This window comes from Penicillium angulare (assembly GCF_028827245.1).
Source record: "Penicillium angulare strain IBT 27051 chromosome Unknown utg000003l_segment0_segment0, whole genome shotgun sequence".
Classification (NCBI taxonomy): Eukaryota; Fungi; Ascomycota; class Eurotiomycetes; order Eurotiales; family Aspergillaceae; genus Penicillium; species Penicillium angulare.
In genome coordinates, this window is record NW_026623162.1 from 2,654,401 (window position 1) to 2,873,402 (window position 219,002).

Genomic DNA, 219,002 nt, shown 5'->3' on the forward strand with positions numbered 1-219,002 from the left:
TATCCTCACAACCGCTTTATCCTACCAAAAATTCCACGGGTTTATCTAAAACCACGAAGTTCGAAAACAAAAAAAGGGTCTTATCGTCAGCGCTTCTCTCCACTGCATGTCTTGTTTTCTATGGCTGCAGAAAACATACTAGCATTTTCTTCTTCTTCTCTTCTTTACCCAGGGAACGGTTCTTTTCTCATTTTCTCGTCTTTTTCCTTTTCGATACCAGATACCATGCTTCTTCCTGTTTCCCCAAGCTAGGCTACATCAAGCCTAAACCATATGTTCCCTGTACGCTACTCATGAAATTCCTGAGCGCCGCAAAAGAAAACCTAAAAACCTGGAATGAGCGAACGAAACCAGTGAAATGAAACATTTTAATAAACATTCCTCATGCAATTCGTATACAGAAGTATATTCAACTAAACTAATACAAACTACTTAAGAAAAACAAAGCACAAGTCTTGGAAATGGCTGGCGCTATGCAGAGACTGCAAATTGGCGGTCTGGATTCCTGTTTTTTTTTCTGTTTTTTTTCGCTGATCGAGCGCGTTAAGATCCTACTAACTATGTACATCTGCAAAACCATGCACCGAGTCGAGGTCCGCAGAAGGTTTCCGGAGGGAATATCCCTATGATACCGACGCTGTATTATTATCTATGGGCACCGGCGTTTCGAGGCTTGGTGGCGTTGACACGTCAAAGGCAAGGAGAAGGAGGGTGGAGTGGAACTTGGATGTGAAAGGGATTATCAGTAACCACCTAGTCATCATGAACTCATGATTACATGTACAGGCGCGAAGGAATGAAATGAGCACATGGCGCGGCTCCTTACCAGGAGCTTGGGTGAAGGATTCAATATTTAGTTTCAACGGATCCATTAAGGGGGAAGTTTAGAGACTTTTTCCATGTGGCATTTGTGTTGATGTACGGAGTACATGTAAGTACTATCCATGGGGCTGATACATAAACACTATCTAAGCAATATACATACATGCTACCTTCCTTTTCCACTATAGTGTTATCCAGTCATAAGCTAAGATATCGAATTATGCACCATCGTCCTGCCTAAGTGGGTATCGGATTGCGAAATCATATCCCGAGACAAAGGGTAGGAACTGAAGATCCTCCACCCAGCACGTAAATCAGTACGACTTTGTATGGGGAGACGCCAGAGAACCTCGGGGCTACAGTAGGTTAATAGGAAAAAGAAAAGAAAAAGGGGTGTGTCAGGTGGTTCGGAGAAGGATCATCACATCCAAGTATTGTGATATGGGGCCAATATCGGTTTGTTCTTGCCATACGCCGCGGAAGCCGAGCGAGCAGCAGACGGAGGACAAAAGTACGAGGTAGAAAAGTACTTCGGAATAGAGATGAGAGGGGAAACTGAACTTGAAATATCCAGATCATGTTTAGTAAATTTCTTAGCCAGGCTTGCATTTCTAATTTATTTTCAATTTTTGGCTGAGGCTATCATCGCACTGTTCGCGTCCACATGTGAAAGACTGACATGTGCTCTGCATTAGTCTCTAGGTCTAAGCTCTATGCAAAGGCAAGTCAAGGTGTTTATTGCGACACGACTTGACATGATAAGCGATCGTTGGTTGAGGAAGGTAAACATTGTAGAAAGCTGTATACGGTAATCCTCCGAGCTTAGACAGGGTTTCCATGTCTAGGCCTGGGCCTTGAATTGTAGATTGTACGGAGTACGGAGCGATGAGGGGACTTAGGGTTCATGAGATAGTGCTGGGGAGATCGACGATGCTGGGAAAGAGAGACGAAGGCCTAGACTCGGCGGGTATTTTTTTCAAAATGTACATGTTTCAAGATGGTTTGCGCAAAGGAGACCCGGGTTAGCCTCATCATGACACCATGTATGTTTTCATTATGATGAGTGTGAAGGAGTATTAGTACTAAGGGATATTCCGAGGTAGTTTGGTATGGGGTTGGGTTTTTCCGTAAGGCGCTACTATATGCAGAGTTCAAGAGAGGCAGGCCTGGCGAAGCTAGAGAATCAGAGAATCTATTCTGGGTTCAGCCTAGGGAAAGAGGCAAAGTCGATAGGTCCTGGAGTGCACTGGAGTTTCCCGCTCTCCGCTCTCCCGCCAGACATGCTTGATGTCATGTTTGCAGTCATGTGGCCTGGTGGGGGGTCACGGGAGGGTCACGGGATGCTCGTGACTCCGGGGAGATGGCGATTTTCGATCTCGCGTTCTGCTCGCTGATTCGCTGTAGCTTTATCACTCTGCTCAACTCCAGGTTTTTCAGGATTTTTTTGGAATTCCTGTATGAGAAGGCGTTTTTGAGTATATACAAGGATCATATTCTGATACATGATAGATGATATTACTTGAAACTCCAATCTCCAGAGTCATCTCCAAAAATGACGTATCTATAAGTAATGTTCGGTGCTTGCCTTTTTTGGCGCTCCCAATGTGTTGCATCGAGGCCGATGTGGAACCGTCCAAACCACCCCACGCTTTTCTCTCCTAAAACGCCCGACTTTCTCCGCCGGGCTCCTCTTTCCCCAATCCAAGCAAGCTATGACTGGCCATGCAATCAGGAGGTGCCCGACATTCGTGGGTCCAACTGAAAAAAAAGAAAGGATTCATTGGAATCAGCTTCATCTTCAACAGTACAGCTAGTTCGAATTAAGGATCCAGGGCACCTTCAATGACAGGAAACATGGTCTTCACTCACCGAGAGGACAAAGCTCACCCAGTAAATATCAGATTTCAAGATTCCATTGCTCCGGTCATTTTCCCGGAGTGTTTTAAACGGAATTTACTTGTTCAGTATCATCCGTAGGCGTAGACGCCTACAAATCCACTCACCAACACTCTAACCCCCTAAGCAATGGCGCCGGCAGGATTCCAGCCACCTCCAGGCCTTGACAATCACCTCTAAACCGATTCAAGCTAAAATTCTCCCCCAATACCCACAAAAAATTCCCGCAGCGGACGTTTTTGGGCCTCGATCTCAGCTCCTCGGTGAAGAGGCTAGTGGGATTTACGGTGGATCAGACCAGAACTCTGGAACCATGCGTAATTCGCACAACGTCCGCATCTTTTTTTGACTGGCTCGTCTCACCGGTATTGTTATGGTCTTCTATAGTGTGTATTTGGCAGTATTGAACTGACATCTGGAGATCGGCATTGCTACTTTGGGTGTTTTGTGTCCACCACTTCATCAATCGAGTATAACGGTGAGGCTCGTAGAATGCCAGTTTGCTAGAAAAGTGGACTTAGGGCTTAGTTCAATTCGCATTTCTTGTTGGCTGGTCTAGTTTGATGACTTGCGTCACAGGATTCGGCATGCCGATGATGCAGCTGCAGCATGTTGATGCTCCAGGCTGTTCTATGTCGGCCAGTCCGATATGGAATTGAGGCTCTTCAGCGTACATCAACGACCACTTGCGATTATAAAGTTCAGTATACGCATGATGCTCAATATATTCTCAATAGCTAAATATCTGTTGACCTTTTAATAAAAAATATAAGCAAATCGCGTTTACAGATACACTACATCTGATCGCAGATGAATAACATAGCTTCGTCCAACATAGTAACTTATGAAGCTGATCTTGCCACTCTTCACAAACGGATGACAGTCTTCCTTGTGGACCACGCACTACATATTTAGAGATACCAAACAGGTTCACAACTCTCCACGCGCATCTCTACGTGTTCGATCTAGATGTTTCTCGATGCCGCAGTTTCGCCGGTGGCATTCCTTGTTTCCCCCTAAGTTTCTCCGAATCCACTGCGACGGATAGAGTAGATATTTCAGGGGAAACTGACAAAAGGCAACTCGCAATCAAACTTACTCCCATACATTTAGTCTCGGTATCCCGAAAAGTTGGACTCTTCGGGATTCCGGCGGCCCAAGCCCGAAGCTACAAACTACTTACAAGGATTGCACAGATCACGAGGAGTTCAAATTGTAACGAGTCGTACAAAGTATACGATAATCCCCACCCACGCGGACCTCGGGAGAAAACCCGTCAATAAGTGCTACATGATTGGTGCTCTGCTTCGTGGGTCATCAATCACGTGAATAGGACGAAGGAGCTCTGTCCTCCGGCGAATCAATGCCGCATGTAACGATGCAAGCCACACGCATGTCGGGAAACACATCTATAGATAAGATGTAAGATATTGATGTCGCGCTGTTATAGTTGAATATCGACATTTATGTGCCTTCTACCGGGACTATTTGCCGGATTCCGAATTTGGATGTTGTTGAGTCTTTTGCGGCGTGGACAATCCCATGGTTGTTGAGTTACAGCGAGGGCTTTTTCCAGAAAGGTTCTGGAAGGATGATCCGATTGGTGCGTCCCATGGCCTAGATGGAGCTAGGCTGCTTTGGGAACCGGATGTCCTTTTTCGGAATATTACGGTATTGTCGTATCGGGACTTGGCCGTGAATTTGTTTTGGTATTACACGGTGGAGCGCGGTATGGGTGTACGGAGTAAAGACGGATACATACACAGAGCCTTGGAGCTGAGAGCGGTTAATCTCTTTAGATGCTGTTAAATATGCAAATCTGGGTTATTTGACAAAGGCTCAATAATGTACATAATTGTTCTTTTCTTCTATATCATTATTTACGGTCTTGTGGCCGTGAACGGTGGTAAGCCCGCCAGAAACAACTGCCTCGGTATGTATCTCCCCATGTTCATCGCACAAGGTGCTCTCACATGGGGGATCGTACTCTGGGTATCAAGTTCAATCGAACGCTTATTGTCACCGGATGATCTTTTAAATACAATATAGATAAATTGAGCGCTCGGTGGAGATTAGAGGATTGTATTTCTAGGTGTATAGCACCTCGTTAGTAGCTACATCTATGTATAGGTTCACACGAATGAGCTACTACACTGCTGGTAAACATTCGTGGAATAATTACTTCCAAGCAAGCCCTGGAGTACGCTAGTGTTCCAGCAGGGAGAACAAAGGAATGTATCACTCAGCCACAAACCAAGCTCGAGATATTAAACTAATACAAACAATAATCTGCGATCTGAATATCGATTCAAGCCGTGGCGCATTCCTCTCATTCTACGATTAAGCCAAGGTATCAGTTCCGACCGTTGAAATCCTCCAAACCGGCCCCAGAAGTAGGGAACCCCAATGCAACTAGCAGAGTCTATGACAGCCACCAGGACGCTAGACAGGGTATCGACCAGCGCCAGAGAAGGGGGTGTGACCATGTCAAACTTTCAACCTCATTTGATTGAAGCACGAAAATAAATACTCCCTGCAAACTTGTCTCTCCACCCTGGTCGCCGGCTTCATTCTGAACCTTAAGCGCGGCCATGCGGCGGTATAAACTTTGCATATCGGAAAAAGTACCATTTTAGATTTCGGTTTAACTCTCATTCAATTAAGATCACGACAGAACCCCATCATCTGATCTGGTGTGGCAAATTCTGGCCTTTCTTAAGTCCATACATAGATGTCCGGGGTAGTTTCTTCCGAGTAAGAAACAACTACAGTAGTGTATGTAATCTGTTCCTGACATTTATAATTAATTCCCCTACCTTGGCGAATACTGTCCCTGCATGAAAAGTCTGCTTGTTTTTTGAGGCATCCATTTAACGGGGTGGAAAAAGTCTTCAGCTCATCTGATCATGTTGACCCCTTGATGTTACCGACGGGGGACCGATCTATCGGTGTTTAGGTACCTTTGTGAGGTGCATGGTGGGCTAAACGCATAACCCTCCAGGGCTGGTGTGGCGGCATCGCCCTAGAGCTTAGTGTGCAGTCGGCGGGGTTCTGGAAGCCGAACCCCTCACCTTTCTCCGCGTATCGCGCGATCTGACCGCCCGAGTGGGAGGTGGAGGGTTGTTATGCGCGTTTTTCTGATTGCGGTAACCCGTCTGGAGACGGATGTGAGCAATAATGTTGTTAATTGTGGAGATAAAGTGGGAATTGACTCGCCACTTTGAGAATTATGCAGAATGTTTCAGAAAAAAAATAATACATGCAGTATCAAACCATTTGTATTCTGGGATTGGAGATGTTCGTGTAAAAATATCAACATTGAGTTGAACTGGGAAAGTATAACGAGGTATAAGGAGCATCGGGTCTTGATTACATAATTATACATAATTATGTTTTCACTATTGTGTTTGTTGGGTTTGTTGGGTTTGACAATATTGCAATGTAGGAAGATACTAACTTAACTAGATAGAAAGATTAATTTTTGACTGAATCACTGATCAGTACAGTAGTACGAATATTTCTAGAATTATCTAATACAATATTTAGCAGTTTTCATGTTACTGCCCCCCATTTATGAGTCACTTTTTCTCCAGTCTTCATGAGTATTCCATGGGAAATGGTGAGTCAGATTGAATCATGGCGGACACGATGTGCAGTTCCCCACATCAAACTCGACCAGTCTTGGCACTGCCAGCTTCAGTAAATACTATATCTTCAAGAACAGAATCAAGATCAATTCGGACCGGCTTTTTTTAGAGCGCCATCTTTTACCCACCCTGGCCCTTACTTGCAACACATTATAACGCCGCTCACGCACCGCAGATTGCCTGTTGTGCATTGCAGATCTGGTCCTGTCGATCCTGTCCAAGGTCACCCGATCTCTGCGTTGGCATTTCAAACGTCACCTCGCCTTGGTTCATCCAGGACAGCATTCGCCCCCATTACTCTCCGTCCACATAGGCTCAGCTCCAACATGGAGAACCAGTCAACTGACATTGCAGCGGGTCCCGAAGTCCATGCCCATAGTAAGTCCTATCTCATTTTCATTGGCCCTATTACTCATGGTGTCGTTGGTGGCTTGTCTCCCGCCAAAACAAACCAAAGAGATGATCTTCCAGGTCTCGACCTTCCTTTCCTGTGCTTTTGTCTTTCCTGCAAGCGTCCTGTATGTGGCAGGGCAGCGCAGGTCCATGCACGCTGAGCCACCGAGGCCACCCGTGGTCCAGTGGTTGGAAACCTGTTGAGGCCCTTAGCTCTGACCTTATGGCCTGAATTTTCACCGAAGCGGCCTGGACTGCGGGCCGCAACCTTTCTGATCACACGCTCATTGCCTTTCTAAACAGGGACTGACCAACCACCCTTGGCTGGCGATGAGTTGTCAATTGCGACTTCGTCCCATGGTGTTACATTCACGGAAGAGCCGTACAGCGCTCGCCAACCCAAGAAAAGAGGAAATTGTCGTTATTTTACAACTAAGAAAGGTACGTGTTATCAGATCCAACTTATTGGTTTTCTGTGCTTGTTATTGTTTTGTTTTATGGAGTATATCGTTTTGTTGTCGTTTTACCATTACATGAGCCAGATGATAAGCCTCGTCCCTCGTATACATGCAAGTTTACTCAAATGTGGCATCGTGTTAGACGAATTGGGCTTGATTTCAATCTGCCAGTCAATGATCCAGTCATCGGATGCCTCTCGTATTGCCTGAATATCATTTATTGGCAGATCATGATTTCACATGGGCAGCACAACAACGATGAATTATCATTTTCGAGTTTGATACTGACCTTGGTCTAGGCTGCCGTGCCGGTGCTGAATGCCCGTATGTCCACGATAGCTCTATTGGTGGGCAGAGCGTGACTTCAGCAGATCAGCAATCTGGTTCTCATGATGCCACAGATGCTCAACAAAATCTAGAACTCAATAGAACTCCTCAAAATAAGGATGTGGCTGCCAATGAGCAACAGTCTAAACAGCCTACAACGGTCTCACATGCTGCTCAGCCTCATAGGCCAGTTTCTAAAACAGAGCAAAAAGACCCGAGAGAGTTTCAGCTAAACCAATTGCGACGACGTTTTCAAGTACAAGAGAAGACAGACAGCGATGGAACTATTCTAGAATTTGGATTGGCCCCCTCTGACCCTGACTTCCCATTTGAATTGAATGCACTACAATGCGTGCTGCATGTTCCGAAGTCATATCCCGCCTCGGGTCGACCGACGCTTATAGTAACTAATCCAGAAATGGAACCTGCATATCAATCAAATGTCGCGAGAGGATTCGACGACATTGTGGACTTCACATTGCGAACAAATGGCCGCGGCACACTCCTCAATTGGACGAACAGTCTTGACAGGCAGCTGGAAAAATTGCTCACATCCCTCGAAAGAGGTCCCAAGCTCAAGTTTGTTGCTAATGTGGGCACTGGAACAGCCGACAGGGGCTCAGTATCTACCAGCAAGACTGCCACCCAAGCTCCCGTTGAATTACCTGTTTTATCAAAGCCAATACCTAAGGCTGCTGTCAAGCCCAGAGCACCGCCAAAGCCTCATGTTGCAAGAAATGTATATACGGCCGATCAAAAGGCCCAGGCTGAGAAAAGGAGATCCCTGGAGGCGAAGCAGATTGAAGCTCGACTTGGCAGACTTCCACTTTTCCAGAAACAATCAGAGACTTCCTTTGTCATTCCGATTCAGCCAAACAAGAGGGATCGTCTTCCTGGCCAGCTCCAGGCTGTGAAGGTAGTGAGACTTCTGGTTCCTGCATTGTATCCACTTGAACATTCCATCATCGAAATCCAAAATATCGACTCTCCAGAAGCCAGATCCGTAGAGATTGGCTTTGCACAGTGGATAGACAAGAATTCCCAGTTGAATCTGGTCTCCCAGATCAATTACTTGGCCAGCAATATGCACAATTTTGCCAAGACACCATTGCCTGAAGTTGCTGATCATTCGCAACATGAACATCTTCATACGGAAACGGTTGAGACTCTATCTCCCAAATCAGAAAAGCCCAATGATGCTGTCTCCGCTGAGGATCCAGATCGACCACACCTGCACGTCATCCCACGTCCACCTGAGTGGTCAGTGACTGAAAACAATGACGATAGCGAGATGAGTGACGAGTCGAGCTTTGAAGAAACTTCCGAAGAGGAGGAGGGCGACGACAACAGTGAAGGTGGCGCAACAGTCCCTATAGCAACCGACACACCAGGGCAAGGTGTTGCATTATCATTCCCTTTCCTAGAGCTCTACGGAATAGAGCTATTGGAGACTATGTATCTTGCGATCACGATCAAGTGTGAGAGGTGCAAGGAAACAATGGATATCAAGAACGTCCCGAATATCACGGATCCGAAGAGCACACCAAAAGTGGAGTCTTGCAACAAATGTGCCAATTCTATGACTATTGGTAAGATTATTATCATATTTCATCATTTCCCGACTATCTGAACTAATATATTCTGCTGAAGGCTTCCGCAAGCAACTGATGCACTCTCACGCTAATCGTGCTGGTTATCTGGATATGGACGGTTGCACTGTTGTGGATCTTCTTACAAGGTACGTATCATCTCTAATAACTACCTTTGCAATATTATAGAAGTTCTTACTGATGTAAATTGAAGTACCTTCATTCCAACCTGCTCCGAGTGCTCAACTCCATACCATGCACCCGGTGTGTCGGCAGTCCGTGGAGAAAGTGCCATGGCAATGTGCCGTCATTGCCATCGCAAAATGGGTATACATATCCTTCAAGCCTAGTGCAAATCCGGGATTAGATACTAACTTAGCCTTAGTTTTCAAACTCCCCGAAGTGAAGTTTTTGCTTGTGGGAAGCGCCGCCAGTAAGTTCCAACTTATTGATTTTTTCATATGATTCAAATTATTCACATTTATCGTAGTTTCATCTCGATCCGGCCTCTCATTGAAGAAGAAAGTAAGAGCACACCCTTGGTTCTTTTCGAAAACATGCTAATCATTCCACAGCCTAAAGAGGTTCTGGGAATTGTTGCTGGACAAGAGCTTCCTCGACGTGGCCGCTGCCAACATTACAGCAAGAGTTATCGTTGGTTCAGGTGCGCTATTGATTGTTTAGATACACTATTCCATATTTCTAACCCCTAGCAGATTCAGTTGCTGTGCTAAGGTGTTCCCCTGCGATAAGTAAGTGTCAACGCCTATTATCTTTGTGTTGAACGTATGCTGACGAATCTAGATGCCACGACGCAGAAACCGATCATCCAAACGAACACGCAAATCGTATGATATGGTATGTATACCTGAAGTCTCAAATATGCAGCTTGGTATTAACTTCTGGCAGCGGATTCTGCTCTCGTGAACAAATTTACAGACCCGAGAACTGCGGTATCTGCAAAGCAGTGCTTATTGGCAAGGCCGGTAGCGGCTTCTGGGAAGGAGGCAAAGGAACGAGGAATCGAGCTCTCATGAGCCGGAAAGGTATGGACCTACATTTCTATAATGACGGTTTGTACAATGCTAATAAAGGAAGTAGATCCTCGAAAATATAAGCGGAGGGGAGCGACTGTCCCTGGTGGTTCGTCTAAAAAGAAGTAGGGGCCATCTATATAGATATGAAGAAACAAAAAAAATGAAATAGGCTGTTTTCAGCTCTGAAACCCGAAGAATTGTTCTCATGTAGTTCAAGTGGAAAGCTAGTTCACAGAAGATCCAGAGGTTCTATTAGCAAGAAGCATACTGATTCTCGGTGATAAATGACCCCCAACCCCTTCCAAGTTTTTCATGGACGCACCTACTACGAGATAATCATTTGCCAGGTTCGCCACTTATGCAACTTTGGAAGTATAACGTGCAATCCTTTACGACCACATGCTTAGGAGGCCCCGCCCCCAAGTAATTGGATTCTATTGATATGACCTCGACAAAATCTATCTGGTGTTAGCTGATAGTTGTGCCAGTGTGGGACCGAATGGAATTTTGCTCTTGCCAGACAGACAGGAACGTTTTGTATGTTGCTGATATCATCCGAAAGAAATAAGATAGTTGATTTGAGTCGTTAGTTGTGTATACGATCTTACATTGTGATTATTCTATTCTTTCCTTTTATCTTTTGCTAAATGTGGATTGCGACGAGAAGTTGCATACTGTTCTCCCATTGCCACAGAATGGCAGTTCTCTCTATTTATCGGGAGTCTCTTATGAAGAGCAATTGTGCAGCAGATTAAATAAAATCAGGTCATACTGGTTGTTTACTTAAGAAAGGAGAAGATAATAACTGAGGTGCATATGTGTCAGTGTTCCCCAAGATGTGTAGGATATCGGTTTATCTTGTAAAAAACTTTGTTATTCTGAGAGAAAATTTCCGTATACCTGCATGTGCAGGGATTAGTGAAAGCAAAGAACTTCAACTACTAAAAATCAAGAATAGGTAATGCGCCTGAGCGCATCGCAGGTACATTATCTAGCCACATCTTCGATCAAAGTAGGGTAAGCCAACCGGGAAAGACGGCAGAAACAACATGAAAAGCCTCTCGAATAATGTATGCAGGGGTAAAAATATCTTCTAGCCCGACAAGTTCATGCAGGAGAAATTCCCGCATTTTTCTCTTTATCTCGGGGCGATGTAAAGTTTGTAAACTATGGTTTCTTCCTGAAGCACCCGAGCCTATGAACGTTGCAGCCCCAGGTATAGGATTCGGTGGCGACCGGGTTCAACTGCCAAGTCACGTTTTCCCCGGCAAAAATCAGAAAAGTCATCGACCCGCAAACCCCATATATCTTTCTCTCCTTGCCCACCTCGACATTCTGACCAAGGTTTGGCTCTGCCAATTTTACACTGTCAATATTTATCTCCATAAATCTCTCGCGATCGATCTTATTTACCAAGATCTCCTGAACCATCGCGTTTCTCTCCGACTTCCTCGCGACTCCGTCACCCTTCCTGACACGACTTTCTCTTTTCCTCAATCATAATGGATCACACTCGGGACCCCTGCCCCTATGTCGCTCTGAGTGACTTTGGTGGTGCTTTCTGCATGGGTGTATGTCTTCATCTGTAGCTGGTACATTCTCGTGAAACATTGAAGAGCTGACCGGATGTTTTTTCTATCTCTAGGCTATCGGTGGTGCTGTCTGGCACGGTGTCAAGGGTTTCCGCAACAGCCCCTACGGCGAGCGCCGCATTGGTGCTCTCACAGCTATCAAGGCTCGAGCTCCTGTACTTGGTGGTAACTTCGGTGTCTGGGGTGGTCTGTTCAGTACCTTCGACTGTGCTATCAAGGGTATTCGCAAGAAGGTTCGCATCCATCGATTATCTGCCATCCTACAACAAATACTTACTTCCGGAAACAGGAAGATGCCTGGAACGCCATTTCCGCCGGTTTCTTGACCGGTGGTTCTCTCGCCGTTCGTGGTGGTGTCAAGGCCGCCCGTAACTCCGCCATCATGTGCGCCGTTTTCCTCGCAGTCATCGAGGGTGTCGGTATTGGTTTCCAACGAATGATGGCCGACAACACCAAGCTCGAGGTATGTGGCGATTTCCCCAATTCTTTCATGCTCTTATCTCATCTGAGCTATTTTTCTAACTGGAATGTTTCGTTCTAGCTTCCTCCCCCTCCTCCATCCGAGCAGAAGGCTTTTGCTTAAATACCCCTTTCTCATCTGTCATCAACAATTGCGATCGACCCATAATTTTCGACGGCACAAAAGTCGCGAATTTCTTCGATCGCTGTCTTTATAACATTCCCATATTGGGTCTCTCTTCTCAGGTGTTTTGGCTTGGGTTCATTTTTAAACGACATAGCATAGAGGTCACTGGTTTCGTTCTGCTTTGAGCTTTCTTATATGCCGCCGGCGGCCTGTGTTTCGGAGCATTGTGATTTGGTGGATGACGGGGTTATTCTTATGGGCCATTTCAAAGGCTGGCGTACGTGATCTTTTCATTGCCAGATGGCCTGCCAAACGAATTTCTCGACTCATCCTGCAAACAAAAAAGCATTTGAAGATGGGACCGTGTTGGATACTTGTACATTAACGCATTGCTAACACGCATAATACGCAATTTTTTTTACACAAACACTGATTTGGATTATTCTCCTGACCAAAATTACCTTTCTGTTGACAATTTTATATCTTACAAGCACGTTAACGACGCTAGCGGAGTTGCGCAATGCCGATACTACACCGACTTCTTTCCCCGCACGAACACTTCAACTTTCACCTACTCCCCCATTAACTACAGAAATGTCAGAACCCACAGCCTCTTTCAAGCCTGCACTGATCCTCCACGGAGGTGCAGGGAATCTTAAACGCGCCACCCTCCCGCCGGATCTATACGCCGCCCATCACGCCTCACTTCAATCCTACCTCCGCTCAACACACAACCTCCTCAAAACTGGTGCCACAGCGCTCGACGCCGCCGTCCACGCCGTCTCCCTCATGGAGGATGACGAGCTCTTCAACTGTGGCCGCGGTAGCGTCTTTACCACAGAGGGAACGATTGAAATGGAAGCGTCAGTGATGGTCACCTCGGTCCAAGACACAACCACCAACCTAGAAGGCACCATCAAACGTGGAGCAGGTGTAATGGGACTTAAGAATATTCGGCACCCTATCCGACTTGCACGCGAGTCTCTTTTGCGTACGGGCGTGACGGTGGATGGTGCACCAAAACATGATGGCGGGAATCTACACTCGCAATTACATGGCTCCCATGTCGAGACGCTTGCGCGGGAATGGGGACTAGAGTTCAAGCCCGATGAATGGTTTTGGACGAAGCGTCGATGGGATGAGCATCAGCGCGGATTGAAGGGTGAGGCGGAACCTCTATCATTGAGCCAGGGAACTGTTGGGTGTGTATGTTTGGATCAGTGGGGCAATCTAGCTGTTGCCACTAGTACGGGTGGACTGACGAATAAACTTCCTGGTCGAATTGGGGATACTCCTTCTCTTGGTGCGGGCTTCTGGGCTGAATCGTGGGAAGAGCTTGTGCCGAACATTGCTCCAAGTCCTGATTCTTCATCTGCACGTGGCTTCATCCAGGAAGCTAGGGAGTTGTTGGCGGACTGCTTACTTCCTTTTATGAGAGAAACTCATACCTCAGCACAGTATACGCCTCTTCCAGGTAGCTTGGAAACAAGGCAGTTCTGGTCTGGATCAGAGAAGCAGGCTTTGGGTTACCAAGCCTCCTCCCCAACACAGAAGGCTTATAAGAGACGTGCAATTGCGATCTCAGGCACTGGGAACGGTGACTCGTTCCTTCGAGTGGCTGCTGCACGTACTGCAGCTGCGATGCTACGTTTCTCTCCACCTAGCCTTGGTTTAGCCGACGCCGTTACAGCGGTGGCTGGTCCTGGTGGTGAACTCCAACGATCTGCCGGCCAACGCTGGAATATCACAGGAGAAGGTGGAGGTGGCATTATTGGGATCGAGGCTGATTCGGGACTTGCTGGCAGTGGAGAACTGCCCCGAGGAAAAGTTGTTTTCGACTTCAATTCCGGCGGGATGTGGCGTGCGTGGGTCGAGGAAGACAGCTCTGGAAAGGAGCATGAGAGGATTATGGTCTTCCGCGAAGAGTATCGATAGACGCGAATTCTCGGTGGGGTGTACTAGTATGTAGATCCCATAAAAATGGGCGGCTGGGAAGGGAACTCCGCTGCGCGTGCACCTTGCAGATAGATTTGCCAATGCCAACCTGATTTCTACCTACCCCAGTCTCATTGATTAGTCTTTACTTGGTTCTACTCTCGAATGACGTACAATGACATTTGTTGAATTCTTCCCATCCTTTAGGTTGGGTTCAGCCTGGCATCACACCTGCAGGCCTACTATGTATACGCACGAGCTTTCAGCCACCCTTATGCTCCATATCTGCAAGTCAAAATTTGATAATTGCGTACTCTTTATTTGGCCTATGCGAGGTACCCACACTCTGATGGCTGGAATAAACACTGTCTGTTACTTGGTTAATTCAGAGCAAGAATCAATAGCTTGTCTGTCTCCTTGCATATACTAGTAGATATTGTTTTTGTGTTACCGACGATCATTCCTCTGCAAGCCACATCCATACAAGAGCTTTTCACAACATAAATTGACCCTCGAGTCTAATTTATTCGCGTTTGTTCTTTTCAATGTAACACTCATATTGACGAAACTCATAATTACCTCTATTTATCATGTTGTCCTACAAGATTCTCGTTCTCGCTCTACTATCCTATGGCGCCAAGAACGTAGTAGCAGCCAAGGTATTCCAAGTTACTATCATCACGTCCTTCACGCCTAGAATACTAATCGGTCTTCTCTTACAGCCCCCAGCCACCCTCTTCACAGAGGAGACATGCCTAGGCGATTCTTTCGAGGTCGCGGCAGATGGCAAATGTGTTCTTCTACCCGAGAATTTGTAAGAGCTGCAATGTGTGAATGCAGAGACAAAAGCTAATCGACGCAGGCAAAAGGATATCAGCGCTGCAGAGGTTCCAGAGGATGTGGTTTGTGACTTTTACACGTATGATGAGCTTATGGAAATTCCTGTGTCGGTATGTTATACTGACATTTATGTAGTGATGAAAAGTGTAATGAGCCACTTTGGATTGGAATGGAGGGTGAGGATAAATGCATGAGCTTCAGTCCATTGGAGATTTCGAACAAGACCGTCAGCGTTCACTGCTATGATGCTGATTCGATTTACGATTAGAAATGAGGATAAATTATGGAAAGAGTATAGATGAAAGTAGAAACCAGATCTATATTCTTATTGAATCTAATGAAAGAACTTGCAAAAGATTACTCCCAAGGTTGCAGATGGTGTTGAAGTCTCAATAATTTCTAGGTATAAGGTAAAAGTATTTAAGTATCTAGTTCATTGCTAGGTATGCAATGCAAATTTTCAACCTTGGAAGAAAGCTAGACAGCACTGAGGGCAACTGATTTGTATGTCATTATAATTTTTACTCTTCAATTTGCATCGTCCACTATATCGCGCTATGGACTTTTTAAATCTCAAAACTTTTGTAAGACACAAAGACAATCAACCTTATATACAATGATAGTGCTATGTTATGGCAGGGTAGCCGGGTATATTCCACATGAGTTCGAAACTTATTTCGATCTTCCACCAAGGCTACCCATGGCCTTCAACCTCTCGCTATCAATTTGAGGAAGGGCCTTGGCACCTGCAGTAGATGGGCTAGGTAGGAAGCCAGTGGCAGACAGGAAGGCGAGGTAACGGCCAATTATGTCTGTGGTGACGGCGCGATCGCTCAGTAATTCAGGAGAGACACCAAAGGAACGCAGCGCAGTAGTGGCATTGACATCGTCAAGGTCTCGCGCGACAGAGTTTGATGGCAGATCTCCAACGACAAAGTGGAACAAGGGAAGAAGTGCAAGCTCCTTAGAGCCAGTGTTGCCCTCATCAGCCACATAGTTATGCAACAAGTTGCACCATTCGCGATAGGGGACTTGAGGTACATTGTAGCCATAGGTCTCCAATGAACCGAGCCACTCGTTGGTAGTCAATGGGGGGTGGCTGATAACCTGCACTACTCCCAAAGGCTCAACTGGTGGGTGCAGCACTGAGGCGACAACGATTCGGCTGACGTGGGTAACTGGGACCTGGTTGATGTTATTTCCAGGGATGTCTGGGCGTGCGTTGACCTGGATACAGCCCTTCCACAGACGCAAGAGGAAGTCGTCAGTAACGGAAAAGCCGGACTCTGGGTCACCCATAATATAACCTGGGCGAATGACAACACCGGCCAGACCACGGCGGCCAGCTTCGCGAACAATATACTCGCTAGCCCACTTCGACTGTCCATAGCCGGTGCCCAGGCCCTTGGCACTGCCCTCTAGGTCGTCGGATTCGAGGACCTTGGATCCACTCTGGTTGATCTCGAAGTAGTGATCGGTATCCAAAGTTGAGGTGGAACTGATGAATGCGAGGCGCTTGGCCTTTCCGAAAGTACAAAGAGTCACACACTCCATTGTACTCAATACGTTAGCCTGACGCAAGCTGGAGTACGGAAGCATCCAGTTGACCTGGGCTCCATTGTGAATGACCAAATCAGCTTCTTGGGTAATGCGATCCCAGTCCTGAGTAGACATGCCAAGCTGAGGCTTGGCGATGTCACCAGGAACAACCTCGACACGGCCGGCCCATTCCTGGCGCCAAAGTCCATATGCCTCAGCAATGCCTCGAAGACGCTGAAGACCAGAAGCGGAATCCTTGCATCTCACATGCGTGATAACACGCATGTTCTTATTGGATTCCAAAAGGCCATTGAGGATGTAAGAACCGAGGAAACCAGTTGCACCAGTAAGGAAGGCTGTGGTGGCCTCGGAAGTGGTTGACTTTGGAATAGTAGACGGGAGATGAGCGGCCAGCTCTCGAGCATCCGCTGAGTATGCCTGATCCACAATCGCGGAGCTAGCGTGGACATTCTGATCCAGTCGGAGACCAGTAGGATCCTGAGCATGTTCGATTTCCGCAGAGAATGTTTCCAAAGTCTGCGACTGAAAGATAGCACCCATGGGGATGTCAATATCCTTCCATTCTCTTCTAACCTTGAAAAGCATCTGTTGGGCAAGAATGGAGTGTCCACCTTCTTCAAAGAAGTTGGACTTAGGTGCAAGCATCCTAGCAGTGATATTTGGCAGGACCGATGCCCAGATATCAGCAATCTTCTGCTGGGTCTCGGTCAAGGAGACTTGAAGGGAAGAGCTTCTTGATGCCCGTCGGTTGACAAGAGCCAGATCACTGGTGCTCGGGAAGGGAAGAGCAGGCTTGTCAATCTTGCCGTTGGGGTTCAAGGGCATGCGAGCAAGTGGAATGAACATGGTTGGTACGGCGTAAGAAGCAACCTTGGTCTTCAAAAAGTTCTTGCAATCTTCAGACAAGGAACGGAACTTCTTCAGCATAGCAACCAGCGATTCATCCTCATTGGTTGGATCGGCGGGAAGGTTGCCATCTTGAGCCAGCTGCTCGAACCATCGCTTCGTCTCTGGAACGATGTAGCTCACCAGAGTGGGCTCCTCATCCTTATCTCTCCGCACGAGCGTAACGTTTTCACGAATGAAGGGGTGATGAGACAAGTGAGTGTCAATTTCACCAAGTTCAATTCTGAAGCCACGGATCTTGACTTGGTTATCAACTCGTCCAGTGCACTCCACAGCGCCGTCGGGACGGAATCGACCAAGATCACCGGTTCGATAAATGCGGTCACGGGGACCCTTATATAGCTTCATCCAAGGCTCAGGGGCCTGAGAAGCGACTTGTTCGTATTCCTTGGTCCAAACACTGGGGTCAACAAACCAGTTGGTCAAGAATTTGGATTCGTTCAGTTCACGGGTGCGTTCATCGTCTCCAAGGTAACCCTCCGCAAGACCACCGGCACGGAGGAACAGTTCACCTTGTTCTCCGACGTCGCAGATACGAGAACGATTCTCGCGGTCAACAACCAAAAGCTGCACGTCAAGCATCCCTTGACCAACAGGAATGATATCTGGAAGATCATCAAGGTATGAAGGCTCCTGGGCCTTGCTTGGGATTTCAAAGAAGGACACAGCTCTTGAGGTCTCAGTTGTACCGTACATATTCACGATAGCAGCATTCGGGGCAAGTTCTTGGAGTCTACGAGAGTCCTTCTTGGTCAAGAGATCTCCGACAAAGAACACGTGGTGGAGCGCAGGGAACTGGGCACTGGCACCACCAACTAAGATTTGACCCATGGCAGGTGTAAGATGGGAGACAGTAGCCTTATGTTCCTTCATCCACTCAGCAAGGAGCTCATGTCCAATGCTGTCACGATGGGGCACAAGAATCTGTGCGCCGAGGAAGAGCGGTGTAAAGATATCACGTTGAATAGGGTCATGGGCGATACCAGATAACATGGTAAATTTGTCATCCTTGGAAAGACCAAATCGTTCTTGCATCCAGGGTGTAAAGTAAGTCAAGGAGAAGTGTCGACCTTGAACACCCTTGGGCTTACCCTCCGAGCCACTGGTGAAACTGAGAGTGGGTACCGAGTCAGGGCCAATTTCAACATCTGGCATCTGTTCTTTGAGAGACTCATAAGCCTGGAGACAGTCTGGCTCTCCGCTAGCACTAGAACCGCCAATAAGCTTTCCATCGTCTAGGAGCTTCAGCGCCGGGACATGAGCTTTGATTTGTAAATTTTCCGCAACAAATTGGGACACTGATTCACCGATAGGACCGGCCTCTTCAGCTGCTCGCTGGATATGAACGAGGAATCGAGGGTTGGCGACTTCTAACAACGTCTTCTGACGATCCTGGGGATAAAGTGGATCTAATACGCTGACCGTTGCGCCGGCCTTCAGAGCTCCCATATATGCGACCACCAGGTCCACGCTGAATATTCGTTAGTATAGATCTTCCAAGACCAAGTTCAATTCCATGATGCGATTAACGAACCCCCGGTGAGCATAAACCATGACGACATCTCCGCGTTCGCATCCATTCGATACAAAGAAGTGGGCTAGCTGATTGGAGGTCTCGTTGATTTGTTTATAGGTGAATTGACGCTCGGGGCTTTGTTGACCCTTAGTTTCAACAACGCAGAGCCTCTCTGGGTGGGCAACCGCGTTGCGAGCAAAGATTTGGTGGATTGCTAATGGCGGAGGGGTAATCTGTTAGCTCTCCGAGATTCTAGACCATTAGAGCTCATACTAGAACTTACGTCCTTTGAAACCATTCCAATTCAGATCCCTTGTCGGGTCCGGTAATGGACTAGATGAATTCCCTGCCATTGTGTCTTTTTCTCCTCGAAGCATTGGATGAGGCTTGATTGCATGAAGTCAATGAAGCAGAACGAGTCACAGCCGATGCCGGCAGTACCAATGTACCCTAAGCCCTAGCAGGTTTAGTGAGGGGGGTGAGTCATGCCTGTGGGGTGAGTCATGATTATGTCAGCATATGGACCAGTTGGCGGAAACTGGAGAAGTATAAACATCCCGAGCTAACTGGGAATATCAGTCGACTGGTCTTGTTCATAGACTTGATTATGATTTAAAATCTCGTACAGACGAAAATGAATGGTTTTCCATTTACCGAGAGATTGCCGTGTGATAGAGGATTGTAGCGTATAACATGCCACTACAAGTTGCATATCTTTATCTCAAAATCAATGAACCCTGTAACATTTTGAACGTTTAATTCAAGTTCTTTAGGACAGACAACGAAGAAGTACTTTCTTGATATAATTAAGACCATGTGGAACACATAAAGCACCAATCAGAAAAAAGCTAAGAATGACGTTTGCTAGAGCGACGAGTAATACATCCATTTTACATGTGCAAAGACTTCATCTATATAACAAAATCAAGGCTCACCATACTTAAAGCAGAAATTCGCCCTTAGTCTTGGCCACCTGCTCGTCATAATAGGGCTGAAAAGCCAACCAGCCTTTCTCAGGACCGCCAACCTGCATAGCTGCGTAGGCTGCTTCATCGTCGTCGATGATCTTCTTCTCATAGCCCGCCGCAGAAGCGGCGTCTGCTAAGAGCTGAGCTTGACATGTTTTATCAAGACTTATAAACCAAAATGCTGCTTCGTCCACACTACCACCAACTGTCAGGAGGCCATGATTCTGAAGTATGGCAGCCTTGCCTTGTCCCAGGGCATTAACTATTCGCTGTCCCTCTTCTTTATCCAAAACAATGCCCTTGAAATCACGATAGACACCGTGGCTCTTATAGAATCGCAGCGCATCTTGCGTAATCATTTCGAGTTCTCGTCCAAAACAAGAGAATGCTTTGCCGGCAACACTGTGTGCATGGCAAGCGGCATGGACGTCCGGTCGGGCTTTGTGGATCTCAGAATGGATGGCAAATGCCGGTGCGTTGATGGGTTCGTCACCAACAACGACTAGCCCATCTTCATCGACTAGAATGAGATCGGATACCTTGATTAAGGCGAAATGGGCCGAAAGAGGGTTGATCCCTAAAAGAGTTAGTACCGCAGATTTGGTAACCGATGAACGATTGGATAGCCTCGATGTAGGCGAGTGGTTGTGGAGCAAGGGGATGAAAGAGATCCAAGATAATGAACGTCGAAATGGGAAAAACTTACAGAAATGGTCGGTGAGTATCGGGTCGCGCACTGAAATGTGACCAGCAACGCCTTCATCGAAGCCTCGGTCCGCAAAGATGCGGAAAGCTGCTGCTAAATGCTGCTTGCGGTACAGGCGCTCATGCTCCAGATTGTCAAACTTAGGATAACTGCGAATTTTCAAATCTCGGCCATCTTTCGTTTTACCGAGCACCTGAACTTGAGAAGGAGCTTCGAGCTTTGAACTATTGCCCACTGACGGGATAATCTTTGGCTCGGCGCTGGGGGTGAGCGAGACGTTTTCGACAACGGAGGGTGGTGCCATAATGATGAATTTGATGAGTGTGTGCTTTGTATAATGGTAGAATAGATGTTTGTTACATTAATAATCTCTATTCATATAACCGGCGCATGGTGCTCAACCATAATGCGGGGTTAAAGGGCTAGTCCAATAAGATTTGACGGATCTATAAGACTATCACGACTAGAAGTGGAGAACCACATTTCTGCGCACCTGTCGACAATCACGGGATCGGAATTTACATTATTGCATACATTTTATGCATTTTCCACTATTCTGTGGACTTGGCGAAAAGGCGAGACTCCAATAAATCTCCGCGAATGGACTCTTTGTCTTCGATATCGTGATGAAGACGACTACATGTACATTCAAATCTAGTATGATGTGAAAGTACATTAACTTGAGTCTTGAAAATATAGAAATAAGGACAAAGGACATCTCAACGTGTAGAATATTTCTACAAAAAAGATGTCAAATATCAACAACTCAGATGGAGGCAAATATACTTTAAATACTAGTAATAGTATATTAAGCTTATAGTAAGCAAGCCTCAGAAGGACCGACCCCATTTCATCGGCATTACAACAAAGTACTAACATCTAAAGACCTAACGACGTCGGTTTGGAAACGCTTTGTAATAAACATGTTGGCCTTTCTGTCGAAAACCTTCATGTCCTAGTGCCATAGCTTCGTCAAAACTTCTCATCGTCAGGACATCAACTCGAATATCGTACTTTTCAAGTCGTCTTGCCATAGGCTTCGCAATTGCCAAAAAGCGCTTTTTCGTCTCCGCGATATGATCATTCTTCAACGCAAGTAGCTGCGTCAATCCTAGTTGTGCCTTACCCAAAATTGAATAAAGCTGCAGCAGGTGCGGGATCTCACTCTCATATGCATTCAATACTTCAATGATTGACTGCAAAGTGGGGATAGACATATTGTCAAACAGACGCAATGCAGCCATGCCATTCCGAGGACTAATCCATAAGAACCAGCGTCGAAGAGCATCAAGCCCGGCAGTAGACAGTTTACCAGGAAAACCTGCCCCAAGGTAAAGTGCTTCAAGTCGATCGTAATGATGCCGTCTTTCGTAGATACCATCGCCATCATCAACCTCGTAGAGACCTAGCCAGACTCGTCTCCAGAGCTGAACAACCTCATTTTGAATCTCAATGCGGAATGACTCTTCGGCTGATTTTTCATCTTCAGAATTGCAAGTGTATTGAGGGGGGCAGTCATCATAGTTGGTGGTGGTGGTAGAGTGATCCTTGGGTCCAACAACTCTAAAGGTGTAGCATGTTTTCTTGGCCGTTTGTTTTTTGATGGATACCGGTGGAGTGAAATGGAAAAACTCCAAGATCTTTCGAAACATTCGCCGACCTCTTCCAGGCTTCATTGTAGTCGCTCAAGTATTAAATAGACGTATAATGAGAATAGTAGTTCGTTTTAGCTGTGGATTAAGCGTCTTGGGCATCTGTGTTGGCAGTTCTTGCTTTTAATACAAGACTCGAAAATATGTTGTAACAATGGCGTCGGTCCATGGAAATAAGACTCCGGTATGAAGCATCATCACTACATGTGTCTAAGAGACGGATGCTGCCGGCATCTATTCTACTGCAGCGTCCATCATTGTCTATCTTTCTTGCTGTCCACCATCGTTATGTTTAAGTGGATTAGAGCAATAATAATATTTGAAGTTCATGATCAAGGTTTGACAAATGTCTCCATATAATGGAAATTTTGAATTGAAATTTCTTAAATATACAATTCAAAGATTTTCAAATCCGACGTGGCCCTTAGGGTTCATCGGTTGCTCTTTTAAGACAACTGGTACCTACAGTAAAAGAAACTAAACGCCAAAAATATTGTTTCTATTTTGAAGCTTAATAAAAATGATTGTTTACATCTACATCATCAAATCACTTTCGGTGATGTCCGGGTGACGGCAGTCTGACGGCGAACCACTAGTTCACGGCATGCCCGGGGCCCTCTGGCTCCTTACATGTCATGGGAAGAAGATGTCGATACTTCATAAATCCCTATTGAGAAAACATATTCACTCATTGACATAAAATTAGGCCACATTCTCCAGTCTTGAAATATTTGGTTTGAAAAATGGAGGTCACCTGAGGTATACCCGATGCTGCTGCCACTCTATGAAACTCCAGAGATTTAGAAAAGCTCCAAGTCTCAATAAGCGAATAATTTTCATGATTAAATCTCTCATTCCACAGTGACTATCTCATGTAAGCCAACTAAAGGTGTGGAACTGTACTTCTAAAGCCAAGCGTCAGAGAACATTGGCAACAGAGCTAGAAGGTTTGAAAATTCGAGACGCCATGCTGTTCGGCTCAGACAGCAAAGCAAAAGCATTATGTACTTCATAACCACCTAGGTACTATTTAGTAAATCTGAGAATTGGCATCGATCTGTAATTTCCGTGCTCAACCATACAAGGAACTTTAAGCCAATATGTACGTACCTAGGGCTATTGATGACTTCATCGTATTGCGTATGTCATACCTGCCCTTGGCATTGCGATCAGTTACTCACGGCGTTGTACGGACTGAGTCAGAATCTGCAACTCACCTAATCCGACATAATTATCTTCTCTGCCAGTCCAAGGAGACTTCAAGCTGAATCGCTGCTCTCTTGACAATTTCGAGCACCTGCGACTGTTATGCTAGTCCTGGCGATCAACCACCCAAGGCTTGGCAGAATGCTCTGCACAGACGATATGTTTGACATAACATGCATCTAAGTTGCCCGTGTATTACAAATCTCTATTTATATTTTAGCGAGGGGGCTTATCATTATTTTGCATGTATAAGAATCCATTGTGAATGGGGCTTCTATTACCAAGTTCTTGTCGAGGGCCAGCATTTTCAAATGGGAAACTAGGAAAAGGCAGCCATTAACCCGGTAGGTACTCTACTCTAAACTTATCACTACAGGACGCAAAAACGAAGTACATGTACAACAATGGAAGATATCAATATTTCTTCTCGGCCAGATCAATCGATGAATTTGAGCTCTATATCAACAACCAATCCATCATCCAATGACGATGAGATAAATAACACCGGTGTTTCAAGTCCCTTATCAGAGCAAAAAATGCATGCGTCTGGCCACAAAGGAGAGGAATGGGCACAAATAGAACGTTTGATTTCGCGGATGTTTGGAAGTGAGCGGAAAACAAACCCCGAAGAAGAGAAAACACGGTATTCTGGAGTCGTATGGAAATCTCTTACAGTCAAGGGGATTGGACTTGGGGCCGCTTTTCAGCCTACTAATGGTGACATGTTGCTTAGTATTCCAAGACTTGTGAAAAAGTTGTTCACTGGGGGCCGGAGAGGGACGAGAGTAGCAAAGCCGGAGCTTCGCGCTATTTTGGATGGCTTCACGGTATGATATGATGTGCTACTTTTTAACCCCTACGCGTGAGTATCTAATGACAGAATCTCAGGGCTGTGTTCGACCGGGAGAGATGTTGCTTGTTCTTGGTCGGCCTGGCTCAGGGTGTTCATCTTTTTTGAAAGTGATTGGCAATCAACGTTCATTACGGAGGAACTGACTCGGAGACAATGGCAAAAAAGTACCATTCTGAAGGTAAGCCATCGCTCAATATTGGTGATATAAAATCTAATCTTTTAGTTTTGTACAATCCGGAGGATGATCTTCACTATGCTACCCTGACGGTTCGAGATACTTTACTTTTTGCTCTCAAATCTCGCACTCCAGACAAACCCTCACGCATTCCGGGTGAGAGTCGCGACGAATATCAAAAAACCTTTCTTACTGCAATTTCTAAATTGTTCTGGATCGAACATGCCATGGGAACAAAAGTTGGCAACGAGCATATTCGAGGCATTTCAGGCGGGTAGGTTGTCCCCCAAAATATGATGGCCATTGATTAACATTCCCCATGAACAAAGAGAGAGAAAGCGCGTTTCGATTGGAGAGGCCATGGTGACAAAAGCCAGTACTCAGTGTTGAGATAACTCAACGAGGGGTCTAGATTCTAGTACTGCGCTTGAGTATGTCCAGAGTCTACGCAGTTTAGCAGACACTGCCCATGTTTCGACACTAGTGGCTCTTTACCAGGCATCCGAAAGCCTATTTAATCTCTTTGACAAGGTCATACTCATCGAAGACGGAAAATGCGCATTCTTTGGTCGAACAGAGGACGCAAAGGAATATTTCGAAAGACTGGGTTTCGAAAGCCCACCTCGATGGACAACGCCGGACTTTTTGACATCTGTTAGTGACAAGAACGCAAGACGTATTAGATCTGGGTGTGAAAGCCGAGTTCCTCGCACTGCAGAAGAGTTTCAGGCCACATACCGAAGGAGCGATGCATATAAGGCCACATTTGCAGATATTGAAGATTTCGAGAATGAACTCAAATCTCAAGAGCACGAAAGGGAACTCGCCAGAAGAAACATGACAACGAAGAACTTCACGATACCATTTTGGAAACAGGTTTCTATTTTTACTCATCGTCAGTTGCTCGTCATCCTTGGTGATCAAGCAGCCCTAGCGGGGAAATGGGGCGTAATAATCTTTCAAGCTTTAATTGTGGGAAGTCTGTTCTATGATCTCCCAGATACAAGGTATATGACAGTTATGAAACGTATGAATTTATGATACTAAAAATTCTGCAGCTCCGGCATTTTCACTCGAGGAGATGTCATGTTTTTCATCCTGTTATTCAACGCTCTACTCGCCCTTGCGGAGTTGACAGCTGCTTTTGAAAGTCGACCAATTCTGATGAAGCACAAGAGCTTGTAAGTGCAGAATTACAATTTGAGAAGATTCAAACTTCCATATTCTGATTGAGTCTAGTTCTTTCTATCGCCCAGCGGCATATGCTCTCGGTCAGGTAGTTGTGGATGTACCATTAGTGTTGATTCAAGTTGTCTTATTCAACGAGGTAGTATACTTGTAGGTCTTTCAAAAGCCGCACTGGTATTTGAAACTAAGGAAAATCATTGCAGCATGGCAAATCTTGCACGAGCTCCATCTCAATTCTTTATCAACTTTCTTTTTACTTTCGTACTAACTATGACAATGTATTCATTCTTTCGTGCCGCAGGGGCACTTTGTGCATCCTTGGATATTGGTAAGAATATCATGATTTTTCATTACTAACGTTTCAAGCACTGATATTTTATTGGCCTAGCCACCCGTATTACTGGTGTCTCTATTCAAGCATTAATCGTATATACCGGTATTATAACTATTCTTCAACTGTGGACGAAGAACCATACTAATTTGGGTTTTTTTTTCAGGCTATCTGATTCCGCCCTGGAAGATGCACCCGTGGCTAAAATGGCTCATTTGGATCAACCCGGTTCAGTATACCTTCGAGGCCTTAATGGCCAATGAGTTTCATGATCTTTCAATTAAATGCGAGCCTCCTTACCTTGTTCCCGCAGGACCAAATGCAAAGTCCGGCCATCAAACCTGCGCCCTTCAAGGAAGCGCACCTAACCAAGTGATTGTTCAAGGGTCTGACTACATAAAAACTGCATATACATACTCTCGAGCACATTTGTGGCGAAACTTGGGAATTCTTGTCGCTTGGTTTATATTCTTCGTCTTATTGACAATGATCGGTATGGAAATCCAGAAGTCCGACAAGGGAGGCAGCTCAGTCACAGTCTTCAAACGAGGAGAAGTCTCAAAGTCAGTTGAAAATGCTATCGAGCTTATCGGCCCTCCAATAGATGAAGAATCTGTGGAGAAAGAAGTACCATCTCCAGACTCAACAGACGAGGGCTCGGGTAGAGACGTTCAGAAAGTCGCCAAAAGCGCGTCGGTACTTACGTGGCAGAATGTGAATTATACTATACCTTACAAAAATGGACGGAGGACTCTCTTACAGAATGTCAGTAGATATGTAAAGCCAAGTCGGCTTACAGCATTGATGGGTGCATCTGGTGCAGATAATTCTTTATGATAAGGCTTTGAGATTATTTCAATGATAACATTGCTCAATACGCTGACTTGAGCAGAAAGACTGCACTCCCGAATGCACTGGCTCAGCGAATTAATTATGGGATCATTACCGGGGTCTTTCTGGTGGACGGAAAGTAAGTAGCCTTGTCCTTGAGGGAGATCTATGACCTGGGAGTCATATGAAAGACAGCTCTGACAATTCTAGCCATCTGCCAAAGAGCTTCCAACGTGCGACGGGTTTCGCCGAGCAAGTGGACATTCATGAGCCCACAGCGACAGTTCGGGAATCACTGCGATTTTCGGCTCTACTGAGGCAACCAAAAAAAATCCAATGCAGGAGAAGTATGATTATTGTGAGAAGGTGATGGATCTTTTGGAAATGAGATCCATTGCTGGTGCTACAATTGGCTACATGAGCTCAGGACTAAATCAAGAGCAACGCAAGCGACTAACCATTGCAGTGGAACTGGCCAGTAAGCCCGAGCTGCTACTTTTTCTGGATGAGCCAACTTCAGGACTCGACTCTTTAGCAGCATTCAATATCATTGGATTCCTGCGAAAGCTTGCAGATGCAGAACAGGCCATTCTCTGCACGATTCATCAACCGTCAGCTGTTCTATTTGAACAATTTGACGAACTAATTCTCCTACAGTCTGGTGGGCGGGTAGTTTACAATGGTCCTCTAGGGTCCGACTCACGTACCCTAATAAAGTACTTCGAAACAAAAGGGGGGATGAAATGCTCACTGCACGCAAATCCAGCGGAGGTAGGTCTCTTACTTCCAAAAATTTGATGCCCCGGGTACGTGTGCTTTTCTGATGTGATGCACCTAGTACATGCTCGAGGTTATTGGAGCCGGAAATCCAGATTATAAAGGCCAGGACTGGGGTGATGTATGGGAACATTCACAGGAGTCGAAAAATATTTCCAATCAGCTGAGGGATATTATTGGCTCTCGCCGCAAAAGGCAGCTTGAAGCGATTAACGAAGATCGTGAATATGCCATGCCTCTCCATGTCCAGATAACGACTGTGACCAAGCGAAGATTCATAGCTTATTGGAGGAATCCCGAATATATCAAAGTTTGTTGTTTATCGCTAATTCTATTAACAATAGAGTCATACTAACCATGGGAATAGGGGAAGTTCATGCTGCACATAATCACTGGGCTTTCCAATGCTTTTACGTTTTGGCATCTGGGCAACAGCTCAATTGATATGCAATCGAGGCTCCTTTCAATCTTTATGACCTTGACAATTTCACCTCCACTCATCCAGCAATTGCAGCCACAATATCTACATAGTCGGAGGCTTTATCAGTCTCGCGAGTCCAACTCCAAGATTTATTCGTGGACTGCATTTGTTGTAAGCAGTATTCTGCCGGAACTTCCGTATTCCATCGTCTCGGGATCTATTTACTTCAACTGTTGGTAAGTAAGAGATTAAGATAATATTGTCAGGACTATTGTTAACCAAAGAAAATTACGCACTTTTGTAGGTACTGGGGAATCGGTTTCCCTCGAGACTCGTTTACCTCTGGCTACGCTTGGATGATGTTAATGTTGTTTGAATGCTTCTACGTTGGCTTTGGGCAATTTATTGCAGCATTTTCACCAAATGAGCCGTTCGCATCGCTGCTGGTTCCAGCTTTCTTTACATTTACAACTTCGTTCTGTGGTGTTGTTGTGCCATATATTGCCCTTCCTCATTTCTGGCAATCGTGGATGTACTGGCTTACACCTTTCCACTATTTCCTTGAAGGCCTCCTAGATGTGGTAACCCACAACATCCCTATTCGATGTGTTGAAAGGGAGGAGGCACATTTCAGTCCCCCTTCTGGCTTGACTTGCGAAGAATATGCGAAGACTTATATCGAAGCATCTGGGGGTTATGTTCGTGAGGCAGGGGGTGGAATGTGTGCCTTTTGCCAATTCTCGACTGGAGATGAGTTTGTAAGTGATTCTCATAATTTCATATTCTTCAAAGGCAATAATCTGTTCCTAACTGCATGTCCCCCTCAGGCTGCCAGTTTGAACGTCTTCTACACCCACAAATGGCGGGATTATGTGAGCATGCTTAAATAAATCCGGTTATGCCAGCGGTTGATCCTAACCTTTTAGGGAGTCTTCTGCGCCTACGTCGTCTTCAATTTTATCGTTGTGTTCGCATTCTCTTGGTTGTATTTCCATGGGGTTCGGAATATGAAACGGTGGTTCAGTGTGCGCAAGGCAAAACATATTGCACATGCATCAGTCTAGGATGGTCTCGGGGAGCCAAAGACATTTCTTTGCATATTTTAGTCTCAAACCAAATGTTCCAAGCCATGAAGAGGCAGAATCGTTGAAGAGCGTAGACTAGTACTAGGACAGCACACATGTGCACACATATAAAGCGTAGGGTCAGCTCCTCCGCCGAAAGCTAAAAAGGCTTGGCACTCGACTCCTCATCCATCTTTGCTCCGCCCCCATTTCCCCATTCATCATTCCCTTTTTTCCCCGGCGCGCTGATCGCTCGTGCCTGCCAGATTACTTGCCAAAAAAAAAAAAAGCTGTTCATGGGCTTCTGTCATGCAGTCATTAATTGCTTAAATCCCATGCCAATTAACCTCTCCCACGCGCCTTTTCTTACTTACACACCCCCACTTCTGACCAACATTGCCGACCATGAAGGAAGAGAGCCAGAGAGAAGCGTCTGAAGATGCACATGACGACCAGTCGAACTCGAGATCCGGCGCTAACCAATCTTCCAAGGATCGCAAATGTCAATATTGCAGCCAAGCGTTTACCTCTTCGTCACTGGGCCGTCATTTAGACCAGTTCCTCTTCAAGAAGAAGCCTGATGGAGTTCACGATGTGGAGGAAATTCGTCGCATTCGGAGCGGGATCACTCGTCGGCAGGCCCGCACAAATTCCGGTAGACGCGACGAAAGCCCTGATGGTGACCCGAGAAAAGGTTCATCCGATCCCTACACAGCTGGAGATTCAGCCTCCAAAGCACGGGAAGCTCCGCCGCGCATGATGTTCAACACACCCACCTGGCATGCAACTGGCGTCATCAACGATATTCCCAATCCGAGTCGCATGCTTGATGGCCCGCGGATTATGCCACCGCAGTCTCGATCGGGATCTTTACAGCTACCGGATTATGCGAGTCGCGGCGCCAATTCCAACAACCCGGATACCATGAAAGCGCTCGAGCTGGCGCTACATGAGGTGCTCGACAATATTAAAGCTGCAACGTAAGCGACTCTGTGTCTCCCTCCTCTAGCCCTACGTGATGGTCCCATGCAACTTCACAATGCCTAACGATTAATATTTAGTTCACGATTTCGACCTCGGCTATCTCCCTTCGAGTTCGATATTCAAGCTCAAACGTTTCCGTCTCTTTGCCTCCATTTTCTCCCCCCACCACCGAGTCTGTTCGCTTCTCACCCTTTCCCCTCACCCGACTCATTCCCACTTCAAGCTCCTAGCGTCGAGCATCTTGACATTGTTCGGCAAGCACTCCGAGCCAAGATTGCACAATGGAGATCAGACCAAATCACAGGGGATCCTGGCGCTCACGCGAAACATATGGGGGCTACTCTGGATCAGAACATGATTTATCGGACTGCACAGCAACATGAGGAAATAGGACTGCGGCACCTGGAACTGGCTTTCAGCCACTGGAATATGCTTCCACAGGAGGCCCGCCGCGAGGCGTGGTTGCTGGAAATGACTCGCGCGTTTGCTCGCGAAGTTGATACACGGAAGTCTGTGGATGAACGCTTGGCTAGGGTCCAGCAGGAAGCAAATCAACTTCGAACGCAGGTGGAGCGTCTGGGGTCATGTCAATGGCCACGAGAATTTGCTCTTTTCCCGCCTGATACACTTCCGCTTTCACGGGATGCGACTCGAGAATTAGATGCAAAACAAAGCCAAATTAGTCCTGATTCCACTCGGTGGGACTACGATCACGTTGTTTCCAAGTGGAAGCGCGTCGTCATGCATGACAAAGGGATGGGCCGTATTGGAGTGGGCTACGCTGCTGGTAGCACGCTGGTCGACTCAGATAACAGCCAGCAGCTACAAAGTCCCGATCTCCGACCCCCTCGACCAGGTGAAGATACTTCGTCTCATCCGAATCGCCTACGGCCTCTACAAACCATCGCGATGAGCCCGGATGCAAATACCGCTTCTACCCCTGCCTCCTCAGCAAATTATGCCTCTCCGTATTCGCATGCAGATACCCGGAGCCCACCAGGCGGCAACGCTGGAGCCCCACAGGCTAAACGTCCCCGTCTAATGAATGGATCTGACGGCCCAGCTGCGCCATCCTCCGATTCAGCTCCTTCCTCAGCCAAGCCGACTGGTCCCTGGCCTAATTCCTCCACCCCAATTCTTTCTAATTTGGCTGCGCCTTCTGGGCAAACACCTCCTCCCTCTACTAGGGGATAATGCGTCTTTGGGCATTTGCTTTTGAAATCTGCATTGCGAGAAGCCAACTCTTGATAAACCAATAACCATGATTGGATGGCAAGCTTCTAAATACCCGTTGTACATTTATCGAACATACAAAGACGTGCATCCTATTATATGTATAATCATGATCTGTTCCACTCAAGCTTGGTCCTTTGAAACCCCGGTGGTTTGCTTATGCCAAAAGGCCGGCAGGTAAGCTATAATTGAGCTAGTGATGTTAATGAAAGTAGTTGTTAAGCTGCTAGAACACAGATCCGAGGAATAAATTTAAACAGGACTAGATCAAATATAAATAGGCTTTCAAATGGTCAAATTGGAGTCGAACTTTTCAATGATGTATACATGTGCATACTATGTAGTAGAGACGAAGAAGAAAAGGCCAGAATAAGATCGACCACTAGATATGGTCTGACCGCCTTTGACGCGGGGGCAGTGTTTACTTGTTTTTCTCCCCACCATCCAGATCAACGACGAAAAGGAAAAAAGACATTCGAGAAAGCACAATTCTGGGCGTGGGGCATTTAAGGATTCTTGGAATAAATTTTCAATCTTAGAAATCTGTCCAGCAAGTAAAAATGTACGTCTCATTTGAATTTACATCCCTGACCCTTCTCCTTACATCCTTACATTACCCTTTCATCCTCCTTCATTTGCTCCAATTCAATTCACCTCCAACCCTCCCCGTCCCATGAAACTTTGCTAAGCAATTTGGAATTAGAACCAGATAGTACCGTTTGCCCACCATGGAGAACTACCAAAAAATTGAGAAAATCGGTGAAGGTACGTGTTGTTGACGCGGTTGTGTGGCCCCATCACTCCCAAATTTGTTCATGCCCAACTCACGCGTCAATTGTTCCTCCTAGGTACCTACGGTGTCGTTTACAAGGCCAGAGAACTTAACCATCCCAACCGAATTGTCGCATTAAAGAAGATCCGTCTCGAAGCCGAAGATGAGGGTGTCCCTAGTACCGCCATCCGCGAGATCTCCCTCCTCAAAGAAATGAAGGACCCCAACATCGTCCAATTGTTCAATATCGTCCACGCCGATGGCCACAAGCTTTATCTTGTCTTTGAATACCTTGACCTCGATCTGAAAAAATACATGGAGGCTCTACCCGTGAGCGAGGGTGGACGTGGCAAGGCTCTCCCGGACGGCTCGATGATGGGTGCAGACCTGGGACTTGGCGACGCCATGGTGAAGAAATTCATGGCTCAGCTTGTCGAGGGTGTTCGCTATTGCCACAGTCACCGTATTCTGCACCGCGATCTGAAGCCACAGAACTTACTTATCAACCGTGAGGGTAACCTCAAGTTGGCTGATTTTGGTCTTGCCCGAGCATTTGGTGTCCCATTGCGAACCTACACTCACGAGGTTTGTTATGCCCCGTGCTAGAACGAAAAGGGGGTGGAAGAATCAATCGCTAAATTCTGGTTTCTTATAGGTTGTTACACTGTGGTATCGCGCTCCCGAGATTCTTCTCGGTGGCCGCCAATATTCAACTGGTGTTGACATGTGGTCTATCGGCGCTATCTTCGCTGAGATGTGCACTCGCAAGCCGCTGTTCCCCGGTGACTCCGAGATTGATGAAATTTTCAAGATCTTCCGGTCTGTGTTGCCCAGTTTGATTCTATCATTGACGTCCTGGACACTAACATTGCTACAGAGTTCTTGGTACTCCCGACGAAGAGGCCTGGCCCGGTGTCACCTCGTTCCCCGACTACAAAGCCACCTTCCCCAAGTGGAAGCGCCCGGATGTACCTCTTGTTGCAGGTCTGGAGGAAGCAGGCCTTGCGCTTTTGGAGGCTCTTCTCGAATATGACCCTGCGCACCGACTTTCCGCCAAGCAGGCCTGCATGCACCCCTACTTCCGACATGGGAGTTCCCACTACTCAGGCCGTGGTGTCGGAGCCCCGCGCAATGGGACTCACTAAATGATCTTATGTCGAATTATTTCTTTGATTCTTATTTCATTCCTGTAACCTTCTTCACGGCGGGTGGCCACCTAAAGGGGCTCCCGGGGGACATGTCTTTCATTGTTTTTTTTTGTACCTGGCGTTCATCGGGGACTGAGCAGGGCAGGCTTACTATCACCAGTTGCTTTTAGTCAATGCAAGGCGTACATACCCATTTCAGACATTCATTTCGTGTTTTAAAGTTTCTTTATGCATTGCCCAGGTGGCATCACGAGATTCTAGAAAGTAACATTACCATGGCATCGGGATCTCATGCTCAGCCCTGTCAGCCTCAAATTCCTGGTGAAACGTGTTTATTTCCAGGCATCACTAACCTCACATTGTAGATGATTAAATTATGAATCATCTTCAGCTATGGCCTATCTACCAATGAGAATCCTAATCTACCAACAATACTACTTCCAGATAGTAAGCAATATGTCCCGGATATTACCTACTATATCTCGTAGTCCCCAGTTCCCGTCGGAGCTGAACCATGGGGCACCACGCGAACTTACTGTAACTCCATGTTTATTCTTAGACACCAACCTCCATCCTTCCCAAGCTTATCCATGCCATCCCATAATAACTTCCACTAAGATAATTGGGGGCCAATTTCTTTTTGATCCTGGATGCCGGTTGTTTGACTCACGAACAGGACAAGTGGTAATTTGAAATGAATCTAGAAAAAAAAGCGGATCAGCTGAATGGGAAGAATGGGGACTTATTGGGGGCCATGAGCGGGCTTGGCCTACCGCACCTGTTCATTCGCGGGGCCCACGGGTCTAACGCACGCCCCTGCAGCCTTACAATGCAAGAAAACAGGCCTGAGTGGTCGAATCCCGTATGCGTTGGTGTACGCGAGTGTCTCGGCGCCGGCGAAGTCGTGGCGGAGGTCATGCAAAGTAGCGTGATTCATGGAGAAGAAAGCGTTGGAAATACTCCGCACTCTCCTCTGTTCCTTCTCCCGTGTATAAAGGCGTGGACCGCCTACTCTGTACCCTGTCGGACTTTTAATTTTCTCCTAGAATCGTCGCTGTTCTTCGAAGTGGTCATTGCGATATAACGACTGAAAAAAGATAAGGTCCCACCTTGTCAGAAACTCTTATATTAAGATTCTTGGACACCCTGAAACGAAAAACTAGCTCAGGAGACAGAGAGAATTGCTTTCTCATAGTCATCATGGAGTTCGAAGATGAAATGTACATGGGTGGTGGTGCCGCTTCTTCTCGGTCTAACAGCCGGCCTCCGCACCGGTCGCGTTGTCAAGCCCCGCAGGAATCTGTGAAGCAATTCTGGGAACAGTTTAACACCAAGTACCCTGGGAAAGTGTACACAGTGCTGCCGGACAATCCCTATGCTCGGACTCGGGCGAAGCGGGTGCCCAACGGTGTCGTCCAGGGCCATGAGGCTGTTAAATCATACGAGCAGGCTAAGCGAGAGTGTCTGAAGTCTGTTGATCGAATTGTGAAGGAGTGCCAGCGGGTGAATCAGAAATATACGGATCCTCATTTCGATATCGAGTTAGATCTGAAATCAGGTCGGAAGAACTATCTCTATGGCCTGAATCAGACAAATGAGGAGATGAGACCGCGGGGAGTAAAGAGAGTGACGGTAAGTCGCGATAGGGCGTTTTATCAGCCCACAATCCTGAAATTCAATCACGAGCGACGTGCTAACGTGACGCCTAGGAAATCTTTGAGAACCCCCAGTTCTACGTTAATGGACCGACTGCATCTGATGTTCGTCAAGGCTATGATGGGGATTGTTGGCTCATGGCGGCGCTGTGCACCATGGGTAACAAGTTAGAATTGATCGAGAGGATTTGTGTCGCTCGTAATGAGATCGTTGGTATCTATGGTTTCGTCTTTTACCGCGGTAAGTTTGAATGGCCCCACGTGTATAGGGATTTTGGAATATCAAGCTGACCAAACCTAGACGGCGAATGGCAACAGTGCATAGTAGATGACAAACTGTATCTTCGTGCTGCGGATTACGATGAATCGGTTGATGAACGTCCTCTCTGGGATGATATTAACGGCACAGATGCGGAAGAAGAGTACCGACGAGTCTGGCAGACAGGCTCACGGGCGCTTTACTTCGCGCAATGCGTGGACCCGAATGAGACTTGGCTACCTTTACTAGAAAAGGCGTTTGCCAAGGCTCATGGAGATTACTCTGCTATTGAGGGTGGCTTTGTCGGTGAAGCTATCGAAGATTTAACAGGGGGTGTCACTTCGGAGATCCTTTCAAACGATATCCTCGATAAAGATCGCTTTTGGAATGAGGAGTTGATGAAAGTCAACAAAGAATTCCTATTTGGTTGTGGTTGTGGCATGTTTTCAAACTGGTTGGATCCCAAGTATAAGGGCCCCCCACGAGACCGAAAGGGAATCTCAGAGAACCATTCCTATTCGATCATGGAAGCTCGAGAAATCAAAGGATATCGCTTGCTTCGGCTTCGGTAAGCTTTACCCCCTACGACTTGATAGCAAATTCTTACTGATTCATTCAGAAACCCATGGGGTAAAAAGGAATGGCATGGTGACTGGGGTGATGGATCTTCTCAATGGACGGCAGAGTGGATGGAGTTGCTCGGTCATAAATTTGGAAATGACGGGGTAAGTTAATATGGCTACTGTGGACAGACCCAGAATACTGACCGTCATATAGTTCTTCTGGATCTCATACAAGGATCTTCTTCGAAAATATCAGCATTTCGACCGCACACGTCTCTTCGGGCCTGAGTGGACTATCACACAACAATGGACAACACTGAATGTCCCTTGGTCTGCCGACTATCATAGCACCAAATTTATGATGAATGTGACTCAGAGTGGTCCGGTAGTCATCGTTTTATCCCAGGTATGTGAACCCGCTTCTCTCTCTTCGAACATTACTAACAGAAGAAAAAGCTTGATGCCCGGTACTTCCAAGGACTTGCTGGTGAATACAGCTTTGTGCTCAAGTTCCGTGTCCAGAAAGACGGTGAAGAGGAATACATGATTCGCAGTCATAGCAGCCACTTCATGGGCCGGTCTGTCAATGCCGAGATCAACCTCGAGCCTGGCCGATACCAAGTTCTCACGAAGATCACCGCATTCCGAGACGAAGATGTCGAGCCAACTGATGAGATTGTCCGCCGTCTTGCATCTGTCCGAAGGGAGAAACTCGTTCAAGTCGGTCTTTCTTATGATCTAGCTCACGCGAAGGGTCTAGTGAGAGAGACTGAACAAGAGCGAAAGGAGAAGGAGCACCGAAAAGCATATGAACGCAAGAAGCTTCGTGAAGAAACGAAGAGAAGGCTACAGAAGGAGTACATCCGTGACCGTAAAATGGCCGCGAGAGAACAACGCATGGATGCCCGTCGTTCCGGCCCAATCCCCAATGGCGCACCTCGTGGTCCTATCCCGAGTCAAATCCTGGCTGAAAAGCCCACCGCGTCGCCTACAGAAAGTCTCTCCAGCGATGGCAGCGATTTTAAGCCCAGCGTAAATGGCTCTGTCCCAACTATACAATTTAATGGACTCAATGGTTTACACGCTCGCCATGCATCAACTGGCTCCCACCGAAGACGAACTGAGTCGCCGCGACCAAGTCTTAATACTCGCCTCGCGACAGACATGTTGGAAATAAGTGATATCGAATGGCTAGAGGGCTTTGAATTTGACAGTGACCTCGATATGCCCCCAGAGGATGCAGAACACAAATCACGCAGTCCAATGCCCAAAATCGAGGGACCTGCTGCTGATCCTTGGAATGCTGTCTGTGTGGTTGGTCTGCGAGTTTACTCGAAGGACCCGAAACTCAGCCTGGAGGTAATACAACCGATACCAGAGGACGAAACTGAAGCTCCCCTGGATATGGATGATCCAGCTGCATCTGCGACGATTGAGAAGTCATTTTGGAACCACATGGTAATCTAGATTGTGAATATGTATAGCACCATACATTTGAAGCCGAAAATTATTGTGTACCGTTGCATGTAATTATAGCTGAAGCATGTTTTGATATTTTAGTTCCATATCACACACTCAATATGTCAACTTCCTTTATTTGATCTCAAGTATTATTGTACCAGGTGAAAAATGATTTTGATTTTCTTGTATAAAATTTCCATCTGTTGTTCTACATGCTGGATAGCAACGGCCACACGTCACGTGAAACCCGGTACTGGTATTGGCCATATCAGCGTCCCGAGTCAACAACCTGAATTCATGGCGTTATGCGCGTTTTTCATTTCAATTCACGAGCGGGTGTTTGTCTGTCGAGGCATGTTAGACTAAATTCACATACACGCCTCGCCAAAGGCAGATTTCTGTCGAGTTGCCGCGATGAAGCATTTTCACTCCCCGTGGGAAACAATGGGCTTGTGTCAATAAGGTTGGCTTATTCTACGCAAAATGATGATGAATATCCCTCTGATATGTGACATACAGTGTAACAAAGCCAGATGATATTTCCAACGACCCATCGTTGGAGTCAAGGGTGATTCTTTATCTTCCACCAGGTCCTATCTTCAAGGGATTCAACGGCAGCGAGCCAGTCCAAAATGAAGTGGATTCTGATATTTGGGCCAATTCAATAAATGCTACAGGATCTAGCTCATTAATATCTAAGAGCACGTCTCCACAACATGCGCTAGCTTGCATGACCTCTTCGACGGTAGTGACGGTGAATTATCGTCTCGGCCTGTCACAGGAAGGAAATCATGCATCCCCAGAGACAGAATCAGAATCAGAACCCTATGCAGTTGAATTCCACAAATACCCCACCCCAGTGCATGATACACTCATGGGATTTGACTGGATCCAAACTCATCTCAAACCCACACAATTCGGAGTCTTCGGCTCACATATTGGTGGATCATTAGCACTTATGCTAGCACTTACAGAAGCCCAATCACTACATGGTATCGCCGCCCTCGAACCAATTTGCGACTGGCCCAGCCTCGATGATTACTGTATAGGTGCAAGTGCCAATAGTACAGATCCCCAAGACACGGGAAACAAAAGATACAAGAGACCAGCCAAACAAAAAGGGCCCGCGCCGCCAGATCTGGTTCCACTCCTCGAAGCGCGGGAGAAATATTTCACCTCGTTTGAGCGGTGTTTTGATGCTTTTGCTTCGCCGATTCTGTTTCTTCGCTCTGCGGGCCGTGATGCTGAGAAACTTTTTCCTCGGTATTTAACCGGTCCTAACCATCCGATTCCTGTCCTAGAAGATGGCTTAAACCCCACATCTACGGCGCGGCAGAGTGGTTCAAATGGAAGGTCTAGTGAGAATGATTATCTTGATGCTGAAATAGGCAGTAATTTGAGTTCTTCAGAATCGCATGTACCTGTTCGTCGGCGGAAGGCGCTCTCTCGATGGCCGCCTTATGGATTGGATTATGGATTGAGTAGTAAGACTTGGTCGGGGCCTGATGATGGAATTGGTAGACTACAGATCACTTTGCCGTGGGTGAAAATCTTTTTACGGAATGGCTCGTTGGAACAGAATGCGAGTAATAAGGATTTACCCGCTAAGCGTACGGTTCTGGATCACCAGGGTGAAGAAATGGCCTCTGTTATGCGAAGAGCGTGCTTTTGGGGCCGGGAGAAAGGGTTCGGAGAACAGAGGGTAACTCTTGGAAAGGTGGATGAGAATTTGGGGCGAGAAGTGAAGGAATATTTTGATGTAGTATTTGACGAAACAAACAGCGATTTATAGATTTTGAGTCTATCATGTTAATATACCAAGATATCACTGCTGAGGTCTCATGAAATCTCAGTCGTTCAAACAAGCTACTTGGCTTCTCCTTCCAGTAATCTGGTACATGGTACTAGTCCGAGGAAGGGTTGCAGGTCTTCACTGCTTTAAGCCGAATTGACTGGTTGCACCCTATACACAAGACCCTCGTTGGGGCCCGCCTGACCCTTGCACAAAAGATCCCATCCGTTTGAGATGCCATTGGGACCAGCCACACCTTGGCCCCAGATGAGCTCTAGTCCAGGTGCACACTCGTGGCGATGATTCACCATGTCTAATTGGCTATCGAGTAACTTACTGAAGAATTTCTCCAATCCCAGAAATTCGATCGCAGTATCCTCAATTCCGGAAGTATTATACTGGACCTTGCCAAGATCAATCATTGACTGTTGAGAGGCGTGACTCTCTTCAGGAGTGTAGACCTATGATTTCAAGGAATTCAATGTCAGTTTGGACGACGAGAACGATCAAAATCTCATCAAATGAGATTGTGAGGCTTACCTTTTGCTGGCTTCCAATCTGGATAATCACCTCAATTGCAGATTTAAGAGTGTCGCTATTTTTGATCAAATCCAAGAGCTTGTCCAACGCGTTGGACCGAGCACCAAAATCTAAAATCACAATCTTAGAGGGACGACGCTCCTCTAGCCATTTTGAAGTTTCGACGCTGGAAATATCCGTATAATCAACTGCTTTGCAAGGGAATACAGGGTTTGCCATTTCAGTAGCAGTAGAAATCTGATCAACTGAGGAGGTCACTTGCAGAAACCCAAGTGAAGCAGAGTGCTTCGGTCGCCTGTTGAAGAAGTATGCAAATCCAAGAGCAGTCTTGGTAGATGCACCCAGACTAACCATGACAGCAGAAGTTACATCTCCATCAGCCGCTGTCCACATAGCTCTTAGTCCTGATTTCCCGCCATATGGATGAATTGGTGTCGTTGTTTCCGGTTGTACTGGGAAGACATATTCATTTAAATGGTTTCCAGCCCGACATAATACGACGGAAGGCCAGGCTAGGCGATCAATTTTTTCTTGCTCTGCGGAGTCGAGAGACTGAGTGCGGGATATATTCTGTAGTGACTCCGGTACATGGACATAACGGTTATACAGCGGCATAAGCTTCTGGCGATGCTCACTAGTCTCAATCCAATGTCCAGCGGGAAGAGATGGTTCCAATTTGAGATCTGTCAAGGCAGCCGAAGTAGGCCAGAATCCCTGAAGAACTGTCCCAGGAACAAGATCTGGGATGTTGCTCTCTTCAACGGTCGCATGGCCCCAAGCTGGAGCAATGCCCCAGTCGGTGGGATCGTTATAAGGCGCCGGATAATAATCAGCCACGGGATAGGTATCCCACCTGTGTCAATCAGAGATACGTTCGCATTTACACTACAATAGAGAAGGCTCACATACCAACGCGCAAGGAATCCCATGCGAGCATAGGTCAAATTATTAGATGTTAAACTGACAATTTGGGTGCGGATGCGAATAGACGAGTCTCCCAATTCTGGCAGAGTCGTATCATCGGGCAGCGTGAAGGTCGCATGCTGGGAGTTGTCATGTTTTGAGACGACGTGGACTTCCATTGTCACTTTGGGTATATTTGTCGGACGCGACAGGTGTATCTTATTATAGCTTGCGAGCAACGTAGCTGTTGGGTTGATTACTATTTATCGGAGCAACGGCAGTGAGAACCGGGCCCGACGTAGTAGAAGCCACACTGATCCAATAACGCCGCGCTTCCTTTTTAGCCCCATCCCGCTAGGCTGGTTGTTAAGGATCAATGGATGCACTATCAATCCTTAGGTCATTTTGACTCATATTCATGGATGAATCATGTTTGTTTGCTTCCAGGGTTGGCGGGGAAATACATAGTACCTAGTAGGTAGTATTCTAAGCCCGTTGTTCAAGTTGAAGCTGAAGGTGATGATGTTGTGACTTAGTAGTAGAAATCCAGAAATATATTCCCAGACTGCCTCTGGAAAAAACTTAGCGAACCCTGGAAGTCTGTCGCCACACGAATTTGGGGGCCGATTTCACGTTTCATATATTTTATTTCGCTTAAGCGATTTGATTCCAGATTAAAAAAAGGGTGATTTTAGGTACTTTGTAGACGGTGATTTATGGTGCATTAAGCAAACAGCGGCCCAAAACATTTGAGTTAAATCTGCCCTGGGATACCGATGGGATACCGGAATCCCAGCTTGTGGCCCGAAATCCCAGAATTCACCATTTTCCAGGATTCTATGGGCATCGCCCTACCAAGATCATTATGTCTTTAAAACAGGCAGACTTAGCCTAGCAATAGTAATGATAACTGCCATATTATGTTCTTGACTTCAAACACAACCATTCTCTCGAATTTACGAATTCATTTTTGTGGACTTGAAATGAAGGACTTCCTGAACTAAATTGTTGTTGCATCTTGAGACAACCTGGACTCTAGGACTGGCTATATTGAGCTTTGGGTTATATATGCACAAATGTCGTCATTGTCATATACCAGTCCGGTATGGTGTAGTGGCTAACATCGCTGTCTCTCACACAGCAGCCGGGGGTTCGATTCCCCCTACCGGAGTTTCTTTTTTGCCCTTTTGGCCCCTTTCCATAACTCAATTTACACTAATATTTTTTTGATCTGCAGATCTACATTTTAGCCTTTCCTCCTCAATTGAAAATTTCTACTCCTCAAAAAAAGAAAAAGAATTTGGGTCGGACGGTCGTCCATACTAAGGTGAGCCAGCCAGCCAGAAGTCGCAATTTGTCTGTCTTGCTCCCGGATTGAAAATAGGTGCTGGGATACCGAAAATGCCATGGGATACCGAGAGTGGGCTGCCGGATATTAAACAGCATCTCCTTTTAACCTCCCTTCTGTCTTTACTTTAAATAGCTAATTAGAGGCCAAATTTAAAAAAATTCAATACACAAACGCAATCTTTGTCTAAAAAAATAGACCTATGCCGCATACATCCATTTCAATCACGGTCTAGCTAGGCCATCAGTATTTTTCATAATCCCAGGCTGATCATTTGATGGTCCCGTGAATCACACGTATCAAAATAAAAATATGATATTGAAATGCAAGTATTCAGGACATTGAGCAACATGAAAGAAATATTCCCAGAGAACCTTTATAATTATAACACCGCCAGGTCTATCATGCCGATATTCATATCAATGCATTTTACAGGTTCGGACCTCCTAGCCCTGCATTCCCATTCGGTGATCCCCACCACCCCTCCATGTCACCCAAATCAGGAAGCATGCCTGTCTCATCAGAAAATTGCGGATTAGATATACTACCTAGGGAATTTGGGTCGGTACTATGCCCTTGAGCTCCAGCAAGCATGTTCAAATCGGATGTGCGAATCCAATCGAAATTGGCGGCATCTTGCGCTGTGAAATTTTGCTGCGCGTAAGAGGCTTGCTGTTGGTTCTGCTGAAATGTAGGATGATGTGATTGTGAAGATTGGTACGAGTTATCGATGGAAAAAGGCGCAGTAATAGGGTTATTGGAAGTAGTAGTCGAATTTTGCCCGGTATTGTGAGTGGTTGTATTGGAGGCAACGACTCTTGATTTCTTGCGTGGAGCCTCCGCCCCAGCTGAGCCCGACGGTATATTACCTGACTGCTCTGTTGAAACAGGGGCAGTATTAGGGGGATGTCTCTGCCGTGAAGTGTTGGATAAGAGGTTGGCAGAGCTCATTTGTCGCTTTGCGCGGGGGCCAGATCGACGCATTTGAGTTTGCCAGCGTCTTTGAAGGGTAACGAGGTAGTCGCGTGTTCGTTTGGCATTTTCGAATGATTGGCCTAGTTCGTCCAGGGCACGGAAACAGAGGTTGAGATATGCGACCATTTCGGCATTTCGGGGGTGAGCCTGGGTCACCTCGCCTGCTTTGGATGGTACTAATGCGGAGCTGGAGACTGTGACGAAGAGTAACATCAAGGCGGCGCTGAAGATGATTGCCACGGACTGGTTGGTCATTCGTCTGAAGGTATAGTGTTTCTCGTATATATGGAGGAGTCGTGCTATAGCTGTAGCGGAATCGATGCACATGCGTCGGGCATGGTGGTAGCCTGGTCCCTGACGGGGAGCGCGAGGTTGGATATAGCTCTTGGAAACCCAAGGTCGATGAAAGAAAATGATGATTTGGTGATATTGCATGCTAAAATATTTGTTAGAGTTGTTATCACAGCAGTAGGGATGGATGGATTTCAAGTTACTGAAGAATTAATAAATGAGGTAGTATAGGCGTAGTATCGTCCTCGGGATTTATCTCAAGATTAGAGGGCAGGTTAGCCTTCCACGCAAACAAGTCTTCGGTTACTTGGAAGCAAAGTCGTTGTAGATCGTGACGAGATATATCAGAGCATCCGTATCTAAATATTGTTAGCGGTGATCCATGTAGTACTTACACCCATCTGGTAGGAGGTGTGGTTAATGAGAACGTACAAAATATGGCCCACGGGGGAAATCATCTCCCATAAAACGACGAATTGCCTGCAGATTAGTTCTGTGGGATTTCTGAGCCCACTTGCATGTTCCTTGTCCTGAAGTCCATATGGATACCAAATGGCCTCCCGCTCCGGCCCGAGGCTTGAAGCAGGTTTTGGCACATTGACGTCCCCGGCATTCATGCGGAATGGTCGGCCAAGATAAAATCCCCAGAAACTATACACATTAGCCACTATAGAATCATGAAAAAAAAATCCGATTTACTTACTGATCTGCTACATAACTTCCCCAGAATGTCGCACGCCGTACATCAGCTTCATGTGGACTGATCTCTCCTTTGTTCACATATTGAGTCATATCAATATGGAGCCCAAGATCAAAGGCTAGACGCATAGACATTCCTAATTTGACGTTAATATTGGGACATCTAGTTGGTCCAATAGCAAGATTTCTCACCACTATAAAGCCAGCCCCGCGCATCGCGATTCGATGCTCCTTCGTGGCAGCTGAGTAGCACAAGGGCTTGAACAGTCGCAACACAAGGGGAATCCAGCTCGATTTCCAAAAGAGCTTTGGCACGATCCGCGAAGAATTCAGCCAGCGATTTAGGGAAAGTGATAAATGTAGGGTGGTATCGAGCCTCAAAAGCACTTCCAATGGCACACCTATATCAAGTTAGCAAGTCACTCAATGCAATAACTTAAATCCAGTGTTTACTGACATGGCATTGGTGAGAACCTCCGAGTAAAACGGTGTATCGTCATATTTGTTTCGCCAATCAGAACGTGCTGTCATGTACATCTCCTTGTCTACGACGTAAATGCTAGGGTTCTGCCACGTGAAATATAACTCAACCAAATGGTCCTCCAAAGCCTGGTCAACAGGTTGGCCAACTCGAAGGTGATTCAGTATATCCTGACCATCATGGCGTACAGTGCGTGCATCAGGCCTTTGGCGCTGTTGCGTTGCAGACACATCCACCAAATTAAGATTGGAGGTAGCGCCATAAAATCGTAAATGACCATCCCCTGCAACTTTGAGTGTTCCGATTCGATGCGAGAGTTGCTCGATAACATCATTCTCGGCCTCATTGTCTTCATCGCTATCGGAATCTTCATGCTGTTCACCTGGCGCCTGGCCAAGTAAAACGCCAGATTGCTGTGCCATATCCATGCCAATTTGAAGATTATCAGGACTTAAATCTGGGTTGACATTCGTTCCCGGTCTTCCGTTGATATTAGCATAGATGGTATCCAAGCTTTCTGCCGTTGGAAGCGTGAAGCCCCAATGCATGAAGTTTTGGCTATCATTCGCGCCTTGCACCATACCGAATGGGTTCCAAGGCCCTATAGATGATGCTAGCTGCTGAGTAGATAATAATCCCGTTGAGGAATTCGATTCCGGAGTGGCTGAATCCATTACTGGCTGTACCTGATGCTCCTTTGGAGCGATTACTGGTGGGCTTTGCCTTGGAGACTCAACCGAAGTAATCGGTAGATTTGGTTTAGTCTCGGAATCCTCATGGTCTTCCAAGGTCGCACCTCCTTGGGCAAATCCACGAGCGATTTGAAGAGTGTCTAACACTCGGTTCATTCCAGCTTCATCCTCCGGTTCCATAGGTGGAGGTTGCAGCCCTTGATCGTAGATGAACTGACATAGTTGATCAATTCGAGCCGAGAATAGCTCGGTGGCCGCTCGAAGAGATACTCTGGGCATTATGTTAGCTAATCATAGTCATTTTCGTCATTCTTAATCGGTAAGATCAGGAATTTGCCCCGCATTAGCGTTCGCGGGGATGCCATTATCCAAGCTGGCATTGCGCATATGACTACGAGCAGAATTCAATTGATAAAAGGGTCTACTCACTTCCGCTTATCATCCCCATGTTGATACTTGCATTCCTTGCCCTTGCGTTGACAATTCTGGCAATGGGGGATCGACCCGTCACACTGCAAGTACACGAATCAGATGCGGCCGGACCCTGCGCCGGATCGAATAGATGGATACATACCCTGATCTTGCTCTCTCGACAAGGAACACAGGCCGTTGTTACATGTTTTCTCGGCGCCTTCTTCGGCTTCTCAGAATCGGGCGACATGGTTGTGAAGTTTTTCTCGGAGGCGACTTCGCCTCCAGGTTTCGGGATCCCGCCGAGTTCAGCCAAATGTGGGGTCGGCGGTTGACGCACTTGAGTCGCGCTCTGGCGACAGGAATACGTAGAAGGATATCACCCAAAGCAGCGAGTGAGGTTACTTAGTAGTGGTGTCGTATCCATAGCTTTATATGTTCATGTATCGCGTATTTGGACCTGAACAGGGTTTTCTCACTCGGCAAGGTTTGGGCCAGTGCAAAATGGTGGTCCAGGTCTGGGGGGCGGGGGTAAAAGGGTCCACTATACCCGCCTATAATACGATGGATGATAAGATATAATCCCATTTCTGTTGGTTTAGACTGATCAGGCTGGTTAGGCTAGATTGACATTACGTGAAGATTTTTAAGAAGAATGAAAATAAAATTATATTTTGCATAGATTTCATATACTATCTTATATTTTTAAAGGATAAAATTTTCATTATTTACCAGTTAGCGCTGGGCTTGATGCGCTCGTTCTGGATAACCTCAACCCAGTATCCATCGGGGTCAAGCAGGAATGCAACATTATGCATTCGGCCATCGGTCAGGCGCTTCTTCCAAGCTAGATCAAGTGACTCGAAACGTTCGCAAGCAGCCTGGAGATCGTCTACGGTGATACCTGGAGAAAAAGGAATATCAATATTAGATTGGATCGGAGCATGACCGAAGGGGTGTCACGGTGAAACTTACAGATGTGGCCGAATCCCTGAGGTTCCGCGTTTCCGTTATGGTATACGGGTCCTTCCTGCTTCTCAGTGCCGTAGTTCCAGGTCAACTCGAGCAGACCCTCCCACTCAGCGACGGCGTTCTTGACACCTTCTTTGATTGGGGGGTTGGAGCCAGGGTAGGCCAGGAAGTACAGGTTAAATTTGTTCTCTGGGTTTTCGATTGTGCGAACAAGCTTCATTCCAAGAGACTCCTGGTAGTACTTCAGACTAGCCTCGGCATCCTTGACACGGATCATGGTGTGGTTGAGGCGATAGCTGGATGGGTCTGTGGTGGGGCCCAGATCCTCATCACCGCGACGAATGATCTCCACCCAATATCCATCAGGGTCTTTCGCGAAAGCAATGTGTCGCATGCGACCTTCCGTCAACTTCTTCTGGAACAGGTAGCCGGCATCCTCGATGCGCTTGCAAGCGGCCTCAATGTTGTCGACCGAGATACAGAGATGGCCGAAACCGCGATGGGGCTCCGTGTTGCCATTGACGACACTGTAGTTGGGATCGAGCTCGGTGCCATAGTTATGGGTGAGTTCGATGTTCGCATTGCGGTCGGTGAAATGGGTTTCCCCCTGGAGAGACTTGGGACCGTCGTAGGTGAGGAAGTAGTTGCAGAACTTCCATTCTGGGTAGTCCATCTTCTTAATCAAGCTCATACCGAGGAACTTGTAGAAGTCCACTGATCGCTTTGGGTCCTTGACCCGGATCATAGTGTCTATGGGGCCATTGTGTCAGTTGTGTTTGTGTTTTCCGTGGGAGGGGTAGCTGCAGTTGGAGGACGGACGGTTCAACTTATAGGTGGAGGGATCGGTAGCAGCCATGGTTAAGGATCTAGTGACTAAGATGCGATTAGTTTGATTCAATCCAATGGGGAAGCATAGAACATACGAGGTATACTAGGTTTGAGGATCCTTTGAGACAAACGCAGCCAGGACATGAAGGATGTTGGAGAAAACTTGTTGGTTTGTCAGCGTGAGGGGAAGAGGGAAAAGTGGGTCTCGTGACTTCATCCACAGCTTTTTGATGACTACAATATACAAGAGACATCAACCTATTACATATAGTTTCATAGTTATTAGTGGAATATTAGGGGATTCTATCATCTAAGATCGTCAGTTCCCTGGGGTACATTAGCCTAGAATCTTATTGCTTTTTTGAATTATTCTAGAATACGAACTCCTTACTCTGCCCCATTATAGTTTGGCCCCGCGGGAACCAGCTTCTCTCTCCCCAACTCCTCTTCTCTCTCTCTCTCCTTCCCACTACCAACTTTCCCCCATCTTTACCTCCACCCCCACACTTTCTTGCCTCCGAAGCAAACCCTACCAACAAAAACATCCAATCGCATTTATACGACCAGCTCATCGCTCGCACAAGCCAGGTACGTGGATTATTCCCAGTGACGACTCTGCACTCCACACCCCAACCCAACCCCGCCCCAGTGCCCAGGTCTGATCGTCCGCTCCCTACGATTGGTCTGTCTTCCCACCCCGATCACCCTCGTGTTGAATACCCTCTCGCGACTATATTTCTTTCCTTTTTTCTTTTTTCCTTTTCCCGCGATTACCACACCTGCATATGCTGCCTAATTCCTTCGCGCGCTCTCTTCTCTTCCAATCATATTCCCATATCTGCCCACGTTCATCCTCCTGCATCATGATCATCTCCGACATGCGGAGAGCCTCGCGGTATCGCATGACTGCAGTCCTACCCTGGCCTCATATATAAATTCCGAGCTTTCCTCCGAGCTTGGCCTTGTGCCACCGGACCCAGCGGGAATAATCGTGTCATCTGGACCCGGGAGCTGTGAGCTGTGAGTCAAACGGCATAGAGCACTCGAGGCTGGGTGTGTTTGTTTCTTTAAAAAATAAATAAACCAAAATCAAAAAGAGAGAAACCCTTAAAAATTGCCTAAGCCAGAACAGAAGGCAGCAGCAGCTTCACCATCCCGCACCATCCATCTTTATCTTCCTCTCTCTCTTCATCTTCCTTCCTTACCCTTTACCCTTCTCTTTCTTTTATCCCATACCCAGCTATGAACATTGAACATCTTGCCCCGTTTGCTCTTCGAATCTTCTCAGAAAAATAGAGGCAATCTATTCATATACCCCCCCGCGCTCTGCGCATGTGAACCAGACCATGGGTTTAAAGATGGCTGAGTTCGAACCACTTCCAGTCTCCAGTTACTTCACCAATCCCAATCCCGACTTCGAGCTTACGCCCAAAGACGCGCCATTCGTTCCATATTGGGCTCATTGTCGCGTGCAGTGCGCGCAGAACCTCCTCCCCGCCTCTGACGAGCCTATCGAGTACGATCACGACGACGAGGACTACAGCGATAATTGTTTCTTCTTCCCCGAAGATTGCTCCTACACCCCACCAAAGGACTGGGTTGTGGAGACACAACACCCACACATAAAAGATAGAGAAGATCAGGTTCAGCAAGATACCCAGGCTACCCTGGGCCGAACCGACAACATGCTTCCCGACCTTCCCGATATCAAAATGCTGGACTCAGAGGCCCTAGGTGATCTTCTAGATGACAATCTCTCTCCTCCAGAGATCACAACTATGATGTATGTCTACCACTCTACCAGATGTGTATGGTTCATCACTAATAAGAAACACAGTGTTTTCGCAACTAACGGTGCTGTCTTCGCATACGCCTCTGCTCTCTCATCACGCCAATTACGAAATCTCAGTGCCACCTACGGCGCCGCTTACACATGCTACGCTAAGACTGCCTCCAGCGGAAATCTCACAGGCGTGAACCCAGCCAGTCACCCATCCTCATACGTAACAGCACAATCAATGTCTTTAGGCGATGTCGGCTCTATTGTCTTTGAACTAGACGATTCCGTCGCAGTGGTGACTCGCATAGCCGACAAAGTCCTTCTAGCAGCGATCGGCCCCAACAAAATCGAACAGGCAACCGCCAACGGTACCGATCCAGAGTACCTAGCCATTGAAAATGGGGCGGCAACCGATCCATCTTCCGGGAATGGCGCCACGTCAGATATCGCTCAAAGTGATACACAACGTGCCGTGGTAGCACCACCATCTCCCAATCCACCCGCCCGAAACGGAGCACTTGATACCCAACATGAAATTGACCGGAGCGTCGATCTAGAACGGCTGGCAAGTCTCAATCTCTCTGCTTCGCCGTCTGTTTTACTGGCACTTGAGTCTAAATGCGCTGCGCTTGGTCGTTTCCTTGGACAGAAATTGCATGATTTGGAGAGTCCGGAGGATTTTTAAAGCAATCTTGAACTTTGCAATCATCCCGGGTTACGAAACTGGAATTTGAAAGTCGGCTATGGAGTAGATATGAATGATCTGCAGAGAACTTGAACTATGATCGTTTACTCCGAGTATTGCATACATGCATGACCTTACGATAAACTTCGAATTTGTTTGTTCAATGTTCCTTGTTAGCAATCTTAGCAAGCGTTATCGCATAGAGCCAAGCAACTCATATATTTTGTTTTCATTATTTTTGATCTATGCCGTTCAATAGTCGTCAAAATCATAGTATTTGAGGTTTCAAGTTATTAAGACAATATATATCTCAAGATGGATCACATGTGTACGTCCACTGGACAATCAAAAATCAAAAAGAAACCAGCTGATACACTCAGAACGAGCTCAAACCCAGCGAGCTAGATGTAGATGTGTGTGAAATGAACCAAGAGCGTATAGAATGGTGGGGGGAAGGGAAGGAACGAAAAGAAAAGAGTGAAGAGAAAAAAAGAGGTTATGAATGCATGATTGAGCAGAGCATAGTGCATGCACGTCCAATATAGCGTAGATCAGCCAAAAGACAACATCAACAAGAAAGAGTAAATTATCAAATTTAAATGTAATCGCGATCTAAGATTTCTCTCCAGCAGCAGTGCCACCAGGACCGGTAAAGTAGCTCCCAGAGCTGGCAGTGCGGCTAAGAGGCTTCGCTGCGGGGTCCGCGCCAGCAGGGGACGTGGCATCCTTTGTATCCTTCGCCGCATCCTTCTCCTCAGAGTATGTAGGTGGGTGGTTCTCCTTCTTACCTTTGATACTACCAACCGGGCTTGGAGATTCAGCAGGCGAAGTAGGCGAGGCAAGCGTAGAGGCAGGAGGAGCAGTAGCAACGGCACTGCTAGGAGTAGAAACGGACGCAGAGCGACCGGACTCCTTAATAACGGACCACCACTTCTCAGCGTTGGAAGCGGTAGAAGCCTTAAAGTTCAGCTCGGTAGCAGTGTGGAAGGCATTGCCCACCTTTCCGTTCGAGACATCCTTGCCCTTAACGCTGAACTTGACGCCGTCGATGGAACCAACGGTGCAGTCGGGCAGATACAGAGACAGCTCGGGGGAGGGATCTTTACGGAAGTCGTCGTCGTCCTTGTACTCGTGCAGATAACCTGCGGGGCTGATAACGTAGTATCCTGAGCTGAAGCCCTTCAGGACACCAGCGCGGGAGCGACGCTCCAGGGAGCCCTCGAGGAGGGGCTGGGTAGAGCGGTGGTCTTGGTTGGGGAAGGAGATGTTGGCAAACTCGCGGGGAGGGGAGTCAGGATTGACGAGCTTGGCGTCGTTGCTAACGCAGAAGTTGATCCATTCGAAATCGGGAGGGATGCGCTGGGCAGCGCCGAGCATGTCGCCGTACATGGCGCGCTGGAGGTCCAGCTGGGTGCCCATGATCTGGGAGAATTGCTCCAGTGCAGCTTGGACGGTTTGTAAGACGTGGGCCTCGAACTGCTGGAAGGAGTTCTGGACAGTGAGGATGTCGTTGCGGTGGTTGTTTTCCTCGGCAACCTGCTTGTTGAGGCGGTGGTTGATTTGACGCTTGAGGAGGTAGGGATCGTGCTGGGGCTCGATCTTGCTGCTCATGTGGGAGTCGTGGGAGGCGGAGTGTTGGCCTAGGAGCTCGATGTGCTTTTGAGTCAATTGACGGGCTTTCTCTACGGCTTTGGCTCCCTTTGCTGCACCGCTCTTCAGTTCCTTGGATTTGTTTTTAATTTCCTTGTGGAGACGTTCGAGGGTTGGGAGGACGCTGCCTTTCAGGTTCTTTTCGGTATCGAGGAACATGTTCACCATTCCCTAGTGGAAACTTCATTAGATCCTGGATCATCGGTTTGGAGGGAGCGTAGAATATTCATACCTGGGAATTGTTACGCAAGTTCTGGAATAGCCCAGCCATACCTCCCTCGGACGCACTGAAGTGATGGGCCTCCTTCATTGGCTCGCTGACCGTCTGTTCCAACCATCAATATTCAACTAGTCGATCCCGAAGGTTCCATATCCGAATAATAAACAAAGGACTGACCTTAAGAATCTTCTCATGGTCCTTGGACTGATTCCTCGAAATCTTGGCAGTGGTCGTGACATAGTCCTCCAAGTTTCCAGTCATGTGCTTCCATGCACGAAGACGCTCGATCAGGAGGTTGGTAGTCTAATATGTCAAAGAAAGATATTAGCCGCCGTGCCCCGCGATTCCCAATCTCTCATACCACCAACATTTACCCGGAAGTATTGATAAACATACCTCGCTGCTATCGGTATCCGGGATAGCTTCATCATCACTCATAGAAGTACGACGAGTCAAGCCGCTGGACACAGTAGCCGACCGCTGGGGGAGCTTGTGCTCCACGGGGCTAACTGGAGTCGACATGGCGACAAGGAAGACAAGAACAGAACAACCCAAAAGAAAACAAAGCTAAAAAGAACCTCACCAAAGACAGAAGTATCGATTCAACTGTCCCAGTCAATGCTCAAGCTTCTTGGCCTTCTCTCAATCTTCTGGAAGGGGGGAAGTTGGAAAATGCGGGATGCGGGATCGGTGTTGTGCCAGTGGACACTTGTGGCTGAGAGAAAACCGGAAGAGCCGTAGAAGCGCTAGTCTATAGCCGGACTAGTCGTTTGAACGGAGCAATGGAATGGCAACGAGGAATGTAATTTGGCCAAAGGTGGGGCCTGATATATTATTGTACTACTGCACTTAAAGCAAAAGTCGTGGTGCGGTGGGAAAATTGGTAAAGTGGGATGGGACAAGTGTGCATTCTTAACTTTGCGGCGATCGGCCATGAATAACGCCTATGAAGTCATTGCCCGCATCTGTGGCGTTTATGCAACATGGAAAACGTCCAGCGAAAAATCTAAGTTCGCTGCCCAATTCCAAATCTACCTGTGATTGTATTTCAAGGTTTCCATGTCAGATTGATGAGATTGGCTAGATCGATAGATCTGTGGGATTTGTTGATTCGACCCTTTAGCCTTTCGCGCATGCGACGCGTCGAACGCCACATACATTAGTACTGATCTTTGGGGGAGGGACGGGTCTTCGCGCTAATATGCTTAGAACCATGTTTTTGGGGTCGCGCCACAAAAGAGGTGGAGCCCATTCTTGCCAGGTACAGAGGGTGATCATGAGCGAATGCGGACGGAAAGGTTACATCTTTTGTTCAACAATCCCATTATGGTGTTATCTTGATTTTGTGGCCGGGCGCAGCATGTGGATCTACAGTATATTCTACTGAATCGGGATACCTATGGAGGGGCAGTCATCGATTTGAAAACCAGTACTCAGTAGCCAGGTAATAATGCATTGTGCTCGGTATCAGATTAAAGTACATGCGACTTGGGTGCGTGAATCGTGTTGGGGAGTCTAATTCTGAATTCTCCCTTAAAGCTGAGGTTCGTGAGAGAGAGAAAAAACCAGAGAAAAAAGCAAATGATCGTCAAACCGTCTATGGAATATCCCATCCTGTCTAATATTCAAACGCCGAAATGTATGAGTCAAAAGCAAAAAAAAGACCACCCATGATCTGGTGGGTGGGGTGGAAAATCATAGCCCTCATGTTGAGGTAGGGAATAGATGAAGAGTGTTATAGAGGCAAGATCCAGTGTCCAGCACTGGAAAAATCACTTTTGTGCGGAGTAGGGTTGGTGGGGGGGGAGGGGTAAAAAGCGAAAACTGTCGAGAGGTAAAGTCAATCCCATAGAAGAGACACGTTGGTTTATCACGTTCTAGCGCGGGCTTGCACTAATCGGAATCTACGTTCGGCGTCATCAGCATTGGTGCTTCCGGAGCCGAAGTAGCTAATACGACTCACCTCCAAGGGCGTGGAGATTCCACTAGCCCGTCCACTGTTCCGGCCACTTCGTAGATAGGCCTGCTGTGGAGATTGGAGTAATGGGGTGGTCGGCAAGCTACTTGCAATGACCGCATTATAGTCGGGAAGGCCAGAGTCAAAAGAGCCCACATTAGACCGCACTGCAGTTGAATAGCTGGGAACTCGACTCAATGTTTCGACCTCGGCGAATTGAGGATGGAAGGGGGTTGCCATTCCTGATGGGAGAGCTTCATGATCAACCTCGTCTGAAGGTCTCCGGGAAAGTTCAGGGCTACCAGGAGTGTGTGAATTAGATCCCGAAGATGGTCCGAAATAGTCATTGAAATGAACATTCAACTGCCGTGAGTTGGGATGGCTCTCAGTCGGGGACTCGTGTGGAGGCTCGCTGGGGGAGGGCTGGCCCATGGTATGCATATTGTGCAATCCCTGGATTCCCTGGAGACGAGTTCGTAGCGCCGCAGCAGAGATGTCGGTGTTGGTCAATGCGTTCATGGAGGCGAGGTTATCGGTGGAAATGTTACGACTCAGGGCACCGCCTGGTGTGTTTGGTCCGCTGCCGGGGCCTGGTGTGCGGTATCCGTTGGGGTCGACCTGACTATATAACTGATCAAACTGGTGCTCTCCATATAACGGAGGTGCCTGTTGAGCGGCGAACTCGTCGGCGGCTCGTCGTTGATTAGCCGACACCACACTCTGGTCAAGGATGTTGTTGTTATCGTCAAGGCCAATGCTTGGGGAGATGAAGATTGAGACCGGGAGAGTTGCACGAAGCTAGTTTTAAAGTCAGCCTGGTCCAATCACGGCAACTAATCACAGGATGCTGCAAAAAGAACTTACTTCACTGATATGTCCATCAGGGTTGTGAAGTTGAATACGGAACTTCAACTTATGACGAATCTTAATGCCCTTGGTGTCTGTGTCCTGCAAACACCTAGTCAAGCTCGATGGCATATCGAGATAACGTGTGAATTGGTAACCTTCAGCCGCCTCATCAATAACCTCAATACTATCATCATTCAACTCATGCTCATCGGATAAGATGGTGCGGGTGATCTTGTAGGTATTGCGGATGGAGTCAGGGTCTTCCGGGTTGAGAGTAAGATCGTGGCTTTCGATGAGCTGTGAACTGGTTTGTCCGATACGCAACCCCTTCAACAGAGGAATCAACTTGAAATCCACACGAATCGAGGTTCCAAATGGAACAGCTTTGGTCGGAGTGCTGATTGAGTACTCAATCTTGTTCGGCCAGATGTTATCGACAGACTGTAAAATTGACCTGTTAGTGCCCCGCCTACCCCACCAAGGGATTCAAAATGAGATCGACATACCATCGCATGTGAAAGCTCTAGCGCACTCGGGTCAAGTGTTCGGATAATGCGCAGGGGCTTTCGCGCCACAATGTCTTTAGCGTACTTCCTTCCGATCTCGGCCTTGAAGCGGTACATGACCCAAGTCTCCGATAGACCCTCCACACTCTCAGGCATTGACCCCTCTAGAAAAACTTCGAAGGGATACTCGTAGTTCCCTGCCTGTAAGAGCTCAGTTTTTCCTTTGCCAGCATCACGGAATCTGAATGTCTTGTCGTAGAATACGCGTTCTCTCCAGGATTTGCGACCACCGGCGGTCGAGCTAGAAGGTAGGTGCCAGCTGTGATTCCGTAGGGTTAGCAGCTTGATCATGTCTCCATGTGGCGCTGAGATCGGGTCACATACCAGACACGCGACATTCCTGTGAGCTCTAATCGGATATGCTTGATTGCGAGCGGCTCCGACAAGCAGAGAACCAGTGTTCCCTTCAAGAGGGCACCAGCAGCTTCATGCTCACTTCCGCGGAACACGATATAGTCATCGTTCAATCTAAAAATCAGTTAGAACTGAGCTGTCGTTGCCTCACTCTGCATGATGCCGGCATATTCAGATCCACGTACCGAATATCAAAGTACTTGGCATTGCTTGCGCTCCCGCCGCCACTAAAGAAGCTGAGAGCCATTTTGAATTATGGCCACCACGGCGACTGGGAGCCGGGTTGATAGAAAATCAAAGATAAAGAAATTGCGCAATGGCAGAGACGATTTAGGGAAGCTGGACAAGATCCAGAAGTAGAAACGAGAGAAATGGGAGTAGGAAAAATAATAAACCACCAGGGTATGACACAGGTTTTTTTTTCTGAACGAAAACCCTCTATGATCTACCGGACAATGTCCAGAATCGCGCAAGCTGGTCCGACCAAACGGGTCCCACTGTGTAGTGGAGATGTGCCGTTTCCGGTTGCAAAGTCAAAGTGGCGATAGAGACGGAGATGATGCGAGCCCTGAAGGTGACTAACCGAAAGTGGGATGTCGCGATAAGAAGAATCTGTTCACCGGAACAAGCGGCGAACAAGATCAAAAAATAGGGGATGAAAAGGGTAGGGTTAGATGGAAAGTAGAGAGGATGAGAAAAAACGAATGAGTCAAACGAGACAGAAAAAAAGAGAATAAACCAGACTAATAGACGAATGAGTTTAGGGGGGCTTTTTTTGACGTTGATCTGCCTTTTACGTCAGCGATGGGATCATTCGAAGGTCAATATCACGGTCGAGATTCGTTATGGATGATTATTATTGTATTTGTTGTTATCGTCTGTTTCTTTTTTAGCAAATTACCGCATTTGTTTCCGATATTTATTTTATATTTATATTTATATTTATTTTTTATCTTTCTTTCTTTCCTCTCTCGATAAGACGAACATCGATCCCTATTTCAGCCCTTCATCCCGGGTAACGGAGGACTCGGGGGGACTTCCGTTTACCCAGTATATTTCCCGGTTAGATCAATGACTTGGCCTGGAACCTGGAACTTGTAACCTCGGGATCGCCCTTCCCGCACCTTTCGCGCGCGATCGATCCTCTTTTTTGGGCTCCTCTTTAGGATGATCGTGCCTGGACGCATAACATGCAGGTTACACGACATGATCGTTATACTTTCTGCACTCCACTCCCACAGCATGCTCTTCTGCATCTCCTACAGAATTTCATCATGAAACGCAAGCGAAGTACAAAGTATAGGGCTAGTGCCTAAACTAGCTATCGACCACTTATTGGTACTACCTTGGCCTTGGCCCATCTGCTGATCCCTAATATCGGGTGTCACAACCTCGCTGCCTGTGCGCATAGCCGCTGAAGAGAGAAGCTGATGACCCGCTGAAGAGAGAAGCTGATGACCCGCTGAAGAGAGAAGCTGATGACCAGGATTATCTCCCATGTAAATCCTCCTGGATAGGTAACTTACTACAGATTCGTAAAAAGTGGCGTAGATATCATCTTCGTGTGTGTATAGATAAATCGATCCTATAGGTGCATCATCCCTGGTCGGGGGCTTATGATCACAATCACACTTAGCATTGACACCCATGTAAACAAGGAAGCTGGCAAAATGCATCTACTTATACTAAAGTGTCACGTACCATGTATGTATCATGTAATCCGTCTGTACTCCGTCCACAGTTCTAGATCTGCATGTGTGTGTGTGTGGGTTACCCTCATAATTGGATGTCCCTGTGCTATCACTAAAGCTCATACTGCCAACAAAGCCCCACTATGTAGGTGTCACTTTGTTCACCGGCCACACCAACCTAGCTTGGTGTCCCTTGGTACAGATGACGAGGAATTGTAGGTTCTGACGTGTATACCACATCCATACCTTGATTCATGATTGAAAAAGAAAGAATCGCAAAAAATAGATTATTCTTCTCACTTCTTACTTGAGTTGGAAGAAGATAAGGCATCCCGCGCCATTTGGACCCTTCCTAGACGAGATGCACTCGTCAGATGGCGTCTGCACGCCTCATGCGCCAGGAAGTTACGCACGAACAGCGATTTCTTTGGGCGTTCGTCGTTTCCTCTCATTGAAACCAATAAAGATAAAGCATCGATAAGCTCCTGACCCGCCATGGTGAGCCAGCCCAAACCCAAATCTATACAAGTGTGGTCTCGGCCTGGGCTGCCGACCGCGGGCACTATCGGGATCCCTTCATATGAAAATGGCTCGGGCGTTCCCGCTCCTCGGAATCCCGACTGGGTGCCGATATTTCTTTGATAGTCTTTTCCTGTTACGCGTTTGTGCCGCCATCGGACATTTGTACTCCTGACGATCCCACAAATCACGCATAGAAATACTCTGCTGAAGGAGGCTGTGTTTCAGTTTTTTTTTTCAAGCTCCTGCATGGGGCTTTATGTGATAGTGATTTGTCCCCTTCTGATGTGGATGTGATACATGTCCAATTTATTAATGGTCTTGTGCTTTCAAGGATTACATATTATGGCCCCTGCCCATATGACATAGTAATAAACGTGACAGCGGGTAAAGCTGAGCGACATACTACTAATTAACCGAGTCTGAAGCACGCCGTTCTTCAATGTTCTCATTTATGTACTGATATTGTGGGTCTGAAAAACTAGACATGCTTTCCAAGGTCCTCAAGTTTTTCATATTTCACTCGACCCACCTTGAAAAAAATAAGTAGATCATTGACGGTGAGCTTTTTAGCTAAGATCGGAGTTTTCCCTAGCCATTGATTGTGTACCCGCTCAGCCTGGATCCAGTATCCGGTGAAAAATGGATTCCAGAACCACTGGCAGATCCTGTTTCTACATTTCAGCGGGTACTCCGAGCCATCACATCATCTAGACCCATCCATTGACGATAACATGGGTTTGATAGCCTTATCTCTGCTCCCCAATCAGGGAATGTAATTGCCAGGATTACTCAGACGCCTGGAACAAGTACATATGTAGAACGCTGGATTTACCATTTTCGAATGAGCTTGTTCTAGTGTTTCATTGCCATTTGAGTATCATTGTGGATTCTTCTCCTAAGATGCTGCGTATAACATTTTGAATACTCTGAGGGAGAAACATCACACCTTGAATAGAGCAATATAAAGCGACTTTAAGGCTAGAATAACCTCGAAAGCTTACGCTTAAGTACTTGCATTTAAGATTTTTGATCTAGATACATGAACTCTAACCTAGTTACTGTACGTCCCTGTCAACTGAGTGCCAAGCTCAAGATTCAAGTCGATGCAGTCCATCTTTCTCATCCTGGTCCAACTATAGAAGTATCACCAGTGCAAGAACAAAATCCCGCACGGCACTTCCAAGACGCACTACCGGAGAAACAAAACTGAGTCAATTTTTAAATGAAAGGGAGGTAAAATCGCCCCTAGCCTTATCAGTCTCGCTTGTCAGCTTCCGAAACAATCAAAGAGACGAAAGCTGGTGGCAAAGATAACAAAGACAGACAGACACAGACAAAAAGTGGAGATGTTTAAGAGATCCCATTTACCAATTGTTGGACAGAGATCCAGCACACCACGCCAAGAGACAAGGAGATAAGATAAGAAAAACGTGAGAAAAGAAGAAATTTCCAAAAAGAGATCCCACACGTACGGTATGGCCGGTCCAGAGCTCCATAGTTGACCCACTACAGGTCTTTCAGACAGCCAGGGTTGCTGTTTAGTGGGTTCGATTTTACTGTATATATGTTGGTAGGGCAAGAATCGGGGACTAGACCACAAACAGTGGAACCAAATGCAAGAATCGAAAGACTCTGTTGACAACCCCTGAAGCTGTGCATATTTTATTTCCAATGGCATGATCACCGCCTCTTCCTACATGGCTGTACTTACGGAGTGCTCCGTTCTCCGTGCGGTCGTCATGTTAGCATTGCCGAATATCGGTAATTTGTTTTTGCCATCGTCTGACTTGAGCTTTCTTTCTCCCGGCGCTGTCGTGATCAATCAACATCACCAAAGGAAACAGCCGGAGCTAAGTTGTATAGCCCCGGCGATCGCTTTTGCCAAGATCGAAATGGCTAAGAATTTTTGCGCTCGGTAGACGCCAATCAGACTGTATTGTGCCGCCACATGGTTTGTTTGCCTTATGTCAGGTTCTGGGGTAACTACCTCAGGCTATGTTTGATCGAGTTATAGTTATGTGGATACGATTCAATATCAAGCTCCCTTCTATATATTACTTCTATAGTCCATATCGGTGTTTGATATATCCTCACCTATTCATGTCTTTAACTGGGTCCGGGATATGGAACAATACTAGTAGATAGGAATTCTATCCTTCACGCTAGCACATGAGTAGGTACTATTGTCTTCCGAATGTTGCATGATGGCCGATCAACATTGTACATAAGACTTCGGACATATGTGTGCGGTTACACGACATCAATTGCCACTGGACTCATTACTCGGTATTGCCTTCTGGCTTTGTTCGCGGAAGTTCGTAATAGCGGCACAACCCGCCCCCAAGCAACACTGCCTAGGGGCTAATCACTTTAACGGAGCGAGAACAATGCACCAAATGGCCGATCCAAAAGTCGTTTCCCGGCTGGATCTACCTCTCCTGCATGTCATAATCGAATGTGATGTATATTGCAGAATTCTGGCCCGCTTGGAATATTCGGTGTTCTCGCCGATGGTTTCTAATTCAAGGAAGAGCTGCCGAACCTGATATTAGATGCTAGCTAACTATTACTAGTAATTGCGGGGTTGAAAGGCTCACGAATCAAAAGTCGATTCATACTATCTTTAGGATACTCTGAGTCATGCCAGTGCTGGTCTCAATAATGCAGATACATAATTGACAGACTGGTGTTTTCAATGTTGTACTCATGCAATTCTTCATACTGAAGTTGTGTCAATGAACTGGTTTTTGCTTGCCTGTATAAATTGGATACAAATAATCGAACCATTAGAACTTAAATATCACCAAAAAAGGCGGACTATGAGCAGGACGGTCAAGGCAATCAATCGCAGTTAGCTAAACCGTGGCAGGGTATGAATTCTTTCACGATTATATCATCCCGTCTAATAACTACAACATTTGAATTTATTGTTTCACGGCTTAGGCTTTCAACCGTATATTGCTTAGATGCCGGTCTGGTGTATTTCAGGGACTCAGTGAGCAGGTCCCGGTAGTAATTATGTTCATAGTGATAGATAGAATAGTAATAGAATCAGCATCGAGGAAAAGATACACCCCAAAACACAGAATGCAAAGACAATCGTCTTGCACCAAAATAACAACTTCGCTATTGTTGCTGTGTACAAAGTATTAAAGCATCAATCTAGAGATTGAGACATGTCTAGGTTGGTAAGGCGGCATTGGACGTCTGGCTAGCCAGTCTGGTCCCACATAACCAGGCCGAGACAAGTAAGTGCCGGTCATAGGTTGTGGTTGATGGATATTGCGAAGCCAGGGCCGATATTTTGAAGACAGACGCGGCGGGTGGTGAAGGATTTCGAATCGTAGGTTGATATGATAGGAACACATCTCGAGCCAGCAAGATCATGCTCGGCCATGACGTAGATATAGAGGGTGAAGGTTGTTTAGCGAGCTAAGCCGAAAGTATGATGGGCGTTTAAAATATCCAGCCCAAGATAATGTAAAGCAGGACACCTGCTCCAATGACCATGCCTGCGATCTTGAGTACCGCGACGGTGTCGCCTTGTTTCGCCATTCTTGTCAACCGGGAGGCGCTGCCTTTCAAGTTCGTGGAGAAGGATGAGAAAACTTCGTTCTAAGTAATCCGTCAGGGTTAGTCATTCACCCGCATTGTCTTATTCTCACTTGGGGCCATTATGGATGTCTCTTCGAGGAAACGTACCGAGTGATCGAGCGAGTCTTGATCCCGAGCATTATCATGAATATCGATCGTTACATGGCGAAGGGCGGAGACTTTGGATGAGAGAGAGTTGAGGAGCGCATTGTTTTGTCTAGAAGGGGAAGTCAGTCTTGAGAACGAATGAGGGCGTAGGGGCGAAGGGGCGAATTGTTGGTCGTTGGATAGCGCCAACTGACGACTGTGGTAGTCTTAAGGAAAGGGGGGCACGTACTGCTCTCGTTCGTAAGCGTCACCCATCTTGAAAGTTGAGAGAAGCTACCAGGTCTTCAGTCGAGTGTAGTTTTATGAATTCCGGAGGGTGAAGTTGTGGCTGAGAAAGAGGATGCAAGAGTGATTAAGATGGCGAGTGGCTCATCTGGGGAAATCGGCGGAGCCAATCCGTGGACGCCGAGGCTGTTGCTGACAGGTCATGTGACCACATCTATCTATATGTAGCACATGGAGATTTACCGAGCCAAAAACCTTCAAAATGAATTCCATTTATGTTTATTTCCATTCTTCTATGATTCGAGGCTTTAGTAATCTATTAAATGAGAGTTTCCTCAGCATACAGATCATGGTGTGGCCAATGTATGATGGATCATATACAGAAGCCGAGCATACCCTGCCATCCAATGAGTCCCCACCTCGTCCAACAGACTGGCAAACTCCAAGAAGATACGCTGTGCATGACGAGCACCAGAATCATATCGCTTGCCATCAATCAAAATTGGTCCGCCAAAACGAATAAACCTAACAGCAGGGTCATCTAATTTTGTGGAATTACGGGGTACCATGCTTGGTGATTCAGGATTCGAGATTCCTTCGTCCCCGATTATCTTCCAATCGACAACTGAGCTATCCAGATCGAAATTAATACTTCTAGGACCGGGGCTCTCCTTACAAGCCATATCTGGACTGACTAGGACATAAAAGCCAAGGATGAGGGCAGATATGAACAAAGTTCGAACCGACTGAAACGCTGTTCCATCTGCGGGTTTTCGATGCGATAGAATGCGGAGTGACTGGACTGCATGAAGACATGCTCTCCGTGCAGCTGGGGTGCATGCCCAGGAGCTGAGGGTTTGTCTAGCATCAAACATTGGTTGCGGACCGTCGTGACCAGCAGCACGAAAAAGAACATTGATATCAATTGTTAACAGCATCCAAATACTATGCCATATGACGATGCCATTTGGATTGGATTCACGGAGATTTGTATCGTATAACTGAATCAATTGCATGAGGAGAGGGGCAATTATGCTTGCGCGCTTATCGAGACGACAAATATTCCATGGGATATGTTGGTGTTGATCGACTGGTAACAGGTCTGAGCAGACAACCAATCGGTGCGTATCTGCAAACGCACGGAGGAGAACGGAGCACAATAGTCCGTACATTGAATGTATAGGTATCGGCCCTTGTAGATCGGGTAGGTGAAATGTATGTGATGATAATTCGAACTTTTGGTTCGGATGAGGGGTTTCGTTGAGCAATCGAGACCACTCGGCTGGCGTTGGGGCTTTGTAAAGGCTGACTTCCATAGGTAGGCAAAGAACTAAGTTATCAGTCGAAATGATTGGATTCATCGAGAACAGCCCTGATAGCCAAGAGTCATGGAGCACAAGACCTATGATCAGACTAAATATCATTGATATTAGACAAAGGGTATCATGAATGTTATTTGGAATATGTATCTGACCATACTTTTTCGTTGATTCCGCTCGGCTCCAAGCAATCCATTCAGAAGAATTCCGCTGCTGTTCAGTATTCGCTGAAAACAGCATGTCGTAAGTATCATCAAAACTTGAACAGAAGAAACCAAATCTTTGCGCAGTCTAGAAATATAATTAGATGACAACACCAAAAAGCGTCAATGCACACACATTGAACTCACCTTTGTAACATGTAAGTAGAGGCTCCGGGACTTTTCCGGGTAAATATTCCCCTGGGACGTGTTAGAAAGAGAACGCTACAGGAAGAAAAATGATTGCTTACCCCTGTTGAAATAAACAAAAACAGCGTATGATGTGCCAGCACAAGATAGCTCAGAAGTTGGTTCGGCGCATGGAAGTTTATACTCGTAGAAATAAGTTGAGTGTGAACCTCGTTCAGAATGGTCTTTACCAGACAAGAAGATGGAAGCATTAGCTGCAGCTAGATCAAGGATTGCAAGTAAGAGCCATGTTTTCATTGTACATACCGGATATAGTTCTCGGATAAAATCAATAGCGTCGTCGGTCTTGAGAAAGGAAACCCCAATCATTGACATGACAAATAGTAGTAAGTCAGAGACTTTGTCGGAGTCGAAGGTCGCAGGATGAAGGACCGGGTAGGTGGGTTGATATCTGCGACAGTAGAGATAGAATCCCTGTTCAAAAACCTCTATGTTGTTGATACAAATAGACTCGAGACCACATCTCAGATCGTCGAAGAAGTCATTACATCCACACACGAGAAGTTTTCGCTTCAAACCCCTGAGTCTTACTCTGGAGCTTTCTGTCAGGCTGATCTCTGACACGTTGCCTTCCCTGCCAAGGGGCTGTGTAGAACCAAGCTCTGTGCGAAGGTCATAGCTGGAAAATATGTTTTCTGAAGAGCTAAATGCGATATCTTGCCAGAATTCAGATTTGGCTTGGGCAAAGTCGCTACTCGAAGTTGCAGGCCAAAACTGTTGAATTTTGCTTGCGATCCCTTCAACGCTGTCACACCTTGAATTTGGGGCGCTTGGGCTAAGTTGAACTGGGCCAGTAACTATGTTTTCAAAGTTCTGCGAATCCAAGAACGGTGTGGTAGTCGGCGGATCAATCGTGCTTACAGACTGTTCGAAGAGAAGTCTGAAAACATCTGCGTTCGAGCTACTTCTGTCCACACTTTGAGCATGATAGTCTGGGATATTCCCACTGGTAGATACATTCTCGTTCAAGTATGGATGTGTGGTCATAAAAAGATCATCATGGCCTTCGAATGTTGGATCCGATATCCCAACAGGAATGAGAAGCTCATGAGTAAGGTGATCATCAAAGGCAGGATCCAAGGGTGGTTTGTATGCAGCTTGTTGTTCAAATGGGTCAATTGGAGGTTCCTGGTTTGAATTAGCTCATAATCCAACCACCAGATTTCATGTAAAGATGGCTCACAGGGACTTTTGGTTTACTCTCTATTGTATGGTTTCGACGATGGCGTAAGAGAACATCCCTACCAAATTAGCCTACGCCAATGAATTTGGACCGAAAATCTAACCTTCGTGCAAACTGCTTTGAGCAAATGGAGCATACATATGGTCTTTCTCCGGTGTCTACCTTCGTTGTCAGAATGGAGGCTCTTTCAAGCTGGTGATGCCAGTCGGCCGGAGCAGGGAAACATACGGGCTAATTGATGACGGTTGAGGTGCTCCGTCTTAGAGAATGTCTTGTCACATCGTGTGCAAGATATCCTATGTGAACCACCTTTGCGTCGTGTTCGCATTGTGTTCAAACCCATTCATATGGAATAGGTGGGAATATCTCGGCCAAAAGAATTGGAAGTGCCGGCTAATGGTTTGCGGGGTCGCTCCTCTCCTGAAACTACTGCCTCATTTGCCAGGCATCAACAATTCACTTAGGTTAACTAGTTAAGTTAGGGACTACTTTTAATAGCTCCGTTTAGGGAGCTTGGCATGGAGTTTTGCTGTGCCAAAGGAAAACAACGGTTGTTTCATCTTTAATCTATGCAGGGGAAGTAGGACACGTTTTGAGACAATTTACTCGGCGAGCTACGATGGATGCAGCTAGACGCCGAGAACGGGAGCTGACTGTAAAACAGAGGATCCTAAAAATTGTGCACAAAATCCACACAACTAAATATCTGTAAAATTTTGATACAAAGTTGCTCCCAGCCTTGAGTATCCCGCATAAAAACTCCCTATCTAGACGCCACCATAGTGGGAAACAAGGGTGGGGAGGAACGAACCCCCACATCCCACATTCCCTGGATTAAAACGCGGGGAATCAGTTCGATTGATGAGATCTATCAAGAACTTTAAATCTTTCAATGTGGGGACATGTGGCATCCTTCCAAAACGTTGTAGAGAACACTGAATATAGTAGACACTTATAAATTGCTAGATAACGCCCCATAAAATATGAAAATATCGGTAATAATCTCAAATCCTTTTTCGCGATTCCTTTCTACACAATGGCCATCCTTCAAGCCTTAGACCATCGCATCGAGTTTATATCCGCAGGTCTCTTTCTCTCTTTAGTTGGATATGTAGTCTATCAACGCTATTTCCATCCACTGTCGAAGTATCCAGGGCCTTTCCTCGCCTCTCTCACCGATTTGTGGCAAGTTCATCAATTCATGACTTTAAAACAACCCTACGCCCTCACAGAGCTACATAAGAGATACGGTTCGATCGTCCGATATGGCCCGGATAAACTAAGTATAACCGACGAAGAGTCTATTAAAGCAATATATCAATCTGGCGCTCGGTATATGCCCAAAACAGAATTCTATGATGCTTACGGGGCAGCTCACCCTAACGTGTTTGGCATTCGTAATGAATCCGTGAGTTTCATTTCTTCATGGCCATTTTAACAATATGCGTTGCTTATGTTAAATCTTTAGCTTCACTCCATACGACGCCGACACATGTCGCATAGCTTCTCAACGGGTTACATGAAAGAAATGGAACAATATTTAGACGCGAATATCAAAATTCTTCGACAGAAAATTTCAGGTTATGCCTCTACCAAAGACGCCTTTGACCTCAAAAGGGTATTACAATTTTATGTCATTGATGTACTGGGTGAACTAGCCTTCAGTCAGACATTTGAAGTTCAAACCTCTGATGATGAAACTCGTGTCCCACCTGTGGTCGAACATAGCCTACTTGCAGCAGTGACTGGGGCTTGGCCTATGATGACTGAACGATTGAAGCGGTGGCTTCCACTTATTCCACACAAGGGTCTACAAGCCTTATTCAAAGGCCGGCAAGCTTGTGCCGATCTTGCGTCGCGCTGCGTAGCTCTTCAGTTGAATGCTGTCAGATCAAAAGGTTCAACAAATGACACACCGAAGAGAAAAGACATCCTCACGAATTTGATTCTGGCAAAGCATCCCGATACAGGAGAAAGCTTAACCCAAACAGACCTTGAAACTGAAGCATTTGGATTCATGTAAGATCTTTCTCACGATTATACATGCAGTGTGTCCTATGGCTGCTAACTGGAAGATTTGCTCAGTATTGCGGGTACTCATACAACCAGTGCCACAACCACATTACTATTCTACCACTTGCTACATAATCCAGATTCGATGGCAAAGTGTGTTACAGAGATTGACACCAGCTTGTCAATTTTGCAACCAGATGAGAGCGCTTATTCGGTCACTGTAGCTGAGACCTCGCTACCCTACCTTCGAAGCTGTATGAAAGAAAACTTTCGTATCACACCAGTTTTTACGATGCCTCTTGCCAGGCGGGTCATGATGCCTGGAGGAGTTACCATTGCTGAAAACCATATTCCCCAAGGAGTGAGTGCATTCATATTTCTGCATTGAAAATCTTCAACCCAATCAACGTGCATTTCTGACAATATCATCAAAGACTTCAATTGCCGTCTGCAATCATGCATTCCACCACAACCCCGATGTATGGGGACCAAAACACAACGTCTTTGATCCATCACGATGGGAAGACAAAGAAATTGGTAATAAATCTCGGCTACTGATGCACTTTGGATTGGGCGGTCGTCAATGCATCGGGAAGACACTGGCCATGGCCAACATCTACAAATTGATGAGCACTTTATTGAGCGAATTTGAATTTGAACTGGCCGACAAGGAGGAGGCGAGACGAGCATCGAATGGCGAGTTTCGTGGGGAAATACCTGAGTTGATCAGTGTCGGAATTAGTGATTTGGCTACTTCCTTGATTGTTCGGGCTCGAAAGCGGGGGAGATCTCTCTGAGCACTCGAAAATATTCCTTCTGTGTGAAAATAGCAGTTATTGGTAATAAAATCGGGGTAGTTAAAATTGTACCTTGTCATACTTAAAAACCGGATTACATATTATAAAATACTGACATGCGTTCATTACCTGTCAGAGCTGGAGTGTGCGACCGTGATGCCCCCCCGGCCCCCCCCCCCACCTGATTCTTTTGTATGATTATCACGCAGAACAGGCAAAAACAAGTATAATATCTTGAACGACTCATCCACTTCGCAGGCAGTTTTCTTTGGTAGCACACCGCGACCTAGAGCGGCAGCCTGAGAATTCAACGAGTTTAAGCACAATTACGATCAAAAATGGCAATGGTGTGCTTCCAAACAATAGAGGGGAACCCCTTCTCCCGGAGCTGTGCCATCAAGGCCTTGTTGGTTGCGTCCTTTCCATTATGGTTGAGAATGTAGTAACCACTGGCGGATGCATTCGTGGAGTTCTTCTTGGAAGGAAACTCTGCGGAGGTAGAAAGCCAAGTCTGCCACTCTCCAGAATCAGACATGGAAATGGAGATGGGCTTGATCAGGAAGCCCATGATGGAGCCGACAACGGATCCCATGCTATTCTTCAGAACCGGTGTTGCTACAATGCCGGGGAAGACGTGGAGGAAGCTGATCGATGGGTGGTCGAAGGCAAGGGTCTCGAATGCGAGAGACGTCATGGACGCTGGGTAGCCGTTGCTAGTAGAAAGAGAGAACTCCTTATGGAGGTCCAGATTGTCTTCTTCGATCTTGATTTCCTTACCCCCAGCGAGAATGCTGACAACACGGGGAAATTTGGCGCTTTCAAGAGTAGGGAGAAGATTGAAGATGAAACGCATGCGGCTGTAGTACCGAAGGATATGGTTGATGTCGATCTTCGCGTCAGTCTCTGTGCTTGGCTTAGTCTGTCTGGAGTGGAAGTTTTCTGGGATACAGTGTCTTCTCTTACCTTTCTTGCTGAAAGCAATGCCTCCAGACGTAAGAAACAAGAGATCCAGAGCTACAACCTTGGATTTCAGGTCCTGGCAGACTGTATCCACCTTACGAAGATCGGACACATCGGCAGGGATAAAGTGATAGAAGCCGTTGTTGTTGGCTGCCTTCATCTCCTCAACAACCTGCTTGCCGGCTATTTCATTCCGGCCAACGATGTAGATAGTCGGCTTGGCAATGGCACCGGCCAACTTGACAGCAGTGCTCCGTCCAATACCACTAGTACCGCCTACAAAGAGGGCAGTCAGCTCTGGACGAGCAGTCTTGAGAGTAGCATTCCACTCGCGCGCTTGAGCAAGAGTATGCTCCATGATAAAGGTAAAACAACTGGTTCATCTATGTAAGAACCAGAAAACAGAAGAACTTTCGTACGATTTAACTAAAGTATTAAAGATGAGGAAAAAGGAAAGAGGGGAGGTAGGCTCCTACGCATTATTATACAGGAGAATCTGACGGGTGCGGGGTTATATGATCCGTCATATGATCCCGCAACCTCGTAACCTCGATATTGGTATTAACTTAGTATCGATTCGTTATATTACCTCCTCCTCCGAAAAAATCCTAGCCTCTAGGCTTTAGCTATTAGAATATTATCACTCTTATTATTATTAACAAATTCATCCTTCTCTACTACTTTAAGCTATACTAGTAGGTATATAGAAGGTCCCGTTTTATTAGGGATTAAGTATAGAATTCTTTTGATTTCTCTAGTATATTCTTAAAGTTACCTGCGGGGTACTATTTAGTGTCCTTATTTTTAATCTAAGATACTTAATATTATAAGTATCAATAGTGTATATAAGAATCTTTAATCTTATTAACTTTATAAGCCTCTTTCTTATTAATAACAATTAGTAGTATTATATCCAGGATCTATCTAATAAGAGGCTTTATATATATTGTAGGGTATAGCTTATCTAGTAAGAAGACAAGATATACCTTTATTAAGTCTAATAGTTATAAATACTATAAATTACCTTCTTTTTTCACAATTTTGAATGGTCTATATTACTAATTAGATATTTTCTAACTCTATCTTCTTATCTTCTAGATATATATAGTAATAAAGACAAGCTAGCTAACTCTAAATTTATCTTTACAGTATTATATATCTATATATCTTTTCTAACTTACTTGTATAACTCCTATTGCTTTATAAGTATGTTACGGCATATATGCATATTTATATTCAAGCGTTACCGTATACATGCATATTGATATTCCGAAGGAAAGATCAACGAATGACGCATGTTGATATTAGAACGGGCACATGACTTACCGAGGGTTCCAGCCCCGGACCTCTCACGTGAAGCACACGAACTATGGTTGGTATAAAATGTATGAATGCTTGGAAGTAGTAGACTTCCAAGGATTAGTTTCTGTATAACTTTTATAGAACTCTATCCAATATCATATCTGCCTAACCCTTTGCATGAGCGTGAGATTACTCCTGTGATGAGGTGCCTACGATCTACCAGAATGGAGAAGGTGCGAAGAACAACGAATAACAACGTTAAGGAAAGGGAAAGAAGAGAGAGAGAGAGAGCTATGCTACATACATGTAGGCGGATGCCACTCTCCAGGCCAATCATCTGATTGGCCTGCATCCGAGAGTGGGTCAAACCGCACAAACGTGCAGACAGTGCAAACATACCCGTCCCGAGTCTCCTCCATGTAGTTATACTACAACTCCCACCCGGAGCCCCGCCGCCGGCGATGAGCCCCCGGGACCGATAGCCCAGCCTGGCGCCGTCACCTGGCGAGAAGAGCCGTTTTGCAGAAAGAAATGTCCACCGGAATTGCGATAACGAACGAGACCTCGGCCCTTAAATAGCCCGGTCCGCATTTGCGGGCCGCTGGCTTCTTAGGGGGATTTCCCATTGCCCCACTCCCATGGGTCGGATGGGTTGTGCACAGGTCTAGTTGCCGATATCATTAGGCAATCAGAGTGTATGACGTGTGGAGTTCCGCACGCCAATCGCACGCTAACGTAACTAAGTTGAAAGCTGACCAGTAGTGAGAGGAAGATGATAGGTAACTGTGATGACTAGAAACGCGCCGCGGGTAGACTTGTTTTGAGATACTAGTATTTGTATTTTTATGGAAGGTTAGGGAAGGTAAAATATATTTTCGAAACTTCGAAATTTTATGAAATTTGGCCTCTTGAAATGAAATTTGAAATGGACCTTGAAATCTCGAAATCACACTAGTCCTGAAATGGAAAGCTCCGTAGTATCTGTCCAATAACACGCCTAAACTGGTCAACCTGAGGACATATGGACATCTGGAGCCAGTAACTCAGCTTCATCGCGACATCCCTACATGAGCTTGTGGTCATTCGATGGAATGATGACTCATCAACAACAATAAGGGAAACGGTAAGTGTTATAGAGACTATCTGATATTCAAGTATTACCTGGAGGATTTAAAAAATAAATAAATATCGTCCAGATCCTGGAGTTCGTGTTTATCTATCTCAAATTGGGCTATGATGTACATGTACTATGGCTGGCCGATTGCGAGGTTTCTGCCGCATTAATACCTGAGGCAGCAATCCCCTGCAGTAGACCGCCTTGGACGTGCAGGCATCTTAGCCGTCCCACATGTACAGTATATACAGTGGCTGCTATCTAGTTAGCACTTGAGGCGTTCCATAAGCCGAGTGACCCACTCCCCCGGTTTCCCAGCTCTGATTCCCACCCGGCGGGATTTACCCGTGAACCTGGCGCGTTTTTCTCAGCCAATTCCTATCTTTCTTGGCCCCCTGCGATTCACCATGCATGCAGTATGACCTGATCTTGCTAGCCAATTAGAGTTCTTCTTCTAAATCCTCTGTATTATCGCGAAAATAGTTCCCATGGCGCTCAACAGCACGCAGATCCGTACCTGATGACCTTTGCCGAAAAGATGGCGTCTACCGAAGAACGGCCGTCCAAGCGAGCCCGCCAGGCCTGCGAGCCCTGTCGGTAGGTTGAAGTCAGTCAATTTAACACAGCTTCCTGTGCTGATCTTTGTTCAGTCGGAAAAAATCACGGTGTCCGGGAGAGAAGCCGACTTGCTCCTACTGTGAGCGCCTGGGCCAAAGATGCGTGTATGCAGGCGAGACTATCGAGGAAGGGTCGGATTTTGCAAAGAACATGGTAAATAACATGATTGCTACCTGTCGAATGAAGCTTACAGTGTTATTCAGGAAGATCGCGTTTGTCGCATAGAGGATAGACTTGAACAGTTGATCAATTACATCACGTATGTTCTCTGGCTTGGCCTGGCGTTTTTTGGGGGGACTACGACCTAACTTCGAGGCGACAGCAAACAGAATCACGGAGGGGGTACTGAGCCTCCTGATAGTCTACAACATGCGCAAGTGCATTCACCAAGACACTCAGTGTCAACGCCTATATTAAACGCTTCCATGTGAGTAGTAAAATCCCCCTTTACTTCGATAAGGGCGAGCTTCAACTGACGTGCATCACAGAGAGCTCTCACGAGACACATCGGCCGTACAACTGTATCTTACATTTTGTAATTCTCAGCCTTTGCCATTGTTCCCGGAAAGAACTTTTACCACATCTTTCATTAACCGAGATCCCGAGCTTTTACTTGCGATGGAGGCTCTGGGACTTCGATTCCGCGGAAATGGCCTCAAGGAGAGATTAATTCAAGATCAGATAAGGTTAAACACAGAAAAGGCATGTCAAATGGTAATGGCACGTCTAGCACATGGCAATGTAGAATTATCAACAATTCAAACACTTTGTCTTCTCAGCATGCTAGAATTCACATGTAAGAGTCCCATACATCATTGAAATTTCCCCTTACTAACTTTGCCATAAAGCCGGACAGCTAGTTCGAGCAGGGTTTTATACAAACATGGCCAGTTATTTTATCCGCAATATCCGAAGCGCTAGTGTGGAATTCTTAAAGAATCTAGAAACGGAGAAGGATGAACGAAAGCTATGCCACGCAAGTATAATAAAGTTGAAAAATATCCAAGGATCTTCTCAGCAATGGCCACTCGGAGGAAATGGAGACCAGGCTGCTCGTCGAGAGATTCCTCATCCCACGTTTGCCTCATGGATATCGAAAAAGGATGTAAGAAAGGGCGATATGGGCGCAAATGCTGATATGAGTATCGTGGCAGCTACGATACATACTAGTGAGCTATGGTCGCTGGCAGGAAATTACGCAATGGATCATACTAAGGATGACACACATCCCCCTTGGCATCCACAATCAGATTATACCATGATAAATTATTGGCACACCGAACATGAGAGTTGCATGCCATTACAATTCCGCCTTCATGCCAGCCGTTTTCACGAACACTCCATGGCAGATTTGCAAGCAAACCGTGATTATTGGGGACCATGGCTGTTCTTCCAGATGGCCTGGCATGCAGTTCCATGCCTTCTCAACCACCCATTCCTTCTTTCTATGCGACTGAGGAACTTTAGGCGGACTATGCCTCAGTCATTCCTGCGAAATTCATTCGAGCAGCTCACATTTCACACTGGCTGGATCATTCACTTTCTTGAACTGACCGAAGCGAAAAACTTCGAGGTATCAGATCCAACTCTCGGTCATTGTGTCGCGATTGTCGCGACGATCTATCTCCAACACAGCTTTGCCGATGATAGAAACTTTAGTAAAAAGGCACAGACTGGATTTGACAAATGTCTTCGGTTCTTAAAAAGAATGGGTCATCGATGGCCACATATTGATCGCCAGGTGATACCCCTCAAACTTCAACCCCCGATTATTCATTATTAACATCTGAACAGGCTAAGCAACTAGAACAGCTTCGCGGCAGTATCTCTCCGGGTGACATAACAGTAGAAACGAATAATTCCTTGAACTCCCGAGGGAAGTGGTCCGTCAATCTGCATTTACTTTGGAAAATCCTCGCATACTCTCATGCCAGTAGATCCTCGAGCTCATCTGGCGATATCTTTGGTCCGATTCTGGCTAAGGAAAGTTCCAGTAGTCTGAGAATACCATTGGCCGGTATGATTGCAGAGCAAGATTTCGCACTTATTGGATCCGCCGGAATTTCGGGACACAAGACTGTGGCGTCGGAATGTGTCACATACCCTCCTGAGCAGACGGAGCATGATGAGGCCGGTTCTGAAATGCCTGCAATAAACCCTACGGACTTGACGGAAGAGCCTAGCCTGGACTTTGCTAGTGAAGAAACGCTGATTCTGCAGCTACAAGACTATGACCGGGCATTTGAAGATTGGTTGAGCCTGAATCCATCCTGATTGATATGTTCTATCAATCTGTTGACCCGGGACCCGGCACGCTTCCGTGTTCTCCGGACGCCAAGAACCCGGCTTATAGCCGGATTGCTCATATTCGCCTCCACATTGAATCTTTTAATTTACTCTAGACTCATATCTCATTTCATTTTCATAAACCCCCACTTTATTTTAACACCAGTGAAAAATGGCCCCCTCTAAAAGTGATCCAATTTTGATTGTGGGTGCTGGCGTTTTCGGCCTATCCACCGCACTTGAGTTGAAGCAGCGAGGATACGAAGACATCACAGTTTTGGATCGTTACACACCTCCAGTCGTAGATGGAAGCAGCGTGGATATTTCTCGAATTATTCGAATTGACTATGCTGATCCAATCTACTGCAAGATGGCCCGCGAAGCCTACCAGGGCTGGACCACAGAATACAAGGATCAGTACTTTGAATCTGGGTTTGCATTGCTATCCGAGACTCCCCGCAATGACTGGATCGAGAAATCCAGGAGCACCGTTTTAGAGATCGGTGGAAAAGTTGAGGACCTCAAAGACGCTACACAGTTGCTCGAGTCTTATCCCAACATTCAAGCCAAACTCTCCGGCCTTAGCGGCTACTTGAACAGGCTTGGTGGCTGGGCCGATGCTGCAGGCAGTATCCAGAAGCTGGCCTCGAAATGCAGCGTCGAGGGCCTATCTATTGTCTCCGGACCTCGCGGAACCGTTGTTTCTCTACGAAAAGAAGGCTCCCGGGTCGTGGGCGTGAACCTCCTCAGTGGTGGGTATCTACTTGCCTCCCAGGTCATTCTGAGCACTGGTGCATGGACAAATCGCCTTTTGGATGTTGCGCATGCCGCTTCTTCCTCAGGTCAGCCAGTCGGTTTCATACAATTGACCACCGAAGAAGCGCGGTCCTTGGACTCTACTCCTGTCATGATTAATATGAGCTCCGGTGTATTCTGCTTCCCCCCTACACCAGGCTCGAACATCTTGAAGCTCGCTCGTCATGGTTATGGCTATGCCAACGAAGTCACTGTTCAAACCGACGGCTTTGATCGTACCATCTCGACGCCCAAACTCGAAAGCAGCAACGCTCAAACAGGCTTTCTGCCCGAGGACGCTGATGAGGACCTACGTGCGGGTCTGCGTCAATTCTTCCCCAAATTCGCCAACAGGCCGTGGATCAACCGTCGCCTTTGCTGGTATACCGATACTCCTAAGGGCGACTTTATTATTGATCAGCACCCGAGACTTCAGGGTCTGTTCGTTGCCACTGGTGGAGCTGGACAGTAAGTTGCTTCTTTTCTCTATCCCTGTCTCTAATGACGCCCAAATCGAAGTAAATCTTTGACTAACCTATTTTTAGTGGATTCAAATTCCTGCCTGTCCTGGGTAAATATATTGCCGACTGCTTTGAGAACAAGGCTCCTGAGGAGCTGCGCAAGAAATGGCGATTGGATTCCCCGGTTGGTAGTGCTGGCGCTATGAAGGGTGATGGCAGCCGAGCTGGGCCACCACTGAGATGGCTTAACGACTTTGAAAAGGCAAAACTATAGATAGCCTAAAGGCAAAAATCAAACCATGCTCATACGTGCTAATGTATCCATGCAAGCAGAATAGAGGTTGAATCCTTCAATGCGTTATGTAATTCATTTCTAAATTATAAGGAATCATACCCAAATGTTCAACAAAATTCCGATGAAGAAACACCCTCAGACCATTTCATGACAAAAATAGCTTTTCTAGACCTCAGCTCCCTTAGAATTCACCCCTCTGTACCTTCTACTCCGGGAGCCAGATTTCTTATTCGAAGCAGTCCCATCTGCAAAGCTACCATCCTGACAAACCGGGAACTCCTCTGGTCTCAACCAATACGTATCATGCGAAGGCTGGCCTTTCCTCATACCCTCCAGATCAAGCGGGTCAACGATAGTCGCCCACGACGACCGGTTATCAATCCAACCAGGCCCGTGACGCTCAGTAGACTTATCCATATCGAGATATCTGCATTTCTCCCTTGGCAAATAGCGACCAGGATGCAAGAGATTAAGCCAATAGGTGAAGATCAACATTGGTCCCAGCTCGAAGGCATAAAGATACCACTCATTACTGAGGATAGGTCCACAGTTCTCACTGCAGCCGATATTCTGAAACATTTCGAACGCTTCAACGGCACGGAAAATACAACGGAGCAGAACAAAGGTCGATGTCCCATATAGAGTGAAGCAAACTGTTTTCACGTTTCGAGGGACGGGGCCTGCTCGGGCGGCACGGACGTGGAACGTCACGACGATTGCGACGACGAGGCATTCCACCACTGCCTGAAGGATAAGACCAGCGGCAATAAGTATGCCACCGGATTTATATTGGCTTAGATCTGAGCCAGCTGCGGCGTTCTTTGCTGCACCTGCGACTGTGATGCTTTCGACTGCGGCACCGACGTAGACGAAGAAGATCAGGACGCGGTTTGGGTTGAGAACGGCGTGCATGGGGACGTAGTTCATCAGTCGGCCGACGAGATTGTATGCGGCGGCGGAGTAAACTGGTGGTGCGAGGTAGATGAAGACGGATTGTGCGATGTAAAGGTTCATGTTGCCAGGATGGTAGCTGGATATGCAGCGCAGGATCCAACCGGTTGTGAAGAGAATTCCTCCCCATGTAACGAAGAAAGTGACGCGCCAGAACCTATAGTTACTAAATTGGCAATGGTTGGTTAGCATGGAATTTGAGTGAAATTGAGATGAACCCTTACAAATTCTGGAATACATGCAACAGCATTGATATGCCCACTACCGCTGCAAAGACAGCTGGTAGTACATGGCTGGGCTGGTATAGGTAATAACTGACAGAACTATCTGTGGTGGAACCCATGATGACTATTTTGAATGAGAAAGGATTGAAGGATAATTAGACTTAATTGAGATGGGTACTCTTGTGTCTTAAATATTTTACAAAGACCACATTGACCCCCCGATCCATGATCTGTACAGCGCTTCATCATCCCAAAAAGAGTAACGATCAGACTCAATCCCTAAGGCTGAGCGCACTGCCACGCGAGAAAAGAATAACTAGAAATTAAAAAAAAACAGCCCCATCAACCCAAATAAACTCAAAATCTCTGTCGTCTGCCAAGAAGCACCTATCGCATCCATATTCAACTTAGCCCCCACGGGATAATGCATCCATACCCCACATTTCACCCAATCAGAACCACAGAGCTCAACCAGCGCGCTCCATGGAACCCAATACAGACTAGCCTATACTCTCTTCCAGATGACGCTCGAAGTTCTTCAACATGAACTTCGCATAAACCCGCCCTTTGCTAGCGCAGTCCAGTAGCCGACAAGAATACCTACACTGGCATCACTCAGCGCTCCCTTGACCCTACGATTTTAATCTCTCTCCCGCCTTCGACGTCAAGCGTGCATGAAGATCCATCTTCCCCGACACGGTTCAGGGTCTTCGTAGCCCCACCAAGTTTAATTTAGAACAGTCTCTTGTCGCAAAATGCCAGGCGTTCCGAAAGGGCGCGCATGCGATGCATGTCGTAAGCAAAAGAAAAAAGTTAGTATTAATGAGATGATTTATTTCCATGTTCTATACATCTCCGCTCCAGTCCAAATTTGAAGTTCAAGTTCAAGTTACTAACGTATACTCCAGTGCGACGAGACACAACCCTCCTGCTCACGCTGCATTCGCCTTAATCTGCAATGCGTGGGATCAGGAAAACAGCGCTACAAGTTCCAAGAAGAGAAGCGATGCAAATCAAGCATGCAGCCTGACGCTAAAGCTGTAAAACGAAGCTCACAGTCCCCAAGTACATCATCCCTGTCCTCGAATACCTCGCAGTCTCCAAGTTCATCCCCAGGGGCAATTACCAATGCCTCCGAATTCGTGTTCAAAATCGTTATACCCACCAAACCAGAGAAGATGCAGATCCGCCTCCCACCAGAGTCTCCAGTCCTAAATCCAAGTAATGCTTTATCGCCCTTAGCAATCAGATTTATTCACACGATTAGCCGCACTACACACTTCCGGTATAATCTTTGGTGGACGTTCGGCACATTTCTGGAAGACGTGCCACGCCGTTTAGGCACAAATGAAGCTCTTGATCGTTCTATTGAGGCGTTAACAGCTGCACACTCGGGATTCTGTGGAATAGAACGTAATGGGGCGACTGTCGAGGCGTTGACAAAGTACTCTCAGGCTTTGAGGACATTACGGGTATACCTTGATGATGGAGTTCATTCGCAGTCCTCTAATACGTTATGCGCAGTGATGGTTCTGTTGGTTTGTCAGGCCTTTCTGGGTCAAACAAGTCAAGCCTGGTCAGGACATGCAGAAGGAGCAGTTCTAATACTTAAAGCGCGAAAGAAATATGCACCACGCGATATGTTTGAAAAGAAACTATTCCTATCATTGCGCGGCACTGTAGTAAGGTCTTCACTTTCCCCCAGAGAATTTATCCGAATTATTACTTCTCCAAATGATTTTGCAGGCATTGATCAAATCCATTATTTATCCGTGCAAGTCAAAGATACTAACAACGACAGCTCTTCGAAGGTCTACTTAACGACCGAATAAACCTTACCCCAACAGAATGGGACGAGCTCGTTAGAAATGAATTCGACGCAAACACACCAGAAGGTCGCATTCTCCAAAATCTCGCCAAAGGCCCCCATCTAATGCCACAATGTCGCCAAATCCTCCAAACAGCTTCAGATCCAACAAACATCTACAACGAAGCCCGCACACTATACCAAGACTGCAAACAGGACCTCCAAGAATTAAGAAGTCGAGCAGTAGATAACAACGCATCAAGCATAGACATGACAGGTGTTCCAAAGGACAAGGAGAAATTCGTGACCGAATTTTTCCACGCCCATTATCAGCGCACATACGGGATCGGACTTGTTGTGACTTTATTTTTTAACTGCATCCTTAATTCATTAGAAAAGTATATGGCACTAGCGTTTGGGATGGATGGTGACTTTACTGTGCAGATTGATGCGAATTATCTTGCAGAGGAGGTTTTGGCGTTGGCGGAAAGGTCGATGATTTACAGGCCTGTCGGCGCTGGGTATTTGATCATTTGTTTGACGGCTGCGTGGGCGGCTACTAGTGATTCGGTGTTGAAGGGAAAATTACGGGTTGCGTTGAATGATTATCATGGGGATTTTAAAGTTAGGGATCACTTTCGGATGAATCAGGAGTTGGAGTGGACGGCGGAACATTTGAGGTTGGGGGTTTCTTTTCGGGATAATGGGGAGAGATATTATCCTGGTACATAAAGACCGGAGACTGGGTGATGAAGATACATGTATTGATGAGATATGGGAACCTTTTAAGTAGATACCATTTGAACACTTGAACACTGAGGTCAAGATGTATATAGAATGAAGATATGTTATTCTTTCATGCGAAGTTCAAGTTTGCTCGATTAATGACGAAGTGTTGCTGCTGGATCCAATATCTGATATCTTTGGCTGAGTGTCTATGCAAAGTCATGGTTTTCTACCCGCATTAACAAAATACGAATATCATGATAATTATGGACTGGCCCGTAGGAAGGGGGAAATATAAAGGTTTCGGAGAAGAGGAGAATACATAAATAGTCCGAGCTGTATGGACACGGGAAGTAAGAACCAAAAGAAAGGAGAAGAGAAGCGGGAAGACAGCTTGATCGCAAGAGAGAGAAGAAAAAAAGTAAAAGCAAACCCCAGGCGCTATGCGAAGAGAGAAATGAGACCATGTGTGTGTGGGAACAGACTATATGGTAGAGCGCAAAGTTAGGACTGCAGTATACCGGCGCAAAGGACCAGTAATGGCCAAATAGGATACAGTCGAGCGCATGCACCGTAACGTCCGTACGTGACTTCTTTTATCCCCTCGGACCTGATATATGCGCAAATGCATGGGCCCGTGGCTGCTTGGGTCGATGGATGCATCAATAGCATTATAAAAGGCGTAGAAGGGAATAAAAGGATAGAAAGGTGGGACATGGGTGGAAATGGTAAAGGGGATGAACCTTGATGTGTACAGTTTTTGGGGAATAACCTGGACTGACAAACGCGTGGATTGGGTATTTCCGTTGGCTTCAGAAAATCAGAACGCATAATGGCAGGCAGCAGAAGAGAAAAAGAGTGAAAAACCATCAAGCGTTGTTTCACCACATGTCATCGTCATCGTCGTCATCCAGTTGGACGTCGTCACCAAAGGACGAATGTCCATACTGGTAATGCCCCGAGTCGTAAGCATGGCCATTCTCGTAGCCATGCTTATCATGTCCGTGAGCCTGGTAGCGATCGCGTGGATCATCGTCGTAGTCATACATGGATCCGTCATCATATCCACTGTCCCCGTAGTGTTGTTGCTCTTGTGCCTGTTCATGAAAATTCACCCGTCAGTTACTTGTTCCGACTCTTGGAAGATCGGTTCTCTGCTTACTTCTTGGTATCGCTGATATTGTAAGTACTCATCTGGCTGCTGCTGCTGCTGCTGCTGCTGTTGTTGTTCTCGTTCTCGAGACCTAGATAATCTTTGAGATCCCGAGGAAGCCACCATCATCTGCGGGTGCATCTGTTGCACCTTTTCTAGATATGAGTACATGAAGTTACTCAGCAACACCTGAGAGTAGAGAGCGCGCCGGGGATTTGCCAGCTTGATATGAGCCATCCGATAAATTGCACGTTCTTCCAAAATAGAGAAACGAGTCCATGGGTAGTCGACATCAGCCCGTAGCTCCCGTACTGGAGGATCAGGAGATAAGTTTCGGGAGGAGTTCTTCCTGTGATGACCATCTCCACTATGCTTCTTTCTACCACCACCGAATATTGAGGAGAAAATGCCATCCTTCTCTTTCTTATCTCCGGAAGCTCTTCGAGCTCCATCTTTCCGCCGCTCCTCCTCCAGTTTCGGGTCAAGGCGATCTAAAATAAGGCTTTCTCGGCCCTTGGGAGTAGTGTCCAATGATGACTGAGCGGATACTTCAGAACGAGTAGTGGTACTGTGAGCCTTTTCTGCACTTTTCGTTTTCGCTCTTCTTGAGTCGCTTTCTTTATCCTTCTTTTTGTCCTTCTCTTCACTACCCAAAAGCCAATGCCAACTTGACTTGCGGCTGCCCTCATCTTTCTTTGACTTTTTGCTCTCTGCCTTTCGTTCGTCGGGTTTTCGCTCTTCGGGAATTGTTGGGATGAACGACAGACTATCTGTACGAGTGCTATTTCCTGGTATCATCTGAGGGTTGTTCGCAAAGTCATTGAGTGTCGGAGTTGTTTCTCTGCCCTGGCGATTGGGACTCATCAAAGATCGTTTGTTTGGTGTCGTATCCGCATATTGACCCGTCTTGGATGAGTGTGCAGAAGGCGTATCGCGTTCAATAGAACGACTGGATTGTGAAGTTGGGCTCGGCGATGCGCGATTTGAATCGTCGGCTTGCGATTCGACAATAGAAGGGACATTTTGCTCAGCGGGTGGTACGTGCTTAGATCGACCATTGGAGCTGATTCGTGATTGCCATTGCCGTGCGTATGTGGCGGCATTTGCCTGTGCCTCGGCGTCGAGCTGATTGGTTGCGCTTTCCTGTTGCACAGGAGTTGACATAGCATCACTTTCGGCCTCCGGCCTGTCAATAATTGTATCGAATGTTGAACTGGTTGCAGAGCCAGGTGTATAAGTGCCCCTGGACGAAGTAGACCCTGACCGTGCTGTGCGAGTTGCTGGGCCAGCATCTGATGAAACCCGGGTTAACCCCAGGATTGGGGCAGCATCCGGTGGGGAAACAATGGATGGAGGTGAATCGGCAGATTCCGAGAGACCTCTACCTATTCGTTTGGAATAGGGAGCCTTCTCGCCCTTTTTCAAGCTTCCCTTTCTATATTGCGTCCGTGTCGACCGTCGTAGGCTATGACCTGGGGGTGCTGGCGGTAAAATAGGCTTATCCTCGCTTGCAGAAATGCTTGCATTTTGCATGTCTTGAATCAAGTCATCTTTATTCGACGGAGAATCATCCACCAAAGTTTCCAGCTGTTGTAGATTCGGACTCAGCATGCCATCTCGCTTGCTTGCCTGTGAGCGCTGGCGTTCCAATCGTTCCGCTCCATCTGTATATCCTGCAGAATTATCGATTTGTTTTGACAACATAGACCGTTTCCGACGAAGACTACTCTGTGATCCTTGACGTTCAGGTCCCAGAGAAGAAAAGTCGCCTGATTTCCGCTTAATCAAGTCGGTCTTGCTATCAAGAAACGACTTGAATTCTTTGGGTGCCAACTCTGGGTGTAAACTCGCGGGCACCCAAAATAACCGAGACGCATCATTCTCATCGGCGGTCGGGGAGGGTGGGAGAGACGGAATAGCGAGGTTATTTCCAAATGATGGAAGGTCGGGATCGCCGGCAGCTGCTACATCCATTGACATGCGCCGAATGGCAGCAAGATTATTCAGTTCTTGAACAACCGCAGCGGGGTCCGATTCGTAGTCAATATCATTGAGAGGGAACGAAGAGGTCGCGGTTTCCGACGGCGATCGAGTCAGATCGGGAGACCTGGAGTCACTCTCCCGGTCAAAGGATCGGTGGGTGGCCAGTGGTGGGCGAAGGTGCCCATTTGTTGGTTTGGACTGGTCTTCGATCGGCGAATTTCGCTTCGATGTGTGTGGGGAGTCGGGGATCGCGGCGCCTCGCGGAATAGTGGTGATGGACTCCGCATGCGGAGATGCTATATAGCTCAGACGCCTTGCATCATTGCGGTCGTAGTCATCGTCGTACATATGCCCGATGGCCTCTGTCACATGGTGGCTAGGGTCGCTAATCGACAGATGGGGACCATGCCCTCTCCGCGTCGCGTGTCCTCCACCAGCCTCAGGGGCAGTCGTGGAAGCCTAGGAAAGGTGAAAAGATGGTCAGCATTGAATGGCAATGGCGAATCAATCCAGGCCAGGGTCCCTAATCAATGGGGTATCATTTCGGCGCATGGGGGTTTGGTGATAGGCATTGGAGGGGTCCCCGGTGGATGTCGAGAGAGGGGTGAGCAAGCAGACAATCACGACGCCTTTTTTCTTCCCCCAAGCTCTTTGTGTGGGAAAGCAGTAAAGTCGGAAGGGAATAGACAAAGGAAAAAGTAGTTAAAATACATACCTGCATGGGAACCAACTACACAGGAACCAAAATAGCCCACAGTTGACCCTGAAGATGGGGCTCTCTCAGGGAGAGGAGGGGACAGAAGGGTCAATGTACCACGAGAAGGAGAAGGTTCATCGAAGCGGGGGAAACGGAACGGAAAGAAATGGCCCTAGACCAACCGTCATTTGAAGGAAAGAGGGTAGATCAGAGGGATCAAAGAAGCAAAGAATGGGAAGAAATGGGGAATGTTGGGGATTGATGATAATTTAGCGGGCGGAGTTAGTGTTCGGTCGCCAGCACCTGACATCTTTAAATTGGCCTCTTTACTCTATCTCTCTCTCTCTCTCTCTCCTCTCTCTTCTCTCTTCTCTCTTCTCTACTATTCCCTCTCTGGGATTGTTCCTCTGCTAATAATCTCCAGTTTTCTCTTTAAACTCTACGGGCTAAAATCCCTAAATCGTCCATTCTTTTTTCTCCATTTGACCTGGGGTCTCCACTTTTTGGCAACAAGGCACAGAAACGGCCCATAGAGCCTGGCCCAAGGACGATCATCAGGCTCTGTTTGGGAGGTGAAAACCAGACAATGGAGTCGATCCACGCTATCCATGAACACCATCCACCTTTGAGACGAATACAGCAACCCTGGAACCACCCCATACGCACTCATCCACTTTACTGACGTAACATGCATGCATATCGATGCATATCGATACATATGAATACATACATACACTACCCAGCTGGAATTTAGTGAGAAATTTATCAACTCAACCCCCCCCCCCCCCCCCAAGGTTCCAAGGCTCAACTGCTGGATTTACGTACTGCAGACTACGCATGACCTGCAGTCCAATCTAGTCACGATCGACGGGTGACCCGATCTCAACACCAGTTCTATACTAGTCCTCGTGGTGGGTTGACTTTGGTCTGTAGTTCATGATTCACCTATTGGTTTGAATTTCAACTTCGCCGGACGTGACAACCTTGAAAGTACTACATGTCATTCCCTGGAACTATAGAATAATAATACACCCACATATAGGCAATAATTGATCATGTGTTCTCTTTAATTTATTTATTTAATTTTTTTCCAACTCAACTGATTCCAGGATGACTAGCTTGCGGCTCTGGAAGTTAAGTCGCCTCACTATGTTATTCTTTATCTATACAATTCTATATAATGCGAAAGCCATTCATTCCACTCTTAGTTCAAACCCCAAGACCTTTAAGAGTTATGCTTTGGTCTGACTTTCTGTTTCTCTTTCCCTTTTTGTCCTTTCATTGTTTCAGAACAACACATTCTCCAGTGGCACAGAACCCCACCCACAACAATATATCTCCTGCCAATTCGCGGACAACTAACAAAGCAAGGGTCTAGGGCTCAGGGGCCGCTCTTAGTCTTGCCTTGCCCCTTCCAATCATGAGATAATAATACAGTAGGTAACAAGAAAAGTCGGGTTACTCTACATACGGGCGTCGGACTAGGAAAAATGGTAGAACTATGTAGCTGCAGGTCGTGCAAACATTCGCGTAAGCCTGTTCACTCAAGTGTGTACTCCCAAATAAAGGTCTAAAGATGATCATACTAAGCAGGTCATGGGTCTATTTGAATCAAAACTAAACCAAGATTTGAAAAGATTATCCGTACGAAATGATGACAGATAGATAAGTAGAAGAGTAGATGGAATAAGGCCTCTAGGAACATGCAGACTGAGTAAGGGGAATCCACTACGTAAAACACAAATAACGTAATTCCACCGCGCCGTAGACCAGGTACATACATGCTATGTCCTCAGAGCTGAAAACCGAACAGGAGAATGACAAATTCTTGAACTGGGATTTAAGAGTGCAAAACAGAAGGCAAGATGTGCTAAAAAATGGGTGGAGATATGAAACAAAAGAAAAAGCAACGAATCCAGACACGCCCAAATGTATATTCGTCAATCCTCATCGACCACATGATGTGCCTTTGCATGTCCACAAATCATAATGAGGATGCTGCACTAACATAGCTGAACGCATGAGAAATCTAGGCGCCGACATAGTTACTGCAATCATAATTAGCTTGGTAAGATCGTAAATGGTGAGGATGAGTGTGGTGATTGATGGTGAGGCTTACCTTGGGAAGATGCCGACACGATCGCCGATCCGCCCCGTCCACCAATCCTCTGCCTTCTCTGTTCGCTTGATAATGGTGATGACTTCGCCCTTTTTGAACCCCAGATCACCTTCTTGGTCTGCATCAAATGTGAAAAGCGCAACCGCCTGGTCCTGCCGAAGTCCTGCGCCTCCACCCGTCCGTTGCCCGAAGACCGGTTTGGGGGCGCTAGGTCGGGTCGGTCGACGGTCTGAGTAGGAATATTCGTCTTCATACGTATTGCTTCGGCTACGTCCATATCCATTCTCATAATCGGGAGGAGGAGCAGCAGTACGTGTCGTTGCCGAGCGACCCAGCCCTCCTGCCGGGCGATCATAAACATCATCTGCCCAGGTATTTGCCCGGCGCGGCTTGTCGCGATATTCGTAATCATCTTGTTGGGTATTCGACCGCTCCCGTTGTACGCCTTGGCCATAGGCTTCACCTCTCCGACCTTCCCAAACTACATCGTCATGGCTTTCATCGTAGACCGGCACATCATTGTACATTGCGTCCCCGGAGGCGCGGGCATTTCCTTGGAAGATGCGCGAATTGAGCACGCGCATCAATGCATCAGTAGATGGCGGAGCGCGCACAGTACCAGTGAGAAGTTGGTTAGCCGAAACACGGCTTTGGTACATCTTCTGATTGGCATCCTTGCGCTCGACCAGCATACTACCCTCTAAACTGACTCCGGCGAATAGACCCTTAGTCTTGGAGTAGGAGAAGATGGCAGCAACACCCTTTGTACTAGCCGCACCGGCAGCTTCTGCATTTCGACCGACGGGTCCTGCGGCGAGCGAGACGTTACCACCCAGCGTGAGTGTACCGAATTGGGAGAATGTGCGAACAGCCGAGGCATCGTTGAGGATGAAAACAAAGTCAGTCAGTTCGAAACCAATCTGGCCACCGACACCTGCGCCAGCGGTCGCGATGGCAGATGGAGCGGACCAAGTGCCATCAGCAAGACGAGCAACAACGATACCCGAACCGAATCGACCAGAACCAATGAAACCAGCTTTCAAGACCGTGAGAATCGCTAACCCCTGTTTTGGCATCATATGTTAGCGTGTCCACCCCCTCAACCCCGCTATAACGATTTTTCTTTTTTTTTTCTTTTTCTTCTCTTCCTCACCTTAGCGCCAGCCAGAATCTCTGGAGGGATAACCTTGTCTGGACCGAAAGCCTGCTTAGGGTCGACGAAGGATGTTAAGATTTTCGCTACCTTCTTGCATTCACCTAATCAGAAGATGATTGTCAGCCGGAGATGCCGAGAGCAATTGCGGGGAAGTGGGCAGGGCAAATTGAGAAAGACTTACTGGCCAAAGACGACGGCAGAGGGTTATGGATCCCGAGAGGCATCCTGAAGGCAGTCGTCGGCGGAAAATGAAGGAAGACTGAAAGGGGAGGAAACTGAAAGAGGCAGGATGGTTGATCGGAGACTCGAAAGGTCGGGCAGGTTAGTCAGGGCGATGGGGCTAGGAGGTGGACCCAATGACGGCGGACGCGGGACAACAGCGGTTCGTAAACAATAGGGCGGATGAAGTACCGATGGTTGTAGATTCCAAGGGTTCACTTCAATAATCAAAAAATATTCTTAGATATATTTGAATATGAGTGATAATTTGTTTGCAGGTTCTTTTTGTCTCCAATCATATCCTAAAACACCTACACCTCTACTAATTGCAGACAATCCAGCTCTTCTTATGAATTATACCCCCACAACTCCAAACGTTCATTAGTGGCGCAGCAGTCATGGGGCACAGCCTCGCTTCCAGCAGTAGCCGCATTCAAGCCATGGTAACAAAACCTTGGACTACCTATTTGCTCATTACAACTTACTGAAGTAGGGCTGCGCATGATACTATCGCTGGACGATATTGTCGTAGCTTTTGAGTTTTTACGATGCGATATCGTCTATTGCATCGCCAGGCCTCTGGCTTGGCGATAATATTGTGATAATATTGTATCGTACCGCCGGCAATTTTGAAGACGATATGGCCCTAGAGAACGAGATCGCAGCTCTATACCGAAGCCAATTGTAAGTATAGTCTGACATGATTAAAAACAGGATGTGAATGTTGCAGATTCCAAGCGCTCACCTCAATAATCAAAATATGTATAAATAATTTGAAGTCGAATGTGAATTCTTTATTTACAGATTTCCTTTGTTTGAAATTTTTCTTTGTCTCCGAACAATTCCGAGTCCTAAATGATTACTAGTACTGAGAGTCCAGCTCTTATTGACAATTTCTGTGGAAGCAAACCTTCTCACAACTCAAAAGCAAATACTCATCACCAGAAATCCAAAATAACATGACTTCGCGAGTTGAAACTTTTCCCTCCTGGGGCGATGAGATTGATGCATCTGAGCTTATCAATGGAGAAGGAGGACAGCTCCTCCAAACGTATACCAAAATGAAGCCTGAGAACATAGAATCGCATGTGAAGTACATTGTCAGTTTCAAATCAAATACACCACCCTTTTCAACCCTATTGGTATTTGACTGACAAGCCCTATCTATATAGGCGAGAAAGGGCTGGAATGTGCTTAGATACCCTTGCTTCCAGCAGTTTTTATTCCTACACCTCGATCTATCCCGCTCGCCTCTCTATCAGGAAGTGACCAAGCAAGCCCGGTCAGGCAGTTTGCTGTTAGATATCGGATGTGGTCTCGGACAAGACCTACGGCGACTCGTTCAAGACGGAGCACCAGGCGAGAACTTGATTGGTCTGGAGATACAACAAGCGTATATCGACCTTGGCTATGAGTTCTTCCAAGACAATTCCACGCTAGAATGCAAGTTCCTTGTCCAAGACTTTTTCAAGGACACTCCAGAACTCACTGCTTTGGCAAAGAAGATCAGCATCATGAACTCTGGATATTTTATGCATATGTTCGACTGGAAGAAGCAGTTGGACGTAGCAAAGCGTATGATCGATCTGATGGCTCCCGGCAAGGGTTCAATTATCACTGGAGTCAATTTTGGTAGCACTCGTTCCGCAGGACCATTCAGCGATGTACCACCGGGTTTTGATACGATTTTTCTTCATAATAAGCGGTCGCTCTCTGGGATATGGAGTGAAGCTGCAAAGGCAACGGATACTGAGTGGAAGTTTGACTGTGTGTTAGAGGATGATGAGAACTTTAAGAACATGGCTTCCGGGGGTTGTCGGTTGAGATGGACCGTGGAGATGCAGTAATAGTGCCTTAGTTTCGAGGTTCGAATATCGTAACTATATACTATAAGCTCTACATAGATTGAAAGATAAATAGAAAGATAAATAGAGAAATGTCTTCTATAAATACCTTGAATCAAACTAGTAAGCTCACTTATAGATAAAGAAAGGTTATATCTTGAAGATATACCTTAAGACAGTAGATTGCAAGCTCAACTTCCAAGGTTCAAGGTGATATCCGGGGACTGCCTTTACAGATACAGTAGTGGGAGGTTCGATCTCCCAGAAAATGTTACGCGAAGTCACGGGATTCAGAAACTTGCGAATATACGTTTTATATAAAAAAAAGCTTGACAGAATAATTATATCATCCATGGATATACTTATGATACTCTCTTACTATGTATGCCTCCATACAGATAGTCCTATGCTGTGCACCATGATACCTTTATAGGTGTGGATTTTCTTGTCGTTTGCCCGAGTGCGGCTATCTTGTACTGCCACCAGGCATTCCCCTCTTCAATGTTTAATAGGTAAGTAATGTTTGAAATTGGCTTATAATGTCACTGCTTGTTGAAATGAAAACGAGCATGGCCGCTCTGGCCTTCCGTAATCGGGGATTCGGGGATGATATAAAGCGGTGGGGCCACTCGAGTGGTTACTGCCGCTATCCCAGTGCAACTCCGCTATTATCTCTAAACAACCTTGGAACCCCGGATTAGCGTTGGTTGTCTGAGAACATGCCTAGAGTGTAGGCAGCTCTATCGCCACAATAATGGCCACAGGTATATTCATCCTATCTAAGGCGAATGGACGCGTTTATAACGAATTGAACCTAGTTCGGATCTCCGTCTGCGGCGACGAAGGCACAGGTAAGTCGAGCCTGATTACCTCGCTGGTCAAGGGGGTCTTCGTCACAAATAAGATTCAGCCTGTGCTTCCTCAAATTACCATCCCTCCCACGCTCGGAACCCCTGATAATGTCACCACTACCACGGTTATCGATACCTCGGCCCTGCCACAGGAGCGAAACAACCTGGCGCGCGAAATTCGAAAGTCGAACGTTATATTATTAGTATACTCCGACCACTACAGCTATGAAAGAGTCGCGTTGTTCTGGTTGCCATATTTTCGATCGCTGGGAGTCAATGTACCTGTTGTCCTGTGTGCCAACAAATCAGACCTTGCAGCGACTCATACCGAAGCACAAGTTATCGAGGAGGAAATGCTGCCTTTGATGTCAGAATTCAAGGAGATTGACTCTTGTATTCGAACCAGTGCTCGGGAACATCGAAATGTCAACGAGGCTTTTTTCGTATGCCAAAAAGCGGTTACACACCCCATTGCACCACTTTTCGATTCCAAGGAGGCAGCTCTAAAGCCAGCCGCTGTCTCGGCTTTGCAGCGCATCTTTTATCTCAGTGACCAAGATCGAGATGGATATTTATCAGATAAAGAGATCACGGACTTTCAGACTCGATGCTTTGGAAAGCCCTTAAGTGAAGAGGATTTGGCCCACATCAAGGAAACAATACAGAAAGGCTACCCGGAGTCTGTGACGGAATCAGGCATTGACTGTACGGGTTTCATTCATCTAAACAGACTATATGCAGAGAAGGGCCGTCATGAGACAGTCTGGATTATACTGCGGGCATTCCAATACACCGATAATCTCTCACTGCAGGAGAGCTTTTTACACCCCCGCTTCGAGGTGCCACCATTCGCTTCTGCCGAGCTATCACCTGAAGGATACCGTTTCTTTGTGAACCTCTTCCTTCTATCTGATAAGGACAATGATGGAGGTTTGAACAACGCCGAATTGACATCCTTGTTTGCGCCAACACCTGGCCTCCCAGCATCCTGGGCTGATGGCTCATTCCCCTCTTCAACAGTCCGCAATGAGGCCGGGCATGTGACTCTTCAGGGATGGCTAGCTCAATGGAGTATGACAACTTTCATGTCTCCCAAGACTACGTTGGAATACTTGGCATATTTGGGGTTCGAATCTTCAGATCGCAACAATTCTTCAATCACAGCCGCATTAAAGTTAACAAGACCACGAAAGCGGCGCCGACGCCCTGGTCGTGTCGGGCGCAATGTGGTTCAATGCAATGTCCTTGGTGCTCCTGGGTCCGGCAAATCTGCCCTACTGGATGCTCTGCTTTCGCGCGGATTCAGCACGACCTATCACCCTACTATACAGCCTCGCACTGCCGTTAATACAGTCGAGCTACCCGGTGGTAAACAATGTTACCTCATCATGGACGAGTTGGGTGAGCTGGAGCCGGCCCTCCTCGAGAACCAGGTGAAGCTGCTCGATCAGTGTGATGTGGTCGCGTATACATATGATTCTTCCGACCCAGACTCCTTTGCGTACATCCCTGCACTTCGAGCGAAGTACCCGCACCTGGAGGAACTACCTAGTGTGTTCATCGCCTTGAAAGCTGACCTGGACCGCACCACTCAACGGGCCGAGCACCAACCTCACGAATACACAGCCATGTTAAATATGCCCAGTCCCCCATTGCATGTTAGCGTTACCTGGAACTCCATTCAGGAAGTTTTTGTACACATCGCTGAAGCTGCGATGGAGCCAAGCACCGCATTTCCTCGTAGCGAAGAGGATGTTGAAGGCAAATGGATGTCGTGGGGTATTGCGCTCGGGGCGGTGGTCTGTGCCGGAGCCGCGGCCGTAATGATTTGGCGTCGAGTCAGTGGCAGTGGCAGTGGAAATTAAACCTCTTGAAGGTTGTAGCTAGGAACATTTGTACTATAATACCCTTATATTTCTTTTTTTTTTCCCAAATGTCATCTTGATTAATCAAGTTATTAATTTTCCAGTTCCCCGTTCCAGATTTAAAGTTGTGACGGTTCCTACAGAGTGCGTCTTCTTTTTGTTCTTTGATCCTTCGGCTCGACCGGGGACATTAAGCCCGATAGCCCCGCCAGGCACGAGACTTCTCCGCTCGCCTGTTACCCCGGACCAAAGTGAACTCTCGCGCTGACGTTGCCGGTCTTTTCCCTCTTGCTCCTCAGAATTCCATCACAGCCTCCCCAACTTCGCCTAGAGAGATATATTACTGCATCTTTTTGTACAGTTCTGGTGCTACTTCATTACCCCCTTTGGCTCTTTGTACATCACTGGGAATTAGCCTGCTCAGATTTTGGCTGCGCATGACCTGTTGGAGGTAAACCTGTACCATCTTGCTCTAGATATCTCCGGCTCCGAGAAATCAAAAGTTAATCGGGTTACTTCTCTCGTGTCTGTGGTGAAATTGAAGTGACAACTGGAGACTATCATCGAATCACAATCAATCCCCTTGTGAACACGGTCAAGCTGCAGGTTGTCCTGGGTTGCACAGGTTGAATTGGACAGAATTGGAACTGCAATATAACAATTCAATCGTCATGTTGTAAGACAGTCCCCTTTTATACCCCCCTGTTTTCTTGGTTTCCTTTTCCCGTCCTTTCCTGGTGTTGCATGACTATATCGCCAGCGAGGCTATCAGCTCAGTGCTATCTCACCTATCTTCAAACGTCATACCACTCGACTTTCACCCGAACGTTATCGGCACTGATACGCTAAGCACGTCATTGGGCATAGTCGATATCGACACTTTGATTTGAATGAAGAAAGCTGAGATCAGAATGTCTCATTTTCCAATCAACTAACTCACTTGGCAGTGTTTTACCACCACCCCCTCCCCGCTATACTATCCCTGTCGCATATGCGGCGGGGGCAGCAAATGGTATGGCGGTCCCAGTGGTCGAAACGAATAACACAATCAGCCACCCGGAAGGTGGCTGTCCACTTCAGGTTGGAGAAGGTACGTAAGAGAAATTTAAAAAAGAAAAAAATTATGAGCGCGAGCTCAGGTGGGGGATCTTCGATCAAGATATCCCTTACCTATTCACATGGCCCGCGTTGCTGATCATCGATGATCGCCTTAGGAACTTACACCCTCAAAGACGACCTCCTCCTCGCAACACCACCTCCCCACCCTTCAGAGGCCCCGATAGTAAACCCGAACCCTCTTGCGACCGTTCCAAACCCTCCGACCTCTGGCGTGAAGCTGTCGCTGGTCTCCCTCGATCCGCGCAAGAAACCACCACAATTTCTGAAGGGACCTGTGCTCGCTCCTCAATTTGGCGATGGAAATCCCGCACTTGCACCACCTGCAGCACCACCTGCAAAGGATGCTCTCAAGAGACGCAAGCCGAAGAACAATATCATCAAGAGTAGTTCCTCATTTGTTTCGCGAGTAATCACCCACGAAACATCGGCCAAGCGTCTGAGCGATCGTGATCCCAATGGAGTTTTCGCATTCGCCAATATCAATCGTGCATTCCAATGGCTCGATATTACCTCCGCGTCCAAAGAAGATCATCTAACGAAAGTCTTGTTCACCAAGTCGCATATGCTATGCCATGATATCAACGAATTGACGAAGACCGCTTCTCATTTGGATATTGTGATGGGTTCCTCGGCTGGAGATATCATCTGGTATGAACCTATGTCTCAAAAGTACGCTCGCATCAACAAGAACGGTGTCATCAACAATTCTCCCGTGACACATATCAAGTGGCTTCCTGGATCCGAGAATCTCTTCATGGCCTCTCATGCCAATGGCGCGTTGGTTGTCTATGATAAGGAGAAAGAAGACGCTTTATTCACACCAGAGAACACTGGTATCTCTGAGGAGTCCAGCCAATTGCCTTTGGATATCTTGAAGTCAGTGAACTCGCGAAATCAGAAGGCCAATCCAGTGTCATCATGGAAACTGGCTGGCCAGAAAATTTCAAGCTTTTCTTTCTCGCCAGACCAGCGACATCTGGCAGTTGTTCTAGAGGATGGATGTCTGCGCCTTATGGACTATTTGAAAGAAGAGTATGTATACCAACAACCAAGATATTCCAAATTTCGAGACTAACATAACAACACAGGGTTCTGGATATCTTCCGCAGTTACTACGGTGGTTTAATCTGCGTATGCTGGTCGCCAGACGGTAAATACATTGTCACCGGTGGTCAAGACGACCTTGTGACAATCTGGTCATTCCCCGAGCGTAGAATTGTGGCCAGATGTCAAGGCCACAACTCTTGGGTCTCTTCGGTAGCTTTTGATCCCTGGCGCTGCGATCAGAAGACCTATAGATTCGGTAGCGTCGGTGATGATTGTAGACTTCTGCTTTGGGATTTCAGCGTTGGAATGCTCCATCGTCCGCGTGCGGTTCGTTTTCGTCTCATGTCGTTTTTAATTTGTCTTCATTCGTCTAATGTATCTTCACAGCATCATCAAAATTCCGCTCGCCACCGCAGCAGTCTCGTCCCGCCTCCCGCACCGTCCGTGCCTCGCCATCGTGCTGACAGTGGAGCAAATCGCATGCGATCTGATTCGGAAAAGACCGAGAACTTCTACGGCGATATCGAGCCGGTGGCTAGCCATCCTATTGAGCCTCGATCACGAACTGCGCTCTTGCCTCCTATCATGGTATCGTTGATCCTTGAATTCCAAACTCCACAGCAATGACCTAACAATGTTAATAGTCCAAGATTGTGGGCGAGGATCCAATCTGCTGGCTGGGTTTCCAGAATGATTCTATTATGACATCCTCTTTGGAAGGTATGGATTTTAAATTTGGGTATTTCTGTTTCTCGATCAATACGCTAACCTTTTCATCTCAGGCCATATTCGCACTTGGGAGAGACCTAGTGACAGCGTACTCAATAATGACCGCCGTCGTTAAGTGCCGGATAGTCACCCGAAGCTTTCAATGTGCACCGCCTGTCTGTTGACCTTTCACTCAGTAAATACTTTTTTAGCGCTCTGGAGTAGGATCTCTCTTAATAATTTTTCAGATACCCAATTTATCAAACTCAACAATCAGTTACAATTTCTAAAGCTTCAATTTTGTCGCTAGATAGCAACCTGAGTAATTGCAAAACCTGCCTGAGAATATCAAGCTACCTAAACTTGCTTCGCAGAATCAACGTGCTGGAAGCTGCTGCAATGATTCGCCCACCACCAAAGTGCCTTTATTATACCCCTGTTTATGCAAATATAGGGCTGCTCCTTATAAGCATATTCGAGCTACGACACACATTCATAGTAATAAACTCAGTATAGGGCGTTCACAGCATTATTGCAATCGCATTAAGGTAAAAACAACTCATAGATCATAAAACATCCAGACAAACATTAGATCCAATCGCATCAGTATCACTTTAAACTAGTTGTCGGAGTGCATCTTCCACTCATTATTAATCCGCACACAGTATAGCCCGAAATATAATTAACACCACGGGATGCTCTTTCGTATATTTTACTCAACAATGAGTCTGTGACTCCTTTCACAATAAGAACAGGAAATATACTTAGAGTGCCAGAGCAAAGAGACCGAGAAGTAAGCTACCGGCCTGGCTCGGGGGCATGATGTAACCAGCTGCATTTGTTGAAGTTGCCGATGCAGTTGAAGTAGAGGTCTCAGTCTTGATATGCTTTGTTTTCGTCGATGTGGCAGTCGAGCTCATGGTGGTGGTTGACACTAGGAAGATGATGAAGTTAGTATCTGGCAGTATCTGGCAGTATAGGTAGTGACGAGTGATGTAAATCCAAATAAAACTTGGAAACCAGCTGAAAACATGGCACCATTTACTCACCACGCGTAGTGGAGCTAACGGTACGGGATGAAGAACGAGTGCGAGAGATAGAAGATGAAGACATGGTAGAGGATGGCGTCTTCGTGGAAGAGACAGATGTAGAAGAAACAGAGGAAGATGGTGATGCAGTAGGGGTTTTGGAAGAGTGCGAAGAACTTGTACTCCAAGAACTAGAGGATGTGATAGAGGTGGACGCACTGATAGAAGAACTCATCATAGAAGATGAAGAACGGGTAGAAGCAGAAGTAGGTGACATGGTAGATGGAGGAGAAGTGGTATAGGTAGACGCACTGGTGGAGGAGTGAGTACTAGCGCTCGAAGAAGAAGAAGCTGTCGGAGAAGAAGTATGAGAAGCAGAAGTCGAAGAACTCATAATAGTCGACGATGAAGTCTGGAGAAAACTTGAAGTAGAAAGCATGGAGGTCGACGCAGATGTAGATGCAGATGCAGAGGTAGATAAACTTTCACTAGCAGTGCTGGTTTCCTTACCAGAGCTAGAGGCTGACACAGCCTTAGATGGAGTCACTTTGAACTGTGGTGACTGAGCCAAAATTGCACCATTATTCCTGGATATAAAGTTGACCTGGTAGCCACCACTGTAGGATTATCAAGTTAGTATACCTCAGGGATGTAGCTACATATTGGACTCGGGATCTCGCGTACCCAGTGTCAACATCACCGACATCTTTAGCTTTGATCGTATACTTTCCGAGGCTAGTATCGACTCCCGAAGCAACCAATTCGTTTGCGGTGGGGTAAACATTCTGGTTCACTAGGTAGATATCCATCTTGGAGGGGTCGGTCCTAAATATCATTTCCAATATTGTAAGAACCCCCGGAACCAGTCACACTGTAAAAGGCGAACTTACGACACTGCTTGCCATTTGACAGTAATAGAATCATCCAGAGGGACTTTCTGGTCGATCACCGGACTTAAAATCTCGAGACCTAGTAATAGTAGAGGAATCTGTTAGACTAGATTCAAGACTCAATTGACTCCACTATTTACCTGCAGCCGAGACAGCAAAAGCCAGCAAGGTCGAAGAAATGGTAAGACGCATTGCGACTGAATGTTACAAGCTCCTGCTTTGATTTAGAAAGAGTAGTCACTAGAGGAACTTCACAATGTATATGAAAGACCAGAAAGGTTGGAAGAGAAAGTTGAAGAAGAGACCCAGCGGGCAATATCTTATAAGATGTCGGAAACCGTGATATATGAAAAAAACGGGAATAAGCTATGACCCATTCTACACTCTTCTTTATGACATGAGAAACTTTATTTTTGGACCAAGGAACTCATGGTGTTCCAATGCGTCATGTCTCATGCCTCTTATCTTCGAGGGGTACAAGAAGCAAAAGGCAGGGGCGGCATTGGCTGTACTCAAGGCTACATGAATAACCACTTGTTGACAGAAGGTAAATATTCTTCTCAGGTGTATCCTGTAAAGTATTCATACTAGTCCGAACTGCAATCTCAAATGGGCGAATTCATGCCGCACAGCCTATCTAATTTAAATCGGCCGCGCGCCATAGTTCATGTGCAGTACCTGTCTATTTTGCAAGCAGGATGGCTTGACTCCATGTTGACTATCCTAGCATGCTAGCAATTGGTCAAAGTACTTAGTCCCCTGGGGTCACCGCTGCATTTTGTTCAACACTAAGAGAAGTTCTGGTCACTTGGTACTCTACTTTATAATCGACGCGGTTACTCAACTGTTGATGAGGTATAGACCCAATCCCCTGATCAAGGAAACTCAAAAATTCGTTCCTTCTTTACTGATTCGTTGATTAATATAGATATCTTTACTCCTGGAATACAAGTACTAATTTTTTAACTTGATGATCTATCTTAGGAATATAGAAAATAAAACGCAGACGATATCAACTCTTCCGTTCCACCACAAACGTCCATCAAAGCGTCCAAGGCTCTATTAGATGTGAGAAATCTGCCAAGGCTACGCCCGACGGTCATAGCACATCTGGGAATCGGAAAAGAAGCTGAATACCCTGCGCATGATCTTGGAAAGCGGTCATGGATCTATGTAGGACAAAGGTAAGGGCCGAGCCCAAATACGTTTTCAATCCAACGCCTACTATGCTCACACAACACGGGAGTACCATGATGATCTTATCACTCTTGTTCATCTTAGCAAATCTCGAATGTTATCATTTTGTATGATGCTTCTCTCAAATTATTGGTCGATTTCATTTCAATCGCTCAAATTGAACGTTGTTGCCTCAAACCTAAATTTCCCACAGCAGCCAACAGAGCTCGTACAGCATGTAGGTCGTATCGGAAACATCTTGATTGGATACAAACTAGTGGAAACTGAAATAGTTCTATCATCAGATACGGTCGCACTTCGGATCCCTGCTACATATGATTGTTGCCAGGCGATTGATTGTCTCCGTTCGGGCCTGACGCGTATTTGTGTTCTCCGACGCCTCCATCTTGGCCGGACCGAGCTGCTGACAGCATGCCTAGAGGCTTGTTACTATTCCAAGATTGTTTGAATTATGATCCTTATCAAAAAAAAATATAAATAGAATAATTACCGCAGTGGTTCTGGTTTTCTTTGGTTGATAGCCGACAGTAGATAGAATCTTTACACGTACCCGTAGACATAGATAATCGCTCGAAGCTTGGACTGAAGTTAACTGCTGGGCTTGAGGTCTATAAGTTCATAATGAAATACCAAACGGCATATGTCTAGACACTCCACGGTCAATCCATGGATATGATAAATATCGGGTGCGCGGGTATGGCGGTTTTTATTCACAAAAAGAAAAGATAAAAACAAAGCAAGGCCGAATTTTTAGAGGTTTTCCTAACACCTTAAGCATCATCATCTTTCATCCTTCATTGGATTCAAATTTGAAATCCAAGTCTTTCAGGGTCAACGGGTCTAACGCAAAAAAGATATCAGTTCTTCAAGTCAAGGTTCTCGAGAATAAAGTCAACTTCGTCATCCGCAGTCTCAATAATATTCTCAGGTAAAAACTGAGATTTCCATCCAATTTGACCGCCATGGACAGGAGTAAGTGTACATCTGGGGCATATTAGAAAGAATATTCCAAGAAAATAACACAGCAAGTACTGTACTGACCTTCCACCCAGCATGACAGGTACAAGTGATTCCGGAACTCCCAAGCCCTCAGCCATCTGCGTCAAGGCTGCATCGTCCACTGACTTAACGACATCATCATCCACAACACCGCGCTTCGCCAATGCCACCGCAAAAGCATGATAGATATCGCGCCAATTAATACTACCGGACGAAGCGAGATAAAAACCTTGCTTATTGTAGCCCATCTCAGTGCCAAGAAGCATATTTCGTAAAACTTGCAAATAGAGCGTAGAGTTATCCACGATATGGCAAACCGGCCAGGACTATAATAGTTACAAATTTTGTCAGCACGTCATAGTAATGAAAAGACTAGTAGTACCCATAGATATGAATTATTATCGATGCCGAGGACATACCGCGTCAAGGCCATTGACATCATACACTCGCCTAGCCTTATGGGCAGCCTTGATGATGGCAACAACTTGAATAGAGATTTTGTTGCCGAATCCCTCTCCCTTTCCGTACACAATACAAGGCACAAAAATATAGCCTCGCACTCCATACTCTTCGCAAAGATCGATTATTGAGAGATTGGTTTTGGTAGTCTATAGAATCCTCATTTAGCATCCAGCTTATGTAGACCATTCTATTGGAGCCATACCTGAGCAAAATAAGGATGTGGTGCCACGGAATTCTTGAGGGTGTTATAAAGATCCGGATCTGTATCAAGCAGCAGCTTCTCAGTAGTAAGGCCTGCATGGGAACTAAAGTGCTTTGCGCCCCCAGTGTGCAAGAAGTGAACCTCTTTCCCTGTCTTAGTTTTGACCTCATGTAGAGCGCGGATCATGGTTGGCTGGTGCTGGTCGCTGGCAGAGTCCACGAGGAAGAAAATGATGGAAATTTCATTGCTGATAATTCTTTCGCGCAGCTTTTCATGGTCACCAAGATCACAAAGTAGTGGTTCAGCGCCGTACTGCTTCACAGCTTGGCTTTGGTCTCCTGATCGAACAAGAGCATAGAGCATCCCGTAAGGAGGGAGGTTAGCATCTTCCCAACGGGCAAGAAGAGAGCCCCCGAGGTATCCCGAGGCACCAGTGATAAGAATGTTGTGGGACATGGCAGATTTTAGCGATAAAACTTTGGCTATGGGATGTGATAGAATGGTCAAGGAGGGTTAAGGAAATTGGACCTTTTATATCTGAGAAGGTGAGGATAGGGTTGATCCTAATTGGGAAACCCTTCCAAGGTTCCACATTCCGTAGTATTAAACGATGGAAGGCAAAAAGAAATTAGGCAGATCATCTAGGAGAATGGAGATAGCTTCCATACCTCCCCAAGCTTGTTGATTTTGTCCCGCCAGTTACGCTTTGAACGATGAGAAATGTCCCATTCGAGTTATTGCCGTCCATAGATCGATCCGCTACTTCTCATTGGCTTAGTCTTCTTACCCCTTCTGGATTGGCCCAATGTTTCCTATTGGCCGAACCCAATATACGAACGGAGTCCACATTGATGCAGATACTCATGAATAAGCAGCCTCATCAGTATTACTAACTCAATTTGGTTGTCCATATTTCAACATACTTTCGACATGTGGGCAGATCCCATGAATTAATGCTTATATCACAGCAGACTCCCCATATGTTCTATAATTTTGCGACTCCCCGATCGGTAAGCAAGCGGAAGAGAGTAAATCGAGCTTGCAGTTTCTGTCGTGCACAACGCGTTCGCTGCGATACAAATGCTCCTTGTACTCAGTGCGTGGAGAACAATATCACTTGCAGTCGTCTCCAGACTGCATCTTTGTCGACATGTCACAGGGAAACACGCAATCGAGAGCGCGTGCCAGCACCTTCTACTCATCTGAGTAGCAGAGACCATGAATCAGGCCAAGACCACCCAGAAAGACCAAAATATCCTCAACATTCAGCTAGCTCTACAATCTTGACATACAAGCTAGATTCGACATTAGAATTCGTTACTCGCATCAACACTTTTTGTTCCAGTGCCTTGCAACTCTCTTCACAGGCAGCACAGCACGATGATGATCCCGGCCCTTATAGGTCCCCATTCTGCCCGGGTGAAGTGAATATCTCACCATCTGGACCGTGTGACATTTCCATCGAGCAGTTGAAGACTTTATTGCGCATCTTTCAAACACGCATTCATCCTCTTATCCCGATAATGTCACAAGAAGACATTCAGCTGCCCGTTTCAAGTTCTTCCAGTGAAACAGAGGATACAGTACCCACTCCTCTCCAAGATGCGATAACTGCCTACACAATGCAATACATCTCTCACTCGGGTCTTCACACCCGCCTCCTGGGATTACAGTGGAAACAGTTCGACACAGGAAATGAACGATCGAGGGTAGTTGGCATGCCATATTTCCAAAGATGTCTAGCATACTGTACTCAGTATGCTATTTTCGAAACTCCCTCTCTCATGACACTGAAGTGCTTTTGTATAATGACGCTTTTCCTACTGGATACGGGCCAACATCATACGGCATATGCGGTAATTGGAATGGCTGTTCGATTAGCCCAGTGTCTGAACCTTGATAAAGTTCTTCCCAGCTCCTCGGATGATATAGAAAAACTCCAGATATGGTGGACGCTCGTTCACTTGGATTTCCGCTGTTCAAGATATGAAGGGAAGCCTGTCTCGGAGTTTTTAAGCGCCGGAATCTCAAACTCCTGTCATCCACCGAGCTCTGCGATAGATTCCCACTCATCACAGTACTACATTGAGAGTCTTCGATTAACATGTGCTGCACTCACAGTTATGCGAAACATATCACATAGCTCTAACTTGATATCAAACCCCGGGAACGAATCCACAAAGTCGCAAGCCGAAGCCCTCATGGCCAATTTACAGCCCCTGAACAACTGGAAAGTTGCTCTACAAAAGAACAAGAACTTTCAATGCCTATGTCTGGATGTCCCTGAGAACCCTTTAGATTCAACTTCTGGAAAAGACACCTTGAATCCATCCGTTCACCCTCTCGAGATCCAACAAAACACCCTTTTAGAACTCCAGTACCACGACATTATAATCAGTCTACATCGCAGCTTCATTGAGCTTCCAGCTGCCACGCACATACATCATGATTCTTCTCATATAGAGCATGTGCAAACGGCGCTCAAGCACGCACTAGCAACAATACAGCTCATTCACTCGCGCATGTCGCAACATGATGTCTTCTACGGATGCAGCGAGCTATACCAGTATCAGTGGAATGCTGTCTTGACACTTATCGGATTCATGCTTGCTTATTCTTCGTCTGTGTACTTCTCAACAGCACTGAGGCATGTGAATCTTGCTCTTGAGGTCTTTGAATTTGGGGGTCGACTGTCAGATGCTGCTGCGAGGGCGGCGGGGTTCACTCGCTTCTTACGGGATAGGGTATATAAAATGAGCTGTTCTATCGATGCTGGTAGTATACAAGCTGATGAGAATTCATTCGGCCCAAGATATGAGCCAGGTTCTTTGCGAACTCCGTTTTCCAACTCTTTGATGGGGATAGATGAAGATTTTGGGTTGAATCTTTGGTCTTGGAATGATTTGATTGATTCTGATACATGGCTAATGTCTCAGGCTAGTGATCAGAATGCTGAAGGTGGCTCTTAATCTACTATGACCTCCGAGTCGGGACTCCATGATCTGGGCACGCGTGCTAATAGCTTGAAGATGCTCTTATTCTTCATATGTATTTCGAACAAGATAATATTAATGACGAGAGTATCGCATATATGCTTAGATTGAATTCCGGCCTTGATTTTGGTATCATTGATAGTATACATAAATTATATGACAAGAAAAGGGGAAGAGAAAATACACATGCCAAGTATAGTACAGGTCTATAGCGTCAAAAGTCTAGAAGTCTATGCAAGCCCGCTCAATGGGATATATAATGCAAACACAATGGCGCCAGGCACACGAAGAAAGGAAGAAGGGAGAAAGCCCATGGCAAGTTGAGAAAAAAAACCAAGGATGGTTAGGAGCTGTCACTGCTCTCAGCGCTTGACTGAAGCTGTTCGACTGGTTTCCAGGTGTCCATTTGACGGGGTTTCACCGGAATTTGGATGGCATTCTGCAACACCCAGTTCAAGGGTCGCGGTGCACCTTTCCATTGCTCATCCATTATAGCCGCAGCTTCCAGCATGATGAAAACAGAGTTGACAGGCTCATATTTTGGGGCTTGAAAGATGTCTGTGTTGACAATTTCTTTGGCTACGCGAAGCTGGAGATCGCGTTGTTCGCCAGCACTCTTGAATCCGGACGTGAGGAAGAGCAAAGGGTTATCTTGAAATTCGGAAGGAAGTTCTGCCAACGTGGACTTTGAAATGATACTGCTCCCAGTATTCTGATCAAGACCAACGATGACTTTTCCAGCGTTGATGTCCCAAAGCTCGCGGATCTGATCAGTCTTTTTATAGGACACGTTGCGGCTCAGGGTAGAGAGAACAGTTTGCTTCATCTTGTATGTGACAGATTTTTGCAAGCAGGCGTGACGCCAAAGTACTCGGCAAATGTTGTACTTGCGACTCTTGAAGGCGATCAAGAACAAACGCTCCCACACCTGGGGCACAAAACGGAACGAAGAAAATTTGCCAAATTCAAATGTGTAGTGAAGTGCACGGCTAATGCTTGAACGACACATGGGCATAATCTGAGCAAGACATATACCGTCAACTGCAAACGACTCTTTGGCGCATATCGCCAGCAACTCATTGACTGCGTCGAAGTTCTTCAAACGAGAAGCTACACTGAACATCTGGCCAAGTAGCGTTGCATTGAACCAATCAGCCCCATGGGTTTGTTTCATGAGAGCAAAGTAAGATTCAACGTTTTGTCCATTTTGAAGGTGCACATAGAGCGAATCTTGAATCGTTATTTGAAGAGCAGATCGAATCACCGCTACATCTGTCAAAAGACCCTTGTGCGCCATACGCGTAATTAAAGAAACCTTAGTGCTTGGAGTGACAAAAGTCTCCAGCAGAGCGAGCCAGGTGTCAGAGTTCGGGGAAATCTTAGCTCCGGCCATCAATTTGAGGCACCAACGAAAGGATTTGATATCCTGGCGGCGCCCGGCACTTCGTAGTAGAATATTATAGGTGTCTGCGGTAGCAACATATTGTCCTTGTCGAAATACAAGCCGGGCAGCCTTGAGTTGATCACGGCCGCACAGGAATTCCAGGGCTTGGTTCAAAGCAGCTGTAGAGAATACCTTGCGATATGTATCATCCTGGAAAAGCGCTTCAATATGCTGCGCGATTTCAATCCCATAGCGTACCGAGCGTCCGTTTGGGATCCCTTTGGTACTCTTAACAGACAATCCGTGTGCATTTGTCAAGTCCTCAACGAATTCAGCAAATTCCTTGACGGTGCTCAACGAAGGACGAGAGGCAAGAACAGATTCGAGAGTAAATGGTTTTTTCTTGCTCGAGAGGAAATTCCAAACTCCGCGTATTGTGGGGGCATTCTCTCTCGTGGCATAAATGGAAACGGGGGGCTTGCCTATCTCAACGAGAGGATCGCCGCTAGCTTGAAGGGATTGGATGCGTTGGAAATCCCCTTTGATCAGCTCCGTAGTACGTTCGGATCCCGTCAAAATGACCTTGCGATTCATTCCGTCGCCTTCTCGGGGATGCAATATTTGCACTTTACATCCATTGCGTAGATGCATATACCATATATTCTCCTTCATACTTTTATCGATCATACCAGATAACGCCGCCACCGTTTCTTCTGGAATAAGCAGCTCCCTGTGCCTATTGCTTCTTCTGGTCTGGGTTTGAGTTATTTCCTCAACTTCCTCTATCAGGTACATCATATCTTCCCAACTCTCATGCATTGCAGCAGAAAACGCCTGAGGTTGAGTCTGTTTCAAATAAGCTTCATAGCGAAGCTTCCTCCGATCTCGGACGGAAAGTATTTCTTGAATTTCCTCCGTTGGATCAAGCTTTGACTGATGTTGAGATTCTGTGGAAGCAGCAGCACGTCGTTGACCCTCCTTTCGGCGTTCCCGCGGGTTTGTACGGGTGGTATTTTGACCAGTTCGGTTATGTGGCACGTGTGCTAGGTCGTCGTCGACCTCGACTTGCAGATGCGGGTAATGTACAGAGCCATTGCTTGATACAGATTTCCTGAGCTCATAAGCATTATCTGTGGGCTCCGTATTGTCGTCTTGCACTGGCGACGAGAGGCTTTCTGGTGGGTCGTTGAGATCCCGGCTCGCGAGGTTGGAGTGCCATTGGGTCGATTGTTGAGGGAACGGTCGGGGAGATGTATATACAGAGGGGTTGTTTGGTGTACGGAAGGAGCGAGGGGTTCGATTGCTTTTCTTCGGGGCTGCTCGAAGAGCTAAGGACGCGATCGGTCGCCGTTGCTGTACGGCGGAGGCCGCCCATCGGGGGTAGAGGAATAGCAGAGGATCCTCCGGGCCAGCCGCGACGGTGTCCAAGGCGATGGAAAGACGCCTTCCGAGACACGGGCGGCCACTTGTCAACATGTGGACTGGTGTCCGTAGCATCCAAGGTACGGAGCAGTGGTTGTATACGCAAAGGTGTTGAGAATCCCGATCTTTGAGTTCCGAAAAATGCACGCGGGAAGGGAAGGCGGTGTCGGCGATCCCGAGTACACTGACGGAGCGATTCATAACTACGAAGTAGAAGTACCTAACTACAGTATACATTTCTTATTTATAGTATATCCTACAACAAGTCTCAAGTAATGAACTCAAAACCAATCATATTCATGGCTAGGTATTATCCCAAAGAAAACAAGAACCGAATTATTCGTCCAATTACTGTACAATAGAGCAATCAATAGATATGCCCGTCCCGGCCCACCTCCGCGGCGTTGGGAATTCCTTTGATCTCCTTTCCCCTCGTCACAGGCTCACTAGATGCTTGCGACCGTTTAGACAGCAAGGTGTCATGTCTAGTAACTGGAGTCAAATCAAGTAGCTCAGTTGCTGAGTCTCCGTGGGCATCAGTAAAAAGATCTGGGCCAGTAATATGTTGTCTGGCACTCTCCGCTGCCCGTAGCAGATTATCTTTCTTGCGTTTCAGTTTGTCTGCATCTTTATTTCCGGGATCATCAGCTGGCTTGGAAAGTATGTGTATCGTGTTGACAAGATAAGTCACGAATTGCCAGCGGGATGTCTGGAACAGAAACATAGACATGATCTCCGGTACCTGTTCAAAAGAAAAGAAATCAGATTAGTCCATTGCCCTGAACATCTACCGCGATGTGAAAGACACTCACCTTATCATTGAGGTAATAAATTTCCTCTCCGCCCTCCTCCACAAACTTTTTTAAAGCGTCGATTCTCTCTCGATCAATCGAGGCAAGCTTCAAAGCATACATAAGGGAAGGAATATCTCCAATCTCCTCAAGATGTACCTCTTCATCAACTTTGGTGCTAACCCGACTCAAAAACCCAGACTCAACCCGCGAAAGTCCCGTAACACTCTGGTCTCGACTTCTCGTCTTAGAATGAATAGTAAAGTAATCTTCCGTCAACATGTGCGCGTTCTCAAAATCTGAGTGGCCACGATGTCTCCTCTCGGGAATCTTAGTCCGTAATCGAACCCATCGTCTCCTTCGAACAAAAGAGTGAAACCACGGGTGAGTACCGTGCCATTGCGAGGATCCAAACGAGAAAGAGTACTGCCATCCTTGCTCGTCAACATCACCGGACATATCAACGTACCAGGTACGCCATGTCCATTCCCAGCTTGGGTCGGGTACTTGGGCATTGGTGATGTTTACAGGGCTCGGGCGCTTATCATCCTTCATCCATGCGGAAGGGTCGAGGTTGAGTAGCGAGCTATGCGAGTACAGGGGTACACCAAAGAAGAACGAGCCCCGTTGATTCTCATATAAAATATCAAGTTCTGTGACGGCTTTTGTGTTTGTCTCAGAATCGGATTGTTGCCCCTGTCCCCCTGTGCCAGAGCCAGATTGAATGGCCTCATTTGTATGACTGGGAGCTCGGGAGGGACAAAAGTCTGCCGTGTCGACACGAGCTGTTTCTGTCGCGAAGTCTGACGTTATATTTTCGTTTCGGGGCCCCGTCGAGCTCTCCGCTGAGATTGATCCCCGTATTCGTGATGACTCCCTACTCGGTGATGTTTCGGGGTCTGTTGCAACGCCTAGCTTATCCGGTTGCCATTTGGCGTATTTGCGCTTGGTGAGCTGTCTGGAGACAGATGCATGACTGAGGTGTTTTGAAAGGCTGCTTTGCTGTGCATGTTTGGAGGGTCGTCGCGAGGATTCCCCGCCTGTCGGTTGTTCTGAGGGGACAGTATTGTCCACCAGTGCAATGCTTGGTGGGCGCTCCATGGTTTGTTCGTTTAGATATGACCCCGTTTATATTCAATGGGTGTGCTTCGGTTGAAGTTCGAACCCTTGCTTCGATCACGAGGGCTGTCGCATTATCCTGTGAACGACGATATTATCTGCACCTCAGTTGCCTGGTTTCAGTCCAGATCCAGCTGGACAGACGAACGAATTATGACGGGAGTAAGACAGGGGATATGAATTATAGTGTAAAAAGGAAATACAAGGCTAAAGGAATCAAATCGTAACCTCAAGGGTTCGAGGGTAAGTAAAGAAGGAAGTGAGTTCAGCAAGCCGCCGATGACATCGTTTGCGGGGCCTACAGCAGATGTAGCTGCAGCACCGCAACCTGCTGAGTCACATGTCCCTAACTAAGAATATCATATACTGAGAAGAAAAAGGTAGACACAGTATAAACAAGTAAAGACTTATTGGAATGAATATAAACATTCAAATAGTAGGTTATTTCGAATACCAGTCCACATAGGCAAATCCCTGTACTTTTGTCCATAGTTTACAAAGGTACTTTTGACCGCATTATCATCGGTCCCGCCAAGACCCAGTACAACGCCCAAAACACCCGCGAACAAAACAATCTCCGCACCGCAACACAACCCACCAAGATGGCCGCCCAACACTACCGCAAAATAGAGCTGCAATCCCCAGCAGACTTCACCTTCCTATACGCAAACACAGTCGGTCTCTCGCGCCAAAAACTCGACCTGAACCTTCCCCCGTCCGCAACAAACGATGACGCCCCAGATCCAATGCGCGAACGCGTCCGGGAATTGGTTGATGAGGTGAGATAGATACTCTACATTCCTGCACAAGCTATATCTATCTCTCTGGATGTGGTGCGATGTGATGCGATGCGATATAAGGCTGTTTTGGATGTTATATTATGAAGCAAAACTAACAACTTCGCAATAGTACATAAACGACACATTCATGACAGCGGCATCCTCTATAAGCATTAACGGCATTGAGGCCTCGCATCCACAATTCCCCTTCCCAGCTGCATTTACAGCAACAGAAACAGTCGAATACGAACAATTTGACTCGGACCTTGCATCGCGTGTCTCGGCTCTATATGCTCAACTTGAGTCTCTTACTACGAGCGTTGCACAATTGCGACGGGATGCGCCGCGACAAGCGGCAAGGGCATATGCGAAGGAGTTGAATCGGGTTATTGAGGATGAAGGGTTTGAGGAAGAGGAGGAAGAGGAAGAGGCTGATACTATGGAGGAAGACAAAGCAGAGGAAATGGATGTGGATAAGGATGGAGCCAATGGATCTACGAAACACAACAAGGATGGCGAGCGGATACCGCTTAATGACTCCTTACGAAAACGTAAACGGCCTGATCCTAAGTGGGAATTGGAGATTCCATTGGGGACTGAGGAGGAGGCGGAGAGGTGGCGAAGTGGGGATATGGCTGATGTTTATGGGAGCGCGCTGAGGACTTTGCAACGCTTGCAGGGGGAAGAGAGTGTTGAGGAGGGAACCGAGGGTAATGCCTTGGCTACTACGGTTGGGAAGGCTGAGAGGGCTGGACGGGCGGCGGATGTTGTTGAGCATATGTAGGCTCTTGTCTGCTCTGGGGTCTGCTCATCTTCCAGTATTTTGCTTGGTTTCTTCTTCTTTCTTTGGGATTTTTGATTATATGCCAAGGTCGGGTCACGGTGTTTCGGTGTTTCGGTGTCAAGTTGATGGAATCATGATACCATGTTTTGTTCTTATGGCTTGTAGGGCAAACTCTGTATGTCTACTTTACTATCAATATTGTCTATGATTACGAAGATAGGTATTTACTTTGGACTCAAGTGAGTTCGTGTGTAATGATCAGCAAGGAAAATCCTTGGATTCACTCGTTTCCGCTATGTGCTCTCCCATGTATACACTCCATTGTCCAAAACATAAAGAAAAAAAAGCCAGTTTTCCACTGCACTCCCCAACTCAACTTGCTTTTAAATCCACTGCAACCTGCCCTTCTATATCAGCGCGGACATCCGCGTCTTCAACGGGCCATAAAAGACATTTGTGAATAAGAACTCTCCATGATATTTAGATCGAAAACAACAACGAAAGGGGTAAAGGGGGTAAGAGATCCACGCTATATGTGGGTGGGTAATCGGTGATGATGTATTGAAGGCTTCCAGGAGAGGTAGAACCTGGGGGTTTGCCAACAGAAGGATGTTAGATGGAGCAACTTCCTCCACACGGACCAGTGGGTGGGTATTTATTCAAGACGGATGGATGTTGTCGAGAAAGAATCTCCGCTGGACCATGAATCGGATCGAATTCCTCTCTCTCTTCTTTTTTTTCTTCTCTTTTTGGATTTTCTTGTGAGTGAGTCGATTGTGAATCTAGTCGAACGAACAGGAACCGACTCCTCAAATTGTGAATAAACGAGCGAAAGGGGGAATTATTCTATATTTGCTTAAGCACTGGTCTCAACGCCCTCCTGGCCCTCGGCGTCCTTCTTCTCGTATCCGGGGTCCTCGTTCTCAACAACAGCAGGGGCAGCAGCCTCCTCCTTCTTGTTAGCCCAGGCAGGGGTGCGAGCCCACTCAGCTTCTTGCCAGGGACCCATATCGGACAGCTCACAGCCACCCTCGCAGCTGCAGGAGCCACCGAACTCAACAGGCAGGTTCTCCTTGGGGACCTGAGCGAGCAATTCCTTCTGGTAGCCGCTGCCCAGAACGTGGATCTTGTTGACAGTGACGGGGTCAAGGAAACCCTTGACAACGCTGAAAACACTGCTGAAACCCCAAGGGGCGTTGATCAGATAGAGCTTGCCAAGACGCTCGGGGTAGTAGTTCTGGGAGATCTCGGAAGCTTGGCGCACGTATCCATAGACAGAGGGAATGCTAGTGATACCAACACCCTTCAGGTCCATGATGGAGCAGCAAGTCTCAAGCAGCTTGCCGGCCTTGCGGGAGCAAGCGGGCAGACGGGGGTCGGACAGCTTCTCGTACTCGGTGACAAGGTTCTGGAGCATGCGGTCGCCGGTGGTGATCTTGTACATGGCGTTGAGGTCGATCTTGCCCATCTTCTCGATGTAGACGGGGCGGCCATCCTATTATGGCAGAGGATCATTAATTAAGTTCATTTCAGAACGATCGCACATGTATCCGGTAGCTTACCTTGTCGGTCTTATGGTAGTATTGGGGGTAGAACTTGGACACCTCCGCCTTCTCCTTATAATCGAAAGTGGCGGGGAGAGTATCAGTTCCGAATTCCTTGCGCCACTTCTCACAGCCGACGAACCTATAGTACAAAGAAAGACATTGGTCAGATAAAGCGCGGTGAAAAAAAAAATCGACGATGAAAAATCACATGTGAGATGCACAGCGTGCTCTCCATGCAGGGCATGAATTAATCATTGGGGAAACAGGAAACCTACATCGCCTTAGAAGCCACGAGATCAAACTTGCGAGCACGCAGGAAACGAAGCAGGGTCAGAGTATCCAATCGCTCAGTGTACCCGTCCTTCTCGAGATCCTCGCGCAGCTTCTGGACCTTCTCATCTTGTTCCGGTGTTGTGTGGCCAGGGTGGCCAGGCTGATCCTCGGGGGCGGTAGTAGGGAAGTCGTACGAATCGTACTTAGGGTCGACAGGCAACTTCTGTTCAGTAGCGGCTGCCATGGTGAAATGTGTAATTGGAGGGGTAAAGGTGGGAGTGGGAGGAAGAAAGTTGCAGGAGGAAAAGGCGGAGGGGGTCGTAAGTGGCCACAAGGATAAAAGGCCCGGGGAGATCGGCCACTTGGTTCGTAAACAAGTGATCGAGATCAATAGTTACGAAAATAAATGTTCACCCGTTAGTTGCCACTGGCAATTCAAATAAAATGGTAACATATTGGAGCAAATAAAGTTCCGCTTGCTGTGTTCAAGGGGCTACAGAATAAGGGGTAAGATGATGATCCTACTCGTTCTTCAAGCCCAACTCATACTCCAGAGGTTTTTTTTTATGGCTACCTATGTATTTGTATATATTTGTCTACGTTTGCAGCCAAGAACTTCGAGATAATATAACGCAACAAATCAATTGTCAATATTAATTCATTTATCATGTCACTTTATGTACTTAGAGGCGGTTGTCGTGTTGCCTGAAAACGGCTCTTAACTCTGCCGCTTTAAGGTGTACGTACCCTTTTGACACCGCCGGTTGAGCTTCAAGCCGTGATGGCTGTTGGCTACAGAAAAGTCTCCACAAGAGCCTAATAATGCCCCGTGTGAGGGGCTCGAGGCGGTGTCGCTATGCAGGTAGCCTTAATTACAAATTTTACGTAGCAGTCCAGAGTTTTGGCGAATAGGTAACTAGTTCATTCTTTCTAGCGTTTTCAAATAAAGATAATCTACCATCCATTGATTCGTGGCTTCTGGCTTGCTGTACAGACAGGTTTCACGTAGTCAAAATCATACGGGTATTCAAATGCAAACAGCCCCACGTCGCAAAAACAAAATAAAACAAAAAGACATAATATTATACACAGCGCAGTGAAGCCAGGGCCCAGAGCGGTGATGGTACGACATAACAACAAGTACCATAAATCGAGATTACACGGCCATGATAAAGAGATGCCCCAGGCCAAACAAGGAAGGGGAAGGGAAGATAAATAAGACGCGCTGGGTATAACTTGCAAGACGAAAACAAAATAAGAAACACAGCAACAAGGGGGATAGTTCAAAGGCCTTTCCAGAGATCGTCTGCAGATCCCGAGCCAGCGGGACGAAGTGCTGATCATCCTCGATCGGATATGTTTGTATATCCACAACATTCACAAGAGGTACATTGCTCCACCGAAAGAGGGGGAAGAGCATCCAAATCATGATAGAAATAGTATGGGAAAGCGTTTCATTCCGTGCATCGGCGGTCGAGGATGGACGGGCTCATGTATAAGTCGGATTGTAGTTTCGGGTCCATCAGGTTCGTCATAATAGATTAAGTGGTGGTGTTCACGGTCAACCGAGATAAAGACTCGGCTTGGACATAGAGAAAGAGTAATGTATGCTATGTACTCGATCTCATACCGATAATAAAATCGGGGTTATAAGCGAAAGAGAAAGTTTTGATGGCAGGTCTAGCCTTTACCACCCCTTCTTGCGTGCGAATCGCTTGTTCAACAAAGCAAGAACTTTGGTGACATTGAACTGGACATACTCCAGGTCAAGATCCTCCAGGTTGTCCTTCTGCATCTCCAAAAGGTCATCCAATTTCAGGTCAAGCTCTAGGAGTCCACGAGCTCGGCCTTTGTAGTGGAGACTGATAACAAATGTACCGGGGAGGGGACTCTTGAACATGAAGTAGATGTTCGCTCGGCGGTTTTCCGGCACATTGCTGCGTCGAATAACACCTTCCTTTTCCAGTTGCTGGTGGGTAAATTTGTAAGGGCCAAGTTCCTGGTGCTTCTCCTTCTTGCGCTGCTTGCCCTCGGATTGGCTGCGCACGTTGTGAAGATAGGACTTGTATGTCTCCAGCTGACCGACCAAATAGGCATTATGGTCACGGATAGTAGCGAAAACCTCTTCCAATTTGCGGGTCTCCTCCAGTACCTTTTCTTTCAATGACCCAAGGTGCACCAACTCCTGCTCGACCTCATCACGGAGAAGACTGAACTCATCCGAACGGTCGATCACGCCCATGTCCTGCAGCTGGCTCAGCAGCTCCATAGTGCGAATACCCTTCCGTACCATTACAGCATCATTCTTGAGGGTAGCAGCGGCTTCGGCGATGCGGTCCAGCCGCAAAGGCCGACGGGCGACCGAAGAGTTTGGAGGTAGAGATCGAAGAATCTGCACAAAGGTGGATTTGGCCTCCATGAAGAACACTTCCTCTTGAGTGATGTCCAGCGCGGCTGTCAGGTCGTCCAAGGCAGTCTCCCATCGGCTAAACAGAGGAACCGTGATAGTACGGTTCTCTTTGCGAGGAACTTGTGGAGGTGCAGTACCCAATTCTTGCAGTAGTAAAGCGAGATGGGAGTTGTGATCCTGGCCAAGTGCCACGTTGTGCTTCTCAAGAAGAGCGTGGGTGGCGTACATTTCATTCAAGGTAATCTGGAGTTCCAAATCACGCTTGGATAGAGCTACGTAGTTGTCCATTTCGAGACTTTCGTAGAAATCTTGGACTTCACACAAGTCAAGGAGGAACTTGTTCACGCGTTCTTTGTTCGCCTCAATGAAGGGCTGAAGACTAGCCATGTAAGGCTCCTTGGCGTAGGAGGGCTTGTTGGCCAAGTTCTGTATCATCTTGGCGATCAAAGTGAGGGTACGGCGAGGCTTGTCGGTCGGGGTAGCATCAATGAGCATGTAGGAACGAGGGGTGACAACGGCGGGGTTGATGAAGCGCAGGAAGAAGAAACCACCGATCAAAGTACAGATTGTCTGATCTTGGGCATCAGGGTACTTGCGACGAGACAAGCTTCGAATCTGCTTGCAAATCCATCGGATACCGTACGGAGTCTCATCCACCGCGTCGATAATGGTGTTGAGGAATCCGTTTGCAATATCGGTCAACATCTTCAGACGCGGAGCGATGATTGCTTGCACCTGCTGGTTATCAGCGGCATCCTCAGCCGTGACAGACCGAGCAAGATAATCGGGGAGAGTGCCTGTCTCCTCTTCAATCTGCTTCACCATGCTCTCGTAAACCTTGAGAGGGTTGATTTCCAAATCCACATCACGCAGTTCAATCAATGAGTTGATACGGTCGGCAAGGACTTGTTTCAGGTAGCTTTGACCGGGACCGCGACGTGTGTAGGTAGTCATCATACGAGATACCGGGGTATTCTGGCGCAGAAGGGAGGAGTATTCAGGGGTGTTGTCGAATTGGTAGGTAAGGACGGATTGGAACATGGTAAGCAAGAGGTGCTCTTCGCGACTCTCGTACTGGTTACCGTAAATGGTGAACATGACAGTCTGCAATAGAGAATCGATCTCCGCCATGGAGACTAGTCGACACAAGTGGGCAATGTGACGGGGTTCGGATTGAAGCAGGAACAGGAGGTTGCCGTATTTCTGAGTTCGCTCGTCATTGGGAAAGAAACCCTCTTGCGGGTCGGCGGTGTCGTCGAGATGACTGGCAACTTCGTTTTGCTAGATAGAATCGGGGATGTGAGCAGGCGGTCCTCGATATGTAGTGATAGTGAATAGTAAATAGAGTTGTTGTGACTAACCTCTTCCAACGCCATACGGTTCTGAATCAACAATGCGATTCGCGAGTCCAAGTAGCGGACATCTTTCTCCAGGACGAAGTTCTTCTTGGATTGGGATGAGATCTTGGACTTGAGTTCTCGGAGATGCTTTTGGGCTGTGCGAAAGTCAGCGCTGACCTATTGCCAGAATCTTAGGTTGATTGTGATCGTACCTCGCGCCAAATCATCGGATATTTCCAAATCCCTATCCTTCGCGGACATGGACAGGTACAACGCGGTGACCGACATCCGCTTGGATTGGCGGAGCGACCGAGTATCGTGCGACGACATTGTGTTCTGTCGTGCGACGGGCTGAAACGAGGAAGAAGAGGATGAAGAGGCTCGGGAGATTCTCGATGCAGGTTGTAGCATCGTCGCAACGGACATTGTGTGATTGTAGGAGGGGAGGAGCAAGCCTTCAAGAAAGCCCGACTTTACAGCCGACGACTGGTACTGTCAAAGTCGATTGCGCGAAACTCTAGATAAGAGAGAAAGAAGATTAGAACACGATGCAAGATTTTGTTGACAGCGACCCTCGTATGATTTATTGGGTAGAAACCAGGTGCACAGTTCAGGCATGTACCGTAGTAAGGTTGTTCGCATACCTGACAATCTCCCCGCTGAATTACTTCTCTTTATTTTTTTATTTTTTTCTTTGCCCTCGTCGTCAGGGGGTTGACAAACAAGGTACTTTTCTTCTCAGTTATTTTTTTCACCCACAATAAGGCGAATCAATAGGAGAAGGAATCGAGTGACCAAAGGCGGGAATGTGGGAGGGGGAGAAGAGAAGAGGCGGGTGGGAAAGGGGAATTAGAATTGATCGGAGGGGGAGATTATTATTTCGTTAGTTCGCTGTTAGGGCGGGTTCTTCTCTCTCTCTGGGGGGTGGAGGGGGGGGGGGGAATGGGATTTACGGGTGGAGTCAAGTCTCCATCATGATTTTCCCTTTATATTATAATAGCCGTGCCGTCGGCCACTAATTCGGCCACCCCGAATTAGTGTCCCCCACCGTAATGCAAAATATCACCGTAATGCAAAACACGCAACAAAACATCAATTTTTAAACTAAATACTAAATGAATCTTGATATGCAATTATATCACCATTATCTCCAAGAATCGGCGTAGAAGACACAATAGGTGATTTATCTGTTGAGGGTCGAGAAGGTTCAAATCCAAAGCGTTTTTTAAAATCTTTGGCCACCCGTCTATCCTCTTTTTCATCTTCCTTAGCACGTCGCTCAGCAATAGATCGATTTGCATCTTTAACACGTAAAATTCCATCATCTTTGAGGTTTAATAATCGCCGTTTGGTAGATTTTTTAGCCCGTGGGGCCTGGATTTGGGCTATTTTTGCGATCGTAGAAGATGCGTTTTGAATCGCCTGAACGTGGAAATCCATCTCTATAAGTATTTGATCTAACGTCCGTTTTTGCCGAGGTGTAATACTATCTAATTCCATTAAGGGAGCTAGTTTTTTGCGGCGTTTCTGGACGTCTTCTGTAGTCTTTGAAGGTATATTCTCTAGACTTGAAGATAGTATATTTTCCAGTGGTGGTGATGGTGTTTTTTGATCCCGAAGATCAATTGATATATCTAGGATAGAAAGAAGGGCATCTTCCAGTTTTTGACAGACAATTTTAGCATTGACTGGATAAATTCCTCGTTCTCGAAACGCATTTCGGCAAACTCTCTGTGTCAAAGCTTTATCTCTAAAGCCCATAAGGTCTTCGAGAAATGAGTTTTTATTTGCTGTAAGACCCCCACCCCACTGTGAAATAAGGTTATTTTATTAACGAAAATAAGCCTTATAAGCCAAAAATGGCTTACCATCCAAAGGTTGAATATAATTTATCTTATTTAGTGGAAAACCAAAGATCTTAATACCAGCTTTTTCAGCAGAGTTTAAGAATTCAAATGTCAGATATGAGCCACAGCCATCAACTAAAAGAATTCTTTGCTCGCCTTGCTTAACACAATACTGCGTTTGACGGTCAAATTCTTTGATCCAAAGCACAGCAAGTTCATCAACCATATAGCCTTTCTCAATAGTTGCAGTCATCCACTCCTCAGGTAATTTGGTATCATACCAAGCCTCCATTTGATGGCGTCCTTTAAAGATAACAAGGGGTTCCATTCTCCAACCATCAGCCGCAATACATTCTGCGACAGTAACTCGCTCTCCATGTTCTTCACCGGCAAGACGTGGAATCTTTGTTTTATAACGTATAAAGACTTTCTGAGTTTGTCCTTGGCCCAATTAGAAGCCAGTTTCATCAAAATTATAGACAAGCCTTTCTGGTACACCATCAAGAATTTTGTCTAATAAATCATACCAATGTTCTAGAATAGCAACATCTTCGTGGCTCATTCTTTTTAAATCTATAACCTTCTGTCGTCTCATCTCAAAATCAACATCCGGGAAACGTTGAATAAAGCGATAAACCCAGTTTTTTCCGACTGTTCGGTCTGATGTTCCCGATCGGGCAAGAGTCAGATTTGCCCACTGTTCTATAATATTTGGTGTCGGAGGGATAAAAGCTTCATCCAATGATCGAATCCAGAAGGATAAAGCTTTCTCTTGGACGTCATTTAAAGCCTTATTTTGTGGTTTTCGTTGAATTCTGGGCGTTGATTTTTGACGGACTCGGCGGTACAGAGTATAATACGAAATAGCATATTCCTCCGCGATCTGCGTCAAATTTGGCTTTTTGAGGGTAGAGGCATATCCAACAGCCTCTTCCATACGAAATACTTCATTTTCATAGAAATCGGCCATAGTTAAGGATGTATAATTGAGGGAAGAAGACGTGCGGGAAAGTGTTTTGCATTACGGTGATATTTTGCATTACGGTGGGGGACACTAATTCGGGGTGGCCGGATTAGTGTCCTCCGGCACGGCTATTATAATACAATTGATCAATGCATGTAGACATCCGGTTTGTTTTCTCTCCGAAAAATGATCCATTGATTTTACTCAGACCGAGTTTGTCTCTTCTTTGACTTGTTAATCCACGTCTCTTTTTTTTTGTTAGTGTTTTCTATGTATGCAAGGGGAACATCGCCTTTATCGTTGTTCATGCACAATTTTATTTATTTTTATTTTTTATTTTTTATTTTCTATTTATTTGATTTAATTATGATATCTACATCCATGTTATCTATTCCCCTGAGTCTGATGAAATCCCTGTGATCGTCTCATACACCTACAAGTACATCGTGATAGATAGGAAGTACCCAGCACATACATAACCTATGTACACTACACATGCAGGTATACTCTCTAAGTAGCCAAACTGTCCAACCCTGCTCTACCCCTGGGTCGTTTTTTGCCACTGGCAAAACATCTCCCCCTTTTCCCCCTCAACCTTGGTTCATCCGGTTACTGAAAGATTAGGTACGGACTTTCGACCAGCACAGAAATCGCGATGATCGTCTCAATCCCGGTCGTCCTGGCTCCGTTAGTCCGTGCCCTCCACTCAATCATATGTATCTCAGGGGGTCCCATCACTGATTAGCTAGTCTTGACGTCAACTCTCGGTGCCACTGAAGACATTCCCCCTCTTCCTACACTTACTACTCACAGGTACCTGCATCCGAAGAGGAGCCCCTAGCCGGGCCGCACTGACTCCCTCCCAAGTGGAGATCCAGATTGAACGGGGCCTCCAATTTGGGTAAGACGGGCTCGCGGCCTTTGTCCACGAGACCTCCATGTGGACGCTGCATCCCTCGTCGAGAGGAAAAGACAAAAAAAAGTTTCAGGTTGAGTCCTGGTCTAGTATCTTTTCTTTCTCTCTCTATATTTACAAAAACTCTCGCTATATTTGGTGACACCGGCAAGAAGGACCCTCGGGGAGAAGCCTTATCGCTCCTTGTTCCTCCACACTGATTGACCTCATTCCCGGGTCCGAACAAAAGAAATGAACAGGTAAAAAAAAAAAACCACTCCACTATGTTCAATCCATTGAGGGGTCTTACCTGCTGCACCTGCAGGAATCACTCGACACTATCGAGTGTCTCAAACGCAAGGACTTTTTTTGCGGATCTCCTAGCCGATTTGGCACTCCCGGCTCCTTCATCCGACATCGTGCGATTCATGTGTATGACGATGGTCTCAATCACCTTTCTATCTTTTAATGAACATTCCCTGTTATAATTCCCGCTGTCTAGGTAACTGGGATTCTAAAAATAATCGCGGCAATGGCGTTAATCTATTCATATTCCGTTCCTCAGCTCAACTTGGAACACTCATCTCGTTCATCCGTCACATAACGGGATCCTAGTTTTCTTCCTCATGCTTAAAACAGAAAGTGAAGAAGAAAGCAAAAGAAAATACAAAAGAAAAATGGCTCAAATGTGCCCCGTAGATCGTCCAGGACCTCATGTTGTCCCAAGCTCAACTCCTACTATACCCTATTCGAAACCGTCGCATTCGTACCATTGCTTTTTTTGGAGGGGGTGGAGGCACATCAATTTTCTTCTCTTGCACGCATTCCTGGTCAGTGCTTTGCTGCTCAGGGGTAAATGCGCACGAAAGTGGATCCGGTGGGACTGGAAATGGAGACTCGAGGGTTCCCCCCTCCGCAGCATGAACTCTCTCAAAATGCATGGGGATGACTGTCCTACCCTCATGTCCTACCCCTGATCACTGAGTCGTTCCAACTGGTAACATCTATCCGTCATGTCTCAGGCTCTCCATGCACATATTCCTTTGTGGCGTGCAGGAATGGAGCCAAAAATAAACTGGTAAGATCACTATACAGTGCACCGCGCAGTACTTCAAAAAAAAAAAAATGAAAAAAGAGGATCCGTACTCCACACCTATACTACACTATCTTTGCCTCTTTTTCTTTGCTTTGTCTACCCGCATCTGCCATGCTCATCCCATCCCATCCCATCCCGTCCGTCATGAAACGCGCCAAGCTCCGTCGCAGATCCGTCGCAGCTGAGCTGTAACCACCCCTACTTACTAGTTCTCCCGGGGGCTTCCGTGCAATACAGTATACAGTATGTATCCATAGTTAGCTTCCCCGTGGCTTGGGCTGGATTGGATCCATCAGTGCCAGGAGTGTCAGAGGGGCCGTGATCGGCAATGCATGTATGTACAAGGTTAGCTAGCATACTCGACTGCGCGCGAAACAAGCCTAGCATCAATTAACGGGCCGCTCCATCCACAGCTCGTGACGGAGCACTCAGGAACTGGCACCGGCTATCTCGTACGGAGGCCTCCGCAACTTGGAACTCCACATCTACTAGTTACTTAGCGAGTCGATAGGTACGTAAACCTCAACATCCCATTGCGGCGTTATGCCCGAGCAAAGTAGACGAAATCTTGATTCTAACGTAGGTCGAAGTGTAATTTTTCCACCGTCGAACCTTGCATATCGTTGTTTGCTTTTTTTGGCGCTGATACACTTTCATTTCTACGCGGGGAATGGTGGTCCATGCGATGCGGGAATGGAAGATGCTTGGAGTCTGTGGTCGGCTGACTGCATCCATCTCTCGTGTCTGTGCTTCGATGATATCCATGTCCATCATTCTTTGATGCAATGCATGAGGGGCTAGGGAGTTACAAGGTTTATCGATGGGCCCATGTGACTTTAGCGCCAGGAACAGGCTGGATCTGGAAATAGCTTCGGTTAGCTGCTGTTGATGTTGACGCAATGCTTTGGTCTGAGTTTTACGCTAGTGCGCTGAGCATTCTGTCGTGGTTGTTTTGATTTATCGGGGTGCATATGCATGTACTCAGATGGTGAGGTTGCCTTCTTGTGGGTTGCAGGCCAAAAGGCATGAGGGCTGCTCACGCACGCGGTATGTATGTTTGGTCTAGACTGGGACTTTTTATGATGAACATTCCTATCGAAGGGCTCGAATGCTCCTTTTAATCTGGTCAGCCACGCCTGAATGTAAACTGAACGGGATGTTGAATCAAATTAAAGTCTCGTGGTCCAAGACAGTTTCTTATAGTTACCTAGTTTATAGTGATTATATCCACTGTGGTGAATCATGTCTTCTATTGGAGTAGAGCTATCAGCATGAAACTACTACCTACATAATAGTGCAGTGGACATTCATAGATGTCTAGGCTTGATAAGAGTGGTTCAAGTTAGCACAAGTTCTAACAATCAATACCCATCAATCGCACTATACGCATCAAAGATATCAGAGGAACCTTGAAAGCGTCCATTGAAAATCTCATAAAATCGTAAACCCTAACAATACTCAAGCATATAAAACATAAAGCATGATATCACAACCTGGAGTCACATTATGTATAGTATAGATAGACCTCCTCCCGCCAACCTTGGAACATGGAAGAAGATGATACCGTGACCCTAAGTATCTTTCTTCTCACCCTCCGTCTGCTCCTCTTTCTCACCCTCTCCCCCTTCTCCTTCACCATCACCCTCACTCTGCGCCTGCATCCTTGGAAGGAAAAATCTACTAATCATCCCCCCAAAGAACCGCTGGTCAACCCAGCCCATCAACCCATACAAAATCCACCCCCATCCCCACAACGAAACCCCCATCATACTAGCAACAAGCAAGACAGGACCAAGAATAACCAAAGAAAGCACAGCCCAAAGCAAAAGAGCAACAGCCGCAAAGACAAATACGCCCGCCAAAAATATCAACAACGGAACACCGCAGCAAATAATCTGACAAACGATAAATGTAGTGGCAATGGGTCTTTTCATCGCTCCTTCGAACATCTCTGCTTGTTTCGATGGTGGGAAGAGGTATTGTACGGCCCACTTGACTAGGTCTTCGAAGCGATCCATGGCTTGCGGGAAGAGAGAGTGGAACCAGTTGTTTACGCTGGACCAGGCGCTGGAGAAGTTCATCTCGCCTTGTGGTGGTTCGTGCTGGGTGCGGGGTTGGCCTTCATCGCGGGGGAATTCGCCTGGGACGATAGGGTCTGTGAGGTCGTTTGTTGTTTTATTTAGTTGTTTTGAGGCGCCGGATTTGTCTAGTTTCGGTATATTTTTCACGGGTCGGGTTGCTTGTTCGGCTTTATTTATTGGGAGGCGGTTGGTTAGGCCGCTTGTGACGGGGTCGAGAGACATCGTGGTGACCACGGGGTGAATAGATATTGAGAGTATTGATGGTAAGAAGCTCGAGGTAAGGAATCAATTAAAAAGAGTCGGTGAGTATGAACTTCTGAATTCGAAATATTTTCTTGTTAAATAAAATCTATGATCACGACCTGAGGACATAGATCTATATCAACGGTCCGTGGTACTAGATGACGTAGGGGGCGTGGTATAAACTTGATCAAATATATTAATTCTAACAATCCACTATTCCTATACCACTAAACAGGTTCAAAGGCTCCAACGGTAGTACAGTAGGTAAAGAAAAGAAAAGAAAAATCAAACCGATGATGAAAATGATGATCCAAACTCCAATTTAAATGCCCACATCTGCGCCCAACCCACCCACATCGTTATCACGGATATGGCATCCAATGCCCTTAATTAATCCAAGTATCCAACCCCTCCGGCATTGCCTTCAAACGTTCGTATGACACCTCCTCAGTTCCTTGGAACGGGAACGGAAGTCGGTTAACTTTCAATCTTGACAATGACAATTTGCCTGACGTGTCATTTTGCTCCAACAACTCACACGCTTCACGGAATATAAAAACGAGAAGACTCGCAATGTCTTCGTAATCATCGCCCAGTTCACCCCACTCTGACTTCGAAGCTTGATAAACGGTATGGCTCCACTGGGGTCGTTGGCTTATTAGTTTGTATAATTGAGGATACTACAGAGGTAGAGGTAGACTTACCTTGCCTGTATTGTCAATGCGGTAAAACCAAAACTCATTTGAGTCGGTTGCGAGGCCGTATATCTCGCGGCTCATTTTGCCACAGCGCTTGCGTGAATCGTGGATCATGCCTTTTATAAATGAGATGCCATATAAAGCGAGCTAAGAGGGCTATTAGTACCTACCCATATACGCATGGACAACTGCTTCGTCGAAAACCCCAGGTGTTTCGGTATGCACAGCGACAAAATTGGTGGCAAGATCCTCAACGGGACCATACCAGAGACTGTAGTATGGAGTGCCACCGAGCGAATAGGATTTGCCTGCGCATGGTAGGCGGCAGTTGAACTCAAGATCAGTATGAAGAGTCAGCTCGTCTGAAAAAGCTGGATCTGTTTTCTCAAAGATATAATTCAGAAGAAGGTCCAGGCGCGTTCGTCGAGTGGTCATATTATTAGGCTCACGAAGAGTGACATTACTCAGGCATTTTGCTATAGAATAAATCAGCGATGCTCATAAAATAATCATAAAACTTAAGAACCTTCCAAGGTTGGGACCTACAGCATGTCTTAGAGAGAATATCTGGCTTGGGGCCATCCAGTGCTTCCCGTTCTGCTCGAGCTTCTCGTTCCTCTTGAATACGCACACAGGGCTCTTTGGTTTCGGCCAGAAAGCGACAAACTGGGTCATGGCGCGTAAATTTATTGACCTCGTTGATCTTCATGTCCTCTACTGGTTTCCGGTCCTCGTTTAACAGACGCATGGCGTCTCGGGCTGATTTTTGGGCGGTTCTTGCGAGCTGACCGGGTGTTACTTTGCCTTCTTGGGAATCAAGAGCTGCAGAAAATACTTTTTTGATGTCGTGGGCGAGCTTGGCAAGTCTGACCGTTTTTTTGTTGTGATGCCTTGGGTTGGGATGGCAAGCGAGTCGAGGCATAGTGTAGTTGATTAATTAGTACCAAATATATGTAGCAAGAGAAGAATATCCAATATGAGAGCCTGAGTAAGTGGAAAGAAAATGAAGAGTAAGAGGAAGACGAAGAGAGAGAGAGGTAATTATTGCGACAAACTCAAGAAATTCGGTTCAATACGATGTCGGCCATCCCTTTGTGTTCGCGGGTCTTGAATTGGTATAGTAGGTATCCCAACGATATGACAAGTTTGGGGGAGATGTCGTAAAACATACATCTTTTGGAGCTATCCATGGATCAATCGCTCAGTACGAAAGATATGATACCAAAGCCATAAAGTAGAAAATGGCCCAGCAACAATTACCACCTACGTGATCTCAGGCTAGTAGATAGTAATAAAGGATATACCTTGATATTGATATTTGATATTCAAACCCAAAACGCCCATTCAATGTAGAAAAATGCAAGTCTATCTTTTCTGGTCGTTTCGCATGGTCATCAAAAAATGCTCAGTTACCACCGTTTCCATGTCCAGTAGCAGCAATATTGGGCGCCTCGACCATCCCCGGAGGTGGACCGTAAGGATCAAACGCCGTTCGAACTGAGCCCACGCCCTCTTTCAGGTAGAGAACAAGACGATAAGCCGAATTCCCATTTAAATAATATCGATGTAGTCGCTTGCTGCGGAGGAAGCCTAGTCGTTCGTACAGCTTCATCGCTGCGGTGTTGGTCATTTCTGTCTCGAGCACGATCTGTCACAAAGTGCAAAGGTTAGCCAAGAAAAAAGAGAGCACTCTCATATGATACAAGGACAAACCTCGTCTGCATCTCGCTCGGTCATCGCATCTATAGCCATGCGCACTAGGTTCGTCGCAATGCCCCGTCCTCGGTACTCCTCGCGCACGGCCAGCATGGCGATATACCCCCTCAATGGACCGCTGCGATGAGGCTCAAGCTTTGAAACTACGACTCCGACCATGTTATCCTTTTCGTCCATGGCGAGGAAACAGAGATCGCCCCATTGATATAAGAAGTAGCGGTAGACGTAGATGCTGTAAGGTTCGGAGAGATCCTTGGAGATCAACTGGCGCATTGCGGCGACATACTCGTTCTCACGCGAGCTGTCATACCGCACGTAGCGGAGTGGAGAAGAGGCATCTTGGCTCATTCCGCAGTCTCACCGAATTATAGGTGAGGTAGAGGTGTCCAGGATCCTGTTAGGGAAGAGGGGAGGTGGGGAAGGCGATAGGGAGAGATAGAGGAAGCACAAGGCGGAAACACAAGGGAAGGAGCCCGATTGCCATGTGACGCCGATCGTCCCGTTAAATGTTATTGCTGGGATCCTTGAGCTTGTGATTTTGTCCTAAGTATTCTATTCTTATCTTGTGGATTTCCTGTTTTATTCCCTACACGAACCGCGCCTACCAGAGTATTCTTCCTACGATCGATTGGCTTGCACCTTGCCCTTTGGTTTCTTTGAGCGGTCGCTATGCTGCGCCGCCGCACAGGCAAGGACGACACTCCGTCCCGCGACGACAGCAACAAACAGGATACCCAGCCACAAACAGAGGAGGATCGCCTACGGGCTGAGTTTGGAGGTGCGAAAGTTAAACAGCTCGTTATCACCCCACCACGCCGAAGCAAGCGCCGTAATGGATTGATCTTCGCGCTCGGCGGGCTCTTTGGAGTCTTGGTTGCTGTATTTTTTGCGAACCAGCAGGAAGTCATCAGTTTGGAATCGTTATTGGACTTGAACCTCGATAGCTTGATTGATGTTATTCCACAAGGAATTGTTCGTGATGCAAGAGAATTCTCGGTACTGCTTCCCTTCCCTCCACTGGCCCTCCTACGACCCGTTAATGGATTGATGCTAACCTGCTATGAAAATACAGCAACACGAGCGCGATGCCATCAATTACGATTCTTTTGCCGTCGGTTTACATCTCCAATCGCAAGGCGTACAGGCCAAGCATCCTGTCGTCATGATACCCGGGGTTATTTCAACAGGGCTCGAGAGCTGGGGAACCGGTGATACTTCACGTCAATATTTCCGACGGAGGCTATGGGGCAGCTGGAGCATGATGCGTGCTCTAATAATGGACAAGGCAGAATGGAAGAACCATATCATGCTTGATCGTGAGACTGGTTTGGACCCGCCCGGTATCAAGCTTCGTGCCGCGCAAGGCTTCGACGCTACCGACTTCTTTATCACAGGATATTGGATTTGGAACAAGATCCTTGAAAACCTTGCTACAATTGGTTATGATCCTACAAATGCGTTTACGGCCGCATACGACTGGCGCCTTGCATACCCGAATTTGGAAGTTCGAGATAAGTACTTTAGCCGGCTGAAGTCTTATATTGAGACTGCAGTGGAGCTGCAGGGTGAGAAAATCATGCTGGCGTCTCACAGTATGGGATCACAAGTAGTTTTGTATTTTTTCAAGTGGGTCGAAAGCGAGGAACACGGAAATGGTGGCAAGGACTGGGTCAACAGACATATCGACTCCTGGGTCAATATCAGTGGCTGCATGCTTGGTGCTGTCAAGGGACTGACGGCTGTTTTGTCAGGCGAGATGCGCGATACAGCACAGCTAAATGCTTTTGCAGTTTACGGGCTGGAGAAGTTCCTGGCCAAAGAAGAGCGAGCAGAGATTTTCCGTGCGATGCCCGGTATATCTAGTATGTTGCCCAAAGGCGGCGAGGCTGTATGGGGCAACGCAACCTGGGCTCCAGATGACCAACCTGGTCAAGCACAAACCTTTGGAAATCTCATCAACTTCCGTGACACCAATTCATCGTTGACACATCGCAATCTTACCGCTCCCCAAAGTCTGCAGTACTTAATGGACCACAGTGAAGAATGGTACCGCAACCAGGTGTTGGGTAGTTACTCGCACGGCGTCGCACACACCAAAGCTGAAGTGGAAGCTAATGAGAAAGACCCGCGCACCTGGCTCAACCCACTCGAGGCTCGACTCCCCCTTGCACCTGATATGAAGATCTACTGCTTCTACGGTGTAGGTAAGCCCACAGAGCGTAGCTATTGGTACCAGGAGGAGACTGATCCGCTGGTAAACCTCAATGTCAGCATTGACACCACTGTTACGTTGAATGAACATGTTGACCATGGCGTCGTAATGGGCGAGGGTGACGGCACCGTCAACATCCTTAGCACAGGCTATATGTGTGCCAAGGGCTGGCGCATCAAGCGCTACAATCCAGCTGGCTCTAAGATTAAGGTCTTCGAGATGCCACATGAGCCGGACCGCTTCTCACCCCGAGGAGGTCCCAATACAGGTATGCTCCACCAGATTTGACATGTTTCAATTTATACCTCTATGTGATCAAATACTTACTATATCTAATAGGCGATCATGTTGATATTCTTGGCCGCGCCTCGCTGAACGACCTCATTCTCCGGGTAGCTGGCGGCAAAGGCGACGATATCGGGGAGACCTTTGTCTCCAATATCCGCGAGTATGCGGAACGTGTACAGATTTTTGACGACGAATAGACTTTTAATGAATCTCGGGTGGGCACCTTTGTCTAAGTTAATATTCCCCTTTTGTTGTTTACACTGGTCTCTTCAGGATACCCACAGATATTATTAGACTTGCATATTAGAAGGTAATATTTCTAATTGGATTGGCATAGAATGAAACCAGGGAATATCCGCTATCATTATTTTATTTGCTTTAAGCACAAATTTCACTATCTCATCTTCAAACTGCGAATATTCGGAAGATTCTACTGGTACACAAGACACGTAGCTTTGAAAGTATAACAATGCATGTACCTGCATAGACCCGTGGGCAACATGATACTCATCTGATCAAGTGTTACCAGTTCCTAGTTCCTGGTCCGCTCAGCATATCTTGGCAATGAATTACTTTTTCGGTCCCTCGTCCACAATGACGGAAATCTATCTCAGTGAGGGCACAAGGAGGTATATGAATGCTTTGGATTGCATGCCCAGCCACTACCAATATCGCCCAAAAGCTGTCAGACGGGAGTAAAAGTAATTAAGCAGGAGATTCTTGCCGACGTATAGATACCCGACGAGCTAAGTACTTACTAGCAACGGTAAGAAGAAGAAAACATTCTTAATCCACTTCAACCATGCTAAGAAGCTATCCACCCCGCAACTCGAATTCAATAAATCCTTCAGGCTTTCCGTCGAATGCACCCACCTGCAGGTATCTACAAAGGTTCAGTACTTGACCTCGTAAAAAAGAAAGATGGAGTTCGTATCACCGAAACCCAATCTCCAGACCCAGTAAGCAATACTGAATAAAACAAATACAAAGCTTAGAAGAAACTAAAATGAACTAATTATGCAGTCCAATTCCCAGTCAAAATTACAGTGTACGAGGGGATATGCTCACCGCAATCACATTCACAATTTACAGACCCTAGCATGCAACCCCTCCCTGCCGGCACTCCACGGAAGGGTACATGTGAGTTTGGCCCGTGGGATCGACAGAAGAAAAGCTACCAGCCACTCAGACGATAGCTGGTGATCTGCATCCTGCAAGAGCGGGGGCAAAGAATGAGCAGGGTGCTGGTGATCTGCACTGAGCCGAATTAGGATCTGAAAGGTTCTCCAGTAGAGCTAGGATTGCTTGTACTGCGTCACATAGTCTTCGGTAGCGCGAATTTACCTCCTTATACACACTACAGTCTTCGCTATTCACACTGCAAGATCTATTTTTGTATATCCATATCTTAATCACGTGTATTAGCTATATTGGAAATATCAAAGAGCTGTTATTACCCCTCCAATTCTTACCTACTATTACTAACGATCAGGGGCATGATGAACGTAGTAAAGCAAGGTTCTCATGCAAATATGGAAAAAGCCATAGAATCAAGAGTTCGTCCTAGCGCAAGATGGACCTCATTCGAGGGCTGGAATTATAACGGCATGAAAGAGCGCTTAGAGACAGCGCTCGCTAATCTCAACAAGGAAGCCCTCCTGTCTCACGCCGAGACTATAAAGGGCCAGAAGCTGTCGATGAGCGAAAACTTCTCGGCAACTTCTCGGCAGGGCAATACTGGGCTTGTTTCGAGATGGTAGCCGAGGATGGCAGTCTCATGATTTCTCATGTTCGATTGCCACAGCATCCTGACATGCCTGCGACAGTCAGCGAAGAGGAAGGAAATTACGCAATTATGTGCAAAATCTCGACGATGGAATTTGTACGCCAGAAAAACTTTCCATATGTAGTGGTTCCCAATGTCTATGCCTATGGGCGCCCTGGATCTCGGCGTGCAGCGGCCGCGGGTGCTGCGTATATGATGACAGAGGGCTTTTATGGTAATACATTACAGGATGTTGCGTTTGACATGTGCAATTTACCGGTAAGCAAGTACCCTTATTCGACTATAATCTTGCTCCTTGTTTTATTATGAATTCCCTAGCAAGGCCTAGGTTCCAGTCCAAGGGCATATTATAACCCAGTGGACAATGTGCAGGCGCAACAAGCAACTTTGCGTTATCCTCAAATCGGTTCTATTGCCCAGCTTACTCAATCAGGGGAGCCTGTTATAGGGAAATTGTCTACAGTAGCAAGGGAAGAACCTGTCCCACCAGGTCCATTCTCAACAGCTTCGGGTTATTTCATTGCCATTGGAACAACAGCATTGCATCAATCAGATGTTCAAAATAAAGCGCACGGTTCAGATACAATGCAATATAACATGCTCGATGCCTCTGTCTTCCTCGATATAGTACAGACAACTAGCCTTTTTACGATGCCTCAAGATATTTTCCACCTGAACCACATGGAGTTGATGATGAAGAAATAGATGGGTACCTTTGTGATTTGCGGCCTCGGATGAGTTTAGATTGATCTCTACTCTAATAGTTATAGCCAAGGACGTATTTTGAAAGCTTCAAGTTGTCATGATTTCAATGTTCTATAAAGTGAAGTGTATGCAAACGTGGGTTTCTTTGGAGCAGTACTATTTATTTAGATGAACTTGAAAGGCTCAGATATCAACCTATAATCTTATCTCATGATAATATCGGCACGGGATTGGGCTGCCTCGGTATCTTTTTTCTCTATATAGTGTGAGAGCTGCCAGTGACAGCTTTACTGCGTGATACTACTAGAGATTTGTACAATAGTCAAGGCGCTAGACTGGATAATACCACGATTTTCCCTCAAAAGACCACGCGATCATTTCGCCCGACTTACTTTGTACAAACTTAAAAAAGGCGGGAAGATCAATAATAACTAGAATACGGCTGTATTGTAACCATTTGAGTTTAATTTAGTTTGTCTTTTCTGTTTCCTTTTTCCCATCCAAGAGAACCTTGGTTGCAGGCTTATTTAGGAGCGGTGGAGGTAAATAGAGTTAACCTTGGAATGGAGCTCTGGAAAGACTAAAACAAGGTTTTGCAAGGGATTAAGTACAGGGTCTATTGTTTATACTACATAGTCAGGTGCACAATGTGGAATAATAATGTAATGTACAATTCTTCATAACTTCATCTAGGGATTAAGAATAATGCTAACGATATTTCCAACTGATCGGAGTCCAGGGTGTACACAAGGTAGCCAGGCCGATCGCGAATATGTTCCACGGCCCCCTTCTGGAGGAAGGGAGAAAATACACGAGATATTAGGTGGGCGGGAGTCGTGGTGGATGGATGGTCGGGTGCCATGCCAAATTTCAGTTGGATCGTGCTTCATTCCCGATAGCCAGAAGCGATGAGATCGGCAAACAAAGAGTGGTTTAAATGAGCTCCGTCGAATCACATTCACCTCCCAATGTCTGCCGCAAGTAGTCCGTGCTGTGCTTCTTTGCCAGTCGGTTTCCACTGTGATATTTCCCAGATAATATTGTCTGGTGGGAATCACCCATGCCGACGCCGGTTTTCACCTGCCAGCGGCGAAGGCACCAAAACGAAGGTCAGACCGATTCCATGGTATGTAAAACCTTCTCTTTCTATGTGCCGATGCAATAAAAGCATGCTCTCAAAAAGCAGCCAAAGATATTCAAAATTTTAATGCACAGCGAGTGTAGTGCATGTAAGAGGCGCCGAAACGTTTTTTTGTTCCCGTAAAAAGTCGTTTCCCAAAGTCCCAGACGCCAGTCATAAACGATCGACATGAATGATAAAAAAGTTTGTGCATCTGAACGAGCCGAGAAGCGAAAAAAGTGGCTCGAACAGTAAAAAAGTTGTAGCGAAAGACATAGGTCAGAAATGAATAGAAAGGTGCGGATCGTCCCAATAGGGCGCGTCCGAGTCTGTACAAGCGAGGGTTTCCAGACGGTGGCGATTGCGAGAATATCGCAATAGAACCCCGGGCAGGTTATCAGGGTCCGCCACCGGAATTAGTATTATGGACGGAGGTTGTCATCCCAGTAGGGTGACGAGGCATGTACAGCCAGAAGGTAGATAACCTTCAACTCAAGGCGAATCGAGTACCGAGTGCCTTGTGAATCGGAGGTTTCCTAATAGGATTAAAAACCTTAAGGTGTCGAAAATTGTTTGATGCAGATGATGGTCCCAACATTGTCGTCAAAAGCAGAACGCCGTTTCGAAAAGTGATTAGATGCAATAATAAACAAGTCGAACACAGTACGTGCATGTCAGCGGTCTCAGCGACCGGCTTCGATGTCGTGGTTCGATGTAAGGGTTTCGCTCTCCCAGGCGTAGTGGTCATCCACAGGGCTCAAAGAGCCAGAGGAGACCGAGGAGGAAGAGCCAACAGTCCACTCGTCGCTGTCCAGATTGAATTCACCGTCAAGACTAGCAAGGTCGTAGCCAAATTCGCGAGAGGCATCGCCGACCTCGACGTAGTCGTAGTCCCAGCGGAACATCTTATCACGCTGAACACGCGGGAGGAATCGAGTCTTGGCAAAGTAGAATGCCACGGTGGCGAGGAGACCGCCGCAGACCAGGTCAACCGCGTAGTGGTGCGATAGGTACATAGTAGCCCACCACATCCACAGCGTGTAGGTAACCCAGAGAGGCTTGAGGCGAGGGAAGACGTGGCTCATGAATAAAGCGGCCAGAGTCGAGTCGGCTGCGTGGAGAGAGGGGAAGGCGCCGAAGACCACAGGGGACTGTTTGAATCCCGAGGTGTAGAGGTCAATTCCAAGCAGCTTGTCGATACGGGCAAGACCGGCGGGATTTCCCTGCATAGAGTAGTCGGCTGGAGCGAGGCCATACAGGTTCTCATACCAGGGTGGCGAGCATGGGAACACCAGCTGAATAGTCACAGCCAACATACTGATGTAACCCAGAGTGCGGGCGAAGAGCGGAGTTGTACCCGGTGGACCAAAAATGAACACAACACCAGACACGACAAAAGGCGCGCCATAGTGGCAGAGTCCGTAGGGAATCCACGCCAGGATATCCAACACTACATTCTGGTGGGCGGATAGGATGTTGCTAATGTTGGCTCCGTACAAGATGTTCTCCATGGCTGGGAGCACTCGGACCCAAATTGCAGGTCGCCAGTCGCTTGGAACGAATCTATTAAGCACTGAATTAGCATTTTTCATTCAAAAACGCGTGTCAATCTGCCCAGCGATCCTCCGCAGGGGAGTGATCACGGCGCGCAATGATAACGTCACGTGGGGCGAGAATCAGGGGTCCTGGGAGGAGAGGGGGTTGGACATACTGGCAAGCATAGAAAAAGATAAGCCACCCAGCAACGGGTAAGAAGGGAAGAAAGAACTGCCTTGTGAGGGGTAGGAGAAGAGAGAATAACAGCAAGGTAGAGATACCAGTCTTGCCTAGTGGACCTGGCGATTGCATGGCAGATAGGGAAAAGATGCCAATGATCAACAACAGTAGATACTGAAAGTCATACATGGTCCATCGGTGAGCCTGAAGCGAGCGGAGTGTGTCCACTGGCGAGATCGAAGTCTGAAGGGTCGAGATAGACGAGGTTGGTGATAGTCGACTCCGAAGCTTTGAGCGGATCTTGCGGCGCATGCGATGCGGCACCAAGAGCTGGAATGATCGCCATGGCACCTGGATTTGAAGTTTGCCAAACTGGTTCTGCGTGCGATCCTTCCATGATGGATAGGTATTCATCTTTTTCCCGGCGTAAGTCTCCTGTAAGAGACTCTAGAATCACTCGATTGTTGAAGGGGGGCAGAAAAGGGCTCGAGGGATGCCGCGGGATGAGACGGAAGGAATTCGCAGGAGCGTCCGGGAGATAATTCAGCGTGAACAGACCGGCATGAGAGAAGAAAGGTTAGGGTGGACGGAACTGAAGTAAGGCGTCGAGCCCTGGACAGGATGAGAAAACAAGCAGAAAGAAATGGGAAAGCTAGAGAGAGAGGGGGGATAGGTAAGGATTAAGAAGCAGAGAAAATGGGAGGATTTCGGTAATCTTTTCGGTATTGGTATTACCATGTTCCAGGTTTGGCGCCGCCCGAAAAGTCCATGGCGTCACTAATCGTGGACTAGTGCTTGGCCCCTATTGCGACCTGACCGGCTTAGGGGGGTATTTTATTTATTTTTTTCTTTTACAAATTTTCAAATACTACGGTATAGGAAAGATCATTCAGGGCATTTACGATCTATCATATTCCAAGGTTATCAAGTAGTTAAGTGTGAAGTTCTGGCAAGGTCGGTTTTCTTTCATATTTTTCAGCCGTTTTTTTTTTCTCTTCTACTTCAACAGGAACAATACGAGGTGATCCCGACTGTGCCGGGCGGATGCTACGGAACGGAGTCACGAAGACCGAGTGGCTGATGCATGAGAGATCACAGCGGAGTTTATGGTCAAGTGCCTCCGATTTTGTGCAGAATTTGAAAGACCGAGGTCAGCATCGCAAAAATTTGTTTGTCTCGGTACCTGACTTTCTTCTTTTTCTTCTCTTTTACAACCTGTTTTTCTCTTTGTAACATAACGCCAACTAAACCTAGACAGGCAATGAGTACGGCCGTACGAGACTAAAATTCATAAATTATACTTCGTGCACTAAAATGCAAATCAAAATAAAGGAAATTACAATACAGTCAGAGCTGAAGAGCTATAATCAAAAACCCTTTTTGGACCCATAACAGCGCTCAGCAAGAGAAAGGGGCCTGTAATGGTTGGGACGCAAATTTTCAATATAAGATCCATTGAAGGTGCCCGATTGGCCCACCCTCCCCTTCGGCGGCCCCATCGTTCAGTCCCGGTATCCAACGGGAGGCGTCAGATCTCCAGGCCTAATTTCGCTTAGTCCACCAACGGTTGTACAGTGTCCATGCCGCATTGGTCTTATTCAGGAGTTATCAGGTCCCTGTTGTCCTTGGTGATTTCGGGCTTAGGAGAGCTCCCGAGTCCCCATGGATCTATATCCATGTAATCTAGGTACCGTATCCAACATTCGAGTATTTGCCAGGGATGCATAGTGATGCCCGCGACATAAAGTATAGAGAACAAAACGATCTACTTCGTATCCATTTCTTAGCTCGTTGCCACTGCTCGTATGATTGACCTGGCGGGGAAATGTCGCGTGTGTCTTTTTTCCTGCATCTGAAAGTTCAATAGACCAGGCGCAAGCGTTGCTTGACAGCTTAAACCCTGCCGGTGTTTCCAGACCTATCACTGTCACGACTCAATTATTGGGCCAATGCGGCGCTACGCGACGCTATCCTGGCTTGGCGCGTTGGCGACCATGACTATTACTAGGGACGGAGTAAAACAAGGCTTCTCAAACTCCGATCACCAACCTCCTGATTGTAGACCTTCATTTCCCAAGGAAATCCCGAAAATCCCGTTGCCTGCACTAATTATGGAAGCTGAATATCTCGCAAGCCGATCATGGTTTAGCTTGTCGCCCCCAGTTTCAGAATTCATCGTCGCGCGACCGAGGCCAATCACAGTCCCGCTCGGGGGGCCAAAGCTCCCAGCATGACAATCCGCGCTATTTGCGAGAAAAACTTTCTTTATTTTCCGATTCGAGGGAATTTGTATACTTGCTTGGATGTTTATACAGCATACTCAGGCGCCGCACCTTATATCAAAATAAAATAAAAGGGAATAGACTATTCCGTACCGAACACTGACAACCTCACTCGTGGATGACACGCGTGTAGGTAGAACCATAGTATGTCATTACCCTGTAGTCGGCTTTCGGCACTTGCGTACCCGCTTACATCGAATACAAAGGGCAAGGTAGAGGTGGGGCTCAAACCAGGACATTACTCTGTCCACTTCGGTGATAGTTCGATAAAACACGATTGTATTCACGGAGTACTAAGATGCCTCGCAGTCGCTTGGTCTATGCTTACCGCTCTTGTATCCTCTTCAAATTAGTATCTCGTGGCTCTTGCCCACTGTGGATACATCTCATCTTACTACTCCTCTGCCCCGTAGTCCGTAGTAGAATTCAAGCAATATACAGCTAGTTCACGAATTGAGCTAGATCTTGACCAAATCAAGCATTGGGGTATTTCAAACATTCGTGCTTTCAAACCACCGAGGATTCTCTGATTTTCCCATTCCTACCGGCATGTAGATCCTTATACCCATAGCCTTGCTATCCCGTGTGTGATGGCCAAGAGGGTACGTACCCCTTTCCACTTAGGAACCCGTCCGATTAATATACATGAACAGTGCTCTAGCCTTCCCAAGGTTCTATGATTTGTACGAACACAAACCGGTTTATATCACTATGAACACGATCTTTGAATTTAGTGGAATTGATGCGTCCATCACTGTTCAGTATTAGCCTACTAGCTCCGTATGTTGTCTTAAATGTTTGATTCTAAGAATGATAGCGAAGAGTATACAAATATCTTTGTATAAGAACTGAATATACATTAGAAAACCTGAGAGGATATGAAGTAGTCACTCGTCAGTTCATCGTGATACGTAGTATCATAAAACTCATTGTTATTCCAAGCCAAGTACTAAGTATCATAGTATAGAGGTTCAAGTTGCTTCGAACTGTACATCTAAAGCCTAGCTATAATGAAATGGCAGGATAGATAAAAGCCTCAAATCTTCTCACCAGCGACATCAAAACATGTTTATCTAGACATCTCCATCGTATCTAGTCCGAGATATATGAAGTGGCGTCAGGTCCGACCCAACGAAAACCCCCTTATTAATGAATCCCCAGGTCCCTTATGCCGGTAAATGAGCGCACATGGTCCGAGGGCGAGTCAATATCCCACGTTTCAGATACATTCGCGCGCGACCGAGACCAATCACAGAACAAATCTAATCGCCTCAAGACCCGGCGCTTACAAAGATACCAATATCCAATATTGAGTGTTTCTTGAAACATTCACGTCACAAAGACATGAATCAGTATTGATAACAGCGTATTGACATCAGCGCAAATAAGCCGTGTGAGGTAGACTCGTATTCGTTTCCTTCTCTCGTCGATGTGGCTGCCTGGAGTAGAAGTGGATACTAAGAATGGACAGGAGAAGTGATGCAAGGCTAGATAGCGGGCTGTCCCTCACTTACCTAGGTATTTTACTTTGTTTGATGAGTTGGTACACTGCGCCACATGGGTGTGTGGAGATACGTATGAGGTCAGCCATGCATTAAATTCAGGGAATAAACAGTTGTTGGAGTAGAATGGGGCTGGGGCTGGGGCTGAGCGGCTTACGGGCACTTGGCTCTACATAACAACCCTGGAGATTATCCGGATAACAACGTTCGCTATTTTTGGAGCATAGCATTTTTAGGTTTGCGTATCTGCGCTGCATGAGACCTCATTAAGGAAAGTATACTCCGTATTCGAATTCTGTAGGCATTGGTTGCGCTCTTGCTACATTAATCCTCGCATCATGCACTCTTTACAACGGAATGTGAATTACAACATGATGGGGCTTCTTAGTACCCCAGACGCAATGACTACATTTGCAGCCCCATCCTTCAGTTGAATACAGCCTAACGTTTACTCCACAAGTCAAATTAAAATAGAAATATCGCCATTTCAAATTTGCCGGAAACAGAAAGGCGAAGCTATAGAATACAATACGGATTTTGAATGGCAATCCATTGAGAATCCAAACAAACTGACCAATATACTATCCGCTTCTCAAAAATAAGGTACATTTTTACTGATATGAAAATAGATATTCTGAAATTACTGCATTTTAGTTTTTCAGGTTCTAGTTCCGCGCAAATTAACCGCGACCTCGTCATATTTAGCACCGCGCAACTTGAACGCAAGAAAACACTCCAAAATAACCTCATGTACTCAAAATTTGACTGATTCCCAACATCTATTCCCGAAACTTCAACCTGATCTCCAAACTTGCCTCTGAACTGTGGCAACTCTCGCGAGGCAAAATACAGCCCCATGAACAATACATTGCCCAACACAGCCATGCATAATTCCTGATAAGTTTCAGCATTGCATCAAAATCCAGGCTTATGCACAGTGTCTGCAGATCAGCCTTGCACTTTAATCTTGATTACTTAGGAGAAACGTGATCATCCTATTAGGGGCGATATGCATTGCAAGTAACGATAAGCCATCATGCCCGGCCACGCCCCCACTGTGGCGGGGTATTGTCCACGTAGACGTTAGGAGTGAAGAGTGAAGAGTGAACATCCTCGTGAATCTGTCTTGTCATGAAGTAAAATCAATCCATGCATTACAATACTGTTTATGTTTATGCGATAGGGCGAACCCTTGCCTTGCTGGAATGTTGACTGATTGTGTCGGTGGGATAAGGCGATGCGGTGAAGTTGTAGCTTGTTATTTTTGGTTCTTGTATAGGTATGATGGCGTAATTATTCAAGTTGAATCTGGAAGCCTTTCTAATAGCTGAATATAAATCTTGGAAGTAATGGTGAAGAATGGTCTGGCTGGACAGGGCTTCTTGTCTTTGACCTCGAGGGGAATAAGATAAGTGCTATGACGTTGTGCTTCGGGGACATTTCTATGTAAAAACATCCATTGGAGCAAGCAGAAAACAAAAGATTCATTCCATAAAAACCCATTCACGTTTGCATGGACTCGGGTTTCTTCTTGTAAACAGATATCTAGAGAATAAAGAGTGTTTGATTTTGAGTATTGAATGAAGTACAACCCACCCACAAGACATGCGCGGTGGGTACTTTCATCCCGAGATCTCTAGCTAAGATTGTAGACTCCATAAACGAGAGAATCTGCCCGTCGCCCGACGGAGCCCCGAACGCCGATCCCTGTGCCATGAAAATGCTGATATCACCAACGCCATGAACTGCAAATAAGTAAACGAATGAGGTAAATTTTTTGATACACTTTTCTTTTCTTTGTGCAGCTGAAATCACTGGTGACCATGATCAGAACCACCGCCATCGGCCAACATTTGAAAACCCTTGACAAGACCCATAGCGGACCCCGCTGCAAGACCCCCCACAAGGATCATCTGGAAACCACCAACCATGCCCTTGCGGATATTGCGCCGACCGCGCCAACCACTCACAAAGCAGGTTTTGCCATACCCAAATATGAATAGAGCGACAGCCATAGTAGCGATCGACCAGCGCAGAGCAAGGAATGCATCATGTGGACCGACAAAGAAGTAGGGTAGGAGAGGAACAAAGCCACCCAGGAAGTAACCAAGGGCAATAGTCAAAGCGCAAATGACAGCTCGCGATTCTGATGGCTCGGGAAGTGTGTGTTGGAAGTTCATTAAAAATGAAGGAAGCATGGGTGAATTTGACAGATGGTGGGTTAATTGGGCGACTAGTTCGGATGGCAGCTCGTAGGGCTCGAAGACCTCGGAGATGGTACTTGTAACTGATGCTGGATCTGTCATAGTTTGTGTTTCAGTCTCCTTAAGTGTGGCTTTGTATGATTCCCTAAAACAATCAATGTTAGCACCTGGATCCTGTTTTTTTCGAGTGGAGAACTGCTGGATTTTGGGTTTCGTTGCTTTTTTGTGCGGGGTTACAACATACTCTTCGCTCTTAGCTCCTAGATATCCACCGAGGCCCATGGAGATCGCACCTGCGATGAGCTCGGCCATGCCGCCAAACACGACGACTTTAGTATCACCCAAGGCAGACAGTCCTGCTGTAAGGGCAAACGGCACAGTCATGCCGTCAGAAAGGCCAATAATGGCATCGGAGACCGTACGGCCATCGATCCAGCTGCCGCTTTTCTTGTCCAGATTCGGTTTATGGCCAGCTTCGATATCTGGATGCAAATGCATGTGGACATCTTTCTCGTCGTCCGTGGACGATCCCCGATCGGATAACCGGGAGTAATTGGACATCATGCCGCTGAGTGATGTGATGGACATTTCAATAACAAGGGATAGAAAGCTGGAAAGAGGTTGAAAATGCTAGAGAAGCTAGCAAGGGAGAGACGGAAAATAAACACAGCGACCGACGGACTTATGAGGAGTAAGGAGTGTCTTATCTCGCTTGAAACGTTGCAATGATCGTGCGGAGAGACAAGCCCATCACAATCCCTTGAGCCAAAACGTGCTTGGCAATTTGTTTAATCCATTTTGTTCACAGGATGCAACACCATGCACGTGCAATGCTGATTCGAGGAGGATCAGCAACAAGAATACGCTATGTGGATCAGTGTGGAGTTGCCCGGTGCTTAAACTAGAGTAGACGGGACTCGGTTTGAGGGGAAGGAGCCAATCAGAGCCTATACAATGTCAGCGGTGGGTCACCACCTGACCCCACCGCCTTCCACTAATGAGAACTGAATTAACACGCGATTAGGTAGAACAGGAAAGATGCGGAAAACATAGGCTCTTAGAGCCACACTGGTACCAGGTACACGCGACCTGATCATCCATCTGCATGATTATCATGCACACCCGGACACGCCAGGAACACCTGCCTCGTTATCTCGCACTAGAGGGGGACTGTCATATAGACACTTTCGGCCTCGTCCTACACAAGTGTCTAGATCTCAAGCCAGAAGCGTCCTCATCGGGATATTATTGCCCCTCCATCTTCTCCCCACTCTGACAGGAATGGAAAAATCAGGGGGACGAGTCTTGTGGATCGTGCGAAATCTACTGATCTTGATAGGCCTTTATCTGCCTCTAGGAAATCTCCGACTACTAATATCAGCAATTAGCGTCGGAGCTGGCCCTCGTGCTCTCTTTAGCTTCGGTGATAGCTGCTTAGAACAGAGAGATCTCAGGTGTCCACTTTGCCATTCTACTACGAAAAACGGTGATTTCCGATGAAGCAAGATGAGAATTCGCTGGAAAGGAAGGTGCCATGGGTGCCCTGATTTCCGGTCTTCGTGTCATGGGAAATAGCCATATCCACCCTATAAATTAACATCTTTCTCCCTTTCTGGTGAATGAGAGTCATAATCAAGTCCCTGCAAATCTAAGTTGCCGAGCAGTAAGACTTGCCGCTATGAAATCAACCTGGTCCTTTGTTGCTCTCTCGGGTCTTGTTGCGGTGGCATCAGCTCGCCCAACAGGAAATACCCAAGTTTGGAGCCAGTTGCGGAAGAACGTGAGTGGAAAACTTCGGTCATGGATATTAAACAGTCTTCTAACTGTATACTGGCAATAATAGATCAAGCATGTCATTTACCTGACACTGGAGAACCATTCTTTCGACAACATCGCCGGGTACTGGGACTTCCACCCAGATATAGACAACCTGCGCAACATCTCTTTCTGCAACGAGTATACAAATCCTAACTGGACAGTATATGGAGAGCCCTTGGATATCTGCGCAGGCCCCTATGAGACCGAGGTGCCACTGACAGACCCGGACCATAACTTTGCCGGTGTCAGCTATGAAATCTTCCGCAAGTGGAACCCGACCAAAGATGACGTGCCAAATATGGGCGGCTTCATTGAGCGTCAATCAGAGAAATACTCCGAGACGCCTGGCGATGCCTCATTCGTTATTAAAGCTTATGATGAGGCGAAGACTGCTCTTCTCGCGGAGCTGGCAAAGAACTTTGCTTTCTTTGATTCTTATGTAGGTTCGTTCCACTTGGGCATAAAGCATGAATTAGATTTCTGACATGAATAAAGTTCGCTGAACATCCCGGCCCAACCAATGTTAACCGCCAATTCGCTACTTCCGGCTCATCGTGCGGCTTCGTCGACAACACTGACCAGTCTGCTGGCTTCTGGAACAATGTGACTGGTACTACCTGTGCAACGTCGATCTTCGAATCTTTGAGCAACAAGAACATCTCCTGGAAGAATGTAAGACATGACAACAACTTGAATATGGCCATTATACAAAAATGAAAACTAATTATCCATTTAAAGTACTACGAGACTGATATTGTCGATGCATTCATGTACAAGGTAAGTACCTGTCATGGATTATTTGAATCAATTTCAACTACTAATACTTCACAGTGGGTGCAAGATAACGCCATGGATAACCTGGCCCATGCAAGCGAGTTCTACAGTGACCTTGAGCAAGGAACCCTACCAACCTTCTCATACATTAACCCCGAATGCTGCTCCGTCGACTCCATGCACCCGACCAGCCCCATGGCATCGGGTGAGCAAATGATCAAGCATTTATACGATTCGCTACGCCGCTCCCAATACTGGGATAATGCGTAAGTACCACTGCCCAAATACATACTCAACAATGAATACTGAACATTACGATAGCCTGCTCATCATCAACTTCGATGAACACGGTGGTTTCGCTGACCATGTCGCACCACCCATGAACGTGCCCCAGCCCAAGGACGGTATCACCTTTACTGGTACCTCCGACGGCCACAATGTCACATATGACTTTACGCGTCTTGGAATTCGGTATGTTATCCATTAAACAAATCCATCTCTCTCATGTAAACTTACTGATATTGAATTCCTTCTCAGTGTTCCTGCCTTCCTTATCTCTCCGTATACTACAGCCAACACTCTCATCCACGACCAGGGTACCGAGTACGCCGATAACTCGGCTTATACCCACAGCTCCATTTTGCATTTCTTGCAGGAGCTCTGGAGTCTCGAGGGCCTTAATAATCGGGTGCAGTGGGCTAAAACCTTTGAGTCGGTCTTTACCAACGACCGCCGCACAGATACTCCTGAGACACTGACTACGCCTACGTGGAATGGGGGTGCTGGAGAGCCCGAGCCAAGCGCATTCTATCTTCTTAACCAGGACTATAGCTACTACGCTGATATGTAAGAGGTTAGACTAAGATGAATGATATAGATAGAGGGGCCCCGGGGGCAAATGGAATATTACCACGTTATAGTCCAAATCCTTTGAGTATCAAGTAAATAGCCCTATATTTGGAATGAAGTAAATAAGAAAGAAATCCAGTATCAATAACTATGTAAGTGTAGTAAAAATAAGACAAGAGGAGATGGCAATGCCATCGCAGAATTCCGATCAGGCTATGTACTCATGCAAAGCTAGAAAGGATCCCCGGGTATAAGGCATTTCATACATCATAGCGCGTTTACCAGAAAGGCATAATGAAGTTATGGGAAGGATTGCAAATGATAAAAATGGGCAAGGAAGAGAAAAATAATAAGCAACAACGAGGATCAAGAGAGAAGAAAAGAGAAAAGAAAAAAAATATATAAGAATAGGACCGTGTCTCTGAGTTCAGGCTGTACAAGAATAGACGCAAGGCAGATAAATACCCACATCCATGCAAGAGCGCCATAAACGTTGATGTTGATGTTCATAAAAGAAGAGAATGCAAATCGAGCATTTATGTATGTCCTAGGGCGTCAAGTCGAGCATATCCGATCAGCGGATATGGGGTAGTACAGGGGTTTACTTCGAATACCTAATCAGAAACCATTAGTCCGAACCGATTTCCTCAAGTAAATAAAAGGCACAAAACATACGGCTTGCGCTTCTCAGCCCCATGCTCAGTCTTAGTCGCATCCGCACCACCCATATCCCAAAGTCGACTTTTATACGCAGGGAACGAGGTGTGGTTCCAAATGTTGACAAGTACACTATACCCAGTTAGCAGCAGCCCCAAAACAAAACCAAAAACCCAAAAAAACCTTGCTTCGCTACACCCGGCGGTCAAAGCAGGAACAAGATTCAAGTGCCTGCAGCACCACCGGAAGATCCCAGAGGCAAGACGCACAAAACCCCTAGGAAGAGGGAGGACAAGTCATACCTTTGGCTCCGATCCTTGTACTCCTCATCCTTTATTTCCTTCACCCGCACCTTCATTCCATCTTTCGAGAACACCATGTGCTTGCGCTCCATTTTCTCCTTCGTGTTCTTGCTCACATCCTGGACGATGCTGTAGACGACGTATCCAACCCCAGCAAGGATACCAACGAAAACAACCAGAAAGAAGAGCGGTAGGAGATTTTTCACTGCCATTTCGTTTTATTCGGTAGGTTGGTAGGTGAAGAGAGAGTGAAGATCTTCGTTCCTGATCGTAAGGAGGGAGGTGTGGCTTTGAGGGGCGATCGGGGGCTGAGTGGAGTCGATTGTCACGTTTTTAAAGGTGGTGTTTGTTGGCGCCAAGCGTGTAGGGCTAGGCAGGGGAAAAATATTGTTGCCTGAGCAGAGACGGCGTTGTGATCACTTGGAATGAGGGTCTAGGTAGATAGGATGAGAGAATAAATGAGGAATTGAGAGTGTTTGAGAAGAATTGGGCCAAACAAATGTTTTGTATTGGGGTCCGCATCTAACGGTTTTCCCCCTGTGACGTTCCATGGAGGGGAGTGTGGCGGTGCGATTGTGTTTTATCTATTTTAGGAAGGAAGGGGGTGTGACTGTGGCTGTTCGGGTCCACGGGTAACAGGACTGGGGTAAACCCGGTGCATGAGTAGATTGTAGATTGTTATTCCTTGTTTTGGTATTTAATTATTTATGTTCTACATTTATTTCATTTTGTTTCCTGGGCCCTATTTTCTTTCTTAGCAACATAATAGAATGGCAGAGCTTATCAGTTCTTCAGAATGAACGATCTTCGAATCGGATAACCAACCTTGGAGCTATATGAAGTGTTTAGATTGGAGAATAATCCAGCTCAAATCGAACGGTCTCATATTTTGTAGCAATTTGCTTAAATCTCAAATTTTGCCCAATGGCTCCGTAGTCTTGGTCGAAGAGTGACTCCTTGAGCTGAAAGCTCGCAGTGCCGGTTTCTCGAAGTTCCAAGAAGGCATGGGGATCAATTTGGCGCTGTGACACAATTCTGCCAATATCGTAGTCCCACCGTTTAGTATTTTCGGAAACTGACTGCAGCCTCTGTAACACCGTGGCTAAGGCATCACCAGATAGCAGTCCATCGCGGCAGGTTTCCCAGTATCCTGCTATTGAGGCGTTGTTGCTTTGATTCGATTTTCGTATACCAAGCTCAAAGTCCATAACCCGCTTAACACTTTTAATTAGGTCGATTGCCATTGAGAACGACTACCGGAACATCGTGCTGATGGTGCTTTCCATCAGCGCATAAAACTGCTCGCTCGTGCACTTGGTACGCATCCATTCTTCTTCCGCTGCGGCATTTCCTATCTCTTGCTGCTGAGCTTTGAGAGATGCATCGCTAGTAACTAGAGATGCCCCGAGTTGCTCAAACTCTCTATCAATCTTCATAAGCGTTCTGAAAATTGGGCTGATCTCAAGACGACGCTCCTGAATCTGAAGAATCCCATTGCCTTTTCGTGCTGCTCTTTCCGCTTGCATGTCCAATTGTTCTTTGGTAAAACTAAGAACCTCCGCACCATAAGAAAGACATGTGCTTAGTTGGTCGCCACTGACAGTCACATCTGCACCGACACCCATGGGGTTGGCTTTTGCACCAGCCTGGGGAACAGGAGCAGTAAGAGCAGCTGTCCGCTTCATAGTGCCTGCGGAAATTAATACCCCTTGTGCTATAATGGACAAGGTATCTTGCTCGGCCTCGTACTTTGTCATACGATAATCGTCTTTCGTCGTTCAATGTTTTGTTCGATGTCTTTCCACTTCTCGCCAATCTGAGGAACTTCCGTCTCATCGCCAGTCAAGGCTAAGTAGTACCGTAGTCGCAGCTCCTCCTGATGCCTGGTTACCTGAAGAACCTCAATAGACTTTTCAATTTCAGTTTTTTGATGACCCTTTACCCGTATCGTAAGGGATACTATAGTAGTCTGGTGCTGAGTTTGCAGTTTGGATAGTCTCTCTGCATCCTTTGCCTCTTTAGTGGCTAGAAACTGGGCCGAACCCCCTGACTTCCGAAACTAGCTCAGAGGCACGTCCGAGCAAGTATTGGAAGCGATACTGAGACAGAGGTAGTTCATAGCAGCAGATAATTCTTTCCCAATTTCAAGCTGAGCCTTGATGGTATCCTGGATATCGTTTGAATCTGTTGATTTACTAAACATATGGGGGAAAATTTCAAAGGCTATAAGGCGAACCTCCTCGTCAGTCAACGCATTGTTTGCCGCCTACACGGCTGCAGAATATCTAACATTTCCCTGAAACTTTCTAATACACTTAACTCATTGAAAACTTTCTATTTTGTCTTGTGTAAAATTTGATGCTCAGATGTTCATTTGTCGTCTCAGCTTTCATCCCAAAGTTCCTCGGATATGGTAGGACTGGGGCTTGTGTTTCGTGATGTTCCCCTCGACGGATGTCTTCAAAAATTGTTCAAGAGGTTTTCCAATCTCCTTAATTTTCTCGTAGTACAGCAGCATGCTGTGTTACGATCGTTGCATCGCATTTCATAAGGCATATGCAATACCCACTTTTGTACATTTCAGTTGCTACAGTAGCGACCACTATCGCCTTCCTTGGCAGAAACATAGAGAGACTGTTTCAATTCTATTACCTTAGCCCCCTTAGTCAATATAGCTATGTCCTAATCATTGTTTCTCGTGATAAATTGGATCTTCATTATTTCCGTAACTAGTAGTTTACACCTTAGTTTGTAATATCGAGGCATACAGTCACACAACAAAATACAAGCCAAGCCCCAACCCAAAGTGCAAACACCCAGATATAAAGATTAATCATAAAATCATAAATCATCTAACCAAAACTAAAATTCTCATACATATAAACACATGATAAAATCTCAAACCACAAAGTCCAAGAACCACCAAACCTCCACCACCGAGATCCGCACGCTGCAACGGTCCCCACAAAAATCCCAATCGGGAATCTCTCACTTCATCTGCGTCATAATGATAGAATACAAACTCAATAAGCGGTGAATTCCGGCTGCGATCTGGGGAGGAGCTAAAGCAAAAGCTGTACTTCAATACCTGGAACAACTCAAGTTCAAGTGCATCGATCCACCTAATTCTAATTCTGTAATCTATCTAAATTATCTACCTACTTGACACCTACCTACATACTCAATCCCGACCATGTGCGACGTGCCTTTCATCCCATTCTTCCCCATCTGTTTCCAATGCGGCACCGATCAAAACCCATGTCATTGTAAGGTTGTTGGACCAACGCTAGGTAATTATCTAAGCAGAAACTCAAGGATTCACACTTGCAGGAACTAACCAAATCAAATCATCGTATATAGGATTCTGCTGCACGATCGTTGCTGCTGTATGTACCAGCACCAGTTCAAATTGATATGCACTTCTGGAATATACTAACTTCTCCAGGTTGTTTGCTGGCCGGCTTCGATCTTTTGTGGATGTGGATGTACTCAGACAGGACGAGAGTATGGTTCTTTCCTTTAGTGCTTGTGACTGATCGATGCTAACCTTGAATCATTTGTAGTGTGTTGGGGTACCCAGTAAAATTGAATGGGCAAGTTAGTAACGCGATACCATTTTGACCTCGGGGTGGTGGTTGGAGGAATGAGTTGTGTCGAACTTGAATCATACCTTGGATGGCAAGTCTGAAGGGTGATTTTGGAAATTCTTTGGGGGTTATGACAAGTGCTCTTTCAAGTTGTAGGGTCTGCTTTGCCCGTTTTCTGGGCTTTTTCTTTAGTTTTAAGACTTTCCATATATAATATTACACATGCACATTGAAGCAATATAACTTGATATTATACTCAATGATCGATAGCAGTTAGTTACAGTAGGAATCAAGTACCGATAATGTTCATTCAACGAAAATCATTATTAGAGAAACATAAGGCCAGGGCTTGCTGGAGTACAATGCGACAAGACGGTGCAAATGAGGTATCCAGATCAAAACGATCAATCAAAATAGACGTGAACACGTGAAATCAGACCATTACGATCCCTTCCAAAACAACGAAAGCATGTCTCCAGTGGGTATAGCCGCTGAATTGCCACCGTCTAAAGAGATAAGGAAAAAATAGCATGGAACTTTGCCTAACATCCGAGAGTGTGCACTACTGCCAAACACCGAAGAAAGGTCGGAAATAATTATCTATTTGAGCTTCTCCTTGAGCTTGCTGAAGAATCCGCTCATGCGCTTCTTCTTCTTCTCGTCCTTGGCATGGCCGTCGGAACCGGCGGTCTTGGCAGTGCTTGTTTCTGCGGTGGTGGTAGTTTCCGGTCCAGTTGTCACTTTAGGCTGGGCTTGGTTCTCGGTGTCGGCTTTGGGAGCGGATGTGGGAGGGGCAGATGTTGGCGCCGCATGGCCTGGAGGAGGGCTGGAAGTGGGTGAAATATTGGCGGAGTCGTAGCCACTGGTTAAAGCCGCAGCAGTAGTACCGGCAGTGGTCTTTCCGGGAGCTTTGGCGGACTGGGCAGCAGTTTCGGTGGGGGCGGGTTCGCCAGCAGACTCATCCACGTCAACCTTCTTCTGAAGCTCTTGTTCGACATCCTTCTTCTCTGCCACGGCTTCCTTGTTGGCTGCGGCTTCAGGGCCCTGATCGGATTCAGCGATAGATTCCTTCACCACCTCTGGAACGTCATTGGCAGGTTCTGTGCCATTTGCTTGTCTGTCCTTCTCCAATGGCACCTTTGCAGCCAAGGCAGCAGTGGTGGAGTTGGGCGCAGCAGATTGAATGGTGTAACCTGGGTCGGCCATGGCGGCCTGCTGTGCAGGCCCTCCGACGTATGTTTGATCCTGCTCAGTTGTCGCAGCGCGCTGGGCGGGTCCACCGATAGGTAGACTAGACTCAGGGATAGTGTTCTTGGAGATGGGGGGTACAGAAAAAGCACTGGGCCCAGCTGTGTCACTCTGAGTGCCGGCGCTACCGAGGGGCACACTGTCGCCCTTTTCATAGGATTCCTTATCCAGTTTCACGGTTGACTGGACAGTATTGCCATGGATCGTGCTGGGGTCAGGGACCTTCTCACCAGGGTTCAGCTTAATCGGGTTCCCGTAGCCACCCGAAGCCGGGATCGGATTGACAGAAAATATTTGTTCGGACTCCTGTCCCGGGGTATCGGGGAATGCGCCCGGAAGACTGCCATTTGTTTGCTCTTTAGAGTGCTCCAAGGGCACATTGGCCGCCAGGGCAGCGGTGGTAGATTCGGGGGTCACGCCAGACATGACAGCGGTAGTAGCGGTGGGGGTGTCTTGGTCCTGGTTGGAAAGTTCCGTGCTCTGAGGCTGAGGCTGAGTCTGGGTCTGGGTCTGGGTCTGAATGTCTTCTGGTAGAAGTACGTTGTTGATGTTGTCTGCACCGTCGTTTTCTTCACGCACACGGCTATCAGTAGTCCAAGTGCCGTCAACAACAAACTTGTAGATAAATGAGTCAGTATTTCCCCCTCACAGTGGCGTGCTCGGAATGGTCTTATAGTTTGGGAAAGCGGGACAAAGAACGTGACGTCAGCGGGAAGGAGAGTCGTCATACAAGGAAAAAGAAAAGCTGGGGGTTGGTGCCTAGTTGAGGCCTGAGGCAGTCACTGGCTCTCACCGCAACGTTTCTTTCCCTCTTATCTACGGCTGAGGCGCAATACCTAACAAGGGGGGGAGGCGGGTAAGGCAAGAGAGGGGAAAAATGAGGTGAAGAGAGAAGGAAAAAAAAGCAAGAAAAATATTGCATACCTTGTATTGAATCTTCTCCCTGATCGGAAGAGAAACTTCCTTTGCGAAAATGTCGCCCACCCGGTCCAGTTTCACTGTCTTACCCCAATCATCGAAATTGCCCGTAACGAACACCTCGTTCGCAGTGTAAGGCCTTTTATGCAAATGCGAGGAACCGTCCAGTCAGCGATCCAATCCAGGATTATGTGTCTGTGTCACTGGGGAAGGGTGTAGGGGGGGGGGGTGTCAAGGAAACTCGAGCTCTCCACATTAAGTGGGCACCTGCATCAGATAAAGAGCATTGATTCAGACTGAACTCACCATTGGAATGTGTAAGTCCCCATGGTTCCAACGAGCCGAATTAATGCTGGTATTAATCCAGCAAAATTCAATGGGAGATAAAAAAAATTTGTGACGAGAGATGGAAAGAGAGAGAAGAACCAGGTTGGCAAGGGCGCTTCCAAGCTCTAAATCGGAGTGGGGTGTGACACAGACCAAGTGTCAGGGTCAAGGAGTTTCGGTCTGGTTGGGATTCATGTTAACGTTGAGATAAAGGGAAAGGGAAACTAATATACTATTGACATAGTGGGATTGTCAAATTCCAGGGCTCTCTATTAACACCTATACTACGTTGTAATATGAACTACTAGTATATACATCAAGGTACCATCTTCATTGTGTGAGCTTTCCCAGGAGCTTAACTGTGGCGCCCGAACCATGGCTCAAGCGCTTTGGGCACGGCCAGAACTAGATTCTCGTCTCGTCAGAGATAGTAGAAACAATCAGACTAGATGATAAATATACATAGAAAGTACCATATTTTTATTCCAGGGGAGTTGAATTAGATTTATTAAAATTAATCAGTCGAGATCAATGTTTGAAATTACCTATTGAAACGTATAGGTTCCCCCAATGGGCAGGGATGGGGGGACTGTGCTCTGTGCTCTGTGTTACCCGGGGCTTGGTGCGATCGACACTACCCGCTTCCTACTGATTCGCACTGCGTATTTCTCATGGCTTGGGTACCTACATGTATGAAAGTTTCTATGATTTATACAGTAGAATTTATATATGGAAGTCTATGGCATTGGAATATTTAAATAGTAATCTAGAGAAGAAAATTTCGAATTCCCCCTGTTATTATTTTATTATAACCAATTACCCCACTATAACAGAGAATATAATGAGGAAGCTCATCCGCAAACGGTCAAGAGGTCAAAATGTCAAAATGTCAAGACCCAGGTTCCTCAAGACTCTTCAACCCAAAAATGTCAAAATGCATGACTTCAAGAGTCATCTGGGCCCCAATTTGCCACCGCGACTTCCATGACCTCCCGGTCCATTGTGGCGACCAATGATGGTGCTGATTCCCGTGTTCTAGAAGACACCTGGAAGACTCACCCGTCAAGCTTCTTCTTTTTTCTTCTTTTCCGTCTTTTCCGTCTTTTTTTTTCTTTTTCTGTTCTTCGTCCTATTCTCCCGCTTCTTCACAGTAGATCTTTGATAGTTACGCTTCCATGCGGGTCGTGTGCTTGACTATCTCCCAATGTCATATAAAATTATAATTTTAAAAAAAGCTCTTCAACCAGAACCCATAAAATTAAAACACTGTAAATTCCAAACCTAATATAGCAAAGGAGTCTCATTCATTGGATCTTCTTTCCACTCTTTTTCCTCCAACTGGACCCAAAGATGGGAACAAGTGACGTCGATCATAAGGAAACATTGGTGATCGACGCGACAGAAGCTCAGACCAACTCGCCCCAACTTTACTCCTCTTCGTCTTTTACCCCTCCTTCATGATCTTCTCCTTTCCCTCCAATTAATTTGCACCGCGAGACCTGGGGTTCATCCTGCTCGGCTTGTCGGTTCCTTCTAGATCTTCACCTCCTTTTCCCTTTTCACCTTCATTATTTGTGCGTCTGTGGTGTGCGCCACCCTTTGCAGCTTTCCCTTCCCCCTCTAGGTGAGACCTTTTCTCCATCATCCTTGTCCTGCATATGGCCCTTCCCGAGACGAGCAATTCCGAAGAATCATTGTAAATTGTCTGCAAAACGGAAACCAGCTCACACGGCTCCAATTAAGACGCCTGTACCATTCCCCCACTCCCGTTTGGCTGCAGACTGCCCCTCCCGCTGGTCATTCTAGTCATTCTCTTTCATCTATTGCGACTCGCTTCTCCTACATATATACCTTGATCATTGGAACCAGTCGATTCTAACAATATCCTACCTGGAGAAGACCAGATATTCAAACCCGCCTTGCCATCTGGACTATAGTCTCAAATCCTCTCTTTCTTTCTCCCTCAAGCTTCAACGTCGCTGGACCAGCGGCCTCTCCGGCTCCTATCACCAACGCAGCCATGGCGGAAAGCTCATTCCCAGGGTCTGCCCCATTCATAAATACCAGCTCTAAGAACGACAAGACCTCAAATATCCAAAAAATCTCAGAGGATGAAGAATTCGAAGTGACGTCACCCACTGATATGACTTTTCGACAAGCCAACTCAGGCGACAACAAAGGAAATGCTTTGTTTGGAGGAAGCGCATTCAGCGAAGGGGGATCACAAACTGCAGGAGGCTCGCTATTCGGTCGGGGGAGTCCATTTGGTGTAGGAGGTGCAGAATCAGGCCCAGGCCACCCGGACGACGATGAGCCTGGAGCTCTCCCACCTGGCCCTGCAGGACAGGGACTCCCAAACAACTATGCCTTGGGTCGTCGTACCTCTGTCTCCGCTGAATCCTTGAACCCCACATCTGCCGGTGCTGAAGGCTGGACACCCCCGCATCACCCCAAGACGGAGGACCAACTAGCACGGTTGAAGACTGCCGTCAGTAGCAACTTCCTGTTCTCTCACCTCGACGATGATCAGTTCAAGACTGTACTCGATGCGCTAGTTGAGAAGCCCATTCCAGCCAAGGACATCAAGGTGATTTCTCAAGGCGACGCCGGTGACTATTTCTACATTGTGGAGAAGGGCTCTTTCGATATCTATATTCATCCATCTGGCTCCGTGCAACCGGGCCCAGATGGCCTGGGTAACAAAGTTAGCAGTACCGGAACCGGTGGCTCCTTTGGTGAATTGGCTTTAATGTACAACGCCCCTCGTGCCGCGACAGTGATTTCCACCGAGGCCAAAAGCACCCTTTGGGCTTTGGACCGCATCACCTTCCGCCGCATTTTGATGGACTCTGCCTTCCAGCGGCGCCGTATGTACGAGGCATTCTTAGAGGAAGTGCCACTGCTCCTGTCTCTCAAGCCCTATGAACGATCTAAGATTGCCGATGCTTTGGATACTATCAAATATCCTGCCGAAGCCACCATCATCAGTGAGGGTGATCCCGGTGATGCATTTTATTTGCTCGAGTCAGGCGAGGCCGAGGCATTCAAAAACAGCGTTTCGGTCAAGACATATAGTCGAGGTGATTACTTCGGTGAATTGGCTCTGCTGGATGATAAGCCGCGTGCGGCGAGTATTGTCACCAAGACCGATGTCAAGGTCGCACGTCTGGGTCGGGATGGATTTAAGAGGTTGCTCGGGCCTGTGGAAGATATCATGCGGCGAGCCGACTATCAGGTGGATGCGACCAAAGCTCCTATTCCATGAAATGTGATATAATACGATGAAATCGGAATAGGACTTGAAACTGAAAATCCTAAGATGTAATTCTGGGCGTGATATAATAATTCTTTTTTTTATCTCACTTTGAATCCCAGTCAGCATTTGATGCTTTCAACTGCTCTATTCTCGCATGCCTTTGCCCTTCTTGTGTGCTTTTTCTTTTTGCTACTCTACGACTCTCCCTATTCCTCAGACCTGACACTCTTTATGACTTCGTGTATCTACAAATTCCTTGTCTCTTTTACGTGCGGCGTGGTTCCTTGACACAGGTACCTACTATCGTCTTTGTCACATTACCTCGCTGTGTTGTTTGATAACTTTCCTCGTGCTGTTTACTCTACATCAACAGGGTAGAGCAAATTGACTAGAACTCCGTCAAATTCATTTTTAAATCTACATGTCCAACTAGGGCTTGTATTCTCGAATTCAATATTCATATCAATAGGTTTACCATGTAGATTTCGAAAGCACCTGGTTTGCACTTAGATATCAACAGTCTAGGAAACAAGTTATCTTTGGTGCTGTTAAGCTTAGGTACAGAGTAGCCCCTGTAGTACTAGGCCTTGTCTAGACTCTGAGAAAAGACTCATATTCTGTTGCCAACGGCCACATTTAAAGAAACCAGGTTTGACTTGGTGGCATGAACAAGATTCAGGGTGGGATACCATGGATTATCTAGGTACTCTATATAGTAGGTGCAACCTTCCAAGGTTGGCGGGGGCTCGGTGGAGGCTATGTGTGTGGAGGGAGGGGGTGAGCAGATACTGCAGGGATATGCTTTCCCTGCAGGTCATTTTTACTCCAATTCAGCTCTTGCTCCGCTTGTCCCCGCAGTTTCAGCGGTTTATGCTCTCTACAGCATTGTTTATAGTACATAATAGATCGATAAGGGGGCATAATACAGATCAAGCTGTGTATGGATTATGTTCACGATCTATCTGTCTTATTTCATAGTTTCCCCCCTGCAGGAAATGGGCGTCAATTGGAGTCTATATTGTACATCCCGAGGTCTCAGCGGAAATAAGCCACGGAATATCACTAGAGGGGTAAGACTCCACTTATACAGAGGGCGGTATATTTTCACATGGAGAAGGTAGCTAAAAATGGTAATAGGTATACTATGTACTGGATTATGGAAATCAGAGAACACCTTAGGCCCGTTGGGCCTACCTCGACTCGAAGATTAGGCTCTTTTGTCAATCCTAGTAGACTATGTAGTCGATCACTAGAATCGGTGAAGAACCAGACACCCAGTCTAGTGGATCAAGTCGGAGAAAGGAGCGGGGCGGGAAGAGAAAATTTGTACCCGGAAGATCGTCTGGTTCCCAGGGGGAGGGCGATTGGGACGAGACAAGTTTTTCTTCTTCTTTTTCTTTCCCAATGAATGAAGAAATCCGTAGGTTTGAATTCATCTCATTCGATTCCATCCCATAATTTAAAACTGATTATCATATGTCCCAGCCAGTGATGATAGAAGTAAACACGCTAAAGAACTGATTCCTCTCTAGTACGGCCACGTGCAGGGACCATCCCGGCAAAACGGCCCTCACCGCCCGGCCGTAAAGAGAGAACTTCAGCTTTTGCTTCTTCCCTTCTCTCCTCCCCAGAGCCATGTCGTCGCAGACCATGACGGCGCCAGCTGTGGGCCATCGTCCGCCTGATCCAGGCACCGATACGCCCATGTACGACTATGGCGGCTCACAGAGCGACGCTTCGCCCTCGAACGACCCTAGAAGCGACTCCGCAATTCGCGACATGCATAATTCTGCCCCAGCCTCTATGGCTTTGCCCGCCACCCCAATTGGGATTAAGACAGAACCCTCGGAGAACCAGGATTTTTCAATGGATGTGGATGAAAAAGATTCAAATGCTCAAACGGCCGCCGGGGCTCTTTTAGCTCAACTGTTAGGGAATCAGACCGCGACAACCTCTTCTTCTGCGCCGGAACAATCTACTGGAATTCAGACAGAGCAACAGGATGTGAAGCCGCTCGGTTCAAATCGCCCTTCAATAGATCATGCCGCCCAGATCTCTACGCTCGCCGACTCGAACTTCAACTTTGATCCAGATTCGACGTCTGCGCTGGGGGGGATGTCAAATATACCGAATGGTCTGCTTACGGCGGATTTGTTTGCTGGGCTTGGTACGGCTCCACAGGAAGGAAATATTGGCGAACACCGATTATCAGATGCTATGGATCCTCTATCAGATCCATTGAACTCAAAGTCGGGCCTTGAGCAGCCTTCGCTCTTGCCTGCTTTTGATGTGGTCGAAGCTCCGAAGAATGCGTTTGAGGCTTTGCAACAGAACGAGCTGCTCACGGCTGCATACCTCTCACAGAGTGCTGATCTATCAGCTTTGGGATATCAAGATGGATCAGCATCAATTTCTGGATCCGAGCCTAAGATTCAAGCATTTGCCAAGTTGGAGTTTGATGATGGACATTTCTATGTCAATACGTACTCCTTCATCTTGGGACGAGATGTCCGAGCTGCGCGTGCCGCCCACCAGCGCGAGATTCAGTTCAGGCACGCCGTGCGGAGTTCCAGGGCAAAGAGCTCGAGCGGTGGCCACACCTCGCATACTCCGAATCGAATGAAGAGGGAAGAAAGTGCTGCTATGATGGGTAGTGTTGTTAGTGATCGTGGAGGTATCATGGGATTTGATCCTGATGTTCCCCCGCACCTTCCGGGAAATGTGGATATCAGTAGACGATCATCAAAGTCTTCTCTTGGTGAATCTGCTATGCCCATGCATGCCAATCCAGCGCAGCTTCAAACAACCACTGCTACAGACTACAATGCGCTTGCAATGCAATCTTTGCAAGATGGAAATGCTGACGCAAAGCCCGTTGATGCCCTGGCTCTGCTTCCATCGCCTGACTCCTGCCCTACGATCCCTATACATCCTCCATCGACTGTTGATGGCATCGCCGCAGGACATCGCGGAATATCCCGCCGACATGTCCGCATTGCCTACAACTTCGACCGTAGTCTCTTTGAGATGGAGGTTATGGGTCGTAACGGTGCATTTATTGGAGCGGATTGGCTTTCGCCGGGGCAGCTTCGACCGTTGCACAGTGGAGACTATATTCAGATTGGAGGCGTGCGTATCCGATTCTTACTGCCAGATGTACCTATCGGCGAGACTGGTGCCGATCGCCTGGAAGAGCAAGCGGCGGATGACGACGAAGATGCTCTTGAGTCCGTTGATGCTGAGCATGAGATTGATGATATGGACAGAGCTTTGAGCGATAGTGCAGAGGGCAATGACTCGAAGGTCACCAAACTTATTCTCAAATCGAAGGACCATGATTCCAAGACTATACAATCTATTGAAGCATCGGGAGATCAACCAGCTCGCCGTCGTGGACCTGGCCGACCTCCCAAGGATGGGATCATGTCTAAACGTGAAAGGGCTGAACTTGCCCGGGAACAGAAAATCGCTGCTAAGCGTGAAGCTAATGGCGGTATCACACCACCACCAGCCACACCAACAGCACAGGCGGGACCACCACTGCCAACAACTATACCAACATCAGCATCCGCGTCAGCGTCAGCGTCAGCGTCAGCGTCAGCGTCAGTGCAACCCCGGCCGTCTAAAGCTGGCAAGACAACAACAAAGGAGCCCGTGGGAGCCGAATCACCGAATTCGTCTGTTAAGCCCTCAGATAAGCGGAAATATAAGAAGCGGAAGGGGGATGGCACCTCAATGGATTTCCCTCTTCCTTCTATGGAAGGTGGCCAATTACCCACAGAGCAGCGAACCGAGGAATATGTCAAACCACCACCAGTCAAGAAGCGCAAGCCGTCTCGGTCACCTTCTCCCAATTATCCACCTGAGTCTGCGTATACGCAGGAGGACTTGGCCAAGCCGCCTTATAACTACGCTGTTCTTATTTTTGATGCTCTTACGGATGCTGGAAACCCGATGACGCTGAAGCAAATATACCGCGCATTAAAGTTGAAGTATCCTTACTTCCGCTTCAAGTGTGAAACAGAGGGATGGACTTCAAGTGTACGACATAACCTTAATGGTAATAGCCACTTGTTCATGCACGCAGAGAGGGATGGCAAGGGTTGGTCATGGCAGCTTCGGCCTGGTGCCTCTGTTGAAAAGGAAAAGAAGAGACGACCGTCACCTCCACCACCGCCGCCACAACCGCCGCAAGTATCAGTTCCAGCTCCCCAACCGTATATGGGCGGTCCTCCTATGTCTCATTCCTATGTTTCCCCATCTGCTGGTCCACCTCCTCCAATGCAGACCCAACGCCACAACTTCCAATTCCCTCCAATGCCATCCAACACCAACACCTTCCCTGCACCTACTCCGGCGGCGCCTCAGCATTCGAGTTCATACGCACCTCCTGCTCCTCCAGTCTCTTCTACTCCTGTCAAACCTCCTGTTTCTACTCCCGCCCCGGCACCTGCTCCTGCTCCTGCTACTGCTCCTGCTGTTGCTCCTCCTGTTCCTGCTCCGGCATCTTTCCCTATCCCAAGCACTATTCGGAACAATCTCCCTGCTGCTTTTGCTCATACCATCCCATCCACTTACACATCTCCCTATGCATCCGATCCCACACCTAAAACTGCTCAGCCTGGTCAGACTCAAACACCAAGGCCTGGACAAGGGCCACCACCGCCTCAACAGCAGCAACAGCAGCAGTCTCCTTACCCACCTCAAAAGCCTCCTTCTTCTCAACCACCACGCGTAAATACGCAACCTCAGACCTTTTCTCCTGCTCCCCCTCCTGCTGGGTCTCAATATAAACCTCAGCACCAGCAACCGGCTCATTTACAGCAATCGCAGCCCCCACCACAGCCGCAGCCTCATCAACACCCTCATCAGCACTCTCAACCTCCTCAGCACGCACCACCTCCGCATCATCATTCACAGAATCAACATCCTCCACCTCCACCTCCTGGCCCGCCTGCGCATTCGCATTCGCATTCGCAACCTCAATCAATGCCAACGCAGCACAATCCTATGCCAAGTGGACAATCGGAGACATCCTCGTTCAATGACCGTGCGAACAAGGCGATTGATGATTTCGAAGCGGTGCTTATGGAGGACTACGAAGATAAGAACTACATCCGAGAGGTGCTCCGAAGTGCTCGTGCTCGTGTACTAGGCAATGCTACTGAGAGCTCATTCCCCGGTGGAGAACCCAAGGACGAGGGCGTCATCATGGACGTACTTCGCAACCTGGTTGGAAGCTTGAAAGACGAGTAAACCAAAAACCGCCTTGCCGGTTCCATTTTCGTTTCTTTTTTTATTCTCGTCATGACTTACGACCTCTGGCGCGTTCTGGGGAACGGCCTTCCCGGAGTTTTTATCTTTTCAGTCCACTTTTTTTTTCCTTTGCTCCATTTTCCCTCACCTTTTCTAACCAAAGTTTTGTGGGACCCGACCTATTTGTCCGAAGTGTTGCTTCGAGACACAATGGGTTGGGATCGTATCATTTCTTTGGAAAAAGTTCGGCCAGGAGGGAATGAATGGGTTTTTTTCTTCCTTCTTTCTACTCCTGACGACTTATCGAGTATACGAGTCTTATGTCTTTGTTTGTGATTGGGTTCTTGTTGAATCTTAATGATATCCCTCTGTTCTAGCAGGCAAGAAGCCTGGTCATCTTTGTTTCTTTCTTCGATTTTGTCTTTGTCTTTCTCCTTTTCTGTTACCCTTTTCTTTATGTTGGCACATGGTTCATCACCTGTGCCACGAGAGAGGGCTGGGGTGCTTTCGAGCGGATTAGCTGTTGTTTAACCCCCCACCCTGTTCTTACTTCCCGACACCCTGCGATGAAGTCAGGGTGTGGGTGCATCCAAAACTAAAAATCAAAAGCTAGCATAGAAATACCAATCCAATATTCACGGGAATACCGGAACGTGCCTCGATCTGTGGATTCAGAGTAAACTGGTAAATCGATAAATTTGCATGGTGAGCCTGCATTAGCACCCGTTTGTTTTTAAGTAGCCGTGGAAGTACATAGTATGTAGCGAGAGGTACGTACACACAAAGTACTGCACAATGTAAACACCGGTATATTCTTAATTATAAAAAAAGTAATATACATTAAAATACACTACATCCTTAATTCCATTTGACCTTTACGTCCTCCATATATCAATGGCCTATCTAGGACCTTGAATACCTAAGTACATATCCGCCATTTGCCTCCCCCGCCCCACGACCCCAAAGGAGAGAGATGCGCCCGGATTCTTCCTTGATGGCGGGGTTTCAAATTTAATCTGAAGCAGGAACACTTGGGCCGAGTGTATCCGGCTAAGAGCGTTTTCCATTTTCTGTCCCCACCGGAAGAGAGGAGAAGCGGGTAGTAGAAATGGAAATGGAAATGGAAATGGAATATTCCGTACAACGTATAATACAGAGCTAGGTGCGGCGTGGGTGCGTTGTACCTGGAAGGACTAGACTAGACTAGACTAGATCAGAGTTAGGTACATGTAGCGGAGCCGGTTATTCGGTGAGGGATTTTGTATACTATCTAGGCCAGGCATAGGCCATTCCCCGTAGGTATTAAGTGGGCTGTCAGGGAAGAAACCAGGAATCAAACACTTAGTCTCCGGTCTAGTGCAGCTGTACTCCGCCGAATGGAATCCTTGAAGGATAGAGTTTTGACAGACGGGGATTATTAATAGAGTGAGGAGTGGTGTTCGGGCGAAAATGGGAAAAGGAAAAAACGATATTATGATCGGCCTTGTTTTTCTAGAACAAAACAACACTAGGGCTTGGGCTACTGGTTGTTTGGGACTGTGATCGGCTTCAAGGGGGTGCTCTAGAGTACTGTACTCAAAGCACCTATTGTACATAGTCACGGAGTCCGGGTTTAAATAATAAGTGTGATTATCAGTAATCATACTTAAGTATCATAGGTAGATGATAATAATAATTAGATGAGTTATTACATGTGCTGTCCTCAAAAAAATAAATTCGCCTCCTTGATCTGGTAAGTGTTCTCTCGTTGGGTACCCAGTGGCATTTTGTTTTGTTTTTCTTTCTTCTGTATTTTAGGTACTTTAGTATTATCACCTGGGCAGTGTTCTATACCCTTACTGGGGAACCCATAGTCCAATTAGAACCCCCACCGTCGACCCCCGGTGCTGGCCCCCCTCTCTCTCTGCTGTCAGTGGCCATGCGGCATGACGCTATGCACACTGCAGGGATAACTACCCAGTGTCATGGATGTGGACTGTGACTCAGAGAGGAGGAGGGGTCATGACAAGTCACCGGGTGTCTCTTCTATGGTCCTTACTTGGTAGTACCGGGTGATGGACCGCGGATGATGGAGATTGTTATGCCAACGCTATAGTTTAAGTATTATGACTACGAGTCTAGTTGGATTCTATTAAAGGCCTCACATATTTTAAAATAGTTCATAGTCAGTATTCAATACATGTCTATATATATATATGCTTTGCATGACTAGCAGTGTTATTATGTAGACGTCCTTGAATTCCTTGAGTACATTGATCTCGTAGACCAAGCAACGGATGGAATGTCCGTTGCAACGCTTGGGCCTGGTATTTTACATTTTACGCTCAATGTTCTGTTATGGGTTCACCAGGCATTAGTCAGGTGGAGTCCGCACGAGTCCGTTTTTTTTTTCTCCAATTTTAATTTTTTGTTCTCCTTTTTTCGCGGTGATTCAACCTTTTTTTAGAATTTTTTTTCCCCCTCTAATTTTTTCCCTCTAGAGGAGTGACACGGGCGTTGCATCACTGGAGGTGGCCCCCATACATTAATTTTTCTTGACTAGAACAGCCACTTGAGAGGCAACAATGATGATGATGACGGGGGGTACCAGTTTCATATTTCCATAAATTTGTTACATATTAGGAAATTAGGATGAAATGTATAGATTTATTTGATTTAATAAGTTATAGATTATTTTGTATTAAAAGCAATCAAAATTTAAGAATCAGTTGGAGTTTCGGGTTGGGAGGTGAGTGAAACGGCCAGTATTACAGCACTTGAGGGCTACTCCATACTCGTTAGGGGGTGAATTTTCAGTTTTCCAACTACAATAGGCAATAGAAGTGGATACACTGTTAACTCGGTGTAGAAACTTTTGAGTGGCTCCAATTGTATTGCTGTATGGTCAATGTCCTGTATCCACAGCAGAAGTCCAAGCTAAGTCCAGGCTCAAACGCCCCCGAGCCACTCGAGGGCCACTCGTCACATCGTTGTCACGTATTGTAACACCAGACCCTCCCACACGGACACTTTCACACACTCGCCCAGCACACCCTTTTGACCTTCTTCATCCTACTCTCTTCTCCCTTTTTCTTCTCCCTCATCCATCTTCTCCCCCTTCCAACGAGCTTTTCACTAAGTGTCGTTGCTGACCTCACGAGAGTGAGGTTTGCCTCTACGCGAGGGAAAACAAATCTTTCCTGTGATTTTCTTAACTTTTCATCGGATTTCCGTTGTGTGCGCGCGTCTTCCTAGAGAAACAATACTTTTCTGGGAACACGCCTCGAGAATCTGTGTGATATCTGTCTTGATCTTGTGAATTGGCCTCCAAGCTCTGTGCTCCGTCAAAAGAGTTTCTACGGTTCAAATTCTACCACACTCCTTCCGTCCCATTTGTGTTTCACTGTTGGCTTCAGATTCTTGTTGAACAGATATCGATATCTCTCAATGTCATTCAACTAGAGACGTTCCCTACGATCATATTAGAGCGACGCGCTCACTGAGCTGCGCTCTTCCCTTTCCGGATTCAGGGCGACGTGGAAGTCGTAGACGGTTCGTTTCCCCTCAACTTTCGTCTGACCCCAGGTGTTCGCCCTTCCTCATCAACCCCCGAGGCTGGTGCTGACCCCGAGTGATTCTACAGCATTCAAACTCGTCTACACCTCTCCGTCCTGATCTGGTTTTTCCTAAACCCTTTCTTCGAAAATGCCATCTTTCTTCGCTCCAGGCCACGGCCTGCCTCCTACCCCTCCTCACATCAACAGCGGTGGCCGCTTGGATGAACCTTCCTTCTACCCTGTTGCTCACTCTGCGTTCCCGCCTCGCTATCACCAGAGTGGCTGCGAGTTCATTGAACAGTACTCGCAATCCCTCTACGCTAAGCCGAACGCGATGAACCTGCACCCGCAGTCTGCGAATATGATGCACCACCCTACGCGCGAGTCGATGCACGCCATGGCTCAACAACAGCCTATGTACGGACCGATGGCAACTTTGCCTCCAATTCGCTCCAGTGTTCAACTCCCGCCCATGGAGAGTGCCATCCCCCCGCAGTACCGCCGTCAGGATATCGCCCCGATGCAGCACCAGCAACAGCAGGAGCAGCCCCGCAAGGAGGAAAAATCGACCGGAGGTGTCGCTGCCCACCTAGACTACGAGATGGATCGTATGTCCGACTTCGTGGCGGAAATGACCCAGGGAATGTATGATTTGTACAACACCAAAATCACCCTAGCAGATATTGACATCATGCGAAGCATATCCCCAGGATCTTCGGTTCCCCCTCAGTTTCGCAAATACGTCTTCCAGATTTTGTCCTCGACTCGCCTGCCCAGCTCGACCATTTTGCTGGGTTTGTACTACCTGTCCTGCCGAATGCGCCAACTTTCGGCTCAGCGGGTGTACCAAGCCAGTAGTGGCCAGATTTACCGCATGCTCACCGTTTCCCTATTGCTAGGTAGCAAGTTCCTGGACGATAACACTTTCCAGAACAAGTCTTGGGCAGAGGTCAGCAACATCCCCGTCGCGGAACTCAACAAGATGGAATTGGAGTGGCTTTTCGCTTTCGAGTGGAAAATCCACAACCGCATGTATGACGAACAAGACGGCTTTAACTCGTGGCGACGCCACTGGGACAGCTGGCGCGCTAAGGCCAACATTCGCGCTCAAGAGTCTCGCCAGTCTCTGGCCCCTCTTGACACTAACGTCGTTCGCCAGCACCAGTCTATTGCGAAACCTCTTTTGTCCCCCGAAGGCCCTATCCCACCACAGTACCAGCGTAGCTCTACTATCGAGAACTCCTGGCTCAACCCTGCCGCTTCCGAGTATTCGCCTCCTTCGGCACCCCACAGCGGACCCAACACCCCCGACTACTACTCAGTTGGGACCTGGGGCTACTCGAACTCGAACCCACCACCGCCTTACACGCGCGCGTGGGCTCCCCCTTCACAATACATCCCTCAATCAGCACCGCGGTCACAACCTCCATCGTACCACCACACGCCCGCCTATGGCTTGCCTTTCGCTCAAAGTGTTTGGACTGGCCACGGGTCATCGTGCGGTTGCATGTACTGTGCTAAACACATGGAGCACTATATGTGCAACACTGCTTTCCCAGCTCTACAGCCTATCCTGGCAGGCTAAAAGTTTGGCCATCCATTTGTTATTCACTGCTGATTGACCATTGCGGATGGAAACAGACGACCAATATCGTCGTCTTGTCTTTTTATGTTCATTGCGGCTTAGAATTTTTTCTTCGTTTCTCTTTTCCTTGCGTCGCCTTGCAATTTCGTGGGTGGATTTCGCACAGCCTTTTATTTTTTTATGACACTGTTTTCTTTGCTTCTCTCGTCCTGCTGATTCCTGATCTGATGCGACGTTCACGCCCTCTTGACATATTTTGAATCGCTGGCCCTCGCCTTTTGACGATCAATCGGCATATTGCGACTCTCCGAAAAGTCTTTTTTTGTTCTGCGTCTGCTGGTTCGTGTCGGCTTAGCGAAAAACTCAAAAAATACCAAAAAAAGAGGAAAAAACGCTCCCGCGGCGACATTGGCACGCCCCAGTCAAACCTCAAAATACTATGCCTTCCCCTGTGGTTGGACATGGTGTCACATCAGTTGGACGTCACCGGTTCTTTTTTTTTAATTTCTTAAGATCCAGTTTCTGGTGCTATTCGACGGCTGGGGCCGCAGTCACGACGATCACGAATTCTAAAATCTGGCCTTGGTCTATTACCCATGACTTCGGATCATATCTTCGGCTTATTTTCTTGTTTTCTCTCTCCTTCTGCCTTTCATGCAGGACATTCCTTCGTCCGGCCTTGACTACCCATAGATTGTTTCCCTTTCCCTTTCTTCTTTCTCTCTTCATGTCGGTACATTATTTTCATTCCAATTCCCCACGCTGCAGTCAATTTTCTGGCGTTAATATTTTCTCTTCACTCTTCTCTTCTTGCTCTTTGTCCAAATTCATTTGGCATCCTCAATTACCGAAATTCGACCAAACAAACTTGATATGACCTTTCCATTCTCATTTTTCCTTTGATTTACGACTTTCTCTAGCGCCAACGCTAAAAGCCCGCCTGGAGTTTTTACCTTTTTTTTTTCTCCTGCTTTGTCTTTGTCCTCCTTGATTACGAGCCTGGAGTGCAGTGCGACAAGTATCGGCGCCTTCCAGATTTCATCTTGCCGATTGATATCTTGCATAATCCCCGTTTTCTTTCTCCAGGCTGGATGTTTACCATCGATGCTGGGGATCAAGTCCATTTCGGATGAGGGGCAGATTTGTACGTAGCATTGGCGCCCTTCAATATTTGAGGTTTTCCCATTGCCTGTTCTATTGTCGTCTTCCAATGCCTTGACGCTTATTCTGGTTTCTCGTTTGTGTGTCCTCGCATCGGTCCGTCGGTTATGGGTTGCATACGGAAATTCCTTCAATAGAAGATGGTTCGAGCGAAATATGTGACAAGATATTATCTTTGTCTTTATCTCTCTCGTTGTCCTTGTTCTTTAGAGCATTTAATCCGCATGTAGTATGTTTTGATATTATACGTGGCTGGGCTACTTGGTTGCCCTTTGTCTTGATATTGGAAGATTGGCCCATGACTTAAGACTTTTGATACATAAAACATTAAATAAAGACTTCTTGAAAGGATAGACTTTGGTATTCATTGGGTATAATTGTACTAGTTAAGCTTTGTTGTAAGGTTTAGCTTATAGGCTTATAGCTGAGATGATGCATTCGCCGTGGGAAGTTTGTACTAGCTCCATGGCTCCTCTAAGGCTCTGACACTAGATAGGTATAAGGTACGTACATGGGGCTGTAAGAACGTAGGCAGACATCTTCATAATAGATAAGTCTAGACTAACTTTGAATAGTTATGTGGACGGTTCAACTCAAATCAAATGATACGGGACATCAGTCACAATTTAGATCGAACTAAGTAATAAAAGGAAAACTCCATGGTATTAATTCCCTTGCTCATAATGCATTTTTCCTCCTCACTTTTAAAACATATTCGTTCATGTAATCATTACTATCGTAACGCTGAGTCGGGCAAATGCCTCTCTCTATCAATGTCTTGTCTTTCCTCGCTGTTTCCAGCATGACCATTGATGCAAATCCTTAAAATGCATGTAGAACAAGATGCAACAAGAAAATAAAGAAGACAAAATCCAAAAACGTGAAAAGAGAAAACAAAGAAATAAGAAACACGTAATGAGAAATAATAAATCCGTCACCGATCACCGAAGGATGTGTAATCAATAGACACTCCCTCGAATACTCTGATCTTGCCGTTGCTGCTCCTCTAGCGAGATTTCTGGTACACTTTCTGGTACACTATGGTTCTTTTCTTGACCGCTGCTCCTGCTCTTATCACTCATAACTGGGGATTCAACATCAATATGGCTGGATTCCGGAGTGTGGCTATCAGAGTGTGTGGAGACATCATCACCATCACCAAGGATATTAGCCATTCGGTGATGAGGCTGCGACGAGGTAGTTGACGATGTCTGGCGATGATGGGTTGAGTGGCTATTCTGTAAAGGGACAGGTTGGTGGTGATGATGATGATGATGGAGATAATGGTGATGAGCTCGAAACCGTTTAGAATCCTCCGTAGGGTTCGCGCTTAGTTCATCATCACCATCATCTTCTATTTCCTGTGATGGCCGATGTAATGTTGGTCTAGGATGGAATTGTCCGGAGACAGGTCGCAAGCTTCGGCTGCCGTGGTCATCTCCTTCGTCGTCGGATGGAGCGAGGCTATTTGCACCACTCATGGAGCCACCTCCATCCCGTCCGCCGAGGTGAAGTAGGGCTAGCTTGAAACATGCCGTGGAAGATGATACAGGCGGTGTATGGAGATGGTGGTCATCGCTATCTCGATGGAGGCCTTGCATATGTGGCCGCATTGGGCGAGTAGTGCTGCTTGTGCGATTATCGGAGCTTGAATCCCCGGTCCTGTTGGATCTGTTGGCCTCACTGGCTTCAACCTCAGGATGTGGGTTGGATTGAGAGTGATCGCTGAGAGAGTTCCGACTGGGATTATTTGGGTTCTGAAATGGGTTACTTCTGTACTGGAACGTTTTGTCCGTATCATTGGATGAGGTTGATGAAGCCACTTTTGGATCACCATTTGACTTGCTGGTTCCATTCTCATGTCGCAAGGATTCGATCATTCTCGACCGGAGAGAATTTTTAGCATCCCCCGATAAGCCATGGGTACAACCATCGGGACAGCCACCCCCATTTTCTTCGGATGGGTATATGCTCCGTCGGTGTGGTACCAGTAGGACTCAGACCTTGCAACTCGCGTTCGTTTTTCTTCTCGAGATCTCGTTCTTTTCGCATTTCCGACCAGGTGCGAAGCTTATTCTGAAGATTGTATTTTCCATTATCTTCGTTGTGTGTCATGATCACAAATTCGCAGTGATCGATGTTCCGAAGGTCTTCAAAGTACTCCACGCTCCAATGGTACCACTTCATTAGAAACACTCGGGTCATGAGACCGTGTGTAACAAGGACACAGACACTAGCAAAATCATCCTCTCCGAAGAGTCGCCACAGGGACTCGTTGAACCCGCTCACTCGATCATAGGCATCGGCGGCAGACTCGCCGTTAGGAATACGATAGAAGAAATGACCGTAGTCAGCTCTCTCCATCCACATTCTTTCCATCTCCGTCGAGCATGGTTGAAAGTTGCCAAAGTCCTGCTCTCGTAGGCGGGGTTCTTCGTATACTTTTATGGTGTTCCGGGGAAATGGAGAAGGAGATGGGGAATCAGAGGTAAGAGATTCCAAGATGCCTTCGGTTGTTTCCCTTGTACGGCGATACGGAGACGTAAAAAAGTGAAGGTTATCATCTGGGCGTAGTAGGTCTCGTAATCGACGGCCTGCTTCTTGAGCTTGACGAAGTCCTTCGGCAGTGAGTTTTACTCGGTGATCTGGGGTTGTCTGGTGGATATCACGGTTCTTGTTGCCTTCTGATTGTGCATGTCGAACCAAAATGATCATCTGTATATATAAGAAATTAGGTTTTTATCTTGTATTACCATTGTTGGAAGCCTCTTACCCGTGGTTTTCCCATGATTGTTAGGGCATGTGCTACAAGCAAATCCAAGAAGATGCGGGGGAAGAAATGCCCTCTGGGCAGTAAATTAGGCGGTCTCACCGAGGACGGGGTATAGTGGCCATTGTAGACGGATGCTGAATAAGGGAGTTTGGCAGCAACATTACTGATGTCATTTTAGGTGGCAGATTGAAGTTACAATCGTCGAAAGGGCTAGTATAATAGTTCCAGTTTTGCCTACTTGCCTAATAAAGATGATAGCCACCTATGTATCCGCAGGAGTTGAACCCCATCTCGACTATAAGATTGTTAGACCAGAGTCTAGATGGCCTATTACCAGGCAATAATATAAGGCACCAACACTACTGTATTCGGGCTAAATAAGCATCCGTCTAGCCTGGCCGTTGCACCCCGTCGTATCTGGTCACTAACCCACAGCGGCTTTTACGCAATCGCAACCCGCTACAACATAACAACATCGCAGTATTGAAGAGCCTCTAGTATGGCCGACTCGCTGCTGGAGCTCCTGTCTCCACATATCTTAACACCCTCGAATGATGCTACAACCTCACAATATCTTAATCGCCTGTCGACTCTGTCTCTGCAAAACCTCCAGACCACCGAACCCCAGTCCCTCGCCCAATCCTCCCACTCCACGCTCCTGTCTCTCCAAGCATTGTCCAACCGTTCCCACCGGACATTTATAACCTCCTCCGATAACCTATCTACCTTACGTACCTCAATTCCTAAGTTGACGAGCGAGGCGCAAGAACTCCGCGATGCCGTGCCAAAGCTCGACGAAGCCGCCGTGGGCTTTTCTACCAAATATAGCAAGATCAACGACAACGCCTCCTTAGAGCGACGCAAGAAAGCGATGCAACTTACCCGCAATGTGGACCGACTGTCTGATATTCTCGAGCTTCCTTCTCTCCTATCCGCTGCTGTGTCCGCTGCCTCGGCCAATTCAGGAGCTGGCGCGGCATCTACGACATATTCATCTGCGCTCGACCTACACGCACACATTAAGCGATTGCAAACGTTATATCCCGATTCTCCATTGATTCAAGACGTAGCATCTCAGGCCGAAGATGCGATGAAAGAAATGACCACCAATCTCATTGCGGGACTCAGAGGCCAGAACCTACGACTCGCAGCAGGTATGCGAACCGTCGGCTGGTTACGGCGAGTTGCACCGGATTTAGAGACCTTACAGAAGGAGGGGGCTACAGGAACTGGAGAAGGAGCGCTGGGGGCTACCTTCTTGATCTGCCGACTAGCTCATTTGGTCTCAACTTTAGAGGCATTGGATCCATTACGAGAGCTTGCAGACCAAGAGACCCAACGGAGGACGGATGGAAAAACCAAGTCTGATTCGTGGTCCGGTGGCCAGCAAACCGATCGCTACTTAAAACGGTATATCGAGATTTTTCGAGAACAGAGTTTCGCCATTGTCTCTTTATACAAGAACATCTTCGCTGCGGAACAGTCGGATTCTGACGTTGCCGCGTCAGGGCTTAAGGCATCCGACCCCAAAATCAAGTTACGGGATCCCTTACAAAATCGCCCGTCAGCCCTGGCAACGTTTCCAATGCACTTGGTACAACTCCTTACAGATACCATGCGAGCGTACCTTCCCAACGTACGGGACAAAGGTTCGAGAGAGAGTCTGCTGACGCAGCTATTGTATTGCGCAGCTAGTTTGGGTCGCCTCGGGGGCGATTTTGGCATGATCTTGACAGAGCTCAGTAGGGAAGAGGACATAGAGTATGAATGGGAGGAAATAATGCGCAAACACCGGGCATTAGCTGGGCGGTTAGAGCAACTTACGAGTCGAGTCGCGGTGCATTGAATGTACAGTCAATAAACTTTCTTCTATATCCATTAAATATTCAACTTCATGTATGGTAGTGCCAAGCATAGACTTAAACTAGGGTGGGTCTCCGCCTTTTCCCCGTGTTTGCGCCTTGTGTCACTCTCTTCCTTTCTCTCTCGCTCGAGATCTTGTCTTTCTTCCCTTGCTTCACTATTCTCTGAAACTACCTCTTTGAGCCCTTAGACCACCATATCCATTCCCTCCCATCCATAACTCCCATCTGTCCTACAACCGTCCTTTTACCTCTATCCTCTATACCTTGTGGCGGAGCCATGGCCGCCCCCACGCTGGTTGACCCGACCAAGCAGGCCGAGTACCTTATTGTCCTAGGTGAAAGACTGTCAAATTCGGATCGCAGTCGATTGATTAATGTAAACTACAATTACAAGACGAAACACGCGACACCGCAGCAGCGTTCAATCGTCACTCGCTCCGCCCGGTCGCACGATCTCTACGACCTTTCCGTCGCCGATAAGGCCCCGAGCGCCGATCACACGTTGACGTATGCCTACAAAGGCAGTGAGGATCCCGAAAGTGAACGCAATTTGGTGCTTGTTTTCGACCCCGAACGAAAAGTCTTTGTCTTGGAACCCTTAGCCACCAAATTGAATTTCAATCTCCGATCCGCGCCCGGAAAAACGGAGAAACAGGTTATCGAGCAGTACGAGCAGCTCCGAATAGCGCAGGAGGATGAACATACATCAGGAGATGACCCCAATGTCGCGAGTACCAGTGAAGATGAAGGTCCTGCGGACGAAAGTAATCCATACGACTTTCGACATTTCCTCCCTAAAGAGGGCGCCGAGGATCTCAAACCCGCCTCAGGCGACTCCACTCCGGAGCCAGTGTACACCAGCAAGGCGAACACCCCTGTAATACCAGCAGCTAAGCCTGCTTCAAAACCAATGCCACGGCCTAGAAAGGAGGCAAACCCACTTCGAGCTCCGAGACGCCCAGCGAGGCCCCAGGCTAAGCCCAATCCGCCCAGACGGAGTCCCGACCCCGTTGTTGAGCATATTCCCGAACCTACAAGCACAAGTTTTGATAAACAAGAGCATGAAGATGCGCGCTCCCCCATATCAGATGCAGGAACTGGCTCAGCATCTCAGCAGACTGTTCAGTCACCAGGCTCAAACATAATCGTTGATGGCGACTTGATAATTGACATGGGATCTCCCCCTCCCTCCCGAGCATTCAAGGTCAACCCAGCCTTTTTCTCCTCTAATAATACCCCCGATGACCACGATTATCCCGAAGAGGAGATGGAGAGTTTCAGACTTCCGTCTCCAGCAAGGAATACACAGCCTACATCAGCCCCTGCTGATGCTGGCCACGAAGACAATGATCAGGAAGATGAGGAAGATTTACTCGCTGCGGAGATGGAGGCTGCCTTTGAAGAAAGTGCCCGAGAAGAAGAAGCACGCACCCAACATTACGGCCAGCACGCTTCGAGTCGGTACAACGTGCCCAGTGATGACGAGAGCGAGGTTAGTGAAGAAGAGTAATACCTTGACCTTCATTTACCTGTAATTCGTTCACCTTTTTTTTCGTTATTGCATACTGTTTCAAGCGTGGGCGCTAGGTTCAAGAATAGGAGATACCAAATGCATAATCACATTTCCTTTATTGTGGGCTTCCCAGTGCCTTTTGCGTAGATTTGAAGGAAAGCCTAGACTAGAGGGTGTTGTCTCTGAAAGTCTGATGTTGATGGCTATGGAATCTGGCTATTGGATATAGATAGCTTGTTCTGATGTTACTATCACACGCACAAATCTCATGGTAAATAACAAGATTGCATAAATAAGAATATTGATGTAAGTATACAACAGCCAAGGCTGGCATGCTCTCCGGGGCTCTTGATATAGTTCCTGGTCGAATCGGAAGTGACGTTGATCCGCTCCGGGCAGCTTTCACCTCCGCCGGAAATGACGCTGTAAACGTTCTTCATTCCTCGCTTTCATTGCTCCCTACTTTTTAGGCGCTCCTTTGTCTTACTTCTGGGGAATCCAGTGACCTGACGCCTACTTATAAAGTTTGCAAAGATGCGATGAAAGACCCAGTCGCGCTTGATTGGACTGGACCACATCTACTCGGATTGGAATCTATAGAATTCCTCCAGCGCGCAGGCGCGCTTCACATGCCAACTTTTTTTTCATGAGAAGCAAAGTCTAACTCACTTTTCCGCCTTCATCTCCGATTCCAGCCAAATCGAAACCGTCGAATCCCCTCCCAGATGGAGTCCACGGCCTCCCCCGCGCCATCAAAGCACCAGATTCCCGGCGTGGCTAACCCTGTTGTGGCAGCAGCCGAGCAAAAATGGTTGTTTCCAGAAGGAGATCTAGAGCGCACGCCCTCGCGCCTCGATAAAATCGATCGTGAGAAGGAGGATTACATTCGACACCGGGCTGTTGAGTTCATCTGGCAGGTTAGCATGATGTTGAAAATGCCGCCGCAGACCTCCATGACCGCTACCGTTTTCATGCACCGGTTCCTGATGCGCTACTCGCTACGCGGACAATACCCAGATCAAGCGCCCGAGTTAATGCACCCGAAAGTTATTGCGGCTGTGGCGCTGTTTGTCGCATTCAAGGTGGACGAGACCATGCGTCGCATGAAAGACTTCGTCGTGGCTTGTTGCCGTGTGGCCATGAAGCAGCCTGATCTAATTGTCGACGAACAGTCAAAGGACTACTGGAAGTGGCGTGACCTAATTCTACAGAACGAAAGCGTGATGCTCGAGTACCTTTGCTTCGACCTACAGATCGAGTCGCCCTATCGCATTTTGTGGGAATACTCTCAGTTCCTCAATGTCACCGAAAACAGACCCCTCAGACATTCTGCCTATGCCTTCCTCAACGACTCAACATACACTGTCCTCTGTCTACAATTCCCTTCCCGAGTTATCGCTGCCGCAGCCCTTTACGCCGCAGCGCGTCACTGCCAAGTTACTTTCCCAGATGACCACAAGGGCCGTTCATGGTGGGAACAGATTGGCGTGCGTGTCGAGGACCTGGTCAGCGCGTGCAAGCTTATTGTACAAATATACGAGCGTGTACAGCAAAACTTAAGCAAAGGCTATCCCGACTTCGCTATCGGCGACGCCTCCGACCCCAACGATCCCACTCGTCTCTTCCACAGCAACCCTACCTCCGCTCCTGACCTGACATCTTCTCTTTCCACTCCCGCGGCTGACTCCCCCGCTGGAAATGGGCGCAAACGCTCCCGTGAGCCAGACTCTCAATTCTCTGCAAATCACCACCCGAGTCCTATCCCACCACCTCAATCTCAGTCGTCATTATCATTAAATGGCGAGCGTTCCCCTAAACGCCAACGCACAATCTCACCTGCCCCTAACTCGGGAACACCATCTACATCTCGTCCTCGAATCCCGCTTCGAGCAATGGGTGCCTCATCAGCGAAACCTCCCCTCGGAGAGCAGTCACTAAACTCTGCTATGAACGTCGATTCTTCGCAGCCCACAAATACCGGTGCAAGGCCAACGGATGAGACCAGTGCTGAAGAAGGCGAGGTCTCAGACGCTGGCGTAAATCGAAACAATGCGCCGCAAAGAGAAGCAGTTGAGGAAGGTGAAGGGAGCGAAGAAGGCGAGATTTAGTTCTTTGCATTTCATTCCTTTATCTCTGTCCTGCTGTTTCACAATTTGCTTGAGTTATGTCTATTCTCAATTTGGTGGCATTTGTGTCCGGGTTGCATAAACTTGGGGAGTTTTTGCTTGTTTCTTTTTCTCCTGCCCCATTGTCACATCTTATTTACACCGTGGCGAGTGGTTATGTCTGCCTCGAATTTATCTTGGATGCAGTGTAAATCAATGACTATCTACGACAGCTCCAATGATCAAGATATTATTACATAAACTGGCTACACTTGAATACCTCACAATATGAAAGCGATGATGAAAGTCCCAAGCTTCAAAGGTCTATTATGTAGATCGAATAAGTGAACGCCTTGCCTATCTATGCACCCAATGGCTAGCCTTGGGGAGCTGTCTTTTCTAGTACCCTAAATCTAGCCCAAATAAGAATCGAACGTATCCTAGTAATGAAAATAATAGAGCTTAAAAAAGAGAAATGCAATAACTAAAATCGAACGCTCGTGTGCGAACGACAAATTGAAGCCAATGTCCAAATGTAACAAGCCCAAAAGCCAATCCGCGAGAAAAATGGATAACGTAAAATTGCCTCTAGCAGGGACGAAAGTTCCTGAAAGGTGCAATAAATAAAACGATAGATGCAAGATAAATGTCAGATAAATTTCAATGTCCGAGAAGGAAAAAGAAGAAAAAAAAACGGAAAGAAGCTAGTATCCAGCTGTCATGACACCAAGTCCATGATCAAGCAAGCTGCTCGAAGCGACAAAGCTAAATCCACCAAATGGATTGCTCTCGCTATGCCCATGCTCATCCTCAAGATCCTTCTTGGACATGGCTCGACCATTCGCAGAAGCATAAGGCGACGTACAGAAGTCATCGAAGCCATTTGCAACAGTAGGACTAAGAGGAAGACTTGTGAAATCACCCGAGAAATTCTCTGCAAGGGCCGGATCAGTGACGATGGGTTGGATCGGGGGCTGGAGTTCACGGCGCTCAAGAGCAGCCCAGTCAATCTTGCGGAAGAAACGATGTTTCTTGATAGTGATCAAATCCTTAGGCATATGATAGCCCAGGCGCTTAGCTGGGTCTTTGCGAAGCAAGCGAATGAGAAGATCTTTAGCATCTGGGCCTAGGAAATAGGGCATGACGAGCTTCTGCTTGATGATCTTCTCCTGGAGCTTGGTGTGATTGTTTGCGCGGAATGGAGGAGAACCAGTGAGAAGATCGTAGCCCAGAGCACCTAGGGACCACCAGTCACACGCTTTGCCGTATGGCTTGCTCTGGATAACTTCTGGAGCCATGTACTCGATTGTACCGAGTCTTGAGTTGCAGCGATCATCGTCGCTGAGAGCAATCTTGCTGAGACCAAAGTCAGTGAGAAGTAGATGGCCCTCGCGGTCGAGGAGACAGTTCTCGGGTTTGAGATCGCGATACAAAACGCCGACGTTCTGGTGCAGATGTTCCAATGCGAGCACCATCTCTGCCATGTAGAAGGCCGCGGCATCTTCCTCAAACATGCGCTCCATGGCAAGATGAGTGAACAGCTCACCTCCCTGGGCGTATTCTAAGATCAGGTACAACTTCTCATGGTCTTGGAAGGCATAGAAAAGCTTAACAACAAATGGATGTCTATTAACACTCTCCAGAATTGTGCGTTCGGTCTTGGTCTGTTCGACAAGCTTCTTGTGTACGGTTATCGAAGCCTTGCGGAATTGCTTCTGGGCGTAGAGCTTGCCCGTAACGACATGTCGCACCAGCAACACAGTCCCAAATGACCCTTTTCCAAGGCATAGTATGGGCTCAAAGTCTTCCGCCGTCATCTTGCGGCAAAGCTTGCTTCGCATGTCCATTTCCTGTGCGCCGGCACCCGTCTCCGTACCAGCCGGTTCATCGCCGTCTACAGCTTCAGGGCTCACGAAGTCCTGATCGAGAGGTACTTCATAGCTTGTCAGAACCTCGGTTTGATCACTGTCGGAGTATACACTCGCGTTGCTGGGGGTCTCGGAGCAAAGTCCGCTAGTGCCCGCGGTTGGTTTTCCAGCAAGACTCAGCGAATCGAGTTGGAGCTTTAATGCGCTCACTCCATGACCCGCCGGAAGCCCACGAGGACTAGACCCTCCTACAGTAGGGGGACGGGAGCTCTTAACACGCGAGCTGGTAGTAGAAAAGTCCTCGTCCTCGTCCCCCGGACGCCAGCGGCGTGAACCCGTGTACGGTTGAGCGAGCGGGATCGGCCTGGTTTGCCTGCTTCTTCTTTTTCGCTTTCCGGCGCGCTTTTCCAGTAAGTAAGTTTGCATCGAAAGCGGGTGGCTTCATTGCATCCTCATTGGCTGCAGCATTGACCATCTTGAAATGTGATGACAGGCCTCCCATGTGGACATCCGGGCCCTGTTGATTGGTCGGGTGTTCTCCGAAGGGCTGAGCACTGTCAGCCTGAGGAGTGAACACATCCCCAACAGTGAGATCGTCAGGGTGTGTGGAGTCCATGTTGAAAATGGAGTCCAAGGTGTATGTCTCTTGTCTATACTGTCCAAAGTATACTCGGGGTCGAAGATAGATCTGATCTTCAAGGTGTTCCGTGAAAGGGAAAAGAAGCCGCCAGCCAGTAGGCAGATGTTCCCATAAAAGGGCGAAATTTAGTGGTTATGTTACTCGAATTGCCAAAATGGCAGTCACTGAATAATCGCCATTTTAATTAGCTTCATTATGATTTTGCTCTTTCGCGATTTTTGGAGGGGTAATTTGGAGCATTCTTCTTTGGGATAGTAATTTTGTTCTTCTCTTTACCCCGCTATTCGCTTCAAATTGGGCAAAAATGAAAGCAAGCGACACCACATACCTGGATTTGAAAGGCAAAATGCAATTTCTCCTCTTGGACTTGGACGGGGTTAAAACCCCAGACTGAATCGTCTCGAGTAGTTTTACCGTCCGCCCTTCTTCAGGACGGACCAGGAACCCCTACCCAAGTCACCTCGCCGTACGCGGGGTGAAAGGCCAAGGTGGGAGTAGTCGATTCGGTAGCTGAAGACACGTCGAGAAGGTCGGGAAGGGCTCCAAGGGCGAGAGATTCAAGGGAGGTTGGGTTCAGGTTGGCCAGGGAGCTGGTCAGAAGAGTCAAGGCGAACGGGGATGAGGACGCAGACCGGTACATAGAGGACCAGAAGAAAAGGTTCGCGATCGAAAGGATTTTGTTCAATATTCCCACGGAGTGGAAGTGAATGAGGTATGGTGCAAGTCTGAGATGAAGAAAATCATCTCGCTTTGAGGCGGAAATCCGGGGCCGACGCTAAACTGTATTGGGTGCTCACGTGTCAGATCTGATTTACATGTGCTACGATAGGCTCAATCTATGATCTCTACATCTACACCACACAGTACAATATACTGGTAAAATATGGTAAATTCTTCTACATATCGCAATACGGACCACGTTATAATAAAGACAAAGCTTGATCTTTAAGTATTTTTGATTATTTTTCATCAAAATAACTAGAATTATCGTTTTTCCAGGGTCCCGCCGCAGTCATGATGCAATGCAGGTCCCGGCTATGATCTAGAATGCCATGCACAACATATCTACCGCTGAGCCACCTCGTGGCTCTCAAAGAATGCCTGGGATCGTGTGATCTCAACCCCTGATCTCTGCACAAATGCAATAGCACTCGGCTTCTCAACCAGAACAGTAACCCGCTCATTTCCAAAGTCCACAGTGACAATACGGGCAATAAAAGTAGCCAATGCCTCCACAGTCTGGAAAGTAGTCTCATCCACCTTCTATAATCCAAATTAGTACCCAATCCACCATTAAAATCAAATAAAAAACACAACACCATATACGTACCTCAGCAACAGCCCTCGTCATAGCTTGGTAAGTATCAACAACAGTAGATCCCCAAGCCAACTGCCCAGGACCAGAGAAAACAAGCGAAACAATAACAGCCTGCTTCTCGACGCGCTCATGCGAATTCACACCCAAAACAGCATAGCATCGAATCCCATCAATTCGGAACTCTTCTTCCAACACAATAGAACACCTTCCCTCGCCCTCGGCCTTATATCCCCAAACAGTAACACTACGATACTTCAACCCCTCCTCAGCTCTTAACAGCGCCTTAGGCAAATGCAACCAAACCTCGCAACGCCCATACTCTGCTTCAATGGGATAAGTAGATGGTGCATCGACGCCAACACCGAAAAAGCTATTCCGTGGACTCTGGTGCACATGCGACATTCGGCGCACGCCAGCGGCAGTCTCGTCGAGGAGTCCCAGGCCGGCATTTGCGACAATGCCAGCTGTCACGCGAGGGTCTTGGCCTGCGGCGCTGATTTTCATTTCCTCGCGCCGGGTGCCCTCGACGCTTATCATGTTGTGGTGGGGGTGATCTGGGGAGGAGGGCTTGTGGGCCATCTCCTTGATGTCGGTTTCTAGGCGGCGGAAGAGCTTGCCGTAGTCGATTGAGAGGGAGACATCGTCTGTTGCTGCGGAGGCGATTGCGGAGGAGTAGGAGAGTTTGAGAGTTGCGGTGCAGGGCTGGGGTTTGTCGGGGCGGTGCCAGGCTTCTGGGGCTGCGGGGAGGGGAAGTTGGATGTCGCGGAGTTGGACGTTGTCTAGGACTGGAGGGGGTTGAGGGATGTGGACGGAAGAGCGTGGTTGGGCCATTTTGGTGGTTTGGATCGCTTGTTCCTTTTCGGTGCTTTCGATTTCTAGTATGAAAAGGGATTTCCGGACTGGCTATGGATGTTCAATCGGAATCAGAAAAGGATGCTGAAGCGGATGAGCTTGAACGTTGATGGCGAGGTCGTGATGACAGTATGATGTAGCTTGTCAATTCGGTCCTTATCCAAAGCACCTGGTTAGTTTTATCAAGCGGTTCAAATGGCTGAGGATACTCAGATCTGGTAGCGACAAATTCCAGGTGGAGATAAATGGTGGGAGGGGTGGGGGAGAGAAGCTCAGGAAGTTTTTTAGCGGGGCAGCCCGCAGATCATAACGGCGGTTCAACTAAAGTTATGGCAAAGTTTGGAACACCACGCCCTAAGCCGGGCAAAACGGGCAAGCTAACATTAAAGTAACGCTACCTTTTGCGATAGTACATTGTTTCAATTATCAGGATCAATATACGTCCAAGATAAGCCTTTCATTAATTTAACTCCACGGGAACAAGCGGGAATTATCAAAACTTCAAATCTTTGAAAGAAAATCACGATGCATTATCCGTTTTCATGTAGTAGCTGACCAGGAAAACACGCTAAACTCTCGGCAGATGGGAGGAACTCATGGTACCATAAAGCTCAATACGATGATACGATACGTAGCGGGTATTTGGAGGGAGTAAAAAGAAACATCTGCGGAAAACAGCCGAAAGAACAAGGACACCGAACCACTAAGGCCAATCCTCTTTACCAATAGCGAGGGCGTTCATATGCAACATATTCGCCGCGCGGGGGAGTGCGGGGACGGGCATAGGGCCGTGTTGCCAGATAAGGATCCTCATAGTGGCGTGGAGGAGGGGGAGGTCGACCATCATAAGGATCATCGTAAGGACGACGTGGAGGCGGGTAGTCCTCCATCCGAGGCCGAGGGGGAGTGCGGCGTCCATAACCATCTCGTTCATAGTAGTCTCGGCGCATGGGAATGGGCGAGCGTTCCCGGTAGTGATCCCGGGGACTGTATCCACGGGGTGTAGGGAACCTTCTGTCATATTCGTCCATGGGTGGGTAAGGCCGACGTGGGGAGCGAGACCGGTAAGGGTCACGCGGAGGACGGTCATCAAAGTTGGTCTGAATCTGTGAAGGGGGAGGGTCATAAGGGAGGGTCCTTTCCTAGAGTCCGGGGGAGGGAAGCGAGTTGGGTTGTATCCTTACATCCGCAGTACAGCTCACATGTACTCCTTTGAAGTCTGTCTGGTCCAGTTTCTCCACGGCAGTCTTCAGGTCATTGGCCGTCTCAAATTCAACAAACCTTTTATCCATTGTCAATCAAAAGTTAGGTAGAAATGCCTAGGCTAGGCTTCAAATGTGAATGGTTGGTAACCCACCCTCTTCCTTGTTCGCGACCCGTTTCTGAGTAAACGACATCCAGTCCGGACTTCCGGGCGAAATCTTTGAGATCCTAGAGAACGTAATGGTGAGTCCAGGTTCCGTGATACATCCGGTATGATTCCATGGAGTGACAGGAGGGTTCTACATCCGGGCATGAAGGGGGGAAGGATCAAGTTGCAAATGGCCAAAGGTAAAGGTCGTCCAAATCCTCGAGACAAAGGTTGAATGTACGTCTGTTCAGGATCTCCGTTCCAGACATGGGGTTTTTTTTCAGGGTAGAACGGAAAACCCAAAAGTGTCTGGTCTATGGTTATAGAACACAAGGCTAACGACCTCACCAAGGGATCAGGGGTTGGGAGGGAAAGTGGCCGTGGGGAGTCACAATCCGGGGGGAATGTCCAGGGAGAAATGGGCTTGGGCTGCTAACCTGCCAACTTGTTTCTGGAAGACCAGAGATCTGCATTCGGAACATCGTGCGGCGCGGACGAGGAGCAGCAGGGCGGTCCGGTGGGCCAGCGAAGTTCTCCTTGCGCCGGGGACCACGAGCGAACTGCACTGTTAGTCGCTCACCCTTGAAGTCACTGCCGTCTGTTGCATAATCAGTCACTGCAGTTTGATGATGTTGCCACCATTCAACACGGTTATAACATACGGAAGGCTACATAGAAAATTAATCAGCAAGCTGGACGAAGTTTGAGCTTTGATGAATCGGTGTTTGAACTTACCAGGCACAACATCGCGAGCATCCATGGCGTCTTCGTACTCGATGAAGCCGAAGCCATTCATAAGCTTGATCTCTGTGATTTTGCCCGAGCCATGGGTGCTGAAATGTTCTTCGATATCCTGCTTGGTGACTATCAATTATTGATTCACGGTCAGCGGGGCGCAACATAAAACCCGAAGAAAAGAAGTGTTAAGTCATCAGGCATTATCCACAGCATGTTGAATGCTTCTGAAGAAAGTGGGCGATGGCGCGTGACCATGTATAAGCGAGAACCAAATCCCATTCATAGGCAGGCCGGAACAGCACCAGGGGACCAGCCAGCGGTGAGGCTGAGAAAGAGGGTAAGGGTGTGTTTATTTGCGAGCATACCATTGCGGGGCAGGTTCCCAAGATAGAGTCGAGTAGAAGACACCTCCGTCATGGTTGCTGGTTGATGATTCAGGGAAGAATCACGCTAAACAGAACCTTGATATGGGAAGAAAGGTAAAGGAAGAGACGGCCAAAGAGCTGTCTCAAGGCGACCGAAGTGGGACGTAGCCAAATGAGGGAAGATGGCGGTGATAAGCGGCAAGCGCTTAAATCACTTTTACTTTTCCCCTTAAAAAGGAAAAGTGGGCTAAAGTGGGCTAGACTAGACTCGGTCGATTCCACCAGAGCCTTTTCTGCAAGTGGTTTAAGTTGGATAAGAAAGAAAATGGGGGTGGGAAAGGTACTCGTATGAAAATAAATAAAGAGAAGCAAGAGAGCGGGGGCAAAGAGAGAAAGGGACAGAAAAAGCACTGAGATTCTGGCGGTGGGCGAAGTCGATGCAAAGTGGCCGCCTCACTTTTTTTTTTCACTGTGCTGAACTGTATCCACGTGTTGGCTTCCCCACTGAGGTCCGGCGCGTAAATGGTGTTTCAGAGTTCTTGCTGCAAATAGGCATCCCAAAGTGTTCTATTATCTCATATTTGGGGGTTATCTATAGAAGTATGAGATTCACGAATAACATGGTTACGGCTCGTGGACCTCCACTCTACATTCCACGGTTCTACCCTTCGAGTTCCCCCATGGGGCGGGAGGTACCTATACATACGTCAACTAGTACTTTTGACCCTTTGATTGCAGTAGACGACTACATCTAATACACGGGTATGTACCTGCACTGCAGGTAAAAAGCCTGAGGATTAATTCATGATGCAGATGGTCAGGAATAAAAAAAAAAATTTAATGAAAAATTAAAAAATTAAAAATCGCTGTAGCTTTTTTGGTATTCTCGGATATATACAGTACAGATAGGCCAACAAGCCCTGGCTTATAATCAATAGGATTCCAAAACTCCATTTTAACCCCAATAAACTTATGTCATGATGTACTTGGGACCCTCGCCACCTTGGGGAGTCTGCCAGTTGATGTCCTGAGTAGGAACCTTGATATCACATGTCTTGCAGTGAATACAGCTAAAACGAGGAGGTTAATATTGAGTCAAAGGGATCAAAGAGATAGCAGAAAAGAAAGGAATAGAGACATACTTTTGAGAGTTGATCTGGAACCGCACGCCATGCTGTTTGGTAGGATCCTCGACATACTCATATACACCGGCAGGGCAGAAACGGTTCTCCACTCCCTTGTAGATGGGCCAGGCAAGATCCTTGTGCTTTTCCCAGTCCTCCACTTGGAGATGCACCGGTTGATCTTCCTCGTGATTTGTACCCGTGCGACTCACACTAGTGAGGATATCGAAGCTGATCTCGCCATCAGGCTTGGGGTAATCGATCTTGTTATATTGAGAGGCGGGCTTTGTGGCCGCGGCATCAGTGCCATGGTGACTGAGCGTCCAAGGTACACGACCCTTGAAAATATAGGCCTCAAGTCCAGAGTACATAAGTCCACCAAAGAAGCCGAGAGGACCATTGAAGGAAGGTCGAATGTTACGCACTTCATAGAGCTCCTTCCAGATGGAAGAATCGCGGAGAGCTTTCTCATAGTCGAAAAGGAACACAGTACCGTTATCTTCGCCCTTCAGCGCAGAAAAGGCAGCCTCAGCAGCCAGCATACCTGACTTCATGGCTGTGTGAGTACCCTTGATCTTAGGAACGTTCAAGAATCCAGCGGTGTCTCCGATTAAAGCACCACCGGGGAATGCACACTTGGGAATGGACTGGTAACCACCCTCGTTGAGAGCACGAGCACCATAAGAGATACATTTACCGCCTTCAAGCACCTCCTTGAACATAGGGTGGTGCTTCATCTTCTGAAATTCACCATATGGTGACAGCCAAGGGTTAGGGTAGTCCAATCCCACCACGAGACCAACACTGACCATGTTATCGCCGAAATGATACATCCAGGCACCGCCATAAGTATCCTTAGGGAGCGGGTAGCCCATGGAGTGCACAATCTCTCCTGGACGGAACTTCTCCGGCTGAATTTCCCAGATTTCCTTAATTCCGAGACCATATGTCTGAGGATCGCTGTCTCGTCGCAAATCGTACTTCTTGATCACTTGCTTGGTCAGACTACCATGACATCCCTCCGCCAAAAGTGTGACTCGTGCGTGGAACTCCATTCCTCGCTCAAATGTGTCTTTGGCGTTGCCCTCCCGATCCAGGCCCAGGTCGTTGGTAGCAACACCCTTCACAGATCCATCTGGCTTGTAAACGACCTCACTAGCGGCGAAACCAGGGTAAACCTCCACACCGAGCTCCTCCGCGCGCTCAGCCAACCATTGGGACAATTGACTTAAGCTAATAATGTAGTTGCCGTCGTTGTGCATCTGCGGGGGAACGGGGAGTGGGTATGAGCCGGTCTTTGTGAGGAAACGCATTTTCTCGCCCTTGGCGGGGGTCGCCCCTTCGAAGCGGGAAGGGTTATCTTCTGACAGCCAGTCTGGGAAGAGTTCGTTCATGGCAGTGGGTTGCAAGACATTGCCGGAGACTATGTGGGAGCCGATTTCGCCAGCCTTCTCCAACAAAATAACACGGAATTCCTCATTTCCTGCTTCGTTTGCGAGCTGCTTCAGCTTGATTGCAGCAGCGAGACCGGCGGGGCCTAGAAAGGATCAAAAATGCAGATGTTAGTCTGGATTACTCTTTCGGGAAAGCAGCAGATTTTGCCATGTGAACGGGATTCATTCCCATGTGAAAGAAAAGGTGCCACCACATACCACCGCCAACAATGCACACATCCACCTCGTCGGACTCGCGGTCCAATTTCCGGGGATCAAAATCTCCATTCTCATCAGTGAATCGGCGTACTACCGATTGCGAAAAGGCACGGGTCTGGATCGGTGAAGCGAAAGTAGCTCGGCGCAAAAATTGGCGATCAGAGGTCGAGGACAGGCGAGCGGGACGAGATTGGGAGACGACGGAGGATATGGAGGGGCAAGATCGAGCGAATCGAGTGGAGGACCGCATTTCACGCCTCAATAGAGGCAGAACGGCGCCTTTGGACGCCATCGCGGGCGCAATTTGAGAAAAGGCGAAAGAGGTAGGTCGGAGTTGCGATTGGCGAGAACGGTATGGGTGGATGGTTAGGTAGAAGTTAAGTACATGACCTCGGGATCAAATTCCACGAGGTCTCAAATACAGCGATCGGAAGTAAAGAGAAGCTTATTTGCCAACCTTGAATAGCCGACACTCTGATTCTGTGCCTCCAGAGAAATCGCCGAAAACCGCCTACCCGAGGCTTTATGGGCTGTAGCCAATCAGAGCACGGATGATTGGGAATCGCCGGACTGCCGGCTCACCGAGAACGGCCACTGGTCACTCACTGCTGGTCACTGGGCAAAACTAACTGCCTGATCTTCTGTGAGGGGGGCCACATTTGTCCGCCTTCGGTCCAGCTCCTGAAGTGCTGTCAGCATCATCGTCTTCTTTCTACCTATAATTCCTTGTTTTTTGGTGGCTTGTTTTTTGTCTTGTGTTTCCCCTCCTCCATATCCGACCCGACCGTGTACAAAGGTATTGATCGAATTAATATACTCCCTATGTACACTGGATCGGCCAGCTGAAGGATCCTAGTGGATCATCAGCGGTGAGTCCATCTTGACATCATCGACAGAGAGCGCAAACACAAAAATCGAGGCAGAAATTCAATAGTGGATTCAAACGAAGAAAGCTCTCCATGGAGCTAGCTAATCTCCTGTGAAATGATCATCGACTCGAAAGGCAAACAGTTTACGCCGCAGCTTTTTGCCCGCGTTAGGTGCATTACGGTATACGGGCGCGGGCGACACCTACGGGTATCGCCACCCAACAGCTTTGCATTAAGCTTCCCATGATGCCCGATGGGTATTTCCCATATTATTTGGGGTATTATTCTGGAGTACTTGAGCAATACTTGGGAATGTGACAACAGCTCAAAGAGTACGATGGTATTCAGCATACCAAATACAGGAGGTGATGATCGCATGCCATGAGACTGATCCAAGGCTTGGCAAGAGCGGTGGATCAGATCCGCGACTTGACCAGTCCAATGCCAAACGGACACCCTGGCCTCTTCTTCTCCTAGCAATGCCCCTCCACAAACAGAAAAAAAAAATTATCTTTTAATTTTGACTCACTAATATTGTGTGTGATAAGAAAAAAATTAAAAAAGGATACAAAAGAGTTTCATGGGAAGCGCCCGTGGAAAATTAGGGCGCTTGGTGTCCACCCCCGAGTCGACAGAGCAGGACCCTGTGGAGAGGGTGAAAAGGGAAGGAGGGAAGTCGGCGGCAACAATTTTTGTTCAGTTGCCATCCATTAAAGCGGCGAGAGGATAGCGCGTCGTACCAAGACACGGACGCGTGATTGGGTATCGGCCAGGCTTGGGGGGAGGAGAGACCCGATAATCAGCTGGAGGAGCGCTACAGGCTGGGCAATCCACTGCAACCATGGCGCCGCGGAGGATAAAAAGCAAGGGAAGTCAAGCCAGTTAGGATCCAGTCAGGGGGCGTAGCACAGTGGGGCGGCAATAGTAACAACCAATAACGGTGAGTCAGAGTAGAACGCGTCGATGATTGGCTTTACCAGCCAGTACCAGAGCCGCTAGCGGGGCCTTGAGGCCATGGGTGAAAGGGAGAAAAGGCCGCTGCTTTAAGCGCCACCAGCGGGTCCAGCCTCCCCTGGAGTTCAGTGTGAGTCAGCACTATATAAAGAGGCCATCTCCCACCTTTTCCCGAGCGAGAGATTCCCTTGGTCTTGGCATTTGGACTCTTTCTACTCCCCTTTCTCCCTCCCTCCCCCCACCTCTTTCCTTTTGTGGCAACTTGCTGCTTTAATCTTGATATTTACGGATCCTGGATTTTTCCTGATTATTTTATTTGGGTATTACACCTAAATAACTTAATAGTATCAATCAGTTTTCCAATATCCCGTGGGAAGGAAGGTTCTCTGGAATTTCAAATTCTCATTTGATTCCTAAAAAAACAAAAAGGGTCATCTCATAATCCAGCCTAACTCCTCTGGAAGCTTGTCCTCGACTTGCTTCATTCACTCTCATTCAGGTCGCGTTCGCAGATAGAAATCATTTCCCAAAAAAGAAGTCCCAATTGAACAAAAAAAAAGCAGAGCAAAAAAAAAGTTCCTGTTCAACATTTTACCTTGTTGTTGCCTGCTGCCGCACTCTTGATCCTTTTTAAAGTCCCCATTTCTCTGTCTCCTGTGGCGTGCGCTCTCTCTCTTGAAAACACTTCAGTGTGCTTTTTCTGGATATCTGAAAAGATCGACATATTCGTGTTACTCACGTCCTGCATCTTTTCCAAGGGGGATACATTGATTTGTCCATCTCCCTCTGTCTCGTAAGTTTATATCCAAAGTTTCTGTCACCGTCCACCGCCTTCCATCTTCATCTTTCTTGTTTCCTTTCCGACACCCACCTCACCTCATATCCTCGACCCTCCGGCTCTTCTCTTTGACACCGGGTGGCAAGAACTTGGGACTAACCTTTCAACCTTTCTTTTATCTTGCACAGTGGTCTTTGTTCCCTTTGACATACTCCTATCTCGTTGGCTCTTTGACTCATCTGATCCTTTGATCAAATCTGTCCAATATGGACTCGCTCACGACTCACCCGAAGACTGCCGAACAGGCTCGTGCCTTCACCTCGCCCTCGTCACTGTCCTTCCCTGGTGGTGCTGGTACTGGCGAACTTACCCCTCCCTCCTCTGAGAAAGAGATTCAGGGTGCAAACGGTATGAACGGCCACGGAGGAAATGCCATGAACGGCAACGGGGTGACCCCCGCTACTCCGGCAACTCCGGTTGCGACACCTGGGGCGACCACGGGAAGCAGTGGCATTGTGCCTACTTTGCAGTGAGTATTGACTCTTCTGGCTTGTCTTAAAACCGCATTCCATAAGAGCTCAGAAAGGCTGAAACTTCTTTCTCTCTAAAGAAACATCGTGGCTACCGTCAACCTTGACTGCCGCCTGGATCTGAAGACCATCGCGCTTCACGCTCGCAACGCTGAGTACAATCCTAAGGTATATTCCACACCTCCCTGAGATTGGCTTCCTATCAGGGTACAGTGTGGCTGAACTAGTCTCTTTTTCTTTCTTATTAGCGTTTTGCCGCCGTCATCATGCGTATCCGTGAACCCAAAACAACCGCCCTTATCTTCGCCTCGGGAAAGATGGTTGTCACCGGTGCCAAGTCCGAAGATGACTCGAAGCTGGCCTCGCGCAAGTACGCGCGTATCATCCAGAAGCTCGGTTTCAACGCCAAGTTCACAGATTTCAAGATCCAGAACATCGTCGGTTCTTGCGACATCAAGTTCCCCATCCGCTTGGAGGGTCTGGCATCTCGCCATCACAATTTCTCTTCCTACGAGCCCGAACTCTTCCCTGGTCTGATCTACCGCATGATGAAGCCCAAGATTGTGCTCTTGATCTTCGTCAGTGGTAAAATTGTCTTGACCGGCGCAAAAGTGCGTGAAGAGATTTACCAGGCTTTCGAGATGATCTATCCTGTGCTCTCTGGTATGTCCTTCGCACTTTTTCCCATCCCATCTTGGCCATTGTTACTAACCCACTCCCTAGACTTCCGCAAGATGTGAGCAGTTTGCTTTCGCCAGGAAGATCATTCTTGCGTCTTCGCCCTTCCACATTGTATTAACATCTCCATCTTATCTTTTCTCGCTATGGTTGGCCAAGAGATGGTGGATTGGTCACTCCCATCCACCTCTCGACCTCCCGTTATCTTCTTCACACTTTTTTTTCCACGATTCCCTACGCAAGCATTGTTGGGCGTTTTAGCGATTTGGATTATTCTTTTTTTCCTCTTTTTTTTTTCTTCTCCATCTTTTCGACTTTACAATTTAGAAGATTGCTGCACACCGCAGTGAGGCGGTTCTGTGCGCTGGTCGAATGGCTGCCTCTTAATCCCGTTCACGTCATTTGGTCATCCCCGTTGGTGAGGCAACTTGCTACGGGACCAAAAAAAATTATGCTCAGCTTAGATTCCCTCGTTATCAGTCTATCTATCGGTGGCTTCGAGAATTATGGGATCGGCTTTTGCCGTGCTGCTTCCGTTACCAAAAAATGGAATTTTTAAAATAATACTGAACATTCTCTATTCCCTTCATACAGTACTGTATATGTGTAACCTTGGAATCATTCAAGCTTGACTTGGTAGAACAGTAGTTACGGTTTTGAAGTCTGAACTAAATAAATGGAAATGCATCTATCATGTTTGTTTTCAACTCGAATTTTATGTTTTATACATGAATGCCCGGGCGACAGGCCCTAACTTGTATATACATCCCCACCTGTGGACCCGATTGATGTTCAAGTAGGTACGCCAGGCTTGTTCTAGCAACACTTGAGATTACAATGCACTTCCTCTCTTGACCTTCGCAGTCTTGGCCAACTCATCCATCAAGATAGAGTTTCGTGCCCCTGACCGACTCCCGTCACCATCAAATATATCCTCATTCGTAGGCGCAGCCAACTCAGTCCACTCCCATAGCTCCCGCAACTCAGGTTCCAAAGTACCCTCCATCGCATCAACAACCTTATCACCAAGAACAGGGAAGAACTTATAAGCATGTCCGCTACCACCAGTAGCCATGAAAAGTCCCTCATATGCAGGATGATACGAGACAATAAAGTCACCATCCGGACTAAAAAAAAACAAAGACAAGAACCACGTATTAGCACTCCGCAGCAATGAAAACAGATATAAGACATCTGCCTAATACGAAATCAGAACCCAAATCAGAACAAGACAAACTTACGTGTCAGTGTACCAGCAAATCCTCGTACCAGCAAACGGCCGATCCACAAACCGTGGCAGAAGCTGTCTCAGCGCAACACGGAACGCCTCCTCCCCCTCCAGCGGGACAGGTACCCCCGTCTCAGGTAGACTAACCTGCATCCTGTCTTCGGAATCCTTGACACCAGGAACAGGCACGCTAACCGGATTCCGATACCCATACGCATGTCTCGCGATCTTGAGCAGATTATCCCGTGGCGGAATAATAAAGATTCCAGTCGCAAAGTTCAAGATAGTAGGCAGGTTTTCCAACTCACGCTGCTCCTCATCACTAATCTTGATATACGCAATAGCCTGTCCAGTAGCCACAGCCTTACCACGTAAATCAACAAGTCTAGGCGTCCAAGCTCCAGTAGCAAGAACAACCAGATCAGCCATGACAGACGATCCATCCGCTAGTTCGACACCAGTTGCGCGAGGCTTGCTACCCTTGCCCTTCTCCTCAGAGAAAATAACCCGTCTCACCTCTGCATGTTGAATAGTCACTTTTCCCTCCTTATCAATGAGGGACTTTGCATATGCCACACTAGCCCCGGCATCGGACCAGCCCGATCCCCAATTCACATAGCCACCTGCTACATCTAGCGTCTCGCCGTATGGAGGAACAACACCCAGTACGTCCTTTTTCTCAGGTAAAAAGACAACATTGTCGCCTTCGATTTCGCGAACGTTTGCATAGCTCTTGCGTGCGTATTCCTTTGCGCTGGCGCTGTCTGCTGGGTACACGAGTAACAGTCCGTTTTGTGTGTAGCGCCCTTCTTCACCCCAGGGGGTACTGCGCCATTTTTGAATAGCGGAGGCAGCTAGTTTGGAGTATGCGCCGTGTGCGTAGTCTGCGCGGACAATACGGCTTGTGTCTACCGAGGAGCCGTGGGGGTTTGGAATTGTGGGGGAGGCTTCGATTAGAGTTACTTTTGAATTGGGATAGCGGGTGCTGAGAGAGAGGGCCGTGGATACTGAGAATGATGTTAGATTTGTGAAGCTTTGTAATTAAAACGATGGGTATAGGTATGGGAATTTTATGTGGGAATTGGGATTCATAGTTGTTGGTGTTCTGTTGGGTTTTCCCGGGGACGGGTTGTGGGATAGAGAAAAATATCGGGGTAAATTTGTTATGCAGTTTGTGTATGAAGTATGAGGTCAAATGAAATCAGAACTCACGGCCAAAGACTCCTCCGCCCACAATTAGGATATTCTGCGGCAATCCCATGCTAGAAGGGTTGATACTTTGTCTTTTGTGTTTTATGTTGTTAGGAAAAAGTTGGGTTGGGGATCGAGTTGGAGATTGGAGATCATCTCTGGGCGTCCCGATAACGGACCAGAACTTATCAAACCCCGGCCCGGTTCCCGACTGTTCTCCATCTTGACCGAAAAAGCCAAGCGACGAGGCTAGGATCCTCTCTAGAGCCGAGGAAGTATTCGGGTCTGATATCTAATTGTTCAGTCCTAAGGACAGGATATATACTTGTGTTTTCTCGTCTTGATTCGCGGAACACCCCTATCCTGCTGCTTCTACGCGCTCCTGAGATTTTTTTCTTCTTTGATATCGCGCATTGAATACACGAGCTGCGCGAAGTCAACTGTGACCAAGTCTTGCATATCCTCGCCTATTCAAATCTGGACGATCCATATAAAAGCCCCAGTGGCCCGGCCATCAAGATGAATACACAAATAACCCGCGCCCCCATACGGCTCAAATGGTCAACATCATGCAGAAATGTACAAACCAAAGCGAAAACACCTCGATCCCAACCAAGGTATGTAAACCCATATTCAATATGTAAATCTCAATCTCACACATCCCAGTCGAAGAAGGCCACCACCACAAAGGCCACAATCCTCAGAGCCAGAAACAGTCTACACGCGCCACCCAAACTACAAAGGGCCCACCATGTCACCGCGCCTAATGACATTCCTAGGAATCTCAGTCCTAGGCATAAGTTCCTACTGCGGCTTCCTCTATGCCTCATACACCCGCGAAGTAACAAAGTCACAAACTCTAACAATCCCAACGGACGTCTCAAACCGCTACAACACGAGCGCACCATCTTTCGACGCAGAAGTTGACCTTGCCGAAAAGGCAATGCGACTCGGCTCAAAGCGTAAAGATCTAATCAGTCGCGTACACGGGGACGTCCTCGAGGTAAGCTGCGGCACAGGCAGGAACCTCGAGTACTATCAGCTTGGTGAAAGGCGTGGTGTGGATTCTAATGGGCGTGCAGCGGTTTTAGGCTGTCGCTCACTTACGCTTGTTGATCTTAGTCCGCAGATGGTGCAGATTGCGGAAGAGAAGTTTAAAGCTTTGCATTTACATGGTGATGGTGATGGTGATGATGAGCTGTCTGTTGTTCCTGTTACTTTTCGGGCGCAGGATGCAGCGTCTGTTACTGTTGGTAATGGGGTTGAAGGGAGGAAGTTAAAGGCTTATGATACTATTGTGCAGACTATGGGTGTTTGTTCGATGTCTGATCCTGTGGGGACGTTGCGGCATTTAGGTTCTATTACGGAGAAGGAGAATGGGAGTATTTTGTTGTTGGAGCATGGGCGTTCGTATTATGATTGGTTGAATCGGATTTTGGATAATTTGGCGCCTGCTCATGCGGATAGGCATGGGTGTTGGTGGAATCGGGATATTGGGGCTATTGTTAGGGAGAGTGGATTGGAGGTTGTTGAGGAGAAACGGTGGCATTTTGGGACGACGTGGAGGTTTGTTTTGAGGCCAACACGGGATGGAGATCAGAAGTCTCACGATTCTTGAGATAATGTTGTTCAGTCTACTGTGAGGACTATGTGTATATTAGAAGGTTCTGTATTATAGTACTGGAGTGTTCCAACTTGAAAGTTCCGAGTCCAAGGTTGAAGGATATCAATTAATGTAAACATATATGGATGGATCTATACCTAGTGAACCACAAGGTTTTGGGGTCACTTCGCTTAATTCTGTTGTCGTGTTTCAAGCAATATTAATAGTATGTATCCATAATAGAAGTGTACGCTGCATATGAAAATCGAAATTCTAAAAAACTAGTCTCCACTATTGCATAACCCTTATTTGACATATTGCACCTGGGCAATCTCCAAGTCCGTTGCGGATAGATGAATGCGGGGCTCTGATGAAACGACCGACCAATGCGCATATAGATCTACGCATGTGAATTGCATTGCCGGGGAGGAGAGCATATCATATACATTTAGCCGAGTTGAAAAGCGTATTCCAAGTTTAAAATGTTGATTTTATCTCGCATATGTTGCCTCATTCAGGATAGATCTATCCATCTCGATACTAAATTTGTGAAGATGGAGGGTAGACCTCGGGACGTGACCTGTAGTTATGTATGGATGAATAGCCAATTACAAGAGAACTCTTATTCGGATATATTGACCAGGCAACACTAATGCAGCTGCAGAAGACACTACGATTTAGTATACTAGCAAGATCCAATTAGAGAAAGCTAAAGATGTATGTGTTGGATGGATCCTTTTAGATTTTTCATTCCCATGAAAATGGAAGGACTAATGGGGGGATCGTGCGTACTTTCCTCACTAGTCAAACGACGAGGCCGAACGGAATAAACCGTGATAGGGTGCCTACGTCTCTACCGGAATGGAGAAAGGGTGCGAAAAACAACTAATAACAACGTTGAAGAAAAGGAAAGAAGAGAGAGGGGAGCTATGCTACGTGAATATAGGAAGCCCATTCTCGGACCAATCATATGATTGGTCTGTATCCGAGAGTGGGTCAAACCAAGCAAACGTCCAAACATGCAGACATGTCCGACTGGAACCTTCTCTCTGTAGCTATACTACAGAAACGTCCTTCCAATTTGGATCAGTCGGTAGATGCGCGGTGCAGATCATCTGCAGGGGTATCTATATGTCTTGAATTTTGAATGTTAGTTGGCCGAGAGATTGGGATTGGAGGGGGTGGACATGTTAGTGCAGTTGTTGGATATACCGGCACACCGTACATATTGAGACATGATGCAAGGAATTTGATATGTATGGGATTGATGATTTACTTTGGTCACGTTTACATTTACATTTAGTGCTTAGATATACTAGTCTATGCACTATGTACGGAGTATGGAGGTCACCTGTCTCTGCAGTTGAAGATATAAATTGTATTCCTCGCATAGGTAGGTGGATTTAGTTTGAAGTAAACAATAGCAGGAAGGCTACTATAGGAAAACTCCATGACTCGGTCGGTATCTAAATATTCAAATGCCGATTTGCCACATGGAGGGGAAGAAATCAAGACTAAACGAAAGATGGCAGGTATAGAGACGCGGGGTAGTCAGATATGGCCCCATTCATATCAAGGAAATGCAATCCTGAAAAGTCTAGATCCAAAGGATGCACCCCGCCACACGAAAACGAGATTGAGATTCCATCGGACCAACCTCCAGAAATTGTTAGCGTTAGCGTATGGATTACGGTGTACGGAGTACCGACAGGCTAATATGATAGGGATCTGCACAATCCAGCCTGAGATGAAAACATTATGTAGTAATATGAAGAGTAGGCTAGGACAGTCTAAAAAATATGGCGCATAAAGCCAGCCAGCAAGATTGCAAATAGTCAAACTCAAGCATCACATACTCTGCTTAATGCAAGCTGACTGGGCGTACCACCTACCTCATCTGTGGAGATGCGGAGAATTAGCGTACATGTACATGCATATTGTACCGTAGGCTCCCCGAACCGACCCAGCCAGAGGCAAAAAAAAATAAAAATAAAGGATAAAATTCCAAAATTCCAAACTCTAGATCAGATAAATGATCTTCCCTTCGGCCGACATATCCAAACAATGGGATGATAGTAAAAACCCCAGATCGATCCATGGTTGACCTATCAGATATGGGAGGGTAACCTTCCCCAAAATGAACGATGTCATCACTTAAAACGAGTCAAACGAAGCAACAAGATTGGATCGATTCGATTTGTTTGTCTCTCGTAAACGACAACACCGAGGGGGGAAGGGATAGGCGCTGATGGAATGATTATCGCAGACTTGCATGTGCCTGTAATGCCCCTACCCGCGCCCTTGCTGCTTGCCAAGACAAGTATAGGTAAGAGCAATGATACAAACATGTACCCTAGATTGGTAGATTGGGCCTACAAGAGTGTAGCCGATCTTTACGAGAATTGCAGGAATTGAATTATTGAATTATTGAATCATAGTGGAATGAGGATCGGCTCCTTTCGTGAATATCTTTAACGTTCGTGTATACTACCTAAACCTTGACTATGTTTTGGGTGTTTTGGGTGGAGGCAGTTGGCATCATATCGACGTCGACGGATGGAGACTTAAGGGGGAAACGAAATGCGTTCCCCTCTTTATGCCATCATCACTTTTTGGTGACCCGATTCCTTTGTTTGCAGGTACCGACACGGTGGATGTGATAGATGTCTTGGAATTAGAATTTACATAAAATTTAATTTAGTATCATTTCTATTTTTTGTTTTCTTTTTTAGATTGGAGGGATAGAAAAGTCAAAGTCAAACAAAGACTGTAGAGTAAGTAGGGGACATGATGCCCCGGCGATATTCCGTGTAGGAAGGAAAAAGAGGAGGGGCGGGAGAGAGGATAACTGGGCGTACGTAGTTGGTAGCGGGTTACGAGGCAAAGAACACAGAGCATACAGGACGGGACTCCGTTAAGCTGAAGCTCTCCCGTTCTCTGTCAGGGCTGCATCATCTGGTGGCGAGGCTCCCTGTTCCCCCCGAGGCTAACTGCGTGCATCCCCTTACTAGGGCGACAATACGGAATACAAGTACCATACAATGATTCGGCCGGGGATCCACTTACTACAGTGCAGTGGAGATAGTGACCCTCCCAAACGGCGACGCTAGGGATCTTTTTTGGGAACCGGTGTTTTCGACCGGAGGTCTCGGGTTGTCTTGCTCGCGTGCACGGGAAAGATTGGAGAAAGCCATCAAAACAGTTTCAAGACCGTCAATCAGAAACCAGGAAGCAGAAGAAAAATCATGATAGATCTATTCAGCCGAGAGGAGAGGTCGATCTTTTCTCTGCACATACTTTCGACGCTAAAGTAGACAAGGAGCAGCGGTCAAGATGCTACAAGACGACTGGTCACCTAGCAACCAATTTTATTGACAGATCGAATGCATCTGCAGACAGGAACAGATTTGGGATGCATCCATGCACGAACGGTGCATGGTCGGTCTCTCTCATTTGGACAGCACCAATCAGGAACCCGGAAGAGGGTATTATTGTTCCGGACAGAGCAAGTCAGGGCAGTTCTCAGTGGTCGGGGATCGATGTTTAAACGGAGCTGATGGAGACCGAACTGGAGCACATTTTATGGACCTATGGAAAGACAAGGTCCATTTTGGGTGTTGGGACACATGGCTTAGTGTCGTTCTCACTCCACTAGACTCCATCGGTGTTGGTGTTATTTGGTGGATTTTGCCTCTCATCGGTATGCACTATGGCCCAGGAAGGAATGGAGCGGCTTGCTTGGCTCGATGAAGTAGATCCACTCACCGCCTGGAATTTGAAGGCGGAAAAATGTTTTTTCTTTTTCTTTTTTTTTGTCGTATGTCGCATCCCTGCATGGGTCAAATGTTCATCTTTTTCCGGGGCGGTGTAGTAGTTGCATTTGGGTAGCAATAATATATTTGAAATCCCAGAAACGGCGTGTATTTTGGTATATTCAGTATAGTTCATATTTTTATGAGGAGAGGCAAAAAGAAGTGCAGAGCAAGTAGAAGCTGTTCCAGCTCCGAACAGCCGGAAAATCTCGATCGGCACCGCGGTTCACTCTAGGCAGAGCAGTCCATGCCGTAACGAAAATCAGAAGAATGGATTCCCCCCAGCCAATCAGCGTCACTTGAATTCGGGACAGTATTGGTAATTACGGGAATGTGACAGAATAATATGGGAAAAGTGAGGAAAAAAGGAGGAAAAATTAGGGAAAAATTAAAATGTTAGAGAGAAAAAAGCAAAAATAGGAAATGGAAATGGAAAAGGAAAAAAAAAAAAAAAAAAAGTGGAAATAAGGAGAATCCACAGTTTCCATCCAAAGAGAGATTCCTCAGGTAATTATTCGCCTTCCAACTGGAAGCTCAAGTCGCATCTGCCTCCCTCTCGTCCTTTCCCCCTTTACCAACATCCTCGAGAGTCCCCTCCGAGTGAATTAGTCTGTGTTTTTTGTCTAAGTTTTTGAATATTCTCTATTTGTATTCTTTCTTCTTTCCACTCTTTCTCTCCTTTCAACTTTTCCCCCCTCCTTTGTTCTTCCCGACCATCTACATCACAATGCCGTACAATACCCGTCGCAAATCACTATCCCTCCCCTCGTTAGGCATCCATCTCCCCAACTCGTCACGTCGCTCTCCCTCCATCTCAAAAGGCGCATCCGAGGATCAACACCCTGCCAAAAAAGTGAAGCGATCGCATACTTCATTATCACCGGAGCCTTCAACGAAAAAGGGATCACTCGTGCGCGCCGGCCGGAACGGAGCCTTCGAGCAGACACCTCCCCCCCTCACCTTTGGATGGCGGTCTGACAAGGAAAATCGATACCGAGGGTATCAATGATGATATCGTCGTGGCCGTGATCGATCAGTTGGAGAAGACTGGGAATCGTCCCCATTTAGTGAAGGAGCTAGCCGCGGTTTTGGTTTCGCTGAATGCGACTGTCGCAAAGTAAGAAGATCCCCCCTCACCCCCCAACCTTGGCCCCGGCCTCATCCTTTGAAATCCTCTTTATTTTCCAGCTGCTAAAATTCGATGGTAATAGTTCCGCAAACCCCGCTGCGCTCCTGTCTTCCCGACTCGCAGCTTACATGAAGCGTCCTTGGACAGCTCTTGCGCCATGCCCCATGGCCAAGGAACTTATCTTAATCCACCCACGCAAAGTCTACTATTATCTGACGACTTGCCCCCGTCAACCTACCCCGGAGAATGATGATCTAATCGGCATCGATGGAAAGAACTTAACTCCTAGCGTCTCTAGCCTGGACCAAGATGAGGATGATATGATTTCGCGACAGCGCAGCCCAAGCCCCGAAGTGGATCTGTCATCGCCAGACTTTGAAGAAGGAGAAAATGTCGATTTGGATGGTTCCGACTGCGGCACTCCCACTGATCAGTTCCCCGACCATACTAGCCATAAGCGCTTAATGCACTCAAATCGTGCGGCCTCCCCGCCCCTGGAGGGCGATGAGAAGGAATTCACTCAGACCGCCAGCGCCGTGCGTGAGCGTGCTTCGGAAGAAAAGGCCAGCCGTGAACAGTCTGCCGAACGCGGAATTTCAGTCTTGTCAGAGAGTCTCAGCGCCATGGATGAGGATAAGAATAATGATTCGCCTATGAACGGTGGATCTATCACACCCTCCATCCACGGCGAAGAAGAGTTTAATGATTATTTCTCTCACGTGGTAGACAATGAGTCTCGCGATCTGGATGAGGCCGCCGCCGCTACCCTTTTCGGCACCTCACCTTCTCCCTCTCTCACCTCTGTCGCGTCGTCTGTCTCGTCTGGAACGAGCGCGGTCAGCGATAGTGGTCTTGATGTTGATGAGCAGGTCGACACTCTGCCAACTACTCCACAAATCAGCCTTCCCGCTGATCCGGATGTTGCCCCTGTCTCAACTCTGAAGCGATCTCTAGATATGCTGAACAGCGGTTTCCCAGATGTTGATTTTAAGATGTCTGATCTGACAGAGTCACACGAGAAGCTCAGTATTGGCCCTCGCCACTTCGCTAATTTGGACTCTGAACCTGTCTTCGATTCCTGGAGAGAGTTGCAAAACCCCGAGACTGTCGAGGTAGACGAGCTTGACGAAATGTTTGGCGAAATCTAAACATTTCCGAGGACCCCTGCCATGACATGACCGACCCGCTTTCTCCTCTCTTCACTATCGCTTCCTGTCTTTTGAAACTCCACTTCTTTTCTCTCCCCTCTCGCTTGCCTGAGAGCCACTCTTGTTATACCCCCTTATCACCTTTAAATCCTTGTACATGTCGGCTTTCACCACCTCGCCGTGATCTTACTCCTCTTTTTTTCTAATCTTATTCTTGTACATATACACATCTGCTATTGTTGTTGGGAAATTTGATATCTTGCCCTGGATGGGTAGATGGGAGACTAGGATTTATGCGAAATCTTTATTGATTAAGAGAAGGACAAAAAAGCGAGATGGTTTTTCCCCTGCTATCTATTTCCTGTATGCTAAGGCGTCGACGCAAATCTATGAAACAATTTATATTATCGAGAAAACCTACCAGAATTTATGATCTCATTATTGCAATTTGTAGCATCCAGATGCCGCATATATGCCGACTTCAATATCATCAACGGGATGCATCGACTACGGGAGTTTAGGGGGTTTGAGCAATGGAGGTAAGACCGCCTTAAAACGAGGGGGGATTTATGCAACCTAAATAGTTTTACATTTCAAAATGTTTTATTAAAGGGTTTTAAGCTGCTCGCCAGTCAGTCAGAAGTATAGTAGGTGACCACAAACTTCGCAGATGCGACTCTCGTGGATTTCTGACGGTCTATTTTTAAAGGTAGAAAGTAACTGCATTTTTCATATAATGTTTACTTTTTACATAACCTATTTTTACAATATGAGAAGGGTATCACGGTCCTATATCCTCTATACATTCCCCATTGCTGTTGTAATACTCACCAGAGCATGATTGTGCAGCACAATATTTCTGAGCCATGCAGGAGGGCGATCTTTCTCAAGTGCCATGGCAATAGTCCAGATAGCGCGACCTGACCTATCCAGGGGATGGTATAGCGGTTCTTTCTGGGAAGATGGATAGTAAACATCTGCAGCCTGAGTAAGTTGCGCGAGGAAAGCATTGAGTTTTGTCCAGCGATCTCGCTCCTTATAATACATCCTTGGGTTAAATGGATCTGCATGCGTTAGCATTTTGACCATTAGAAATGAATTGGAGGATGAATCAATCACCTTCGTGAGCGCCACCAAACTCTTCCCATTCCTCAAATTCCGTGTACCCAAACGACGGTAACTCTGTCCAGAAGATATGACCTTGAGCATCCAGAGGTTCATTTGTAGATGGGTAGATTGCAACTTGCTTCTGGAGATGATACATGAACTCGACAAGCTTTGAGTGCTTGGATGGCTCCAGGCGTTGAGCGAGCTCCACTGTGGCACAAGCGACATTGTAGTCTGGGGTCCCGAATTTGTTCCAATCCTCCGGACCATAGATAGACAATTGATCCATGGTTAGTTTGAGTAGGTGAAAGAATGCATCTTGCATGGTGATCTCTTCGTTTACGACTTTGTCAAGGAGTTTGAATTCGTCTGACTTTTCAAATTCCTGAATGAAGTCTTCTTTGGTCATAGTGAGGGTGTATTAAACAAAGTAGGTGTGAATCGGTTGAGAAGATGATCCAGCAAGAAGAAATCTGGCTTAAGTAAGAAAAATTATTGCACAGCCTTGCGCGACATGATCGCGCGGGCCTTAGATACCAATATGGACTCGACTTGCGTAGACCGACGTGCAGCCGCCATCGCGTTAAATACCACATTTGGCAAACATGGTGCCTTGTTACTTACTTTCAGCCTCATCACTGGGGTGACTATTTTATTTTGCCTATAGAGCATTTTAATGTTGGCAGAAAGTAGAAAGGTGACGCCGGAGATAAAGAGTACTTCAGGATGAGATCTGAGGCCCTAGACTACCTTTATATCTTTTCCAAGTTGATGGCGTTGATGCGTGGTGAATACTTCAAATGTTCAAATGTTCAAATGTTGGAAATGTTACTCATGCAAGGGCGCTAACCCCAATCCGGTTAGTGTTATATTTGATGCGCCAACGCCAGCGCTAGGACTTTTCGCCGTCCACCCCACTTGCTCCGTATATCTTGATTTGCCCATCGCAACAACGCCGCCATTACTATTAACCTCCCCATCGTTGAATAGTATTGCTCGCTATCAAAGCTTATACAAATGGATTCAACCGCTCCATAGAACATCATCGCCGCCCGTGCGATCTACTTGGCCACCAAATCGCATCGCGTTGCACTACGCCCCTCACCAATAAATTGTACCCTAAAACCGTTGCAGCGCACTTCAACCGCCTAAACCACAATAATGACGATGGAGGATCCGCCTAAGATTCAGCCAGGAAATGGTGTTGCTGCCCAGGCCGAAATTCGATCTCAACTTCCCGCCCGTCCCTCGCTCGCTCCTTCTACCGCACCTTCCGCCACCGAGACGGCGTCGACGATCGGAGGAGGAAATTCAGTCGCAGAATCGAGGGCTCCTTCAAATGCTAAAGTTGCCATTCCACGCAGCAGAGGAGGAATCGCCCCGCGATATAACCGTCGGGTGCCTCGGGCTTGCGAATCCTGTCGCCAGCGCAAGACGAAGTGCAGTGGCGATACACCTATTTGTCGCCAGTGTCGTGAGTTAAGGGTGACATGTAACTATCCTGTTGGTTGGAAGGAAAGGACGAAAAAGTAGGGCCCTTTGCGATACCGATTGTTGTCTGCTTCTTGGAACCGATACTAAATTGTGATTTTGAAATTTGCAGGCAGGTTGACAAACTTACGGAGAAAGCCCATGACTATGAAGCCCTGTTGAAAGACTTGGGAAGTATTGTGGAGACTCGCACTGCAGACCGGATCAAAAGCTTGCTGGACAAGGTACGTTGATTTCTTGCCGAAAATTGGCATGTCAAAGACTTACGCTAACATAACTCTAGCATGGTTTGGATGTGGAGTACTCATCAAACAGCAATCCGTCTCACTCCGTTACGCCCCAGGATGATATTGTAGAACCAGACGAGCTGAGCTCACCATCATCGATTGGCTCGCTTGAAGCGATCGATCGAGTGCAAGAGGATCTAAATCGAAACGAAAATTCTCGAGCCACGGGGTATATGGGGAAGAATTCCGAGGTGACCTGGATGCAACGGCTCCAGAGAGAAGCAGAACACCGATCACAGGGATTACCGGGATCTCTAGAGCCAGGACAAAGCAAAAGACAAGATGACGACCTTGCCCTCCACGCCGTCAACTACCATTTGGATGACTTGGATATCTCCGTCCCTGGCCCGATCGAGATGTATGCTGTGCCATCTCGGGAGCTAGCTGACCACTACTTTGAAGATTACTTACGGACTGTTCACCCATTCTTTCCGATAATTAATCAGCCTCTATTTACTGCACAGTATAAGACGTTCTTTGACAGTAACGCACAGCCTGGTGACAAATGGCTTGCCATCTTGAACATGATCTTTGCCATCGGATCCAAGCACTGCCATCTCATTGAAGCACCATGGGCTGGGGATGACAAAGACCACTTGATGTTTCTGACTCGAGCCAGGTTCCTCAGTATGAATGGTGATGTCTTATTCAGTCATCCTGATCTCCAGCAGGTCCAGGTTGAAGGCTTGATTGCCTTCTACCTGCTTTCCTCGGATCAAATCAACCGGTAAGTGACTCAGACAAAGCGAAAAGCGAAAAGAAACCTCATTGACGTTTATCTGTCTAGGGCATGGAAAATTTCCGCACTGGCTATTCGGTCTGCCATTACCCTAGGTATCAATATGAAGAATAGCAGCCCCACGACGCCAAATATCTCCAAAGAGGCTCGGTACCGTGTGTGGTGGTGTCTCTACACCTTCGAACATCTGTTGGGTATCATGACTGGCCGAGCCACTTGTATTCTGGATGGAGTTTGCACCACACCTTTGCCGCTTCCGTTCGAAGAGGACACACTCACAGAGCCAGCTGCTGCTGAATTATTAAACAATTCAGTAGTCCGGGATGAACGCATCAACAAAGTGATGGCGAGTGCTTGGGTTCGACACATGCCCCTCAACCCCACTGGTGGGAAAGAACCCACCGACGCAGCCCGTTTTCGGGACAATTCGTGGGTGAGAAGCTTACCCGCCAGCTCCGGCCTTTGCCACCTCTACTATTGCGACTTGGCCGTAGTTGTTCAGGAAATCGTCAATAAAGTGTACTCGGTGGATTGTGTGATGGTCCCCTGGGCTCACATTGAGAATCGAATTGGCGAATTGAGGTCTCGTATCGACCTTTGGTATCATAGTCTTCCAGACACACTCGACTTTACCAAGAAGGAGGATGAAGGTCCCGACAGACTTCGTTATAAGTTAGCTCTTGCATTTCACTACTACAGTGCGCGTATCACATTGGGACGGCCTTGCCTCTGCCGGCGCGATGCGCAGAAGAAGAGTCCTTCTGAGCGCTCCACCTTCAGCCACGACATGGCAGAGCTAACTCTGGAGTCTGCCAATCTCATGCTCGATCTCATCCCCGATGAGCCTAATGGTATTCAACTCTACGAAATTTCCCCGTGGTGGTGTATTCTACACTATCTCATGCAAGCAGCGACTGTTCTCCTCCTGGAGTTGTCCTTCGGTTGTGTTCACAAGCCAGAGAACGAAAAGCTCTTCATCGTTCTAGCCAAAAAGGCAATCCGATGGCTTTTCTCCATGTCCGAGCATAGCATTGCTTCTCGGCGTGCCTGGCAACTATGTGATGTTAGTCTCCGCCGCTTAGCTACTGGCATGAAGTTCGATGTCAGCGATATGCCTGAGCACACTTATCAGGCTGCTCCTACCTCCACCCTCTCAATTGAACAGCCACACGAGGCCGTACAAAACATTACACCCTCTGCAACGGGCCTCTGGAATCCACTGCTGGAAGACCTGTCATTAGCTGGCCAAGACCCCGAGTTTGGCACAGATCATTATTATAACAGTTACCCAAGTTTTTCGGATGTTCCAACGTCAGACCCCATGGCCGCTATCAATGACTCTCAAATGACGGACGATCTGTATTTCCCATATGATCCCATCAGCGGTGAATTCATCCGCTCGTTCTTCCCATACTCGAATGAAGAACAGAACTGGAACCAGACTTGATCTCCAAAAATCGATTATTAAGTTCTTGGACTCAGGAAATATTCGCTACGAGCTTTATTCTTTTCACTTTTCTTTCCATTTACTCGCCTTTTAACTCATTTTTAACTTCCCATTTAGTGGTTAATTCACTCAATTGGCCCGACCCGGAGAGTATAAGTTGTGCCTCTAATATCCTCTCTTCTCCTACTTTCGCTCAATAACAGATCATCAATCGCCATGTTATGTTATGGCCTTTTTTGATCTCCCTTTCTCCTCGATATTTTACAGCTCTATATTAAAAAGGCGAGCATTTTATTGGATGATGTATTGAAGTCTTGGGCGGGCAGTTATTTTTGTGTTTGGAATATGCATAAAACCAGGAACGTTATGGATATCATGAATGCGGATTTGGGTTTGGCGTTTGTTTGTATATCCTTTCCCCCGCACTGTGACATTGTTTTCTAGGCGGTTGGGACTCAGATATTTGGAGTTGATGGTTTGTAGTTCCTACTTCTTTCATTGCCCGATACCCTTTGGGGATCTCAAGACTGGTCTGACGACGGGCAATTGTATATATTTTCTATGTATTTATTATTACTTTGTTGTACCATTGCGGCCATGCTTAGTTTCCATGGAGATTTAGATCATAACTGATATCATGTTCAATGTATACTTTCTATTTCACTTGGGTAGTTCGTATGTCTAGATGTCTATGTGCGTGACGACCCCATAAAGCAGGGGAGAGCAAACAAGAGGAAAGAAACCAAAATGATAATACATCATGTGAAGGGTTGAAAGGAAAAGGGGTATACTATTTACACTGTTGGACCAATATTCCAGAAAGAAATTATTATACATAGTCTTCTTGACTCGTTGATCGCGTTCTGATCAACCCATAGGTGTCGAGGCGGCAGAAATTATGAATCCGATTTTTTCGAATGCATCTCTTTTATATGAGCATCCATCCAGGGTCCATCTTGGATCTCTTTAAAGCGATCTCTGTATCGCTTTGCCTTGACAGGAGTGAGCACGCCGCGATAGCGCAGGCGCCTCAAGTGGCCAGGGACCTCGAATTCGATTTGTTCTTCAGGCATCCCGGCGCGTAGGAAAAGACGAACGCACAAATCAAGATTCGCCTCTGCAGGCGAAAAGGGAGGAAGACCACCCTTTTGGGTTTGATGTTCGAGTATTCGCTTGGGAACCCCGAGTTTGTATCCGTCTTTATGAGATTTCGATGGGGTGGAGGATTCAGTGGGTGGTGACGAGGATGAAGAGGTTTCTGGCGTTTTCTCATCGGCTGGTTCGGGTTTATGTTCATTTTGTTCTAGGCCCCGTTCAACTCTGTACTCTTCAAGTGCGGCTCGGGAAAGAATGCGGTAGGTGTTCAAGTTGGGAATAACTGCTTTCTCCATGGTATGTTGGTGCCATTTAGGATTGTATGAGGGATCATTCTGTTCCCAATCACGTTCAGCGAATGCTTGAAGTCGAGTGACGCCTCCTTCTTTCTGGCGCCAGGACTCCGGTGTTCCAGGGGCTCGACACCATTTGAAGAGGAAGTTTTTGCTGAATTCGAAACTGCGAACTTGAACAATTGCGGAGAGGAGAGTGTGGAATGAGACAACAGGAATGTATTGCAACTTGTCGCGGCTTTTAAATTTGCGCATGGACTTTCTTGATGCAACGTCCGCCAGCTGTCCAGGTACCGAGAGGAAAATGGATCTGACTCGCTCAAGGACTCTTTCCTGGAAATCGGTGACTCGGGCGTTCCTGCTCCGAGGTGTATTGAATTCGCCGTCGAAGAAACGATTGAGAAGGTCAGTCGCGCAGGAGAGGCTCTGCTTCAAGCGGTCTTGGACTTCTGTTGGGGCATTACTGGATCGGCTTCGCTTGAGAGCATCTTCAAGTTTGACTATCTTGGCACCGAGAGCCATTATATTGCTAAAGCCCCAGGACCTCAATCTGTAATCACGTAGGTATTTGAATGCCAGGATTGAGCGCTCCCAGTCACCAAAAGAAATATGGAGGTTGGCCATTGCTTTGAGTGCATTCACTCCAAGTGGCATTTCGAGGGATTTGACCACACTTTGGCTCAATTCTTTGTTTTGTGTGGCTGCAGCAAAACGAAGAATTGATGGGGCTAAAATTTGTCGACCATATGCAGCAGGTGGGATTGAAGGGCCATCCACATCGTCGTTGAAAAGTAGCCAGTTACCAAAAGCATCTGCACGAGTAGCCGTGGCTAGATCGAGCAGGTCGGCCAAAGTTGAAGGTGAAACTTGGGGGAGCGACGACTGCGTTAATTGAGACATGTCTAATCTCTGCGAATCAAAGAATGGCACATCGATCGATGGGGATTGACTGAGATGCTCAAAAAAGGCTTTGATGTGGTGGGCCTTGCTAGCATCGACGATATTTTGAAGCCACGCGTATTGAATAAAGGCAGTGCTAGCCTGACCTTTGTAGCTGTAGCCCTTGACGTTGTATTCCACTAGACCTGATAAGGCTGCTGTCTCGTCATATAGCTGTGCTCTTGTCATATTTTCTAATTCTTTCATTGAGGGGACCGCACTGTTTTCCCATGGGGGAACAAGACACTGAGTTGATCGTAAGACCTTTTCAAAGGAGCTTGGATCTTCGCGGGGAAGCAAGCAGCCAGATTCTATAATCCGAACAATGTTCTCAGTAGCCACTTTGTTTGTAGGGCGAAGTTCGTCCTCGGGGCCTGGTGGGTCAAGCAAAGCGGTTAGAGGAGCCGAGAACTTCAGCAGATCGGAAGGTGAGGATCCATGAAATCCAATTCCATTATAAGCATCATTGGCGAGCCCAGTTCGTAGACTTGAAAGCACTTCAGAACTGATGGTTCTCTGGCCGAGTCCATTAAAAGGTGGCTTCTTTGCACCCTTGAACGTGGCAATGGGGTTTTCTTGGCCCGGTCGACGCCATGACTTTTCCGTGCTAATGTTTGTTTGCCGCACAACATCGAGGGCGTCCAAAAACGGCTCCCAACTCTCGACATTCCAAGACAGACGGTCCTTTCTCCTGCTCATTTGATCCACCAACCAGGCACCTTGTTTATTGAAGCCATGCTCTACACAGCACCAAAGGATGAGCTCAAACCAGATCTCAGGACCCAATTCTCGAACCCCAACCTTGAAGGGAAGAAAAGGGGGATCTTCTCCAGCTTCGGTAGCCGCGGAGGCAAGGGCAGACTCATGTTCTAACCATGCCGCATCAGAAAGAACGCTCATAATATGACTTGATAACATATGCATCCCAGGCGGACGCATCGACAGTTGATTAATTTTGCTATCCGGGGACTGGTAAACCCTATCAGAGATCAAATCCAAATGGTGCAAACGAGCAAGTGAGCGATAGACGTAGGGCATTGCAGCTTCGGCTTCCGCAGCTGGCCGGTCTGCAGCTTCCAATACTAATGACCCAAGGCTAACTAATGTTTCCGCCAAAAATGTGTCGGCGAAATTACGCACAGCCGGGCGCTGTCCTGTGATTTTTGAAAGGGAGGTGTTTTCGGAAGGCGGGCATGTCGGGATAACTTCGCGTTTGACGATGAGATCATCTCGACTCTTGCTCGTCAGCTCATGGAGGGACATCCCAGTATCTAACCAGGAGAGGCTGGGGGCTATTCGTCGAGGAGTCATGTGCGGAATAAGAAGCTCGTATGTGTCGATGAGTGTACTCAGAATATTGTACACGTATGGCCATTGCTTCTGATAAAATCCCAGAAGATTGAGAATTTGAAGACCCGGGCCCATCCGTGCGTTATGCAATATTCCCTTTAACCCATGACCTCCATCTAGAGCTTTTGTATAGTCCAAAAGCGAAGTCGGACGCTCAAGTTGTTCCAAGGCAGCCTTGCCCTGTTTTGCGGTTCTTAAACATTTCGCTACATGAGGTGCCCATGCATAAATACTCCTGCCTTTGTATGCATAGAGGGGAGGCGGTGGTAGCGAGTTGTATGATAATATAAGCGCGTTCTCTTCGGCTGCAATGCCCTCTTCCGTCTTCGTTGGCCGCGCTTGGGAGTGGGATAACTTCGGGTATGAAAAGGCGGAATGGCGTATATATGGCGTTACTGACCTGCGGCCGGTTCGCAGGAGGCCGCCGGGCCACAAACACCTTCTCATGACACGGCGACAAGCTTGGTGACGAGCTTGGTGGAAGGCGCCTGCGGAGGATTCACGGACTCGATGGGATCGGGTGTGGTGTGGCACATTTCGGATGGCACATGAACCAGGTATGTCGCGGATATTATTCAGACCGGGTGTCTTGTGCGTATCAATTGGTAGTACCCGTGTACCCGTCACGACGGGATTGTTGAAAGAATACTGGAAAGTTTTCAAGGGAAACAAGTCGCTGGAAATTTGAAGCCAAAAACTGGATGAGTCAGCATACATGCACCGTAGCCAATCGGAGCGGCCACATTTACTTCGATCGTCCATGCCAGTTGGGGGGATTGAGAGGCAAGAAGAAAAGGGAATCTGGGCATTTATTGTATGTGAATAAGACGTAAATATATTTTATGAAGCCAGTCTTGGTCTAAATGGAGGTGCATCGTTGTGTTGTTCGTCTGTGACCATAAGGTGCGACAGGGCGACTACCGCTTCCTACGAAGAAACTCAATGCAAATGGCAACAGGGCGTTACCATGTATCCGAGAAAATACCACATATGTATATAGTAATAAGTAGTACTATAGCTGAATATTTCACGATCAAGAGTTTGATTTGTGTGGATACGGTGTCGGTCTATATACTTTTCTCAACTGAACCAGCAGCCACGGAAACACAACAACCTTTCTCAACCACACAAGGCAACGAGAATGCCATCAACGAGTACAAGGTAGTTTCAGAATCTAAGCTAAAACGGCAGGGAACTGACGAGCATGAACACGCTGGGCGTCCTCACCCTGGGAGTTGGGCTCAGCATTAGGAGTGGGACCCGCAGGCACGGTCACGAAGCTGGATGGGCTACCACCGCCGAAGCCACCAGTTGGCTGGGGACCTCCAGAAGGAGAAGGACCGCCCCGACCACCACCGAAGCCTCCGGAGGGGTTATCACTACCCGAGGGACGGGGTCCAGGACGACCAGAAGGGTGGCCGGAGCCGTGACCGTGACCGCCATGACCACCATAGCCATCACCTCCTGCACTACCAGATGTGAAAGTGCCGGTGGATTGGGAGCCAGAGGGAAACTGGGAAGTTGGAGTAGCATCCTTGTTGTTGCCGAACTGTAAAATTGTTAGTTCAGTGTTCAAGAAGGATATTATAGACGAAGCAAAGCGCCGCATACTCCAGGAAGGTTCCAGGCCACAGCATTAGGAGCCATGAAGAGGGCGGCAGCAAGGCCGAAAGCAACGTTGAACTTCATAGTATTGAAATGTGTGTTGTGATATGGAAAAAACAACGAAAGTGTTTGCAGACAAAAAGTCAAATATATTGGATGGTAAAGAATGGATATGTTGAGTGTCAAACTCTGAATGATCTGAAATTTTATTGCGAAGGAAGGAAGCGCGCAGCACTCTGATCAAAGGACTATATTGCGAAGAGCTCGAGCAGCTCTTTATACCCCGTCCATAGATGTACATGGGAATGGCTGTCTTCTGTCAAGTGGACTCTAGCTGGTTCGGGCTGTCCGAAACATCTAGACCAGGCATGCAATACCGAGAACGGTGGAGATCAGCGTTCTGAGACTGCCGATAATGGATACTCATGATTGTCATCGGTTATAAAGATGTCGAATCAAAGGTTATTATGGCAAAGGTTGTGCCGACGAAGCCCTAGGACCCACGGCAACGACCATATACTGATGTGGAGCCGAGACTTGTACGGAGTAGCCAAGGGGCGCAAGTGCACAGGTGCAGGATGTACGCCACCAGGGGCAATGAAATCCCGAAGCCCTGACAAGTCACCAATCAGGAAAGTAACTTGAATAAGGTGAAAGTTGAGCGACTTTATTCAGGTGGGTGGTCAACGTGAAACGGACAAGTCACAGGGACGCTCCACAGGGGCTTACACGTCGTCTGCCGATCAATGCGCCGCTTGTGAGATGACGGGATCGCAAATTCCCCAACGAGATTGGCCAATTCAAAGGACCCCTGTGGTAAAATAGAAAGAAATAGAGGACCATGGGCGGCAAGCATAGCGTGTGCCAATATCATTGGGCATGGGCTGGACTAAGCTGGATATGCTCATCGTCGAATAGTCCAGCGCCACTCAGGGTCTCATACTTACTCTGCGACATCACGATCCCTCGATTGCGCGTTCTATGCCTCGAAAATAGTAAAATTGCCTAAATTTAATTATAGAATAGATGAGAAGAAAAGAGAAATGTCATAAACTGAAAAGGGGTATTGTACATCAAATATCATTGTAGGGGTCTCTCAATTAACATGATACCAAATAAACACACAACTCCATACAGGAATCTCATCACATCATGACAGCAGAAAAGAATGGAATACATCATATGGACACTTGGGTACCTCATAATTCTTCCTCCTCTGGTTCCATTTCGCCTCCTAACTCCTGCTCTACCTCTTCAACCACAAAGCTCTCATAGTTTTCTAGGCTCTTCTGAACGTGAAGCTTGAATTGGATGACATCGTTGAGCATGGTTTCCACTTTAGTGTGTAATTCCTCTCGAAGTGCATTGGCCCGTAAGGTGAGTTGTTCATGTTCAATATTGGTATTCATCTCGCGCTGTTCCATCAATTGGACACTTTCACTAAGGGTGGCGCGCATCTTGGCAAGCTCCTTTTCCATTTTCTCAATTTGAGCGTCAGAAGCAAGTTTCTGAGTGGTAGTAATTTCCTTGGTTTGTTCGAACTCCGCTTCTGCTGCCCGGCGTCGGTGTTCCAATGCCTCGACTTCACTTCGCTTCTCGTCCATCGCCTCCTTAATGTTATCAAGTAGATTGCGGCGCTCCAGGTCATCGTCGATCCCTCTTTTCCGTCGCTCGTTGATTTCCTTACGGAGAGATTGTAGGTTGTTGCGCACAAAGCCTCGGAGGTCGAGATTTAGTAGATGTGCCGGGTGATATCCAACGAAAGGTTCTGCTAATAGGCGATCACCCTCGGACGGAATTCGGTTGGGTCCACCACCAATCTGGCTGGTAGCAAAGTTGTTTTCGTTGACAATCAATTGTAGTTCGAACTCTTGACCCTTAGCGTTTACCGCGGAAGAGGGAATCAAGCTGGCTTGATAGCCAAGAGTATTGTAGGTCTTGACAATTTGTTCCAAGTCTTCCAGCTTTTGGCTGGCTTCCGACTCTTTCTCCATGACCCGCGCATGCGCCTCTTCCTGGCGAGCCATTGTATCTTCAAGACTCTTTTGAAGACGCTCGCGTTCGGAGTTCATGCGATCAATATCTTGAATGGTGATGCCCTGTTGATCCACACTAGCTTGGAGATCAACGCGCTCAGCCTCGACTGTTTGAAGGTCGTCATCAGTTTTCTGGAGTTCGGCGTCGAGAATTTTGATGCGAGTCTCATATTTGTCAATCTTTCCCTTAACGTTCTGATTATAATCTTCAAATTTCCTCTTGTCGTCTTCCAAGATTCGAAAGTGCTTATCTAGCTTAGCCATGTCGGGCGCGTTCCTCTCCATTTCTTCGATCTGTTCCCTAAGGGCTCGGTTTTCTGTTTCAAGCGCCTTCATTTCCTGTACAAAACGCTCATTGCCACGGGCAAATTCTTGCGACATATTTTCAATGTGCGGGACCAATCGCTGCTCTGCCGTCTCATCGTCCTCGTCCTCACCACCCTGAAGCCAGTCGTGATAGGCCTCAGTAAGAAAACGAAAGATAATCCGATCACCTGTAACATCAACACCAACCTCTGCGCTAGCCTCGTCGTATTGTCCCTGTACATAGCCCTCCATCATCTGTGCCAACTGCATCAACCAATGTAGCATACCAAGGAATGTTGACCAATTCTGGCCACCGACGGCTGCAATTTGTGACTTGGTAATGCCCTTTTCATAAGGATAACGCAACTGCTTAAGGATAGGGGGCACTTCGGAATCCATGGCTTTTTGAAATTTGTACCCCGGGTCAATACGATGGTACAGCCACTGGAAGATGTAGTTGAAATCTTTTTGGGTCGGTGAACGGAGGGTATTCTGACCCAAAGAATGTTTCATCTCCAACTCAAACTGATTATTAGTCAAGTACTCTAACAACTCGTGTCCAATGCGCGCTTGGAAAGTCCGATCTCGAAGCGGTCGGGGGTCTCGCGGGACACCCGCCACGGCAGGTACTTGATTGAAAAAAGACTGGTGGCCATGGGGTCCCCCCGTGGACGGTCGGGAGAAGACACTGCTTCGGCGCTGTAAACTTTGTGACGCGGGATTCGATGGAAGAGAGCCAGGCGCAAAGCTTTGTCGACCCGCACTAGCCCCATGGAACAAGTTGGTCGACATAGAACGGCGAACGGACGAAAGGCCAGCATCGGCACCTAGTGGCCCCCCAGAGGAAGCACGAGCGAAGTTCGGCTGCTGAGGCCTGCTAGCTGAGTTCAACAGGGAGGTTCGGCGGGCATTCTGTGACGTTAACGGGGGATTATTGTAACCGACGGAGCTCGTGCGCTTCAGAGCAGATGAGGGCTGTGGGAGAGCAGAATAGTTATGGACACTTCCCAAAGTCTTCAAGCCAATTGTTAGCATCCCATTTGCCCACGCGTTAATTAGCAAAGCAATTCATACCTCTCGAGGACCCGGGCGCCTGACACTAAACAATCCAGTATCTTGCGACATTATGATCACAAAGGCCGCTAAAGCGGCGCGTCAAGTCGCAATAAATCAACAAGTTGAACAAATTAAACAATATTTGAATTCTAGCGATTGTAAAACCGGAACACCCAAATTGCTTGTGGTGGAGGGGGAATTGTTATCATGCAGGACGGTCGGGCGAACAAATGTAAACAAGAAGCGGGTCACGTCTGAAAAGAGAAGGCGGTACCCACCTCCTGCAAACAGTCCAAACAGGGGTACAATCACGAGACTTTCCCAAATTCGGTGTGGGGAAGCTCGGCGGTCGTGACTTCCGAGGTCCAACGGCGAATGCCGATGACGGTCGCTTTCTCCTGCTTCACTTTCCCTTCACATCTTCTTGATTGAGCAGATTCCACCCATAATGGCTCCCCGCGAGGAGCTCATTGCGTCTGCTGTATGTCTCCCTTTACTCTGCAAGCAGTCCCTAAAGCGCCGCTAACCTATGACTTCTAGGTGACCTGTACGATCAACTATGTCCATCGCGTGGCGGAGTATTGGCTAACCATGCGACAGTTCTCCAGGATCCCTCAGTGGCATCATCGCCCATTGAGAAAAGAGTCGCCTTTCTACAGTCCAAAAATCTAACACAGGAAGAAGTCGACCTTGCTTTAGCGAGAGTCGGCGAGGATCCTGCTGCAGCTGCAGCTGCCACAGGCGCATCGTCACCAGCCCCCTCTTCACAACAGGTTGCTTATCGGCCACCACCACAAGCCCCCCAGGGGTATGGCTATCCTCCATACGGCCAATGGCAAGCTCCTCCTGAGTATGCATATTATTTCGATGGTTTTTTTTTTCATTCTCGTCAATTACTAATTGTATAATAGGCCGCCCAAGCGCGACTGGCGAGACTGGTTTATCATGGCGACAGTGGTAGGAGGAGTTGGATATGGACTATACTTCGTCACCAAGGTAAGAAGCCTGCCAATCGCTGATATCTGAGGGAAATATTGTATATTGGGTGCTAACAGTATCTCAGCGTTACATTTCCCCACTGATTGCGCCGCCAACCCCTCCTCAACTAGAGCAGGATAAAGAGAAAATCGATGAGCAATTCTCCCGTGCATTTGATCTGATTGAGCAACTTTCGACCGACACTTCAGCCCTGAAGGCTGCTGAAGATGCCCGTACCGAGCGTCTCGACGCTGCTCTCAAGGATGTGGAATCCCTTGTTGTAGATTTGAAGGCTTCTTCACGTCGAAGAGACGACGAGGCTCGCCGAATCAGTGATGAAGTCAAGTCGTTGAAGGATGCCATTCCTAAGGCCCTCGAAGGTGCCCGAGAAGGGAATGAAAACCGATTGAAGGAGCTTGGAACCGAGTTGAAGAGCCTGAAGGTCCTACTGGGTAATCGCCTGGGTGGTACTGGCGCCACTTCTCCAGCTGGCAGAACTTTAGGCAGCTCGACACCCCCTCCTCCCCCATCTACTGCACCTCAGTCGACTCCTACGGATACCAACACTGTCACCCCACCTGCCCCAGCCACCACTGGCCTGCAAGCAACCGTGACTTCGCCAGAACAGGAGACTCAGCCCTCAACGAGCACACCTGCGACTCCGGCTCCAGCCACCAGCCAGAGTAGCCCGCTTTCGCAACTGAATCGCTCGGCTTCCATCCCAGCCTGGCAAATGGCCGCTGCCAACCGATCCAAGAGCTCGCAGTCAAGCCCTGCCCCAGCTGCTAGTGACAAGCCGACGGATACCACTAATGAGCAAAGCGCCCCACCCAGCTAAACTGGCATCGTCTGTTATTTCAACTTCTGTATATTTCTTCGCTAAGATGTATTTATTTCAAAAGATTTCTTTGCTTTTTTTTGCATAATATTTGGATTTGGTGAACGAATCTTAGAATGAATAATTTTGGCCCTATACAAACCTCATCTGCCTAGTTGGAATCCCTAAGCTGATAACTTTGAGCCTTTCGTACATAAATCCTACCTGTTGTATGCGCCCGATTTGATGATGAAACAGGTGGAAGCTGTGGGGCAACGGGAACCGCCTGGAGATTGGACAGTTACGCGCTGGCACTATAACCCCCCGTCAAATGAACTCTCACCACGCACATGGTAGGACAATTCTGGCACAAAATGTTTATTTTAATATTCCGATGGGGCCAAAACATTGCATTATAGATATGGTATCTATTAGCAGCCGTGGGAAACAATCTCGCACTTGAATTTCGATTCCTGGCGCTTAAGTAGGTCGCAGAAAGGCCCAAGCTTAGTATCAACACTTTCCATCTAGAACAAACAGCCCCCCTTCAAATATTAATAGTTTTCTTTCGCTTCTTCTAAATTACTGAAAGAAAATGTCAGTTTCCTATTTCAATCTAAGCTCATTTCTCAGGCACATCGATTCTTGCCGTTTGTGAGACTGAGAGAGCTTCCTCGTTGAGGTCCTTTGTATCCAGCATGGACTTCAAGGGTGATAAAAACTATGAAACCGTTTCGATTTCCTCCATCTCGACGAAGGTCAATAGTTTTACCACCCCATCAACGCCTGGATGGCGACCGACATACATACGAAGACGAGTGCTAATGGCATTCGTGATCGTCTTCTGTGGCATCATTGCAACTCTCGAAGTCCTCAACCACATCTCCTCGACAAACCAAGGACTTGCCTCATCCACCGAAAGCCGTCACTATCTTTGGACCTACGGACCAACCGCCATTCTTACTCTCATCTCTGCCTTCTGGGGTCGTGTGGAATTTCAAGCCAAACAAAGCGTACCATGGCAAGCTATGCTTCAAAAGCCCGAGACGCCGGAGAAAAGTATACTACTTGACTATATCTCTGAGATGCAACCCTTCGCAATGATTCGAGCCATTCGTAATCGGCATCATATCGTTACTTCGGGAATTAGTGGCTCGCTACTTCTGCGCCTCCTTCTCATCATCTCAACTTCTCTGTTCAGTCTTCAGGAAGTGGGAGTGAACAAGGGAAAGATTCCAATCCAAATACAGGGAAACGTGAGCAAGCTGAGTGTTTCGGACTTTTCTACCGCTTCCAATCAGCCGTTCGATGCCATCAATGGTATTCTCTTCGAAAATGTCTCCTATGAAGATGGTACCACTGCGAACTTTAGTTTCCCCACATTCTCGACATCTAGCACCTCGAACGAGTCTGTTGTCCTCGCAAACCTTACTGGTCTTGCCCCGGACCTGGAATGTGAGCCTGCGACTCTTGGGTTTAATACTTGGTCGATTGAGCGCGTTGAGTATCTCCAACAAAAACTGGTATATCCGCCACAAAACGATGTGCTCTCATCTTCCTCATGCAAAATACAAAACATTTCAACGGTTTTGGGCTTGCCAAGTTTTGGAACTCTATTGGGCACTCGAGAAACAGCCTTTGCTGCCCTATTCAAAGCAGGCCAATGCGAAGGCTCAGATGGGTCCGATGGGAAGCGCATTATACTAGCGGCAATAGAAACAAAACTAAGCAAAAAGACTACGCCAATCCCGACCAACTACACCCTTGATGGTAGCCCTGAAGGAGCAACTGAATGGCCGAAAAATATCACTGTAAACAATGCTGTGAATTTGATATGCAAGCCGATAGTATCTCTTGTGAAATTACTAGTAAAGTCCAACGCGACCGAAACATCCCCGAACATGGATATACAGACGTTTGAAGTTGAGAACACAGTACCACCTGGTCTGGAAGCATGGGATATTGCCAGCAACATAGTCTCAGAGTCCTCAATCGTAGCATCTGATGAATCATCAGCTGCGTGGACCGAGCAACCTATATCTCACTCAAATCTGTTTCAAAATACAAATGAGACACAGATGACTGTTGACTATGCTATACAATTAGGAGCTATGCTTATTGGAGAGACCAAAAACTACACTGATTTCCTTGAAAAATGTGTACTTTTGAATGCGGCTTCCAGCTATTACCGCGCAATTGGTTCCCAGCTAGTCCATCAGGGATTTATTTCTCAAGGGAAGATTGCATCTAGTGGCTTTCAAATTCTTACCGAAAATAGGGTCACCATGACCCAGTTAACACTTCGCGCGATGGAAGTTTGTCTGGCACTTGCTATTATATTTGCTATAAATATGATTGTGTTTGCTCCACGGACTGAGTTATCTCCCTACAACCCAACGTCTATTTCGGCGGCAGCTGCAATCATGTCGAGCAGCAAGGTGCTTCGCAAAACTCTTCGTGGAAGCAGCTCCAAGCCTCTAGAGGCCATAACCACCCTTTTGGAAGGAAAGCTCTACCATACGGAGTTGGCTCCAGGGGGCTTCTCAATTGCTGCCAGGGCCAACAATACCGAGAAGAATGCGAAGCATACCGACATTGAGATCGATCCTAAAAGGAAGCTTCACTGGAGTCCTTTCCCAACGTTTATTTTTCGTGTCCTTTTATTCATTGTGATAGCACTTTTGATAGCTGTCTTGGAGATTGTTCTATATGTGTCCGATGCAAACGATGGACTGGGAGACATATCTTCCAGTAGTGGAACTGTACACTATACATGGACCATACTTCCTGCTCTGATGATGGTCCTTATCGGTGTTCTTTTTGGCAGCATAGATTCTAACACTCGGTGCTTGGCGCCATACATCCATCTGAGAGACAAAGCCGGAGCACTCCCCTCACAGTTCATGTCTGTTGATTTTATGGACTCCCTCAACACCACCAATATTCTCAAATCTGCGAAACTGAAGCAATTTGCTGTCTTGACTACAACATTGTGCACATTAGTCACATCTGTCTTGACCATCGTTACGAGTGGTCTTTATACCACCATGGACGTACCGGGGTATATTACCTTGGAATTCAATCAAGAATCAACATTTTATGGGAGTGAGGTCTACTACACAAGCCCCGATGGCACAGACTCTTCTTTCCAGGACAAAGGTCTTTTAACATCCGAGTACATTCTCCGTGATGATTTTGACTACCCTAAATGGACATACGAGGAGCTCGCTTTTCCTGAAATTTCACTTAATTCAACGACCTCTACTACAACAGATCTCACCGACGCATATGCAGACATCACCGTCCCTGCCATGAGAGCAACAGTAACCTGCAAGTTCCAGTCAGGTGCAGATCTCAATGCAACACGCTACAAGTACTATGGCCAGAACTACACCACGTTCGACCTCTTCTTCGCGCCCTGCAACTATAGTAGCACCCATACTTCCTGGGTAAAAGAGGAGTATAATTATATGCGCCTCAATGGTGGATCAAGCTTTGGATTTACGGCCTTCAACCCCTGTACAGTGGAAAGTGGCGATTACATTGCAAACACAAAAGACACTGCTACCATCAACCCTCTTGGGGGCACAATATCATATATCTGGGGCTCTCTTAATAACAACTCATTCTCACATGTTGCCGCATTGACGTGTCGAGAGTCAGCTGAGATGGTCGATACAAAGACCCGGTTTACATTACCAGATTTCAATATTTCCACAGAGATTCCTCCTCAACCCGATGAATCAACGGCCAGACCAGCCATAAACTATACAAACAGCGAAGACTGGACAAGCTCCACCGAGTCAGGAACAGTAAATAGCTTTGATAGCTTCTTCAGCGCGCTAGTTTATGGTAAATATGCCATTCCAATGGAGTATCTTGCCAACGAAGCAGACAATGAGAAGGTGATTAGCGCTGTGAAGTTCCAACATCGTGTCGTCAAGGCGCAGATATTCAATTCCTTTAATCGGGAGTCTGTTGGAAATTCCTCGTCTTATCCATCTCCTGCGACGCTACGAGGAAAAGTTACTACACCAGGACGACTACGTTTATTCCAGGATGCTGTCTCGACCCGGGTTCTGGAAGCGTTGCTTGGCACATTGCTTATTCTGGGTATCTTGGGCTCTTTGTTGACGAATACGGATCATGTTTTACCTAAGAATCCATGTAGTATTGCTGCTGTGGCGAGCTTACTGGCTGATTCAAATATCCTACATCGTTATACTCCCGACATTGGAGATCCAAATGCGAAGGAGGTCGAAGAGAGGCTTTTTGCGGATTGTCGGTTCTTTCTGGGTTGGTGCTATGATGGGCCTTTGAGAGGGTTCAATGATGATAGATTTACGATTTATCTTACTGATTATGGAATTGAAAAGAAGCTTCAGCTTCCTCCGAGTCGAGAGGGATGGGTTTGAGGTTGGATAACGAATAGAAATGAATAGATTAATGAATGGATGAAGATTATATGGCAAAGTCTCGTAATTGTTTTCAAATTATTGAATCCCGAGGATCTTTCCCACTAGCATTAGATATCTAGATTGATAACCAAAGCACACAGACAAAGAACGCGATTCAGAGGCTATCTTCAAGTGGGTCTAGTCCGATAAGCGATAAGACATGGCAACGCCTACCTCATCGGATCTTTTACCAGTCCAGACATTTTGATTCAGTTTTCAGCCAGCCAAAATGGCATCGCCGAGAGCAAATTCCCCCTCATTAGGAGAGAAGGATCGCTGTCATCATCGGAGCCACCATGAAAGTTCTCATTCCCACCGACACCGACATCGCGATCGTGATCGCGACCGCTCACGCTCCCCCCATCGTTCAGACAGACACAGACCTGATCGCCCACACCGTCGACACCACCGAGACCGAGACCATCATGACCGAAAGAAAGAAGAAACTTCCGCCCAACCTGTGGTGCTACCTCTGAATGCCAGGCAGCTCTCCCGGCGGGACTTGGAGGTGTTCGAGCCCATGTTTGCAATGTATCTCGACATCCAGAAAGGAATTTTCATTGAGGACTTATCAGAAGACGAGGTGAAAGGCAGATGGAAGAGCTTTATTCATAAATGGTATGTTAGGCGGTGTTTTACTGGCGAAAGATCTTTAGCTAATGCCATGCTTGGTAGGAACCGCGCGGAGTTGGCTGAGGGATGGTACGACCCAGCCACGCTGGAAAGGGCCCGCCAAAGTGTAGCAGAACGGCCGCCAGCTGTGAGTGGCAAGAGAGACTCGCCCGAATATGCACAAGATGAACAAGACACAAAGGATACTAGTCAGGCGCAAGAGCCAGCAGACGATGATGATGACGAAGATGACGACGATTATGGGCCAACTCTTCCCAACCCGAATTCAACGAGACAAGTGACACATTCCGGGCCCACAATACCAAAAATGCAAGATCTTGAAATGAAAAGAGGTAAAATGTGCTCCGATATGTCGAAAGTTACAATTGACTAACGGTCCTTATAGAGTCCGCACTTGAAGACGCGAGAGCCGGGCGCGAGGAATTCCGACAACAGCATCGCAGCGAAAAACGATCTCATAAGGCTGCAATGAAAAACTTAGAAGAGGAAATTGCGCCTCGCGCGGAACCCGGTACTCGAGAGAGACAGCTTGAGAAGCGCCGAGAGGCTGCAGCATCCAACCGCGCATTTGCAGATGCTCGTGGAGGTTCACCGGAAGCCGCACCGGAGGCGGACTTGATGGGCTCCGGTGACAACGACCTTGCCTCTTTGAAGAAAGAGAAAGAGCAGCAGCAACGCAAGAAGAATGAGAGAGAGCTTCGAAGGGAGGAGATCCTTCGGGCTCGGACAGCGGAGCGTGAGGAGCGCGTTCAACAATATCGTGAAAAGGAGGAGGAAACAATCGGCTGGCTGAAGACCTTAGCCAAGCAGCGGTTTGGTTAATCTTTCGAAATGAAGACCAAACACATTGCCAATTGTATAGCTATGCGATCTTAGCGTTTTTTATTTTGCAACTTTGCAAGCCTTTCAATCTCCTACTGGGCACTATATGAAAACATGGATACAGTTCCTGGACCTAATAGTGAAATCTATATTTCGAAGAACCCAATGAACTCTTCCTTATGGTTCTATTCCAGATAATCTTTCTTACTTCTCCTTGTTCCAACTTCAAGGTCCTGTCCAGAGTTCTAGCTAAGTTTCCACAGCATCACACATATGTGCAATGAGCATGTGCATCATGATACACATATTCAAAGTCACCGCAAGGCAGCCAAAGTAGACCGCTGCTTCCCCTCTGCATCGAAATTCTGTGGATTCAACCACTTCTCAAAAGACTCAGCCAAAGCAGGCCATTCCGAATCAATAATCGAAAACCAGGCTGTATCGCGGTTCTGGCCCTTGACAATCATATGCTGGCGAAAGACGCCTTCCGGCTTGAATCCAAAACGAACAGCAGCCTTCATAGAAGGTTTGTTCAGATCATTACATTTCCATTCGTAGCGTCGGTATCCCATATCCTTGAACACGGCATTCGTAAGGAGATAAAATGCCTCCGTTGCAGCCGTTGTACGCTGCAACAATGGCGAGAAGACAACATAGCCTATTTCAATGGCGCGATTCTTCTGGTCAATGCGCATGAGAGAAAAGAATCCCACTGCTTTGTTGGTTTGTTGGTCAATCAGAGCATATAGGTATGGGTCTGGAGACTGGGAAAGTCGCGCAATGAATGGCACGAATGATTCCTTGTCTGGGAAGGGTCCATCTGGGATGTAGTCCCAAAGTGCGTCATATTCCGATCGTCCTATGCTTTCGTAGAGGTCATCTGTGTGGCTAGGGTCGAGCTTCTCGAGGCGCACAGAGCGGCCTGTCAATGTGGTTGGCTGTGGGGGTTTGGCAGGGTGCGTATCCACTGTTGCGCCGAATGATCTTGTCATTTTTGTTTGATGATTCAGAGTATGTCGAATGAGAGATTGGATATTGGAAGGTCTTTCAATGGAAAGAAATTCAAGATGGGGTCTGGTAGTTATATGCTGGAGAATTGGAATTGGAGATGAAGATGAGTCAAGTACTATACCAGCCTGAGGTTCTCCAAGTATTTATTTTCGGTGGGGTTTGAGTCTTGACTAAGTAAATGCTGACTCAATTCCAGTGGGATTGACGAATGAATCGCGTTGATAACAAAAGATATGATGGAAATTATTTGTAAAAGCTAGTATGACTCCGAATTTCTTTTCTAGAGATGCAACCCCAGATCTACTATGTATGCTTAATTGTCAGTTTTGATTCACGGGGAACTGACTCGGACTCGGTCTCATTGTCGAATCATCACGGTAGATCGGCGTCTCGGCGGGAGCGACAACCGATAACGTCCACTGTCGAATAGGATGAACGCGATCTCGAAGGGTCCCCAGATTAGAAGGTTCACGCCCTGCGATATTTGTAGGCAATTGAGTCCAGAAAATCCTAATTGCTCACATAATCATGCAGCCCAAATTCGTGCTGAATAAACAAAAGCCGGGACTTGCTTAAGATTGGGGGTTCCATCACAGAATGCGATTATAGAAGAGGTAATAGGAGATCAATTGGCAATAGAGACTGAAATGAATCATCATCTTTTATATTAGAAGTTTCTGGCTTCGAGCCATACTAAACGAGAGCCTGAAGCGTATCGACGAATGGGACACTACAACCGGTCGTTAAAACACAACAAGACCTCCATTAAATTTACCATGAGCCGTGCGTGCTATCTCCAGCTTGAGGCCGCGACTCATAGTCCACCGTAAAGTTGTCTGTCCGTCGGATGGCAATGGGACTCATGTGGATCTCGTTAGAGCTCTCCTGCACATGGCCATTCTTCCCTCCATCTGAACCAAGGATACTTTCTTGGCTCTCAACATTGGTAATAGCTAAGTCATCTTTCCGTGCAGCCGATCTCTTGCTTCTATCGTTAGATGATGCATTCCAGTTGCTGCTTTGCTTTTTGTAACCTCCGCTATTGCCATTGCTGTATGAGCCTAGTGTCCGTTTGCCGAGGATGATCTCGAGGAGAGGTTGGAGAGTGGGGATGCAGGAGGCAATGGCGACGACGTTGGCTTCGATACTAAAAGATTACTATTAGTATATCACGTAGATAAAAGGGGGATGCGGTTAGGGAAATGATTACTTAGTCCATAAAATGAGGTCTGCTGTTCCATCTATAAAGGGTTAGGTATAAGACTAAATTCTCAGTGATTGATGGCGGCTTACAAGTATAGTCGGATTTGTCTGCAAGTCCATGCAGCTGTGTGCATTTCACAATGGCCATAGCTGCTGCGATCGCACCTAGTCCCAAGGCGGCGGAGAGAGCGACCCTCTTGCGCAGGGACATTTGCAGTTTCATGAGAACGGTCATGGGGTAAATGGCGAGGTAAAGATCAACTGAAGCAGAAATAGCTATATGTTCATAAGCCTTCTGCAAGTAAAATGAAATTTTGATGAAGACTTACCACCGGTGAAGATAGCATAATTGATAAGCATCCAAGTGCTCTTGCATGTTGCCTCGCCCGACTCCTGGAGTGCCGGTGTCCACAAAGCGCGGGGTGGATCACACTGAAAGGTCAGTATGGTTGTTTCAACAGCTAAAGATAGGGCACTTATACTAACCATGGTGAAGAGTATGACGATACAAATACAAGACACGGCAGCAGCAGTTGAAACCAACGTCCAAAGAATGATCTTTTGGATTAAACCAGGATTCATAATCCTTGTAAGCATGGATGTCACTGCAATTTTTGGGATCGTGAACGACAGGATTCCCAATAAAAAACTGACATTGTTGAGTAACATGGCCATGACCAGATTTCCATGTTCCTCAACTTCAACCATGTGTTTTCCAAAGCCATAATACACCGATGCTGTCGTTGCTCCACAATAGGCAAGGCCCAATGCCATGGCAACTACAATCAGGTAGTCATCGATGCCGAAGTTCTTGAGCATCTTCAAGCGAATGAAGACTCGAGCAACGACCATCATAAGGGTGAAAGACGTCAACGTCCACACCACTGCCAGGATCTTAGGGCCCTTGTCATCTTTAAGATTTTGCGTAGTGACAACCATTGTGACTTTTCAGGCTCTGCCGTCAGAACCGCCTGTCAATGGAGGAAAGAAGAATCGATCCTTCTAGGAAAGAATAATGCGAGACATGTCCCGTATTTCAAAGCGCAGGACTGACAAACCTCGGCCACCCAGGGGATTCCGGGGAACTGTCAGATACTATCCAAGATCCACTGTTGGCCCCTAAATTATGTATTGCCGAGTTTTTTTTTGGTCCAGGCCCACTGGAGAAGAGGAGATACAGGGTGACCCGTCAGGCTGGTAATGCTCCGTTAGAGACACTACCAGCCGTTTAAGACTGGAGCATTTGTGCATTATTTGTACACGAGAATAGAGGACCCACAATAAGTACGCAATGGCGAGAAGGCTAGCAACGCTAAGACCCCTCTGCAAGACTAGGTTATTACTGCCAAGTTTCTTGCACCCCTGTCCCATTTCACTTATTTTTATCGATGAACCATCAAGAGATTGTACCTGGACGAGACATAACCTGGGAATCGGAGAAGGAACTCCAGGCGAGCATCTGAAGTAGACGAATGTGGCTGCGCGTATCCA

The 219,002-nt window shown here is 47.1% G+C and overlaps 79 protein-coding genes across 79 annotated transcripts; 38 read left to right on the forward strand and 41 right to left on the reverse strand.

The window, feature by feature from the left end:
* Nucleotides 1–6,691: 6,691 nt before the first annotated feature.
* Nucleotides 6,692–10,295, forward strand: N7478_003143 (uncharacterized protein; the record flags this gene model as incomplete). The annotated part of the gene is made up of 12 exons (XM_056919357.1): nt 6,692–6,743; nt 7,062–7,199; nt 7,516–9,132; nt 9,194–9,281; nt 9,347–9,459; nt 9,518–9,565; nt 9,623–9,657; nt 9,708–9,796; nt 9,849–9,884; nt 9,937–9,990; nt 10,042–10,178; nt 10,234–10,295. The coding sequence occupies 12 exons, from the start codon at nt 6,692–6,694 to the stop codon at nt 10,293–10,295; spliced, it is 2,469 nt and encodes an 822-aa protein (XP_056782515.1).
* A 1,376-nt stretch (nt 10,296–11,671) lies between these two features.
* On the forward strand, nt 11,672–12,344 carry N7478_003144 (protein transporter TIM17; the record flags this gene model as incomplete). The annotated part of the gene is made up of 4 exons (XM_056919358.1): nt 11,672–11,740; nt 11,815–11,994; nt 12,051–12,224; nt 12,303–12,344. 4 exons carry the CDS (start codon nt 11,672–11,674, stop codon nt 12,342–12,344), a joined length of 465 nt encoding a protein of 154 aa, XP_056782516.1.
* Nucleotides 12,345–12,941: 597 nt separating this feature from the next.
* On the forward strand, nt 12,942–14,282 carry N7478_003145 (isoaspartyl peptidase/L-asparaginase; the record flags this gene model as incomplete). The annotated part of the gene is made up of 1 exon (XM_056919359.1): nt 12,942–14,282. The coding sequence occupies one exon, from the start codon at nt 12,942–12,944 to the stop codon at nt 14,280–14,282; it is 1,341 nt and encodes a 446-aa protein (XP_056782517.1).
* Nucleotides 14,283–14,872: 590 nt separating this feature from the next.
* Nucleotides 14,873–15,390, forward strand: N7478_003146 (uncharacterized protein; the record flags this gene model as incomplete). Its single annotated transcript, XM_056919360.1, has 4 exons — nt 14,873–14,941; nt 15,005–15,096; nt 15,145–15,201; nt 15,258–15,390. 4 exons carry the CDS (start codon nt 14,873–14,875, stop codon nt 15,388–15,390), a joined length of 351 nt encoding a protein of 116 aa, XP_056782518.1.
* Nucleotides 15,391–15,794: 404 nt separating this feature from the next.
* aarA (L-aminoadipate-semialdehyde dehydrogenase) lies at nt 15,795–19,481 on the reverse strand (the record flags this gene model as incomplete). The annotated part of the gene is made up of 3 exons (XM_056919361.1): nt 15,795–19,059; nt 19,123–19,318; nt 19,388–19,481. The coding sequence occupies 3 exons, from the start codon at nt 19,479–19,481 to the stop codon at nt 15,795–15,797; spliced, it is 3,555 nt and encodes a 1,184-aa protein (XP_056782519.1).
* A 563-nt stretch (nt 19,482–20,044) lies between these two features.
* Nucleotides 20,045–21,082, reverse strand: N7478_003148 (class II aldolase/adducin family protein; the record flags this gene model as incomplete). Its single annotated transcript, XM_056919362.1, has 2 exons — nt 20,045–20,649; nt 20,779–21,082. 2 exons carry the CDS (start codon nt 21,080–21,082, stop codon nt 20,045–20,047), a joined length of 909 nt encoding a protein of 302 aa, XP_056782520.1.
* Nucleotides 21,083–21,665: 583 nt separating this feature from the next.
* Nucleotides 21,666–22,454, reverse strand: N7478_003149 (uncharacterized protein; the record flags this gene model as incomplete). Its single annotated transcript, XM_056919363.1, has 1 exon — nt 21,666–22,454. The coding sequence occupies one exon, from the start codon at nt 22,452–22,454 to the stop codon at nt 21,666–21,668; it is 789 nt and encodes a 262-aa protein (XP_056782521.1).
* Nucleotides 22,455–24,040: 1,586 nt separating this feature from the next.
* Nucleotides 24,041–24,632, forward strand: N7478_003150 (CDR ABC transporter; the record flags this gene model as incomplete). The annotated part of the gene is made up of 2 exons (XM_056919364.1): nt 24,041–24,463; nt 24,525–24,632. 2 exons carry the CDS (start codon nt 24,041–24,043, stop codon nt 24,630–24,632), a joined length of 531 nt encoding a protein of 176 aa, XP_056782522.1.
* A 10-nt stretch (nt 24,633–24,642) lies between these two features.
* N7478_003151 (uncharacterized protein) lies at nt 24,643–29,276 on the forward strand (the record flags this gene model as incomplete). Its single annotated transcript, XM_056919365.1, has 16 exons — nt 24,643–24,667; nt 24,713–24,938; nt 25,069–25,671; nt 25,723–25,845; nt 25,904–26,002; nt 26,056–26,180; nt 26,241–26,288; nt 26,350–26,948; nt 27,080–27,153; nt 27,225–27,297; nt 27,357–27,785; nt 27,853–28,101; nt 28,159–28,448; nt 28,517–28,970; nt 29,040–29,084; nt 29,139–29,276. The coding sequence occupies 16 exons, from the start codon at nt 24,643–24,645 to the stop codon at nt 29,274–29,276; spliced, it is 3,600 nt and encodes a 1,199-aa protein (XP_056782523.1).
* A 405-nt stretch (nt 29,277–29,681) lies between these two features.
* Nucleotides 29,682–31,454, forward strand: N7478_003152 (uncharacterized protein; the record flags this gene model as incomplete). The annotated part of the gene is made up of 2 exons (XM_056919366.1): nt 29,682–30,256; nt 30,338–31,454. 2 exons carry the CDS (start codon nt 29,682–29,684, stop codon nt 31,452–31,454), a joined length of 1,692 nt encoding a protein of 563 aa, XP_056782524.1.
* Nucleotides 31,455–32,221: 767 nt separating this feature from the next.
* nimX (cyclin-dependent serine/threonine-protein kinase CDC28) lies at nt 32,222–33,410 on the forward strand (the record flags this gene model as incomplete). Its single annotated transcript, XM_056919367.1, has 4 exons — nt 32,222–32,258; nt 32,342–32,850; nt 32,921–33,084; nt 33,143–33,410. 4 exons carry the CDS (start codon nt 32,222–32,224, stop codon nt 33,408–33,410), a joined length of 978 nt encoding a protein of 325 aa, XP_056782525.1.
* Nucleotides 33,411–34,613: 1,203 nt separating this feature from the next.
* On the forward strand, nt 34,614–37,357 carry N7478_003154 (uncharacterized protein; the record flags this gene model as incomplete). Its single annotated transcript, XM_056919368.1, has 6 exons — nt 34,614–35,045; nt 35,123–35,309; nt 35,370–35,895; nt 35,947–36,052; nt 36,105–36,296; nt 36,347–37,357. 6 exons carry the CDS (start codon nt 34,614–34,616, stop codon nt 37,355–37,357), a joined length of 2,454 nt encoding a protein of 817 aa, XP_056782526.1.
* Nucleotides 37,358–37,656: 299 nt separating this feature from the next.
* Nucleotides 37,657–39,143, forward strand: N7478_003155 (uncharacterized protein; the record flags this gene model as incomplete). Its single annotated transcript, XM_056919369.1, has 2 exons — nt 37,657–37,814; nt 37,871–39,143. The coding sequence occupies 2 exons, from the start codon at nt 37,657–37,659 to the stop codon at nt 39,141–39,143; spliced, it is 1,431 nt and encodes a 476-aa protein (XP_056782527.1).
* Nucleotides 39,144–39,289: 146 nt separating this feature from the next.
* On the reverse strand, nt 39,290–40,765 carry N7478_003156 (DUF2855 family protein; the record flags this gene model as incomplete). Its single annotated transcript, XM_056919370.1, has 3 exons — nt 39,290–39,604; nt 39,684–40,536; nt 40,593–40,765. 3 exons carry the CDS (start codon nt 40,763–40,765, stop codon nt 39,290–39,292), a joined length of 1,341 nt encoding a protein of 446 aa, XP_056782528.1.
* Nucleotides 40,766–42,363: 1,598 nt separating this feature from the next.
* Nucleotides 42,364–47,311, reverse strand: N7478_003157 (transcription factor domain-containing protein; the record flags this gene model as incomplete). The annotated part of the gene is made up of 11 exons (XM_056919371.1): nt 42,364–43,345; nt 43,404–43,559; nt 43,633–43,851; nt 43,904–44,036; nt 44,092–44,300; nt 44,357–45,343; nt 45,502–45,584; nt 45,647–45,833; nt 46,216–46,387; nt 46,459–47,205; nt 47,275–47,311. The coding sequence occupies 11 exons, from the start codon at nt 47,309–47,311 to the stop codon at nt 42,364–42,366; spliced, it is 3,912 nt and encodes a 1,303-aa protein (XP_056782529.1).
* A 1,318-nt stretch (nt 47,312–48,629) lies between these two features.
* N7478_003158 (uncharacterized protein) lies at nt 48,630–49,748 on the forward strand (the record flags this gene model as incomplete). Its single annotated transcript, XM_056919372.1, has 2 exons — nt 48,630–49,066; nt 49,121–49,748. 2 exons carry the CDS (start codon nt 48,630–48,632, stop codon nt 49,746–49,748), a joined length of 1,065 nt encoding a protein of 354 aa, XP_056782530.1.
* Nucleotides 49,749–50,360: 612 nt separating this feature from the next.
* N7478_003159 (PH domain protein) lies at nt 50,361–52,140 on the reverse strand (the record flags this gene model as incomplete). Its single annotated transcript, XM_056919373.1, has 4 exons — nt 50,361–51,569; nt 51,631–51,723; nt 51,796–51,921; nt 52,015–52,140. The coding sequence occupies 4 exons, from the start codon at nt 52,138–52,140 to the stop codon at nt 50,361–50,363; spliced, it is 1,554 nt and encodes a 517-aa protein (XP_056782531.1).
* A 1,348-nt stretch (nt 52,141–53,488) lies between these two features.
* N7478_003160 (arrestin family protein) lies at nt 53,489–55,591 on the reverse strand (the record flags this gene model as incomplete). The annotated part of the gene is made up of 5 exons (XM_056919374.1): nt 53,489–54,373; nt 54,440–54,865; nt 54,931–55,249; nt 55,315–55,458; nt 55,530–55,591. The coding sequence occupies 5 exons, from the start codon at nt 55,589–55,591 to the stop codon at nt 53,489–53,491; spliced, it is 1,836 nt and encodes a 611-aa protein (XP_056782532.1).
* A 5,422-nt stretch (nt 55,592–61,013) lies between these two features.
* N7478_003161 (SNARE domain- containing protein) lies at nt 61,014–61,514 on the reverse strand (the record flags this gene model as incomplete). Its single annotated transcript, XM_056919375.1, has 3 exons — nt 61,014–61,172; nt 61,260–61,368; nt 61,489–61,514. The coding sequence occupies 3 exons, from the start codon at nt 61,512–61,514 to the stop codon at nt 61,014–61,016; spliced, it is 294 nt and encodes a 97-aa protein (XP_056782533.1).
* Nucleotides 61,515–61,831: 317 nt separating this feature from the next.
* N7478_003162 (uncharacterized protein) lies at nt 61,832–63,528 on the reverse strand (the record flags this gene model as incomplete). The annotated part of the gene is made up of 3 exons (XM_056919376.1): nt 61,832–62,886; nt 62,959–63,094; nt 63,460–63,528. The coding sequence occupies 3 exons, from the start codon at nt 63,526–63,528 to the stop codon at nt 61,832–61,834; spliced, it is 1,260 nt and encodes a 419-aa protein (XP_056782534.1).
* A 1,904-nt stretch (nt 63,529–65,432) lies between these two features.
* Nucleotides 65,433–67,206, forward strand: N7478_003163 (uncharacterized protein; the record flags this gene model as incomplete). The annotated part of the gene is made up of 4 exons (XM_056919377.1): nt 65,433–65,804; nt 65,865–66,415; nt 66,482–66,770; nt 66,844–67,206. 4 exons carry the CDS (start codon nt 65,433–65,435, stop codon nt 67,204–67,206), a joined length of 1,575 nt encoding a protein of 524 aa, XP_056782535.1.
* Nucleotides 67,207–67,522: 316 nt separating this feature from the next.
* N7478_003164 (short-chain dehydrogenases/reductase) lies at nt 67,523–68,326 on the reverse strand (the record flags this gene model as incomplete). Its single annotated transcript, XM_056919378.1, has 1 exon — nt 67,523–68,326. The coding sequence occupies one exon, from the start codon at nt 68,324–68,326 to the stop codon at nt 67,523–67,525; it is 804 nt and encodes a 267-aa protein (XP_056782536.1).
* A 2,794-nt stretch (nt 68,327–71,120) lies between these two features.
* N7478_003165 (Zn(II)2Cys6 transcription factor) lies at nt 71,121–73,474 on the forward strand (the record flags this gene model as incomplete). The annotated part of the gene is made up of 7 exons (XM_056919379.1): nt 71,121–71,179; nt 71,233–71,353; nt 71,404–71,459; nt 71,523–71,627; nt 71,689–71,996; nt 72,049–72,941; nt 72,995–73,474. 7 exons carry the CDS (start codon nt 71,121–71,123, stop codon nt 73,472–73,474), a joined length of 2,022 nt encoding a protein of 673 aa, XP_056782537.1.
* Nucleotides 73,475–73,658: 184 nt separating this feature from the next.
* On the forward strand, nt 73,659–75,016 carry N7478_003166 (NAD(P)/FAD-dependent oxidoreductase; the record flags this gene model as incomplete). Its single annotated transcript, XM_056919380.1, has 2 exons — nt 73,659–74,749; nt 74,827–75,016. The coding sequence occupies 2 exons, from the start codon at nt 73,659–73,661 to the stop codon at nt 75,014–75,016; spliced, it is 1,281 nt and encodes a 426-aa protein (XP_056782538.1).
* Nucleotides 75,017–75,202: 186 nt separating this feature from the next.
* Nucleotides 75,203–76,331, reverse strand: N7478_003167 (uncharacterized protein; the record flags this gene model as incomplete). Its single annotated transcript, XM_056919381.1, has 2 exons — nt 75,203–76,145; nt 76,213–76,331. 2 exons carry the CDS (start codon nt 76,329–76,331, stop codon nt 75,203–75,205), a joined length of 1,062 nt encoding a protein of 353 aa, XP_056782539.1.
* A 636-nt stretch (nt 76,332–76,967) lies between these two features.
* N7478_003168 (Zn(II)2Cys6 transcription factor domain-containing protein) lies at nt 76,968–78,751 on the forward strand (the record flags this gene model as incomplete). Its single annotated transcript, XM_056919382.1, has 3 exons — nt 76,968–77,024; nt 77,121–77,894; nt 78,014–78,751. The coding sequence occupies 3 exons, from the start codon at nt 76,968–76,970 to the stop codon at nt 78,749–78,751; spliced, it is 1,569 nt and encodes a 522-aa protein (XP_056782540.1).
* An 875-nt stretch (nt 78,752–79,626) lies between these two features.
* N7478_003169 (putative telomere silencing protein Zds1) lies at nt 79,627–82,790 on the reverse strand (the record flags this gene model as incomplete). The annotated part of the gene is made up of 3 exons (XM_056919383.1): nt 82,597–82,790; nt 79,908–82,340; nt 79,627–79,842 (listed from the first exon to the last, which is right to left on the reverse strand). The coding sequence occupies exons 1-3, from the start codon at nt 82,600–82,602 to the stop codon at nt 79,627–79,629; spliced, it is 2,655 nt and encodes an 884-aa protein (XP_056782541.1). The 5' UTR covers nt 82,603–82,790.
* A 1,817-nt stretch (nt 82,791–84,607) lies between these two features.
* On the reverse strand, nt 84,608–86,077 carry N7478_003170 (SYLF and SH3 domain-containing protein; the record flags this gene model as incomplete). The annotated part of the gene is made up of 4 exons (XM_056919384.1): nt 84,608–84,626; nt 84,698–85,761; nt 85,851–85,954; nt 86,035–86,077. The coding sequence occupies 4 exons, from the start codon at nt 86,075–86,077 to the stop codon at nt 84,608–84,610; spliced, it is 1,230 nt and encodes a 409-aa protein (XP_056782542.1).
* Nucleotides 86,078–87,031: 954 nt separating this feature from the next.
* N7478_003171 (class I SAM-dependent methyltransferase) lies at nt 87,032–87,919 on the forward strand (the record flags this gene model as incomplete). The annotated part of the gene is made up of 2 exons (XM_056919385.1): nt 87,032–87,172; nt 87,245–87,919. The coding sequence occupies 2 exons, from the start codon at nt 87,032–87,034 to the stop codon at nt 87,917–87,919; spliced, it is 816 nt and encodes a 271-aa protein (XP_056782543.1).
* A 751-nt stretch (nt 87,920–88,670) lies between these two features.
* gem1 (ERMES complex Ca(2+)-binding regulatory GTPase GEM1) lies at nt 88,671–90,632 on the forward strand (the record flags this gene model as incomplete). The annotated part of the gene is made up of 1 exon (XM_056919386.1): nt 88,671–90,632. One exon carries the CDS (start codon nt 88,671–88,673, stop codon nt 90,630–90,632), a length of 1,962 nt encoding a protein of 653 aa, XP_056782544.1.
* A 948-nt stretch (nt 90,633–91,580) lies between these two features.
* N7478_003173 (WD40 repeat domain-containing protein) lies at nt 91,581–93,642 on the forward strand (the record flags this gene model as incomplete). Its single annotated transcript, XM_056919387.1, has 6 exons — nt 91,581–91,722; nt 91,847–92,783; nt 92,840–93,125; nt 93,186–93,386; nt 93,443–93,518; nt 93,581–93,642. Coding segments are annotated over 6 exons (1,704 nt in total), but the record flags the coding sequence as incomplete, so codon positions are not given.
* A 927-nt stretch (nt 93,643–94,569) lies between these two features.
* N7478_003174 (GPI anchored serine-threonine rich family protein) lies at nt 94,570–95,616 on the reverse strand (the record flags this gene model as incomplete). Its single annotated transcript, XM_056919388.1, has 5 exons — nt 94,570–94,725; nt 95,082–95,151; nt 95,219–95,359; nt 95,425–95,503; nt 95,565–95,616. 5 exons carry the CDS (start codon nt 95,614–95,616, stop codon nt 94,570–94,572), a joined length of 498 nt encoding a protein of 165 aa, XP_056782546.1.
* A 1,862-nt stretch (nt 95,617–97,478) lies between these two features.
* Nucleotides 97,479–98,740, reverse strand: N7478_003175 (uncharacterized protein; the record flags this gene model as incomplete). The annotated part of the gene is made up of 4 exons (XM_056919389.1): nt 97,479–97,605; nt 97,663–97,946; nt 98,040–98,228; nt 98,285–98,740. The coding sequence occupies 4 exons, from the start codon at nt 98,738–98,740 to the stop codon at nt 97,479–97,481; spliced, it is 1,056 nt and encodes a 351-aa protein (XP_056782547.1).
* Nucleotides 98,741–99,264: 524 nt separating this feature from the next.
* Nucleotides 99,265–101,253, forward strand: N7478_003176 (uncharacterized protein; the record flags this gene model as incomplete). The annotated part of the gene is made up of 1 exon (XM_056919390.1): nt 99,265–101,253. The coding sequence occupies one exon, from the start codon at nt 99,265–99,267 to the stop codon at nt 101,251–101,253; it is 1,989 nt and encodes a 662-aa protein (XP_056782548.1).
* Nucleotides 101,254–101,620: 367 nt separating this feature from the next.
* Nucleotides 101,621–104,137, reverse strand: N7478_003177 (uncharacterized protein; the record flags this gene model as incomplete). The annotated part of the gene is made up of 1 exon (XM_056919391.1): nt 101,621–104,137. One exon carries the CDS (start codon nt 104,135–104,137, stop codon nt 101,621–101,623), a length of 2,517 nt encoding a protein of 838 aa, XP_056782549.1.
* A 313-nt stretch (nt 104,138–104,450) lies between these two features.
* On the reverse strand, nt 104,451–105,975 carry N7478_003178 (uncharacterized protein; the record flags this gene model as incomplete). Its single annotated transcript, XM_056919392.1, has 2 exons — nt 104,451–104,825; nt 104,896–105,975. 2 exons carry the CDS (start codon nt 105,973–105,975, stop codon nt 104,451–104,453), a joined length of 1,455 nt encoding a protein of 484 aa, XP_056782550.1.
* A 620-nt stretch (nt 105,976–106,595) lies between these two features.
* N7478_003179 (uncharacterized protein) lies at nt 106,596–107,556 on the forward strand (the record flags this gene model as incomplete). Its single annotated transcript, XM_056919393.1, has 2 exons — nt 106,596–106,772; nt 106,903–107,556. The coding sequence occupies 2 exons, from the start codon at nt 106,596–106,598 to the stop codon at nt 107,554–107,556; spliced, it is 831 nt and encodes a 276-aa protein (XP_056782551.1).
* Nucleotides 107,557–108,412: 856 nt separating this feature from the next.
* N7478_003180 (SEC14 family lipid-binding protein) lies at nt 108,413–109,620 on the reverse strand (the record flags this gene model as incomplete). Its single annotated transcript, XM_056919394.1, has 3 exons — nt 108,413–109,051; nt 109,119–109,242; nt 109,379–109,620. 3 exons carry the CDS (start codon nt 109,618–109,620, stop codon nt 108,413–108,415), a joined length of 1,005 nt encoding a protein of 334 aa, XP_056782552.1.
* Nucleotides 109,621–111,063: 1,443 nt separating this feature from the next.
* On the reverse strand, nt 111,064–113,552 carry N7478_003181 (Ras GTPase activating protein IRA2; the record flags this gene model as incomplete). The annotated part of the gene is made up of 3 exons (XM_056919395.1): nt 111,064–113,067; nt 113,148–113,281; nt 113,339–113,552. 3 exons carry the CDS (start codon nt 113,550–113,552, stop codon nt 111,064–111,066), a joined length of 2,352 nt encoding a protein of 783 aa, XP_056782553.1.
* Nucleotides 113,553–119,499: 5,947 nt separating this feature from the next.
* Nucleotides 119,500–120,231, reverse strand: N7478_003182 (seipin co-factor family protein; the record flags this gene model as incomplete). Its single annotated transcript, XM_056919396.1, has 1 exon — nt 119,500–120,231. The coding sequence occupies one exon, from the start codon at nt 120,229–120,231 to the stop codon at nt 119,500–119,502; it is 732 nt and encodes a 243-aa protein (XP_056782554.1).
* A 407-nt stretch (nt 120,232–120,638) lies between these two features.
* Nucleotides 120,639–121,698, reverse strand: N7478_003183 (uncharacterized protein; the record flags this gene model as incomplete). The annotated part of the gene is made up of 4 exons (XM_056919397.1): nt 120,639–120,893; nt 120,957–121,066; nt 121,121–121,426; nt 121,497–121,698. 4 exons carry the CDS (start codon nt 121,696–121,698, stop codon nt 120,639–120,641), a joined length of 873 nt encoding a protein of 290 aa, XP_056782555.1.
* A 657-nt stretch (nt 121,699–122,355) lies between these two features.
* On the reverse strand, nt 122,356–123,014 carry N7478_003184 (peptide alpha-N-acetyltransferase MAK3; the record flags this gene model as incomplete). Its single annotated transcript, XM_056919398.1, has 2 exons — nt 122,356–122,598; nt 122,664–123,014. The coding sequence occupies 2 exons, from the start codon at nt 123,012–123,014 to the stop codon at nt 122,356–122,358; spliced, it is 594 nt and encodes a 197-aa protein (XP_056782556.1).
* A 321-nt stretch (nt 123,015–123,335) lies between these two features.
* N7478_003185 (phospholipid:diacylglycerol acyltransferase) lies at nt 123,336–125,363 on the forward strand (the record flags this gene model as incomplete). The annotated part of the gene is made up of 3 exons (XM_056919399.1): nt 123,336–123,662; nt 123,739–125,146; nt 125,218–125,363. 3 exons carry the CDS (start codon nt 123,336–123,338, stop codon nt 125,361–125,363), a joined length of 1,881 nt encoding a protein of 626 aa, XP_056782557.1.
* A 1,335-nt stretch (nt 125,364–126,698) lies between these two features.
* On the forward strand, nt 126,699–126,926 carry N7478_003186 (phosphotransferase enzyme family domain-containing protein; the record flags this gene model as incomplete). The annotated part of the gene is made up of 1 exon (XM_056919400.1): nt 126,699–126,926. One exon carries the CDS (start codon nt 126,699–126,701, stop codon nt 126,924–126,926), a length of 228 nt encoding a protein of 75 aa, XP_056782558.1.
* Nucleotides 126,927–126,979: 53 nt separating this feature from the next.
* N7478_003187 (uncharacterized protein) lies at nt 126,980–127,657 on the forward strand (the record flags this gene model as incomplete). Its single annotated transcript, XM_056919401.1, has 2 exons — nt 126,980–127,210; nt 127,271–127,657. The coding sequence occupies 2 exons, from the start codon at nt 126,980–126,982 to the stop codon at nt 127,655–127,657; spliced, it is 618 nt and encodes a 205-aa protein (XP_056782559.1).
* A 1,803-nt stretch (nt 127,658–129,460) lies between these two features.
* On the reverse strand, nt 129,461–130,907 carry N7478_003188 (phosphatase PAP2 family protein; the record flags this gene model as incomplete). Its single annotated transcript, XM_056919402.1, has 2 exons — nt 129,461–130,340; nt 130,489–130,907. The coding sequence occupies 2 exons, from the start codon at nt 130,905–130,907 to the stop codon at nt 129,461–129,463; spliced, it is 1,299 nt and encodes a 432-aa protein (XP_056782560.1).
* A 5,181-nt stretch (nt 130,908–136,088) lies between these two features.
* Nucleotides 136,089–137,042, reverse strand: N7478_003189 (VIT1/CCC1 transporter family protein; the record flags this gene model as incomplete). The annotated part of the gene is made up of 2 exons (XM_056919403.1): nt 136,089–136,626; nt 136,726–137,042. 2 exons carry the CDS (start codon nt 137,040–137,042, stop codon nt 136,089–136,091), a joined length of 855 nt encoding a protein of 284 aa, XP_056782561.1.
* Nucleotides 137,043–138,159: 1,117 nt separating this feature from the next.
* N7478_003190 (uncharacterized protein) lies at nt 138,160–139,923 on the forward strand (the record flags this gene model as incomplete). Its single annotated transcript, XM_056919404.1, has 7 exons — nt 138,160–138,261; nt 138,325–138,738; nt 138,795–138,971; nt 139,038–139,076; nt 139,131–139,339; nt 139,395–139,544; nt 139,611–139,923. 7 exons carry the CDS (start codon nt 138,160–138,162, stop codon nt 139,921–139,923), a joined length of 1,404 nt encoding a protein of 467 aa, XP_056782562.1.
* A 676-nt stretch (nt 139,924–140,599) lies between these two features.
* N7478_003191 (uncharacterized protein) lies at nt 140,600–141,093 on the reverse strand (the record flags this gene model as incomplete). Its single annotated transcript, XM_056919405.1, has 2 exons — nt 140,600–140,711; nt 140,882–141,093. Coding segments are annotated over 2 exons (324 nt in total), but the record flags the coding sequence as incomplete, so codon positions are not given.
* A 633-nt stretch (nt 141,094–141,726) lies between these two features.
* N7478_003192 (uncharacterized protein) lies at nt 141,727–142,125 on the reverse strand (the record flags this gene model as incomplete). The annotated part of the gene is made up of 1 exon (XM_056919406.1): nt 141,727–142,125. One exon carries the CDS (start codon nt 142,123–142,125, stop codon nt 141,727–141,729), a length of 399 nt encoding a protein of 132 aa, XP_056782564.1.
* Nucleotides 142,126–142,134: 9 nt separating this feature from the next.
* N7478_003193 (uncharacterized protein) lies at nt 142,135–142,566 on the reverse strand (the record flags this gene model as incomplete). The annotated part of the gene is made up of 1 exon (XM_056919407.1): nt 142,135–142,566. The coding sequence occupies one exon, from the start codon at nt 142,564–142,566 to the stop codon at nt 142,135–142,137; it is 432 nt and encodes a 143-aa protein (XP_056782565.1).
* Nucleotides 142,567–144,074: 1,508 nt separating this feature from the next.
* On the forward strand, nt 144,075–144,427 carry N7478_003194 (uncharacterized protein; the record flags this gene model as incomplete). Its single annotated transcript, XM_056919408.1, has 2 exons — nt 144,075–144,152; nt 144,242–144,427. 2 exons carry the CDS (start codon nt 144,075–144,077, stop codon nt 144,425–144,427), a joined length of 264 nt encoding a protein of 87 aa, XP_056782566.1.
* Nucleotides 144,428–145,068: 641 nt separating this feature from the next.
* N7478_003195 (carbohydrate-binding module family 48 protein) lies at nt 145,069–146,963 on the reverse strand (the record flags this gene model as incomplete). The annotated part of the gene is made up of 3 exons (XM_056919409.1): nt 145,069–146,331; nt 146,641–146,773; nt 146,941–146,963. 3 exons carry the CDS (start codon nt 146,961–146,963, stop codon nt 145,069–145,071), a joined length of 1,419 nt encoding a protein of 472 aa, XP_056782567.1.
* A 2,018-nt stretch (nt 146,964–148,981) lies between these two features.
* Nucleotides 148,982–150,226, forward strand: N7478_003196 (cyclic nucleotide-binding domain-containing protein; the record flags this gene model as incomplete). The annotated part of the gene is made up of 1 exon (XM_056919410.1): nt 148,982–150,226. One exon carries the CDS (start codon nt 148,982–148,984, stop codon nt 150,224–150,226), a length of 1,245 nt encoding a protein of 414 aa, XP_056782568.1.
* Nucleotides 150,227–151,852: 1,626 nt separating this feature from the next.
* Nucleotides 151,853–155,473, forward strand: N7478_003197 (forkhead domain protein; the record flags this gene model as incomplete). Its single annotated transcript, XM_056919411.1, has 1 exon — nt 151,853–155,473. One exon carries the CDS (start codon nt 151,853–151,855, stop codon nt 155,471–155,473), a length of 3,621 nt encoding a protein of 1,206 aa, XP_056782569.1.
* A 3,684-nt stretch (nt 155,474–159,157) lies between these two features.
* On the forward strand, nt 159,158–160,594 carry N7478_003198 (uncharacterized protein; the record flags this gene model as incomplete). Its single annotated transcript, XM_056919412.1, has 1 exon — nt 159,158–160,594. One exon carries the CDS (start codon nt 159,158–159,160, stop codon nt 160,592–160,594), a length of 1,437 nt encoding a protein of 478 aa, XP_056782570.1.
* A 2,120-nt stretch (nt 160,595–162,714) lies between these two features.
* On the reverse strand, nt 162,715–164,543 carry N7478_003199 (acid phosphatase DET1; the record flags this gene model as incomplete). The annotated part of the gene is made up of 3 exons (XM_056919413.1): nt 162,715–163,636; nt 163,701–164,470; nt 164,529–164,543. The coding sequence occupies 3 exons, from the start codon at nt 164,541–164,543 to the stop codon at nt 162,715–162,717; spliced, it is 1,707 nt and encodes a 568-aa protein (XP_056782571.1).
* A 484-nt stretch (nt 164,544–165,027) lies between these two features.
* N7478_003200 (Dor1-like family protein) lies at nt 165,028–166,374 on the forward strand (the record flags this gene model as incomplete). The annotated part of the gene is made up of 1 exon (XM_056919414.1): nt 165,028–166,374. One exon carries the CDS (start codon nt 165,028–165,030, stop codon nt 166,372–166,374), a length of 1,347 nt encoding a protein of 448 aa, XP_056782572.1.
* Nucleotides 166,375–166,670: 296 nt separating this feature from the next.
* N7478_003201 (ELL-associated factor) lies at nt 166,671–167,903 on the forward strand (the record flags this gene model as incomplete). The annotated part of the gene is made up of 1 exon (XM_056919415.1): nt 166,671–167,903. The coding sequence occupies one exon, from the start codon at nt 166,671–166,673 to the stop codon at nt 167,901–167,903; it is 1,233 nt and encodes a 410-aa protein (XP_056782573.1).
* A 728-nt stretch (nt 167,904–168,631) lies between these two features.
* Nucleotides 168,632–170,014, forward strand: N7478_003202 (uncharacterized protein; the record flags this gene model as incomplete). Its single annotated transcript, XM_056919416.1, has 1 exon — nt 168,632–170,014. The coding sequence occupies one exon, from the start codon at nt 168,632–168,634 to the stop codon at nt 170,012–170,014; it is 1,383 nt and encodes a 460-aa protein (XP_056782574.1).
* A 701-nt stretch (nt 170,015–170,715) lies between these two features.
* N7478_003203 (AGC family serine/threonine-protein kinase) lies at nt 170,716–172,495 on the reverse strand (the record flags this gene model as incomplete). Its single annotated transcript, XM_056919417.1, has 2 exons — nt 170,716–172,162; nt 172,215–172,495. The coding sequence occupies 2 exons, from the start codon at nt 172,493–172,495 to the stop codon at nt 170,716–170,718; spliced, it is 1,728 nt and encodes a 575-aa protein (XP_056782575.1).
* Nucleotides 172,496–172,946: 451 nt separating this feature from the next.
* Nucleotides 172,947–173,159, reverse strand: N7478_003204 (uncharacterized protein; the record flags this gene model as incomplete). Its single annotated transcript, XM_056919418.1, has 1 exon — nt 172,947–173,159. One exon carries the CDS (start codon nt 173,157–173,159, stop codon nt 172,947–172,949), a length of 213 nt encoding a protein of 70 aa, XP_056782576.1.
* A 425-nt stretch (nt 173,160–173,584) lies between these two features.
* Nucleotides 173,585–174,668, reverse strand: N7478_003205 (dihydroneopterin aldolase; the record flags this gene model as incomplete). The annotated part of the gene is made up of 2 exons (XM_056919419.1): nt 173,585–173,782; nt 173,850–174,668. 2 exons carry the CDS (start codon nt 174,666–174,668, stop codon nt 173,585–173,587), a joined length of 1,017 nt encoding a protein of 338 aa, XP_056782577.1.
* A 740-nt stretch (nt 174,669–175,408) lies between these two features.
* Nucleotides 175,409–177,195, reverse strand: N7478_003206 (uncharacterized protein; the record flags this gene model as incomplete). Its single annotated transcript, XM_056919420.1, has 7 exons — nt 175,409–175,831; nt 175,892–175,970; nt 176,047–176,120; nt 176,478–176,638; nt 176,703–176,708; nt 176,776–176,904; nt 177,144–177,195. The coding sequence occupies 7 exons, from the start codon at nt 177,193–177,195 to the stop codon at nt 175,409–175,411; spliced, it is 924 nt and encodes a 307-aa protein (XP_056782578.1).
* A 918-nt stretch (nt 177,196–178,113) lies between these two features.
* On the reverse strand, nt 178,114–180,211 carry N7478_003207 (electron-transferring-flavoprotein dehydrogenase; the record flags this gene model as incomplete). The annotated part of the gene is made up of 3 exons (XM_056919421.1): nt 178,114–178,213; nt 178,286–179,804; nt 179,920–180,211. 3 exons carry the CDS (start codon nt 180,209–180,211, stop codon nt 178,114–178,116), a joined length of 1,911 nt encoding a protein of 636 aa, XP_056782579.1.
* A 2,575-nt stretch (nt 180,212–182,786) lies between these two features.
* On the forward strand, nt 182,787–183,790 carry N7478_003208 (TBP family protein; the record flags this gene model as incomplete). Its single annotated transcript, XM_056919422.1, has 4 exons — nt 182,787–183,049; nt 183,131–183,218; nt 183,299–183,713; nt 183,774–183,790. 4 exons carry the CDS (start codon nt 182,787–182,789, stop codon nt 183,788–183,790), a joined length of 783 nt encoding a protein of 260 aa, XP_056782580.1.
* A 770-nt stretch (nt 183,791–184,560) lies between these two features.
* N7478_003209 (NAD(P)/FAD-dependent oxidoreductase) lies at nt 184,561–186,217 on the reverse strand (the record flags this gene model as incomplete). The annotated part of the gene is made up of 3 exons (XM_056919423.1): nt 184,561–184,855; nt 184,970–185,963; nt 186,169–186,217. The coding sequence occupies 3 exons, from the start codon at nt 186,215–186,217 to the stop codon at nt 184,561–184,563; spliced, it is 1,338 nt and encodes a 445-aa protein (XP_056782581.1).
* A 681-nt stretch (nt 186,218–186,898) lies between these two features.
* Nucleotides 186,899–187,765, forward strand: N7478_003210 (class I SAM-dependent methyltransferase; the record flags this gene model as incomplete). Its single annotated transcript, XM_056919424.1, has 1 exon — nt 186,899–187,765. One exon carries the CDS (start codon nt 186,899–186,901, stop codon nt 187,763–187,765), a length of 867 nt encoding a protein of 288 aa, XP_056782582.1.
* A 4,524-nt stretch (nt 187,766–192,289) lies between these two features.
* Nucleotides 192,290–193,839, forward strand: N7478_003211 (uncharacterized protein; the record flags this gene model as incomplete). Its single annotated transcript, XM_056919425.1, is given in 3 exon segments — nt 192,290–192,534; nt 192,545–192,679; nt 192,774–193,839. 3 exon segments carry the CDS (start codon nt 192,290–192,292, stop codon nt 193,837–193,839), a joined length of 1,446 nt encoding a protein of 481 aa, XP_056782583.1.
* A 606-nt stretch (nt 193,840–194,445) lies between these two features.
* Nucleotides 194,446–195,355, reverse strand: N7478_003212 (DUF3632 domain-containing protein; the record flags this gene model as incomplete). The annotated part of the gene is made up of 3 exons (XM_056919426.1): nt 194,446–194,460; nt 194,671–194,903; nt 194,959–195,355. The coding sequence occupies 3 exons, from the start codon at nt 195,353–195,355 to the stop codon at nt 194,446–194,448; spliced, it is 645 nt and encodes a 214-aa protein (XP_056782584.1).
* Nucleotides 195,356–196,107: 752 nt separating this feature from the next.
* Nucleotides 196,108–198,910, forward strand: N7478_003213 (Zn(II)2Cys6 transcription factor; the record flags this gene model as incomplete). Its single annotated transcript, XM_056919427.1, has 4 exons — nt 196,108–196,475; nt 196,550–196,661; nt 196,721–197,451; nt 197,512–198,910. The coding sequence occupies 4 exons, from the start codon at nt 196,108–196,110 to the stop codon at nt 198,908–198,910; spliced, it is 2,610 nt and encodes an 869-aa protein (XP_056782585.1).
* Nucleotides 198,911–199,806: 896 nt separating this feature from the next.
* On the reverse strand, nt 199,807–203,304 carry N7478_003214 (uncharacterized protein; the record flags this gene model as incomplete). The annotated part of the gene is made up of 1 exon (XM_056919428.1): nt 199,807–203,304. The coding sequence occupies one exon, from the start codon at nt 203,302–203,304 to the stop codon at nt 199,807–199,809; it is 3,498 nt and encodes a 1,165-aa protein (XP_056782586.1).
* A 457-nt stretch (nt 203,305–203,761) lies between these two features.
* N7478_003215 (uncharacterized protein) lies at nt 203,762–204,276 on the reverse strand (the record flags this gene model as incomplete). The annotated part of the gene is made up of 2 exons (XM_056919429.1): nt 203,762–204,136; nt 204,199–204,276. 2 exons carry the CDS (start codon nt 204,274–204,276, stop codon nt 203,762–203,764), a joined length of 453 nt encoding a protein of 150 aa, XP_056782587.1.
* Nucleotides 204,277–205,391: 1,115 nt separating this feature from the next.
* Nucleotides 205,392–207,659, reverse strand: N7478_003216 (kinetochore-associated Ndc80 complex subunit NDC80; the record flags this gene model as incomplete). Its single annotated transcript, XM_056919430.1, has 2 exons — nt 205,392–207,548; nt 207,609–207,659. 2 exons carry the CDS (start codon nt 207,657–207,659, stop codon nt 205,392–205,394), a joined length of 2,208 nt encoding a protein of 735 aa, XP_056782588.1.
* Nucleotides 207,660–208,038: 379 nt separating this feature from the next.
* On the forward strand, nt 208,039–209,406 carry pex14 (putative peroxisomal membrane anchor protein (Pex14); the record flags this gene model as incomplete). The annotated part of the gene is made up of 5 exons (XM_056919431.1): nt 208,039–208,071; nt 208,131–208,137; nt 208,191–208,440; nt 208,502–208,586; nt 208,654–209,406. The coding sequence occupies 5 exons, from the start codon at nt 208,039–208,041 to the stop codon at nt 209,404–209,406; spliced, it is 1,128 nt and encodes a 375-aa protein (XP_056782589.1).
* Nucleotides 209,407–210,083: 677 nt separating this feature from the next.
* Nucleotides 210,084–213,800, forward strand: N7478_003218 (DUF3433 domain-containing protein; the record flags this gene model as incomplete). Its single annotated transcript, XM_056919432.1, has 1 exon — nt 210,084–213,800. One exon carries the CDS (start codon nt 210,084–210,086, stop codon nt 213,798–213,800), a length of 3,717 nt encoding a protein of 1,238 aa, XP_056782590.1.
* Nucleotides 213,801–214,071: 271 nt separating this feature from the next.
* N7478_003219 (uncharacterized protein) lies at nt 214,072–215,297 on the forward strand (the record flags this gene model as incomplete). Its single annotated transcript, XM_056919433.1, has 3 exons — nt 214,072–214,460; nt 214,518–214,807; nt 214,861–215,297. 3 exons carry the CDS (start codon nt 214,072–214,074, stop codon nt 215,295–215,297), a joined length of 1,116 nt encoding a protein of 371 aa, XP_056782591.1.
* Nucleotides 215,298–215,611: 314 nt separating this feature from the next.
* On the reverse strand, nt 215,612–216,289 carry N7478_003220 (GNAT family N-acetyltransferase; the record flags this gene model as incomplete). The annotated part of the gene is made up of 1 exon (XM_056919434.1): nt 215,612–216,289. One exon carries the CDS (start codon nt 216,287–216,289, stop codon nt 215,612–215,614), a length of 678 nt encoding a protein of 225 aa, XP_056782592.1.
* A 790-nt stretch (nt 216,290–217,079) lies between these two features.
* N7478_003221 (uncharacterized protein) lies at nt 217,080–218,450 on the reverse strand (the record flags this gene model as incomplete). The annotated part of the gene is made up of 5 exons (XM_056919435.1): nt 217,080–217,455; nt 217,519–217,549; nt 217,602–217,787; nt 217,841–217,943; nt 217,998–218,450. 5 exons carry the CDS (start codon nt 218,448–218,450, stop codon nt 217,080–217,082), a joined length of 1,149 nt encoding a protein of 382 aa, XP_056782593.1.
* Nucleotides 218,451–219,002: the final 552 nt, after the last annotated feature.